The following is a 263,621-nucleotide window of genomic DNA, read 5'->3' as shown; positions in this document are numbered from 1 at the left end:
ACTAGTTTTCAAAAAGTTTGCTGCTAAACTGCTTTTAGATCTTTGTTTCAGTTGTTTCTGTGATGTACTGAAATATAATTACAAGCACTTCATACGTTTCAAAGGCTTTTATCGACAATTACATGACATTTATGCAAAGAGTCAGTATTTGCAGTGTTGGCCCTTCTTTTTCAGGACCTCTGCAATTCGACTGGGCATGCTCTCAATCAACTTCTGGGCCAAATCCTGACTGATAGCAACCCATTCTTTCATAATCACTTCTTGGAGTTTGTCAGAATTAGGGGGTTTTTGTTTGTCCACCCACCTCTTCAGGATTGACCACAAGTTCTCAATGGGATTAAGATCTGGGGAGTTTCCAGGCCATGGACCCAAAATCTCAACATTCTGGTCCCCGAGCCACTTAGTTATCACTTTTGCCTTATGGCACGGTGCTCCATCGTGCTGGAAAATGCATTGTTCTTCACCAAACTGTTGTTGGATTGTTGGAAGAAGTTGCAGTTTTGCTGAATGGTGTTTTGGTACCATTCTTTATTCATGGCTGTGTTTTTGGGCAGAATTGTGAGTGAGCCCACTCCCTTGGATGAGAAGCAACCCCACACATGAATGGTGTCAGGATGTTTTACTGGCATGACACAGGACTGATGGTAGCGCTCACCTTTTCTTCTCTGGACAAGCCTTTTTCCAGATGCCCCAAACAATCGGAAAGGGGCTTCATCGGAGAATATGTCTTTGCCCCAGTCCTCAGCAGTCCATTCACTATACTTTCTGCAGAAGATCAATCTGTCCCTGATGTTTTTTTTGGAGAGAAGTGGCTTCTTTGCTGCCCTTCTTGACACCAGGCCATCTTCCAAAAGTCTTGGCCTCACTGTGCGTGCAGATGCGCTCACACCTGCCTGCTGCCATTCCTGAGCAAGCTCTGCACTGGTGGCACTCCGATCCCGCAGCTGAATCCTCTTTAGGAGACGATCCTGGCACTTGCTGGACTTTCTTGGACACCCTGAAGCCTTCTTTGCAAGAATTGAACCTCTTTCCTTGAAGTTCTTGATGATCCTATAAATTGTTGATTTAGGTGCAATCTTAGTAGCCACAATATCCTTGCCTGTGAAGCCATTTTTATGCAACGCAATGATGGCTGCATGCGTTTCTTTGCAGGTCACCATGGTTACCAATGGAAGAACAATGATTTCAAGCATCACCCTCCTTTTAACATGTCAAGTCTGCCATTCTAACCCAATCAGCCTGACATAATGATCTCCAGCCTTGTGCTCGTCAACATTCTCACCTGAGTTAACAAGACGATTACTGAAATGATCTCAGCAGGTCCTTTAATGACAGCAATGAAATGCAGTGGAAAGGGTTTTTTTGGGATTAAGTTAATTTTCATGGCAAAGAAGGAGTATGCAATTCATCTGATCACTCTTCATAACATTCTGGAGTATATGCAAATTGCTATTATAAAAACGTAAGCAGCAACTTTTCCAATTTCAAATATTTATGTAATTCTCAAAACCTTTGGCCACGACTGTATATATATATTCCTGAGACAAATTAAGTGAAGCCAAAACCTCCTCCAGGCTATAACGACACAAGTTTGACGACATGCGACCACAATATTTGCGAATAGGCTTTAGAGTTCAGCGTGATGATTTCAACTGCGATAACGACAAAGAAAACAATAGCCTACTTTATAATAAATCATCATAAAAAATTATATATTCAATTTTACAATTTTTCGTCATCATATTTTAAATAAATATATACAAACAGAAAAAAATCAGCATGCAAACCTAACCATGTTAAGTTTAGAAATATTTTTGTTTGTTTTTGTTTCTATTTATCCGACAAGAATCGATATTTATATAGGCCCTATCAAGCATATCAATCACGAAAGTAGCCTAATATATATATATATATATATATATATATATATATATATATATATATATATATATATATATATATATATATATATATAAATAATAGGCCTACTATCATTAAAAATAGCTATTGTAACTTTTTACCTTAAAATAGTCTGTTCTTTAAACATCGAATATTTAGGCTACTCTATAGCCTACATTTGATTTTTCGCTTCTATCGTGTTTTATTATTGTGATTGCTTTTGTTTGTCATAAATTCTCAAACCGTTGTGAAATCAGGACAATATATATTTATAATCTCGAGTCAGATATTTAACAAAGAATCATTTCATTTCCCTGCGATGAAAACCGCGCTGCTTCATCAAGTAACATTGTCTGCATGATTAATAAAGAGCCTGATAAAAGCTGATTTAATCTCTCTGCGCATAATATCCATGTAAAATTCATAAGGAGAATCTTTTGTGTTTCAGATTCATTTCATGCAGACAGACATCTCAGGGCAATAAACCCGCGAGGAACAGGAGAGAAAGATAAAGGGGGAGTTTGGATCTTTATTACTTTCCTCATTAGTATTCTTCTCTTCTCTAATTATGACAGGCGGATTTACGTCTCCTGTAGATGAAATATGAACATCTCCTGGACATTTCGTGAGATTTTTTTTTTTCGTTTTACGTAGGATAGCCCACATAAGGAAATATTTATTTTTGTCCTCCTTATTTATATATGTAGATTAGGCTTTTTATACCCTATTGATTTATACAAAATAAAAATCAATATAATTATCTGCACACGAAATAACATTATTTCTAACAAATCTATGTTTCTAATCAAACTGCGTTGTTTAAAGCCATCGCCTACTTATAATTATCACTAATTAAACACAATAGCTGTTGGTTTCTGAATAACCGAGCCTAAAGTTCAGACAGTTTTGCTTCATGTCCCGTTAGTTTTTGAAGGATGAACTTTGAATAAAATAATATTAACAATCATCAGAATGATGCTTCATTTTTCATTGTGCGAATTATTATATTTTAATTCGCGAATTATTTAACTTTTTCTCTCTATATAATTTTTCAGTAATTTATAATCTCTATTAACCGACTTGTGATAGGCAACGTGTAAGAAATAATTATTGTTTACGCGAATACCGACGATTTAAAAATAAATAAATAGCAAACGCAATTTAATTTCGCGCGCGACGTTTTAGCGCTTTCTTTATGAATTTTCTCTTGCGTTCTTATCAGTTTTAAAGAGCAATGGGTTAATAAGGTTCTCCAGCCATAATTGCCGGGTTAACCGCCCCAAAAACACGTCGCAACTCTAACCTGCCATTTCTAATCCTTAAAAGTTATATTAAAAAAAATGGTAAAGTCTTTTAATTCAGATATTATTTATATGTATATAAACGTCGCCTGCTTTGTTCTGTCTGACATTAGCTAGCTCTGGACTAAAACTCACTGATCCAGGCTCAAATAGCCACATTAATCTGCAAACAAACAAACAAACAAACAAACAAAAAAACATTATTAGATACGTAGATAATTAGGCATAAATAGATAACTAGGTTAAATATATAGTCATGTATATATGCTCACGAAGGATAACTTTCATTAGTCATTAGTTGGTTCATTCTGTGTTCTAGCGCCCTCTAGCGTCAATCGTCCTGCTGTTGGACTTCACCTGTAATCTGCATATCTGTCTGTCATTGTGTCCTCACTACAACAGACCACATCATCATACACAGCCAGTGTTGTCGAATTATCAGCTATTTACATTGCATTGTACTCTAACATTATGGGCAGTGTTCAACATTCACCTGTGACTGTATAAAATAGTTAATAAAACTTTTAATATTAAGGTAAGATGGGGAAGATGTGCATTTACTTTTAAATTGAAAACATCATTAGATATAAGGTAAGGGTGTGCGGGACGATGATGCATCAGCCAATGTGTTATTAAAGAGAATAGAAAGAAACATTAGCAAAATTATGCCACTAAATGTAAAATCATTCAAAGATGCCATCTCAATAAAGCCCAGCTAAACTTTTGCATAATGTATAAATGATATAATTCTAATATTTATATATTTTCACAGTGTCATTAATGTAAAATAAATCAACTATTCTATTAAAAATTGTCTTTTGATAATTGAATAATTACCAGTGAGAGACAAAGCAGAAGAAGAAGCCCATTAGAAGAAATTCATTTGAAAGGTATTTATTCTATGACTTATATATACAGGCATATGGATATTTACATATTTAATTGCCCACAGTTTAATCGAAGAGAGGTCATAATAGCAATGCTGTGTATTCAAATTTCACTTAATTAACCTATTGGTTTTAATCAAAAACGAAGCTGGAAACTTATTATTATAAAAATAACAACACTAATCTCTCTAATCCTCAAAATTTTTGATGTTCGGGTGAAATTATATAATTTAGAAAAAAGTGTAACCATTCATTAAATGTGTTTAGAAGAGTTTCTGTGCCATCTCAAGAATAAAAATTAAGGTGGGAGGTAATTTTACCCTGTCTTATAATAATCTCTTTTTTTCAGTTTTAAGTCATTTGAACCATAACTTGAAAGGGCTGGGTTTTCACCATCAAGTACAGTCTGGTCTCATTCAGTTAATAGTGATGCAAGAAATGTAAATAAACATGACATCAAACAAGTTTAAATGAATCAAACCTTCTCAACATGGATCACAGTATATGTGCAAACTCTTGGAAGTTGATATATCAAACATGTTTTGTGACTTTAACTCTCATATCTCATCTGCCAACATGTCATGAGAGGAAACCCGTGGACTCTGAATATTGAGTAGAGGATGTTTGGTCTGAATGTTAATTCAGGAAAACCTCCCACAGTGAGCGTCATTAAAACCCCTGCTGAAAGAGGAGCATGTCTCATCAAAGCCCTGATCAAATGACTTTTACGATATTAAAGCTAATTCATGTAATCCCCATTTATGTGATGCACGTTTTCTTCCAAATGGAAAATATTGCATGTAAATACATTTAACGAGCGGGGAAAACAAACCAAGCTCTTAAACTGTTTATTGTGGTTTCGTTTAATAGGTTCTGTAAGGCAACAGGATCTGCAGCTGATTCAGATTCATTAAAACTACTTCAGCGACAACAAATTTAATTGAGCAGTATGATGCAAAATAGAATCTTTTTAGAAATAAAAACTATATATATTTACAAAAATCTGACTATGTACAGAGTAACATACTGCTTATCATAAAATGCAGAGAACATACTGTATTAAAAAATACTAAGTTAAAACAGTAGTAGTTTGCCACAGTATTGTCTCTTCACTGCATGCATCCAGTTAGCAATTTTTGGAATATGATTATTTTTTTATTTTTTATACATCTACAAGTTGAACCAATGACCTTGGCATTGCTACACAAGCAAGCAAACAAACCAACAAACAAACAAATAAATAAACAACTTGCTAAAAATCGTGGCATATAACATCTAGCTCTAAACATCTAGCTCATTTGATTGGACTGCTAAAAGTTATTTTTGAGTTTTGAGAAAGAAACAAAAAATTGTACATAGTCATTGTTTTAAAGCAATATTTCACCCAGAAATGAAAAATTGCTGAAAATGTTCATCCTCAGGCCACCCAAGATGTAGATGAGTTTGTTTCTTCATCCCAGATTTGGAGAAATGTAGCGTTACATCACAGTCTCGGCAAAGGATACTCTGGAGTTAATGGGTGCCGTCAGAATGAGAGTCCAACAGCTGATAAAAACATCACAATAATCCACACCACTACAGTCCATCAGTTAATGTTGTGGATTGAAAAGCTGCGTGTTGGTGAGTGTATAATCCATAATAACGCTTCGTCAAGTGGAAAAGTCCATCTCCTGTTGTCTCTCACATCAAAATCTACCACATATTTGTTTAGAGCTGTTTTGATCTTTTTTCTCTTGTGCTTGATCTGTGCAGAAGGCAACTTTTTCACTATGGGCTCATATTTTAGCCAGAAGGAATGGTTTGAAGTTTCTCGCAAACACACAGCTTTTGGTTTCACAAGTCATTAACTGATGGACTGGAGCGATGTGGATTACTTGTGGATTATTGTGATGTTTTTATCAGCCGTTTGGACTCACATTCTGACGGCACCCATTCACCATTGGTGAGCAAGTGATGGAATGCTTCTTTTCTCCAAATCTGAAGACTCAAACTCATCTACTCATCTTGGATGGCCTGAGGATGAGCGCATCTTTAGCATATGTAAATTTTTGGGTGAACTATTATTTTAAAATGTATTTACAATAAGATTAAAGTAAAATATCATCAATCATATAATAAAATTGTCATTGCATCATACTAGTCTAGCTTTGATCACTAATTTTATCCAAGTACTTCTTAGTGCATATTGAATTAAACAATAAGAATGCATTTGTCTTTAAATTCAATATAACCTATTAAAATCTTGATTTGCTATTTTTGTCACCCTGAGTTCTAAAGGTTAAGAAAGTTCAGATGAGACTAGACTTACTGTATATTACATCTGATGCGATCTCTTTGCTGATCTCTCTCTTGCCTTTTTTTTTTTTTTTGTCATGGTTTAGCTTCATTTTTTACAACCTTATTTGTTTTATTGTCCTGTGGCAAAGGTTCCTCTAAAGCTAATGGAAAAACAGCCTTCAAAAGACTCTGTCAAAGCAGAAATGACACAAGCATCAGAGGCTGATTCGTCTGGGAGGTCCTTGCGCTGTAAACGTCTGGTAGGGAGCCCAACTTTCTTTCCATGACGGGAGAACTAGACTTCAGAAGTGTTCAGAGGGAGTACAGTAGTTCAAGTCAAGGACATTGTTACCCATAATGCTAAGATTTTGACATGTGCCACACCAACACAACAGTCAGTTCAACATCAGTGTTCAGCAAGTTCAAGTACATCGGTGAACAAACCTGTAACCTTTAGTGAGACTGACTTCTTAAATGTATCATGAAAAGTGCTATACAAATAAACGTGGACTGAATTGAAATGCACTATATTTCATAAAATAGTTTTGTGAGGAACAGACCCAAAGTCATTCTGCGCTGATAACCTTGCTCTCCGCTGCAAGCTCTGAAGTCTCTTTAACACACACACATTCAAAAGGTAACTGATTCTCAATGCAACTAATAAATCTGAATATGGAGAATGAGATTTGAGAGCTGCAGTGAGTGTAATGCCAAAACCACATAAACTTGACCTTACGCAATCATACAAGATAGAGATCAATTTCTAAAAGAAGTAACCTCAATCACTGGTCAATGCAGTCTGTCCTTCACCATTATGATCTTCCCAAAGCCCATGGCTCTGAATAACTGAAATGATCAAATGAATGCTGCAATAAACTGATCTATGTCAGATGACCTACAGATACTGATTTGGATATGAATTCAGCTCTTCAGGGTTTAGTTTTAGAGGGTCTTATACCATAAAGATTTATGCAGAACGTCTTACATGATATTTTTCATGTAGTAGAAATGAAAAAACAAACATGTATGGTTCAATACCACATAGCCTTATTAAACCTGAACAAAAAAAAAAAAACAATTGATATATTGCAAGGAACTATTCTGTAAATTACGTAAAAGAGATGCATGCACACTTAACCTACATCTTACGACTAAAAGTGAAGTTTAAACCATGCAGAAGCAAGATGTCTCGATTTAAAGAGAAAATTAAATAACCTTTGTGGGGTTTCTTAAATGTTCACTCGTTGTCTATAAACATGCTTTGCTGTGCTTCTTGTTAAACTTCTTATTCTCTTAAAAAGACATTGAAAGCCACACAAACAGTAACACATTGCCCAAAACCATCTGCAGCATTTGAGGGGATTTTATGCTTTAAGTCTTGACACATGTTGGATCTAAATAAATTGACTTGTCAAACGGCCACAGGAAGCACAGAGCGTTTGTGAACGCAAAACAGAAGCAGACCTCCAGTAAACATGAATAACTGTGTGGCAAAACCATGCAATAAATTGGAAAGTGATTACATTCTGCCTAAGACTGTTGATGGCTTAAGGACTGGATCACCCAAAAATGAAAATCTTGAAAAATGAAATACTTGTGGATTATTGTGATGTTTGTATCAGCTGTTTGGACTCTAATTCTGACGGCACCCATTCACTACAGAGCATCCATTGGTGAGACAGTGATGGAACACTAAATTTTTCTGATGAAGAAATAAACTCATCTACATCTTGGGTGGAATTATTCTTTTTAAGCTGCCAGAAAATGACGTTGTTACAAAGAGATTTCAGGTGGAGCTTTTTTCAAGCATCACAAATATGGACATCTTGCAACAAAGTTATTTTTGCAGTTGATAAAGAATGCATTAAGAGTTTACGGTAATTTTATAAAATAAAGTAGGACAAAATTCAACCAGCATTCAAAAATGGCAATTCCATTTATACACACACACACAAAATTCAAATCAGCTGACAATGCAAATAACAAAAACACAGCAGGTTCATCTAGAGACACAACGATGAATTAGATGATACACATTAAATGGTTAGTAAAATCATGAACAAGAGTTTATTCACGCAGTGCAGTAACTAAACATGTTTTATTGCATTTGTGACCAACTTGTTAACTCCACAAACTCAACTATTCAACATAACCTTAAAACATATTGGGGAAACATGCTATATACATTTCTGAACATTTAAATTAGTCTTCATATAAAATCATTAAATAATTTAATGGAAGAGTACTATGAAATGGCAAATTAAATCTTAATTTTAATTGTGAGAAAATAGATAATGCTGCATGCATTCCTATAGGGGCTCGAGTTAAATAAATGAAGGAAATCAAATATTGCATTCGTCAGCATGTCATTTATGTAATGTTAAACTATAATTTTTGTTCCTAGATCTATAAACCTGGGATTGGTTTTCCAGACAAATTAGACCTATTCTTGGATTGTAAATTATATTCAGTAGAAATAATAATAATAATAATAATAATAATTACTGCTTGCGAACTAAATCAGTTTTGAAAGTCTGAAGCTACTGACTGCCTCAGAATAAAGAAAAAAAAAAAAAAATCAAATATGAGGTAATTAAAAAAAAAAAAAAGTAAAACTAAAATCCAACATAATAAAAGTCAACATAGTGGTTAGAAAATGTAACAATATAGCTGCTTGAACATTATAATCCACACTGTAAGAAATCTAAAGCCCATCTGAGTGACTGATCAAAGTCTCACAGTGAAGATGTCAAAGCATCTTAAATCACCCAAACACTTGCTGTTTCCAAGCTGAACACTTTCACCCGAGATGCTTGTTTCAGCAGACATACGAACACTGTACGTTCATCAATAATAATCACCATATCAAGAAAGCAGCAGCGGCACACGAAGCAAATCACATGACTCAAACCTTGACTGTGTGAGCTGCTTCTGGACTGCATGGTTTACTAAAACTGAACTAACAATACAATTTGTTCTGGATATTCAGCTGAATCTCACAAAAACTGTCAAGAAATGTTCAGCTCACCCTGAAAATCAGAAAGAAATGAGAAAATGTATTTTGCTTTTTTCCATATGCATTTTTACATTTTCATTAGAATTAAGCACATTTACCCCAAATTTTCTATTACTGTAATGCAATAAAAATTTCTGATATCACTTTAAAATCTTTAAATATAATGCATTATAAAACTAGATTTAATGCATTAATTATGCCTCGCAATGCACCTTATAATGCATTGCATGATTTCATGAATAATTGTAACCTTATAATACTTTATTTTTACACTGTTAGAAAGTATAATGCATCAAAATACATGACAAACCTTCATGTATAACATTTTAAAGTTGGTTACAATTATTTATGAAAAAATATAATCCATTACAACACACAATCTGAATACCATCATAACACATTATACATAAAGGCTTTAAGCGTTATCAAAAGTTTAATAAATGAGAAATGGAAAAATAGCACATTATTTGTACTCGTGGTATCTGTTTTATAGAATTTAAGACGCATTACAGTAATGAGTTTTTTTGTTGAAAATAGGTTTCAATTTCATGAAAAAAAAAAAACTAAAAACAGTAGTTTTTTCTTTATGCAAAATTCAATTTCTTATTTTTTCTTTGAATCTTGGGGTGAAATATGACTGTGGAAATATTAAATTGTTTAAATAAAAAAAATCACCATAAATGTCAGAAGCCACAAATGGACTTGCAGAAACAACATCCCACTGCTTGAGCACCATCAAAGATCGTAACAAGAGACTGAAAGAGTAAAACTGAGCAGTGGTGACTGCAGTGACAGATCAGTTCAGGAAGAACGTTACAAAGACACAACTCCAAATCAACGTAATCCTGATTCAGCGCTCGTATATTTACAAGGGTTTGTTCAGAGGCGGAGTGTTTTTGTTCTAATCTCTTTTCTCCAGACAAACACAAATAAACTGAAATGTTTCAGAAGTTCTGTAACAGTGCAGGGAACTGGGCTTCATTTCCAAACAAAAGAACAAAGTCATGCAGTTGCTGCCATCTAAATAAAACTGAAGGTGCAGAAGAAAAAAAAAATCTTTCTACTCATGCACTTGACGCATGAATGCAGACTTTGGGGCTCAAATGTGATTTCTTAAGGGTTTGTCCAAGTGTGACCCTTCAGAAAGTCTTTCCAGTAACAGCATCTCAGTCCAGCAGCCAGAATAAGTCAGATGCAACACAAAAGAAACACAGAAGTGGTTTTGATTTGATCACTGTCGTTGGATGTCCAGAGCTCTTAATGAAAAAGTAGCAACGAACTTGGCCACATTAAATATTTGTTAATAAAAAAAATAATAATAATATTATTCCCTCTTTCGAAATTGTCGCAATTGGTTTTGTGGGTTTCCGCTGTACTTTGAGAGAGGTGGATGAGTCTCTTCAGAGGTTGTGAGCGTTAGGCCTCGGAGCCCAGAGACGTTCTGGTGGGACTGGGTGGCAGTCGGGCCGCGGCGCTGTGCTCCGTCCGGAAACTGTATTCATACTGACACAGACACACACACACACAGACACAGACACAGACACACAGACACACACAGACACACACACACACACACACACACACACACAGACACACACACAGACAGACAGAAAGAGTTAAACACCATCTGAGAGAGAGATTCAGAGCAAACACTGACCTCTAGTGGGGTACTGCAGCAGCTAAAGCTGAATTCAACATAATAGAATTTATTCAAAATGAATTATTGCCCAAATAAAAATTTTGCCAAATATATACAATTATATATTAGGCAAAATGCAACGACTGATACTAAACAATCATTATACTATAATAGTTTTTTGTTAATTTGAATTGTTTTTGTTTTCACTTTAATTTGTTTAAAAAAATTATTATTATTATTATTTAAAATGTCTATATAGCTTTTTATATATCATTTTTTAGCTATTTTAGTACTGAAAATGAGAAATGCTGCATTGGCAACTAGCTTAAAAAAAGTTGAAACTTTTTTACATTTTATTTTGCTTTAGTTAACAGTAATTTATTATTAGAAGTAATTTATTTTATGACATTTTTCATTTTAGTTAACTATAATAAACCCTGTTTTGTTTACTGAGCATCATGAGAATGATACACATACATGACAGACACCAAATACTGAGATCTGATCTGAAACACAACTGGAATACCTCTTTATTTACTCCTTTTAAACATCCATTAGAATCAATAACCATTATTCATTGCAATAACCCGCCTCTTTTAATTTTGCCCATTTAAAAGTAAAACACCAATGTCTAATAAATAATTAAACTTATTATTAATAATAGCCACAATAAACCAGTCTTCCACCAAAAAATATAGTACATCAAGGTATTTCACACCAAGACAAAAATTCTTTTTTAAAACCTTATGGTTATAGTTAATATCCTATTTATGGTTCTTGGTGTGAACAGGCCTTTAGCCTTGATAAAATTATAATGCAATTATAATTGACTGTGGATAATAGGAAAATTAATACTTCTTCCAACTGATGTGCATATAGCAAATATCTTTATCCAATCAGATTTAAAGTAATCCTTTTTATAAAGTTATAGGAAAAGCAAAATGAAAATGCATATTTGCATTAAAATATAACCTCTGGAAAATGTTATATGAAAATGCATTTTTGCATCGAAATATAACCTCGGAAACAAAAGCAGCAAACAAACTAGCGCTTGTCAGTTGAAACAATGTTCTCACCTCCTTCTCGATCTCTGCAAGTGATTTGATTCTGATGCCCATTAGATCCACCTGCTGCAACTGAAACAACACAACATCCTCCTCAAGGTCCAGATCAGTTCATGTGCTAGTTTTAATGTATTATTAAGATGCAATCTACATCTAACAGTACAGTTTAATCTCTGTGGCCTACAGACTGTGCAAGAGTTCATATGAAGCATATGATTGGTTGAAAACAGACTCACATCACTGGAGGCACATGCAAACTTCTCCGAAATCATGAAAGGCACTCCATCCATAGCTGAAAGGTCAAAAAGTCAGTATTAACCAGAGTTCCCCACACATAATATATTTTGCCTTGCACAAAAAGCCACAAAATGTTAAGAAACCATTAACCATCTACAAAATAAAGATTAGCTTATCTGTAAGTTGCCTTGTATTAAAGCACCGACTAAATAAAACTAAAAAGATAATTTTTTTTTCCATGAATGTGACAAAAAACAAAAAGTGTGTGGTAAGAAAGGAGAGCTCAGAACAGAAGGAGAGGTATATTCTGACTCATCACTGAACACCATCTGGAACAGTTCAACAGATTCCTCCTCCAGAAGGGTTTATTATTACATCCCTAATGACAGCAGCCATGAAACCACACGGATGCTGAAGGGATTTATTACATGCAGTGGTAACCAACAAATGTGAGGTGTTCTCTCATGTCAAGCATTCTAGAGATGCAAAATATAATAATACAATATTACAATACAATACTGTTCAGCAGTTGGAGGGCCGGGGAGAATTTTTAATGCTTTTGAAAGAAGTCACATTACTTACCACGGCTGCATTTATTTGATCAAATATACAGTAAAAATACTGAAATATTAGTACAATTTAAAATGACTTTTTTATTGTAATATATAGTAAAATGTAATTTATTCCTGTGATCAAAGCTGTATTTTCAGCATCATTACTCCAGTCTTCACTGTCACATGATCTTCAGAAATCATAATAATATTCTGATTTACTGCTTAAGAAATATTTCTGATTATTATTAATGTTGAAAACAGTTGTGCGACTTCAAATTTTCGTCTTGATGTATTTTTCAGGATTATTTGATTAATAGAAACCAATTTAAAATGTAAAAAAAACAACATAGTACATTTTAAAATGTATACAATTTCTGTAACATTATAAATGACATACCTGTCACTTTTGATCAATTAAATGCATCTTTGCTGAATTAGATTAATAATTAATAATACATATCTGACCCCAAACTTTGAAATAGTAGTTTAAGTAGCTGATATATTTAATAGATACTTGGATAAGGGTTTACTTTTTGTAATTTAAACTGACAGAGTAAACACTTATTTATTTTTTACTAATTAATAATAAACTGACGATTCATTTCTTTTGTAAAAGCAGGTCAAATTCAAAGATAGGAGCTCTAAGAACATTGCTTTGTCACTCATTTGTGTTATTGCTAGTGCTGATGTGGGGGGATGTGAACGTGCTCAGTTTGGGTCAGGTGTGTTTTGTGTGGTTCTCGCACCAGATATGGCATAGAGGTTAGAGTTCTGGTGTTCAAAGTCTGGTCTGGTTGTGCTTTTTCTGAAACATGCCGGCAGGGTCATGGATATGTGCCTGCGAAGAAACACAAATGGAAAACAATTAGCACTTAATTAAATAAATATTCAACAGATCTTCCTTCTCAGACTTCACTATTATCACAGCGGTTTGGTTTGTGTGTCATCACAGCTGCTTTTCAAATCACACGAAACACCACTGGCAATCTGTCAACTGACGGAGAACCTTACTGATGACTGAAGGTTGTTTCTGTAACACAGGCGTGCAAACTGTGAAACTTCCATCTCACAGGCTGCATGATGAGATCTACATCCTAATAAAACAAACTGTTCGCCTGCTGATGCTAGAACCTTTAAATACAGATTTTGGATTATTTTAAATTAAGCTTTATTTTCTAGCAGTTGTGCTTTAAGAATGTCAAAAATTGTTTTGATATTTTTAGCTGCGGTTCTTTAAATAGCACACCAAACAGCGTGCTTTGCTTTAGCTGTTAGACAGCTTGCTAAATTAAACCCGTTTAGAAGAATGTCTTTGGTCATTGAAAAACTTAAATGGCAAGAAAAAATAAAAATACCACTGATTTAAAAAAATGAAAAAATAAAAATAAAACAAAGGTAATTGTGACTTTTTCCCCCTAGAATTGTGATATAAATTCACAATTATTACTTTTTTCTCAGTTCATAGCTCACAAATTTGGATTTATAACTCCCAATTACCTTGTTTTATTTTTTATTCAGTGGCGGAAACGTGCTTCCATAGTTTTTGAACACTAATCAGTGTTATTTTTTTTTTTTATTATATTTTTTTTTCATTAATATTTTGAATAAACTTTAATTTTCCATTTAGATTTTAAGTTTCAGTAATTTTTTTATTTAATTAGCTTTTTAAAAGGATTTAAATGTAAGCTATAGTTTATTTCAGTTTGTAATTTTAGTACTTTATCTTGTTTTATTTCAATTAATTGCCAAGTCAAAAATTCTCTTTTTTTTTCTGGTTCAAGTTTTTAGTTTTTATCTTATTTCAATTAACAAAAAATAAATAAATAAAACATTTTCTGCTGGCAGCTGCAAGGGAAACTCCACACATCATGAGGAACAGAACAAGACACAAAACCCTGAGACACAAAGCAAACCCGTAAACATCAAGTATGTGAAAACACTCTATACTGTTTCATTATTCTGGTTTTATCATGGAAAACATGATGTTGTTTAGCTTATCTTTATTAATAGTTTTATTTAGTAAGGATGCATTAAACTGATTAAACATGACAATAAAGACTTTTTAAATGTTACAAAAAAAATTATAATTTCAAATATATGCTGTTTTTTATCAAAGAATCCCCCCCAAAATATACCACTTTTTCTACTAAAATATTTAGTAGCAAAAACCGTTTTCAACAATAAGAAATGTTTTCTAAAATCAGCATAGACTGAATTCTGAGGGATCATGTGACACTGAAGCTGCTGAAAATTCAGCTTTGCATCACAAAGATAGAAAAGTTACTTTGAATTGAATCAGTTTTTACTCTATTTTGGATCAAATAAATGCAGCCTTGGTGAGCAGAAGAGACTCTTTCAAAAACATAAAAAAAACCTTCAAGATAATGACGTCACAGCCGACTGGATTCGGTTTTATCCATCAGGAGCTGACTGTGTGACAGAAGTAAATTGCAACGCTGATTCCGATTCAGCTAGTGAAATTAATCTTTTGCCTGTAAGCATGACTACAAGCTCTGCTGTGAACTATATGGGAATTCTTGACAGACCACAGCTCATTTATTCCAGAATATAAGGAATGCTATACTGGACCTGCTTATTGATGATTTGTATTGTAAAAAAGCGCTAAACAAATAAACTTGAATTGAATTATCAAAGTGTTTTACACTTCCACCTTTCTCTTCCTTCTCTCGGTTTCTCTCACTGGCTCTTTCAATTCTGCAGCTGTCACAACAAATGCAGTTCACACTTCCTCAGATTTGGAGACTTCACAAACACGTACTTGGGCAAGACTGGTGCTGGAGTGGAGTTGTTGGTGACGCTCTGGATGTTATTGGTGGTGTTGTTCTGTACAGGTGAAGAGTCCTGGGTCCGGGGCACCTTTCCCATACGGTACCAGATCCCCATATTGTTCAGCTCTCTGGGAGGAAATAATATTATAATATAATATCAATAAAGACAGCAAGCGCTTTGTACAGCCAGTGATTCAGAGACCGCAGGTTGAGAAAGACACATCAAAACATACAGATTTCAGCCTCATGACACTATATTAAAGAAGTTGAATACTGCTCTGGAAGAGATTTTTTTTTTTTTTGGAATCATTTCAGGATATCTGCATGTTTTAAAACATTATGATTTCTAAATGCAAAGACATTTCTTTTTCCAAAGTTAGATTAGAAATGTTTAATGCCAGAAGTAAAAACATAAATGATTAAAAATGAACTCAATATAGTACATATAATAAATATAATGTCTACACACACTTGAAAACATTTAAATTCATGCTACATGCCATGGAAAATTCCTTTGATAATTTCACTGGCCAAATATAAAGCTTTTAGGTAACATTGAGGTTCCTAATGTTGTTGAATTTCATTTTGTCAAAAAAAAAAAAAAAAAAGATTAGTGGTCGACCGATATATCACCAAGGCCGATATATCGGCCGATTGTTAGCATGTTTCAAATATTAGCATTGGCCGAATAAGTTTTTCTGCTTGGCCGATGTTTTCGAGGTTATATTGGCTTTATATCAGCCCCTGCTTTCCAAGATATCGACAGTCATAAAATCCATATTGGTCGTCCACTATAAATAATAATCCCAAATATAAATAATATTTGATATATCTCAGTGCCTACCTGCAGAATACTATTAATTTCCTCATTTTATATCTCATATTAACATTGTTAAATAATGGTAGGACAATCTAGGTTGCAAGTTGTTGTGTATAGAGACTAACTGACCCTATGAATGTATACTGTGGCGGTGCTTGTTTAGAGCGTCCTAGGATACGGATATCACAGATGGCAGCTTCAGTGGAGTCTCTCGGGATGAACTTTATACATAACCTCCTCTTCCTGAAGGCCGGCTCCTCTGAAGAGAGAAAGAGAAGAACAGGGCATGTTAAAGAAAGTGAAAGGGAGACGGAGATCACAATAGAAAGAGCAAAGAGACTGGAAAGAGGATCATTTTAATTATTGATCGATTAATTATCCAACACGAGATAGAAACCAAATCCACAACCTTTTAAAACGCCACACATCAGGCTGCGTGTCTAAAAAAAAATACATTAGTGGAAAACAAACTCCTTTTTACTCTGATCTGGAATGTCACTGGTATATTTTAGCTGTAACAATATAAATCAAGTTTGGAAAAACTAAGAAAATAGTTTTAAACATGCATCAGCTGTGATTCAACTGAAATAGCTGGAGAACGCAGCTGTAAATGAACGAGAGGAGGTTCATGTGGTGCTTACGTGTGTCCACAGTTTCCTGAATGGGAATGAATCCCACAGGCAGCGTGTCCTTGATGTCGATGAGCTTCATGTCTACAAGCACATTACCTAAATGGCTCTGTGGAGAGACACAGGAAGCATATATAGGGCAATGTGAAAAGACAACATCTCAGCATTCCAGTGCCCATGACTGCATGCTTTGGGATTTAACATTATAACCATGCATAATAACAATAATAATCAAAACAATGTTAGTCATGGTTTCTTCTTGTACCAAAAAGAGTCATTAGTCATTAAATGTCATTCGATTTTGCGCAACCAATTTCCACCCTGTCTAACTCTTACAATAAAATTTTCCAAACAGCATAGTTTATACTGAAAAGGAACTGCATAAACCATTTTCTTCTTTGGCACAATCTGTATTGTATAAAGTGCTTTATAAATAAAGGTGACTATGCTGTCATTCGTAAGTGCAGTTCAAGACACTAAACAGGTGTTGATGTCAAACACTGACAGTCATTTGATCATTATGGATGCAAATGCATCAATTTAGTACATGATGTTCTGTGTTTTTTTTCCCCCAGAAGATTTATTTATTTATTTATTGTCAAAATGCTCTGCTGTATGACTTCATCGAGACGACGCTTTACAATAAACAACAGCTATTGAACTACTAAACATTCAAGCGGGGGAAAAAATTACACCGTAAACATGGTTTTCAAGTTCTTTCCACTTGAGGTTTGTCCCAGAAAGAAGAATGAGACTAAACACCGCAATGACGACACAAGCGGAAACAGCTTTGTTTTCAAGAACAAAAAGAAATTGTATATAAAAAACAAATAGATGAGATCCTGTGACACATTACAGAGAGCTCGTCAACTCCAACAACATGTTACATTATATAAACACTCCAGCATGAACACGGTCTGGACCTTTTAAATGGTCATCCACCTTTTTGGCCAGACTGAAGTAGCTCAGTAGTGCAGTGTGTTGTAAGGCATGTCTCAAGAGCCTTATGCAATGCAATGCAATTAAGTGAAATGCAATTAAATGAAATGCAATGCAATGAAAAAATAAAAATCACATTTAAATCAAATGTAAATAATATCTTTTTAAAAATTAAACAAATAAATATAAAAGGCAAATTTTAATTCAAATATTTTTATATTAAAGAAATTATTAAGCATCCTCCATCTAGAAGCATCACAGCAATCCTGTATTAACAAATCAGCATCTAGGATTAGAAATATCAATTTGTAAAATGTTACCATACTTCAAATAAACCTTAATTATCTGAATAAGAGCTGAAGAGATGACTCACGTTCTCTTTGGAGAAAGCCCTGGTGAAGCACAGATAGCGGGTCACCTTGGATTTGAACAGGCCGTCTTTCCACAAGTCTGCATCGATCCCATCCGTGGTTTGTGCAACCTAAAATAATAAAAAGATTTGATATGATTATGCATAATAAAAGCGTTTCTTTTTTCCCAGTTTGCAGAAGGTCACTTGTTTGATTCTTTTAGTTTATCGAAGTAAAGAATGTCTTAAAGAAAAAACAAATAATTAATGCAGTATGGCAGCCAATTCATCACAAAACATTAATTCACATTAAAGGGATAGTTCACCCAAAAATGAAAATGTGATGTTTATCTGCTTTCCCCCAGGGCATCCAAGATGTAGGTCACTTTTGTTTCTTCAGTAGATTTTAAACACAAACAGCTGCAGTCAATCAGTCTAATAATGTAAGTGGATGGGAATCATGGCTAAAACATACAATAAAACTAATAAAAAACATACATAAACATAACCAAATTAAACCCTGTGGCTGTAAAGACACAAAATGATGAGTCTGTGCAAGAAACTGAACAGTATTTATATTGTTTTTTTTACTTCTGATTCAAGCAATGTCCAAACTGTTCAAACTCTCCTGAGTGTGTTCTCAGCAGCAGATGCATGAGGAGGTTTCTTCTACTTCTTGCTTTATGGCAGATCACAGACTTATAATAGCAGTACCCTCACCTATCTCTGAAATGGACCATTTACACTATCAACAATCTCTATTAGGAGAGTCAATGGTCCACTTGAGAGACAGGTTGTCTGTAATGCACTTATAAGTCTGCGATCCACCAAAAAGCAAGAAGAAGAAGAAGCCGCTTCACACGCCTCCTTCTACAGTTTGTACATTGCGTGAATCAAAGGTAAAAAACTATATAAATACGGTTCAGTTTCTTCCACAGAATGATCATATTGTGTCTTTACACATCAATGCATCGTCACAAACTACATGGTTTAATTTGGTTTTGTGTATGTTTTTTTTTTTAAGTTTTATCCGTGATTAGCTAGCTTGGATGCCCTGGGGGTAAGCAGATAAACACAATTTTTGGGAGAACTATCCTTTCAACAATCAATCAGAAAACAGACCTGATTTATTCCAAACTGAGTCCCAAATTTAGGATTCTAAACAGACTTTAATTAGCTTCTCAAGGGCTTCTGGGAAATTCCTACCCTCTACATCTAGGACTCTAATTGATTATGGAGGTTGGTTACGGAGTATTTAATGCTGACAAAAATAAAGAGATGCAACCTCTTAGAATGGTTTTTAAAACCTTATTTGAGAAGCTACTGTATGTCTCTAAAAAGCATGGAGCTGGTTAGCAACACTAGCTGTACAGTTCTCAGTCTGATGTCCATCTCAACAGAAGTCAACCCGCATGACTGCTCAATTAACAGCTCGTGCTGCCCACACAAACAGTCGTGCCATGGCTTCCCACGAGCTGCTTCACTAACAACACTGAACACTGAGCTGCTAGATTTGACATGAGTGTTACGGTAAAACTGCTGTCTTAGGACCAGAGATGATGGTGCACTCATTTATACATACACCATGTTGTATACCATTAGTGTCAGTAATATTTAATAATAAAATGCACATAGAAGTCTTGAAGGATGCAAATGTATAAGACTTGAAATTTGGGATCCTTTTCATTCAAATTGGAAAATAAACATTAACAGTAGGGCTGCACGATTATGACAAAAATCATAATTGTCTATTACTCCCTTGAAATTGTCACTGCGATTATTACATTGATGTTTATACCATTTTTTGATGCAACTGCATGCCATATTTTTATGTGAAAATAAAAAAGCTGAAAACATTCGACCTGAAAAACTTTTAGTTCTTTTCTATAGCATTAAGCCTCAAATGTCAACTATACATCGGATTGGTTTATTATTTAAATTATAAAAAAGTAAAATTATGAATGTTTTATAATTTTATACTAAAACTAAAATGAAAATAATGGAAATAACCTTTAAGATAACATAGAAAGAAGAAAACGCATCTTAAGCACACAGAATAACATAAGTGGACTTTGAACAATTAATTGCCGCTTTGAATGATTACGTAATTGTGCCATTCATAATTGCAATCAGTAATAGAAATTTGATTAATTGTGCAGCCCTAATTAATAGGGAGAATTTCATATTCTGTACTATTTCTAAGTGACTGAAATGTAAGGAAATTTGTGACATTGCCCATGTGAACTCAGATTGTTCTTGACACAATGCAAATACTAATAATTCTAGGCCTGTCTTTTGCATCACTAAAATTTTATTTCAAATTTTATTCTATTTTTTATTAAAAATTTTTTTAAGTTTTTTAAAACCGAGTATAACAATAACATTTATTATTATATTCAACTATAATTGTAACATTATTATTGTTGTTTTTGCTGTTATTATTATTATACTTGGCTTTAAAAGCACCATTAATTGACTAAATTAATAATTAGTGATGCACAGGCCTAGAACCCTATTTTTGAAGACATTAAGCGTTTACACCTAACATTGATTTGAATCCATTAAAAGACAACTTGGAAGCATATTTGATAAGTGATGAGTCAATAAAGTCAGTTAAGAGCTCAGACTTTAGAGGTTGTCCAAGGGTCAGTTCTATAGTTTGACACTGAACAGACAGAACGTCACTGTTATTGCTGGAACAAACAGATTACTCTCTCTATCTGATGCTTTGCATGTAGACTGCAGTGTTTCTGTGATTTGAGAAGACGTTTTGGGGTTGGAATGGGTGATCTCAACAGACCCTGCTTTCACACACTCCACAATCCACACAGGAAGCATTGTTAAGCTCTGTGCTGGAGTGACGACAATGACTGTGACGGCCAAAGGAAACACAACAACCCCACTGCCTCTACTGTTGCCAGAGTACATCCAGATCAGGCGTGAGCTCCTACCAAAAAACATGCAAATGCAATGGTGCAAAAATGTTTTAACGGCAAAAAACTTCAGCACTTGGCCTGTGATCAGAGGTGTACTTTCTAGGGTGTGAAGTGACGGTCATGTAGGGCTATTAACGAGGTGCATCATTAATCATGAAACTATCCTGTGGCATTTTCCCAAAAAGTTTTGGAAAAACTGTCTCTGGGAGACCTTACAAAATAAAGCAGATGTTACAACAGAGCTAAACATTGATATTGTACGCAAACACTTTTTTAAAGATGTCTTCCTGTTCCCTTTTACCTTTCTGGTGAAATTATTACGCAGATCTTGCTTGCAAAGCTGTGTGCATTTAAAAGTCAGCTGCTGATAAAACAAGTGCACCACATACAGATCGTGTTTCTCCTGTGAACGCCATTGAACTGAGGCCACAGTGATCAGGGGTTTTCTGCAACTGAGATCAAAATGGTTTGTGAGCAGATCTACAGGCCTCTTTGTTGATACCAACTCTAAATCCCCAGTGGAATATATCCAACATCGTTCTTGTATAACATATCAACAAATCCACAAGGCCTGCCACAATCTGGCAGTGTACTGTTTGAGTAAATGAATTACTCCGAATATTGGTTTGTTTTATCTCAGAGGAAGTGTCATCCTCATTAAAAAGTTAACAGCTTAAGTCATTTGTGGATTAATGCGTATTGAAGACGTGAACCGTTTTAAACGATTCAGTTCGATTTGGTGAACTGTTTTAAAAAGATCCGGTTACATCGAATGATTCGTTCCGGTTTGTGAATTTTTTTGAAGCATCGAAAATTTATTTACGTGTCTGTTATAAGACAGTTCAAAACAAAGCAGTTTGTCATATCCGTATGGCAAACTGCTTTGTTTTGAACTGTCTTACAACAGACACGGAAGAGAAGACAATGCTGAATAAAGTCTTAGTTTTTGCTATTTTTGGACCAAAATAAATTTTCGATGCTTCAAAAAAATTCTAACTGACCCTCTGATGTCACATGGACTACTTTGATGATGTTTTTCTTACCTTTCTGGACATGGACAGTATACCGTACACACAGCTTCAATGGAGGGACTGAGAGCTCTCGGAGTAAATCTAAAATATCTTAAACTGTGTTCCGAAGATAAATGGAGTTCTTACGGGTTTGGAACGACATGAGGGTGAGTTATTAATGACATAATTTTCATTTTTGGGTGAACTAACCCTTTAAGTATGTCCATCTCATTTGCTGTTGTTAAATTTTGTGTGTCAGTGTTTGTCTGTGTGTCTATGTATACATACATACACATATATAGCATCATATTTTTGTGGAAAACTTTTTTTTTCTTCTTCATTATTCTTGGAAAAATATAAAAGTTAAAAAGAACAGCATTCTATTTGTGTATTTACAGTCACTTTTGAATAATTTAATGTACCGTTGTAGAATTCTAAATTCTATTGCTAAATACTTATTTAAGAAAAATGGAATCTTAACTGACCCCAAAGATTTCCTCATTCGCAAGTTGCTTTGGATAAAAGCATCTGCTAAACGAATAAAGGCACAATGTAAACCATCATAGTGACACATGGAAAAACCCATATTAATCAATGACCGAAATGCTGTCTAGGTGGGCAGCTGACTAGGTTTTCAAACACTGCCAAAGCTTCTCATGTAGAAACAGCATACTAGAAACTAACCCATACCCCAAAGGAACTAGAAGAACTTCCTAACAGATGTCATTTCATGACAAATGCTTCGGAGGAACAAAGAGTTTTACTTCCTAATCCACTTTCTTCACTATCTTCATTATTTGTATGAGTGTACTGTATCAGATACTCACCACATCATAGCCGGTGGGAGCTCTGTTTCTCGAGGCCACAACCCCTACGCCAGTGATTGGGTCCATGGGCATCTCTGGCAGGGCGTCTGAAAGGTCCCGCACCTCAGGCATCATGGAGGAACTCTGAGGAGACAGGAGCATTAAAACTTTTACATGCTAAACATGAAGCTACTTGAAAGAACATCAGTGTTTGTTTGGCCTAGAAAAGCAGATGAATTTATTCTTTGTTAGACTCCACCTCCCTTGGTTACAGTTTCCAACTCAGAACATCCCATAAGAATGAACTGGGGATTTCCATTTTTCAGTAAAATGTGCAAGTGTCATTATACCTTTAAAGAAACTGTAAAAATTATACCTGCACAAATAGCACAGACTGCAAAAGAGATAGGTCTCATTTGAGAGCAATTATAAGTGAAATCAAGACTATATGTGAACTCTACTGTTCACAAGTTTTAGTTGCTACTAACATGCAATCACTACAAGAATGTAAAGCTGTTAAGTTTAAAGTTTCATAACTTGAATTTACAATTGTAGGTAAAGTGTAGGTCGCTGGGGTATATTTGTAGCAATAGCCAAAAATACATTGTATGGGTCAAAATTATAGATTTTTCTTTTATGCCAAAAATCATTAGGATATTAAGTAAATATCATGTTACATGAAGATATTTTGTAAATTTCCTACGATAAATAACAAAACTTAATTTTTGATTGGAAATATGCATTGCTAAGAACTTCATTTGGACAACTTTAAAGGTGATTTTCTGAATATTTAGATTTTTTTGCACCCTCAGATTCCAGATTTTCAAATAGTTGTATCTCTGCCAAATATTGTCCTCCTAACAAACCATACATCAACGGAAAGCTTATCTTTTAGAACAACTGACAGTTATGACTGGTTTTGTGGTCCAGGGTCCCATATGCACCTTTTAGCAGTAAATAAGGTACAAAAGAGTTCCTTTTGAAAAGATACCACCCCAGTGACATCAGTTGTACCTTAATTTGTGAGAATACATTTAATGTAATATTCACATTTACACAAGCTGATACACAAATATATCTCAGTGCGACATTTCAAAGCAGAATAAAACATGATAGCACCACCAAAACATCTAGACAAACTGACAAATGAAACCAAGTCACTGTGTACAAGACCAGTTTGACTTTGAACAAAGAATAACGTTCTGGAGAACAGAAAAATAGTCTAGTGGGAAAAGCACAAGAGGGTGGGGATAAAAAAATCTATGAGTCAGTCGAGTAAGCCTTTCCTTATCAACTATTCCTCTAATCTAACACACTGACTACATCAAGGGAAGAAAATCTCAATTCCAAGACCATTAAAATTAGCTTGATTTGGATAATGAAGTCTATTTATTCACTTTGAGAGAAGTACGCACACTTCCAGAACATCCGAAAGCACATAATGATCAAGAACTTACACATTCCTCTAAAATCTAAACAGTCTTGTGGGTAAAAACGGGAAAACTGCATGTCTACCACAGATTAACAGATTAAACAGAGTTGAGGATACACTGGGTGTGTGATGAACACAATAGGGCTGTGCGATTAAACGAAATTGAAATAAAATCGCAATTTGAGTATGCACGATTTCTAAATCACTTTATAGCACGATTTTCTGCAGCCTCGACCTCCCGCAGTATGTTATCTGAACCAATCAGGATGCAGCGCACCTAAGTGGAGCGTGAGAACAGAGCAGACATATGCCTAACTCCAGGTTCACACACTCTGTCTGTGATGCGTAGCCTTTTTTTTCGAGCCCATGTTAATGGAACAGAACGTTCACACAGTAAAAAGATGAGAACAGAAAAGGTTATAAATAGAAAGGTGTGAAAAGATTTAATATCTTGCATTTGAGCACAGAGAGAGTTGTGAGTGCACAGGACACAGGTTGAGCGAGAGGAGACACGTTGTAAAACAGCATATATCTGGGCCTCTGGCCTTATACAGTCTACGATCTGAGCACGCGCATCTGGTTTTGTTAACAGAGCAAAGAAAATCTGCGTGCGAGTCAGTGATGCGCGGGTTGAACCAAAATGAGCATGTGCCCGCGGTTATGAGTCATTAAAAAATATTTTTAATGATATTCGGGTCGCGGTCGGTCTGGTCCTAGTACTAGACACATTTTTGAAATGCATAGGCCTACACTTTATTGGCTGAATAACTGGCATGAAGATGACGCACAAGCTCAGTCTGCACGTACAGATGGAGGTGGCAAAGAAGACTGCATGGGGAGCAACTTCGCTGTTTTTGGTAAAACATAATTTTGACGACTTCATTAAGTTTTGTTTTATAGAAAACTCTTTTTAAAAGATTTTCGTTTTGTATAAATTGTATCTTAATTTTGATCAATGTTTTACAACCCGAATTCCGGAAAAGTTGGGACGTTTTTTAAATTTTAATAAAATAAAAACTAAAAGACTTTCAAATCACATGAGCCAATATTTTATTCACAATAGAACATAGATAACATAGCAAATGTTTAAACTGAGAAAGTTTACAATTTTATGCACAAAATGAGCTAATTTCAATTTTGATTTCTGCTACAGGTCTCAAAATAGTTGGGACGGGGCATGTTTACCATGGTGTAGCATCTCCTTTTCTTTTCAAAACAGTTTGAAGACGTCTGGGCATTGAGGCTATGAGTTGCTGGAGTTTTGCTGTTGGAATTTGGTCCCATTCTTGCCTTATATAGATTTCCAGCTGCTGAAGAGTTCGTGGTCGTCTTTGACGTATTTTTCGTTTAATGATGCGCCAAATGTTCTCTATAGGTGAAAGATCTGGACTGCAGGCAGGCCAGGTTAGCACCCGGACTCTTCTACGACGAAGCCATGCTGTTGTTATAGCTGCAGTATGTGGTTTTGCATTGTCCTGCTGAAATAAACAAGGCCTTCCCTGAAATAGACGTTGTTTGGAGGGAAGCATATGTTGCTCTAAAACCTTTATATACCTTTCAGCATTCACAGAGCCTTCCAAAACATGCAAGCTGCCCATACCGTATGCACTTATGCACCCCCATACCATCAGAGATGCTGGCTTTTGAACTGAACGCTGATAACATGCTGGAAGGTCTCCCTCTTCTTTAGCCCGGAGGACACGGCGTCCGTGATTTTCAACAAGAATGTCAAATTTGGACTCGTCTGACCATAAAACACTATTCCACTTTGAAATAGTCCATTTTAAATGAGCCTTGGCCCACAGGACACGACGGCGCTTCTGGACCATGTTCACATATGGCTTCCTTTTTGCATGATAGAGCTTTAGTTGGCATCTGCTGATGGCACGGCGGATTGTGTTTACCGACAGTGGTTTCTGAAAGTATTCCTGGGCCCATTTAGTAATGTCATTGACACAATCATGCCGATGAGTGATGCAGTGTCGTCTGAGAGCCCGAAGACCACGGGCATCCAATAAAGGTCTCCGGCCTTGTCCCTTACGCACAGAGATTTCTCCAGTTTCTCTGAATCTTTTGATGATGTTATGCACTGTAGATGATGAGATTTGCAAAGCCTTTGCAATTTGACGTTGAGGAACATTGTTTTTAAAGTTGTCCACAATTTTTTTACGCAGTCTTTCACAGATTGGAGAGCCTCTGCCCATCTTTACTTCTGAGAGACTCTGCTTCTCTAAGACAAAGCTTTTATAGCTAATCATGTTACAGACCTGATATCAATTAACTTAATTAATCACTAGATGTTCTCCCAGCTGAATCTTTTCAAAACTGCTTGCTTTTTTAGCCATTTGTTGCCCCCGTGCCAACTTTTTTGAGACCTGTAGCAGGCATTAAATTTTAAATGAGCTAATTAAGTGGATAAAAGTGTAAAATTTCTCAGTTTAAACATTTGCTACGTTATCTATGTTCTATTGTGAATAAAATATTGGCTCATGTGATTTGAAATTCCTTTAGTTTTCATTTTATTAAAATTTAAAAAACGTCCCAACTTTTCCGGAATTCGGGTTGTATCAATCAGTTGCCCGCATTTAATAAATAAGAAGCAAATATATAGCCTAAAATGTAATAAGGAGCCGGCGCGATCACTTGCATTGCATGTGAACTAAACTCAGCGTGTGTCTCAAAGATTTGAGAAATATAGGCTATATATTACAGACAGCTTGAAATATCTACTTTTAAATGAAAATATTCAAAAAAAAAAAAAAACGGGCTACTCTCTGATGATGTAATCCATATGAAATGTGCATTTCTCTCTGGCGTTCATGGCAAGTCTCCGTCGTCAACTTAATCTTTGCAGCAACACAGAAAGCACCAGTTTATTACTAAAGAATAAAATGACTCCTTGCATATTTTCGAACCAGCAGGCCATTCTGGGTTGAGCGAGACCCTACGGAATGAGCAAGCGGAGCGAGATATTCAGAAATGCGCTCTCCGCTCACGAGCTATGATCGGATCAAACCCAAGCCTCAATGTCTGCTGACCTTGCAGAAACATACAAATAGACATAGCCAGACTAGACTATTTTAGTACAAATTATGAGCTTACTGACGACTTTTTATAATTATTAATCAAAATTATAATATTTTTTTGCCTAGTTAGTTTTGCCTACGTACGTGTGACCCTTGGGCAATAAATATATTGGGAAAAACATATAACACCTGAGGCACCGCTACAGTGAGCTCTATGACCAATGCATGGCAAAAAAAAAAGAAGAAAAAAATCCTTGAACACGCTTTTATTTATTTATTTATTTTTTCATATGCCTAGACATTTTGTTTGACATCTTTACTTAGTGATTATTTTGACTTATGTCTGTTCTAGAGCTATTTGATAAAGCTCTCATTGGTTTTCTTTTGGAAATATGTTTAAAATTTATACTGAATGCACTTATGACTCTAAAGCATGCGTGTTTGTCAAAATCGTGATTAAAATCGAAATCGCAAAATTGATCAAAAAATCGTGATAGGTTTTTTTTGTCCATATCGCACAGCTCTAGAACACTACAGACACATTCTGGAGACACATCATTTGTGTTGGCCTTTATCAGGAGACACTTCACAAACCAACTGATTTGGAGTCAGGGTTTGTTCTTCTTGAACATCTGAAGAGTTGTGTAGTTGAATACAAATGAAAAGCAGTCTTTTGGATTGAGTTAAGAGCTTTTGGAGGCTCCTTGGCAACCGGGCCTGCCCTTTGCAATCTCCCAAAAAAGCCACAAAGAAGCTGTGTCAAATCGCGGGTACGCATGGAAGAAGCTTGCAGCAAGGCAAACAGCAGACAGCGGAGAAGAAAGAGAGCGAGATCAAACTCTGAGCATGTGAGAACTCTGCCAGAGCCAAGAGAGAGAGTTAAAAAGAGGTGTGACATGATGATCCCTGGAGTCGACAGTGAGAAAACCAAACAGGAATAGACTGCATTCATTAACAGGGAGGGAATGCAGTTCTCACAGAAAAGAAAACTGTATATTCTAGGTTAGTTTCTGAGGTGAATAAAGACTTCATAACATGACTGATAACATAAATGAAAAGATTTCATACACCCCTTTTCACTCGTCTGCTTTTACCCCAAAAAGGCTGTTCTGAGCCAGACAAATCTAAAGGTTTAACCTCAGTGAAGACTGGGACAAAGATGGGATGATGTAGGGCTGCACAATAATGGTTAAGTGGCATGGTTGCCAGGTTGGGAAGAAAATGTATCAATTTAAATTGGTAACTTTCACACTAAGATTCCGGATAATACACGGGTAATGTGACCCGTAAATTGTTTCCGGATTGTTAGATTTTGGTTCATTCACACTGTCAGTGATTTCCAAGAATCTGTGCATTAGGATGTGACGTGTAATGTAGGAGTCGAAAACGCTAGTTTGTTGGAACATAAATGTAAACTTAAATATACATTTAAATAAAATAAATAAAATGTTATAAATAAAAATCAATTAAACTGAAAAATTAAAAAAAATAAAATATATAAAAAATAAAATAATAGTAGTGCTGCAAACACACTAGCAACCAGCAACATTTGTGTTTGGTATAAATGACACAGAACATCTAAAGTGCATTCTAATTTCAAACTTACATCGCAGTCTGTTCATTATTAAAATAAAGTACTGTCAACCAAACATATAAGGGTTACACTGGTCAGTTTAAACTGCTGTTATGCTAAGGACGTTTTTGCTCATGTGAAGAGGATGATCTTTTCTGTTTAGTTTACATAAAAAAATATATATATATTATAGTTTAACATTCAGATACGTTGCGAATGTGGAAACATTTGGATATGCACAGAATGAGACCTGAGCAATAACCTCCAAATACATCTGGTCAAACCCGCACTCGCTCGTCCTCGTATGCACGCACGCACGCATGTACGCACTCATGCGTCTCGATCTAATGCTCGGTAAATGCAGGACTTTTAAAAACAAATAGGCCTAGCGGAACGCAAAAATTCTAAATCGAATATTTTGCAGAACAGGATCAAACAAAAAAAGTACTGGTCATAATACTTGCATAAAATGTTTGATGTGAAAAAGCGGTTCACTGACTGCGCAGCACAGCCACAAGCGCCACAGTTACGTTTGGGATCATTTTATTTTTAATACTATAGTGTAATTTGAAAACATTGCAATTGTGTTTTAAAATACAACAACGAGCACCACGAAACCATTTAAAGAGACGCATTCAGCGGTGTCCTTGACGGGAAACAGTCAACAAAGTAACATGATCTAAAACCTATGGCGCACTCTCTTAATTTTATCAAATGATCATAATCACATCTATTCATTTTACAGTCCTGCTACTAGCATTTTATTCAGACTAAACCCCCTTTAATTCGGGTGAGAAAGCTTTTTTTCCAAGTGACTTTGCACATAATAATAATAATACCGCTGCAGACGCATTTTGCAGTATTAAGGTTATTAATTGATCGTTAATTTAAAAGACGATCGATCATGGAAATTATTGAATATTGACATCCCTAAATGCTAATGAGTTGGATGGAAACCTGGCCATTGTCTGCATCAAACCATGCTTCCGAACAAATGTGATTCACTGTTCTGGGCAGCTCCAGGACAGCTGTCTCTCCGAGCGCGGTGCTGTCTGTGAGCGGCGGAGTAACGGAGCCCTCAATCACGCTGCAGTGTTTGTAAGAGTTGACAACTTCTCCACCCCATTTACAGAGTGAAATTCTCTGACTACCTTTATCTCCCAGGACTGTTGTTGAATCTTCCAAAAGTTTTGGCTTGGGGTCCTTCACATGCGCAGCAGCACTTTCCACTGCAACAATAACACGGGGCTGCCCGCCGACGTGCCTGACTTTAAATCGGCGCTACTAAACACGGATATCGGCCGATGCCGATACATTAAAAAATGACAAATATCGGTCTAACTCTAGTGTAGACCGACCTGAACGATGACAAAAATAAAAGACAGGGTAAATGGAAAGGCCTACCTGATAAATCACGATGATGCAAAATTCATGCAGGTGGAAACTGGTCTATCAACTTGCTAGGTCAGAATCTTAATAAACAAATGCACACCAAAGCAATTATCATAAAGAATGGATGCATCCTTCCTGAAACATGAGCAGGACATCAGGAGTAGATCTGCTTTCATATCACTCATCTACCAGGAAGACTGGCACAGATGCTGGCACTGCCAACACACTGTCTGGAAGATATTTCAGGGCTCAACAATAAGGATGGCCCAGAGCCAGGGTAAGAGAAGTCAGGGCTAGTTCACAGATGCTTCACTTGCCCAACTGGAGCACTGCTGCATTTATGCTGTCAATTCAGTTTGCAAATGTGCATATTTAGGGGCTTTTGATCTTAATCTAGTCATAAAAATGGAATTTACTGTATAATGCGGAAAGTCACAGAATTACAGAAATACAATTTAGATATGAAATCTGCATGTTCTGCATGTCCGTGGGCGAATGAATGGCATAATTAATTCTTACTCACTGTTAACTGTTACAGTAAGTCCCTGTTGTGCAGCACTTCGTTTGCCGAAAAATAAAAGGAATTGTTTAATTTTCATTTGATTTTAAAAGATTAATCAAATTTGTCATGTTTTATGCCTTTATTTGACTCACCATTTTTGAAAAAGAATTTATATTAAATCATAACATATAAAAATAAAACACACAACACAGAATTCCTGATAAAATAACAATAAAATACAATTTTTATAGGGCCCTATCATGGTAGAAAATTTTAATAAATTATTAAGTTGTTATAGTATAGTGAATTCTATTGATATGATTAGATAAGTAAAATACCTTTTGACAATTAAAATGTAATTAAACCATTCAAATTGAATCCAGAAAAATTAACACCGGGGGTGGGGGAGGGGCAGAATTTAGAATAAAATAAAACAGAAATTGGACAAATATTAATTAGGGATGCACAACATTATTGTAAAGCTATCGAAATCAGCCAATTAATACACAAATAATATTAGGATACTTGTGTTTCTGTATAAATAAAGCAGTAATTGATGTGATAAAATAACGAGTCTGTTTTGATTTAACAGTCAGAAGCTATAGCTTTATAAATAAAAATCACAAACATACCTGTCAATTAAATAATTTAACATATTAATGAATAAATCTGTATACATGTTTTTATGTATTATAAAAAATTTAATACAAAGGACCAATATAAGATTATTATTAATATTATTATTATTATTAAAGCTCTTTTGTTTTAGACCATCTGTTAATGTTAAATCCACAAATAAAATGATAAGGTTTTAACTGCATCTGTCGGAGCAAAAAAAACAACAACAACAAAAAAAACGCAGAGATTGATTTTATTATAGTTATTTTCAAAGCTTTTAATGTACTCTAATAAATAAAATAAAATAAGTTTAATATCATGTATTAGTTCTTACAAATAAGTTTTTGCTCAAAACTAACCAAAATTAAAAATAATCTGTCTATAATTTCTGCAGAGGAGAGACTTGGTCTTGTTTCAAAACAAAAGGACATATATTGTGGTATCAGCCAAAATGATTTGAAAAATATCTGAATATCGGATGTCAAATCTGATAAATGTATAAATCTAATATGGTGCATGCCTAAAATTAATACAGCATATGAAAATAAATAAATAATTTCATTGCTCAGGGAAACTAGTTTTCCTCACTGGGAATATGACAATAAACGCTATGAATCCTTGAATAAATTTAATTAACATAGATTAGATCAGTGTTTTAAAGCCGGTCCTTCAAGCAATTCTGAATAAATGAATATGCAATTAATTACCATAATAATACTCTATACTCCATAATCTTAAAATATTTCCGTTTTTGTTTACATTATGTTAGTATTTCATAAAGTAGTTTTTCACAATAACACAAACTACCCAACATTTATCACCCTGCTGAACGATTCTCAACTCATTTGAACTATCCTGATGTTGTTATATTATCTTAAGTCCATGACCAGAATAAATAATAATCGCGTTTTATTATTTGGCTGAAGCCCAATTTTAGCCGTTAGCATTAATCGGCAGGTTGCTAGGAGACTCCATAGAGATTCTACACTACTTAGCCTACCCGAGCTAACAAGCTAAGCCAATTCTCCTCAGTATTACTTATTCTTCTCGACATCTGTGCAAAAATAACATTTCAACCATTAAACCCCACACATTGACTTAACTGTAAAATGCACTGCGTCCTTCCTTTTCGGACAAAAGCAGCTTTTCATGACCCAGCGGTAGCAGCAGGCGTATAGGAAGGCCGCAGGAGCCTCGGCAGCGCGTGAGAGCGCAGCCGGGCGAAGCGAGAGGGAATGCGGCGGGAAGAGCGCGAAAGCTCGGCAGCGGCAGGCAAAAGCAGCAGCGAAGCTAACAGTGCTAATGCTAATCGACGTCTCTCTTACCCAAACAAATACACTTCACACAGATAGAGACAGACGCCGCGGTATGGAAAGATATACGCCACTGGTTCCTCTTCTGTCTGTCGTAGCAGCTCACGACTGGACTGTTGACATCCCCGTTAATGAGTTAATCCATTTTAAACGACACATTTTTCCTTAATTTGCCAAAGTGGTTTAGGGGTCCCCAGCAGCAGCTATCTCAGTGACTGAAACCGAGGCGGGGGTTGGGTGGGGGTGGGGGTGGGGGGGTATTTAATTCTTGCATATCTTTAGTATGCAAGAATTAAAGGGGTAAGCCAATGCATGCTGATTCATTTCATGTTTAAAAATCTATTTAATCTTAGCAGGCCTTAGTTAAATAATTCTGGTGATAATAGATAGTACAGTCTGATATCAGATTATTGATATTATGATACTTTATTTGATCTATATGGAAGTAAAAAAAGTTTTGAGAAAATTGTGCAAAAATAAATATTATTAAAATATTACTAAAAATATTATTCTGAGATAAATAAATAAATAAATAAAATGCTTAAAATAAACAAATAATCTAAAACAGATTTCCACAAATAATAAACGCATTACACAAATAAACAAATTATATTTAAATAAATTAATTAATTAATAATACATCTGATATTTTCCAAATAATATTTTACATAAAATTAAAAGAAAATTAAATAAAATTTATGCATTTAGCAGACTCTTTTATCCAAAGCGACTTACAGTGCATTCAGGCTAATATTTAATATACCGGTATATATATATATATATATATATATATATATATATATATATATATATATATATATTTTTTTTTTCACAGTGCAAATTGTGTCTTTATGCATGACAAAATCTGTAGTTGCAGTATGATTGTGCCATCGAATATAAATGTTGTTGTTTTAATATGAGCAACTGCCCAAAAGCTACATATTCTGAATAATACTATTATAAATTAATATTTTAATATTTTGCTCTTTTATCAAAGATGATCTGCACTGCACAGGTAAAACCCTGTGATAATAAGTCGGCGTGTTTGAGTGTGAAAGAGAGATTGTGATTGTGTTTTGCAGCAGGCTCTCAGAGAAAATCTCATTGACAGAGAGTGTTTTTCTCATAGAGGAGTGGACAAACAGTGAAAGCTCTGGTCTCTGATGCCCCAGATCTCACAGATAACTAATGAGATTGCTGTAATGAAGCCCACAGTTCATTCTTAAGCAGGATTACCAGGTAAACAGAGGCCAAAGCTTTACTAGCAGTAAATGTAGATTGTGAATGTTTGCACCATTTTTTTTTTTACCACATATTAAGGTTTAATCAATATAAATGTATGGAGATTTTAATTGGCATGCATGCACAGCATAATTTGTCTTCTTAAATTTGATGTGAAGATTGAGAATCAACTCATGTTGGATATTTGTTAGCCGAATACATAAATGCCCTGTCAGCACTGGCCACGATCTACAAGCATTCTGAGCGATGCCATCTGGAGTGCCATGCAGACGTGATTATCTCACTTTAATTACATTAGCAGAGCCATCAGATAGTGAGAGAGTGGAGGGCTCCCCCAATTTATGAATTATTGTATTAAGTCACATAACAGATGGATGGTGTTAGATAAATGGTAATATGATTTCCAGAAATCAAAGTTATACATTCAGATGATCAGCATTGTTGCTTTAAAAGGCCTTCTTATGTCTGGATGTCTATTTCTTTAATGTGTGTATTTATTTATTTATTTATTTTTTTTACAAATTAAAAATGCTAAATTAATGTCAGAACTTTTGTGAAGAGCAACGTTCTCTGTAGCAGTCCAGTGTTATTTCAGTATTATTTTATTATTTTGTAATTCGATTTTAGTTTAAGTTTTTCAATTTTATTTTTCATTATTCATATTAATTTAAATGTTATATTTTTTATTTTAGTTTAGATTTTAGTTATTTTGTTACTCTTGACATAGTTGTAGTTTTAACTTAGTTTTTATTTTTATTTAGTTTTTATAATGTTATTTATATTATTATATTATTATTATATTAGTTTAGTGTTTTATTTGTTCTATTTCTATTTAGCTTTCATTTATTTTTATTTCCAATTTTAGTTTTAGTAATTTTAGTACTGCAACTTAAACTTGAATCTAAGTTTTTTAACACTTATATTTACATTTTTGTTTTATTTCAGCTTTATTTCAGTTTCTGAAAATGTTTTTAATAGTTTTAGCTTCAATAACAACACTGGTCATTAAATGAATAATTAATATTTTACAACTCTAATTGTATAAAACAAAAACTGATATATATTTGCATAAAGGTTCGGAAGAATGTGAGTGTGAGTAAATCACTTCTAGTCAACCTGTGCTCTTCAAAAAGTGCATTGTACATCATTTCTAGGTTTCATTAAGAGTTATTAGCTACGTATGAAGATATGGAAGGATTGAAAATGAACAGTTTAAACTAAACTTGACCTTAATCTCATCTTTGGCTAAGACGTGCTCAGTGTGCTCAGATCTGTCTTTGGCTCTTGTCATACTGCTGTTTGACCACAGGAGGGTGGCATTGGCTGCACTCACTGTCTCCTGATCTCATGTCTTATTAAACACCTGTATCAACTCGTCATGTGTCTGTGAACTGAGCTATAAGAGAAGCAATGACAGCCTGTATGCTATTTATAGTTTATCTACTGTACGTACATCCACCGTTTGAAGAAAACATCCCAAAAGGGCTATTAGTAAATAAATAGAGAAGGGATAAAATGTTTTGCTTGCCTTGCCTGTGCACCTTATAAGCTGTTGTCAGGTTGTCAGGGTGATACTATGCAGTTACTAAGGTGTTCTGAGCTGTTTTTGGCATATTGTTATTCTGTTGCTAGCATCCTGGCATTCTAGATATTATTTCTTTAATGAAAGTAGGTTAAGATTAATACAGGCTTATGAGTTTGTTCAAATCTTTAACTAGGTGTTACAATTACTATCACATCATTGAGTATGAAGAGTAATATGATGCCTGCATTTTTAAATGTTTTTAAAAGAAGTCTCCTAAGCTTACCAAGGCCGCACTTATTTGATCAAATTTTTTAAAAATATTATTACAATTTAAATAACTAACTGCTTTCTATTTGAACGCATTGTAAAGTGTAATTTATTTCTGTGATGCACAGCTGTATTTTCAGCATCATTCCTCCAGTCTTCAGTGTCACATGATCTTCAGAAATCAGAATAATATGATGATTTGCTGCTCAAGAAACATTGATGTTCATTAGCAGTTTTGAAAACAGTCGTGCTGCTTCATATTTTTGTGGAAACTATTATATATTTAATTTTTCAGGATTCTTTAATGAATCGAAAGTTCAAATGCATTTGAGAATTTTCTGTAACTGTAAACATCTTTGGTCAATTGAATGCATCCTTGCTGAACAAAATTAATTAAAACAAATTTTAATGACAGCAGACTTTTGAGCTGTAGTGTACAGTAAATTGTCTGCTGTATAATGGTTTTCTTCTGTTTAGTTGAATAGTGAACACAGCATTGGTAAAGTCGAGTCATATGAGGTTGGCACAGAGGCTGTGGTGTATATATAGTGTTTGCTTGCACTCTCCAGTTGGTGTGTAGGTTGTGTAGGTGCACTTGTTGTTTTCTTATTTGTTCATCTGACACATACAGGACTGTCAGGGCTTCCTATTTTTATTAACATTTGTTTTAAAGGCTTCTTTCTTTTCTAAGATGTATTATTATTGTTAAATTTTATTATTTATATCTCTGTTCAGTATAAACTTATTTTTTCTCAATACATTGGAGTTTTTATATATGTTTTCAACTATAAAAAAAGTAAAGTTAGTCAAATATATTCAAAAGACATGCATACACACATCTCTATTATGTATATAAACTATATTTTTTTCCATACATTGAGGAATGAATGCTTATATATAAACTATATATATTTTCCCCCATATGAATTGATGACTATGACTTTCTCTATGGTTTTTATTGGATTTATTGGATAAAATTCACTCATTTTAAAAATGCTTTTTAGTAAGTGCACTACTACTTACTTTCCAAATGCATTCGATTCGACTCAAAAAGTTGCTCTGTGTGTCAGGCTTAACTGTACTGTCAATAAATGCATTTATTAAATGACTTTTTATTCACCATTATTGCTGCATTTGCTCCATTGTTTCTTGACTATCCCTGTTCTCAATAACCACACTGTTAGAAAAAAAGGTACAAGGTATCTGTCTCTGGAATATCATTTCAAAAGGTACTAATATGCACATCTGTAAATTAAGGTGCTAATGTGCATCTTTTAGGAGTTAATGAGATACAAAGCTCTCGAAAAGGAACTGATGACAGCTTTTGTACCTTTTTTTCTGTGAATATAAACATCTCATTGGTTAGTTTTTGCAAGTTGACAGTCTCATAAACGGATTCACCCCAAAATGAAAATTATGTCATTATTTATTCTCTTTCACGTAAGCCATTGGTTATCGCATAATATTAATCAAGCCTGTGGTGCGTTTAAGTGATATTGGTGGCGAGGACATTTTCTGTGACATGACTTTGCTGTGAATTTATTGTATAATTTTAGAAAATGTCCAATATATAGCATTCAATCATAAGGACTACTTTAATGTAGCTTTTGTCTTTTTTAGCTCTTGACTCTTGACAGAAAAAAAACTGTGTGCAGGTTCCACCAAAGAAATAACAGCACACAAGTTTGAAACATGTAATGTTAATTTTAAGTACATTTTAAACCAAAATGTGAACTTGCAAGTTTAAATGAATCATGTGCAGTGACCATGTGATCATAAACATGAAGAAGAGTTTTGTCTTTTTACTAAACACCAGTTAGCAAGTTTGATGCTGCTTTATCTGCTTGCATGCATCGTGGTGAAGCATACTTTGTGTGAGAGGTTTCTTTCGCTCTGTAATGGGGTTATAAATCACAGCTCCAGTGTCTGGCTCAGAGAGGTCAGAGGTCATTGCAGCCCATTGCCAGTGTCAGCTGAACTCTGATTTGGCTTCTTTTTGTGAATGACAGTACAGGTTTTGTCTTATTGTTCGAAGCAGTATTCTCTTTCTCGAGCTGGCAATGATAATGCAAATGCTACTTTTGGCATATTTTAAAAATATATTTTTAACAATATATTTTAGTATATTTTACTATATATTCACACACCCATGCATAAAAGAAAATAGCAAGAATGGACAAAATAATACAAATATTTACATTTATTTATTTAGATTTTATATTTGTGTCCAATAAATGCATATACAGTACACACATATTATAAAAAAATTAAATATATATTTTCCTTTCTATTTACTGTATGTCATCTGTAACTTAAAAATAGAGAGTAGTTAGTTTATCCTGCGCTTTTAACTCTTCTTGTCCATTTAGAGGACATATATAATATATAATATATCATATAATATATTTACACATTTGAAAGTCAACACAACTATATTGTGTGTTTTATAATGAAAATTTGCAAAACACCCCAGTACAATATACATATTTATGGTAGATACACACTTATACTATACACAACAAGTAAGCACAGCTCTGTCTCTGTGGCTGATCTGTTTTTTGTTTTAGTTTTTTTGCCCAAGGCTGAGAAGGTATTGTACAGCGTCATTCTCACACATTTGACTTTTTCATGCAAGCATTTATGAAAAGGTCAACAAATTTCTCATGACAAGTAATGTTAGTGCTCTATCTTCATATGAAGTACTACACATACAGTTCTCTTTCCTTATACAGTCTTTACACAGAAAGAGATACAGATCGAGAGAGAAGTCTATAGCTGGTTGTGAATGATCTATTGAGATCATTGTTCAATATTTAGAATGCACTAGCATACACTTTTATGTTGCTTAATTTTGTGATATGTAAACAGTATTTGCATGCAATGGATGTTTTATACACAAATGTTAACATTTGTCAGTGCATTATGCACCAGCTCTGAATGCAACACCACCATTTAAATGTGACTATTAGTCACAGAGTGATAAAATCTGACATCACACATTCAATTGTGAGTGCTATTTCAACAACCTGCACCTGAGACTGAGCACGAGGAGCCATCAACCAGACAAAATGACAGTCCAAAGAGAAAAGAAATGATAATCTGTGAGGAATGGGAGGGTTATGGCTGTCTAACCACTTCACTGGGACTATAGCATAGAGTGCAGTAGGTAAAATTACATAAAAAGATATATTGATAAAGATGAAATCTATCTATCTATCTATCTATCTATCTATCTATCTATCTATCTATCTATCTATCTATCTATCTATCTATCTATCTATCTATCTATCTGTCTGTCTGTCTGTCTGTCTGTCTGTCTGTCTATCTATCTATCTATCTATCTATCTATCTATCTATCTATCTATCTATCTATCTGTCTGTCTATCTGTCTGTCTGTCTGTCTGTCTGTCTGTCTATATTCCAGGGTTATTGTAGTTAACTGAAACTACAATTAAACCCATTAAAACATTTTACATTACTTAAATTACATTATAAAACATTATTTTAAATAAAATAAATGTCAAATAACATGACAAACCCCCAACTGCTCCCTGGGCGCCGCAGCATAAATGGCTGCCCACTGCTCCGGGTGTGTGTGTGTGTGTTCACTGCTCTGTGTGTGTGCACTTTGAATGGGTTAAATGCAGAGCACAAATTCTGAGTATGGGTCACCACACTTGGCTGAATGTCACGTCACTTTAAATCCGTATTTTCTATCACTCTGCACCTAAACCTACCACTCACACAAAACTTTCTGCATTTTTACATTCTCAGAAAATCTCATTCTTTATGATTTATACGCTTGTTTCCCCATGGGGATAGAAAAACATGTACACACATCACACACACATATCAAATCCAGTGCTGGTATACTTATTAAGTGGAGGATATGATCTCTATTTTTTAAAGAGGATCAAGTAATTTTCTCCAGCTGATCTGGTGTATGAGTTTGGGTGGTCTGTCTGTCAACATGCATATGAATGCTTTGAGGTGCTTGACCTTTCATCATGATCATTCTCTGTGTGTTCAGCCCTGCTCCCCCCGAACGCAAATTCATATGCATTAGACATTGTGTTGGCGACTGCATTTCAAAATGACCAGTGCCTGTCAGGATACTGGGTAAAATATTATGAGCACCATTTCTGTGGAAATGAACCGTAATACAAGCCTACAGGTGGAGGACACATGTTCAAGGATTCTTTCTGATACCGAGGTTATTAGTTAAGCTAAAGTTTAAAGGATAAAGCATACAGTATTGTTTTTTTTAAATAATTAAACTTTCATGGGAATTTCTATCAAATTCTTAAAAAAAATAATAATAATAATTTTTAAACAAGTTTTGAATTGCTTTATATTCTTTCTTTTTTAATTTTAGATAAGGCTTTAGTTATTATTTTTATATTTATACAAGTATTACTGTCACGGTTGGTAAACCGTGTTCTCAGGGTTTTGCACTATGTGGGTGAAGTCTGTGTGTTTCGCGTCAGCACTGATTAGTTTGTGGGCGTCTCCGCTAATTGTCATCAGCAACAGCTGTCACTCATTACTCATCCCTATATATTGACTTGTCTAGCGTCTTGTGTTCGTGAGAGCGTTGTTTCATGTACTTGACTTATGTTTGCTTTCTTGTGTGTTTCTGGTTGGATGTCCGTGTCTCCCCGGAACCCCGTCCACTCTCCGCACATCACCAACAAGCAACATCACTTACCTTCGGCTCGCTTCCCCGCAGTCCTGTGTCACCCTCTCCTGCTGCCAACTCATCTCCGCCATCCGGATCCTTCCCTCACCTGCACCATCCTGGACTGTGTATTCCTTTCAGCGTCATCTTTGTGTCTTATTGTTGTCATGTATCATTGTCCTCATTAAACTGTGTTAACTCGCACTTGCTTCCTGCCACTCCTTTCACCCCGTCGTTACAGAACGCTCTCACCGCCATGGAAGCAGCGAGCACCACTTCACTCTCAGAATTCATCCACCACAGCGTCAACCGCATCGATCAGCAGCAGGAGAGCATTGTGAACATCGGACACGCAATCCAAGCGCTGGTGACACAGGTGACCGAGCTCACCCAGCAGATCCATCAGCTCACCTCTCCCGCTGCGCCCACTGCACCGCCTGCGCCGCCTGTCCCCCGGGAGGTCTCCCAGGACCACTTCCGGCCAGAGCCGTGACTTCCGGCACCAGAGAGTTACTCTGGTGAGCCGAACTTTTTAAAAATTTTCTTTAACAAATGTTCCATGCATTTTGCATTACAGCCCTGCACCTTCACAACGGAAGAGTCCAAGGTTGCGTTTGCACTTACTCTACTCTCTGGCAGGGCCGCCTTATGTGGGACGGCGGTGTGGGAGAATCGACATCCGTGTTGCACCTCGTTCCACGCCCTCTCCGAAGAAATGAAAAGAGTGTTCGATCGAGCCGCGGGAATCGTCGGTGGCGGATTACTTCATCCAATTCCGCATGCCAGTGGAACGAGGAGGCGCAGTGGGATCGATTCCTGCATGGGCATAGCCGACCGTGTTCATAAGGAGATCTACCTCCTCGAGTTGCCCCCAACACTCAACGGTCTCATTGACCTGGCGCTCCAGGTGGACACTCGGATTAATCGCCTGGGTAAACAAATCAGTCCATCACACCAGTACGTCTCTCCGGAACAGGGCCGCTCCAGTCGAGAGAACATGGTCGGTCCCGTCTACGATCACGAACCCATGCAGGTGGGTAGAGCTCGGCTTTCCCGGAAGGAGAGAAAGAGGCGGAGGTCCCAGGGACTATGTTTGTATTGCGGTGGCTCGGGTCATTCCCTCCAGTCATGCCCGGTAAAGGAGCCAGCCCCGATAGTAAGTTTGAGGTTACTATCGGGTGGGATCTCCGCCGGGAAGTCCTCAACTACATCTTTGACTCTCCTTCCGGTGAAACTGCGGTGGGAGAACCATACTCATGACTGTCGTGCCCTTCTGGACTCTGGAGCCGCAGGTAATTTCATGGACACTGTCCTTGCACGTCACCTGAACCTTCCTGTCCTTCCTGTGTCTCATCCCATCCATGTCACCGCACTCAATGGCCAGGAACTGCCACACGTCACTCACAACACGGAACCCATAACTCTGCTCACCTCAGGCAACCACATCGAAACCATATCCTTTTACTCCTGGACTCCCCTGTTGCTCCCATTGTTTTAGGTCATCCCTGGTTGGTCAAACATAATCCACGAGTGACTTTGTGGAGTGAAAGTTGTCATGAGTCTTGTCTGGTTTCTGCTTGTCCTTTTGTGCCTGTTTCTGTCTTTCAAAAGGAGACCATGGTGTTATCAAACGTGCCCGCAGAGTACTTGGACCTGAAGGAGGTGTTCAGTAAGTCCCGTGCTGCTTCTCTTCCTCCGCATTGTCCCTATGACTGTGCTATAGACTTAGTTCCAGGTAAGTGTCCGCCTAAGGGCAAGCTTTACTCTCTTTCTATTCCGGAGAGGAAGGCCATGGAGAAATACATTTCTGATTCCTTGGCATCGAGGTTCATCCGCCCTTCCTCTTCTCCAGCGGGGGCGGGATTCTTTTTTGTGGGTAAGAAGGATGGTTCTCTGTGACCTTATACTGATTACCGAGAGCTGAACAACATCACAATAAAGAATACCTATCCTTTGCCGTTGATGTCTTCCGCTTTCGAGAAGTTACAGGGAGCATCCGTATTCACAAAATTGGATTTACGTAATGCTTATCATTTGGTCTGCTAACGGAAAGGGGGATAAATGGAAAACCGCCTTTAACACCCCTAGAGGGCACTTTGAATATTTGGTGATGCTGTTCAGGCTCTCCAACTCGCCAGGGGTTTTCCAAGCACTCGTTAATGACGTGTTGAGAGACATGGTAGATCAGTTTATATATATATGTCTACCTGGATTACATACTGATTTTTTCTTCATCTCTCCAGGAACATGTGCAACACGTCAGACGAGTGCTCCAGAGATTACTTGAGAATGGGCTTTTGGTCAAGGCAGAGAAATGCATATTCCATGCACAGTCTGTCCCCTTCCTAGGGTATATCGTCTCATCCGAGGGAATACGTATGGATCCTGACAAAGTTAAGGCTGTGATAGATTGGCCATCTCCAGATTCCCGTAAGGCCCTACAGCGGTTTCTGGGGTTGCCCAATTTTTATCGACGTTTTATTCGTAATTTCAGCCAACTAGTCTCACCTCTGACCGCCTTGACCTTCCCCAGTACTCCGTTCAGGTGGTCTGATGCAGCCGAAACTGCATTAACCAACCTCAAGAGCCGCTTCGTTTCGGCTCCCATCCTTGTAGCACCTGATCCCACACGGCAGTTCGTGGTGGAGGTTGACGCATCAGAGGTGGGAGTAGGAGCAGTTCTTTCCCAACGTTCTGCCTCGGACGATAAGATGCATCCCTGCGCATTTTTTTCACATCGGTTATCTCCTGCTGAACGCAATTATGACATTGGTAACAGAGAATTGTTGGCTGTCAAATTAGCTTTAGAGGAGTGGCGTCACTGGTTGGAAGGGTCAGAGGTACCTTTCATTGTTTGGACCGATCACAAGAATTTAGAGTACATTAGAACTGCCAAAAGACTCAATTCCAGGCAGGCTCGGTGGGCACTTTTTTTCGGCCGCTTTGATTTTACTCTGTCGTAAGTCGTACAAAACTCCTTCCAAAATTTGGATATGAATTGGGATCCCCTGTCAGAAACCACATCTACCTGGAGGCCATGTAACCGGAAGACGTGATCAAGGACAGTGACCACTGTCTCCTTGGCTGTAGGTAATTTGGGCAAGTCTGTGTGTTACAATTACTCTATATATTTTATTTTTTAATCTTAATTTTTGATAAAATGTTAGTAATTTTGTTGTGTTTTGTCATTTTATTGATTATTATTTTTATATGTCTATATATTTAACTATAGTAACAATGATTTTTCTAAAACTTTGTTCTTGTAGAAATGATGTTCTAATTACTATTGAATTACGTTGCAGTAATATTGAAGTGCATCGCATTGCTTTCTTTTTCACGCCAGAACAATATCCTTACTTACTGTCAAAATATAAGTACGGTTTTCCACTGTAAACCATCTGACCTACATTAGCTGCTGTCTCTTGAATTCTGACAGTGTGGAGGACATGCGCTCTCTAAAACCAGAGGATTACGCTTCACAAATGTCCTTTCGTTATGCTGATTATCGCATCTTCATTTCCATTCATTTGCAGATCTTCTATATGGAAATGTCCTTGAAATTGAGAATTTATCTGCCCTTTTCCTACATGCCATCATATGCATGTTCAAACTAATCTATATATGTGAGAATTCAAGTGCTATTTAAATCCATGAGCTAGTTACTAGATCAACATGCATGTGGATATATCGAGCAATGCAATACAACTCATAATTACGCTTATGACTGAATGTGAATTAATCACTACAAAAAATAGATGTGCTGTTACTTTACTTAGTCTTTGGATATTACATGGATTTTATTTTTGAGTGTTTTAAAGGGCTGCTATGTGTTTTTAGGGTGTTCTACTTCAAGTAAAAAAAAAATGTTATGGTATTCTGGTCTTTAATGTGCTATTTTTCCCCTGGTCATTTAAAATGTGAATTATTTCGAAAAGTAATTGCACACCTTAACAAAATTTGTGATATAATTGTATATGTTCACGAGTCAAATTATGTTAAACTATGTTTAATTATTAGAGTTTGTTTAATTCTCTATGTTTAAATATAAACAACAGCGATGCTTGACTTAAGGGCTTATTGGTTAAAATGATTGATTTATTAATTTAAAGTGACAGTAAATGAATTTTATTGTGAGAGAGGTTATAAAAATATTTTTTCTGTATTTATGTTATTCTTCCTTCATTTTTCTTGAGACACTGAATATTCAAGTTCACAAATGTAATTTACACATGCACTAAGAATATATAACTATAAAACAAAGTGAGCTCAATTTTGCTTAACTGTTTCACACAACCAAATGTTTTCACAACTCGTTTTCTTTCTTCTCTCCTCAAGATCAAACACAGCAGCTCCTAATGCTTCTCCTTCAGGAGAAACATGGGTCGATTAAAAGACCTTGTTGAGAACATCCTCGTAAAACAGAATGAGAGGCTTATGTGAACATGCTCCTCGTGAATTCCTCAACTCTTTGTTAACATTTGGATCCTTGGTTAATGTGTGACACATAATGAGGTGCAGAGCACAAGCCTATTAATTAGAATATTAGAAAGTTTTTTTTTTTAGCTGGAAGGAGAGAGAGCAAAGATTAATTTGGCCTGTGGTTGGTCTGTCTCACTAGTAAATTGCAAAGTTTCCGGTGAGCTCGGATAATGAGCTCTACACGCCTGTCAAGTTGCTTGTCATATTTGGTAATTAATGCTGAGGAGGAGTTTCCACCACAAATACACACTAAACAAACTCATAAAAAATATCAGCATTTAATGCTGTTATTGCATTTAAGTGCCTTGATGAAATTTTGAGGTGTCTAAAAACAGAGATTTAAAGCAATAGTTAATCCAAATTTTTTAATTGACTGCAACACTCACCTTCAGGCCATGAGATGAGTTCGTTTCTTCATCAGATTTGGAGAAATGTACTGTAGCATTGCATCACTTGCTTAGCAATGGATGCTCTGCAGTAAATGGGTGCCGTCAGAACGAGAGTCCAAACAGAGAAAAACAACATGAGCATTAATTCTGTGTTCCAAACTGGTTTAAAATGACATGAAACTGAGTAAATGTTGACAGAATTCTAATTTTTTTCTGAACTATTCCCTTAACCACTGTTCTGCAGACTCTTGTATTACAGATATATTGCATTTGTTTTACTACTGCTGTATAATAATGATTTTGTGTGGCTGGTGGTGATTTTACATGATAATTTCCTCATCTTGAGTACATGATAAATCCCTCTGCTCATTTTATTCCTCATAACACTGTTTTCCAGAGAATTTTTGCCATAATAATATACATGTTAATAGGTGTGCTCACCCTTCTCTACAGTGCATTATCATGGGCGCCATTTATCTCTCTAATGTTTCTTTTGTTTCTACCACAAGTGTTGCCAGGTCAGTCATTTGTTTAGCAAAATAAATGAAGTTTGTTCCTGTGCACCTTTTATTTATAGCTGGAGGAGATGAGAAGTAGTTTTTCTTGTTTTCTGCAACCGCAGCTCGCAGTTTTTCACGTGAGCCATGAATATTAAAATCATTTGCTTTCTGCAGGTTTGCTGAGTGTGTGTGTGTGGGGGGGGGGGGGTGGATTTTTCATGCCGCTGCGATGTATTATTCATCTGCGTATGTAAATAATGCATGACTGGTTCCCTGAGAAAATTAACCCTTCCCCTCTTAACCCGCACAGCAGCCAGTCTCTTGATAGGCAATTATGTTGTTCAATTAATGAGGTTATTAATACTTGAATTGGCTTAAATACAGTACTCTGTCTTGGGGAGCCACCGTTTAGCATCTTAATTAAAGATATTAAATATATATATGTGTGTGTGTGTGTGTGTGTGTGTGTGTGTGTTTAGCATGCTAGCAGACAATATGCAAATATTAAAATGTTATATATTCTTGTTTATTTTATGTTTTATTTTCACTAGGTTATATGCAATACATAACCAGCTCAGAAATGCGATTGATTCTATAGAAAAATCTTACTTACATTTTAGGCATTATGGGGAAAAAACATAAAACATAAAGTATTGTATGCTGCTCATAACAAATGATAGCAATGAAATGACTATTGCATGACTAATAATAATAATAAATTATAAAAATGCAAACAAAATTTGAAATGCTACAAAATTGTATGGGTCATGCAAGGACTTGCACCTGGGAATGAAGGTGATTCATGCTATTTATTTATAAAATAATGTTTATTATATGATATATGCAAATTATTTATTGAATGATTCATGCTATTTATTTATAAAAGTATTTATTATATGTAATGCTATTTATAAAATTATTTAATATATTTGCTATTTTATTAAGCTTATTGTTCATAAAATCGTTCATGCTATTTATTTATTATTATGTTTGCTTTTATGCAACTTATTTCTTAAAAGATTCATGCTATTTATTTATAAAACAATGATTTCAACATTATTTTACCATAAAATCAAAAGTTTTGTCTTTCTTCTCTTCAGGAAACTCCAGAAGCTGTCTGCAGCCTATTTCTTCTCTAATTAAAAGAAAACAGCGACACATTATACACCTGTTTGTTCAGAGACGGTAAGGTTGTGCCTACTTGTACTGTCACCAGACATGGAAAATTTCTGTATCTGTTCTTCTAGAAGCTTTTGCGTTTTTCTTGAATCCGATTTGGAGTGCTTTACACAGGCAGTTTAAATGATGCTCATCATATGAAGCACACGGAAGACTTTTGCATCAGTATGTTGCAATGCAATACTCCAATACAATCAATACAAGTACTCATTTTGGAATGAAGTACAGTTACAGTGGCATGCTAAAGTTTGGGAACCCCTTGCAGAATCTGAGAAAATGTGAATAATTTTAACAAAATAAGAGAGATCATTCAAAATGCATGTTATTTTTTATTTAGTACTTTCCTGAGTAAGATATTGTACATGAAAGATGTTCACATTTAAAACAAGACAAAAATAAAATTGCTGAAATTATTAAAATAACCCCATTCAAAAGTTTGGTAACCCTTGGTTCTTAATACTGTGTGCTGTTACCTGAGGATCCACGACTGTCTTTCTGTTTTGTGATGGTTGTGCATGAGTCCCTTGTTTGTTCTGAACAGTTAAACTGAGAAGTGTTCTTCAGAAAAATCTTTAAGGTCCTGCAGATTCTTCAGTTTTCCAGCATCTTTGCATATTTGAACCCTGTCCAGCAGTGACTGTATGATTTTTTATGCAAAAAATGTAAACATCTTTTATGTACAATATCTTACTCAGGACAGTACTAAATAAAAAATAACATGCATTTAGTATGATCTCTCTTATTTTGTTGAAATGATTTACATTTTTCACAGATTCTGCAAGGGGTTCCCAAACTTTGGCATGCCACTGTATATTTAACATTTCTCTTCCTTTGTCTGCTTTTGCTGCAATGAATTGTGGGATGGTCTTCTGTGCAGTGAATTTGGCCAGATTTCTTAGAAGTACATGCACTATGTTTACTGTGAGGAGTAGAAATACAGAGATGACCAGTAACTTCAAATTATTATACATATATTTAATCTTGACTCAAAATTTTATCAGAATTTTGCAGAAATAAATATAATGAGGCCATGTTTAAAGTGCATACTGCACAGGTTACATAATGCATGCTCTTTCGCATACTATTTTATATAAAACAGCAATATAACAAGGTCTCAAAACCCACTGAACATAATCTATTCCATGTAAATCAGTACAGATAGAGTCCCAGTGTTTACCAACAGAATGGGACCATCATCTCTAACCCCACATATTCCCCATTCATCATCATAATCATAATCATTAGTTTTACTCACGCTGCCTGACTATTACAAGCACATCTATCTCATCATACAGCTCAGCCCGCGGCTCTTACAGAAAACACTGAGAAACAGCGGTGAAGACAAACAAGACAAAGAATAATTAAAAGAAAGGCATGTGGGATCAGCCGCTTTCATTGTGTTATCGTAAGCTGAAGGTGCTAGCAGAAGAAAGGCATTACTTTTACTGTTTATCTCGCATTCTGTGTTTTATATACAGGTGCTCTGTGTCTGTATTAAACAGACTGTACATAATACATAAAAAATGTTTGTCACCTGTCAAGTTATTTATTATGGCTCTCTGGAATATTTAATGCTGATTGGTTTTGAGCCAGGTTCAGACTTTCACTGTAAAAAACAAGAAAATCATTAACAGTTACTCATTTAGTAGATATTTCTACCAACAAGAGACTTACAAAATAACTGTCATTGTAATTTGGTCAGTTTATGCAAAAAATGTAAATACTAAATAAAATATGAATATAATTCTGTGTTTTAGATGTGATGTGTGGAGAAAAAGAAAAATCAAATTAAATATTTTTATACACAATATTTTTATTATAATGTCCAGTCAAGTTGTAAGTTGGTCCATTTATGTATAAATACATAAATAAAATATTTGTATTAACAGGGTTTTTCCAATGAGGCATATAGACATGTTAATGATGTTTTTTCTTGGTTTTATAATGAATATAAAGTTCAAAATAACAGCACTTATTTCAAATAAGAAATGTCTTAACTGTCACTTTTGATCAATTTAGTATCCTTGCTGATTAAAAATATTATCTTAAAAAAAAAAAAACATCTTATTGAATTTTTTTTCTTCTCTTTTCCAAAAGTGTGCTGATGAAGAGCTGCTGGTATTTAGCCGATACGAAGCACCTGTCTGGCTCAGCGGCTGAGATCAGCGTGTTAAAGCTCGTTTGAGATGCTGATGAGGCGCAGTAAGCTGCCGTCTGGCCAGAGCAGATGGCGAGCCATGAAATTTTATGAAACGGTTACGCTGGCAACAGTGTTTGGAGAAGTAGCATCTGAAGGGAAGATGGCACATTAGCGGCACTCGCAGGTGCTACTGTCTGCCAGTAATAACATTGCAGAAAAAATGAAATAAAATCTATTACAAGCAAACGATGAACACTATCCCAGCTGAAACAGAGCTGAAATGAATCCGTGTTTATGACCAACTTGTCCCTAGAAGGCCTTTAAATTTCTCCGAACACACATGAATGCTAATCCTGCACTAATTAGCTGCCACTTAGTACTGCAGCAGACCAAAACGACTACAAACTGAGAGAAAGTCCGGGTTTCTAAGTGCTTTTAAAGAAGTCTCTTCTGCTCACCAAGGCTGCATTTACTTGATTACAAACACACTAACAACAGAAATATTGTTAAATATGATTAAACTGTGATACATGCGTTGGGGTACTGTCATGAATTGCGTCGGACACTGACACAGAAGAGAAGAAATTGTTGAATAAAGTCGGAATAAAAGTATTCTTGCTTCATAGTATTACGGTTGAACCACTGAAGTCCCATGGACTAATTTTAATGGTGTCCTTGCTACCGTTCTGCGCCTTGAATGTGGTAGTTGTGTTGCTGTCAATAGAGGCTCAGAAAGCTCTCGAATTTCATCAAAAATATCTTCATTTGTGTTCCGAAGAAGAACGAAGGTCTAATGGGTTTAGAATGACATGAAGGAGAGCAATTAATGACAGAATTAACTATGCCTTTAACCAAAACTGAAAGAAAAAAACGTTTTTGTAACTTGAAATAAATGTTACTAATTTTTGTTTTATATACAATTTTCCCTGTGTTAATGCAATCTGCATACATTTGGGCACAAGAATTTTAATATTTCACCTGTATTTCCTTTAATAAACATATTTTACACTTGGTATACATAATAGTTACACTCGGGACCTTTTTACCAGATGGTGCCATTTTCTCAGGTTTGGCCTATAAGCAAATATATTTTTCCTATTTTCTGCTTTTGCTGTATTATAAGCTTATGTCACTAAAATAACCAAGTCTCTACATTTCTCACACACAACAACCTCATTGGCAGCAACCAATCTGGCTTCAGAAGTGGACATTCAACTGAGACTGCCTTGCTCTCAGTTGTTGAAGCCCTAAAACCGGCAAGAGCAGAATCCAAATCTTCAGTACTTATCCTGCTTGATCTGTCCGCTGCTTTTGATCTGGTTAATCACCAGATCCTCCTATAAACCCTACTGACAAAAGGCATCTCAGGAACCACACTTCAATGGTTTGAGTCTTACCTATCAGATAGGTCCTTCAAAGTATCTTGGAGAGGTGAGGTGTCCAAGTCACAACATCTAACTACTGGGGTGCCTCAGGGCTCAGTTCTTGGACCACTTCTCTTCTCTGTCTACATGGCATCATTAGGTTCTGTCATACAGAAACATGGCTTTTCATACCACTGCTATGCTGATGACACTCAACTCTACCTCTCATTCCATCCTGAAGATCCGACGGTAGCTATTCGCATCTCAGCTTGTCTAACAGACATTTCTTCCTGGATGATGGACCATCACCAACTCCTTGTTCAAGCTCTTGTTCTGTCCAGGCTGGACTATTGCAATGCTCTCTTGGCAGGTCTTCCAGCCAGTTCTAAAATATTAATAAAAACTATAAAATCTCGATAGAAAAGTAACACTGATTCAAGCAATGTGACAAAAAGTGATAATTCTAATTTAGGATAGAGTTGAGTATGAGAATTTGCTAGAATAAGTTATAATGAACCACTTTTATGTGCTCTTGTGTACTTTGTGCAGCTTAATGACCCGTTCACACCAAGAATGATAACTAAATATAACTATAAAGATAACTATATTAGTGTCCACACCAGCGCATGCTCGTCGTGTTATAGCAGGATTGATTCTGATTGGCTGTAAATGTTTTTATCCCTCATCAGCTCTGAAAAAAATCATTCTGAAAGTGATTCCAGCATTTCTCTGTCTTTCTCATTATATAACTGTGGTGTGGACTTATGGTTATCTTTATAGTTGTTGTACTCAATGTGAACAGGCCTTAAGAGTCTGAATTCTGGACATCAATTGTTGGTGAACTGTTCCTTTTATTGGGCAGTTTTTCTGTGGTCACATTTCTTCATATGTTTTTTGGTTGGTAAACACTATTAACCAGTTAGCACCAAACCAGCTGTAAATCCATCCCGGTTTAAGTTGCACTCTTACAAATAAAGGTTCTTTATTGCCATTGATGGTTCCATGAAGAACCTTTTAACATTCATGGAACCTTTTTATTGGACAATTTTGTGAAAAAAAGCTTGATTAAAATGTTCCTCACATTAAGAAAAAGACTCTTTTAGGAACGGATCACTGAAAGGTTCTTTTCTGGCTAAAACCTCCTTTTGGATTTCTCATTTTTAAGAGTGGGCTCTTATGACAGGACAGCATCAGTGAGAATAAGACTTTGCTAAAAAAAAAAATCTTGAGCTATTCCTTAAACTGAAACCAAATCTCATATTTTGTCCGTATATATCATATTAATCTTTTCGCCAGCCTCGCAAAGTCATTATTTTAGCAATCATTTTCATCTTCTCCTTCAGGATATTGAAGCTAAAGAATGGCCTTGAGCACAATCTTACTGGCAGATGCTGATCGTATCATTTCTGGGGAAGACCGAGAGCCACTGGCCATCTTTGTCCCTGATGAGTTTCTGCTCAGCGGTGACTGATTGGATCTTCTTCCGTGGGATCCGTTGGTCATTCATTTCAGGTCTTCATCCCCAGACGAAACCAACAGAAAGATCCAGTACAAATGAGGGGTCAAGGGGAGGTCAGGCCAAAGCTCTAATCAAATGCCCTTTGCCACTGTGTGTTGTTAGTTATTATCAGGAATTCTAACTAAAATTAAAGCTAAAACCTAAAAAAAAAAAAAACACTTAACTGAAAATTAAAATAAAATATACAAATCTTAAACTTTTAGTTTTTCACCTAGTTGCCAAGGCATCATTTCTCATTATATGTTTAAATTAAAATATTCAAATAAACGCTAACTTAAATAAAATGAAATAATCAGACGTGAGTAAATTCAGGTTTATTATCATGAAATAAAATTAAAACTAAAACCATAAAAAAACAGTTTCTTTAAATAAAATAAACGTTAAATTAAACATAAATTTAACTTAATTATTTAACTTAATTTATTTCTTTATTTATTTTCTGCATCTTTTCTCATTTTAAGTTTAACTTGAAATATTAATTCAAGGAATGTTAAATATGAAATATTAACTTAATTCAGTGTTATAATCATTAAATAAAATTAAACTAAAACTATTAAAAAAAGCATTAAAATAAAATATTAAACTTGTTGTATTTCAGCATGTTGCCAAGGCATCAGTTCTCATTTTAAGTTTAACTTGAAATCTTAGAATAACTAATACTAAAGATGAAATCATAAGGACTTGAACTAAAATAAATGTTAATAAAATATAAAAAGAAATGATTGGACATGATCAGGGTCATTGTTATTATTGGCTAAAAAAAAAATTGATTACATGAGATAAAATAAAGTTTATCTGAAATAAAATCAAATATAAAAATCTTAAACTTTCAAGCTAGTTACCAGGCATTATTACTAATTTAAAGTTTAATTTAGAACATTAAAAAAAAAACAGAAATAAAAATTAATAAGGGGGCTATATATATACACATTAAACAACTTCAAACAAACACAACATGCACTAATCATATTTATTTATTTATTTATTTATTTTTGTGTGTGTGTAGACATGACTAAGATCAGGGTTATTATCATTAACTAACATTAAAACCTAAAACTAAATAATAATAATAATAATAATAATACATTTGTTAACTGAAATGAAACATAAAAATTAAACTAAAATAGCTAAAACTTTAACAAATTAAAATGAAAAATATATGAATAAAGACTAATTCAAAACATTATCAAAACCTAAATTTAAGCATGTAGTGAAATAACACAGATTGAGTTGACAGGGCATAAAAAGAAAAGCCCACAGCGCGAGCAAATCCTTACTGCTCTCCTGGAACGCTCCTGATTAACATAATCAGAAGGCATTAATTATTCAGGTGTGGTGAGCCGCTCCAGGGGTCAGGCTTTTGCTCCATCTAATAACCCGTGTTTAATATTAACGAGCCAGACAGGCGGAGTGATTTGCATAGCCTTTATGATGCCTGCTGGCTGCAGAGCTGTTTTCCCTTACAATTCAGACTTATTTTGCACTCTCAATTTTTATCTTCCTCCTGACAAAAAGTCCTGTCTTAGAAATGAAACAGGACACCTTATAAGTCTATAAGATCCAGCAGCAGAAATAGTGATGGTTGCCTTAGCAGTTGTGACTAAGTTGTAAACATCATCCTATAAACATTGATGATGTCTTTAACCTCAGACACCTTTTACCTTTATTTACAATGCTGATACTTATAGCTCACAGGTAAAGCAAAAAACGCCTGGTTTTTGTTTACTTTTAATGGATGTTGTCACAAGCAGCATGCTGAGCACTAATGAGCAGCTACTCCCAAAGTGAGTGTGTGTGTGTGTAGTATCTCTATTCCACAGAGACTTTCAAAGGCCGCAGGGTTGGTCAGATAATCTGGTAGTTTTTTGACTCTACAAAAGGTGATCTCTAGTGACATGTCTAGCAGTGTTGGTGACTTACTAAAAGTAAAGATGATACATTGCAAACTTTATAAATATTTTACAGATATAAAAACCTTTAAAAAAGATACATGCATGACATACACTATATATATATGCAAAAAGTATATATAATATATAGTGCTGTCAAATGATTAGTCTGTCTCAGTTTGTTCTGTTTCTTCATGTTATTCCAGACAGACTGCTGATGGTGAGATCAGATCAGACTTCTTGTGCAAACAAAAATCTCACTGGATTATTACAATTAATGGCAAAAAATAATGTTTGGTAATGTAAACTGGTATTAACTACTGACACACTACAGCAAAACAGAAATAACTGACTTTTTTTGTTGGTTAAATACTAGTGGCTTAAAACTTTTGCACAGTATTGGATATAGTTTGTTTTGTTCTTAAAAGCAAGAGCTACATATTTTGTTATATTACTTTTCTAGTAAAAGCATCTAGCTCAATTCAGGTTTTTTATGGTTTTATTTCCTGCTTGTCCTTTGTCCTGTTAGTTTAGTTTTAAGTGTTTTATAGTTTGTTTATTTATAGTGCCCTATTTTTAGAAGTGTTTTTTTTTTCAGTCAACAAATGAGTCAACTGCGAAAAAATTAAAAAAATAAAATACTTTTGGTCGTATGGTTAAGAGTGTCTCAAAAGGACAGGTAGTTGAGAAGCCAGGTAGACAAAGTCAGTTTCGTTATTATGTTGAATCTGCAAGCTGTGTTTTTACAGTATCTTCCCCAATACTGTGTAGTAAATGTTGCTCAAATGTAGTCCTCTTCTGGCAAGAGGTTATTTTTCTACTTGTCAAAACTGACACTCAACATTTCCCGAGGGCAACAACTTGAGCTCAATTCACGTCACAGACACACAAATATTTCACCCTTAATAGGCTGTTGAATTGCAATTAAGCTGCACAAAGGATCATATGCTGTGGACATTTCATCAATAGGCAATTTCAGCCTCCTCTGCTGTTTTGATGTGAGGAATTTTTCTCATTAATGCATGCTTGTGTTTCTACCTGACCTCTCGTCTTCAGGCCTCAGCTCTTTAACTGACAGCCGAGGGTAAATAAATAATTAAAGGGCATTTTGCCGCTGTCAGTGAGATTGCATATTGCACCATTGACATTTTGAAAACAAATCTAGGATTCATGAGCTATCACTGTGAGGGAGGCTATTCGTTCGACTGACAGAAAAAGACGTGAGATCGTGAAATATCATCCTGTAATCTCACTGATTTATGAGTGTGTGTTGCCACTTCATCGAGAACCCCCACAGATTTATTTACACTCAGGTGGAATTATTAATGAAGCTGACGATGCCATGTGTGTAGGTTTATAGAGACGCTATAACTAATTGAAACAAATTCAACACAAGCTTTGCAAATGCTTTTGTCTTTCTTTAATCAATTTTTAGGTTTTGCAAGCATCATTATACTATTATTCATATTGCTTTTTTACATTTTGTTGCAGGGATTTGCACATACTCCTAAGTATTAAACTTTGCAGCTTATTTCTATTTTTAAATTAAAGAGAGTACCACGATGCATGCGTGCTGACGCAGGAGCCGTGTTCTGATGTAGAACATGCATGCGCTGAGCCTTGTTTACAAGCAGAGGAATGCACACGCTTGTGTAATGGTATTCTCATCTCGTGAATGATGGCGGAGACTGAAACGAAAGAGAATAATTGTTAAATAAAGTCATTATTTTTGTTTTCTTTGTGCACAAAAAGCATTCTCGTAACTTCAAAAAAAATACAGTTGAACCACTGATGTCACATGGACTATTTTGACGAGGTCCTTACATTCTTTCTGGGCCTTGAACGTGGTGCAGTAGCTGCATTGCTGACTTTGCAGGGTCAGAAAGCTCTCTGATTTTATCAAAAACATCTTCATTTGTGTTCTGAAGATGAACGATGGTCTTAAGTAATTAATGACAGAATTTTAATTTCCCTTTCGAAGGGAACTTCGACAATACGTCATCGACGTTATGGGGAACGCCTCAGGCAAGACAGGTATCTGAAATCAAATATCAACTCACAGCAATCATGCTGACCGGCGATAGCCGTGAATAATTAGCTTGAATGATGAGCGTGCGACCTGGATATAAAAAGGGCGCCTTGAAACCATGACAATATTCTTTTCGTCTTCAGGGACTGTTTTGTCTGATTTAAACGTCTGCTTACAGGGAAAATGAAACGCACATCTAAGGCAAGTCCTAAAAATTTTGTGAAATGTGTTGACCCGTGTCCAAGATATTTGTCGCCGGGTGATACTCACGAGATGTGTGTGTACTGTTTGGGTGAAGAGCACGCACAGGATGCCCTTGAGGGAGTGTCCTGTGCAAATTGTGAGCGTTTTCCTATGAGAACGCTCCGCTCTCGTCGGGCTCTCTTCTCGATGGAAGAGAGTTCAGCATCTGGTCCTCGCGGATCGGGTTCTGCTCGTGCCGAGGCAGACGTTGGGCAAGAGATGGCTGAGGAGGATGATTTAGATCCTCAACCTCGTCAGCCATCCTGCCCCGTGTACGCAGAGTTGGTGGAAGTTATGGATGGCGCCACTGACAAACTTCAGTTGCCATGGCGGCGCGCTCAGGGAGAGATTGTTCGCGGTCGTTTGGACGATCGGTTTCTCCCTGATCATTGAGTTGCGCCGGACCACAGATTTGTCTCTCCGGGCCACTAAACAGACTGCTGCCGCGATCGGCCGATCGATGGCGGCGATGGTGGCCACGGAGAGGCATCTGTGGCTCAACTTGGCTGATATCTGGGAGAAAGAAAAATCCCTTCTCCTTGATTCACCAGTTTCGCCTGCTAAACTTCTTGGCACCTCCGTTGAGGCGGTGGTTGGAAAGTTTAGGGAGGCGAAGGCGCGCTCAGCCGCATTTAAGACCTGTATACCGCTTAGATCCGGGCACCAGCCCAGGCAGGCGGGAGGACCTGGTCAGCCTTTTCTACCAGCCCTCTCCCTCTTCTTGACTCCCCAGGCGTTTACGTTACACCAGCCCTGAGGATGGGCCTTATGATGAGAACTATGTTCTGATGGCCCGCCGTAACAACTGGTTGATGTGAGCGCCTCTTTTAGGCATGTAAAAGTGGTGGACCCCAGGTTCATTGAGAACTCTCTGGTGAGTCTTCAATCCGCACGCCGCAGGTGAACTTATTGGTTTTTAAAAAATTCTGTGTGTATAACTAACACTGATTTGTATTTCTTTACAGACCTTGTTCCCTGTATAGACCTAGGGGGTCATTCTTAGAGGAGCAATTAAAGTATTGGACTTTAGGGCCCTGAAGCCTCCCCCAGTTGGTGGCTAGAACCAGGGGCGAAAACCTCATCTAAATGTTGGGGGGGGGGGGCAATAAACATAACATTTCTCACGAGCAAGTTTTAAAGGGGACACCAATAAAACAGGCAAAATTGTACTTAAGGATATGTGTACAGAGAGGAAAGCCTTACTATTGCATGGAGACCGTTCCATTATCCTTCTTCTCAACGTTTCTTTTTGGTTCAATTAAAAAGCTGACTAAATTGACCAAAACATTCTTCAAAACAATTTTTTTTGTTGCAATGTTTTTGAAGTTGTTTACACAATCAAGCCACCCAAAATACAATGGAATTTGAACTTAACTTCAACTTTTATTTATTTATATAGCACATTTAATAGCAATGTTGTTGCTTCACAGTTATAATTAAAACATGCATATTTAAAAACATTTGCCATGCCTAGCAAAATGAAGGCATACACACTCTTAGACATACACCCTCACACAACTGTATAGTAAGATCCGTATAAACGTGAAAGAGGGGGGAAAAAATGTTTATTACGTCAATGACTGATTTGTTCAAAAAGTGGATTCATTCAGTTAGGAAACACCTCCTCAGTGTGTTTCTCAAAGATGCAATTAGTGCAGTTACTGTTGTAGCTTAGTTTTCAACTTTTTTCGTTGGTGAAATAGTGCTAAAACAGTCAATATTGTGCCTAAAATGCACTTAATATTAACTTCTTGTTTATTCAATTTTTATAAAAAATCTAAATCACATTTGTTATGCTATTATCTGGAGAACAACTGCACTCTTAGTATGATGTTATATTAGATTAACTATATTAAATTAAATAAACCGACCAGTGGCGGCTCGTGGATTTTAAAATAGAGGAGGCAAACTAATTGTATTGGTCTGGGGATCCCTGCCAATTGTTATTATGATTATTTGCTTAACCACTTTAAAATGTCTTTTTGGCAGATTTTAGTCATAAACCGTAGAGAAAATATATTCAATATCATTACTCATTATAAATACTTGGTAAATTATCAGCCCAGCCGCTCCGGGAGACATTCAAACCATAAGACTGTATAAAAATAGGTTCAAACTAATAGCACCTAATTTATGTTTCTATGATGGTTGGTTGATATTCCAGAAGGGAGGCTAGCATCCTCTATGATGTTACTTTTCTCAGCACTCCTCAGCGCTGAAAGAGAACACTCGATGCTGATTGGTTCCCCTGGCCTCCCCCTCCCCTTCTCTTTCACTTATCGGTTGTAATTACATCAGCAGATTCGGCACATTCGCGATAGAAAAGCGGAGCTTTCATGTAATGGTATTGAGAGTGAGGAGTCACGTGCCGATTTGGGTTGTTTTGGGAGGGGTCTGAGCACGCGATCGGTTGCCAGGGGCAACGCCTTCAGAACTTCACTAAGGCACGACTAAACATTCCAGAGCTCTTTAATTTTCGCGCATTCATTATTTCGGCGGGACAGAGACGGATCTACGAATAAGAGAAAGAAATGAAGAAAGTAAAGCAATGCAAAAAGATAAGGCGAAAGAAAGGGGACCTTACAGGAACAAGCTCACACCAAGCGTGAAACAGCTGTATTTGGAGAAGCTCTCAGGCATCCAAAATATCGACCCATACGAGCTCTCTGCAGCGGCACAGACACCTGAACCATTTACCTCCGTGCACACATATGGACATTGTGAATTATATTGTTTACGATGTAAGTCACCTAGCATTCACGCTGTTAATGGCTTTAATCTAACCAGGACATTTACATCTTGCAATCACACATTTAACTACCCTAGCCAACCCAGAACTGGTTTGTCCACTTTGCAGCCCCCAACACAAAAACCTGATACAGTATGTGTCATTGGGCTAAAATCAAATTATAACTAAACATACACAGCTTTAGCCTACATCAAAACATGATAGAAACGTTTGTGTACATTGAACATCTTACAATCTACAGTAGTGTTTACGAAACAGTCGCAGTTGTTTAAGTTACTTTGTCATTTTGGTCAAGAAGTGTCTGCTAAATGCAATGTAATTACAACACGCTAAAACGCATGTGAATAAACTTACTTTGGCCAGTACAACGCTGTTTTCACCACCTGGAGGCTTGTACTGTAGATGGACCCAGCCACAGCAGAAAGCCTCGTAACTTTCCAAAGACTTGTGGCTTTTAAACTCCTGAATTGTGTAGTAACTTACACCAAAAACAAGATAATTCACAATGTCCATATATGTGCGTGGAAGTATGGTCCAGGTCTCTTTGCCATTCAGCTGCAGGGAGCTCGTATGCCTGAGAGCTTCTCCAAATACTGCTGTTTTGCACTTGGTGTAACATAAAAAAACCTGTATTCCATTGTTCCTATGTTTTCCATATTTATCGTGTGAGGTACTGGAGCAGTTTTTAACGCAGCAGTAACTTCCAGGCATGGTAAACCAGTGCGGAATTGCAAACAGAGTTAACAACAAATGTAAACAATCCTGTTTCTCAGTCGGTGTCCTGCCAACATGGCGGAGACTGTGATATCGAGGGGAGGGGCTCTGTGCTATGACGACAACTCCTCACTCTCAATTACAACTGTGAAATTACAAACAAAAATATATACATTCTGAGACATGAACTGAAATGAATATTGAATTTTATTAACATTAAATCTTCCTCATTTTCACCTCTAAATTTGGGGGAAACTATGCCTCCCCTGCCTCACCCGACGAGCCGCCACTGAAACCGACTAAATCATAGTGAACGCGGGAAAATCTAAATGAGCACCCGCACTAGTCTAATCTAACGTACAAGACTTGTATATGCGTACACTATGGGTCTGTGTAAGACGTTATTAAACAAGCTAGGTAAACGCCTGTATAAAACGCCTGTTATAATCGCTAACAGCGCAGACTACATCGGTGACAAAAGTAAATTGGTACACAATAATATTTTTTGGACACGATTTATTATTGACTCAGCATCATCTATATTAAAGAGAAAATAATCACGTCAACCGATGTTTAATGTGAATAAAGTAAGCTAGACTTATGGAGTTCCACAACAACTGAAACACATTGTTTTCTCGCACCGGACCGGACTGTGTGTGTGTGTGTTTGTGTCGGTGGTGGTGAGGTAAAAGGGGAGCAGGCAGTGGACCAAAGCACTGCGAGGCAAAGCAGGGGGAACTCAAGATGTTTAAAACTTTTTTGTTGTTGCTCAGTATTGTTTTACTACTTACACAATTAGTTTATCATTATATTATTTACAATACAAATATTTCAATTATATTTTGGGGGGGGCAACCCTCGGTTAGGGGGGGTCCGGACCCCCCCCGCGATTTCCGCCTATGGCTAAAACGAATTAGGGAGAAGCTCAAAGAAGATTTGGCTTCCGTGCCGAGTATGTGATGGCCTTCCTGTCATAACATTTTATATGCGTGGTGGGCCACCGCTCATTTCTTTTTAGCCTCAGGACTATTAGCCACCCAGGGGTAGAGTAGTTGGTCTTCCTAAAAAATAAAAAAGACAAAAGGAGAGCTTTTTTGCTTTAGGTTTAGACTGATGCTGGCGATTCAGATAGATGTCATGCCTATCGGTTTGTGACATTGGTATCCTGAGTACTCGCTCCCCTGAGCTCTGTAAGGTTTCAGTAGGTTGAGTGTTTCACAGCCTCTCAATCAAGTAGGCTGTGGCTCCTCCGAGCCCTCAGGTAGATCTATGCTTGTAGGTCGACCCTCACCCGGGCCGCCTCTGTAGCTGGCCTAGGCTATGCTAGGGATATTGGAGGCGTTTTGCTAAGTATAGCTGCCGCATTCATTATGTGTTAGGCTTCCTCCCCTAGATTTCAGCCTCCTCCCTTAAATGGGAGTTGGTGGCCAAGGCCCACCCCTTCCTCTGCATTCAGGGGTGTAGAGTAATGCAGGGTGGTAGCTGAGGTAGGATCAGTCTGGCAGGGTTAGGCCATCTTTCGCTCTGCGAAGTGACAGTTCATCAGACCCTGCCGAACAGAGATGTTTGGGCCTCTAGAGATGGCTCCACTCAGCCCATTGAGCTAATCGCTTGACCGATGGGTTGGCTTGCAATTTAGCCCCCCGCTCCCCTAGGCTGGGTGCAGGAAAAATCCCCTGCTCCCTTGAAGCCAGAGCATTGCCATGGGCTGACGCCTATGCATTTAGTAGGTAGGCCCCTAATGGGGCCTTCACTAGGAGGAATGGCGTATGTTGTACTCCCTTGCTATAAGGGTATTGCTTTATGCTGAGTACACTGCCTTTGGCAATGTGATTAGGTACTAGGATGCTGTAGTAACAGCTTTCTGCCGTGAAGGCTGCACGATTAGGTAGTAGGCCCCAGCAGGCCTCCTTGACCGGATAGCCCCCAAATAGGGCTCCTAGGCCAGCTCACCTTTGGTGGTTGGCCCTGGTAGTTCGGGCAGAAGGCTCACTGCCGAGTAGTAGGCCTTAACAGGCCTCCTCGGAAGTGGGTTACAACATTGTGGAACATACACTAGGACAAAACTATAGGAAAAGTTTTTTAATAGTATGGTTCCAGCAGTGTTCGTTAAAGTAGCAGAATAGACTCACTACCAGCTAGTAGGCTCGACCAGGTCTCCCTGTTAGGCGAGTGCCCTGCAGCAGTCACATCCAGCTGATTAGACTGTTTCAGGTAGTAGGCCTCTTCAGGCCTCCCTGAAGGTGGGCTCCAACATTTTGTGGTGGTCAGGTAGTAGGCTTTACTAGGCCTCCCTGAGGGTTAAATCCCACACACTGTGGTTACTAGGTGGCAGGCCCCACAGGCCTCCCTGAAGTTGAATTCCCGCTTTTTTTTTTAACTATCAGGTAGTAGGCCTCATAAGGCCTCCCTGAAGGCAAAGCCCCAAAGACAGTCAACTGGACTGCCAGTCTGGCTCACTATCAGCTATGGTTTTTAGGTAGTAGGCCTCTCCAGGCCTCCCTGAAAGTAAGCTCCTTCGTGTCATGATTTTCATACTTTGAGTTTCCACTTAGGGTGGTTTTCTGGTAACAGGTAGTAGGCCTCTCTAGGCCTCTCTGTAAGTGAACTCCCATGCACTGTGTTTATTAGGTAGTAGGCCTCACTGAAGTTGAGCTCCCACATACTGTGGTTGTCAGCTAGTAGGCCTCACCAGGCCTCCCTGGAGGTTTAGCTCCCACATACTGTGCGTTTCCAATAAATAGCATGGTTTTTCAGGTAGTAGGCCCCTCCAGGCCTCTCTGTAAGCGAGCTCCCATGTTTTGTGGTTATCAGGTAGTAGGCCTCAGCAGGCCTCCCTGGAGTTGAGTTCCAAATTACTTTGAGTTTCCACTTAAGGTGGTTATCTGGTAACAGGTAGTAGGCCTCTCTTGGCCTTTCTGTAGGTAAACTCCCACATATTGTGGTTATCAGGTAGTAGGCTTCACCAGGCCTCTCTGAAGGTGAGCTCCCACATACTGTGGTTGTCGGGTAGTAGGCCTCTCCAGGTCTCCCTGAGTGTAGTTTCAAAGTGGTGCTGGAATTTGTAATCTAGTGGCCACTTACTTTCAGTTTAGCAGTCCTTATCAGGCAGCTACCGAAGGTGAGCTTGCGCCCTGGCTTGACTCAAGTTTTTATTCTCTGCTACAGGTTCCCTCCTGTACCCTCTTTATCCTGCTACAGCCTGGTTGCCTACCAGGTAGAATATGAGTATGTGGTCTCCTGAGTCTGGTCAGTCGGCCGTAGGCCTCTCATGAGGCCTCCCAGTTAGATCAGTCCTTAGGACCTCACAGGCCTCCTCAGTGTTTTGAAACACAAACACTGGGTAGATCCGTGGATCGAGTAGAGAAACTCCCCTCGCTGGCAAGGGTTGTAAAGCACTATGCTGAGTCATACTCTTCAGGATATCCCGTCTCTGAGATCCGGGCCGAGTGGTTCTCTGCCTGCTCCGCAGTTCATCGGGTTGGATGCCTTCCTAAAGGCAAGTGTCCAGAGGCTCTTCGAAAGGGAACGTCTCAGGTTACAAATGTAATCTTTGTTCCCCGAGAACAGGGAACGAGACAATACGTCTCCCAGCCATGCCTCGGGGTCTGCCTGCCAAACAGTCCCTTCAGACGAAAGGATATTGTCATGGTTTCAAGGCGCCCTTTTTATATCCAGGTCGCACGCTCATTATTCAAGCTGATGATTCACGGCTGTCGCCGGTCAGCATGATTGCTGTGAGTTGATATTTGATTTCAGACACCTGTCAAGCCTGAGGCATTCCCCATAACGTCGATGACGTATTGTCTCGTTCCCTGTTCTCAGGGAACAAAGGTTACATTTGTAACCTGAGACGTTTTGGGTGAACGGTCCTTTTTTTCTTTTTTTTTATTGCTGAAAACCGAACATCCATAGAACACATAATATCAGCAACATTGTCAGTAACAGAAGACACATCAACAAATAAATAATCAATAAAAATATATTAAATAATAAGAAGGATGTTATATTGCATACAAGTAATCACGCAAAGAGTCCAAAAGCAGAGCAAATTCTTAGAGTCCTTATAATTTTCTTATTCAAAGATGCAGAGATCATATTCAAGTAATTTTCCATTTCTTTTAAGAAGACAGAAAATTCAGGTTTACGGTTTAAAAATGTGCATTTGTGGATATAACATTTGCATAAGAATTTTTATTTAGAATTTAGAATTTTTGCTGTAGTGACCAGATTTTATTTATTTCTTTATTTTTTTCAATTAAGATTATCAAATAAATTATTTAAAAACAGATATTACAGTTGGGGCTGTAATCAAATAGAGATCTTATTTTATAATTTTTGGCTCTTGACTCATTAAAAACAAATTTGACCAATAGGAGTATTACAAGGGTTAGGAAGAGTCGCAGTAATAATTGAGAAGTGATTACAGTTACAGTACAGAATACACAATCCAAAAGGAATTACTCCTATAACTATAGCAAATTATTTTGGGTTTGTTGGTATTTGGAGAGATATTCTGTGTACCTGAACAAAAGACCGTGGTTTTCAAACAACTGCTCTACCAAAAATAAACAAGTACTTAACCAATTATCATAAAACAGAGATCTGTTCTTGAATACAATATTCGTATTATTCCAAATAAAACACCTCTGTGGTAAAAAGTGATGTTTATAATGTAAAGCCCATGCTTAGGGAACCTTTCAATGAAAGTTGGAAACTTTAATAGGAAGTTTAGATATGTCATAATTAAACATTAGGAGAAAGTGAATGCCACCAAGTTTTGAAAACATAAGTTGAAGAAAAACATTCCTGGTTTTGATAGGTATTGATTTAGCCAGTTAATTTTAAACATATTATAGAGAAAATCAAAATCAATAATTCAAACCACCATTATTTTAAGAGTGTGAAATATCCCTTTAAGTCTTCTGGCTAGTGGAGATGACGTAGGCTGCGTTTTTAACTTTTCCTATGTTCTGTAAGTTCTTCTGAATTTTCAGCATCATTACTCAAGTCTTCAGTGTCAAATTATCCTTCAGAAATCATTCCTGAATGCTGATTAGCTGCTCAAGAAATATTTAGAAACCTGACCAGACAGAATTTAAGCATAGTTCAGGCAGACCACTGATCATGACCAAATCAGCTGCTCAGCTGATCAAGTACTCTACCTACTCTAATCAACAACTGTATTTAAGACATTCAAATGCATGCTTTTCAGTCTGTCGCACATGCAATTTAACCTTGCACCCCCTCAACTTCCACTTCACTCTCTTGCCCTCCGGGCGAAGATACAGGACCCTAACATGGAGAAGGGCTCGTTTCAAAAAGAGCTTTGTACCATCTGCAATTTCAATCCTTAATAGGCTACAAAGTTGAACAATCACCTTTTTGTGTTTTTGTTGTTGCTGTTACATGTGTACATGTATGTATGGATGTATGTGTTTTTTTTTTTTGCCAGTTGCGTGTGCTGTATGATAATCTGGGAGAACAAATTTCCCGTTAAGGGACAATAAATCTATCTATCTATCTATCTATCTATCTATCTATCTATCTTGTTTGTGGGAGTAAAACGTTCTATAAATCAGTGTGAATGCCATATTAACAATCACCTCAGGAAAAAACTTCAGAATATAGGAATAAAACGGTAAGATTTTGTGTATTTAAGTGCTGCTGAAGTGAAATATACAGATGCAAATAGATAAAATATAATAAAATAAATTCTAAAATGTGCATTTTGGATGTTTCTTTCTTTCTAATAGTCAAATAAAGATGTTATGGAAGCAGAGTAGCCTTAAATCTCAAAATTGTACAGAGGATAAAAAAACTTAAAAATCTCGCCTTAAAAATTCTGTCTCACTGAGTCTGAAAGTAATTGCTTACAGAGCGAGGAGATAAATGATAGCTGCTGACATATACTACAACACAAAAAATGAAAATGCATATGAACATCATACAAAGACAATGCCATTTGTAATGCTTTACAAATGTTTTACGTTACTTTACAAACGTATGTAACCCTGGTTCCTCGAAGGAACGAGACGCTGCGTCATTTATAGGAGTGAGTCTTGACCCCCAGGAGAGGGGAGATCAGGGTGGAATGGGTCAACCCTGTGGAGAGCCTGCAGGAACTCCAGCACTGTACCATCTGGGCAGTTAACTGGGTCAAGCTGGCGGTCTCCGCACCAAGAAGTGAAAAGCTTCCACTTCAAGGCATACAGTTTCCTCATTGAGGGAGCTCTGGATTGGAGAACGGTCTTACAACCTCGGTTGATAGACCGGAAGCTAAGAGTTGTGCCTCCTCAGAGACAACACCTACAGCCTCTAAGCTCCATGCGGGGGCGCACCCTCCGCCTGCGAGAGGAGATCTCTCCTGATGGGAACCTCCCATGGAGTGCCGTCAAAAAGAGAAATCAGGCCCAGGAACCATACCCGGCCCTTCCAGAACGGGGCTACTAACGGCAGCCGGACTCTGTCCTGGCGCACTCTGTCCAGCTCTAGATTTAGTGAACATGGGTGGAGATAGGATGAGCCGTCTCCAACCCGTTCGCCAGATCATGTGTGATTCCCGATATCATGGTCGCCGCCGTGCCTCAGCACCCGCGACCGCAAGATTGCATGCACGGACACACTCCTCGGAGCGTGCCCGGCGAGAGCGGAACGCTTAACAGCGAGAAAAGCACAATCAGCCCCCTGAGAGCTGACTGCGCGAGCTCCACTCTTCATTAATGCTGCTTATGTTAATATTAGGCATAATATGCTTGTGTGCCTGGTGCTTGTGCAACTTGCGAGCTCAGCTCATCGACGCCTTACCACATCAATCTCCTCAGAGAAAGACAGGCAGTGCGTCGCGCCCTCTCATCGGGGAGAAAGTACCGCAAACGCGGGCTTCCGACCCCTGAGAGCGGGCGCCGGATCTGGTGGCTAAGAAAGAAGATAGGGACTTGCCCGTCTTGCATTCCACCAGCAGATCCGAAAGCGAATCCCGCGAGCACAACCTCGGCACTGTGAGAAACACCAGTGAAAGCTCTCTCCTCAAAGAGAGCCTTCTGAGAGTGAAGCAAAGGCTCGCATCGCAGCCGTCAACTTCCTCGAGAGCTGACACTGCGCGCTTCACTCTCAAGCAGACAACACACGAGCTGCGTGTGTCCCTACCTTTTTTTTTTTTTTTTTGGCAGGGAAAACACACAGCCTGAACGGTGCCTGCTCTCGCCCAAAACTTCTCTTGATTGAAGCTTTGACAATGGAGTTTATCAGTGGACAAACAACACTAAATAAGACTCACAAACAGATAGCGACTGATTACCGGCTTCGCCGCTCATGTTTTTATGCTTCCTGGTCTCTGACGTCACCCGCCTATGACGTCTCGCCCTTCCATTGGACTGATTATACACGTTATTCAGAGACGTCACGCTGGACGCGTTCCCCATTCGTTCTCGACGCAGCTCGAGTTCCTGAAGAGGAACTTCTGTGACAGTCAGTTTACTGTATGTGCTAACTTACCCATTAAACATGAAAGGAAAAAACTTAAAAAAATGAGCATCCAGTCAGCTGGTAAGAATTACAATTCAAAATGTTTATTGAAACACTTTTTTGGCCAGAAACACAAGTATTTTATCAAAAACTAATAATATTACATGAAATATTCTTCTCAGTTGCTCAGTGTAAATTCTGTTAATACAATTTTTTTTTAAATATCACAACCTCTCAAAATGGCATTGCAAATTATAAACAACCCAAATGAACTGATGAATTTAAAATTAAATCAAAATTAAAAGGAATCAGTTTAGCCTGTCTTACAGAACATGAATAATTAAAATGTATTGAGAAAGAAAAGAATAACATACAAAAAAAAATTTTTTTTGTACAGATACAGTATGTGTGCTGATTATGTATAATCATTTATATGCCATTATCAAATTAAATTTGGTTTGCATTATCTCCCTGTTAACAGTAATGCTGAGTAGGAGGTGTTATAAAATAATTTGATAAATTATGCAAAAAATTTGTCACTGTTATTGATAATGATATAAGGTTTCAGAAATACATTTTCCATGCATTTTCTCCAAAGACATTGGATTTGTAATCAAATCTGGACCTGAAAGAAACAAATCGGTTCCACAAAAGTATATAAAATCACTTCATACAGTACACATCCACAGTTTGTACATTATTGCCAAAAATCAATTTCTTTATGGAGATTATCAGTGGCATTTTACTTCTGCAACCCAATATGAATCTGAATATGCAACACTGCAATGTTGATGTCATATGTTATAATTTGTTAAAGTCTTAGTGAAAACAAAATGTAAGTGATATTTATGACGAATAAAATTAATGCTCAAACTAAATCATTAAATACACTATTTAAAAATCAATGTTGTTGATCTGTACGAGAAAAATTGGCTTTAAGAACGAACTTACTGTACTGTTCAATAAGACAGCGTTACAAGTTAATTTAAATCATGATATACTGTATTTTGAAACCTATTCAAAGATGTTCACAGAGATTATGACAAAAGCATCCTTTGTTTCCACAATCGTAGATGTTGGCCATGTTTATTGAGGTATCGCCAGTTTTGGAAAGCAAACTGGTACCATCAATCCTTTCGATTCATTTTTGCAACGTGGTGCTCTTTTCGTCAAAGTAAGCGCTTTTGAGTCTGTTTCATTTTTGCGCTCATCTCTCGGAATTCTCGTCTGACATTTTGTTGGGTGGTGTTGGTTGTCCTGCGGGTTAGTTAAAGGACTTCAGACGGCAGGCCTGGTCAGTTAGAGGTATCCGAGTGAATGCTGTTTGCTCCCTCTATAGGAGATGTCATAGAAGACGGAGTGACAGCATCATGCCAGCCACCGTTACCCTGAAAACAGACATGGAAAAGACCATTTGAGACGTTCAATTAAAGTCAGAATGGGAACATTAGCCAGTATTGGTTTTTAAGAGAAGGATCAGATAAGATGCTTTGTTTGTATCCTTTTTTGTATCCTCAGTCAGTGTACTGTTTGAGTACATGAATTACTCCGGGATATTGGTTTGTTTGAACTCAGAGGGAGTGTTAGCCACATTTAAAAAGTTAACAGCTTAAGTCATTTGTGGATTAATGCGTATTGGAGACGCGAACCGTTTAGAACGATTCAGTTCGATTTGGTAAACTGGTTCAAGAAGATCCAGTTACATCGAATGATTCGTTTGCGAACCGGATATGACAAACTGCTTTGTTTTGAACTCTCTCACAACAGACACAGAAGAGAAGACAATGCTGAATAAAGTCGTAGTTTTTGCTATTTTTGGACCAAAATGTATTTTCGATCCTTCAAATTCTAATTGACCCTCTGATGTCACATGGACTACTTTGATGATGTTTTTCTTACCTTTCTGGACATGGACATTATACTGTTCACACACCTTCAATGGAGAGACTGAGAGCTCTCGGACTAAATCTAAAATATCTTAAACTGTGTTCTGAAGATGAACGGAGGTCTCACGGGTTTGGAACGACATAATATCATATTAATGACATAATTTTGCTATTTGGGTGAACTAACCCTTTAATGTGGTTTTAGAAGGTTTTTGGTCACTTGTCAACTGGGAAAACAACTAAAACCCGGCAAAACCAGCAAATCACACAACCACCATATGCTGGATTAAGCAGTTTTTTTCGCTTGCTTTTTTCTCATACTTGTACAAATAAATTAGATACATTATTTTAGTTTTATTTAGTGTAAACATTCAAAAATCTTATTCTTTACTGATAGATTGTATTAATTATTATTAATTATGTTTTGTATCTATTGTAGGTAACTGTTGTTTGCAAATGAAACAAAATCCTTCTTGAACCTGCCTTGTCTGGTAAGGCTGGTCCGTTCAGGTTTTAGAAGCTTTCTGGACACTTGTGAGCTTAAACTTAAAACCAGCTTAAACACAGTTCTACTAGGCCATCAATTCTGTCCTGTATTCATCTATAACTGTTTGGTTTGGCTCAGCCACCAAATCAGACATCAGGAGACTACAACGGACAGTCAGGACTGCTGAGAAGAATATTAGTGCCCCCCTTCCTAACCTCCAAGAACTTTACACCTCCAGAGTGAGGAAAAGGGCTGGTAAAATCACCCTGTACCCCTCACACCCAGCACACTTCTTCTTTAAACTGATGCCTTCTTGCCTGCAACTACAGAGCACTGAGCGCCAAAACAACCAGACACAAGAACAGCTTTTTTTGCACCAGTCCATGTTCCACCTAAACAATACAAAACATATTTCAGGACTGTACATCTGTATAAAAAAAAAAAAGTATCTGTAAACAACACATATGCACATTCACAATTATATCTGTTGATATTTCAATTTTCTCTATATTTTATTACCATATTATATTTGTTATGAATTGTCTATTCTTTTTATTAACAGTGTTTTATTTCACTTTATTACCTTACATTATGTGTGTTCATTTATTTTACTAAATTGGAAGATTTGTACACTTTTCTGCCAAAATTGCCTAACAAGAAACATTCATATTAACAAGTCTCATATTAACATTTCAAGATGTTAATGCAGTATTATCTTCTTTGTAGATACAGTTTAACTGGAAAACAACACTTATTAAAAAAAAAACTAGTTCGGAAATCATCATGTGACAATTATGTAAATGTTAAGATGAAACTTAAGTATCCAAGACATCTGGAGCTGTTTGCACCTCCCTTTACTTCACTTTGTGATATGATATCTGTGGGTGATTGTTTTCAGTATTAGAGAGTTGACATGGCTGCCTCAATAGATAAATGAACCTTTAATGCCGTGACTCCAGATCGACTCCATTATAAAGCATGTCTTATCAGACCTCATCTGGGAAGACGCTATTCACATCTGTACAAAGCTGCAGGCAATTCCAGTTTCATATTTTATTATAGTGATAAGGAAATGGACTGCAAATTCTTTCAGAGAGAGAGAGAGAGTGTGTGGTTCAATAAGAAGGCAGACATATACTGCCAAGAGCCATGCAAGTCATAGTGTTATTAGATGCATTTGGGAAAATGGAAATAGAACGCATTTGCCTTCTGTTCCATCAAACAGCCCCATGTGTATGTGTGAATATTAATATGAATCCATACATTTATCTTTGCCTTTTCACACAAGCGGCATTACCCCTTCCCAGTCGCCTGTGTCGGCTCATGGAGCGACGGTTTGATCATTGCGACGTCTGTCTGAAAGACTCCAGGAGACCTGCTGCGAAGAGATTATTCCTTCCCACCACGAGACAGCATGTGTGTGTGTATATTGCATATGTGTGTCAGTAATATTAAGGTCTCAAATGTACTTTTACATTAGAGCCTTTGCTGCAGATTTGAGTCTATTTTGACTCAGAATTTAGTTGAATGCATTCAAGCATTCCCATCTGCAATTCTGGCTAAAGTGTTTGGTTTTGTTTCTCTGTCAAACTCACGTTCAAGCCATGTGGGCTGTAAAGCGGGTTTCCCCGCAGACCGTCGCTGTAACCCAACGACTGACCGATGGTGTGACGTATGGAGTCTCCCTGCAGAGAGAAAGACAGGAGATTCAGCGTAAGAGAGTCATAAACTACTGTACACCATTATAACAGCAAATACTTCACATTTAAGCAGTAATGATGCTAAAAATTCAGCTTTGCATGACATGAATACATTGCATTTTACAATATATTCACATAGAAAGCAGTTATTTAAAATTGTAATAATATGTCACAGTTTTTACTTGATTTTTGATCAAATAAATGCATCCTTGGTGAGCAGAAGACTTTCAAAAACATTCAAGTTATATTGTGTTGTAAATGATTTTATTGTTGTTTATATATGTCGTATATATATTACATTGCATCTATGTTTGCGTGTTTGATACCTGTGTCTGTCCTGTGTTGGGGAGCTGGGTTGGCTGGTAGGATCCATTCAGGCTGGACATGCTCATAAAAATGTCTCCTGAACCTGGCAAACTATACGAACCCGAAGAACCTACAAAGAGACGGATAGAAAGAGGAACTGTGAGTCTGTTAACATGATCAGCGAGGCTAGTTCTGAAAAATTGTTTGTTTGCAGAGCAGATGCCACTTGGTTTAATCATTTTATGACATAAGGAATTATGAAGTTTTTAAGCATGACATGCATGTTAAAATAATGGTCCAGATGTTTTTTTGGGCCAATGTATATACATAAACAGTGAGGGAGTATGGAATGGGAAGAACAGAACACAGACACAGGAAGTTCACTGTAAATAACCAATCATCACAGGAAGTGTCTGCAAGTCCAGGGCTATTATAGTTCATAAAAACTAAAGCCACAAAAAAGAAAAAGTAAATAAATTATTACTATTTATTTAACTTAACTTGATGTACTACAACAATTGATATTAATAAAAAAATAATAATCTAACCCATATAGACATTAAAAAAACTAATAAAAATTACAAAAACAACAAAATGTCAAAAAATACAAACAGAAAATATAAAAATGTAAAGATAATATAAACTATAAAAAACAAATAAAATTGACAAAATCACAAAAAAAATGTAAATATATATATAAAAAAAATCTAAATATGAATAAAACTATAATATCTCAAATGACACTAAAGCACTCAACATCATAACATACCCGTGAACATGTTGTTTAACAGATTATTTTTATCTTCTGCTGCATCCAATTGAAAGTCTTCATCTTTCATCTGAAAGCCTGTAGAGAAAAATGACAGAATTGAACTCGTTTAAACTCTTTAATTACTTATTTCAAAAATGCATGTTCAAGACCCAATAATTGCACTTGAACAACTCTATCTGTAATATAAGAGCGACCGGGGCATGTTGTCACAACAGGTTATTTAGGTCATTTACCTGATGATGATTGGCTATTAACCTGTTAGCGTTTCCAAGGGTTACCCATCAAATTAAAATATCATGCATCTGAAGCTGTAATTAAATATTGAGCAACAGTGCATATTTTATATTAAATGCCGCTTACTTGTCTATGAGAAGAACCCAAGGAGAGGATATTCAGATACCTTTTTGGTTGATATAATCCTTAAGTGTGTAAATCTATAATTTCCTTTTTTTTGTTTCAGTAAAATTTGTAGTTGATAAAAACAAATGTATTTTAAAGTTTAGTATATGACAGCCTTTGGAGACTGTAGCGCAGGCACACAAGCTTACGCTGGGAACTCATCAGTGGACTTTCCTCGTCGATATAGGATATGCTTTTCACACTTTTCTCTTTCTCACTAATTCAAGTTTTTATATTAATGAATCTCTGAAAGGAACTGATTGAACTTGATTCAGAAAAGTTGCGATGGCATTTTCATTTTATCTGATAGAGTGTCCTTTATGAGCTGCAGCACTGCTTTGTTTACAGCCGTTACCGGGGAAACGTTCCAACATTCCAAAAGCGCCTCCTGCTGGCAAGAAAGCGATCCATGTACATGATAAATGAATATGAGTCACCATGGAGCAGCAGCAAATATCACAACAAAAAAGGAACCTCACAGTTGATCTAGGTAAATGTCTGCAAATGTATAAGGCCAGATTCATATATTTCGTCTGGGGCCCCCAAATCACTAAATCCACCCTTGAGCACTCCACTGTTTCGCCTGCGGTACACTGCGTGTTTTTGAGAATTAAAAAAAAAAAGCTAAACATATCACATATCTTTACAAAGCTGAGATTCTTGTGATTTGAAAAAAACATTTTAAGATAAAATCAACACAACAGGAACAATCAGGGTCTTTGTCAGACCGCCAACAAGGCTTCATGCTGTGTTCCCATTGAGTTTTCCAGCTAATAGCTCCCAGCTATAGTCATCTGCAGGCATCTATTTACCAAAAAAAAAAAAAAAAAGTAGGCGGAATGTTTTTTTTTTTTACTTATTCAGCGTGTTCAAAGTTTTATTACTCAATAAGACTTAGGCCCAATCCCAATTCTACCTTAGCCCTTCCCCTTTCCCCTACCCCTCCGTAATATGGCTGCTACAGCGAACAAAAAGACACATAAATGTAAGCTTTTTTTGGCATAAATAAAGATTTTAAAGAAAAGTAATCATTTGTTTTATTTTACATTCAATTGTGAGTTCATATTAATGGTCATGTTACTCAAAGAAATGTTTGCAAAAAATCGCTAATATTTGCTAACGTCATATCATTACAGACTGCATGATAGTGCCACAGCATATGTCTGATCAGGGCGATAACTGCCGTAGACATTGATGGGGGCTAATCCCCCTAATAATTAGAAATCGCTAAACCATTTTCTCAAATATTGCCTATTCGAGAGAGAGAGAGAGAGAGAGAGAGAGAGAGAGAGAGAGAGAGATGGAGGTTGCGTGTATTCACGTCTGTGCGTTTATCTTTTTAGACTGAGTTTACTTAAAAACAGCGATTGTATCCTCTCATCGCTGGAAAATATAATGTAGCGATTCAGTATTTAAACTGTATTTAATAAAAGTCGTGGGGCAGCGTTGACAAGTTTATTTTCTCCTGGATGTGTGAGCTGCGCGATTTCCAATATGTGTGTGTGTCAGTAAGCAGCTCATTAATACAGAACGATAATTAAAGGCTCTAATGCACACCAGAATATGTGTGTATTGTAAGAGCTAGACGACGAATGATGGCATGTGACGTCATGCTAGTGGTGTCCCAATCCTTAGGGGAATATTTTCTCCCCTACCCCTTGACACTCTGTTTCAAGGGATAAGGGGTAGGGGAAGTGGAAGGGGTATAAAATAGAATTGGGATTGGGCCTTAGTGATTCTGAGGTTTGTTCTTTTTAGAATGCAATTTACTTTGGGTATGTCGTTTTTAGGCATCTTAGGCAAATTTTACAGAGATTGTTTTGGGCAACAAATGTTGGAGAAAACAAGAACTTGTTCTACTGGACTTAAAACCTGATATATATAATTTGTGACAACTAGCCCCAGTGGTCCCTCCAATGATCTCGTTATGTGTACCAGAGCTGGGTGTTGCGGGCGAGTTGGTCTGGCTGTTGTGTATAGCGGCCGCTACGGCTTGAGTCGCCGTCACTGCCGTCTTCGCCGCGTACAGATTCGCCTCTTCCTGGAATTTACCGATGTTCTTCTTATAGCGAATACGTTTATTACCAAACCAGTTAGAAACCTGAGATAGAGAAAGAGAGAGAGGCAAATGTGGATGAATATTATGAGGAAATATTATAAATGTTTGCCCCAAAATCAAAAGAAAAAAAAATGCATGAAGAGAATGATGCCTCTTAAAGAACGGTTACAATTTTTGCATTGTAACATTATTTGAATTGAAATGAATCACAACTATGAAAAAACTATGTTGCTCTAATATAATTCATAAAAACGTTTCTTCATTGCAGAGTCCAGTGAAATATGTGTTACAAGCCAAACGTTCACGGCTTCTCCAAAAAATGCTTGCATTTTTTTGTGTTTTACAGCTACTGTTATTCTCATACATTTGTAAGACATTGTAAACGTACCAACCTTTTGCAAAAAAACATTAACGTTGCTGTAAACCCAGACATATTAAAATTACATCCAATGGCAATGGCACCTTCATAAAATATCTTCAAACAGGCCTTAAACTGCCAATGAGAGGCGGAATTGTTCCAGAAGCGCTATAAAAACACCATGCTGATGTCATAATCTCAGGATCCAATAAAAGACAGTCAGAAGACAACATCCAAGTGCTAGAAAGCATGTAACTGTTGGCAGTGTTGAGGAAATGTATGCATGGTTGGCTGAGCATGTGTGTGTGTGTGTGTGTGTGTGTTATGGCCGTAAAGAATAATTCCAGCTGCTGGATAAATGACTATATGATGCATCGATTGTTGTTCAGCACACAGAGACACGGCTGCCACTGCAACCAACATCGACAGACAACACAGCGGACGGACGGATGTTTTAGTGACATACCTGTGACACAGTGATGGTGCTTCCCTTCCCCTAAAGGGAACAAAAAGAAGGGGCTTTTTTACAGTAACGACTTCCTGTACACACCCACCGGTTACACAAACATAAGATAGGCTGAATATTCATAATGTGTGTCCATCTCAGTCGGGTTCTGGAAGTAAAAATGCCCTTCTGAGTGATTTTTTAGCTTATTTTTGGTGACCTTTTTATGAGCTTCCATGAGCTCTGAGGTTGTTTTATGATTCGGCACTGAACAAAAAAATGGTGTAGGATTTACTTTGAAACATTTTCATTTAGAAATTGCATGTACATTTAAAAAATTGATTGCAAAAAAAAGGGCAAGTTAACACAATAAATTGATTTTGTGAAGTAGAAAGACTGAAACTGTATTTTAATACAAACAAAATCAATAATGTGAAACAATGTAAAAATATTTTTTTACAGTAATATATTGCAGAGTTTCCTGTAAAATACTACATTACCCACAGTCCTAAAGCAGCTGTGGAAATGGTAATTGCTGTAAGGAGGGTTGTGTTTGTAGCTTTTATAGGTAATGTTAGCTAGTTACTAGCAATGTTATTTTTTATAAAAAAAAACAAACAAACAAACAAAACATATTTGTTAATTAATATGATTCTGAAATTAAATGTTATGCATAAATAATTTAAAATAAGTGAAACACTTTTAGGTTAAAGTACTACAATAACTGAAATCAAAATTACAAAAAAAGTACATATCTTAAAGGCTAATAAAAAAAAACCTTAAGTAAAAATATATTAAATATTTATCAAATTTATCAAAAATAAATTTGACAAGCACATATTAAATGACTAAAACTCTAATAAAAACTGAAAATATCAAACAAAAAATGAAATATATTACATGTAAATATAATACAACTAATTAAAAATATTTAGATTATTTAAAAAAAAACATAAAATTACAAAAGCACATATCAAGTGAATAAACATTAAACAAAATAAAAAATGAAAATCTAAAAATAAAAGCTAATTAAAAATAAAATAAAAAAAATGCTGGTATATAATATTAAAATTAAACGGTTTGTTAGTCTTATGCAACTACAGTTAATTTTGTTAGTGTGTCATTTAGGGGTGGATTTATCTAAAAATGAGCAGAAATAGATTTTATGATTTAGATTTTTACCTGGCCAAAATTAATGTTTACTAGTTAGTTCAGTATTCTGTGTCTAATTCTGCACAAATATATCTATATAGTTTACCTGCAACTGATGTTTACTTGCTCAAAGGTGTGCGGACTGAGGCTGAGACTAACTAGTCAACTGCTTAATGTTATTTAATATCAATATGAATAAATAGTTTGCAATACTTTATGGTTGTAGTAGCTCTTTAATTCTATCAAAAGTACATTTCTGCACATTTGTACACAAAAACAGACCTTTTGTCATTTGATTTTCACACACGGTTTTGCAAAACAAATGTTGTGAGCCATCTTCTAAACTCTATTTTAACTTTATTGAGAAACTTTCTGAAATCTCAATGGGAAAATGCTTCCAGGATCCATGAGGCAGAAAACTGGGTACTCACTGTTGCGGTTTAAATCACTTCACACTCATGTTGAGATGTTACTGGGCAGCATCGCTGTGCTTCATCACTATTTTGAGCCAAATGTTCTGCACCTTCACAGTGTCACAGACCGCCTCTAACAAATTTGTTAGTTATTTATTATTTCAGAGTGTGAATAAAATCGTCTTGTTCGACAGCTGAAGGCTCGTTTGCCCAGTATCGTCCGAGATCTGGACTACAGGAGGATAGACTGACCTGTGACAGAGTGATGGCACACTTCTTGGCCAGCTCCTCTTTGGCCTCTTCGCTGGGATACGGGTTACTGAGGTGAGAGTAGAAGTACTCGTTCAGAATCTCTGTCGCCTGCTTGCTGAAGTTGCGCCTTTTTCTCCTGGAAAAAGAGGAATCATTAGTATTGTTAGATCCTCAACTGTTTTAATATATATATATATAGTAAAGTATTTCTGCTAGCAACATCACTGCAAACTCCCTCAGTGTTTTTGTCTTGTTTTCCAGTACATTCTTAAATTAAAGCTATATTTACTTAAATTACATGAGATATTAAGTCTTGCTTTTTGAAAAATGTATCTAAATTAAACGATTTTATGGCTGAAACAAGAAAAGACATCTGTCAATAGGGTCATAAAGATATTCTTGTTTTCCCTTTGAATTAAGTTCTGACATCACTGATAGATTTTGTATTCTTGTTTTAAGCACAAAATCGCTTAATTTTTCATGTAAATGCATCTTGCTTTAACTCGTTTGTGCTGTATTGAAAATCATTTACCTACAGTAATTTGGTATTTCTGGTCAAAAATGGCCTTTTAAAAATTGCTCGTAAATTTCCCATTACACTATTTTTTTTTTTTTTTTTTTTTTACAAAATATTTGATTAAATCTTTTTGTCAGCTGTTTTCTTTCAATTAGGACTGATTTTGCATTTCTTTTTGGAGCTGATTCATCATACGCCTCATTAATCTGAGCTTATGCACCTAATTTTTTGAGTACAAAAAATAAATAAAAATAATTATTTGTGGATTATTTTCCCAATGCTCACTTAAAATTGAGGTGCATAAGTTCAGATCAGTGAGGCCTTCAATCAGTCATTTCCAAAAAAGAAATGCAAAACCTGTGCTAACTGAAAGGAAACAAGTTGATAAAAAGATTGAATCCAAGATTTGTTGACCATGTTGCATAATGAGAAATTCATAAGCATTTTTGTAGGCTGGTCATTTTTTAATGGGAACACCACAGATATAACAAAGAAATTAATAGTAACATTAAAAAGGGGAAACTGAAAAAGCATATAACATAATCACTAAACTGACTACTAAATTACTAAAGAAACTAAACTAAAAATATAAAAAATAAGGTAATATAAAATATTAATAAAAACTACAATAGTAGATGAAATATAGCTGCAAGCAACAATTAAGGGACCAAGCACAACAGAGGCAAAATGAGGAACTAAGCATGGCATGGAGCATCAGTCCAACTGCAACGATGAGAAATTAAAGCTTTTAGGATGATTTTAGTCAAAATAGCTGAAAAATCCGAAGTTATCATAGTAATACAATTTTCTGGTTTATCACTTTTTACTAATAGGTGCCACCATTATCAAATTGTTATGTGTGCTCAGTGTGAAAGGACACTGACACATAAAAAGTTTGGTGTCAATATGTGTCAATGTTGGTGTCAATATGGCGAAGTACTGTAGAGTTGCAGCCCACAGAATCAGCTTGGCATCATGCCAACAATTTAATTGATGTGTCATTCAAAAACGGTTAGGTATATCAAAAAGCTTTTGATAATTCTTTGTCAGAATTCTGTAAAGATGATCTGAGTCAAATTTGGTTAAAATCAGACCAATGGTCTAGGAGGAGGTAGAAAAAATAGGTTTTCAACATAAATCAAAATGTCGGACAGGAAGTTCTGCTGACTATGGAAAAAATTGATATATGTTCTTGGCATGACTCACATATATGTTGAGAGTTTCATAGGCTAATATACTCAAAGTTAGCATTTTTGGAAATTTCATTATACCTTTTTGTAACTTCTTGAGTACCACCAGGGAATGGTGCTGATAACACATACCGATTTTCATAGTGATACACCAATGTGTTCATAAAATATAGCATTTCATTACAAAATTCAAAATGGTTGACGGCCAAAATTGTTAATATGGTAAAAGTGTTGGAAAGATACAGCCTCATGTCCAATTTGGCAAGTTTTTTTGTGGAAATCGTTTGTGTGGTCTATCAAAAAGCTTATTAGTTACATTTACAAGCAGTTTTTTGTAGGCTGTTCATTTCTGACGAGGAACAACAGAAGTGTAACAATGTACAGGGAAAAAAGCCCCCCAAAAGTACCACAAATTAACCAGTTAGTTGTTAAACTTTTGTGGGCAAAGTTAGGAAGTTTTAGTTCAATGTGATAACAAACATTAACTGGCATTTTCAGGAAAAAGACAATCCTTTCTGGCTCAAAATGACTGAAACACAATGTGATGGTTAAAAATGTTTCAATATTTTTAATGGAAAACGACACAAAATTGCTTAGTAATAAAACAACAAATAGTTTTTAGCTGAATCCCCTGCTGGTAGATGTCATAACTATACCACAATACTTGCATTACATTTACATCTAGTCATTTAGCAGACGCTTTTATCCAAAGCGACTTACAAAATGAGGACAATGGAAGCAATCAAAAACAACAAAAGAGCAACGATGCTTTAACAAGTCTCAGCAGGCACGTGCAGGGGGGTGAGCACCTGCCCCTTTGCCCCTTGGTGCCCAAAGTGCCCTTTTGTCAAAGCAAATTTTTTTGTAATAACATGCCCTTTTGTGAATGCCTGCCCATGCCCAATCTAAATATTAGTAAAATTTATTAATAATAATTTAGCCGTAAATGAAATGGCCCACATGATGACCTTTCACCTGACAACGACGACCTCCTCCGAGCGGTACGATTCCTCTTTTTTTAATTGCTAGAGGAAATTATTAACACCGCGGTAGCTGGTAAGTGGTGTTTCATTCTCAGCGAAGTGATTTTGATGTTTATTTACTTATTATTCTTTTACAAGAACGATGTGATGTGAGAACATGCAGATATGTTGTTTATATTGCTGTGTGTAGTCTGTAGTGTAGAAGTAACGCTTGCGTGCTTTTTTGAGAGAGAAAAGTTTCACAGGCATCGAGGGGTATGGTCTTTTTTATGTTATTTGACTCAACTAGTATTATATTACAGTATTTATTTATTTTTTAAAACATAGAGTGCCTTAAAAATATTTATCACAACACTGGTAAGGCTTATTCAGATTTTCTCATTCTCTGAATTATCATTCTAAAAATAAAAACAATTAAGAAATGAATTAAAATATAATTATATTTAAATGTGACACAAATATATATATATATATATATATATATTGTGAGCCGTGTCCCGGGCAACTATCAGCGTCGCCCTGGCAATGGAGGAGATCCACCTGCACTCAATCACCGCGGGCTGATCGGTCCCAGCTGAAAGTGCTCAGACGAGGACTACAAAAGCTGTGCCCGAGAAGACACGGGTGAGAAAGCTCTCCAGAAGATCGCCAGCTAATGTTGTGTCTCTTATCTCTCCAGAAAGCGAGTGACCGACCAGCCCGCCACCTGAGCACCGGACACCGATTCCCCTTGCACTCAGCCGGCCGGCAAACAGGATCACGCAGCACCAAGGACGAGCACCGGACACTTCTGGCACCTACACGTTCACAACCACTAATAAATACACCCTCAGGGGCTTTAAACTTTCGCTACAGCCTGCCGTGTGATTCTTCAGCCCGCGACACTGGTGGAGAATGCGGGCAAACTGCTGAAGAATCACCGGCATCACCACTCCAGTTACTCACCAGTTTGTTTGTATTTTTTTCCCCTTCTCTGTGTGTCGTCAGGCGGTGACTCCTCCCCCAGCCCCCAGCCATGGAGGAACTCCTTAAGCACCTGACGGAGATCAGTATTCGGCAGCAGCAAATTGTGGAACATATGGCCACTCGGCAGGGAGATACGGAGCGTGAAGTCGCCGCACTCAACCGCCTCGCCCATCACTGGTTGCTCACCGGGAACCCCAGCGCTGCCCAAGTGGCCGAACGTGTCGTCGTGGACCGGTATCTGCATGCCCTACCACGCCCCCTTTGACAGGCAGCCGGAATGAGGAACCCGGGGACCGTAGGAGATCTCGTCGAGGCAGTCGAGCTAGCGGAGGCGTCGTTGCGATGAGAGGCTGGGGAGTCCAGTCCTCCATATTTCCCCCACGGGCGGGGACCAAGCTCGCATATCCATCACCTGCGTCCACGGTGACACCCAGAGGGTACCTACCCGAGTGGTGACCATCTCCACAAAGACCGGCACCGGGCCCCTGGAAGTTGGCGTGGTCAAGGACCTGCCGGTACCCGTGCTGCTGGGGAGAGACTGGCCAGGCTTGGAGGAACTACTCACCCAAGCTACCCAGCCTGCCAGCCCTGCCGGGAACCGCCCGAAGAAGAAGGACCTCCGCCGAGCTCCCCGACGGAACCCTGTCCTCCTGGCCTCAGACAGCGCCCGAGAGGGTGAGTTCAAAGTTCTAACCTTTTTTATGATGTCTTCCAACAGGTTAGGGGTGGGGGAAAATTTCTGGAGGAAATATTGCTGGAAGCAAGTACGGGTGCTTGAGGGAAAGGAGGTCCTTCCACCACCGCACCCGACCCCACACTTTGTAGTCCAGAATGGCCTGCTGTACTGTGTCGCGCAGCGGAGAGGGGAGGAGGTGAAACTTCTGGTGGTCCCATGCACACGGACCCAGATGGTTATTGAGCTCGACCATTCCCATCCGATGCCTGGCCACCTGGGGGCGCAGAATACTACCCAACGGATCCGAGACAGATTCCACTGGCCTGGCATGGAGGTGGAGATCAAACGATTCTGTAAAGCGTGTCCGGACTGCCAGCGGACGTCGCCGCATACCCCTCCCCCAGCTCCGCTCATTCCGCTGCCCATCATCGAGGTGCCCTTTGAGCGAATAGGAATGGATTTAGTAGGGCCGCTGCCAAAGTCCGCCCGGGGGCACGAACACATATTGGTCATCGTGGACTACGCGACCCGGTACCCCGAAGCCATTCCACTCCGCAAGGCTACCTCCAAGGCCATCGCCCAGGAGCTCTTCCTACTGTGTAGCCGGGTTGGCATCCCCCGAGAGATATTGACCGACCAGGGCACCCCCTTCATGTCCCGGATGATGGCTGACCTCTGCAGCCTCCTTAAGGTGAAACAGCTCCGGACCACCGTCTACCACCCTCAGACCGATGGGCTGGTCGAAAGGTTCAACCAGACGTTGAAGCAGATGCTCCGTCGCGTGGGTGCGGACGACCGACGGGATTGGGACCAAATGCTGCCGTACGTCCTCTTCGGCATCCGGGAAGTCCCCCAGGCCTCCACAGGATTCACACCTTTTGAACTGCTGTTCGGGCGGCAGCCCCGTGGCCTGCTCGATGTCGCCAAAGAGGCCTGGGAGCAGCAGCCGACCACCCATCGGACCACGATCGAGCACGTGAGGGAAATGAGGGAAAGGATCGACCGCGTCATGCCCCTCGTCCAGGAACACCTGACAGCAGCCCAGGAAGCCCAACGTCGACGATACGACCGGGCGGCCCAACCACGGGAGTTCCAGCCAGGTGACTACGTGTTGGTTCTCGTCCCCACGGCAGCTTGTAAATTCCTCGCGAAATGGCAAGGTCCATATATTGTCACGGAGAAAGTGGGGCCCGTGACTTACAGAGTCCGCCAGCCTGGACGAAGGAAGGCAAGTCAACTATACCACATTAATCTCCTGAAGCGCTGGGAGGGGACGAGGACTCAGGTCGCCGCACTCGCCGCCGTCTCTCCCGTGGTTGTTGACATCAGCCCCCAACTGTCGGCCGCCCAGAGGACGGAGCTCCAACATCTGATTGGTCAATTCTCTGATGTGTTCTCCCCACGTCCCGGGCGGACCCACGTACTTCAGCATGACGTACGCACACCTCCAGGAACCATCGTGCGACAGCGGCCCTACCGAATCCCGGAGGCCCGGCGACACGCGGTCAAAAGGGAGGTACAGGAGATGCTGAAGTTGGGGATCATCGAGCCCTCCCGCAGTCCGTGGTCCAGTCCCATAGTCATGGTCCCAAAGCCGGACGGCACCCTCCGGTTCTGTAACGACTTCAGCCGCCTTAACGAGGTCTCCGAGTTTGATGGATACCCGATGCCCCGTGTCGACGAGCTGCTGGAGCGACTGGGGAGAGCCTGGTTCATTTCCATGCTTGACCTCACCAAAGGCTACTGGCAGGTCCCGTTAACAGAGCCCACCAAAGCCAAGACCGCCTTCTCCACCCCCAGTGGCCACTGGCAGTACCGGGTTCTCCCCTTCGGGCTGCACGGGGCTCCAGCAACTTTCCAACGGATGATGGACATCGTGCTGAGACCCCATCAGACTTATGCCGGGCCTACATTGATGATGTCGTCATCCACTCGGAGACCTGGGAGGACCACCTGGAGCGGCTCCGGAGGGTGCTTCTCGAACTGCGGCGGGCTGGGCTCACCGCCAATCCCAAGAAATGTCACCTGGCCCTACCTCGGTTTCCGGGTGGGCCGGGGTCTGATCCGTCCGCAGGAGGGAAAAGTAGCCGCCATCCTCTCGGCCCAGAGGCCCACCTCCAAGAAGCAGGTATGGGCCTTTTTGGGATTGGCGGGGTACTATAGGTGCTTTATACCTAACTTCTCCTCCCTAGCGACAGCCCTGACAGACATCACCAAGAAGGGACAGCCGGAGAGGGTGAGATGGGGACCCCCGGAAGAGGAGGCGTTCAAGGGGATAAAAGCGGCGCTCACATCTGAACCGGTATTGCGCGCCCCTGACTTTAACTGTCCCTTCTTGTTGCAGACGGACGCATCCGACACCGGGTTGGGAGCCGTGTTATCCCAAATACGAGACGGTGAGGAACACCCGGTGGTCTACATCAGCCGAAAGCTGTCCACAACGGAACAACGGTACGCGACGGTGGAGAAGGAGGCGTTGGCCGTCAAGTGGGCAGTCCTGGAGCTGAAATATTATCTCCTGGGACGGAAATTCACCCTCATCACCGATCACGCTCCTTTGCAATGGATGGCCCGGGCTAAGGATACCAATGCCCGGGTGACACGGTGGTTCCTAGCGCTCCAGGACTTCCACTTTGACGTGCGACATCGAGCTGGAACCGCCAACGCCAATGCGGATGGGCTCTCCCGCCTGTGGACAGCTTTCGCAGGTCTGTCAGGTATGACTTCCCCCCCAGCCCCCACTTCCCCACTCGTCCGAGGGACCAGGACGACGCTTGGGGGGGGGGAGTGTGAGCCGTGTCCCGGGCACCTATCAGCGTCGCCCTGGCAACGGAGGAGATCCACCTGCACTCAATCACCGCGGGCGGATCGGTCCCAGCTGAGACGAGGACTACAAAAGCTGTGCCCGAGAAGACACGGGTGAGAAAGCTCCCCAGAAGATCGCCAGCTAATGTTGTGTCTCTTATCTCTCCAAAAAGCGAGTGACCGACCAGCCCGCCACCTGAGCACCGCACACCGATTCCCCTTGCACTCAGCCGGCCGGCAAACAGGATCACGCAGCACCGAGGACGAGCACCGGACACTTCTGGCACCTTCATATATATATATATATATTTTTTTTTTTTTTGACATCTGACACCTGACATCAAAGTGCAGTGTAAAGGAGATGAATACCACTTGTAGCCTGTCATTTGTTTACATTGCAAAGGTGTTCAATTTTAGACAACAACAACTGCAACAGTAATAATAATATTAACCACTATATTCCAGTGTATCAGTTGTTTAATGTTTTGTATCAATATTTTAGGTGGACTTATTGATTAGGTGCAAGAGTAGACAGTAGTGATGGTTAAAATAATAGATTAATACTGAAATAGTAAATTATGCATTGTTTCTAAATGGACAGAGAGTTGAAAGTAATAGAGCTGGAGCCCGTTTCACTAAGGAGGTTCAACCAACTCTGAGTTTAAACTTGAACTCTGAGTTGACTTACCCTGAGATGGGAAACTCTGAGTTTTCGGTTACAGAACAGCTGAAATGAGTTGGTTTAATCAACTCTAAATTGACTGACTCTGAGTTAAGCGCGTGCACCACTACTATAAAAAGCCAGTATCAATGGAGCTCCGATATTACGATTCACCATGGCAACAGCTCCCGCCAAAAATCCATCTGCATACTTCAGACTCGATACAAATGTAATTCTTATCAGTGTTATAATATCACAGGTGAAAACTGGCAGAACATTAGATTAATGAATTAATAGCTAATCATTTTATGGTATCTCATGGGCAAAAAATATATATAAGATAATCATATTAATAATAATATTTTAAGTGTATTTTTCTTATTTTACAAATGATCTGCCAATAGAGTAAGAAAAATACGGGAGTGGCTATTTACACTAAGTGGAATTAACATACTTTCTTAGCGATAGATCCTATTTACAGTAGGCTAAGTGCAAGTAGTTCTAGATGCTATTTACAGAAGAAAAATGTACAGTGAAAATCGTGATATATTCTATTTACCATGTAAAAGTAGCAGTTCTTTGCAACAGGCTAAGTGTAAATAATAATTAGATGCTAGTTATACTTTATACTGGCAGATACATTTGCACCTCAATATTGTTATACATTAACAGGATGCAATAATAACATTGTAAATGATTATATTTATTACAATTATAAATAGTTGCATCATTATTAAACACTCGTTAGGCACTTTACTTCCACTTTTAGAACATTTTGTTCATTTTTATTGAAAATAAATTCTAATGTGACATGTGATGTGAAAAGTGAGAAGAATGAGCTCGGCAAAAGCCGGACTCTAACCCAATCAATCGTGTTATAAGCTAGTTTCCGTGCCAAAAACATTACTGCCTATAGTGCCTACACCACTGAAGCCACTTTATTCACATAAAAACATCTCAACTTTTCAGAATGCCGCAAGCGCAACGCAGGTCATGTAACTTCCTCACCTTTTCCGTAACAACGTTGAAAGCTCAACCAAGATGTAGGAACAGCTGATAGCTGTATGTGGATATTTAAATTAATTTAGTAGCAGTGCTACTGCAAGCAGTTTTTAGTGCTGCAAATCCATTTATCCATTGCTGAAATTTCCGCGTCTTCATGGAGAGAGCAGGTCATGGTTGCTTAGCAACAGCAGACTCCTCAGGAGCGCAAGTGCCCGAAGGCTTTGGGGAAAAAAAATCAGAAAGCGGCGTGCCTAGCGTTTTCCACGCGTTTTTAGACACGATATGTGAACGGCCCCTTACAGTACGAAAACTCCTGCTTAATACAAAGAGTGACGATGGCGGAGACAGCAAAACGTTCCAAAGTGTGGTTATACTTCACTAGAGTTGATGCAGACAACGCTGGTTGTCATAAGTGCAAAAAACATTTTCATGTAAAGGCGGAAACACAAGCAATCTGTCAAAGCATCTTTCAAAAGTGCATTATGTGCAGACAGAGATATGCAAAGTTTTCGACTGCCTAACACAACACAAAGTAACACAACACAAAGTACCAATAAAAATACAGTTAAAGTACCGGACCGTTAAGCAGTATCGGTAAGAGTAGTAATACCGTTAAAACCTTAACGATACCCATCCCTACTCAGAATAAGGTTTACCATTTGCATTAAGATTATTTTTATTACCACACTGGCAAATAATTTTGCTTAAGTAAAATGCACTTAATTTAGACCCCCCCCCCCCCAGGAAACAAGACAAAATTTCTTATATCATTTTCTTACATAGAAAATCAATCTTTATTTTATATTTTTTTTTATATTTGTACTTGGGCAAAAAAAGAAGAAAAAAAAACGCTTAGTAAGAAGAGCATTTTTCCAGCGTGCATTAATGAGGTGTTTAAAAAGGGGGAGGAGACCGAAATAAACTCTGGGTTTATCGAAGAAAACCTGCTCCCAACCAGGTTAGGTTCATAGTGTAAGTTACCATGGTAACTGACTCTGAGTGTAAGTTACCTCTCTTTCAGAAACGGGCTTGACTTACCCTGCTTTCTCAGGTTTGACAAATCTCCCATTCTGAAACAGAAAACCTAGAGTTTCCCTCATTTCAGGGTAAACATACTCAGAGTTTTCACTTAACCTCCTTTGTGAAATGGGCCCCAGATGAGGAGATGGAGACAGAGGAAGAAAAAGAGGGAAATGTAGAGGCACAAGTGACAGAAAGGGAGCAGGGAACAGCAAGCCAGGAGACAGGAGCTGGTAAGAAAGAGGAAAATGTAGAGGCACAAGCGTTTTCTATAGTTTTTACTATAACAGCTGTTCTTAATTATTCTGTAGAACAGAGAAGAAAAAGCCATCAGGTTGGGACAACTTAAGACATTTCAGTTTCTGATCCCAGAGCTATTATTAGGTGGAAAGAAAATATTTTTTTAACTTTTAAACTTAAAATTGTCTTTTCTATTTTTTCTTTTTCAAAACTGCATCAGAGCATTTGCTGCCATATCAATACATAATCATCCTTATCTATATGCGAATCAACAAGGAATGCATCACAATATATTGCTGTATTGATATTTTGAACAGTGGCATTTAAAGCCTTGTTCCATGTGCCCCTTTTATACTTTGAGCACCTGCCCCTGCAAAGGTCTCTGCACGGCCCTGAGTCTCAGTTAGCTTAAAACAGTACGCGTAGCAAGGGCTTTTAAATAATATAATAAATAAAAAGAAAACAGATAGAATAGAAAAAGAATAGAGCAAGCTAGTGTTAGAGGTCTTATAGAATTAGAATAGTGAGGGCTTAAGAGGGTCAAATAAAGATGGAAGAGATGTGTTTTAAGCCGATTCTTGAAGATGGCTAAGGACTCAGCTGCTGGGATTGAGTTGGGCAGGTCACTCCACCAGGAGGGAACATTTAATTTAAAAGTCCGTAAAAGTGACTTTGTGCTTCTTTGGGATGGAACAATCAAGCGACGTTCACTTGCAGAACGCAAGCTTCTAGAGGGCACATAAGTCTGAAGTAATGAATTTAGGTAAATGGGTGCAGAGCCAGTGGTGATTTTTTGTAGGCAAACATCAATGCCTTGAATTTTATGTGAGCAGCTATTGGTAGCCAGTGCAAATTGATAAACAGCGGTGTGACGTGTATTATTTTCGGCTCATTAAAATGTATCTTGCTGCCACATTCTGGATTAATTGTAAAGGTTTGATAGAACTGGCTGGAAGACCTGCCAAGAGAGCATTGCAATAGTCCAGCCTGGACAGAACAAGAGCTTGAACAAGGAGTTGTGAAGCATGTTCCGAAAGAAAGGGCTTGATCTTCTTGATGTTGAATAAAGCAAATCTGCATTTTTAGCAATGTGGTCTGAGAAAGTCAGCTGATCATCAATCATAACTCCAAGGTTTCTGGCTGTTTTTGAAGGAGTTATGGTTGATGTGCCTAACTTGATGGTGAAATTGTGATGAAACAAAGGGTTTGCTGGAACCACAAGCAGTTCTGTCTTGGCAAGGTTGAGTTGAAAGTGATGGTCCTTCATCCAGCAAGAAATGTCTGTTAGACAAGCTGAGATGCGAATAGCTACCGTCGGATCTTCAGCATGGAATGAGAGGTAGAGTTGAGTGTCATCAGCATAGCAGTGGTATGAAAAGCCATGTTTCTGAATGACAGAACCTAATGATGCCATGTAGACAGAGAAGAGAAGTGGTCCAAGAACTGAGCCCTGAGGCACCCCAGTAGTTAGATGTTGCGACTTGAACACCTCACCTCTCCAAGATACTTTGAAGGACCTATCTGATAGGTAAGACTTAAACCACTGGAGTGCGGATCCTGAGATGCCCTTTGCCAGTAGGGTTGATAGGAGGATCTGGTGGTTAACCGTGTCAAAAGCAGCTGACAGATCAAGCAGGATAAGTACTGAAGATTTGGATTCCGCTCTTGCCGGTTTTAGGGCTTCAACAACTTTGGATTAAGGGGGGAGGTCAATACTTAAAGTATGAATTATTGCATGTATATATTGTATTATTGGCAGTTATAGGTCAGCCATTGTCATTAGATTGTATCTAGTAAACATTCCCTGATGTGGCATAAAAACGTACACACAGCACCATGTGACTAGATTAAATCTGATCTCAGTAGCCAATCTCTCACTCTCTCTCTTTATGATGTCATCATTGAGCCCACCAATCACTGTTTTCTTCATTTATATACCATTTGAATAATCTTCTGATGAGTAGATTCATGCAGAATTTACTCTTTGACTTAAGTAACTCGTGCCCTTGCAAGCCAACCAGCACTTGTGTGTGTGTTCACTGCTCTGTGTGTGTGCATTTCGGATGGGTTAAATGCAGAGCACAAATTCTGAGTATGGGTCACAATACTTGGCTGAATGTCACTTCACTTCACTTCACTTCACTTATTGGCAAATTTTCACAATCCCACTCAATTTATCCTTCTGCCAGTTTAAGCACAACACTCATAAGACCTTAAAATATTATCACATCACCCACTTGTTCACACACGCCTCACTCTCAGCACATCCAAAAAAATCAGAAACAAACCCACACTCGCAATAACACCTATGTGGGTAAAAGCACCACACACAATAAATAATAATTATTTATTTTAAAAAATGCTTTATTATCTAAAGCTATTTGCAGTGTATTGTTAGTAGGATAGTCTCTTTGGGGCAAAATGTTGTTTTAATTCACTAAACAGTCATGAGCTTTGTATTTTAGAGCAGATACCTGGGCCTTATTCATTAACCACCTTTAATCCAGGCATTATCTATACTAAATCTATGCTAACTGTATCTGTGTAAATCAGGAGTATTATATAGATTGCACTTTATTCACATAAGCAAACACATATACTGTATGGGAAAAACACATTAAATGTTATGCAATATGTTAAGAAAAAAAAACTAAAATAAAGAAAAATAAAATAAATCAATTAAATCGATTAAACCTAAATAATAATATAAAAAAGACAAAACTGACAAAAGCATATAAAAGCATATATAAATTATACATAAATAACACATTTTCTATTTAATGCTGTCTAGATTGCACCTTATTCACATATACTGGCAAAATGCATGCATTAAATGTTGTGGAAGATGATGGGGGGGGGGGGGGGTTAAAAAAAGGAAACTGACAAAGCATATAACATTTGAATTATCAAACATATTAGATTTGAATTATCTTTTCAAGTAACCAATAAGTAATTACCTATGATCTTCATAGCCACACCCTGGCAACCACTTACAGCAGCCTAGCAACCACCCTATAGACTTCCATTTAATCAGATCAAAAAGGATACCTTTGGATAAATGTGTCATAGAAACATGGGGGGGGGGGGGTTGCTCTTTTGACGCATGCTAGCAAACGGGACTTCAATCATGCATTTTACACATAGCAGTGAATAGCTACATGCTAATAGTGATTAGCTAAGTGATGAATCAGGCTAAGAACATGCTAAGAAAGCTCCATAGTAATGATTAGTGACAACTACAAACCACCTAGCAATACGATAGAAACCACCCAGAACACTCCAGCAGCCACCTTGCAACAACTCATAACCGCCTAACACCTCAACAACACCCTAGCAACTAAGTGGACTTAAAAATAGAATTAATAACAACAGCTAAATAGTCCCTCTAGAGTTGATTATTTTTGATAACAAGCAAAATATGTTTGCTGCGTAAATCAGACTTACTGAAAATGCAAATTCATTCTCTGCCAGCAGGAGGTGCTTTAAAGCAGGAGAAACTGCTGTACACAAAGTAGCTCTGAGCTCACAAACGCTGATTTATCAGGCATATAACATGCAAAATGAAATTAAAATGACATCAAAAATGTTATAGACTAATTAAAGAGAGTCTTGCTTCAGTAATACAGTGATATAAAAACACCAGCGCCTCGTTTAGATTTTTAAACGTGCAGTACGTGCTCATGTTTATTCAACAAAGCCTTTTGGAAAATCGGTCCGTTTTAATATTGTGAGCGCCACAAATAAATAAATGTATGGGAAACACATCCCACAGCACAACCACCTGAGCCCAACTTCAGTCTACTCATCACCTTAGCTTTAACTGCGTTTGTAGACGGCGCCATAGCCAGAATGATAAGCAAACAAACAGACTAGAAGTTAACTTCGGCCCAGGAGCGAGCACCCGATGAAACAGTCTAGAAAAAAACACTGTTTCTATCTGAACAAAGTGCATTATAGATTGCACCTCATCCATGTAAGGAAACACATATACTGGCAAAATGCATATAGATGGTTTGGCTAAAAAATAAATCAAACTAAAACTGAAATAAAAATAAATTACACCTAAATTGTAATATAAAAAAGCAGAAAACTGACAAAAGCATATAACAAAATTTATAAAAATGTAAATATTAAAATTTAATTCAAAAGCTAATTCAAAACATTAATAGCTTGTCAAAACCACAAAAAAACACACCTTTTCTAAATATCCTGACAAGATGCAGACAATACATTTAATGCATGATGTTTTGGATAGAATTTTCTGCCAAATGCATGACTGTAAATGTGTTTGACACAGTTTCTGACCTGGCATCAAGAAAGCGAGACCTGAGGATCATGACTGCCTCACAGGTGCTCTGCTTGAGCTGCATCTGGATGGAGCTGAATTTGTGGTGGATGATGTTCACCATGCGCTCGATCTCTTTGGGTGAGATGGGCCGCGTGCGAGACTGTTCCCTCAACAGGTTCATCACATGAGTAGTGAACTCATTACACGCCTGTGAACCAATCAAATTACTGAATGAATGATAATGCAAAGACATTAACTAAAACGAAAACTATGAAAACATTAACTGAAATTAAGCTGGAAAAAAAATGGAAATATTAAATAAAAATTCTGAATGCTGCCTTGGCAACTAACTGAAACATTTAAACTGAATCACTAAAATTATTATCTGGAAATAAAATAAATAAATGAACTGTTTAGTTCTGTATGTTCTGTATAAATTGTCTTGCTGTATGATATTTTTCTACTTCTTGTAAAGCGATCTTGAGGTCTTCAAAGTTACTAAATGAAAAAAAAAATACACACACACACACACATATATATATATATATATATATATATATATATATATATATATATATATATATATATATATATAAAATTAAACATGAATGTAATATTAAAAAAGAGAAAAAACACTAAAAATCTAACTAAATTGAACATATAAAATAATTGCTAATTCAAAGTAAAATAAAAATTATATTAGTATCTAAAATAAACATAAAATGCACTACTCAATTTACATATTTATGTATGTTTTCAGTACACAAAATAAGTAACAGATAAAAATGACAAAAAAGAAAAATTACTAAAAAATGTACTAAAACTATTAACATTAACAAAACTATTTACTATAACATTTTTGTTATTTGAAATAAATCTGAAATAATATAAAAATATTAGATGAAAAACTTTAAATGAAGATGAGACATGAAAAAAGACAAAAGCGCATAACAAAGTTACAAAAAATTAAACTAAATTGAAAATATAAAAATGAAAGCTTATTCAAAATAAAAATTATAACCTACAATTGTATATGAAGAGACACTACTCATCATGTGTGTTATGTTTTCAATATATGAAAAAAGTAACTATCTATGTTTTCCCTAGTAATTTTTTCCAATAAGAAGCTACTTTCAAACCAGCAGTACCAGGATGTCTGACTGAATTTAGTGAAACTGTTTTTTTCTCGTATGTTCCTGATGAATTTACAGTTGTGCACTGCTGTACAGACCTGCTCGTATTTCTCCAGCTCGGTGTGGTAGATCTGTCTGATCTGGCTGAGTTTGGCTCTGTAGTCCGAGTGCTCGATGGAGTTATCAGATCCCACACCCACTGCTGCTGTTGCCGCAGCAACCGCTGATGCCCCGCCCCCTTTCTCCGGTCCGGACACGCCCTCTGCCAACAGCATGTTATCCAGACGCATGAGCTGAGGATCCGGAGGATCTTCATCATGACTGCCACGGATACTGAGACCTGCCACAACACATATAGAGAATAGGCCATTTAAATATAAATTAGACAAGAATCTATCTACAGTTTATAAGATGAGCAATGTAGACTTAACAATTACGGCAAGACAAAAAGTGTGAGATAGAGCTGGTGTAAAAACACATTTAGACATGCAAAGACAATTTCTTGAACACTGGACCTCCCAAAGCAGGTTTCAGATAGCCAGTTACTTCTTCGTATCACTCCACAGTGAATGAGTGACTGGACAGGCCCACCGCAGAACTGCAAGCCCCTCACGTCCTCAGCCATTAACGCACGGCGCAGGATTAGTCTGCTATGACATGCTGTTTATCAGGGTCGAGGTGTGCTTGTGCCAGCGCTGACTACAAGAGAATGATTGACAGTGGCAGGTCTCTTCACTGAGGTGGGTGGAAGAAAAGCGCCGTGAGCCGTTAAGATGTGCTTCAGCGGCCACCCAACACGGCCTCCTTTAATTCCACGCTTTTGGCACTTCATGTTTGATTTTTGATTTTGCAGTCAGCAGAGTGGATGGTTATGTAAGTCTTATATGTAATTTTTTTGAAAACATTTTTAAATGCTTTTGTCATTATAAATATATATATATATATATATATATGTGTGTGTGTGCGTGTGTGTGCATGTGTATTTATTTAATTTAAGTAATGTTTTAAATTTTTTGAAAGCACAGAGAAAAAATCTAGATAGATAGATTAACTGAATTTAAACTCTGCTCATATAACTTGTATATAAAATTATATATATTTTAGCAGAGTGGATGATGTAAGATTTATCTTGTTTATATATACATATTTTATATTTTTTCATGATTTTGTCATTCTGCATTCTAACTCTGTTGATATTAATGAGTTATAATTATTATTATTTTATTATTATTATTATTATTATTATTATTATTTTATTTATTTATTTTTGCATTTTGCAGGCCGCAGGGAGAATGCTCACATGGCTCTGGGAGAAATGTTTTTTTTTTTTCAATAGAACCAGAATTATATGAAGTAAATGTTAGTGCTGATTCGTGCAAATGATCTGAGCTGCAACATTCATTTTATAGCTCTATACACTTACTGGATGTTAGCTATTGACTCATTAGTGTCTATTTTTCTAATAAGGTGTTTTAGAGAATGTTGATACTTAAAGATACATTTGTGTGCATTAAACAAGATATGAAAAAGCTATTAAACTCTCTGATGAGGAAACATTAGGTGCAATGCCATTGTCCTACAGTTTTAGGTGATTTTGAAGATGCTCTTCAAAAAATATAAACCAACCCCGAGGACAAGATTGTAAACACACCACAGCTGCTCAGAATGCCGATAAGATCCACACACACAAACACTGCCCTCCAGAAACACACACACACACACACACAGTATTCATGAGGTCAATGCAGGATGACATTTAAAGCACAGCAGACAAAGGCAAACAAATGCAAGATGGAAGGAGTGGATATGAGACAAAGCATGAACATTTGCTCTGCTCTTAATCTAATTTCAGCGTTCTAATTTGGTGTCGCTTTTATTTTTTATGGCAACAAAATAGAAAAGGTAACCACATTCCCTATTCAGACCTCAGGCAGAAATGTTAATTCAGCATGGAGCACATCACATGAAATGCTCTCAGTTTGAGCAGACGTCTAATCAGTTAACAGTGACTGAACGGGAACAGATCGACAGAGAGGTGCATGTTCACAGAGAGACAAACCAGTTCAATGGACAAACCAATTTTTCTTCCAAATTTCAAATAAAGATATTTTCTTATTATTTTTAATTTTTTTTTTTTGCAGAAAGTGACAATATGTCAAAATAATGAATGTTTTAATTTGCGGTGATTGAAAAAAAACAAATCCCACCACTCATTGATTTGTTAACTCTTCTAAAGTTAAAACATTGCCATTGTGTGTCTAAAAAGGAATATAAACATGTCTGAAAACACAGTATCTTTTTTGTTATTTGGATCAATTGTCATTTCATGCTTTAAGTCTAAATTACAACATTTATATTTAAGATTAGGAAGAAGAAATATCATCAGTAGTTTAGAGAATAATAATAAAAAAAAAGTTTCACTCAAACACGTGTTATAGTGGTGTTATTTTTTCCATAGCTATATATATATATATATATATATATATATATATATATATATATATACACATTAATTAAAACTAAAGTTTACACACACAAACACACACACACACACACACACACATATAACTTTTTAACTATAACTATTTGTCTATAATCAGAGGTGTAAAAAGTACTCAAAAATTTTACTCAATTAAAAGTGCATGTTTACTCAATTAAAAGTATCTGGTCAAAATCATACTTGAGTAAAAGTAAAAAACACAACTTTAAATTGTACTCAAGTATTATAAAAGTAGAAGTACTTTTTTTCTGACAGACAATACAGAAGAATGAAAAAAATGAAGGGAGAGAATGAAAAAAATGCAATGGCACAGGTCAAACATTATATTTAGTTAAACAACAACAATTAAAATGAAACCCATTATATACCCAAATAAAAATACAGGGAAAGGGAAAGGGATTAAAAGAAAACTCCATCATTTCCAACCTCATGCCATCCTATATGACTTCCATTTATCAGATGAACACAAACTAAGAGTTTTAGAAAATAATTTAATAATTTCTCTTAATATAATGCAAGTGTATGGGACATACAAAAATGACACTTCAAAAACTATACACAAAGAGAATATGACAGTAACTCATTCAACCACTGTTAATGAATCACTGTCTTCTTAGGTGAAACGAAGACAAATACAAATACCAATATTTTAATCTTGACCGTCAAGTTCACTTTGTGTGGTTTCTGAAGTGGTCCTGTCCCCTTGCATTATATGGACTAAAAATCTTTGCTTGTTTTCATGTGAAGAAAGAAAGTCATGAACATCTGGGATGACAGAGGTTCAGTAAATGTTGAGAGAATTTTCATTTTTGGGTGAACTATCCCTGTGAAGAGCAAGATGTGATGGAGAGGCTAGAAATATATTCCAGACAGAATACAAGAATGTGTTGAATTAATGAGGGGAGTCATAGAATTAAAACATACAACGTTAAAGTTTTTAAAGGCCACTTTATTTGTGTTGTCTATTCAACGTCACTGTCTAAAAGGACAATTCATCTTTTAAATGTTTATTTGGGGCATTTAGAGTTTTTTTTTTTTTAGCAAATATTAATAAATAATTATTTGTGATTAATTAGATTAATTCATGAGAAAAGCATGTAATTGTTAAGATTAAAAAATATTCACTGACAGTCCTAATTCCTACTTAATGATTCATATAATGAAATATTGTAAATACAACTTATCCACCACCTGGTAAGAACATCACTAAACATGAATTACAACTAATTTAGCATATAATGTTTATTTAAACACTTTTTTTGATGATTTAAAACATTTAATAAATAAATCCCACAAAAATATTAATTGTATTTAAATTATCATCACTGATTTTATTTGCACTCGATTTTGTGCATTCAGCTAATATATTACATAGCTTATGGCTCTATCAAAACACAACAAATAATGAATAAACTTTTTTTTTGGGGGGGGGGGGGGGGGTGCAACTTTGCTACCTCACTATGCTTCCTCAGATTTGGGGGTGAACTTTTGAAGCCAGACATTTACCTGATGAAAGTCATAATTGAAGTAGAAATGTGTGTTTGATGCATGAAAACAATGATCATTAGTTCTCATGTCAGGCACACACATTTGTGCTTCTGTTTACCATATTTAATGTGCATGAGATAAAATAAAAATATAATGTACTTTTCAAGATGAAATAAAATTGTAAGGAGTAAAAAGTACTGTTTTTTCTTCAGAAATGTTATCAAGTAAAAGTACAAGTAGTCCGTTTAAATTGTAGTTGAGTAAAGTACAAATCCCCCAAAATAATACTTAAGTACAGTAATCAAGTAAAATTACTCAAGTATTTTACACCTCTGTCTATAATGAAAGGTTATATTAAGAGAATGCCAGGGTGACAGAGATTTTTCTGTATGGTCCTCATCCTCTGTTTGCCTGATGTGTAAAGATGTTGATGACAGACGAGGTCTAATTGTGAGTAAACGGGCTGAAACAGCTGTGTGCTGCTATAGCGGCTGCCAATTTCATTTCTCCACCTGACACCTCACATCAAGCTCTCCACACAGACTCATACGCAGACATTAGTGCCTGATATTGTCTGTTCGTTTGGGATAAAACAGATTTTTGTGCAAGAGGACTGTGCATTATGTAATGATGCATGTATTTTACATGTCGAAATGACAGAATAGTAATTTATTATATATTATTATCATTTGGCACCAATCCTAAAAGTATCAAATAATAACCATGTAAACAACAAATACGATCCTACAAGATAAACTGAAAATGCAATTTGTTTAGAATCAAGGGTTTAATTTGGTCCCTTTTAATTGGTTCTGCATTTTTTAGATCTAGTCAGAAACCCATTAGCTGTCTTTCAGGATTCTGCAAATGATTATATATATTTATTTATTTATTTATTTTTAGAGGTGCTTAATTAGAGGTGGTTGCTAATCAACACTATCACTATTGCGCTACTTGTTGTTAGCAATTTAAACAAAACTAGATATTAAACTTTGTTGTTGCATTGTTAATAGTACTGATATACATCTGTGCAAATCAATATTTCATGCCCATGCATTTATTTATTTGGTAAGTGGCTGTTCAATAAGTACATTAGGGTCCAGAATAACCTATTTGAGTTTATTTTGTAAAAATGAATGGCTGACTGTAGGTCATCTCTATAACAAAATCGGTTGCTTCAAATAAAAATAAAAAATAGCATTCTTAAAATTTCTCCATCAGTGGTTGCAATTTTTCATGCGGTTTTCTTCAGAAACTGTAGTCATCTAGGCTTTTGTACTGCAAAACCACACACAAAAAAACTTTTACTTGAATGTTGTATTAAAATGCTGCATGTGCAGAGATGAATGGCAGGTTTTGTGCCTGTGCTATGTTTTTCTCAGAGGATTGCTGTAGATTAAAATGGTCTGGTTTAAACCTCAGCTAACCTGGGAGAGATATTACAGAATAAACCCCAAAAAATCCATGACCTCCATTACCTCACGCAACCTTTGTGATGTTTCTGTCCTTCTGCAGGATCTACTGACTGCTGGAAGCTCATGAGTTCGAGCACAAGTGCATTAATCCTTCAATGCCATTCATCTGGATTAGTCAAACAAAGACTTCTGATAATCATCTTTAATCACTCTTGGAAGTTGCCTGGGCATGTCAGGAATACATCAGCGTCTGGCATTCGGTGTTGTGGTGGGGGATATGAGGTATTTTTCAGAGCTAACTAACAACTTGAAACATTTCTGCACACTTTAGAGACACACATGGTCAAATCTAAAACGTTAGCAGTGTTATTTTAGTATTAATTATGTATTATTTAGTAATATTTTGAATAAGCTGTTATTTTCTCAGTTTCTTTGTAGTTTTGTTATGTGCTTTTGTCATTTTTATTAGTTTTGTTTTTTTAAAGATTATTATAAGTGTACAAATATACACACAGAATAATGTTTACTTTCAATTTTCTTGCAATAAACAATATAAGGTCGTTTTTAAGTGTCTTATAAGACACATTAGAAGAATTACATCATCCTGTGAATGCGATTGTGAAATACAGAACCAAATCATTAATCAAAATCGAACCACATCTTATTGTCGAAAACAAACTTAATCATTCTGAATTTGCAAAACTTGTTCCTGAATCGAAAACCTATGTCATGAATCAAATCGGTTTGTCCACACAAAGGTTTGAAGCCCTAATTTTTACATTTCTGAGAAACAGTGTTGTTAATGAAAATGAAATCTATTTTAAAAAAATTGTTAATTGAAATAAAGCTTAAATAATTGATAAATATTAGAACTTAAACGTAAATTAGAAATGTTGCTTTGCAAATATTTGAAATAAGAAGAAGTATTAAAATACCCCCCCGCACCCCCCAAAAAAACATGCAATTTTTGGGCGGAAATAGTTGTAAGGAAGTTAGTGGAATAACATAATTTTCTGTTAAAAGAGAAGTGCACAAGTCAAATCAACTACTGTTATCGTGAGTTTTTTTTTGTCATTTCTGGACTTTGACGTCTGTCCTTATTCACTTTCACTCTTATTTCACTTTTCACTACAGAAAAAAACAACCCAATATTTTCTGCTAAACATTTCCTTCTGTGCTCCACAAAAGAAAGTAAGTCATCCGGGGTTTGGAACGACATGAAGGTGAGTAAATGATAGACTTTTTATTTTCATGTGAATTATTCCTTTAACAGACCCTCGAAATAAATCACAAGAGAGCTAACTTGCATAATCCTTCATGAGCGGGGTCTCGCTCTAAAATAAATATAATCCAGAGCTCTCAAATCTTCACAACCCCACATTTACAAGTCTAATTTAATCTGCTCAGTGAAGCGCTCAAAGCCGGTCTCATCGCTGAGCAATGACAGTTTTAAACCCGAGTTACTGTACAGATGAAGGGAGCGGTGGGTGGTTTTGGATTTCTTCAAAGAGCAAAACTAATCACTGAAATGCACATTTGATATATAAAGAGTCTAATAGACGGCGTTCCCTCTCCCACGACATGCTCAGAAAATCTTCTTAAAGCCACAGCCTGCTCTCCTGCTCCTAATTAGCACCGGGATCGAAAATAAGTTAGCTTATACCAACGGCAACCAAAATAAAATGAGATTTATTTTTTTACTTTAAACATTCTTAAGTCAGAAAATTGATGCCCGCTGGGTAGAAGTATGGATGCCTTGTCCTCATTTATTCACACTTTGTTACTAAAACCTGCTTGTGTGGGCTTAAGCTTCATAATTTGCTAATTAGAGTTTGTATTCTAATTAGTCTTTCAGTCATACTGGTTAATTTGGATGAATATAGCTCGAAAATACCCTCAGATTAAAGCTGTAATTGCTGCTGCCAAACAGCAGCTTTATTAACAAATCCTGCGGCAGACTGAGTGTAAGAAGCTGAACACTTGACCAAATCACAGGCTCTGCCACCAAACAGGTTTATGTTCACAAAGCTGATGCAAAGAGCTCTTCTGAGAAAACTAGTCACAGAAAGTTCACCAGGTTAGTGGAATCAAATCTTTTAATAATATTAAGAGTTTTGTTTGAGGCTCTTAACAGAAGAAAAACTAAATATCCACTACCATAAACATAAAAACTGTGTTTTCTGAATTATGTGACATACAGTATATAGTATTTAGAGCATGTGCCTTGCACAAAAACGGCAAAATCTTATAAATCTTATAAAATCAAAATTTTTGTTAGTTAGTTAGTTAGTTACTAGTTAAGTCTCAATATCTTTCATAATAGATAGTAATTAATAGTTTAAATATAGCTTAGATTTTTTTACAGGATAAAAATACAAAAATACATTTATACATTTATGTTGTCACGGTACCAAAATTTCAGTATTCGGTACCAGGGGCGGACTGGCCCTCTGGAGCACCGGGACTTTTCCCGGTGGGCCGCTAGCCAATGTGGGCCGGCCCACCCGGTACACAAATATATATATATATATAATTTTTTTTTTTTTTTTAATTGACGGAAATCATAATATTACATCTGTTTTCTACGCAAATGGATGAGTGAGTCGATCGCGCAGCCAACAAGCGCGTTTTCGTCTAATTTAGAGAGAGACAGATTCATCTGGTACAGCGAATTTCTCTGAGCAGCAGGCCACTGTATACGTTCACTTAAAACATAACCGACTGTGTTTACGAGAATACTTGCAGAGACAATTATTTTGAAATAATTGTGTGTGTATTTGTTCATTCAGAAGTTAGGATACCCAAAAGATGAATTAATTCTTTGTACGCGCATTGTCTGAAATGCTGCTCACAGCGCGTGCTTTGAACGAGTGCGCGCAAGCTTCGAACGCGCGCAAATTGTTTAAAAAAGTTGAATCAGCAAGATTTAGAAACAAGTGAAAACGATCAACTACGATACATTTCACCCCTCCAAGCGAGTGAACAACGCGAATTTTAAATCGCTATTCACGATAGCCCGTCGGGAAGAGCAGTGATACATTTTGGAGCCCGACTGCAAAACACAATAGCCCCTGGACGTCGGGCTAGCGATTTTGCGAGCCCTGCACCTCAGATCTATCCAGTTTGTGAACCACTGGTTTCCACAATGTTTTCGTTAAACAAAATAAATGATTATTTTAAAAGATTTACTCAAGAGAATAATCTGTTCACGAATCGGATCATGAACTTATATTACCGCATATTCATGCATCTGTTAACTGAATGCAAAGTGTGAGTTCTAGGAGAATGTTTGTCTCGTGATGAACATGTATCGCTCACTAGGAGTCGCTAAATGAACAGCTGCAGCACGCAGGTTATCTTTTTTTTTTTTTTTTTTTTTTCAATGGAGGATCAGTTGCCCTATTGGTTAAAATCCCCAAACAGTATACTTAAATATCAAATAAATAAATTACATCAAAACAGGGGCGTTTGCGTTTTGATGTGGTGGGCTGCTGTGGGCCAGAAAGTCCAGGGCCACTTTTTGGTCCCAGTCCGCCCCTGTTCGGTACCAATACCAGTGAAAATCCACGGTTCCCGGTACCAATTTCGGTACCAAAGCAAAAATATGCTATAGAAAAAAAAAACTTTGTAGCACTAAAAATAAAACCAATGCAATTCTTTATACTTATTTACAATTGTGTTTAAAGTTTTGCTACAAGTTATATAATTATGAAAAACAGTAAAATCAAGATTCACCCAAATTTAATTTGTCTTTTAATTTATGAAATTTAAACACATTTTATTTCTGGTAAATAAAGGGGATTTTCTATTAAAATTAAAACATGTAAGAAATATTGTGATTTATTTCTTTAAAAAATAAAGTTTTATAAATTTTTTCAACAGTAGTAGCAGTATCACATACATTTTACTAAATAATAGTAATATTTCTAGCACAATGCCTTTATGTAAAAATTAACTTTTAGGCCTAGTGAATGCATATTTGTCATTTTAACTGAACTTAAGACTGGTGGTGATGCTTAAGATATTTTTGGTCATTGATGGTTTCTGTAAAAAAAATAGTAATAGATCATATTAATTAGTATTCATATTAATTATTATTAAAAGATAATATTACTACTAATTCTACTATCATACTAATGTATATCCAATGCACTATGAATTGATGAGCTGGTGGGTTCATGAATATTAATCACGTTGTCTGCGTTCGGTCAAACTGATTTGCTGAAATCAAAACAGGGACGGTACAAAATCAGCGCCAGCCAATAATATTGCCATTTGCGCATTAGCTCCGCCCACTACCGGAGAAAACCGGTATGTCTTCTGCTTGTTCAAAAATGATTAATAATTAATATTCATGAACCCAGCAGCTCATCAATTCATATGAATAATTCTAAATGAACTCCATTACAGGAAAAGACAATAAAGAATAGTTTACATAGCCTATAGCGTGTCGATTCAGCGTGGTAAGACTCTCGCTCTCTCTTTTACATGTGTGAGAAACTGAAAAGATCGCTTGATGGAGAGAGAACTCTGAAGCTCAGATGCTGAAATTAATGCAAGCGTCATGCGCTTCAGTCTATGTAGTAAACAAACCCGCACGTCTCTGCCATTCATTAATTCACACAGAGACGCGCAGAACACGGATTCATATTTTAAACAACTTTTGCGGATTAACATTTACAGATACTGGTCCATATGGAGATTTGATTTGATTAATTTATGCCAACTTTGACAAATTCTATGACTGTCCATATTAAAATGTTTCATTTTCATGACTGGATTTTGAGATTCCGTCCTCATTTTCTGCTTCGCGGAAATCATAGCGCTGAACCGGGTTTGAACGGGACCTCGGTACTACCGGTACTTAAAGAAACCTGGTACCGTCACATTTACATTTTTTTAGTACCGACTTGGTACCGAAGTACCGGGTCTTTTGACAACACTACATTTAGCGTTAGGCCAGGCCAATATTTATGTAAATATTTATTTTGGTTACTTCCATTTTTAAACAATTAATGGGAGAATAAAATGCATTCAAACAAATCTTAATGGATGTTTAGATATTTTACAGGATATAAAAAAATATTCTCTATTTTCTTTTTCTTTTTTTACAATACAGCGTGAAATTAAGCAGTTTTAATCCAGACCAAGCTTAAAAAGTGCACCAGAATTTATTCAGCTTTGAAAACAATAATCAAGTAATGAAGGAATGAATAAATTAATTAATTTATCAATTAATTATATATTTTTTACTATTCAGATTTATTCAACTTTTTTTTCTTTTGCTATTCGATAACACACTTGATCTTTAATGTAAATTAAATGGAACAAGGGATTGTCTCGTTCTCCATTCATTAGGCTGGATCTTTCCAAAAGTGAATGGCGTTCATGAGCTGATTTAATAGTAATACATTTTTCTCATTTCAGGGCTATCTCCCACATTTATTGGTCAGTCCATTCACACATACACACACAAACACACACACACACACACACACACACACACACACACACACACACACACACACTGTGGGCGACTTCAACCGTTTAAAGCACATCAGTTTCTCTCTTCACTACAAGATGAGGATCTTACAGCTGCAGCTCTAATCACTGTAATTAAGAGATAATTGGCATTAATTATTCTCACATAAGCTCATCACAAATCAACAGGAAAATGGCTGCTGCTGGTTTCCACACGTGACACACCATGGTTAAGCTCTCAGACATGCTTCGAAGCGCGTGAATTTACATCACAATACATCTCCTCCTTACTGAAGAGTAAAGCATCTGTCAATCAAATGCAAGAGTGATCATTTATATTCAGTTCATAGTGGTTTAATATTGACACATTTGGATGAAATTTGAGCTATTTTGTCAATCAATTATGCGCATTTATTTTTGACTGTGCAAGTCATTTGTAAAAGAGATTTTGTAATTACAAAATAAAGCATAAATATAAGATTTTCCTAAGTCAAGCATCACTATTACTGTTGCTCAAACTGAAGCATAGTCATTCATTTTAAACAAATGCATAAAATCATGATACTTGTTGAGATGATATTTCAACAGAGAAAAAAAGTATTCCTCTGTTTCAATATTGCTTCAACTCTGTGATGTTGGTGGTTCCCTTTCAAGGGAACTTCGAACTGCGTCCTCTGAGGGGACACTATGGGGAACACCTCGTCGTGACCCGTGTCTGAAGCATACTTTGAAAAACGCCAACGTGTTGGCCGGCGACAGCCTCTGACGTCACTACCAGCGCGACTATAAATACGCGCCCGTAGGACCCGTCACTTATCTTCTTCGTCTTCATTGACTGTTTTGTTTGAAGCATGCATCTGAGAAACGACCAAAACGGTAAGAGCGATCTATTACTGTTATCATCATGGCTTCCACTAGCAAGGCGTTTAGACAGTGTGTGCATCCGTGTCAGCGTTATCTGACACCTGATGACACGCACATTCTTTGCGTCTCTTGTTTGGGCGAAGCACTCACAATGTCCTTGAGGGGGCGATCTGCGTGCACTGCGATCGTTTCTCTCTGAGAAAGCTCCACTCTCGTTTGTCTCTCTTTTCGAGGAAAGAGGGACAGCCATCTGGATCCCGCGGCTCAGGACCCGCCGTTGCCGAGGCACGGAGGAGAATGAGCTCGTGGGGATCACAGATGGATCTCGCTGAGGAGTGTAGAGAGGGACCTTCCCTTTCACACTCTCCGGCGGCGAACGAGAGCGAACTTCGGGAGGGAGATGTGTTATCATTAATCCATTCTGACACTGAAGTTTGTGCTCTGCTGGGTTCTACCCAGGAAGAGCAGGAGATGTCTGAGAGTGGCGAAGAAGCTGAGGCTGAGCCTTCTCAATCCTCCTGCCCCGTGTATGAGGAGCTGTTAGAGGTTATGGATCGCGCCACGGCAAAATTAGATTTGCCATGGAAGCGTGCCGGAAAGGTAACGTCACGAGGTCGCCTCGATGAGCGTTATTTGTCTGACCATAGCCCTCCAGCCCAGGTGAGCCTTCCATTCTTGCCTGACTTACATGCAGAAGTCGAAAAGGAATGGAAGAGGCCGTTTTCCTCTCGCATCCACCGGTTTCAGCATACGAGCTATGCTAATATCGAGGGCATGCACGAGAACGGCTATGAGAGGATGCCCCCGGTAGAAGAGACGCTGGCTAGCTATCTCTCTGTGGGGCAAACGTCCTCTCTTAAATCTCCCTCTTTGCCATCTAAGCCCCTCCAGGATACATCCCGCTTAAATGGCAGGTCATACGCGGCAGCTGGTCAGGCTGTGGCTTCGTTGCACACGATGGCGGTGCTCCAGGCCTACCAGGCTGACCTGCTGAAGGACCTGGATACAGGTGAGGGCCTTTCACCTGACCAGGTAGCCGAGCTGCGCCGCACCACAGACCTCTCTCTCCGGGCTACCAAGCAGGCCGCCTCCGCCATGGGTAGGTCTATGGCGGCCATGGTGGTAACGGAGAGACATCTGTGGGTGAACCTGGCAGACATCGGGAGGGAAGAAAGGGGGTTTCTTCTTGATGCTCCGGTCTCGCCTTCTGAGCTTTTCGGTACCTCCGTCGAGATGGTGGTCGAAAAGTTCAGGGAGGCAAGGGCGCGCTCAGCGGCCTTTAAATCCTTCATTCCACGAAGGTCCAGGTGCGAGCCCGAACAACACCGGGGTCCTGGCCCATCTCGATCTGAGGATCGTAGATGGGCGCAGAAGGCTAGTGTTGTGGCTCGCGCTCCTCCCCCACCTAAAGGCAGGGGCAAGAGGAACCGCGGGTCACGGAGTGGTAAGCAGGGTCTGAGGGACGTGATTCAGACGGGGCAGCGTCCTCGCCCGGGTCAGAGCGGTAGGAAGACCTAGTAGCTCCGGATGTTTTTAACCTCTGTTTTAACCTCTGTTTTTTGTCCTCCCCTGCCTAATTCCCCTGTAGCCACCAGCTCTCCACCTGATCGAGGTTAGGTGGACAGTCACTCACATAACAGTCTCCTTCCTGGACATATGATGTTTTGGTTGGTTCTATGTTCATAGCAACCGCCTTACTGACGGTCCGGACCAGATGGGGGCGCCCCGCAGGCGGGACTCCAGTACAGGAGGGTGGGTGAGTACGTTACCCTTGCTTTACCTGTTTATGGATGTTATGTTGCTGGTGGTCATATGTCTACTACAATCTCTGTGAGTTTCCTTTACAGTAGCTAGGTGGCACAGCACTGCAGGGAATTCCATAGATGTCCGGCCAGGTCACCCTGAGGGGCCGCCTGGCCGCTTGGCGCATACGGGGAGGTGGTGGTTACGGAGTCCTCTGTATGTACTGCCTCAGGTGTTGCCCCCCTGAGGGTTGGAGCTCACCTCTCCCATGTGATCCTGCGCCTCTGCGATGCTTGGGAACTTTTCTGTACACACACTAAGCCTGTGTACTTTCTCAAAACCACATGGTTGTCAGTGTGCATGTGAATACTTTGCGCACTGTCTGAAATCCACGTAAAGTGGTAAGTGTGCACGCATGACTTTGCGCACTTTTCTAAAATCCTGTACGGTAGGGGTTACGCGCTCCGCTTCGTTCCCTTTCTTAAGATGATTAGCCCTGGGTTCCATGGGCTTCATTCAGCTGGTGTGTATTTGCTATACACCTCAAGCATCGCTTCCCTCAACATGAGGGGCTGGGTGGACTCCCACATATTGTGGTTATCAGGTGGTAGGCTTCATCAGGCCTCTCTGATGGTGAGCTCCCACATACTGTGGTTGCCAGGTAGTAGGCCTCACCAGGCCTCCCTGGAGATTTAGCTCCCACATACTGTGCGTTTCCATTAAATAGCACATTGTGGTTTTCAGATAGTAGGCTTCACCAGGTCTCTCTGAAGGCGAGCTCCCACATACTGTGGTTGCCAGGTAGTAGGCCTCACCAGGCCTCCCTGGAGATTTAGCTCCCACATACTGTGCGTTCCATTAAATAGCATATTGTGGTTTTCAGATAGTAGGCTTCACCAGGTCTCTCTGAAGGCGAGCTCCCATATACTGTGGTTGCCAGGTAGTAGGCCTCACCAGCCCTCCCTGGAGATTTAGCTCCCACATACTGTGCGTTTCCTAAAAAGCGAGCTCCCACGGTTTGTGGTTATCAGGTAGTAGGCCTCACCAGGCCTCCCTGGAGTCGAGTTCCATATAGGTGAACTCCCACATATTGTGGTTATCAGGTAGCAGGCTTCACAGGCCTCTCTGAATGTGAGCTCCCACATACTGTGGTTGTCAGGTAACCTTCCAGTACACACGCTAGGCCTGTGTACTTTCTCAAATCCACATGGTGGTCAGTGTGCACGTTAACGCTTTGCGCACTGTCTGAAATCCACGTAAAGTGGTAAGTGTGCACGCAAGACTCTGCGCACTTTCTGAAATCCACGTAAAGTGGTAAGTGTGCACGCAAGATTCTGCGCACTTTCTAAAATCCTGTATGGTAAGGGTTACGCGCTCCGCTTCGTTCCCTTTCTTTGAGGTGATTAGCCCCGGTGTTCCTTGGGCTTCATCCAACCGGTGTGTATTTATTGTACACCCCAAGCCCCCTTAACATGGGGGGGGCTGTGTGGGCAATTCTCGGGTAGTTCATCAGCGCTCCCCTTTTCTGAAAGGGTCACCTATGAGCATGCTGCTCGGAGCTCGGAGTCTTCCTCTCTTGGGAGACTGATTCTCGGTTCTTTCAGAGCGCTCCAGTACCACATACTGTTTTGAGACGCTCTGTGAGAGCAGGCATCCTGCTGAGGCAGGGGCTGAGGCTCGGGGAATGGCGCCGTTTACACCAAGGTGTTGAGGCAGAGTTAGAGCGGTTGGCCAGACTAGGGTGGATCGGTTTTGCGGCTCAAGAGAGCGTCGCACTATCCCCTCTGGCTTCCTCTGACTCATCCAGCTCCATGTGGGGCTGGACGTCATGGTACAGGCGTGGCCGAGGCTTCATCTGTACGTTCCGTCCTCCAAATTGCTCTGCTCCCAGGCCATTCTATCTACGAGCTGCTCTATCAGAGTTCCACGAGAGCCCCTCCTTAGAACAGTATTTGTAAATCCATGTTATGGTAAGTGTGCACGTGAAGTCTTTGCACACTTTCTGAAATCCACACTGTGGTAAGTTCGCACGCTAGTACTCTGCGTTCTTTCTAAAATCGTATATGGTAAGGGCTTCGCGCGGCTGCTTCGTGCCCTTTCTTGAGTCGGTTAAGCCCCGTTCATCTTGGGCACCACTCCACCCAGGTATCCTCTGATACCTACCTAGAACAGGGCACCGCTACTAGAGTGCTGTGGGGACAGCCCTTTCGGTAATTTTTGCGAAAGCTAGCAGTAGCCCCTGTGTGGCAAGCAAAGACTTGGTAGAGGAAAGTGCCAGGCTCTTAGCCATATCCCTTTAAAGGAATCTTTTGTGATTCCAAGCCTTCAGCTATACCCCGGGCCAGGGCCCTACAGGTAAATTGGGTATGTAGCTTAGGCCTTTGGCCGTAGGGGATAATGCCATAAGACAGCCGTCAAACCGTCCCTGGGGCGACTCCCGGTGAAGCGGTAGAGTTGGTACTTAGTGTTTGCCATGATTCTGGTCTGCACTCCCCTCAGCATGGCGGCGTGGGTATACTGTTCCCCATAGTGTCCCCTCAGAGGACGCAGTTCGAAGTTCCCTTGAAAGGGAACGTCTCAGGTTACGAATGTAACCATGGTTCCCTGAGAGGGAACGAGACACTGCGTCCTCTAGCTCCCTGCCATGCTTCGGACGCAAGCTTCACAAAGAAGATAAGTGACGGGTCCTACGGGCGCGTATTTAGTCGCGCTGGTAGTGACGTCAGAGGCTGTCGCCGGCCAACACGTTGGCGTTTTTCAAAGTATGCTTCAGACACGGGTCACGACGAGGTGTTCCCCATAGTGTCCCCTCAGAGGACGCAGTGTCTCGTTCCCTCTCAGGGAACCATGGTTACATTCGTAACCTGAGACGGTTTCCTCCTATGAACTGTTAGGTTCAGGTCCTTCCACAACATTTCAGTCGGATTAATGTCTGGACTTTGACTTTGCCATTCCAAAACATTCACTTTGTACTTCTTTTAAACAATCTCTGTTATAACGACTTGTGTGCTTGGGGTCGTTATCTTGGAGTTGGTGGAGCACTACTGGGGAAGGTAACAGTGGTCTTGCATTTCCTCCTTTTGTACACAGTCTGTCTGACTGTGCATTTGTGAAGTCTAAACTCTTTAGAGATGGTTTTGTAACCTTTTCCAACCTTTTCTTATCAATAATAAGAATCAATGAAAACAGCTTTAAAGATTTAATGAATTAAATGTTAATTCATTCCCAAAGAGGCTATTTTGTACACATATTCCATGTGAAATGTCTATAAATCTTCCTATATGATAAATAATCCTCAGATATGATAGCAAAACATTTAGGTTGGACTGACATTTTTGTCATTTTAGTTAATATTTTTAACTCTACGTATACAAATCTGAGATCACTTGCAGTTTGTTTCTTTATTCAGTGTTTCATTACAAAATATGCTATCAGCAATGTGAATAAATCAGAATAAATTGTACATTCAGTTTGGGCAAAGGCGACAAATAATAAATATCACTGTTTCAGTGACCTAGGAATTTTTTTTCTTCTTTTTGCTTAAGTTGCATAAGTTGAATTTGATTTGTGTGTTTCTAAATCCTAAAGCTTAGTTTCGTTCCAGTTATTAAATGAAAAAAAAAAAAAAAACAGCTTTTCAAAACTGTCTCAGAAGTTTGGACCTGCTGTGCAAAACAACGTGAATAATGACCAGCTCACAGGTTTCACGAGGTAATTCAAGAGGAGCATCGGCTCGAGGCTCATCACGGGCTGATCACCCGCACCTGCCTCTCATCAGCAGGGCCTCTTATAACCAGCGTGCCCACAGGAAAAGGGTGAGAAGCATCTCCATGAGCTAGCACACTGACTGACTCTCCTCTCTCTGCCTTCCAGAAAGCAGCCTGTGACCGGTGACCTTGCCACGAGCACTCCACCGACTCACCTGCACCTGGACCCGAGTGAGAGTACCTTTTGCACGCCGAATCACCGCCATCACCCCCGCAACCTTTCACTTTGTAATAAAACCCACCCTCCGGGGCTTTACACTTAAGTTTGCTCCTGCGTATTCCTTCCACCCCGCCACACAGACTATACATCTTGTTATTCTGACTTTAGAGCTTGTGATTCTGACTTTACATCTCGTGATTCTGACTTTACATCTTGTTATTCAGACTTTACATCTTGTTATTCTGACTTTAGAACTTGTGATTCTGACTTTACATCTCGTGATTCTGACTTTACATCTCACGATTCAGACTTTACATCTCACGATTTTGACTTTACATCTCACGATTCTGACTTTACATCTCGTGATTCTGACTTTACATCTTGTTATTCTGACTTTACATCTCATGATTCAGACTTTACATCTTGTTATTCTGAGATCTCATGATTCTGACTTTACATCTCACGATTCTGACTTTACATCTTGTTATTCTGACTTTACATCTTGTTATTCTGCCTTTACATCTCACAATTCTGACTGTACATATCGCAATTCTGACTTTACATCTTGTTATTCTGACTTTAGATCTCGCGATTCTGACTTTACATCTCGTGATTCTGACTTTACATCTCGTGATTCTGACTTTACATCTCATGATTCTGACTTTACATCTTGTTATTCTGACTTTACATCTTGTTATTCTGACTTTAGATCTCGTGATTCTGACTTTACATCGCGCGATTCTGACTTTACATCTCACGATTCTGACTTTACATCTCACGATTCTGACTTTACATCTTGCGATTCTGACTTTACATTTCACCATTCTGACTTTACATCTCACGATTCTGACTTTACATCTCACGATTCTGACTTTACATCTCACGATTCTGACTTTACATCTCGTGATTCTGTCTTTACATATCGTTATTACAATGTAATTCTAAATACGATCAAGACTGCATGAGTAGATGTGTTTGGGGAATTTGGTTGTTGAAAATATAACATTTAAATGAACAAAATGACTTGAATAAACAGTTCATTTTGATGAGTGAGATCGAATGAGAGAGTCAGTAAAGTGATCTAATCATCCCATCACTACTCTCCTCCTATTTTAAAAACACATTAGAACTATTCACAGATATTTGCTCCTAAAATACTGGCTTTAATAAAGTCCCATTTATGTATTGATTTACACTGCATGAAGACAAACAAAACTGAAATGAGTGGGAAAATTAGGAAGCCGCCAAAGATGGACATTCATATAGTGCATGATTCAGGACTAACCTGTGAGCACACCAGCCAACCAGATCCTGATATAAGCTCACTCACTCGGCCTCATTAGCCAGCTATACCTCGTTTACAATGGCAGACTCTCATTGGAATGCACATTAATTATGCTAATCAGGAAAGTGCTGCTCAAAGTATTATGTTAATGTCCTGTTTAAGAAGCATAAATCCAAGAAACACAGTCTGCCAGTGTCAGACTAATGAGGAGGCACTAATCGCGATGTGTAACTTTGCTGGATTGTTAGGAGCCGCTCGTACTGGACGTGTTCTTACATTTCTTACAGAAATTCATTTAAAAGTTACTATCATTAAAAAAACACATCATAATAATTAATTAATAAGGACATATAATATAAATTATAGTATTCTGTATCTAGATTTAATTTTCTTTTGTATGTAAAAACTGAATATATTATATACTTTTATGCACTATAGTGAAAGAACACTTCATTTCCCAGCAAGGAATCTTCTGCATTGAATTTCTTTGAACTGCATTTCAGTAAATTCCTTTTCCTGTCATTCCAGTTCAGTTGTTTATGTGTTTTGGCCAATTCAATTCAAATTCATTCCAATGAAGTGAAAGGAGCCAAATCTTCCATTTTGAATTCTACACGACCCTGGTGTCTTCGCAGACAGCATGTGAAAGTAAGTAGGCAATAAGACCTATTCAAATCCAACATTCACACAATATCTAGTCTGTTAAAATGCCTTCATCTGGTCAGTTTCTAAAGGCAGCATTTTCCAAGGATCATGCGTGGTTACATTTCAAAACATTTTCTCAGTCTTAACCAGATTAACTGGTAAATGTCGAGAGGTCATTCCTGAGGAAAGGCCAAGCTATGAAGCCTGGTGGAAGCCAATGTGAGCTGTAATTCACCTCTGATGCTCATGCTTAGTCGTGGAAATGCATCGATAGAAACTGTAAATGAAGGCCACCGAGAACGTCCATCGGCCGTTAGTGTGTGTGCTGCAATCTTTCTGGAACAGAAACTATCGATCGATATGATTTCCCAAGACTCCTCTGAGCCAGGCGTAGGAGGGGAATGTTTTTTCAATGTTCTCTCAAGGACCCTCTGAACGAACACTTTACTACAGCTTTCCACTAAGCAACTGTGAGCTTTAACACTGATATTCTTACCCGAAGGTCAGATATTAAGGAACATTTATTCACAATCATGTCATTCAAAACCTGTATGAATTTCTTCAATGTTATCTAAAGCAGTCTCTGAGCTGCTCTTTTCTATAATATGAAAGTATGTTACTGGGCCAACTAACACAAAAAATGGTCAGGCTACCCCAGGTAGCAAAGTGAGGTTTTGAAATGTTTCTAAAAAGCTGAAATATCCAGTTTTTTTTTTTTTTTTTATGATATAAGGTTACAAAACCATTTCTTACAGCGTTCTAGTAACTTTATTTTCACCTAAAATATACTGTTATTTAATTGTTTATTATTAAAATTTACAAAATGTTAAAATGTCCTGTTTTTTTTTTCATGATCATTATGACATTTAAATATTTCTTAGAATGTTCATCAAGTACAAATAACATCATAAGGATGCTTCGAGAATGTTGATCTCGGAATGTTTTCTCTCAAGTTTATGAGAGCATATTGCAAATATGAATACAATTTAAAGAATGTTCCATAAATAACTTTAAAAATGTTAGTGAAAGTTGTGAGAATGTTACTCTTTAGCTGGTATATTGTCAAATCATTTGATAACATTGTGTGAGGAATTTTAAAACAATATTTGCTGAAAATCTGTCTAAATGTTCTAAAAAAAACTGTCAAATGCACATATATTTTTGTTATTTATTATTTACTTTATAATTTTTTTATGCTGTTCAAAAATGTAAGATTTTTGCTAGGAAAAAAGTATCTTCTGCTCACCAAGGCAGCATTTATTAGACCATAAATACAGTAAAAACATTAATTTTGTAAAAATTACAATTTAAAATTACTTTTTATAATTTAATGTAATTTACCATGCAATTTTTTTTTATATTTTATATTATATTTATATTCATCCTTAAGGAAATCATTCTTATATGCCGATTTGCTTCTCAAGTATCAATGTTAACAACAGTTGTGCTGCTTCATATTCTCTGTTAAACAAAAAGTTCTATTTGAAATAGAAATCTTTTATAACATAATACATCTTTACTATTAGTTTTGATCAATTTAATGCATCCTTGCTGAATAAAAGTTTTATATAAAAACTAACTGACGCCAAATTTAACAAAAATAAAGTAACAATTAGACAAAAAAGGAGATAATAATGCAAATAAAAATAGAAAATTGAAATGATTCAATACATGAAATGAAATGAAATTGTACTAGCAAACAGATTGTATATGAACTAAGAACAACAATGATATGTAAATGACATGAATTGCATTGCAATATTAATATACATGAAACATTCAGATGATGATGTAGAATTTTTATTTGCAGGTGCAATTATCTTTAAAATAACCTATAAAAATATAAACGAGCAGTTTGTTAAACTATTGTTCTAGGTAGACATAATTTTAACATTTCAAAGGGAAGAAGAAGAAGAATGCATGTTGTCTTCATAAAAAAGAGAATTATTATTTGTAAATCACCAGGTTGTAAAGAAAACATTTTATACAAGACTTTTTGATTTCTTGTCAGCAGCTATACGAATGCTTTAACTCCTTGAAAATTGCATCTTTTATCTGTAAAATTCAGCTGCGAAAACTCCCTCTGCATTCGACTTCTGCAGCAAACACGAATATAAACATCACCGTCCCTGAAGCGAACTGTCTTGGTTTCTCTTAGGTTGTTGTCTCACCTGTATGGTAGCTGTCATGGATTGATTCTTTCATCTAGAACAAGGGAACAAAGACTGCTTTTAGGGGATGCCAAGAAAAGCACCAGAGCCAAGGTGAAGTAATGCGTGCCTTGTCTCCAGTGGAGCGTAGGGCTTTGATCAGACGTACACAACGGTTTTGGCACATAAGAGCTTGAAAAGCCCAAACACACCATATAATAGGTATGTGCGTGCTTGAACCACACCTGACTCCTCTGCCCTCATCTGAAATGTATGAACCGCGTGTGTTTGACAGACTGAATAACAATGTGCTCTTAAAATGTCCTCATGAAAACACTGAATCTTGCATTTGCACCTGAGACAGAAAATGGGTGCATGACTAGAACTTAATATAGTGTCTTTTTTGCCATAAAAAGGACAGTTTAACCTGATCCAAAACCAAGCAATTAAAACATGTAAAACGAATGCAGTTAGATTTTCTTCTTTTGTATTTTAGAGAAAGGCTTTTTGTCCAAATTTTTGGTCAAGAATTTCAGATTTCTTTTTCTTTCGGACAACAACAGAAGGGAAAAAAACTCTCTGTATCCCTATTTTCATTGCTATAATTTTTTTTTTTTTTGTATTTTTTCAAATCTACCTAACTTTATAATGCAAGTGTTACCAATTTTTTTATGTTTTTTATTTATTTATTTATTTTTATGCCACTGCATCTACTCTGATAATTAAAGTAACTTAATTAAAAGGATTTAAGTCAGAATTTATTGTTTTGTAGCTACGAGTTTCAGAATTCTTTAGCATTTGACTAGAAACAACATGGGAAAAAATGCATAGAATTAAGTAACATTTTATTTAAAATTACACCACTACAACAGATTTATTAAATAAATGGCTTTAAGTAATTTGTACTTAATTTATTCCATGTTATGTTGCAAGGTTTGCTGGTTTTCGCACACAATTTTGAGTCATTTCAATAGTTAAAAAAAATCTACTTGACTTTATAAAGCAATTTGTTCATTTAGATTTTTCTAGGTTATTTTAGAATCAAATCTGCAAATAAGAGTTATCTATAATAAAGGAAAGTTAAATATAATAAAGGATTTAAGTTAGATTTACTCACACACTTTGTTCAATATTATGTTGCAGGGTTAAGCAGATTTTGTTTAATTTCATTTTCAGGTTTTGGGACACACTTTAGAGTCATTTCAGTTGTAGAAAAAGAAGCACAATCTTTATAATGCAAGTGTTCCATTGTTCATTTAGAGTTTTAAGGTTATTTAAATTACTCTGTCAGATCTAGAACTTATTAGAGCATATTTTTAATATTTCAATACACTGCCAAGCTAAGAACCCTATATTTCCAGCTGACCTGTAGATGTAAAAGTCAACATTAAATGCTGTTCACAACCCATTTAACTTCTATAATGATGCATTTACAAGTGAAAGAGGATATTTAATGATATTACTGATTGCAAAGATGGCATTTCATATGAATACAGTCCCCAAAGAAGGGATTTTATCAGGGACTGATAAAATGTAGATGTATTATTGCATTCATATTTATAAAGCGAGATGCCTTCAAGTGCCCGATGAAAGATACTTGCATGCAATAAACATTTTACTTTATTCATTAAAATAATCTGATTAAATAACTGCAATAAAAAAAGTGTTTACAGCTGCCAGATTGCAACTTGGCTCATGATCAGAAAATGGTTCTCCATTAAATGGAGCTCAGCTAGAACTCTTAGTTTGGCAAGTTTAACAAGATTATGAAAAAGTTGCATTAACGACAGCAGTGGCCTAAAGCTTAAGTTTGACATAATTTTTCCCTTCATTCATCCTCTTCTGATCTCTCTCACCTCCTCTCCGTGAGGTATCATAAATTAAGACAGGTCGTTTCTCCAGAGTGTTATCTATCATATGTATGAAGTGGACTAATTCATTATGACTGTGTGTGATATATAACAGCCACTCAAGAGGGTCAAGAGTCCAGGAGAGCAATTAAAGCAGTCGAGCAGACATCAGCATCTTAAAACAAACACTATGAGCCAAAGATTTACTGCTATACTCTTCATTACCCAAATCAAAACCATACACGAACTGTTCTAAGTCATGCATGTGACTCTTTCATAAGCATGGCATCAATCATAATATATATTCCCATGAACAACAGAGAGTCTCAACTGTTAGAACGACATTTTTACCATCAATCGGTCATCCATCATCAGCCACTGTTTACACTAAATGTAATTAAACCGATATGATTTCACATGAACCTCGCCTTTTCCCAGTCTCAGTGTTTTTTGTTATTGGATTTCTTTTCCAATTTTGGAATTTTGTCCCTTCTTAATAATATACATGAAATTCCTGAATTATCATGCGGAATATCATGTGTTTGTTTAAAAATTTTGAATTTCATCTATCTTTCTGAAGTGGTAGGCTATATACTAGGTTATTTTAAATACCATTGCATTAGATCTGCAAATAAAAGTTTGTATCTATCTATAGCTCAAATTATCCTTACATAACCAAAGTTAAGAAAAAACTTTGAATAACGTTAATCAAACATTCCTTAGAAGTTAGGTCATCTTCGATAATGTTCTCAAAACATTAGCACAATTTTTTTTATTTATAACGGGTTCCGGGGACATTTTTTTCTGAAACATTTTAGTTGGACGTTTGTCAAACTATTTTTACAGAACATAAAAAAGTAACTTTCCAATAACATTTACAAATGGAATGTTTGCCTTTTGTTTCTGTTACATTCACGTAATCAAGGAAAAAAAGTAAAAAATAAACTGAACATTTGGAACACGGTGCCCATAGGTGGAACAGTGAACGTTGGGCCATATGCTTATAAAATAGTAAATATTTGTGCCACATTTCCTGCTGCCAACAGGTGGCGCTATAATTACTACTGAATATCGGCATGTTAATGTCTTCAGGCCAGGACTCTTACCAAACATGCAAAGTGTCGGGCAGATCAGACATCTCATGTTTAAGTTAGTATAAAATAAGTAATTTTCTGTTGCCAGCAGGTGGCTCTATACTTATAGTTGAATATTGGCCTTTAGTTGTGTTCAGGTCAGAACTCTTATAAAACATGTGAAGTTTGGGTCAGACTGGGAATGCTGGGTATGCATGAGTTAATACAACTTCATGTTTCATAGTATTAATAGCATCCTTTAGCACATATAAGTGTTGCTAGCATGTTTTAGAATATTTCTAGCATGATTAGCACACAATGGAATATTTTAATGTGTTACAAATAGTGCATAAAAGTGTTAAACACAACACTTCCTGTTGCCAGCAGGTGGCGCTATGACTATAAACGAATACAGGCATGTTGATGTATTTAGGACAGGACCCCTGTCAAACGTGTGAAGTTTGGGGCAGATCGGACATTGCTTGCCTGAGTTACTGTAACTTCCTTTTTCACTGCATTAGTAGCATGCTTTAGCACTTAGCTAACTGTTGCTAGCATGTTTTAGTATGCTTCTAGAATTTTGTCAGCCTATTTTACAATTTTTGACACTTTTTAATTTGTTCCTAGGAGTCCATAACAGTGTTAACCTTGTCACTTCCTGTTACCAGCAAGTGGCGCTATGACTATAACTGAATTTGGTCATGGGTGTTTGTTCAGAATAAAACACCTATCACACGTGTGAAGTTTGGGGAAGATCGGACATTGCTTGCCTGAGTTACAGCAGCTTCCTTTTTCACTGCATTAGTAGCATACTTTAACCCTTAGCTAAGTCATGCTAGCATGTTTTAGTATGCTTCTAGAATGTTGCCAGCCTATTATATACTTATTGTTGCTTTTTATTATTTTGCAAGGAGTCCATAACAGTGTAAGACATGCCACTTCCTGTTGCCATTAGGTGGCGCTATGATTATAATGGAATACAGGCATATTTATGTGTTCAGGACAGGACTCTCATCAAACTTGTTCAATTTGGGGCAGATTGGACACTGTATGCCTGAATTACAGTAACTTCCTGATTCACTGCAGTAATATAATGCTTTAGCCAAGTGTTGCTAACATGTTTGAGTATGTTTCTAGCATGTTGCCAGTGTATTTTTCACTTGCTGGCACTTTTTAATATGTTGCTAGGAGTCCATAACAGTGTTACACATGAAACTTCCTGTTACCAACAGGTGGCGCTATGACTATAACTGAATACGGTCATGTTGATGTGTTCAGTACAGGACTTTTGTCAAACGTGTAAAGTTTGGGGCAGATCAGATGTTGCTAGCCTGAGTTAGAGCAACTTCCTTATTCAATGCAATAGTTGCATGCTTTAACACTTAGCTAAGTGTTGCTAGCATGTTTTATTATGCTTCTAGAATTTTGCCAGCCTATTTAACACTTTTTGACACTTTTTTGAATTTGTCCCTAGGAATCCATAACAGTGTTAACCTTGACACTTCCTGTTACCATCAGGTGGCGCTATGACTATAACTGAATTTGGTCATGGGTGTTTGTTTGGAACAGAACACCTATCACACAAGTGAAGTTTGGGGAAGATCGGACATTGCTTGCCTGAGTTACAGCAACTTCCTTTTTCACTACATTAGTAGCATGCTTTAGCACTTCGCTAAGTGTTGCTAGCATGTATTAGTATGTATCTAGTATGTTGCCAGCATATTTAACACTTGTTTACACTTTTTAACATGTTCCTAGGAGTCCTTAACAGTGTTAACCATGTCACTTCCTGTTACCAGCAGGTGGCGCTATGACTATAAATGAATTTGGTCATGGGTGTTTGTTCAGGACAAAACACCTATCACATGTTTGAAGTTTGGGGAAGATCGGACATTGCTTGCCTGAGTTACAGCAACTTCCTGTTTCATGGCGAAACATCAAAATTTGTCAGGCCGCCATGGACACAACCCTTGACGAAAAGTCAAAACCTTCGCAATTTAACATCACAAAGGTCTTATGATGACCCTCACTAAATTTGAAGACAATCCGATTAAAACTGTAGCCGGAGTTTGTCAAAGTAAGAGGCATGGAAATAGCAAAAACTGCACAAAAATTGTAAAGGAAATTGAAAATAACTTACTCCCTGTTGGGTTTTGGATTTTGTACCAAGAGACTTTTTTGTAGATAATGGTGCTCTACATGTGTGTAACGATTTTCATGCATGTACGTGAAACGTAGCTCAAGGCGCACTCCGTTGAAACATCCGTCGAGCCATTTTGCCACACCCACTTCTGGAACATATATCAGATGTAAATTTTCGCAAGTCCTTATGCGTGTGCAAAGTTTCATGAGTTTTGGAGCATGTTTAGGCCTTCAAAAATGCGATTCATTTCGGAGAAGAAGAAGAAGAAGAAGAAGAAGAAGAAGAAGAAGAAGAAGAAGAAGAAGAAGAAGAAGAAACGGAGCAATTCCAATAGGGTCCTCGCACTGCAGTGCTCGAGCCCTAAAAATACTTTTGAACATTCAGAAAACAAACAGCGCTTGCATATCTTAATGGTATTGTTGTTAGCTGAGTAGAGGTCAGTTGTGTGATCCAAATGTCCTCTGACTTTCTCTAATGTACAGTACAATACAATCGTCCTTTAAGCAAGTGTCCATTGATTACTGTAATCTATCACATTACAGTACAACTATAGGACATATTAGAGCAAGAATACATTCAAATCTTATTGGTCCAATGACAGCGCTGATAACAGCACACTCTTTATCACGTTAAGATTTGTAAGCAGGAGTCTGAGCAGACAGGAGCAGCTGCACCGTACCGAGAGTCGGTTACTCCGAGTTGTCAGGTCTGATAAACGAGAGCCGAGCTGTTCAATTTCACATTTGGTCCTCGTCATATCCAGCGCTCTGTGGTTATCATGCGCCACTGACCCACGGAGGATATTGATAAAACAATTATCTGCTCACCGCTCATTTGATTTTCTATTTCAATTACCGCCAGCGAGGACGGGGAAAGGATTGCACTATTGATTTTTTTTTTCTCTGGCAGGAGCGCGAGACTCCTTCACATGCTGCTTTGATGACACCACAGCCGTGTAATAGCACGCTGTCTCGTGTCCTTGTCTGGTTTTCAAGTCTCACTTGTTGCAATTATGTGTTAAGTCAAGACACTACAGGCAAAACCAAGGCATTTTTTTCCATGCACTAGGCTATTTTGACTGTCTTGTTTCAGACTGGAAAAAAGTATGGTTATCTATTAGTAAACTTTTTACCCTATTCACCTGTGTCTTGCCTTAAGTAATAACAAGATTTTAGAAACACTAAATAGAGCTGACAAAAGTTACTATGTTATGAAGATGAATATTCTTCAAAAAATAACCAAAAAAAACAGGGATGTATATTAAGAAAGTAAATGTGATCAGTTTTGATTCTGACATTTAAAGCTGTTCTTTCCCAATAATAAACTGTCAACAAATATCTTTTTTGAAGAGTCATTTAAAAACCCATAAGTCATAATAACATAGCCTGACATGTGAGTTATGAGTTATGATGATTAATCATTGTGAAAACAAATTACTCAAATAGTCGAATATTCTTCAGATTAGTCAATTTATCAATATAAGCACTGGTTGCAGCCCTATAGTGTGTGTTATCACTTTTTAGCACCAGTTAAAAGCCCTTAAACTTTATCTAATCAACTCAAACCGTGAGATTCCCAGGAGACTCTATTGACTTGACTGACAGACAGTCATAAACCAAACCTGCTAAAGAGCTGCGATGATAAAACACAAGGGAAAAGAAGAAGTGCACTGTGGGAAAATCAAGCCCAGTGCAAAGCATTTATGAGCTCCTCCTTTTAACAAAGCAGGGTGATCTCAATCATATTCATAAACAGTATAAACATAAGTAAAATAGTGCCAGAGTGATGGTGAAACATTGTATATTGCATATGTTATATGCAAAATTAATTGAATGTTATTGCATCTATAACACATGTTTAATTAAATGTTTTAAACTAATTACATAACAGTTACTGCATTTACCTTATTTTATTGCATATATATTGCAATTTAATATTTAGTAAATCTTGAAGGATATGTGAACTGTCTCTAAAGTTGTCCATTTATATATAGATGCTGTCATCATGGTGATATTGTATGCTGCTGTCTATCCAAATGTATGCAATATGTGTGCTAGAATGATTATGAATTCCTATGAATACTAATGAGATTACAAGAACAAGCACATATTGCATCGCAGAACATATGAGGTTTTAGGCCGTTGTGCGTTGAAGCAAGTTTTAAGCTTCCATTTGTTGCCTTATTTTTTCATCTCAGAAAAATGAAGTACATACCAACCTCCAAAATGGATATGAATAAAATATCAGTTTCTTCTCCTCAGCAGCAAATGAGGGTTCCTTGACTTCTTAAGGCAAAGAAAATGCTGATTAAATTTTCATTTCACTGCAGTCTTTTTGCAACACACTTTCTGCTCTGAAATGTCTATCTATCTATCTATCTATCTATCTATCTATCTATCTATCTATCTATCTATCTATCTATCTATCTATCTATCTATCTATCTATCTATCTATCTATCTATCTATCTATCTATCTATCTATCTATCTTTTACATACTATTATAGTATTTATAATTCAGCTTTTATTCAATTTTTTTTTAAGTTTCAGTAATTTTCTTATGTGCTTTTGTTATTTATTTATTTATTTATTTTAGGGCTAGCACACAAAATATCTCTACCTGTTAGATATCACTGAAATATGCATTGCGGGAAGTCAGTTCTTCGACACGGCTCTGTTAGCCAATCAGAATGCATGGAGGCGGTTCTCTGCCTGTCAATCATTGCTGAGACGTCTTTGGAGGGCGTCACCAAGCTGACTGTACAAATGATTGCATATATAATCTGTATGAAGTTGTTTTATGTCATCATCTCATTAAGCAAAGTCAAAGACAGTCATTTTAGCAAAGGGGTGAACAATATACTTATTAGAAATATATCAAAAAGTGTTAAAATATATACTTTGCACTTTTCCTACAAACTGGATTTTTTTATAATAAATCATTGTCTCCAATACTGCGATCATCACATCAAGCATTTGAAAAAAAAAAAAATTTTAGTAGTAAAATTAATTTTAATACAGAAACAGGAATGGTACAATTCAGAACTGGTTTTATCAATGAAGTGACTGCTAGCTTATCCTCTTTTCCTCAAAAAAAGTAAGAAAAGTTATGCTTATCATAAATCCACGTCATTACTTTTACTGAAATCTGTGATCAAGGCCATTTATTCAAGGACATAAAAAAAAAATCATTTTAAAGTTTCATTTTGCAAGAATTATTCATATCTAGCTTTACAAATATTCACAGTTTTCTCTTTAGAAAAATGGAAGAGTAGCCAAATATAATAGCACTACCTTTTTCAATAAAAAAAGTTTTAAGTCATAAAGAATGGCCAAAGATTTAATTCAAACAAAATGAAGGAATTTCTTTACAGAATTACTGTTTTGCACCTGGGAAAATAAATGGAGATCACACTTGCATTTTTTGCATTGAAAAAATGCAAACACAACTTCCTGATGTATATGATAAAAAGAGGAAACGGCCTTGTGTGAAAGTCAGCTGCCCGACTCATTTGATATTTTCTCTGTGTGTATAAAATATATGACCCTTCCCTCTCAGATTTTTATCCCATGTGGAAAAGTTATGGATTACTGCAGATCACAAATGGCACTCATATCACATTCATGTCACAGGGGAAATGTCAAATCAAAAAACCCAATGAAATGAAAAGTGATGCAGTGATATTTTAGCTTAATTTAGTTTACCTGTCGAGAGTGTGAGGTTGTGCTGACAGAACAAAATCAGTGTCTTTCAGATCATCTTGAAAACAGACTTCATCATTTTTGCTGAAGGACTTTTAAATGATGGTGCTTTGGTGATTTTAAGTGATTGTATGAAATCAGTTCTCCAAAAGTTACATTGCATCAACTATGAAAATGTTCTCAGAACATTCTGGCAAGGTTCTCTGAAAGTTATTAACAAACATTCTTCCAGTAATGTTAATAGATTGTACGTTCAAAATTATCTGGTCTTTAATAATGTTCTCAATTCATCATTCATACATTTTTTTTAAAAGATATTAGTTGGACGTTCGTTGAACTATTTTTAAACATTAATACTTACTTTACTTGCTTCAGATAGTTCAGAGAAAATGTAAAAATAACTTTCTCATAATGTTTGCCAAATTATAAAATGGAACATTCCCTTAAAGAGATAGTTCACCCGAAAATTCAGATTCTGTCATTCATTTTCTCACCCTCGAGTTGTTCTAAACTGGTATGGGTAACCAAACCGAACGGTTGACGGTAGCCATTGACTTTCATAGTATTTTTTTTCATACAATTGAAGTCAATGGCTACCGGCAACTGCTCAATTACACACATTCTTCAGAATGTTATATTTGTGTTCAGCAGATAAAGAGCACCTCATACAGGTTTGAAACAACTTGAGGGTAAGTAAATGACGAAAACAATTTTTTTTAGAGAAATTTCCCTTTAACCTATTGCCTAATGTTCAAATAATAATAATAATAATAATATATATATATACATATAATTTTTTTTCACATTTAAAAACTGGACATTTGGAACGTTTATAGAGCACTTAGAAAACATCCCTATTTTATATGCTTCAAAGAACATTTAAAAGTATTTTAACGTTTGCGAAATGATAAAATGGAATGTTCCCTTAATATTTCCCTAACATTCAGACACATAACATAACATTCTTAACTTAACATGAACATCAGCATAATGTTCTTATTATTGTTAGCTGGGCTAATGCTTCATAAGTTGCACAATCCTTTTTGTCTTCATTTTTAGCACTAGACCGCTTTTTTTTAACTAATGCATTTCTTTTTGTTTTGCTTGTAAAGTTTTTTGCTATTTTTCTTCATAAAAGACAACGTGCACACTCAGAATGCTTTTGGCTCCAGTACTCACCAAGTGCAGTAAACATTTGCTCAAGAAATGTACATTGTGCTTTTAGCTCTACTCCAAAATAGAAGTACATAAGCAGAGAAGGAACGCCGGGGATTTAAATCAATTATGCTCCATTCTCATGTCCATTTTCCAGGCCACTGATCCATGCTGCCTGTCTCTGACAGTCCTCCACAGCCTACAGGGTAAGCAAGCTGAACACAAGCCGCCTGGGCAGAGAGAGTGTAATGATCCACCCACCACAGTCAAGTGCAGCTTAACCACTGTGCAGCCTAGTTAATTGCACAACTTGCTGCTATAGTGAAAAACACAGGGAATAAACAGGGAATGCGTATTATAAGCCTAAACAGACTGATATTTCAGATGCATGTCTGCATTCATACATAGGTCACTTTTTAGATATGTTTGTGGTTTTCTAATACCTTGAAACACTTCTTTATTGCAGTATATTATAAATATTAAAATGGTTACAACAGTATCTCAAGATATTAACTGATGGAGTGGTGTGGATTATTGTAAAGTTTTTATCAACTGTTTGGACTCTCATTCTGACGGCACCCATTCACTGCAGAGGATCCATTGGTGAGCAAGTGATGCAATGATATATTTCTCCAAATCTGTTTATATATACATTTATATAAATATTGAATGGCCTTAGAGTGAAAATATTTTCATTTTCTTCACTTTTCCTTTCAGAAAATGCAGAGTTCTTGTTGCAACTCCTGCTTTAGTGTTCATAAACCTTGAACAATTATTATAAAACCACTTTCTGCATGAATATGATCTTGCTAACATAACAGCATCAATATTTATGTTGATATTTATTTAACTTCTGCTATATTTTATAGTCTCTTCTAATTAAATTTTATTGCCCAAATAGATATATAATATTCAGGCTGATTGATTTCACTCATTAGCTTTTTTAAGATTGCGTCAAATTCTAAAATGCCCCCAGTAGACTTCAGAAGTGCTTACTTAATATAAAGCACGTCTGTAAATCAACCTATTGAATCAAATGCAATTGCTTTCCTGTACTTAAAGCTGACAATTGATTTTGCAGAATGAGAGACGCATATTTACAAATATGCATGCACTGCGAAAATTGTGTTTGTGAATGTATTCAGCTTGCTGAGTTAAAAAGTGGAGTTACTCACTACATGAATGTTTACTGCACTGGCACTAGAGATGTAATGCAATGTTTTATACTACATTTACACACCTGATTGCTCCACAGAGCCAATGATTTTCCACAACTTTTCAAGACATTTGATTACATGCAAAGCAATAATTTAATTAGAAAGCAATATCAAGCCAATTAAATATTATCTAGCCGAGCATTCCTAGAAAAAATAATAGTAATAGTGATTCTGAACAAAAATATTTCTTTCAGATTTACAAACATGATCATTAGGCTACTAAATAAAATGTACAAAAGATGTAATTTACTTTTTTTCAGCCTAAAAAAATCTATAATTTTAAAATTCATTCAAATAATTAAAATTTTAAATATTTAGCATATTTTAAGTTAGTATTGCAGACCTACATAAAATAGTTTTTGCATGATTTTGAGATTACTAAAGCGTACATTTTATTGTCAAGTTTTTACATGTATTTATTCATTTGACTGAATTCATTTCTAAACAAATAAGTTTAAGATAAAGATGTTATTTTTTTTAAATATATAGCATTTATAAATAGGAATGGGTGTGAATTGAGATTGCACCTACTGCAAGTTGCACAATTAATCAACTGGAGATTCAGTTGCAAATCAGCAAAAATTATTACAGCACAATGTATGCAAATATATGTTTTCCTCTTTCCAGGCATAAAAATACATTGTTAATTCAATTTACAGAAAATGCATGCTGTAAACTGAATTTCATCTTCTTCTTTTAGAAACACAACAAAGCATGTTGAGAAATGAGAAACTCTTTCTATTTTAAACTCAAGTCAGTGAGGGCCATCTACAAACATTTACAACTTCCCAAAAATACAAACTGGACCAAAATACCTGACTTGTCTCTCTAAAATCAGGTGATTTTTCATTTAATATAAACATATCTCTGTCATAATCATAATAGTCATAATCTCTCATGATAGCATGTTGGCCTAAAAATTGTGAAATACCTTGTATATTCAAGTCAACGCTGATGTCGAAAGCATCTACTAAGATGCACATTTCTGATCTTCTGTGTCTCTGCTATGCTTACATCAATAAGTAGCTGAACATTGTATGGAGTGCTCTGTTAATTAAACTGCATATTTGCTGAAAAGTACTCAAGATATCAAAATACGTCATCAGAAAAGACCACAAACAGCTCATTCACACTTTGGTAAGGAAGCATCTGTCAGTGTAAAACACACTATTGTCTGTAATAAAAGTGAGCTTCTGCAGGACTGCTGGTGGCTTTTGTGAATGTAACAGCGGTCTGTATTGAAGAGCATCATCCGTGCAGGTGTATTATGGCAGTGTATTGTGTGGGGCATAAAGGAGCACTTACCTGTTTTCTCTTTGATTTCACAGAGCACGCTGAACAGAGCCGCTTTCATTCTGTGACAGTTCAGCCCGTGCTTTCTTTCAAGAAAAAACAGGAAGGATACAGAATAACTGATCATTCATAAATATCATTAACACAGTGTTTTGCATTCAGAGTTCCTCTGCTGTGCAACTAAATTCATCACCTTGATTCCACTTGATTGCACCTCACAGCACCATGCAAGTTCAACCAGTGTTTCTCGTTAGGAAACTTACATTATTATGTTTCATGTGCTTTTATAGAGTACTTTTCTTTTAATGTGTTAATGGCATACGTTTACATAAAACCATAGTGTTATGATTAAAACAACACCAGTGTGGTAAATGTATTATGGTGCATAGTGTCTTGATTTATACTAAAGTGGTAGTCTGCAACAAATGACACTATTATATAGTGTCATTTGTTGCAGACTACCACTTTAGTATAAATATTTTCTACAATTGTTAATAATAATTAAACACCAACTTGTTTGGACAACACACATCACATAACTGAATTAATAATGCAAAAATAATGCAAATACATTTTTGTTGTTTTAAATAAACACTGACTATATATATATATATATATATATATATATATATATATATATATATATATATATATATATATATATATATATATAATTTTAATAATTCATAAAGCATTCACTGTTTCATGTGTTCTCTGTTGTTTGGTTTATTATAAAATATTTTAAATATATTTTAATTTGTATTTTTTAACATGCTTGTAACATTTAATATTATATTATTATCTTTTTTCAAATATGCTTGCATGTTACATTTCACATTTTTGTAGTTTTGTTGTTCTATTTATTTAAATGATTTTTTATTTATTTTTAAAATATTTTGCAATACTATTTTATTATTACAATAAATAATTTATATAATTTATATTTATATTTTTGCATATTACCTTTTACAGTTAACCGATATATATATATATATATATATATATATATATATATATATATATATATATATATATATATATATATATATAAAATTGTGTTACTGTTCACATTTCCTTGAAAAGCCTACAATTGCCTGTTTAAAGTCACATTGTGACATCATGCCCTGCTTTTATCTCTGTTTTTCCTTGACAGCAACTGTGCAAGTGCTTTTTTTTGTCAAGACTGTACAAATGTACGTTTAATACCGCACGGATAAATATTCGCCAGAGTAAAAAGTGTGTCGTGCTTGTGAGCTGCTTGTAAATACACCTTATTGTAATCAATAAATTGCACTAGCATGGACAGCAATGTAAAGAGTCATTGTAAAACTAACTTTGCCTGAGCCTCGTCCAGGCTCTGGTCGGTGATGGTCATGATCTGATGCAGAATGTCTCCGATGTCCTGCTTGTTTCTCGCGTCGGTTCCGTCATGAGGCACCGGTAAAGCCACCGGGTGCCCGGTGAGGGTCACACCGACCAGGGTCTGCATCAGATGACTCTGCTCATCCATCCTTCGCCTCAAAGAGCTCCTGACTTTTTTTCAAATCCACACAAGAGAGATTTCGATGCCGTCTTGAATCAGTGCAATGGAAATGACGGATGCGTAAGGGTCCCGAGTGCGCGGAAACAAAAAAGTGCTTTAATAAAAAGATCCACTGATTTCCAGTATCAGAAACAGTCTAGTGCAAATATGAATACAAAAATTTACTGTTCATCGTTTACCTCGTTGCAATGTTTTTTCAAAATGTTATCTCATGCAATCCAGTGGCAGCTTCCGCAAAACTTCAGAAACCCCCCCTCTATTTAATTTCCATCCTTGAATAGAAAATCAATTAGTTATAAAAATGGGATGCATATAAGCTGCTTTAAATCATTGGCTTTCCAGTGTTCTTTCTTCCTGTTGTTGAGCTGTGGAATAACAGACAGGTTGTTAAACGCACACCCCGCTCTTCTGGATGATCTACAGCAGATGTAATGGGTTGTGAGAATATCCGTGTGGATTCCCGTGTGCGTCTCGAGCGCAGCAGCTCCTCCTGATGATGTACCCAGTGTTGCACAACAGTGTGCAGACAGTCGCTCCGCCCACCCGGGGTCTGCAAATGTGCATCTGTGCTCATACATATATGTCCAAAGAGTCTGGACGATGCTCAGGCAAAGTTTTAAAATTACATTGCATTGCCGTCCACGCTTATCCAATGTATCAATAGCAATTTATTAACACGAGGCTTCTTCGTGCGTCACCTAAAAAAACAAACAAAATTCTCTCTCTCTCTCTCTGTCTCTCTCTCTCTCTCTCTCTCTCTCTCTCTCTCTCTCTCTCTCTCTCTCTATATATATATATGTATATATATATATGCGTCACCTGAAAAAAAAAAATTCTCTCTCTCTTTCTCTCTCTCTCTCTCTCTCTCTCTCTCTCTCTATATATATATATATAGAGAGAGAGAGAGAGAGAGAGAGAGAAAGAGAGAGAGAATTTTTTTTTTTCAGGTGACGCATATATATATATATATATATATCAAATCGCATTAAATTAAAACAATATTTAAAATAACACAATAAAAAATAATAAAATAAAATAAAATAAAATCTCTCTGTTTGTCTATCTATTTTATCAATTGTTAACAATCTATCTGTGATTGGCTGCGCGTCTTGTCCATCCCTTGTTCTAGTCTAGAGGGTGTTTCCCATTGTGGTCTACTTCCGGTATGAGGGGTAAACCCGCAGGAAGTAGCCTACTGAACCACCAACACAGGAACAACAACAGAGTAAACAGACACGTTTATTCTGTTTTTGGGACGATATCTCCACAAGTATGAGATGAGAAAGTCCAGTCAGTGCCTCGCTCGGACGGTGTGTCCCGTCTGTGATGGTTTGAGCCGCTGTTATAGGCACGAATGAAGGTAATAATGCGCGGATGTTTGAGGCTCATCTAGCAGATTAGCACGAGCTGTAGCGGGGCACGACCAGCGCGTCCACTCAGCTCTTACTACGCTTTTACTTTCCAAAAATATCAGTAAAATGTCATGTTATTCACATTAGACAGCAACGAGAGTACATTTGTGACCAGCTCGCCCTCATAACGAACACAGTTAATGTGTTTAATGATCAGAAATTGATAGTTTTCTGGCTAATTAGCATTTAGCATTATTTGTTATTTTGTTTATTTTGTTATTGTGTGGTGTAACAATAAGGTATGGGTGTCCTTGCTTATGTCCTGTGGTGGGTAGGAAGGCTGTTGGTTGGCTTTCATGTGACAGGAGCGATCATGACAGCTAGTTAACAGCTAGTTAACGGTTAGTAACTAACTAACTGTGTGTGTGTTTGCTTTACTGTGTGTTGCTATCATCAACATCCTCATAAGAACAATAATAGAGCCTTGAATACTGGTTGATGCATTAAACCTGTGTGTATCGTCCTAAACTTATTAAATGAATGATTTCAGTTTGACTTTTTGTAAGAAGCTCTGTGGATAGGACATATTTGTTTTAATTTCTACACTTCTCTAAATATATTTCCCTCTAAAGCCTTAAATATGAAGTAATAGTTGGACAAATCCTTTTTTCTTTTCTTTTAATGGATCAATTTATTGAACTTTTTTTTGCACAGTTTACTAAACAGAAACATGCAATTTGCAATGTTGGCCTAAAAATGTAATTCGGATCATTTGTAATGTAAATTAGTGAGATCTTATATAGTAGTATAAGAGACTACTGACATCAAATATGTATACATTTTTTCTTTTAATTTATTTTAAAATTATTAAAAAAGACCTCTGACACTAGCTTGCTCTGTTCTTTTTCTATTCCATCTGTTTTCTTTATATTTATTATATTATTTAAAAGCCCTTGGTACGTTTTCTGCGTTTAAGCTAACAGAGACTTGTTATAGCACTTATATATCATTACTCTTTTGTTGTTTTTGATTGCTTCCATATGGTCGCTTTGGATAAGTGTCTGCTAAATGTATAAATAAATATAATCTGTCACTTTATATCGCTTAGTAAAGATTTCACATCATAAAAAAAAGTTAAGAACGAGATGGTGGATGTTTTTACAATTATGTTAAAAGACCTCTGATTTACTAAACATTTTTAATTATCAATCAGACGACTGTCAGTAGGTTGTGAACAGCAGAATTTTCAGCAAAGTTTTAATCATGTAGAAATTTGCATATCAAGAATGATACATTAGGCTTTATAAACTTAAAGGGTTAGTTCACCCAAAATTATGTCATTAATAACTCACCCTCATGTTGTTCCAAACCCGTGAGACCCCCGTTTATCTTCGGAACACAGTTTAAGATATTTTAGATTTAGTCCGAGAGCTCTCAGTCCCTCCATTGAAGCTGTGTGTACGGTCTACTGTCCATGTCCAGAAAGGTAAGAAAAACATCATCAAAGTAGTCCATGTGACATCAGAGGGTCAGTTAGAAATTGTTGAAGCATCGTAAATACATTTTGTTCCAAAAATTATACTTTATTCAGCATTGTCTTCTCTTCCGGGTCTGTTGTGAGTGTGTTCACAACACTGCAGTGGCGTGTTATCTTTGTTATTGGGCGCACCAGAAAACACGTCAGCAGCGTCGTGAACGTGCTCACAACGGACCCGGAAGAGAAGACAATGCTGAATAAAGTATAATTTTTGGAACAAAATGTATTTTGATGCTTCAACAATTTCTAACTGACCCTCTGATGTCACATGGACTACTTTGATGATGTTTTTCTTACCTTTCTGGACATGGACAGTAGACCGTTAACACAGCTTCAATGGAGGGACTGAGAGCTCCCGGACTAAATCTAAAATATCTTAAACTGTGTTCCGAAGATGATCAGGGGTCTTACAGGTTTGGAACAACATGTGGGTGAGTTATTAATGACATAATTTTCATTTTTGGGTGAACTAACCCTTTAATGTATTATGCAAGTCACTGTATGATATTTGTAGCTTAATGCTTAATCATCTGGTCTGTGTTACCCTGCAGGCAGGCATCCATGTCCCACCATGGAGAGGAGAAAATAACCCCAAAAAGAAGGAAAAGAAGACGCTGCATTGCTGAGGAAATCTTCAGCCTCTAACTCCAATCCGGACGGAAAACCGGAGAGTGACAGAGGGGCGAGGGCCAGGTGTTCAGAATGGCTTTTCTCGACAACCCTGCCATCATCCTGGCCCACATACGGCAGTCGCACGTCACCAGCGATGACACCGGGATGTGTGAGATGGTCCTGATCGACCACGACGTGGATCTGGAGAAGTGCCATTCGTCTGCGGTGTCCGCTGGTGGAGGCTCGTCCGGGGGTTCGTTTGGAGACAGCAGCAGTGGAGGAGACGGCCAGACCTGCGATCTCTCTCAGTCTGTCGACATCACCTCCAGCTGGGACTTTGGCATCCGTCGGCGCTCCAACACAGGCAAGTAGCTGTCCGACTCTCAGACTCTCTTCTTTCGGGGCTCTGAATCCAGCTTACTGATGTAGTTGGTACAGGTAAAAACGAAACGCCCAAAACCTTCTCACCCTTGGTTTTAAGATCATTAGATGAGACGAGAAAAGCTAATATTTCCCAGTTGCACTTTATTTTTACATTTGCGCAATTTCCAACATTTTTGTGTGATTACAGCTTTCGGTTAGATTTGTAACGAGAACCGGTTGTGAACCTGTTGTCACAGAAACTTGGAAGGCTTCCCTGTAGCTATTCACCCAAAGTAAAAGTTTAAGGATTAACTTTTAACTCTTAAGTATTAATTAATCACCGCCCAATTTTATTCCCTTAATGTTGTGTCCATTTTTCCGTGTGTTATCAAAAATGGTATTGATTATCTGTATCATTCAAGGCATTGTACTGAAGTTAGAAATTCTAGTTTTGTGTCACCCAGACCAACTTAAAGGAATAGTTCAGCCAAAAATGAAAAGAAGTAGAAAACTTGCTTATACTCAGGCCATTTAAAACGTAGATGAGTTTATTGATTTATGAGAAATGTAGCATTTCATCACTTACTCATCAATGGATGCTCTGCAGTGAATGGGTGCCGTCAGAATGAGTCCAAACAGCTGATAAAAACATCACAATAATCCACAGCACTCCAGTCCATCAGTTAATGTCTTGTTAAGTGGAAAGCTGTGTGTTTGTAAGAATCAAATCCATCAAGATGTTTTTAACTTTAAAACTGTTGGCATTAGATTTTAGATTGTGTATTTTTATTGTTGCTGAATATCTGAACTCATTTGATGACGGGCTGTTGAGGGCCATAAATGCAATTGAGTGCAATTGAAAAAAATGCTTCCTAAATAGAGATCCTTCATAGAATCTGAAAGATTGTTAATGCAATCCTTAAGGAGCCAGAATCTTTAAGTGGAATCTGAATCAGAGCCAGAATCTTTCATTTCCTTATTCCCATCCCTGCTGCTTACTGATTATTATAAACAAGCTGAAAGCATGGAGCAAAGCGAAGCAGAAACTTAGGCTGGACTTAAACACTATGACCTGGTTTCACATTAGTGTTGTCACGGTACCAAAATTTCAGTATTCGGTACCGCTACCAGTGAAAATCCACGGTTCTCGGTACCAATTTCGGTACCAAAGCAAAACACAAACATATGCTAATTAAAAAAAAAATTTTAGCACTAAAAATAAAACCAATGCCATTCTTTATACTTATTTACCATTGTGTTTAAAGATTTTTTACAAGTTATATAATTATGAAAAACAGTAAACAAGTTTCACCCAAATTTAATTTGTCTTTTAATTTATGAAATTTAAACACATTTTATTTTTGGTAAATAAAGAGGATTTGCTATTAAAATTAAAACATGGAAGAAATATTGTGATTTATTTCTTTAAAAAAATAAAGTTTTATAAAATAAATTTCAACAGTAGTAGCAGTATCACTAAATAATAGTAATATTTCTAGCACAATGCCTTTATGTAAAAATTAACTTTTAGGCCTAGTGAATGCATATTTGTCATTTTAACTGAACTTAAGACTGGTGGTGATGCTTAAAATATTTTTGGTCATTGATGGTTTCTGTAAAAAAAAATAGTAATAGATCATATTAATTATTATTCATATTAATTATTATTAAAAGATAATACTACTACTAATTCTACTATCATACCAATGTATATACAATGCACTATGAATTGATGAGCTGCTGGGCTAATTGAATATTAATCACGTTGTCTGCGTTCGGTTAAACTGATTTGCTGAAATCAAAACAGGGACGGTAAGAGATCAGCGCCAGCCAATGAAATTGCCATTTGCGCATTAGCTCCGCCCACTACTGGAGAAACCGGTATGTCTTCTGCTTGTTCGAAAATGAAATTGAATAATTCTAAATGAACTCCATTATTTTGACAGGAGAAGACAACAAAGAATAGTTTACATATAGCGTGTCGATTCAGCGTGGTAAGACTCTCGCTCTCTCTCTTTGCATGTGTGAGAAACAGCGCTATCAGTAAAGCGACGGTGACTCGTGCGCCTTCACAAAGAGTTTACAGAGCATCAAATACAGGTGCGCTGTGCGTCCATTGAGATGAACTGAAAAGTTCAGATCGCTTGATGGAGAGAGAACTCTGAAGCTCAGATGCTGAAATTAATGCAAGCGTCATGCGCTTCAGTCTATGTAGTAAACAAACCCGCACGTCTCTGCCATTCATTAATTCACACAGAGACGCGCAGAACACGGGTTCATATTTTAAACAACTTTTGCGGCTTAACATTTACAGATACTGGTCCATATGGAGATTTGATTAATTTATGCTAACTTTGACAAATTCCATGACTGTCCATATTAAAATGTAAGTTTCATTTTCATGACTGGATTTTGAGATTCCGTCCTCGTTTTCTGCTTCGCGGAAATCATAGCGCTGAACCGGGTTTGAACGGGACCTCGGTACTACCGGTAGGCCTACTTAAAGAAAATTGGTACCGTCACATTTAAATTTTTTTAGTACCGACTTGGTACCGAAGTACCGGGTCTTTTGACAACACTATTTCACAGACAGGGCTTAGGTTAAGCCAGGATTAGGCCATAGGTCAGTTAGGACATTTAAGTAGCTTTTATAAATGTGCCTTAGTTTAAAAATACTACTGATGTGCATCTTGAGACAAATCAGTGGCAGTGACAGATTTTAAGATCAGTCAGTGCAAGTTTCTTTCAATTAAAACAGACCAGACATGCATTTACCTCTGGGAATTTTAAAAAGGAAATTTTACATTGCATTTTGATTACACTACGTACCATTTAAAATGAAATGAATTGTTTCTTTGGGGTAATTTATTTTATTATCTGATTTTTCCTTTTCTGTGATCAAGAGTTAATGGGATTGTGCTTGTTGGCTGGGAATGAATGGTAACTGACTGAAAAAACCGTTTCCATTGCTAAAATAGTTTCTTGTGAAATTGGAGTAATCTTTTGGAATCAGTTGAAAGCTCATCTGATGACGAATGACACATTAAATCTAGTCTTTTGGTATTAATCCTGTTTGAAATCATCAGTACGAACACAGTTTTAAGTGATATTGGACTACTAGAGAGACAAGTGTGTCAGTGTTTTGCTGTAGATACCAGCAATGTTTTACACTAAAATGTTTTTGAGTGAACAAAGAGTAATTTCACAAAATCAAAACTTTTTCACATGGAAAACAGTCCGTTTCCACATTCCACAGGTGAGTTATGCCGATCATATTTTGCTTTGGATACAATATGACAATGTTTTTTTCTCTCTTTCTTTTTTTAATGGGGTTGAAATCCAACTAGGTGCTGCAGACAATGAAACAAAAAAATAAACAAAAGCTGTCACTGGGCCAGTACCTTTTCAAAAGGTACTAATTTGTACGTTTTTGGTTCTAATAGGTATCTTTAAGGTAGTAATATGCACCCTTATAGGGAAAAATGAATAAATAAATACAATTTAGAACATTTAATCAAATTGAGAATATAATATATAGTCAAACCAAAAATTTGTCAGACACCAGATATAGTTTTTGATATTTATTTTTTTAACTAGTGGGTGCAGGACACTATAGTTCATTTATGTGTTTATTAAGTGTTAACCGTTTACTAAAAAGTGTTAAAGTGAACTGTGACTTATTATACCCAAAAATTCTTCATACAATGGATTATCGGTAATATTGCTAAAAATTTGGGACCAAAAATTATTCAGACACTTTGACCTGACCATGTTTTTCTTAAGTGTCTGACATAAAAATTTTTCTGACAAAGTTGAGTTCTTGTCATATTTTATTATAATTAAAACTCTGATAATGTGTGAAACGTTGAAGATGTCTGAATAAATTTTGGTTGGACTGTAAATCGAAAATATAATAAAATTTTGAACGATTACTTTTTGTCAGAATTAGTATATTGTTAAATTTTACATATATATATATTTATATATATACCTGTTACACTGAAAGACAATGGAACATTATTTCATCCACATTTCGACGTTTTATTTTCACAAAAGTTTTTTGAAACAAAAAAATATGCATTTGCCTTTTATTTACCATGATTTTTCTGCATTTAAAATCACTTTTTTAAATTTTATTTGATGTAGCCACGTCTCATATGATATAAATAATTCTAATTAAAAAATTCTGTCTAATTTCATGCTTTCTAAACAAACACTTGAAGTGCACAAATTGGACTAGTTTGAATGTAACATGTTCCAAACACATAAAAAAGCATACCAAACAAAATGCATATGCAGCTTGAAGACTATATTTTACAGTCTACGAGCTGCATATGTGTTTGTCGCAGAATGTTTAGAATGCATTTTTATGTGTTTGGAAAATAAAATATACCATATTTTTCGGACAATAAGTCGCACCTGAGTATAAGTCGCATCAATCCAAAAATACGTCATGATGAGGAAAAAAACATATATAAGTCGCACTGGACTATAAGTCGCATTTATTTAGAACCAACAGAAAACATTACAGTCTACAGCCACAAGAGGGCGCTCTATGTTTTCATTGTAGACTACAGGAGCACTGAGCAGCATACAGCGCCCTCTCGTGGCTGGAGATGGTGATGTTTTCTCTCGGTTCATGTCTCTTAGTTCATTTCTCTTGGTTCATGTCAAATTAATTTTGATAAGTCGCACCTGACTATAAGTCGCAGGACCAGCCAAACTATGAAAAAAAGTGTGACTTATAGTCCGGAAAATATGGTAATGTAGGTCAGCTGTAGACCTCATGAAGTAAATGGAAATGTCTTGTACATCTGTGTAGATATTCTGGTATATCCGCTGACCTGAATGAGTAAGTTGAGAGCGTTGTAACACCATTCAATTTCAGTCTTTTGTTTTCCTTTGTGACGTTTTCATGACATTTAAAAAATTCTCATTACTGTAATGGGGAAAAATATGATATGATACATAAGTATGATATATTATTAAATTAGTTTTGTAAAGTACAAAACTTAAAGTATACATCAAGGTAGTATTTGCTGGACTAGATTTAATAATAATAATAATAATAAAAATGATTATGTAGGGACAGGATTAGCAGCTTTTCTATGTTGCAGTAATGAAGAATGAGGTTTTTTTTGAGGGGGAAATGATTAAATGTCATAATGTCACAAAACAAAAAAAAATATCTATATATATATATTTTAATTTAGAATTGAAATATGATGTGGGCTCTTCTTTGGGAGCTTATTGATGAAGAAAACCAAGACTAATGTAATAGTGAGCCAAGTTTGACATTGATTTGTTATGACAAGCGCTTTAATATTTAAATACATTTCTTTTCTAAGATTTATTATAGATTAAAAGGTATGATAACCCGCTGCACATTTTTTCTCCAGGTGAATCCATCCCTTGTATTTGATAATCACTGTTATAATATGCATGAAAGTGTAACGGGTTCATACCACTGACACTGTTAATAGATCAAGGTCTTTTCATTTAAAGCTCAAAGATTGGAGCGACTGAGGAAAGAACGACAGAACCAGATCAAGTGCAAAAACATCCAGTGGAAAGAGAGAAGCTCGTCTCAATCAGGTACAGCAGCCATACTCAAAAGAGAAGTTTGCTTTCTTTTATTTCTTGTCCTCTGAATATTTTGTCCCTCTATCTTGATTTTTATTTTTATTTTTTGTAGCAGACGACTTGAGCTCACTTTTTGAAAAGAAGGACTTTAAGGACAGGCCCCGGAGCACAGGCAGTAAATCCACCCTCTCGCTGCGGCTCGAACAGTGTCCTCAGCAGCTCAACAACCCCTTCAACGAGTACTCCAAATTTGATGGCAAGGTGAGCACTTTTTTGTCTAGATTTAGTACTTTTCCTCTACAATTACAGACTGGATTATCCTTTAATTCTGAGGTCTTTCAAAGTCAACATGAATTAAACATGTACTTTCTCAATAAATGTCCATGGTCGTGTTGTGCATATTATTCTAACTAAATAAAATATAAGCTTCCATTTGTGATATATATAATTTGACTAGTTAATATATATATATATATATATATATATATATATATATATATATATATTAATTTTTAGATATAATTTCCATATTCCTTTTAATTTTAGTTAAAGATTTAGTATTTTTTGGGTAACATTTTAGAATAAGGTTCCATTAGTTAATGTTAGTTAACTATTTTAGGAAAAATGAACTAAGCAAGAACAATCATTCTACAGCATTTATTAATCTTAGTTAATGTTCATTTCAGATTGTACTAATGCATTATTCAAATCAAAAGTTAACAGTAGTTAATGCACTGTGAATTAACATGAACTAACAATAAATAACTGTATTTTCATGAACTAACATTAACAAAGATTAATAAATACAGTAATAAATGTTTTGTTCATTGTTTGTTCGTTAATTAATGCATTAACTAACATTAACTAATGGAACCTTATTCTCAAGTATTATAGTTTTTGTGTGTGTTTTTACCATTTATAGTATTTATAGTATTCATTATTAATTTTTTTATAGTAATTATGTCTAAAGAGTTTTAAAAGTTGCCCTTTTTATATATATATTTTGTTCTATTTTTCTATTTTATAGATTATTATTGTTTAATATGGTTATTGTTTCAGTCAACTATAAACCTGATCATTATTAATTGGTCATCATGCAAGGCTGAACATTTCCTCTCTTATATGATTAAAAAAGTGTACATGGTCAAGAAATGACTTCCAAACTTAATGTTCAAACCTCACCTTGGTGTCATGCAGTTTTCTCTCCTGTCTCCTTGCGTTAGGATCAGCTCCAGGCTTTAACACCTTCTCAGGAAAGAGGAAGACTTGCCTTTTTAATTTTTTCACAGACACAGTAGTTTGTCATTGTGCATCACTTACAGCCGCCTTTATCACCTGTTCCCCCTTTGGCTCTTTAGATTCATGTTTTTACATTGTTTTCTGTGATGTGAATTTGTCAGGAATGCAATAAGTCTGTTCCACTTCCAATAACATCGTACAATACAACCCAGTTATTTTAATGTTGAGATATTAGCAATATTCTTATTTGCTTATTTTTTTTATTTATTTACCATTGGTAATATTTGTGATTCTGTTCATTTTGAATGTATTTTTATTATTTGATTTTTTTTAAAATCATCTATTATATATATATATATATATATATATATATATATATATATATATATATATATATATATATATATAGATAGATTTATATATAGATTTATAGATTATAAAAATATATAATGTATGATTGTTTATTGCTTTTATCGCTACTTGTAATGACAGTTTAAGATAAAACTAGATTATTTAGAGAATAAAGATCATTAATAAAGTCAGAACGTGACACAAACCAGATTCAAACCTGCACCTACGGAGTGTGCACCAAGGCTCAATATAAATTTTAAATCTATTTTCTCACTTTTTGCTTTGAATTTTGCAGTATCTTTTCCATTTTCTTTCCAGGGTCATGTTGGTACAACGGCAACCAAAAAAATTGACGTCTACCTCTCAATGCAGTCGACCCAAGAAAAGCTTCACCCCATGACGGTGGTCACGATGGCCAATGCTCGGGTCCACGATCTTATTGGGCTCATCTGCTGGCAGTACACCAGTGAGGGACGCGAACCCAAACTCACGTTAGTAAAAAAAAAAGCTTTTTACACATGCATCATATATAAGATGTTGATATCTCCACGTGATCCAGTTCTTGAAGTGTTAAAGTTATCCTAAGTGCATGGCTTGACTCTCCTAATTTTAAAATTTAGGAGAGCATAAACTACTTGAGGGAAGCTTTTCCATAATAAAAAGAAACGAGAAGACATTTAATTTCTAAATATTTGTAAACTGTATTTATTTAATAATTATGTAACTATTTATATTTTAAACATTGACTTAAGTGCCAGATGCATTTTGTGTACACACAAAAAATATGTTATGCGTAAATTGTGATATGCACAATTAAAATTATAATGTTTTAGATGGATGTAAGAATGTAAATCTTTTTACTCCTCACATTTTTATTTAATTAAATCATCGCCTATTGAATTTTAAAACTCATACTATTATTATGGTTAACTAAAACACATTTTTGTAAAAAAGAAAGAAAGAAAAAAAAAAGTTAACTAAAATGAAATACAAAAACGTAAACTTCATGTATTTCAGTTAGTATTTTTATAGCCAAGGCAACATTTTTTATTTTAAATTATTTTCACTTGATGTAATAAAATAATTAAAACTTGAAAATACTAAATACAGAAAGAAAAAAAAAAAAAAAAAAAACTATACAAACTTTTTAAAGAAAAAAAAAAACCAACAAAATTACTAACACTTTAAATAAAATTTTAATGAAAGCAGAAAATATAAAAATAAAACCTAATTCAAAATATTAATGTTTTTTTTAATAATACTGCATTAAGCTATATAGCAATTCCTGATTTCCAGCTCCAAATTTAAGGCCTCTTAAAATTATAAATAAGACTTTTGTTATGCCATTGTTATTATTATAATTTTTTTATGAAATAAAAAATGTATCCTAAATACATTTAACAGTTTGCACACATCTATTTTTTATTCACAAATGCAAGTAAAGTGCTTGCACTGTTGATCCCTGCTTACTGTATACTTGTTTACGGTGCCTTAAATAAAATATGTTTGTTATCAACCTGCTTGAAAAGTGCTGCTCCCCAAGTAATGATCCTTCCCAGAGGCATTTATATTCCTTTCCCATCTACCTCTGCTGTTAATGCAATGCTTGACCTTTCCCAGCAAAGGCAGGGAATCCCCTGGGTTTATTTGTCATCTCCTCATTCAGTACGTCTCCGAGGTTTGCTGACCGAATAGTGCAGGAATTTTCTCCCTGGTACAATATGAAGATTTATACTTCGGTCAGATTGAGGAGAGGGTGACCATTAAAATAGAGAGGAGACCAGAAAAAAAGCAAGATTCCCTCTTTGGTAGCATGGTGCCTCACACAGACAGTCTTGGTGGTTGATGTGAGACCTGATTGGCATATCAATGAGTCTTTCCCCCTGGAGGAGGGTCAGGCTGTTGTGAGGAAGAGATGCGGGACTTGTGTGGGGTTTAAATGAGTCGGCTACCTCCGTTTGGCTCTAGCCATTACTGGAGGCCTTCTGAAAGCTGCTTTTGAGTGAGGATCAAGGTAAAGGGACGCCCCTCTTGAATTCAGAAACAATTCTTTCAAGACGTTCAGATCGCTGTCAAGGTGAGCCAAAAATTTCCCAATAAAATCTCTCTCTCCTATGGTTCTGCCAATCCAGTTTTTGAGTATTTTATTAGCATGAACCCCTTTTACATCTGGTATTCTCATCCAGACACATAATCACATAGGTGTAAATTGATTTAGGATGACACATGGCTTGAATTATCATAAGATTCACACTGCAAGGTCTTCATGACAAACTGCTAGTATGAAGGTTTGGTTTTTGTTAAAGAAATGATAACAGGAATTATTATGATTGCATGCTAAATAATCATTTTAACAGTTTTAAGGAAGAGTATTTTCATCCATGTTTTTTTACCTGTACAATATACTATACTGTATAGTTTTGTTGTGCAGTACTTTATTTTGCCAAAAATTTTTGTTCCAAATTGTTTTCTTTTGATTACATTATAAAATATTTATTACGTTGTTGAAGTTTGTCAGTTCATTTCTTTAGACAATTTTTATGTTAAATCATAGAATGCACGATCCAGAAAAAAATAAGATGATAACAAACTGTCCTCAAATACACACCACAAATCAAAAGACTTCATGACAAACTGCCAAAATAAAAGTTCGGTTTAATGTGAAGAAATTATGACAGCCATATATTACTATTGTACAACCCGAATTCCGGAAAAGTTGGGACGTTTTTTAAATTTGAATAAAATGAAAACTAAAAGACTTTCAAATCACATGAGCCAATATTTTATTCACAATAGAACATAGATAACATAGCAAATGTTTAAACTGAGAAAGTTTAAAATTTTATGCACAAAATGAGCTCATTTCAATTTTGATTTCTGCTACAGGTCTCAAAATAGTTGGGACGGGGCATGTTTACCATGGTGTAGCATCTCCTTTTCTTTTCAAAACAGTTTGAAGACGTCTGGGCATTGAGGCTATGAGTTGCTGGAGTTTTGCTGTTGGAATTTGGTCCCATTCTTGCCTTATATAGATTTCCAGCTGCTGAAGAGTTCGTGGTCGTCTTTGACGTATTTTTCGTTTAATGATGCGCCAAATGTTCTCTATAGGTGAAAGATCTGGACTGCAGGCAGGCCAGGTTAGCACCCGGACTCTTCTACGACGAAGCCATGCTGTTGTTATAGCTGCAGTATGTGGTTTTGCATTGTCCTGCTGAAATAAACAAGGCCTTCCCTGAAATAGACGTTGTTTGGAGGGAAGCATATGTTGCTCTAAAACCTTTATATACCTTTCAGCATTCACAGAGCCTTCCAAAACATGCAAGCTGCCCATACCGTATGCACTTATGCACCCCCATACCATCAGAGATGCTGGCTTTTGAACTGAATGCTGATAACATGCTGGAAGGTCTCCCTCCTCTTTAGCCCGGAGGACACGGTGTCCGTGATTTCCAACAAGAATGTCAAATTTGGACTCGTCTGACCATAAAACACTATTCCACTTTGAAATAGTCCATTTTAAATGAGCCTTGGTCCACAGGACACGACGGCGCTTCTGGACCATGTTCACATATGGCTTCCTTTTTGCATGATAGAGCTTTAGTTGGCATCTGCTGATGGCACGGCGGATTGTGTTTACCGACAGTGGTTTCTGAAAGTATTCCTGGGCCCATTTAGTAATGTCATTGACACAATCATGCCGATGAGTGATGCAGTGTCGTCTGAGAGCCCGAAGACCACGGGCATCCAATAAAGGTCTCCGGCCTTGTCCCTTACGCACAGAGATTTCTCCAGTTTCTCTGAATCTTTTGATGATGTTATGCACTGTAGATGATGAGATTTGCAAAGCCTTTGCAATTTGACGTTGAGGAACATTGTTTTTAAAGTTTTCCACAATTTTTTTATGCAGTCTTTCACAGATTGGAGAGCCTCTGCCCAACTTTACTTCTGAGAGACTCTGCTTCTCTAAGACAAAGCTTTTATAGCTAATCATGTTACAGACCTGATATCAATTAACTTAATTAATCACTAGATGTTCTCCCAGCTGAATCTTTTCAAAACTGCTTGCTTTTTTAGCTATTTGTTGCCCCCGTGCCAACTTTTTTGAGACCTGTAGCAGGCATTAAATTTTAAATGAGCTAATTAAGTGGATAAAAGTGTAAAATTTCTCAGTTTAAACATTTGCTACGTTATCTATGTTCTATTGTGAATAAAATATTGGCTCATGTAATTTGAAATTCCTTTAGTTTTCATTTTATTCAAATTTAAAAAACGTCCCAACTTTTCCGGAATTCGGGTTGTACATTGGAAAGTTTCTTTTGTGTTCGAACCCAATCCCAAACTCACTCCCTGACATTAGATGGCTTTTAATGAAAAACTGAAATACCCTGGTACACATCGAATCCTATTTGATCTGCAATTCCTCTCCATAACAACTCCCTCTTATCAAGATTTTTGTAGTCACTGTCAGGTTTGTCATAAAGCCCTTTTGTTCAACACCAATGAGACTAGCAGCCCTACATTCATCTTGCGTTGATGCATCTTCTTGGTCTACTTACTTCCTCTTCATTGTTGGGTCTCAATGAGTGCTTGGCAAGACCATTTTGTGCTTGAGCGCCACCAAGTCGTGGTTTAATGTAACTTAAGCCACTCCAGGCACATGAACAAAAGTGCCAATCTCATTGGTCGGACAGTTTTTAATGTGGCGCGTCAATCAAAAAAAAAAAAAAAAAAAGAGACAGTTTTTTTTTTTTTTTTTTTTTTAGATTACACTTTTACACCTCGCGTATTGCGTGTCAGTGTACACACTACCTGAGCAGGATCAAGGGTCTGATTAACACTATGAGAGTTAGTCTTTACAGCTCAGGTGTCATAGCAAATTAAAACACCATTGTCCCAGTGCAAAAACCAGCACAGACAATGTCCTCGAGGAATGAAAACTATATCATAAAAACAAAAGCTTAACATGTCTGTGCTGAATGAAACATGGAATAGGCTGCTGTTAGTTTTGTATTTCTGATGGATGATATAAAACAAAGCTCTGGGCAAAAGTAATCTGGAATACGGCCAGCTAATGCTATATATAATGATATAAGAAAAGATTGAACCATGAAAACCAATGAAGTTAACTCTTCCCAGTGCTTCTCTTTTGATTCATACTCATTCTGTGTCAGGCTGCATCCCAACAAACCCTCAATGAATAGCCCCTGTTTAAATGCCCTGACTCATAAATTGTGTCTGGGTGATTTTGTGTGATGTTTCTGTTGTTCTCGTCTAGGGTCGGGAGAGCGACATTGGCCTTTATCACCAAACCAAAGATTTTGAAAGAGTCCTTCAGAAACTCTTTCACACAGACACAAACTAAATACAACACAAGTCTTGGTTTTTACGAAACTTGTAGTTTTGAGAAATTATTTTAATACTTTTTGATTTAATGGTCAGAAGTTATGTCAGTTTTAATTGGTATTAATTATTTATTAATTAAATTACAATAATATTTAAAACGCATGATACTTGTTATATAATTTTCCTTAATGCATATTATATATAAATTACTATACTAATTATAAACAAGCCTGAACTACACCTTGACTCTTATTTTGTAATGTCTAAACTTTACTATTGCCAGCTGTTCATATAAAAGATGAGGGAGAAAAATTATGTTCTCTTATAGACAGTGTATTACAATATAAACGTCATAATTCATCAACACTAGATCTCAAGCAATCGCTTGCCATAAATGCTTGGCTTTCATCAATTGTGAAATGCTTTGAAACTGCTAGTCTGAAGAACGTGTAATAGTGCAGTGTTTTTACTTTCAAAACGTGCAGCTCTCATTTAATCATACGCTTTTGAAGTTTACTAATCACATAATAACCACATTAGACTTAAAATTACAATTGAGATGTTTGTAATGCCATTTAAAATGTTTTATAACCTTAAATGTCAGATTTTTTTAAGGATCTGCAGGGCTTTTTTAATTCACACGTGCTCATAGATACAGTTTACAGTTTGTACACATCTGTTTTTGTCACGGATGCTAGTGAAACACTCTTGCTCTCAAGCCTTTCATATGCTTAGTTGCATAAAAATAGAACAAGCTAATAGGAAAACAGGATTTAACCTTATTGAAATAGGAAACATACTTTCATTATCAACAGTTTGATCTCTCTCTCATTTTCTCCTTTCTTACCTCCACAGTGAAAACGTCAACACTTACTGCCTCCACATCGCTGAGGATGACGGGGAGGTGGACACAGATTTCCCTCCGCTGGACTCCAACGAGCCCATACACAAGTTTGGCTTCAGCACGCTGGCTCTGGTTGAGAAGTATTCCTCTCCTGGACTGGGGCCCAAACAGTCCCTCTTTGTTCGAATGTAAGAAAGCTACTTAACTCTAATTACTTGAGGTGTGCACAAATAGTTGAATATTCGATCTGTAATTATTATTCAAAAAATTAAAACACTTTTCAAATTTTACTATGTTTAGCTTTGCTGGCTGTAAATGCAGGTAATCCATGATAAATCCTCAGCACGCAAGCTATAAGTCAGTTATAACTAAAAGCACTTGTTGGCGCTTTGGAGCGAGTTAACAAGTTGATTGTGTTTGATCAAAGAATGTCGTTGTCTGCCTCGCAAAGTTTGGAATTACTTTGACTAAATGGAATCTTGGAATTCATTGGAATCTTACTAAATGATCTTACAAAATGGAATTACTTTTGGAACCTTATTCACTTTTTTGATTGTTGTCAGACTGAGGGGCCAACTTTCATGTGGATATTATTGTTTTAGTCAACGTTAACATGATGCGAAACTATGAACATGATAAATATAGGTCGACTCAAGTGCATGTACGTTTTGTACAATGCTTTTGTATTTTTATATATATATATATTTTTTAGTTTACACACTTTTTCATCTAAATGAAAACCTTGAGATACAACGTAACGTTGCGCATGATGCCTAAACATAAGCTTGTTCAGAAAAGGTGACAAACATGTGATTATTAAGAAACGTTAAACGTCATTTTAAATAAGCGAATATTCGTTTTCACTGTAAATGAATGAATGCATCTAAAGTTAAAAGGAAATCAAAATTTCTTTGATTTACTCTCATGATGTGCTTTATACCTAATTCAAGTAAAATGGGTTGGTAACAGTTTTGTTTTGATAAACTATATCTATATAACATTTTTGTTCAGAAGTTTTGGGTCCGTACTATTTTATTTTTGAAAGAAATGAATATGCATTAAATTGATCAAAAGTGACAGTAAAGACATTCATTATATTATTACGAAATATTTCAGTTATAAATAAATGCTGTTTTTTTTACTTTCTATTTAGCGGAGAATCTAAAGTTAAGCGTTTTCAACATTGATAATAATCAGAAATGTTTCTTGAGCAGAAAAATGGCATATTATTCTGATTTCTGAAGATCATGTGACACTGAAGACTGGAGGAATGATGCTGAAAATACAGTTTTGCATCACAGATATAAATTACATTTTAAAATATAGTCAAATGGAAAAAACTTATTTTAGATTGTAACTATTTCACATTATTTCTGTTTTCACTGTATTTTTGATCAAATAAATGCAGCCTTGGTGAGCAAAAGAGAATCTTTAAGAAAAAATATAAAGCTTACCTATCCCAAACTTTTGTCCAAAGGGTAAAACAAACCACGTTTTCTAACCGTCATTAAATATTCAGCTTATTTTATTATTCACTAGAAGCCTAGAAGCTTGTTTTGGTGCACAGCCTCTCATAAGGTTCGTATGAGAATTATCTGACTGTTTAACCCTTCAATGAATGAGGTCTTAAGCACTCAGTTTTTTAAGATTGTTGGAGTTCCCCCACAGGCCTCTCCATCAAGCTCTTAGCTTTGTTTTGTGAGCTCTTCTGTGTATTTGGGCTGATGTCTAATCAGCTGTTTGGTTAATGTGTTTTCTTGTACTTGCTTAGCTTGTGTGACATTTGCACCAATTAACAAATAATCATGGACATTTTATTAGGAAATAACGAGATGTTTAGCAGATTGGAGAAATTTGTTTTCCCAGTTGGGTGAACTGTTCCTTCATCATCATATCAACTGAGGTCAGTACGACTAATAGAAATTACTTTTATTCAGCAAGGATGCATTCAATTGATCAAAAGTGACAGTAAAGACATGTATAATGTTACAAAAGATTTCTGTTTGAAATAAAATTTATATTCTGAAAATATATATTATGGTTTCCACAAAAATGCAACTGTTTTTAACAGTGATATTAATACTGTATATGTTTCTTGTTAGAATGATTTCTGAAGGATCATGTGAATCTGAAGACTGGAGTAATGCTGCTGAAAATCCATCTTTGATCACAGGATTAAATTATCTTATTAAATATATTGCAATAGCAAACTGTTTTACTGTAGTTTTAATCTGTTAATGAAACAGAAGACATAGTAGTAGTAGTGTTATTTTACTATAATTATACACTACTATAGTATTTAATATTTTGAATCACCAAGTGTTATTTAATTTTTATGTTTATATTATGTTTTAATTTTTATTGTATTTTTATATTAATTTTAGTATTTAAAAAAAAAAAACTAAGTTTAATTCATTTTAAGTTTTAGTATTAGTAATAATAAATAATATTTTGTCAAATAATGTAAATGTTCCTATATATATTTATATACTTATATATACTTTAGCATATAGATTTACATTTATGGAATTAAATACGATTTGGTAATTTGCTCATATAAATGCAGCCTTGGTAAGCAAAAAAGACTTCTTTCAAAAAAAAAAAAACTTACAGACTCCAAAGTTTTGATTTTTGAATTTTGCTTAATTTTTTTTTTTTTCAGGGCAAGCTGCTTTGCACTTTTTTTTTTATTGCATTTCACGTGTCTTTGTCTGTAGTTATTTGTTCTTTATTCGTCAGCTTTCAGCCGTGGGCTGGTATTTGGAGCTCTCTGGGTCAGCTGTATGCTCCCTTCATGAGAGGACCACTGATGTGGCACTGCAGGACCCTGGGCTAGAACTGAGCCAGCGCTCGGCCCTCAGTGGGCCCTCAGTAGGCCATCGGGGCCGACGACCTCTTCTGCCGGATCCCCGGCCTGATGTGAAGCCTGTCAGAAGCCCTGGCCCGAGGCAGACGGGTCAGGACTGCTAAATGGAAGTGGACAAGCGAGTCCTCTGTCCAGAAAGCGTGCGCTCTCTGGTTTCTGACCTCGGGTTGTTGTTCTGTTGATCAAGTCTATCACAGTGATGCATCCATGTGCTCAAAGTTTGACTCGTTGACTGGCCCTCGGCCCCATGTGTTGAGGATGCACTCTTAAGGCGAGCCACCCACTACTGAGTGCAATACTGTGTGCAAGATTTTCTTCTGATACAATTGTGTCCGCTCTGTTTTCACTGGTAACGCTATACTGTTATTCCAGAGTGATACTCTTTAATCTCAGACTGCATCTGCAAAAAAAAAAATAGATTCTGTTTGTACAGTTGTGGCCAAAAGGTTTGAGAATTACATAAATATTGGGAATTGGAAAAGTTGCTGCTTAAGTTTTTATAATAGCAATTTGCATATACTCCAGAATGTTATGAAGAGTGATCAGATGAATTGCATAGTCCTTCTTTGCCATGAAAATTAACTTAATCCCAAAAAAACCCTTTCCACTGCATTTCATTGCTGTCATTAAAGGACCTGCTGAGATCATTTCAGTAATCGTCTTGTTAACTCAGGTGAGAATGTTGACGAGCACAAGGCTGGAGATCATTATGTCAGGCTGATTGGGTTAGAATGGCAGACTTGACATGTTAAAAGGAGGGTGATGCTTGAAATCATTGTTCTTCCATTGTTAACCATGGTGACCTGCAAAGAAACGCGTGCAGCCATCATTGCGTTGCATAAAAATGGCTTCACAGGCAAGGATATTGTGGCTACTAAGATTGCACCTAAATCAACAATTTATAGGATCATCAAGAACTTCAAGGAAAGAGGTTCAATTCTTGTAAAGAAGGCTTCAGGGCGTCCAAGAAAGTCCAGCGAGCGCCAGGATGGTCTCCTAAAGACACCATGACACCATTCATGTTTCAGTTTGGTGAAGAACAGTGCATTTTCCAGCTCGATGGAGCACCGTGCCATAAGGCAAAAGTGATAACTTAGTGCCTCGGGGACCAGAATGTTGAAATTTTGGGTCCATGGCCTGGAAACTCCCCAGATCTTAATCCCATTGAGAACTTGTGGTCAATCCTCAAGAGGCGGGTGGACAAACAAAAACCCACTAATTCTGACAAACTCCAAGAAGTGATTATGAAAGAATGGGTTGCTATCAGTCAGGATTTGGCCCAGAAGTTGATTGAGAGCATGCCCAGTCGAATTGCAGAGGTCCTGAAAAAGAAGGGCCAACACTGCAAATACTGACTCTTTGCATAAATGTCATGGAATTGTCGATAAAAGCCTTTGAAACGTATGAAGTGCTTGTAATTATATTTCAGTACATCACAGAAACAACTGAAACAAAGATCTAAAAGCAGTTTAGCAGCAAACTTTTTGAAAACTAATATTTATGTAATTCTCAAAACTTTTGGCCACGACTGTATACTTAAGTGATAGAGATATTTTCAGTGAATTGAATCAGTCTGAAGCAATCACTAGAGTCATTATTCTGTAATTGGTCTGAATCATGGAGTGAATCATTCAGATGACTCATTCACTTACTGATCCACAAGTCGTTATGTCTCTTATTGAGTCAAGAACTGAAAATATTAGAATGATTTCTGATGGATCATGTTACACTAAAAACTGGAGTAAAAGCTGCTGAAAGTTCAACTTTGCATCACAGGGTTAAAAACATTCAAATAGAAAACAGCTTTTTTAATTTAGAATAATACTTTACAATATTACTATTTTACTGCATTTTTATCATTATCCTAATAAAATGCAATTGGTGTTATTTTAGCTTTAGTTTTTTATTTTAATTTTAGTAAGTAGTTAACTTTATTTCAGTTTGTAGTACCGGTATAAGTCATTTTGAGTCAGACTCATTTCCTCATTGAATCAGCTCAGCTGAGTCATTTACTGTAGTTTTAATCTCTTAATGAAACATAGTAGTAGTGTTATTTTAATATAATTATATACTACTATAGTATTATTAATATTTTAAATCACCGGTGTTATTTAATTTTTATGTTTATATTATGTTTTCATTTTTATTGTGGTTTTTTAATTTTAATTTTAGTAACTATTATTTTTTTATAGATTTTTTTAAACCTTTCAGTCTTTCAGTTTTTATTAATTTTATTTCAATTTTAGTATTAGTAAAAAAAAATTTCAATTATTAAATTGTACCAATGTTTCTTAATATATATATATATATATATATATATATATATATATATATACTTTTTTTTTTTTTTGTTAAAAACACTTTTTATTAGAAAATAACTATTTTTTCTTTTATGGCATTAAATAAGGTTTGGTCATTTGAGGTAATTATTCCATAATACAATGATATATTACAATATTAATGGCATGATCACAGTACCGCTATATGATATTTTTTTATTCTTTGCAGCCATAAGCACAGATTTTATCCAGTAGTTTTATTTAGTTTCCTCTGGTTGAACTAAGAAAACATTAAAATCCTATTAAATCCATCATGAAGCTAATGATTTGGGTCCTTATTAGTTCATCTATTTGAATCTAATATGCTCAGCCATTGGTTCAGACTCGAAGCACAATCCTGAGGTCTGAGGTCATGATCTCAGTGTCGATGCTCTTTTAGACAGGAAGTTCACATTGAATGCAAACGTTAAGGATGTATTCATTATGACTGATGATTTGCCTTCCTCACACACAGAAACGCCGCTCATGGTTTCTCCCTGATCCCAGTGGACAGCCAGAAAGTGACCATGAAGGATATTCTGCAGAAGGCCCTCAAAAAGAGGAAGGGCTCCCAGAAAGGATCAGGTGAGACATCTCAAAGCTTCACGTCTCACTTCATGTGTACAGATGGATGTGTCTTATATTCAAACTCAGATTCATGATCCTATTATGTTGAATTATATATTTTGGTTGGCCTGCAGTGTTTAGTATTATTTATATAGCATTATAGCATTTATTCATATTTTGCTTTGGCCTTTTGTTGTTGTTTTCATTTTAATTATAGTTTAAGTTTTGGCAGTTTTATCTATTTTAGTTATTTTTATTTGTTTTAAATATTTCTATTTAGCTTTAATTTATTTTTATTTCCGTTTTTGTAATTTTAATAATTCAACTTAATTCAGGTAGTTGTCAAGACAACATTAAACTAATTTATATTTAATTATATTTTTATATTTTTTACTAGTTATTTTTATATTATGTTTATATATTAATTATATATTTTCTATATAATATATGTAATACTGGACTGTTTTTGGTGCAAGAAACCTTGACTAATATTATAAGTGCAAATGGTGCCTTTGAATTGTCGTTCGAACAGTTTTTTGTGCATGTAGTTTTCATCTTAGAAAGTAAGTGAAGCCGTCTGCTGTGATTTAGCCCAATATCCGTGGCAATGTGCCGTCCTAATTTGTCATCGCCGAATGGGGCTGAATTTGGTAAGACTAGAGACTTTAATACTAAAAGTCACAGGTAACGGATCGCCCCTTTGACGGCCGTGATGAGCCGGGGCAGCGTGAGATAAGAGAGGTGAGGAGAGGTGACTCGGAGACGGAGAAGTGCACACAAAAAATGGAGAGCAATGGTGTGGGAACAAAAGTAGGCCTATATTAGAGAGGAAATGGATGAAACACAGTGAAAATGATGGTGTGTGGAGAGCCACTGGAGCCTCATCTCTCCTGAATTACCACACACTGAGGTCACGGCCTGCAGCGAGAGCGGTTCGCTTTAGTAAGGACGCCGGAGGCTAGCGCTGTCAGTTTAAAGAGGCTGTAGTCTTCGCTTCTGTCTTGTGTGTATCCACACAGCCTCATCAGTATGGATCACATAGTTCTTCATCAACACCAAACTGACTGTCTGTAGCAGCAGATCTCAACCTTTGTGAATCCAATTCGCCCTGTTTTTTAAAACATTTTTTTTTCTTTGTTACATAAATTTGAATTATATTAAAATATTAGTTAAATAAGTTAGTTGAAATAAAAGTAAATATTTTTAATGTTTATTAAAAAAAAATGTAAAGTGTATATTAATTGTTCAAATTATAATTTTTAACACTTAATTGTTTTTATTATATTAATTTAATTTAAATAAATATTATTAAATTAATAATATATTATTTGTTTTTCCATGATTCTTTTTAAAATGTAATTTTTTTAATGTTTAGTAAATAATTGTATAATTTTATGAATTATTTACATTATAATTTCATTATATTATGATATATTAATTTATAACAATTGTTTTTAATGTTTATTTTTTATTAATTTTAATTATATACATTTCAGTTCAGTTAACATAATTTAATAATGATAAATAATTTCCAGAATTCAAGAATGTTTTTTTTGTATGCTTCATTTTTTATTATTAATACTAAATGAATTAATAAATGTAATATTTTTATATAATATTATATAGATAGATAGATTAGATAGATAGATATACACACACACACACACAAACATTTTAGAACTTGACAGAGCAAGGAAAATAGAAAAAGTATACTCAAGATAGAATTTCCTATCATTATTATTATTGTTATTAAAGATTTTTTTATGTATTTAAAAATGATATATTTCAGCAATTTAAGCCGTCTTGCAAAGATCTTTGGTTTGATTTGTAGATGCTATTTTATAGTCTCCTCAACATACTCTTTTAAAATAGTCAAGTCTTGAAATTTCAATGACTTTCCTCACATGAAAACAATGTGCTATTTTAATACAGCTAAACTGTCTGTAGTCATTTTAAAGATAATCCACCACAATGACATTTGCCTTTCACTTCAAACCATTTAGCACTTTGAAGTTTACAAATAGTCTAATGTGAGCCTGTTTTAGATGCTATTTTGGGTTGGAAACACAATCTGATGGCATCTCTTTCTGCTAAAAACATGCAAGTATTTGACAGCTTTTTTTTGTTTTAGAAACAACAAAAAAAGAGAGAAAAAAAAAGAAGCTATTTCTCTGTGAGAATTAAAAAAATTTTTTTTTTTTTATATAAAGGTATCAGAGGAATAGCCAGCTCCGTCCTCTCGTGCGTTTCAGTCTTTGGGGCAAACAAACAAACCCAGTGTTTCTCTTTTTGAATTTGGGACATCGTAGACATGCCTCGGTTAAATAAAGAAGAAGAAGAAAAAAAAAAGAGAGAGAAATATCTGCTTGCCCTTAAAAGCACGAGCACACTCGGTTATAATTGCGTCTTTAGTTCCAGTGGTATGAGAGTACTTGTGTCTGATGCACAGCCTCATTAGAGACAGACTGATTTGACAGCAGTCCAGGAGAGCGCTCAGAGGGAATTTAATTAGAAATAAACCTAGAGAATTGCCCTGAGGGCAGTGAGCCATTGCCCTGTCCCAGCCCAGTATCCCATCTTGCAGGTGATTGTTTCTCTTTTAGTCCAAGAAGGTGTCTCAGAAGATGTGGATGTGTGGATGTGATGAGGTAGTTGGTCCAGAAGAGAAACGTTAGATGGTGTGGACCGCGCTCTCATCTGCATTTAGATGAGTATTGATTGATTATTTATCTGCTGGAGACAAGAGACTGATCAGATCCTCTGTCCACTCTCTTCTGCACCAGCCATTCACTGTTTTCACAGTTTTTCTTTTTTAAGAAATGTGCAAAAATGTCAACAATTCTGTGTTTTTCTGTCAATATGGGGTGCTGTGTGTACATTAATGAGGAAAAAAATGAACTTAAATGATTTTAGTAAATGGCTGCAGTATAACAAAGAGTGAAAAATGTAAGGGGGTCTGAATACTTTCCGTACCCACTGTATATATGACTGTATATACGATCCTAACAAACCATACATCAATGAAAAGATTATTTATTTACCTTTCAGCTGATGTATACATCTAAATTTCGAAAAATTGACCCCATGAGGCTGGTTTTGTGGTCCAGGGTCACATATATAAATAATACATTTATTTTTAATTCAAAATATAAATTTAAAAAGTATAAAAACATACTAAAATTCATACTTAACAGATTCTTATATTTAAACAATACATATTTATTTATTTATTTATTGTTATTAATCTAATTTTGTTAATTTAATGCTTATTAGTTTTAATTTTCTAAAATAAAGTTGCAATGTTTGAACTGATATTTAATAAAGTCTAATAATTTACAAAGTTATGGTATAAAAAAATTGTATTGGTTTGTTTAGGAGTTAAACTGAGTGAATATATAATGGTAGGACGTGTGGACTTGCGCACTGTAAAATATGACTAGTTTTATGAGCAGCTTGGGGTTTGTAAAGCTCAGTGGGTCTGTTGGTGGAGATAAGCACGATTGAATGCATCCTATGAGACTTATCAGGGTAAATGTTGGTGACATTTGGGATGAGGTGTGCCTGTGTGTGAACTACAGATGAGCTGATGACTGTCATGCTTTATGTGCTTAGGGCGAATGCATTGAGACATTATACAAAGATGAACGTTTTCAGCAGTTGCTGTTTTTGTGTCGATTTATTGGAGTTTAGTATTAACTGTTTTATTTAGTACTTGATATTTTAATGACACGCATTCACACAAAATGATTGGATTTGTAGCTCCACATGGTACGTCTGGTCTCCAGTTATTAAAGATTCATTATCAAACTGCTCTGAAATCTGATCACTGAAGTCTTTCATATATACACACACCTGTGACTGCACATCAGTTGAATTCTATGTAAATTAATTACCATATACTGTATTATTATTGCCATATACACTACCCATTCAAAAGTTGTTGTTGTTGTTTTTTTTATTAGAAGAAGAAATTACATTTTAATTATGCATTTAGCAGACGCTTTTATCCAAAGCGACTTACAGTGCATTCAGGCTATCCATTTTTTTTTTACCTATCATAAATTAATACTTTAATATAGCAAGAACACATTAAATTAATCTGAAGTGACAGTAAACACATTTATAATGTCAAATAAATACTGTTATTTTCTATTCATCAAAGAATCCTGAAGAAAAAAAAGTATCACAGTTTCCACAAAAATATTTGGGTTGGCTATTTTCATAATTTATAATACAAAATGTTTCTTGAGCAGCAGATCAGCATATCAGAATGATTTCTGAAGATCATGTGACACTGAAGACTGGAGGAATGATGCTGAAAATACAGCTGTGCATCACAGGAATAAATTACACTTTACAATATATTCACCTAATAATATTTTACAATATTACAGTTTTTATTATACTTCAAATAAATTAATGTATCCTTGGAAACATAAAAAACACTGAAGACTGGAGTAATGATGCTGAAAATACAGCTGTGCATCACAGAAATAAATTACACTTTACAATATATTCACCTAATAATATTTTACAATATTACAGTTTTTATTATACTTCAAATAAATTAATGTATCCTTGGAAACATAAAAAACACTGAAGACTGGAGTAATGATGCTGAAAATACAGCTGTGCATCACAGAAATAAATTACACTTTACAATATATTCACCTAATAATATTTCACAATATTACAGTTTTTATTATACTTCAAATAAATTAAATAAATGTATCCTTGGAAACATAAAAAAACACTGAAGACTGGAGTAATGATGCTGAAAATTCAGCTTTGTGTGTACTGTTTACTAAAATATTATTAGTATTAATAAATTATTTATTTGTTTTTATTTTCAAATAAGTTCAGTTATCAAGAACTGTGAAATTTTACTGGTATTGGTACAGACTACTGAAATTGATATGTGACTCTATTGAACCTTTAATTTTTTTAAAACCTTTAAAACTCTATTGAACCTTTAATTGTTACACCTTTAATCATTTGTTTTCACTATGAAATATGCACAAACACACACATTTTTATGTAAAATAATAAGAAAAAAATATATAATTTGAAATATAATTAAAGCCTGATAACCGATTAAATGTAATTAAATATATACATATTCCTTTTTATTTATTGTTATTTATCCTTAATCATTTAATTTTGATTGTGAAATATGATCTGGACATTTTATGGAATTTTTTAATTGGAAAATATTTTGGAACTCATATATTATAATAATATTTCACAGTTTTATTGTTTTTAATGTATTTTTGATCAAATAAATGCAGCTAATGCACGGTATTGCCTTATTTCTGAATGACTTGGAAATAAAAAAAATATTTAGAAATCATTTATTTGCAGACAAACTCTAAATATGAAATATAATTTGATATAGGTCTTGTCAGTGAGAGGTGTGCTGTTACTTTACTAAGTGACCAGACCAACAGTTTTAACCTGATGTATGATAAAATGGATTAAAATTACCTCTTGGCTAATTGAGATCAGCGCAGGGTCGCAGGAAAAGCTTGTAAAAGGTCAAATGGTGTGTTTCTGAATTACAGTCTTCTGTTCGTCGAATCACAGGGATTCTCATTTTCTCCTTTCAGAGAGGATTCAGAGAGACGCTCTCTCCTTCTTCCATACGCTCAACTAGTCTGATTCCTGCATGTCAGGCCCAGAACTGAAGTGTTGTATAGAATTGATACACTCATTGACTTCATTTGTGTTCTGTTTATCTCCGTTGTGCTGGAGGCTGTCTTGAACATATTTCTTTCTCCGTAGAGGTTGTAAGCTTTCGGAGACTCTGGTGACATTTTGGAAAACCATGGTATTTGCAAAAGGGGAAATATCGCCCTTGGTGTTTTCCCTATTTAGATTGGCAGCTACTCTGTATTGTTTTTTCCCATCTTTTCTGGTGAAAAAAAAGAGGGAAAGACTTGACCCTGCCTCTGGGCATTTTTTCTTGCTTCTGACTAAAAATAAACAGCCATCAATTGCTCCTGCAAGGGAATAGTTATTGACTGTCTTTAGGTCTTAGATGGGTAGAGAACATCTAATTGGACAATAAAAAGTCAAATTAGATTGTTTGCGCTGAGCAATATTAAAGGGGTCACATGATGTTGCTAAAAAGAACATTATTTTGTGTATTTGGTGTAATGCAATGTGTTTATGTGGTTTAAAAACACATTTTCCATATAATGTACATTATTATTTCTCCTCTATGCACCTTTCTGAAACGCGTTGATTTTTACAAAGCTCATAGTTGTAAAAAAGCGAGATGTGCTCTGATTGGCCAGCTATCCAGTGCATTGTGATTTGGCTGAATACCTCAAGGATGTGACGGAAATGTTTCAAGCGATTCGGTTCATTTTTTTTTAACTGGTTTGACCAGTTCACTAAGAAGATCTGGTTTAAAAGAAAGATGCGTCGCGATCTTGACATCAGACGAGACAAAACCAATAAAACCCATTACAAACGAGGCATTTGTTGCATCCAGTGGGGACATAATTACTGATTATTATGACTTATACTGTATTTTTATGCATTGCGTACCACACTGCGTTAACATAAAACCATGTCTGCATGATCGGAGAAACAACAAGTCTACTCTACTGCTCAAAACTCGCATTTGAATCATCATTGGCAAATTATTTAAATATAAAAAAACGTACTTACAGGCTGTGAGTCAGAAGCGCCAGACTGTCCATGCAACGTTTGAACTGCCCAACTTTACAGAAACAACCGTTGTGCCACAGACACATTGTAGGCTTATGGTTCAGGAAACAGACCTCATCCTCCATAAAATGCACTGCACACATCTGAATATTTAGGTTGAACTGTTCTGGAACAGTGTTGTAAATACAACTTAATCACTGATTTCTAGTCGTGTCCTCTTTTGGAAGACCAAACAAAGTAGTTTCGCTTTCACATCGAAACACTCAGCGACACCACAGCATGGCAGCAGCGACAACAGAGAGAATAAAAGTTACACCACCTTTCTATGCATGAACATTTGGGCGGTGTTATGCAAATCTTCCCACACAGTGATGTAGAGATGTGGGGGCGTGTCAGAACGAGCAGTTTTAGGGGGGTTTGGTTGACTCTTAAATTTTATAAAGAATATCTCTTTGGATTTGAGACTTTAGTCTTTGCAACTTTACAGATCTTCTTGATGCACCAAGAGCTTGTAACACTCCAAAGAGAAAGGAAAAATCGCATAATATTACCCCTTTAAAAAGTGAAACTGACCCTATACTTTTGAATGGTAATGTAGATATATTTATAAGTTATTATTGTTTATGATGTAGGGGTGTAAATCGGAGCCTTCATGACGATTCGATACGATACCGATTTCTTAAGCCAACGATTCGATTATTTTCGATACTTCAGAATTCCCTGCGATACGATTCGATTCGATTCGATACGATTCAATAATAGATATTTTTAAATGATATCTATTAAGTTTCAAATAAATCAACAAAAATAATAAATAATGTGCCTTTTATTGAGAATACATTAACAGTATTCTATTACTGTATGTTACACTATAGCAGTTGTGCTCAATGCATTGCAAATAGAACAGCAAATATAACAAACTGCATCTACAGTTACAATAAAGTGCAATCAGATAAATTGTAATAAGAACAAAATAACAATAATAAAGTCTAATGCTTACAGTGCAGGTCTACTATGGCCAATTAGCCTATTCACTGTTAAAAAAAAGACCTCTACAGTTCAAGTACATTAACCCTGCACGTTTCTTTTATACAAAATTGGTTACATTTTGAAAATACAATTTGTATCTTATTAAGAGGTAATGGTCACACATCCTCTGCAGTAGATGAACTGCAAATAGAACAGTTAACTCCACAAAATCAGGTAAAGTGCAATAATAACAAAAAGTAACAAAAGTCTAGGACATAAGCCTACAGCCCATTCACTACAAAATAACAAAAATGCATTTTTTTGCTCTTTTTGAAGTGCTTGACAACTTTGGAGGGAAAAACGTTGTCAGTGACAGTAATGTGGCGGGCGTGGAAGCCTGGCCCTGTGTTCTTTCTTTACACTCGCCATCAATACCATGGCTCCTTTTCAGGTGTGCGGATAGATTCGACGTATTGCCGCAGTATCTTATCTCACACTGACAGTCTTTCTCTTTGCAAACGGCAACATCTCTTACCACTACTCCTTCGGTTTTCCTGAAGCCAAAATACTTCCACACCCATGACTTGGCGCCGACTGGAATGTGTAGCATTTCACTTTCATTGCCAGCTCGCTCTGACGGTTCCATCGCTCTTGACTCAATGTGTGTGTGTGAACATAGTTAGATAGACTTTGAATGAAACGTAATGTGCGTGTGAAGCGGTGTGAAGAAGACGACAATAATGAGGTTAGCGCCACCCGCAGCTTAGGAGTAGCCTAGGTTGTACGCACGCATTGTCGGAGCGGATGCTGAAAATAGACAGGCGGACACAGACGGGCGGCAAAATAAACACATTAATCGATACTCTTGCGGACGCATTGATGCATTGAATTGTCGGCTGTATAATCGATGCATCGATACGAATCGATTAATATTTACACCTCTATTATGATGGCATGTAAACAAGTTAACACGATAAAAGATTCAATAAAATAACCGGTTTATAAGAGTCATTTGTTTGTTGGCCCGACCAGATCGAAAGATATGTTTTCAATTGTATTTTTATCTGTATTGTTTATTTGTGTGTATGTTACATTAAGCATGTTTTTAGAATCGAATGAATGATTCTTGCAATCGTTTCTCATTGGAATCTCAAACTCTTAGGTCTTATAGAAGTGATTTGTTTAGAGAATTTACATAGTTTACATGCATAAAGTTTTACTCATGTGTCTTGAGCAAGTAAACACTTTAATGGTTTAACCCTTGTGCGACATTATAGGATCTTTTTTGTTGTTGTTTATAATTTTGTCTCTGTTATTGCCAACTGCATAAATTTTAGCACAAGTGTGTATTTTTATTAGAAATTTACTATTTCACCCTCATTTCCTTAAATAAATCTGTTTTACACTAGGTACACAAAATAGTTCCTCTCAGGACCTTAAGGACAAAAATGCTCTTTTTAATCACAATGCCATTTAACTGTAAAATGATGCCATTTTTTATAGTGTCTTATTCTGTTGGCAAGGCCAAAATGGTGGCATTTTTCTTCAGGTTTGGCCTGCAAAGCGAATACAAGCTTTATTCCTGTTTTCTGCTTTTGCATATTATAGAGCCAATTGGATAAATAATCAGCTAAAATTGTGTAGGTGTGTTGGTATCTATGTCAGAGTGTGGTTTGTTTGTGTTATAAACAAAAAATACCAAAATTGTGTATGAGTTTTGCTGGCATCTAATGGGGTCATCTAAAATGCTAATTCGTTTCAGGCCCCATGTATCGACTGGAGAAACAAACCGAACCGAATGTGGCAGTGGATTTGGACAGTACGCTGGAGATCCAAGGAACCATGGAGTTCTGCTTGGTCCGAGAAAACAGTGAGTTTTGAAGACATTTCTGATGCTCCTGCCATTGCAGCACATGATCTTTGAACGTTTCACATTCATTGAAGTGTTTTTCCTTTTATATACATTGAATTAAATGGATGCACTTTATTGAGCATCATTAACAGCAGCATTAAATGTAAAGTGCACAGATGCACAGGTAACGCACACATCGACTTCTTCACCCCGTCCCGTCTTCATCCGCAGGTTCTCGAGGCGAGGAGACCTCAGAGGAGGACCCGCCTATAGACATCACTACGGTACAAGACATGTTGAGCAGCCACTACTACAAGTCCTTCAAGATCAGCATGATCCACAAGCTCCGCTTCACCACGGACGTGCAGCTAGGTACTGTTTCTAAATCACTATATTTCACATTGATGAAATATCTGTCTGTACTTCTGCCAGATTCAATACAAGAGTTCTCTTCAGATTCACAGGGACAAAATAGAGTTCCTTACTGTGATGTTAGTAGTATAATAATGGTATTATAAAGCATATATAAGCATAGAATAATAATAGTATGTAATTGTATAGTATTATTATTCGAAAAGTATGGTTTAGGAAAGTATGCTATAGTATACAATAATAACAAATTACATAAAAATGCAAATAGACAAGCTATAAAATGTAAACGTGTCATTCTAAAAATAATTCCTTTAATCATGCATAATAAATATTATTTTATTATTATAGTATCAACAAAATATTATGGTTTACCGTGTGGAAGATTGCATCTATTTTTATACATTTATATTTATGAAATGTATAATAACTAATATATATTTGTTAAATAAATTATATATTATATAAATAAATATACATTTAATAATTTTAATGGATGAATAAAGTATCTAAGATTTTAACATTGCGTGCAAAAATCTTTTCTTAATCGTAGATTCTTGTAGTGTAATGTTTATATATTATTATAGTGTGATATTAATACTTAATTTACTTAATACTATAATTTAGTATTATATATATATATATTACTATACTGTAGTTATTTAGTTTTTTGTTATAACATGGAAGATTGTATTTTTTTTATGTATTATTTATGTAATATATATATATGTGTGTGTGTGTGTGTGTTGAATATTTCACAATATTACTGTTTTTTCTGTATTTTTGATCAAATAAATGCAGGCTTGAGGAGCAGAAGAAACTTCTTTCAAAAACATTAAAAATAGTAATGTTTCCAAACTTTTGGTCTGTACTGTATATAAAATAAAGAGAGAGAAAGTCTCTGCAGTTCTTCTTTGCTTCTCCTGACTCCTCAGTTTCTTCCCCTCTCAAAGCACATGACTCAACTCATGAACAAAGCTTTGGCAGATGGTCTTCAGATCAAACACAGTCCTATTTTGTGAAAACACACACAAATAAATTCCAGCACACTTGACAGTTGCTCCAGTCACAGCTCCATCCCAATTACAGCAGCGCTCCAGGCGCCGGAAGCCTGTGTGAGCCAGGGAATCTCTTTAGGAATTTCACTGCGATTGACAGGCTGGAATTTTTTTCTGACACACTGATGTTTGCATGCTATTTTTTTTAAGTCTTGTGAACGATTGACAGCTGTCACATCCATTATGGATAGACTGTGTGTGTGTGTGCTTCTGAATAATAGTATTCCAGATTTCACAGTGTTTCCTACAGTATCAGTGTTGGTTCTCCTTTCATATTTAACTAACAGGGAAATAAACCCACAACCACATTAATCTTTAAAACCTGGGCGTCATTTTAATGTAAACTCTTTTTGATAAAAACAGACAGTTGAAATTCATCAATAAGTGATTTTTAAGATAAAAACACCTGGCTTTTTCAGGAATTTCTGGTGAAAAGGTTGAGATTGATCCTGTCACCAATCAGAAGACAAGCACAAAGTTCTGGATCCGACAGAAGCCGATCTCCATCGACTCGGATCTGCTGTGTGCCTGTGACCTGGTGGAGGAGAAGAGTCCAAGTCAGTTCTGCTCACAGTTTGGTGAAATATGCATGAAATCTTTATTTATTTTATTTTCGCTACTGTACAAAAGTCATGGGGTCAATGTTAACTTTTTTTGAAAGAGTCATTAATTTGATCAAAAATACAGTTGATTGTAATATTATTACAAATTATTTTTAAATATATCTTAAAATTGTATTTAGTCCTGTGGTGACAAAGCTGAATTTTCAGCAGCCAGTCTTCAGTCACAGTGCTATAATAATAGTTTTTATTTAAATTTCAAATTAGTTTTTCATTTTAATTTTGGTTAAAGTTGTAGTATTTTTTTTTTTGTTGTGTGCTATTGTTATTTTGTGTTGTTGTTTTTTTTAAACACATTTTTCTGTTTTAGTTATTTTAGATACATTAGAAATGTTGCCCTGTTAATTAGTTGAAAAAAAAAATTGATTCCAGTTGACATTTATTTAAAAATAACTTTTTTCTTTTTCTTTTTTTTACTGTAATAACCCTGCTTCAGTGTCACATGATCTTCAGAAATCATTCTAATATACTGATTTACTGCTCAAGAAACATTTCTTGTTATTATCAATGTTGAAAACAGTTGTGCTGCTGAATAGTTTTGTGGAAACGGTGATATTTTTTCAGGATGTAGTTCAACAGAACAGCATTTATTTGAAATGGAAATCTTTTGTAACATTATAGATGTCACTTTTAATCAATTTAATGAATCCCTACTGAAAAAAAAATCAATTTCTTATATCAATCAATCAATTATTGTTTATCTTCTATTTGCAGTAAAGTAATAAGCACTGCATCTCTTGCCTCCTCAAAGAAAACGTCTCTTCTACATAAACGTGGTTTATGTAGAAACTCTTCTGATGTCTCACGTCACTGTCGACTGACAGTTATAGTGTAGCACTGCAAACTCACAAAGGGATTTATATTGCATTACACTTACAGGAAACTGTGTTACTGAAAAACAAAATCTATTTACACAGACTTTCTGTAAGGTTTGCATTTGTAGGTGATGCAGACATCTCTTCTTAGCGGATATGACAGGGCCACGAGCGCAGCTCTCCAGACGCGAGCGAGCTGCTAACAGTGATTGATGAAGTGCAGACAGATTGCTGAAGTCTGCTCACACCGATGCTCCGGCTACGCCTGGAAATGCTCCAGTCTCACTGTCGGAGGTTTTGCCGTTCAATGAGCATTTATTTTTGGAGCAGTGTGTTCAAATTCAAAGATGCAAAAGCCAATATTTGAGATTTAATTATGTTTAAAACAGTCGTATTTTATTATCAAAGTGCATCACCGTTTCCACAAAAAAATATGTAGCAGCACAACTGTTTTCAACAATGAAAATAATCAGAAATGTTTCTTGAGCAGCAAATCAGCATATTAGAATGATTTCTGAAGATCATGTGACACTGAAGACTGGAGGAATGATGCTGAAAATACAGCGGAGCATCACAGGAATAAATTACATTTTACAATATTCACATTGAAAACAGTTATTTTTTAAATATTTCTATTAATAAAATGTTACAAAATCTTACCGACCCCAAACTTTTGACCAGTGTGTATATATATTTCCTTAAATATGATATTAAACGCATTCATTTTGACAGGCTTAGTTTCTTGGCGCAATCATAAGATGTGGTTGATCTTTCTTTCTTTCTGAAATGATCAATTTATCATTAACTAAATTATTTAACTTATCAAGATAAAAATGAGTTGATGCATTTAAAATCCAAATGGCGTCTGCTATTCAGAGTAAATTTGCAAGAAGATTTTTTGATTAGACTGTATTTTTCTCATTGGGCTGTGATGACTGAAAACTGATTCTAACATAATTTCCAAAAATATTTTGTCAAAACTGAGATTAATAAAAATGATTGCAGTTGTAGATTTTTGTAAAGAAAAAAAAGTATAATAATAATCATAGATGTCCCAAATGTAAATAATACTGTTAGCTCGCATGCATGTGTGTATTGAACCATGGTGGTCATTTTTTTTTTTTTGCTGATTGTAAGAAGATCTTTATGGTTTCTTTGTAGGTCATGCAATATTTAAGCTCACATATCTAAGTAACCACGATTACAAAGCCCTGTACTTCGAGTGTGATGCTGCTACTGTCAATGAGATTGTGCTCAAGGTAGGATTTCTAGTTTTTTTTTATTTTTACTGTGTTTTTTGTGTATACATTTGATCATACTCACAGGAAGTATGTCGTCTCCCAGGTGAACTACATCCTGGAGTCTCGTGCCAGCACGTCAAGGGCAGAGTACTTCGCCCAGAAACAACGCAAACTGAACCGTCGCACAAGCTTCAGTTTCCAGAAGGACAAAAAGTCGGGCCAGTAGAGCTGGCGGCCAAACCGATCAGCAGACTCTGAACCAAACAGCTTGTGTGAACGGAGGCAAAGAGATAGACAGGAAAATATTAAGAATAGAAGGATAGCGAGAAGTTTTGATGAAAATATGAGGAGGCCGATGTCTCATCCGGCTGGAGAAATCAGCCTCTCAATGTCGGCCTTTTATTGGCTGACGGACCTTAATCATATCAGAGCACTAATGCTCTCTGCTGTCACTCAATGTACTAGCAAACCAACCAACAATCTAATTAAACAATTGATTGACATTTGAAGCCACAGCCATCGCCCAGACCCGACAAAACCATCGGCTGGACTCTGTATGCTAAGGACTGAGAACTTGCTGCTGTGCCACTGCCTCCAAACGAACTATACATAAACACGCACCAAACGAACGCAGTCGGAAACTTACAAGCCAGAAAGAGCAAGCGAACCATATTAGCTGTTCCCGTATGTATCAAAAACGTTAACTTAAACCGCATCGGACACTGACACGTAAAGGGATCGCAGTTTGTTTCGTTTTTTTTTTACGAAATTGTAAATAGCAAGCGCATTCAGGGTCTGATGACAAACCCTCTCTGGCCATAGTACTTCAGTGCCTGCTACAGATCAACAGGACGAATGCGTTCTTCGAGGTTTTAAGCATTGGCTGTTTTTTTTTACCACCAGAGGAGGTTAACAGGTTAAGGAATGACTGGTTTTTAATGATCAAATATGAAATTAATAACTACTTTTTACTGTGATGTGTTTTTCCCCTCTGATTGCATATATATATATATATATTATAACGAACCAATCGCCGTCTGTCTCTCTTTTCGACGGATGTTTTGGTTTATTCGGACTGTCCTCTTGGGCTGAAATGGGAATGTATGATCGTCTCTGCCACATTTTTTTAATTTATAAATATTACAGATTAAACATTATTATACTAGGTTCGTTTCATCCGTGTCTGCCGTCTCGAGCTGAAACTCTCGCTCTATAACTCCACTTCAAACGCTGCTGTTGTTAAACTGGATTCAGGGTGTTCCTTCTTTCCAAAACTGTTGTGACTCAGGTTTCCGACTGCCATGTTGTCTTGACTGATCTTGTTTTGTTTGTTTTTACGTCTGTCAAAGCCGGAGAGTGATGACTGGTACACAGCTCAGCGCTGACGGATGGACAAAGAGAGCATGTGTTTTCCTGTGACGGGGATAACAGCTGAATAGACATTTCAAAAGAAACTTTATTTATAATATTCCGATGACCTGGAGGGGGGGGGGGGGGGGGGGTATCATGCGGCCTATGAAATCAATATTTGCTACAGTACATGTATACTGTATATAAGTAGATTTTCTAATTAAAGAATTGAACTGAAAAGATACGTTTTGTCCTGGAGTCATTTTTTGGGGTTTTCATGGTTTTGCTGTTGCATAAGGTAGGCAGTGTAATTGTGTTTTATTTTCAGATTGCTTCTTTTGGACAATTCAATTGCAGTATTGCATGCATCTTTCACAGATAAGGCAATCCCAGAATGCATTGTGACGTGACGCTCATTCAAGCCGGCAGATGAGCGCTCTAAACCAAATGCACAGGTTTTTTAATTTATTTATTTTTGGTCATTGCTAGGTTAGTGTCTTAAAGGGTTGCTGCCTATTTAAACAGAAAGGCAGGTTACTAGGTTTTACATTAAATCTACTGTTAAAAGTATGGAAATAAGATAAAATGTTGAAGGTTTGTTTTCAAGGACACCTAATATTTACCATATTTTGTCTTTTTTGTGTCCATGTGGTTTGGTGTGTGTTATCGTTAATTAAATCTCTTAAAAATAATTTTCATGAATTGGAATAACAAGTTTTTCATCTAGCATTTATATTTTACTCTAATATAAATGTTAAATGTTGCCATGTCAACTAATATATATATAAGAAAAATATATATAAAAAAACTAAAATATATTGAAATATAATCAAATAATGCTATAATATAATAATAAATTATACTGTAATCAGGTGTATTGGGTAGGGTTTAGTGCTGTTAAGTTGTTAGTTTCACTTCTGCAAGGAGCAAGTGATGTTTGAATGTGAAAACATCTGAATGATTGATTTACTTGCATATTAAAGTCAAAACAAGAAACATCATTTGCAACTGTAATAGTTAAGTGTATTCAGCAAAAATATACTTCTTTAAAAAATATACTATATTATTATATCTTATACAATATCCAACATATCTTTTTCAGATCTTTTATTTACTGTTATTAACATTATTAATTTGCATTATTATTAACATGTCATTAACATTAACCAGCATTAAATTACTGTTTTGATTACTGTAAAATACCCTGTGTTAACTATACCTATAATAGTATCCTAAACAAGTTGCTATTGACTGTCAGACAGTAAAAGCATGGCACTAGCAATGCAGAGGTCACGGGTTTAATTCCCGGGAAAACTGATCAAATGAAATGCATTTTAAAGTTGCTTTGGATAAAAGTGTCTGCCAAATGCATAATTGTATTAGTTACAGTCTACTTTTGATTAATGTAATGTATCTTTTGATGAAAGATTATGGAGGCAAAAAATTGCTCATTATAAGACCACCAAAATGGATTCATAAAGTAAAAGTGATTTCATGCTGACTTTAACAGCAGTCATGCAGTCTTTTAAATCAAGTCACTGCATGAAAAACGATGCGTGTTGTCAAATGCAGTGACGTGTCCACTTCCTTCATACAGTCGCTGGATGAGTTTGGGCTCTCTATAATGTAGAGAAATCTCTTTGGTCAAACATGAATACAAAGCCAAGAACGTTTGTTAGCCTCCGGCTAGTGCGGGTCTCTCCTCTGTCACATTTAGTTTGCTTTGCTCCACCAACCCTCAGGCCTGGAGAGAGCCAGACACCAACTGAACGAGGAGTCATCCAGCACTCGCTGCTTCATCTGACACTTCCATACAGTCAGAAAAAACTATTTGCTGTAGGATTTACTTGACCAGAGTGAATATTTGTTCAAATTTCACAAATAATTACAAAGAAACTGCGAATGACACACTGAATTATTTTTATTAAACTATTTTCTTGAAAACTATATATATAGGACAGACGGACAGACATATTTGAATATATATTATAAGAATACATGTCATATATGTGTGTGTGTGTATATATATATATACAGTACAGGCCAAAAGTTTGGACACACCTTCTCATTCAAAGAGTTTTCTTTATTTTCATGACTATGAAAATTGTAGGTTCACACTGAAGGCATCAAAACTATGAATTAACACATGTGGAATTATATATGGAATTATATACATAACAAAAAAGTGTGAAACAACTGAAAATATGTCATATTGTAGGTTCTTCAAAGTAGCCACCTTTTGCTTTGATTACTGCTTTGCACACTCTTATATAGTCTGTACTGTATATATATATATATATATATATATATATATATATATATATATATATATATACACATATACATACATATATATATATATATATATATATATATATATATATATAATTCAATTACTGCAATTATTACTTCTGTTTTGTTTTTGTGTAAAAAAAAAAGAAAATCCTACAAAAATGAAATGATACAATTTTTTTCCTTTTTTTATTAAAGTGTGTGTGTGTATATATATATATATATATATATATATATATATATATATATATTGTGGTACTATTTTAGTATGTAAAATTTTTATATTAAAATTTTATTTGTATATCATATATTTATATGTTCAAATTATAAGTAAATTACATACTATATATTTATATATGAAAATATCAGAAATAAAAAAAGGTCTGGATATTCTTGTTTCGATTGTGTTTTGTTTAAATAAATTTTAGTCAAAGTTTTAGTTAATGTTTGTTTTATAATGACCGTTAAATCCTAACAGCTTTATTATCGATCTGTCTCTTTTGTATTGCGTTTTATATGAATTCTGCAATAGATTCGACATTGTCATTTTTTCATGTTTTTTTTCATCTGGATCTCTTAACAGCAATTCTAATATCTACTTTTTGATTAATGGGCTCATCTTTCCCTCAGTGTTTCCATTTTGAACAGGGATCAGCAAATTCATCCGAATATGAAGAACTCCACAGTGTTTGCCCCAAGATCAGATGCATGAATGCTGTTTAAGAAACCACTGATTGTATTTCACTTTGCAGTGTAGAGAAAAAGACCAATGGCCAATGGACTTCAGTTAAAAAGGATGCAAGCAGCAGCACTTCAACAACAGGTAACGACTCTCGCCTCGGGTTAACACTGTGAATCAGAGCCCAGCTGGCTGAGGACACATCCTTACAGACGCCTCTGACTCGAGGTTCTTCTGCAGCTGTGGCCCCTGAGAGATCTTTTTCTGCCCTCCTTGAGAAACAGCCATAGACACTGGTTAAAAATATCCTGAGACCTCGCCACAACCGAGACAATAAACTTAATGCAGAGTGACAGTCATGGAGCCGGAGATGGATTTTCTCAGTTCTTGTTGCAGGAGAAAGAGGCTTGTTTTTGCTTTCTCTGCCGTCTGAGCACTGTGAACATCTCCTCGGCTTGTTTTGGCTCTGCAGCACTGCAGTGTCTCTCTGCATCCTCACTGGACTCTTTCCAGATGGTGTCAGTTTTGGCTGTGTTCTTCCGAGTGCAATTGTTTTGATGGCTTTCATTCCACTAGCTTTGAATGTTGATGCAGTGTAAGTATCATTGTTAACAGACATGCCTGGGAATTTTTAAGGATAAATGTGCTTTTGTTTTAAAGTGTGTGTGTATATAAATATATATATATATATATATATATATATATATATATATATATATATATATATACATTCATACATACATACATACACGTGTGTGTGTGCGTGCATACAAAATACATGCAATCTTTCATATATATAAATATATATTAACTATGGATTTTAGCAATTAATGCACTTAAAAGTGAATAATGCACGAAACCTAAGATGTATCTGGTTAGTGCATTTAGAAGCATGAAAAATAGTAGGATTATTAGAATTATAGAATTAATAGAAAATTAATGCACACCCGAGGTGTTATTTTTCTAAGAATTCAACAACCTGGAGTCAATTATATATATATAATTATATATATATATATATATATATATATATATATATATATATATATATTTATATAAGATTGCATGTTTGTATGCATATATTACATATATTGCATCTTTGCACTATGTGGGTAAAGCACAGTGATTTTGTCATTTATTAAAAATTAAAATCACAAGGTTATGTGAATGTTTTAATAAAGCAGCAGGCACATTCAGCAAAACAAGCAGGCAATATAGACCACGAGCCACATTCATAACGCCGCGTGTTTGTTTGATTTATACCAGGCAGCCTGGAGCAGTAAAATGCATTTTCACGTATCCATCTTTCTCCATGGATATCCTCTGTGTGTTTTCCAGCAGCAGCAGCAGCAGCTCTTCAGGCAGAAGCTGACTGCCCTCTACAGGCGACGGATGCAAACTGAGCACGTGCTTATATTCACTTCTGCAAACACGAACGCTTCTGAATCTGAACGCACTGACCAGATACATCTTAAGTCACTCCAGTTTATCTTCCTCCAAATTAAAGGTCACTAATGCTAAAAAAAAAAAAAAAACAAGTCTGGCTTTAATGATTATTATTATTATACATTTTTTACACACTAGCAATTTTAGTTTAACAATTATTATAAATCGTTTATTTTAAATAAATATGAATGTATACAGATCATGTAATATAAATAAGCTGTAGTATCAAAAGATTGCACTATTTAAAAAAACATAAATCTGACCTCACATGTTCGAGTCTCGATCACTATATATTTTCGAGTGTATATAATCTAACTTAAGTTTCACTTGTCACTGCCCTGATAGAACAAGATCATTTATTTTATTTGCCCTCCTTCATTTTTAATCTGACGTTAAATTTGTCACATTCTTCAATCTCTTAACCTTTAGCAAAACCTTTAACCTTAATATCGCTGGGTCTCTTACCAGAATTAAATCAAACTTTCTTTGTGTTGCAAGGCTCGTGATTGGCTGTTCGCCAGTGATGTCACACATTCATGTGCACGCGCTCCACAAACTCAGGATCAAAGCCTGAGTTGACAAAGAACATTGATGAACAGCATCATGGTATCACTACCAACAAAGCCAGATTGGAGAGGTTTGGTTTTGTCAACTTAAAACTAATCCTGTAACACTGAGTTTGTTCAGCTACCATCATGTGACAGGCCCCTGGAGGTTAAACACAGTAACATGTGACGTCATCGTTATAAATTTTAGAACGTGTTGTTTCCTACCAAAGACAAAAAGACAATGTAAACATACTGACAGATACTTTATAATGGCACACTCTGTTTAAAGGTCCTAGATCATGTGATTTTAACAACTCACTACGTTCAAAAGTGTTTTTTGTCTTGTCAGCTGAACAATCAGTATTTGTTGCTCAACAACTATACCCTTACGAAAATTAACCATGATTTTATTGTAGCAAAAGTGTAGTAACCATGTTTTATTATTATTATTATTATTGTATTATTTAATATTGATTACCATTTGTATAACCACAATTTTACTATATTAAAAAAAAAATCAATATAAACAAGTGAAACATGGTTTAACCATAGTAACCATGTTTTTATTTATGGTAAAACCATGGTTAATTTTCGTAAGGGCTGTATCCATTGCACTTCTGACCCTCACAGCCTCGTTTTCATTCCTGTCAAATATGGCGCTGCCCTCACTAAAGTCTGTCACATGGTGAAAAGAACAGAAAAGGTAAAATCTTCTTAGACACCGCATGGTGGAGCCACAGCATTACGACTTTGTTTGTCTTAGTAATTATATGACAACAGAAACAATCTTTCAAAGACACACTTTTTTTATTTAAGCTTTAGGTTTTCTTTCTCTCTCTCTCTCTCTCTCTCTCTCTCTCTTTCTGTCATCGTCTCATTTGTTTTAAGCATAACAGCGATGGTCGACACACTGACCTTGAAAAATATCACTTCTATATATTTCATATATTTTACTATATACTTTATCCCTCATAAACAGCATATTTGCAAATATCCAGGCAGGTTAGTTATATTAATATAATGTGATAGAAAAAATAGAATCACATGCAATCATTTCTTTCTGTTTACCACTGTGTATGTACACTCTGCCGGGCCAAAACACCTGAACATGTGCTATAGCGGTTCTGCCAGTGTTCTGAGTTCAGACAGAAGGAAGTGCAGGGTTGTGCTGTGACATGAATTCATCAAGTAAAGCAGTGAACAGATATGTCGAGCAAAGTATAACTGAGATTCAAGGAAAAATCTGCTTTGGATATGAAATAGGAACCAGTACATGACAAGATGTTACAGGTATCAGATCACTGATTCTTGAGTACTGGGACAAAACAGTTTACCAAACTGAAGAAGAAAACTGCTAATTTAATTTACTACTAATTTTTGAGTGAATTTTTCGTGTCAATACCGACAGGTAAAAACATGTTCTGTTAGGTCAGATACTTAAGGATAACAAATCCAGCATTACACTTCAAGAACGAACTGATAATACAGTATGGTTTTAAACAGACTGTCAATGCATCTGTTGACATAAATTTGACATCTGAATTTGCACGTAGTAATACATTTTTCTGCTGCTCGCTATTACCATACCTACTAATGGCAGGACAACTTTGTGACGTAACTCAAGAATCAGTGCTGTTTTGCTACCACATGTTGCATTTGTATTGTAGCATGTCAAATTGTTAAAAAAAATCTGAAATCTAACTGTGAAACAAGTGAAAACAAAACCAAACACACACACACAAATATTTTTTTCAAGCTTAATAACCAATATAGCATACATCAACTCTGATTCCATTTTTCTAGAGATGAAACTACAGCTGCATCTGATATCATATCCCTCATAATCTTAACAGCTACTAAAATATTTCCAAGTCTAATAGGTGATCACAAGGAAACTCTATCAATGACAGGCATATAAGAGATATCTCAGTTCACAGTGTTTCTGATGGAACAGTACCGGCCAACACCTAATGTGCAGCACATCACTGATACCAATATTTTCCAAATTTTGTCTTCAAGTTCATTATTGCTCAAGTAATTCTACTAAACATACATAAAAGCACCAATTACTTCATTAAACCGAAACCTAAATTACGTAAACCACTTGCAAATATGAGTTTACCAAGTTGGAGCACAAAATTCTAGGTGCTGCTTAATTCTAAGCATCTCTCTTTTTAATTAAAGCTGTTCCTCAAAGTACATTTAATATCCACGGCCTTTTGTATGTACTGTGTTTCTACTCTGCATTAAATTTTTCTTTCTTTAACTATATGTTTATAATAATACAATATTATATAACATAATGCCTGTATTTAACATATCAATAAAATACATATTATTTTAAGTGCTAAAAAGAAATACAGTTTTATATTTCTTTAGCCAGAACATTTTCAACATGTTGGTAATGTTTTTTTTTTTTTTTTTTTTTTTGCATAGGAAAAAATATTCAGCTCTGATGTAAATAAGTACATAATTCTGTAGTTTTCAAAATAAATAAGGATTGTTTTTTTCTCTCTATCTTCATGAACAATAAAATAATATAAAAAGAGAATTGCTACAAAGAAAAGAATGGCAGTAATTGCCAGTGAAGCATAAATGAACAAATCCTGGGACTAGATATCAAATCGATGAATAAACAGCGTGAATTACTCATATTCAACATCTGATGGGCAATATTCCAACATTGTATAATACTGACCTTGCAGACATGAACACAGTTTTTTTTTCAGTACCAAAATACATATCTACAAACATTTATAACAAACAAGCTTGATGTATTTAGATATGTACTATAGTGAGATCTATGCTTTAATATATAAAAGGTGCACTTGTTTAAATAATGTCATCTAGGAGATGTGGGTTGGCTACCCAGTCCAAAGTTCGTGGCTCAGAGGCTGCCATTATCATGCACATGAACTGTTTGCCGGTCCTTTTATCAATAGGGTAAATAGTAGTTGGCGTGAACCTCCTGTTATTCTCAACAAACTCACAGAGCTTTTGGTAGACATTGGGATACTCATGGCGAAGAAACACCCCACGTATCCTCAACTCCCGCTGAATGTTGATGAAGCAGATCTCCCGGGCTTTCCTTCCCTCCTCACCTTCCTTGTCAATGTCTGCCATACCTGGCGGTGGGGTCAGGATCAACGTCTCCATGTCGCTTTCCTTCCGATGGACCTTCTTTTCTGGGCTGTAGGAGGCCAGAGCAATCTTGGCAAACTTCCTGACGGTTGGGGCTTGGACCCTTGGCGATGGTCCGTCAGGCACTTGATCACCAACAGCGATGGATACATTCAAGAGAAAACATTCGTTAGGGTCATATGCCTTTCCTGCCTCTTGGAGCTCCTTGCAATATTCCCCAAGGTTATCCTTGAAGCTCTCCAACTCACGGAGAGATAAGTATGTTGGCGACATGAGTAGACTTTCTAGTCCAAACTGAAGGAAATTTGTGGACGAACCTGGATTTGGAAATCCCAAAAACAAGACTCCTCTGCCCCGAGACAGGTATCCCACTTTGGCTATACGGGAGAAAGCTTTATGGACTTCTGTGGTTTCTCGACAGTGCTTAATAATGTGTCGACACACACTACTGATTCGCCCATAGAGGCAGCTCTCCTTGTGGACATCCCAGTCTTCACGGCGACAGTTGCGAGAGCAGTAGTAGGTATAGCAGCTGTGACAGGACTTAAAGTAGAGGCAGGCATTAAACAAGGTCTCAGTCCGACGACATTTATTGTTTGAACACATCATTGTGTCGTCCTCATCGGGACTCTTGTCAGGGGAGCACTCTTCTGTATTTCTCAGGCCGTCACAACTCCCATCGGTGTCTCTTAGTGTGTCAGGATCTATTTTTATTGAAGTGGGTTGTTTGTCAAGTGGCATGCCACTTTCAGATCCTGCTATGAAATCCTTTCTCACTGAAGATACTACTTCTTCTTCATCAATGAGCTTTTTGAGTTGATCAAGCATGTCTTCACTGGTCCTCCTACGTGGAGGTTTGTAATCGATGACAAGGTCAGCTAGAAGCTCATCAAGCTGCTCTAAACTTTGCTGTAGGGATGTGCTGCTGTGCGTTTTCTCTTTGGTAGATTCTCCAAAGCGGGATTTTGCTTCACGTTGAGGGGTTTCTTGATTTGGGGCACTTTTTGAATCCAACACATTCCAACTTGCAGAGCGTGCTTCTGGTTTACTAAGATTGCTTGATTTGATATCATTATCTGTGATGGTAATCTCAGGTGTGACAAACCACAGTTTACTCGAAGAGCTCCTGGCCTCAGTTGGACTTTTGTCAATCAAAGAGTTTTCAGATAAAGACAGTGCAGCATAACGCCTTGGTGAGCTGGAAAGGTTGACAACCACAGGTTTTGGTCTTTCTCTTGAAGTTTGTAGTACCCCCTGACAAAGAAGATTCTCATCACTTTTCCCTCGGGGTACTGGCTGTTCTCGCTCTACATGGGTATCAAGGATGTTATCCCATGATCTTGAGTACGGTCTTGGGTCTGTTACTGTTCTTGCAGGCTCCATGCATGGGTTGGCATACCAAGTTGTGAGCTTTGGCTCTTGTCTAACTCTTGTGGGAGTAACCTGTGATACATACGAGGAAGGGTAATGGCTTGAGTAGCTGGACACCTCTGAGCCATACCAGTCCTCTGTAGGAGGCTGCACCACACGGGCATGTCGTCTTCCCTCTGTGTAATATGCCCTTGTGGGAATATGATGCTCCATTGGTGGCGTGTAGGGGTTGGCCATGTAGAAGATCCGGGGGGGGGCCGTTTGAATTTGATATGTCCTTGGGTCATCACCATAGAAAGTCCTTGCTGGAGGTGTTTGTATTATATACGCCCCTGGCTCATTTGCTGCATAGGTTTTAGGGTACACAGGCTGCCCAGGGTAATGGTAGGTGTCAATTTCTGTGAAATATGGCCGGGAAGGTACAGTATGAAAGATGTGAGTCCTTGGATCTTGTACATACGGTACTTTAGGTGAATAGGGTTGGCTAGGAATGCTGTATCGGTCATCTTGATAATAAGTCCTTGATTGAGCTGTAGATCCATACTTCCCCAAATCCTCCGCATAGAAGAATGTAGTTGGCACATTGGGGCTTGAATGAGCCCTTCGTTCCCGTCCATATTGTTCCCTTGGCTCCCGTGGTGAGACCACCTTTTGTAAAGGGATCTCCATAGGCTGTATGTAGCTATTTGGCATACTTTGCGAATACTGGTACGCCTGCCTGGACTCTCCAGTGTCAGTGGGAGTTGGTGTCCTTGAAGTGGAGAAATGGCGAGGCACTGTAAGACTCCGACTGCCACTGCTGGGATACTTCTGCCATGGTATGTCCACATGAGGTGTAGCTGCCTTTTGGCCTCCTTGCTGCACAGCCGACTCATCCGGTTTGATGTCCACCCGGCACCGAACATGAGGACTAGTAGCAGGTTTCTCTGGTTTTCCTTCGTCAAAGCCTTCAGATACATATACAGGGGAATACCTGCTTGTATCACTCCTCTGCGGCTGTAGTTTGATGGGATGTACTTCATTCACGTGTGCCCGCGTGGCAGCATAGGAAGACTCTTTCCTTGGGGAAACTTCCGGCCTTGGCTGAGTGTTTCGATGTGTCCTTTGAGCTTCCCGGCCCCTCCTTGCCACTGGAGGGGAAGCATCAAAAGATACAGGAGTTAGGCTGGTCTGAACCCGTGAGGCACTTCTAGATCTAGTCCTCCTCTTTTGTTCTGTCACAGCAATTTCAGCAGACATCTCAGCAGTCATTGGCTGGGAGGTGAGACGGTAGTTAAATATGTCTGGGGAAGAAAACCGGTGGAGTCCATGCCCTTGTTGGTGACCTAAGGCATTCCAGGCAACCTCTGGATTGGCCGCATACCTTTCAGCCCTTCGGTATGGGTATTCCATTGCTATTGTATGATATCTGGGTTTGTCCATAGACTCTGTGTCAAAGTTACGGCAGTGCCTCTTTTTGCTTTTACTTTTTCGAGTGTTCTCCAGTTTGCTGATGGATGGGGAATCACATTGTTTTGAGGGATGAAAGGCTTTGGAGTGGTTCGAGAGGGAGTTCACTTTAACATCTTGATACACTGTTGATATTAGTATATCAGGTGGATCGGTGCGTGTCATCTTAATGAGGCTCTTCTAATTTTCCCCATTAAATTAGTTTAGGTTCCCTGCAAGAGAGGAAGAAAACAAAACAAGTTTAGTATTGTACAAGTTGCATTCAAACCACCTTATGGATATGATCTGTAATACTAAGTGTGAATGCAAACAGTGTTTTTAGGAACTGGCTGATAACCATAAAAAAACAACATTACATTTAAATAGCCTGCATTTAATATTGTAAACAATCATCGCATAATATTTGATAAGCATTGCATGTGTAAGTTTACCTTGGGGAGCAACTCGTCAAGCCAAGATTAAGTGCAAATGTACACATCAAATAAACCTAATTCTGATTCAGTAATGGTTCTACTGCATTGTGTTGTTCAGCAAAATATGTTGGCAGGATGTATGCAAGTAATTTGGTTGGATGATGTTTCCCCTGGGAACAACTTCATCTCATAACCATAATAGTACATACAGTGTGAGGACTCAACAGAATTGCACTGAATCCCTAATACAAAAATCTTTCTTTTCACCTTTGAAATGTCTTGGAATGGTAAATTGCTTAAGAACGCTTACGTAATTCAAAACTTTTTTTTTCTCTTATGCTTGGCTTCAAATTAAACTTACATCAGTTTAAATCTGCAGGTTTAAGGCAGTACAAAAATAGTGTCTTGAGTCTAAATTAGGCTCTTTGAAGGCTCTTGGACATCTTGTCATTCTCAAAAACCTTCTGCAAAACAGGTGCAATCATTTGTCATGAAGATCCGTATTATACAAAGAGGACACAGCTGAAATAATGCATGTTGTCATTAAAGATACAATCAAAGTAATGCTTGCAACGGAATACACTAGTCAACTTTTGAAGTGGATCAAAGCTGTCCTAAAATTAAAAGCATTCTTGTCTTAGGAAAACTTTGATGTACCTTTTTGATCCACTTTAAATGTTGGCTACTTTATATACACTTCTAGATTTTTTTTCAATTCACATTTAGTTCCCACTAGTCAATGTCTGTTTTCTTGCAAAAGGAAGATTAAATGGTTTTCAAGACCTCCTCACATCTTTTTTCTACTACGGATATTATGTAAAGAAGGAACTGACACTTCTACAAACATGACTATGCCCAGACGCTGTTTACTCACCGAGTGTTATTCTGGCAGCTTTTCACACTGCCGCACGCAATTGAGTAACGCATGCATGTGCATATGGAACACCCACCGTCTACCAACATAAGCATTGTCACCAGACTTGTGCATGCAACATATTTTCTTGTCCCCAACTAATTTGGAAATGCATCATTGGTTTAAAAAAATATATAAATTTATTCTAGAAAAAAAGAGTCCAGGAAAACGGCAGGAACAATGGCACAAGATTGTCTGAGATGAGGATAAGGAAAGCGCTTTTAAAAATCCATTTTAAAGTTAATAAATGCAATGTTTGTATTCATGTTGGTTTCATATGTCCAATGACAAAATACAATACTTTCCTAACACCATTTGTATACACATAATTGTATAATAATAATAATAATAATAATTTTCATTTAAAATATCACGAATATTGTAATGCTGTACCCAACATTTCAGACTTTTCCAGTCTCAGGGTAATGAAACCACCTAAAAAAAAAATGTAGTTGAAGCCCCACAACAATATCAAAATGAAATGTAATTCTTAAATAATAATAAAAAAAATCATCATAGAAGAGGTATATGAATTATATTTAAATCTATTTTTGAATAATTCCATAAAATAAAAAATAAAAAAGGTACTGACCCCAAAAATAATGAACAACAAAGACAAACTGTTTGCAGCACATAAAAGCTGTCATAATTATCAGTGATGACCTTGATCCCTTAACAGAACTGAGCACTAAGCTTCACACACATTTCACATAATTAAACAAGAAAGCACCACAGAATTTCCTCACTAGCAAATGCGACTCACTTTTTTTTATTATATAATAAAGCTTATGTACATTATGTATTCTTTTAAATTCTATATAAGGAAAGAAGCCACTAAATCATGACAGCAGGAAATGGGTAATGTCAAATTAAATCACACAACACATTAAATCATTTTCCATTATCATCATTATTGTTATTTTTTTTAATGAATGAATCAATTAATTTATTATTCATGGATCTGGTTAATTTAAAATTGCATGCAGTTTTGTTTCAATTACTTATTCAGTATGTGAGAATATTAAATTGTTCAGGAAGGCAAAAGAGCCTTACAGTGACTTCTTACTGGCATAATATGAAACATCTTTAACCAAGATTGATCTGGAAAAATACACTGCAAAAATTATTTTATTGGGATAATTGTCTTGTTTTCCAATACAAATATCTAAACATAAATCAAGATACATTTACTTGAGAAGCAAAACTACATGATATTAAAGGAACAGCTCACCCAAAAATGAAAATTTGTAATGAAAACGATGCATTGCCTTGCACTTTATGAATCACCTAAATATCTTCTTTACTGTTCTACTGAAGAAAAAAGTCACCTGTCCTGGGTGGCCTGAGGGTGAGCAAATTAACAGTACATTTTCGTTTTTTGGGTAAACTATCCCTTTAGTCTTATTTTCTGAAAAAATGATCAAAATTAACGAGTTCATGCTTGAAGCATGAATAAATATCTGCCAATAAGTTTATTTTTCTGACCCACTGGCAGTTGTTTTCTTGTTTTAAGCATAAATGGCCACTGAGTGATGCATATAGTCCACTTTGAATTTGAAATAGTTTTGCTATGAGGGTTAACAGGGGCATTTGTTCAGCAGCTCACTGAAAAAAAAATTGCCAACTCCAGCAATAAGGGCAATCAAAGGAGTCAAGACTTTGGCCTTTCCGTGGCCTTTGACCTTGTCATCTGTAAAGTGTGTGAACATGCCTGTATTGCACCGTCTCATTGCTGCTGATGCCAGTTGACCCTTTTAACCCAGCAAAGAGCTACAGATGGATGTGAATTATTGAACATATGAGCCTCTTTACCGCCACACATTTCTTCTGTGGTTGCTTTTCTCTTTACTGTAGACAAAATGTACTACGTTAGAAAGAACTGTACATTAAGTATCCATGAAATGCATGGAAATGTGAGGTTTATCCAGCTATAAATGGAGTGACAACCTGATCAAATATTTTGACAAAGCAAACGGCACTCCTTAAAATGCAACCCAAAATGTTCATGTATGAAACGTATGCAATGCACTCACATACACAAAAACAGTCTATATAAACCAGCCTATACTGTATATATACTAGTGTTGATTAATGTAATCAGCATAATTTTTCCTTTTGTATGAAGCAGTTCACATGCAGTGACACAAAAATACTTGAATATGATAACCTAGAAATCTGAAAATCTGAAATACAGTATTACATTAATACATCTACCGTACATGAACAGTAATGTACAGAAATACATCCAATTCATAGTTATTTATTTAGGATTAATATTCTGAAAAACTAAATAAAGTATTTATTATATATATTATATAAAGTATGTATATATACTTTAACAATTAATAAATTATATTAAAATAATGCTGATAGACAAGCAAAAATCACAAAGCCACGGAGCCCCGCACGTCACCTGTAGGAGAAAAAAAATCAATCCGTGGCGACGGTTTTGCAATCCTGTCCCCTCAGTTTATAAACCGTACTCACGAATTCATAAACTGTTCCCTCGGTTTAACAAATCGTGCCCACGAGTTTCCAATCCGTGCACTCAGATTTTGTAAACCGTACCCACGGTTTTTGAATCCGTACCAACGAATTTATAATCCGTGCGCACGCTTTCGCAATCCGTTCCCTCGGATTTGTAAACTGACACACATTTCACATAATCTTCTTTTTAGCGTTTATTTTTCATTAATCAACAATAGAAGACACCGCCGCCTGTGTTTTATAGCCAAAAAAAATAAAAAAAATAACACTAAAAAGAAGGAAGAAAAAAGGGTAAAAAGCAATACTAAAAATAATATGGCGGTTATGTTTTCATTCCTTTTCTCTCTAACTGAATGCAATGTTATTTTCGGCCTAATTATTTAATAATAACATTAACGGTGAAGCGTGCATGTAACGGGTGGAGTGGGTCGAACTTAGTATAATAAAATCACAAAAATAAGGCTTCATGTTAAGAAATAATTGTACACAAGCATTTCCAAAACTGTCAAAAGTTATTTAAAAATAAAAAATTCATGAATTATTTTATGACAAACATTTTACTGTCTTATGTGTACTCACTTATTTAGCCTATAAATTAAAATTATTAAAAAAAATAAATAAATAAATATATATATATATATATATATATATATATATATATATATCATTATTATATATTATTATACAGGTTATGCATAAGAAGCTTTTATCCAAAACGACTTACAAAAGAGGAAAACATTACTCCAGAGTCAGTCACAATGCCAGGTTTATTGTACAATAATAATCAAGTGCTATTATAAGATTATCACAAATTTAACAAGATTTTGATGCACATCTTTCTTAATAAATCTTTGTATTCCACCTCATACTACACATGATAGAGAATCACTTAAGACACTTTGCTGTAGACCCATTCCACATAATAATATTCAATAAAACTGTATGTTAACACGTAGGAGCTTGCTGCATGAATCCGTGAGTACGGTTTACGAATCCGAGGGAACGGATTGCGAAAGCGTGCGCACGGATTATGAATTCATGGGTACGGATTCAAAAACCGTGGGTACGGTTTACAAAATCTGAGCGCACGGATTGGAAATTCGTGGGCACGGTTTGTTAAACCGAGGGAACAGTTTATGAATTTGTGAGTACGGTTTATAAACTGAGGGGACGGATTGCAAAACCGTCGCCACGGATTGATTTTTTTTCTCCTACAGCTGACGTGTGGGGCTCCGTTCTAAGCAGTCCAACGTAGGTTCAGTTTCAAGTTCTTTGAAATCACAAGTGGAATAATTTTGCTTGAGAAACAGATATTTCATGTGCACACACAAACACACTTTCTAAAGACGCATATGAAAGTCAAGGTTTCTTGCTCAGACTTTTCAAGCCTTTTAACACACAGTGATTATTTCTTGATATGAATTCCTCAGACCCTTCCTATCAGACCCTATCAGTCTTATAAATGGCAGTCTAGTCTCATAATGCTACACATTACTGCAGACTTGAATAGATCCTTTCCATGCCAATGCGGTCCATTCCTCGCTGAAGGCCCGGTGCTAATTTTGCAGAATGAGCCCATTTGATATGGGGGACATTAGGAGTCTTGTGAAAGGCTTGGAAACAAAAAAACTCCCAATCCTGCAGCTTGAGCTTTTAAACGAACACTGCAAAAATGGCAATCTGTGACAGAAAAGCATCACTGCCGGTGTGGGAAAAGAAAGCAATCATGGGACGTACTGTAGCAAGGCTGGTCTGAGTCATGATCTGTGAAAAATCATTGATGACAGACTCCATCAAAACCTGCTCCCTCCCGTACGACCATCTGTTCAGGCTGATCTGGCAACACCCAACGCCTCCACACACCCATTAAATACCTGATGAATTTATGTTAATCTAACATGGAAAATACCAGAGTTTTACCTGCAATAGAATATTATGCTGAATAGGTTTCTTAAGTATGAGGCAGTAAGTTTTTTAATGTTTTTGAAAGAAGCCTCTTATGCTCACAGAGGTTGAATTGAATTGATCAAAAATACAGTAAAAATGTTAAATATTACTAGAATTTAAAATAATTTTTTGCTATTTAAATATATTTTAAAACATTATTTATTCTTGTGATTTAAATCTGATTTTTCAGCATCATTACGTGTCACACGATCCTTCAGAAATCATATAATGCTGATTTGCTGCCTAAGAAACATATTATTCTTATCAGTGTAGAAAACAGCTTAATATTTTTGTCAAAACTGAGATGCTTCTTATTTCAAAATGTATTTTAACATTATAAATGTCTTTGATGTCATTTTTGATCATTTTAATGTGTCCTTGATAAATAAAAGTTTTAATAAAATCTTAAAGTATTAAACACAAATGATAAAAAATACTGATCCCGGACCTCTGGAAGGAAAAATTCTGTCTAATAATTACTACTGTATATATATATTTTTACAATTTCATCCAACTTTTTCATTAGTAATTTATTAGTAATTTCATTAGTAAATGTAATAATTTTTTTTTACAACTACAGCATCCAGTTTGTGATTCATTGAAAGAATGGAACTGACACTAATAATTATAGTTATTTAAATTCATGATCAACTACTAAAGATTTGTCATTTTACTCGTTTAATGTGTAAATGAAGGGCTAATTCAAACGGTATGGAACAATACGAGGGTGAATAAATGATGACAGAATATACATTTTTGGGTGAACTATCCCTTAACTATTCACTAACATCCATGAAAAAGTGATATTCAGAAAGATACTGACATCAGCAGACAACATCATTTCCTCCTCCCCCGTTCCTCCCGGCTGCTCCCGACTATCCCATCATATTCCCAGCCAAAGAGATTCCCAATTTCTGACCTTGTCTTTGCGCAGCGTCTGTGCTGTCAGTCAATCTCTAATCTCTGTAATCCACTTTCACTCGTGAACATGACAGGAGTTTGGCTCATAAAATCAGAACCAGGCCAAGTCAAACACAGGCCACAAACAATCCCTGGGGACGCACTACAGGCTTTTCACGACTGCCCTAATCTACAGAGTCCAAAAACAATGCCACAGAATAATTCATTTGGAAAAACTGAACCTGATTTATGATCCACAAGAGGCTCTGCTTTAAAAGGTATACAGTAGTCTCAAGCATCTCATTAAAGTTGCGTGTTTTGCCACAAAATCCAAAATGTAAAAAATAGCCATGCTAACGATTTAAAAATTCACCTCTGTTGGGTTTTTATTTTGTTGCCCCACAATAATTCATGTAAAAATATCCAGTTTTGCAAGCCTGAACCTGATTTCTGATCCACAAGAGGTTCTGCACTCATGCATCTCACAAAGAATGGCACAATTTTATCCCAAAAATCAAAAGAAAAAAACAAGAAATTGTCACAATAATCGTTTAAAAATGGAACTTTGTAATATGTTTTGTGTTGCCACAAAAATTGGTGGAAATATCCAGCTAGTTAGGTCTGATCCGAAATAGGTTTTGCTTTTGTGCATCTCACAAAAAATGGCATATTTTGCCCAAAAATAAAGAAAGAAAGACATTCTCATGCTAATGGTTTAAAAATGCACCTTTGTTGTTTTTATCGTGCTGCCACATGATGATTCACATCAAAAGCAGTTTACAAGCCTGAGCCTAATTTCTGATGCACAAGACATTCTGATTTTAAATGCAGTCCTGTGCATATTGTGGATATTTTGCCACAAAATCAGAAGAAACTGTGGTGACAATGATTTAGAATGCACTTTTTGGGGTGAAATATGACCCAGACATTCATCCAGATTAGAACCACAAGGCAATGTTATCTATTTGTAGAACAATATATAATACATGTAGAAGCTAAATCATTCTATGCACTAAAAGCAAACTTTATCTGCATCATCTAACATCTAACCACAAAGCACTCATAACCACAGGGAAGAGAGAATATGAGAAAGACCCCTTCAATTAAACTCTTTTGAGTGAATCACGCTTTGTAGAAGCTCCTTGACCCATATGAGCAAACAGAAAGATGCAATCGCCAGAGCGGAGATAGCAAAGCTTTTCACATCGGAGTATGCCAGGGCATTTATAAAAAAAGCTAAAAATAACACAACGTCAGGATTCGGTCGAAGAGAAGTTCTGATCATGCACTAATTAATGGGTTACATCATACACTTTTTATTGCTTAAATTATTTTTCACCGAGGTCCACTCAAGATATAACTATAAAGTCCTTTAGGAAAAGTAGTTAGCTATACTACAAGCTACTGTTAAGTATAGTAGTTGTTAGGTACACTGAAGTTATATAAGACGGCAATATCTTTTAAACAACAATTATCAGATGATATGATTCAAACAGAAACAGCACTATTTCTCTGGCACAAAAATAAGGCCATTAGAGAGATGCAAAGTTAATATTAGTGCATATACATTTAAACATTTACACTGAACATCAAGCAAACCAAACAACACAATGATTTATTCACACAATTTTGAATCATATTTCAAAACAAAGTATTTGACATGCATTTCACAAAAATAAATAAAAATAAATAATAATTAACTAGCTCATTTAAATTAACCGTCAAATGAAGTAACACACTAAAATTAAACGTCTAAGACACTTTGACTGAAAATTATGATTATGTTACTAGGACTGCTTTTTATGGAAGCTTGTTTCTGCCATAGGGCAAAAAATAATAAAATAAAATAAAATAAAGATATCATCTAACATTTTTCCCCACACTATTCTGAGTACATATTTGACAATTTACACTTTTTTTTCTCATAATTGTGAGGTATATAAGCAGAATCGCAAGATTTACAGGTGCTTCTCAATAAATTAGAATGTTGTGAAAAAGTTAATTTCAGTAATTCAACTCAAATTTTGAAACTTGTGAATTAAATTCAATGCACACAGACTGAAGTAGTTTAAGTCTTTGTTTCTTTTAATTGTGATGATTTTGGCTCACATTTAACAAAAACCCACCAATTCACTCTAAAAAAAAATCAGAATATGGTGACATGCCGATCAACTCAAAACACCTGCAAAGGTTTCCTGAGCCTTCAAAATGGTCTCTCAGTTTGGTTCACTAGACTACACAATCATGGGGAAGACTGCTGATCTGACAGTTGTTGAGAAGACAATCACTGACACCCTTCACAAGGAGGGTAAGCCACAAACATTCATTGCCAAAGAAGCTGGCTGTTCACAGAGTGCTGTATCCAAGCATGTTAACAGAAAGTTGAGTGGAAGGAAAAAGTGTGGAAGAAAAAGATGCACCAACTGAGAGAACCGCAGCCTTATGAGGATTGTCAAGCAAAATCAAGTCAAGAATTTGAGTGAACTTCACCAGGAATGGACTGAGGCTGGAGTCAAGGCATCAAGAACCACCACACACAGACTGTCAAGGGATTTGCTGAACCGCAGACAATGTCAGAGGCGTCTTACCTGGACCAAGGAGAAGAAGAACTGGACTGTTGCCCAGTGATCAAAAGTCCTCTTTTCAGATGAGAGCAAGTTTTGTATTTCATTTGAAACCACGGTCCTAGAGTCTGGAGGAATGGTGGAGAAGCTCATAGCCCAAGTTACTTGAAGTCCAGTGTTAAGTTTCCACAGTCTGTGATTTATTTTGGGTGGAAAACCCAGAAATTTTGGAGCACTTAGTGCTTCCTTCGGCTGACCAGCTTTTTAAAGATGCTCATTTTAAAAATTTCATTTACCAGCAGGATTTGGCACCTGCCCACACTGCCAAAAGCACCAAAAGTTGGTTAAATGACCATGGTGTTGGTGTGCTTGACTGGCCAGCAAGAGAGAATCTGTGGGGTATTGTCAAGAGGAAAATGAGAAACAAGAGACCAAATAATGCAGATGAGCTGAAGGCCACTGTCAAAGAAACCTGGGCTTCCAGACCACCTCAGCAGTGCCACAAACTGATCACCTCCATGCCACGCTGAACTGAGGCAGTAATTAAAGCAAAAGGAGTCCCTACCAAGTACTGAGTACATGTACAGTAAATGAACATACTTACCAGAAGGACAACAATTCACTAAAAATGTTTTTTTTTTTATTGGTCGAATATGAAGCATTCTAATTTGTTGAGATTTTTTTTGTGGGTTTTTGTTAAATGTAAGCCAAAATCATCACAATTAAAAGAACCAAAGATTCAAACTACTTCAGTCTGTGTGTATAGAATTTATAGAGTTTCACAATTTGAGTTGAATAACTGAAATAAATGAACTTTTCCACGAAATTCTAATTTATTGAGATGCACCTGTAAACACAGTTTTAGGAAAAAAATAATCGTGATAATAAAATTTTTTATATTTTTTGTTATTCAATTTTTTTTTATTGTTAACAAACTATGAAAAATTATTTTTGTTAATTGAAATAAAACACAATATATATTTTAGGTGAAACAAGCTGACGTTTACAATTTTATATATATATATATATATATATACACACACACACACACACACAAACTAATAAAAATGACAAAAGATAAATATTACATTAATATTAATTAAATATTAATATAAAAATATAAAAATAAAAGCTCATTGAAATTTATTAATATATACTATAGTATAATTTAAATAATACTAAAATAAAACTGCAGCAGATAAGAAATAGTATTTTTTTTTTTTTTTTGCTGTAGAGAAAGTGTTATTCAGGAGGTTTTCATAATTACACTGAGCTCTTCAAAGCTGCACAGAACTTGATTTCTAAAGAGATTTGACCTCTTGAAACACTGTCCTCTCTCTTTTTCTTAGAAGCTGCCCAAATAATGCAGTGGATGCTTTTAATACAGAGTAAAAATAGAAACATATGAGTCAGTTAAGCGTGCATGTAATGTACAAGAGACGACCTGTACACATGCATGAGAGAGTGAGGGAGTGATATATGTAATGCAATTCTGACTGAGCTTAATGAGGTTCCAGTGAGAGTGAAGGCAACAGCGTTTCCTGTGAACAGTTTCTATTAACAATACAACACTGTACGATACACGGTACGACTGATCACTTAAAGAAATACATCATCCAGATGAATATTCTGGAAAATTCTGCATGCTACATTTTATTTATTCATTTATTTTTTGGCCAGACAAAAGTAGAATTTAGCTCTCTTCCATATTTACATTTATGCATTTTGGCAAATATATAATAATAACAGTTCATAGTGACCATGTCTGTCAAGCAAAACACAAAGCAAAATAATCATACACCATACAACTTGTGCAATATATTCAAAGTTTTCTGAAGCATGAGAGCTTTTAAAAGTGCACTTTGTAATAATGTCAAAAAACTGTTTTAAAGCACAAGCACTTGTGTGTTATTCAGTATTACATTTAAAGTATATCTTTTAAACGTAAATTTCAACACCATCATATTTGAAATTACAATTTCAGTATATCTGGCAGTACATCATGTTTCAGATGACAAAATAAATAATTAAATTACACATAAATATGTATGTAAGTCCTACTTAAATGTGTCTAAAACATTTTGCATTTAATATTAATTTATTATTATTAATTTAATTGCAAATAATATGCAATTAAGTGTCTGAAAACATTATATTCAGTAGTCACTGAAGTATGTCTGTAATAAATAGCCTACTATCGATGAAAAAGTGAACTTCTATTTTCACATAGAAATGTGTGTGTTCTTAAAAAAAATCATCTTTTTGTTTTTCCACTAAAAACACTAATAACATCTTTTTTTTTTAAATGAGTACATAATGAAAATTTTCATTGCATGCCAAATGATTCCTTTAAATGCTATAAAAAGGGGTTTGTGTCATGCAAACCTCTGGTGCACACTGCAGCTCCAGCAAGCAGCATGATGCACATTACAGTCTAGTCACCATCGCACGATGACGTATAGCCCCAGAACATCCCACATCACGTGACACAAGTACACCATTTCATCGGGCAACATTAGAGGTTAGTTCACTTTAACTAGTAGGATTCCCAGCCCTGGCCATGCATCTCCTGACGTCGAAAAATCCACGACTGCATTACATAACCTTAATAATAGTCTAATAAAGACATCAGCACACATTATGACAAACGAACACTAGGGAAACACGTCTGTTGCACGCAATAAGTTGCATGCACAAGATAATAGCAATGTATTAATGTAATTAAGCTGCTGTTTGAACTCACGTCGCAGACTGTCGGTAAATGAGCAGTAAAAAGCAATGCATAAAGCTGGAGGGAGGTTTTATAGGTAATTCCTCACGTATATGAGCAATGCATTCATTATACAGCATCATGCGCAACTCTGATTCCCTACAACATCAAATTATTTCCACAGCGACAGATTATTTCATGCAACCGCACTGATCGTTTTCAATTCGATAGTGTCATCTGTCAAATATCGATGCGCGTGTTTTCAATGTCAATGTCAGAAAAGCTGCGCTCATCTGTCACGCGCGGTGCTCCTTACCGTATTAATCCATCCACCAGTAGCATAAATATCCATCATGCAAAGCGCTTATGCTTTATAATGTGCTGAGTCGCATTTTAGCGTGAAAGCGACTGTAGTATCGGCGAATCGTGTAGTCCTCACGCCTCAGCTGATGAGCGCATCTGTTACTATCCGCGCGCGTCTCCTCGGCACCGGCGTCCAGTATGCGTTCAAAAGGGGCGGGGCGGACGCCTCTGGCTATGATGTAAAATGTAAGTATGTTAAACCTCTGAAAGCCTGTATCTTCCTTGTCTGCCCTTACAAAGAGACAGAGAGGGGGTGCCATGTTACAGTGATGATATCATATATATATATATATATATATATATATATATATATATATATATATATATATATATATATATATATATATATATATATATATATATATATATATATATATATATATATATATATATATATATATATATATATATATATATATATATATATATATACATATACATATACATATATACACACTGCAGTATTACCATGTTTTTCTTTAAAATAACTTTGTTCACCGTCTAAATAGCGCGAGATAGATCAAAGTACCACCATATATTTTGTAAGCCAACCAAGTGTGTACCTTATGGATAAGAATAAATATAATAAATATTATTATTATAAATAATAAAATATTTATTATTATTATAAAAACTCTATTTTTATCATTCTAATTGTATTATTAATATAATATTGTTATGATAACAACAAATAATAATAATCATTATTGTTATTGCAGCCACTTTCATGCTAAAATGCGACCATGCTATCATATTTATTTCTAGAAATAAATACATACAACTATAGCAACAACAACAAAAACAACAACAATTCTTCTTCTTATTATTATTATTATTAGTATATAATTATGCTTTGTGGCTTATATAAATTGTAACACTAACAAGTAAGAACCTGCCAGTAAACAGCCTATTATAGGGATTCCAGACAAATATAAGCAGGTAATTATGAAACACAACATGCCAATGTCAATGTCAGAAAAGATGTGCTCATCTGTCAGTAAGTCTTCAGTCTTTTTTTTTTTTTTTAACATACATAAATAATGATGAAAGAATGACAACTTCAACTTATCCTCTAATGTAATTCAGAAATACATTAAAATGTTTGCTTTGAATGCGGCTTCAATCCATTACAATTAAAGGGATTTGAGCTTTGTTTCAGCAGACAGTTAAGGTGTTTGATGGGGAGCAGATCAATACTCATGAATTTTACTAAAAGACCTCCATGGGGACTATCAGTCTGTCGAATGCTGACCGATGTGGGTTAATAAGATCAACAAAGAACCTGAAGAACACATGTAATCAAACACACAGCTGTGAGAGCAGCTTATAAACATGACATTCTCATCGTCCTACAGTGATTATTCAAGACCGCTTGTCATTTCACTACAAACGACCTTACACTGGTGTGAAAAGTACAAGAATGCAAACGAGCCAGCACTGTGTGGCAATAACACGCCGCCTGTCGTAAAAAAAAAGGATTAAAAACACAACAACTTGCATGCATTAGAGGAAAATGCTGTAATTATGATGTATTCATTCAGGCCTGTTTGATTGATGGCTTCAAGACGAATCAGCGCTTTCATTGTATTCATCATAAATCCTCTTTATGGCTGGTTTCCAAACCTCGTGAGCTGCTGCTGTATACTGAGATGATGTGAGCGATTTGGAACAACCTACCGTGCATGGGAGCAACTCCTTGTGTCTCACAAAATGAGCTGCTCGCATTATGTGCTTTTACAGAAATATTTGGCACTGTAATTTTGTCACTGAATTATCAATCATATTTCTTTGGCAGCTTTATAATTAAATATTACTATATATATATAACACACATGGGATGGATAGAATTATGGATATATGGATAGAACGATGAATGTATGGATAGAACAACAAATAGATGAAGAGATGGATGATAGAACAACGGATGGATGGATGTACAGAACAACAGAACGAAAAGAACAATAGACTGAAGAATAGATAGAGGGAACAGAAGAATGATAGATTTATAGACAGATCGGCAGAGATAGATGGATAGAACAATAGAAAGACAAAAACAACAGATCAATGATGGATGGATGCATGGAACAAAAGAATGATAGGACAATAGATTAAAAGAGATCCATAGACGTTAGATAGATGGAGGTATAGAACGATAGAACAAAAAATTACAGATCAGAACAATAGAACGATAGATGGATTGATAGATGGGCAGAATGATAGAATGAAAGAACAATAGAAAAAAAGAACCATGGATGGATGGACGGAACAAAAGCATGATAGAACAATAGATGGATAGACAGATCGATAGATGATAGATGGATGAATAGAATGATAGAAAGAAAAAACAAAAGATAACAATGGATTGATAGACAGTTGATAGATGGATGGACAGAATGATAGAAAGATACATAGAACAGAAAGAACCACGATGGATGGATGGAACGATAGATGGATAGACAGTAAAACAACAGATAACAATGGATAGATAGATTGATAGACAGCTCATAGATAAATGGACAGAATGATAGAATGACTGAAAAAAAACAAAAAACATGGATGATGGAAGGAACAAAAGCATAATAAACAAATAGATGGATAGATGGATCAATAGATGATAGATGGTTGAATATAACAATAAAAAGAAAAAAGATAGATGGATGGAAAGAATGATAGAATGACTGAAATAACGATAGAACAAAAAACATAGTTGGATGGATGAAAGAATAAAAGAATTATAGAACAATAGATGAATCGACAGATGGATAGATGGATGAATAGGACTAGAAAGAAAAAACAGCAGATAGATTGATTGGCAGTTGATAGATGGACAGACAGAACGATGGATGGATGGATGGGTTTGACCCTTGACCTTGCTGCTGAAGCCTCTCTAGCATCACTAGCTCACACGAGGAGGACATTCAGTCTTTCAGCTTCCAGCTCTCTGTATTGATTTGACTCAGAGAAGGGAAGAGAAGTGCTGAACAGCACACAAACAAACACCTGCTGGCTGATCACAGGACACTGACAGAGGAGCTTCAACAAGAGACTGATCTGTCTACAACGGAAGCCCAGCCGCAGTCAGCACGCACGCACACCTTTGTTTTTGTGAAAAGTGGGTTCATCCCATAGGCATAACGGTTTTTATACTGTACAAACTGTATATTCTATGGCCCTACACCAACCCTACACCTAACGCTCACAGGAAACTTTGTGCATTTTTACTTTCACAAAAAAACTTGAGTTTTAAAAAATTGGGACATGGGTTATGTCCTCATAAGTCACCCTCTCCTTGTAAGACCTGTGTCATACCCATGACATTATACAGAGTTGTGTCCTGATATGACACAAAAACATGCACACACACACACACACACACACACACACACACACACACACACACACACACACACACAGACACACACACACACACACAGAGATACGTCCTGAGCAACTTCAGCATAGCGCTTCTCAACTGCCCAGATGTCAAACAAAACTGTGCATCATACATGCTTATGTATACAAACAGACCAGAAAATACTGCAGATAAGAACACAAAATTATGTCCTGAGTGAATGACCCCTTAAACCTGAACTTATAATCAATGATATGCATATTATATTTAATAACTTGCACATTTGGCACAATAATTTAACGCCACAGAATTATCTTCACATAAATATAACAGTATATTAAATAATTATTAATAATATTTTATTTATTTTATTACAAAAGCTGCAAAATGAAGATCATTCAATGGCATTACAATATTGGGTCAAATGCATAAATTACTGTATAAATCAATATACATGTTATTTTATATACGTATACTGTAATATTTTCTGATAAAAGCAGTAAAATAAATATTATTCAATGATATTATTGTGTGAAATGTGAAAGCTATACTAAGGAAAAAACTAAATAAATATTTTATGTTTTATTTAAATATACAGTACACTTTAATATTTGCTGAAAAAATCTTCAAAATGATTATTATTCAATGACATTCAGTTTTGTCAAATGTATAAGATTATACTAATGAACGAACTAAATAAATCATTTTTTTTAATACACAGTACACTTTAATAATTGCTGAAGAAACCTGCAAAATAAATGTCAATGAAATTAAATTACTGTATCAAATGCGTACATTACACTAACTACACTACAAAACTATTTATTTTTTATAAAACTATAACATTTGCTGAGGAAAGATGCAAAATGGATATTATTTAATGGCATTAAATAATTTGATCAAATGCACAAATGAATGAAATACTGTATATGCATCATTAATCATTAATAATCATTAACTGCATAGATCCTAGAATATGCATAAATATTAACATGACAGGAAAATTTATAATTTTGTAAAAGCAAACTTAAATTAGGACTGATCTTGTGCAGCACTCCTGGTCACGAGCCACCAGGTTAGAACGACTTATTACAAATCTTCAAAATTCCCCAACGTTAACCGTGAACGTCCACTTATAGTTCTCCACATTGCACTGTTTAAAGTGTTTCCTCTCGTATTACGTGACAAGCTTCCCTGACGCCAGGCACACATGCTGCTCATGCATTATCTAAAGCTCCAGTTCCTTAGATCTGTGGGAATGTCTGCCTATTAATGAAGTGCTCTCTCAGCACATGAGCCTGGGAATGATTCTGATGCCCATAAGTTACAGACTCATGAGCTCATACAACACACCTCATGATACTGATGCAGGATCAGTCTCAAGCTGTCAGTGATGCTGGTTTTACTATAGTTCTAGAATTTGCTTTTATTCTAACTAACTGGACTGTTGTTTTATTTTCCCATAAAAGCATATCAAATTCATGAATAACTTTGCTTTAAATGTGCTTTGCATATTCATATTGCCAAGATGATGCTGAGAAGCAGATTCAGTTAACAGAAGATTCACACACGCCACCATCACATCTTATCTGCACTTGAATTAACCCCATCAATTCTACCGTATCATATTTGATATGCAAATTTCCAATACAGCAATAAACAAATAAACAGACAAAAATACATTTCAAAATGTATTTCAAGGGCAAGAAATCAAATTTCAAATCTTACAGTAGTCTACATTCAGGCTAAATGCAAATGTAGATAGTCAACTTAAGATCAAAACTAGATTTAAAATAATAATAATAATAATAATATATATATATTTTTTAATATTGTTAAGTTTGTTATAGACAATTAATACTTTTTTTTTCAAGTGACTGAATATTTTTCTTGCATTGAAATATATAGGGCAAAATACCTAAAAAAAAACAATATATATATATATATATATATATATATATATATATATATATATATATATATATATATATGTTGGCCAAAAAACAATACATTTACATAAAAAATATATTTCAAAACATATTTATGCAAATATATATTTAAATATTTTAATATATTTAAAAAATATATTTATTATATATAATTAATTTTGTTTACTTGATTCTCCATACATTTTTTTTGTTTTGTTAAAAATCATTTAGTAAACATCAATGACTGATATTTAACAGAACATGTATTTTATGTAAGTCTATGATACTGTTATAAAGATCTAATTAATTTACATTACAAGCTATCAGAATTTAATCTTATCTTTTGGCCATATAAATAACAGAAACTGCACCATATTTTATATTTCATTCATAAAGCAAGCACCCAGAAAACCATAGAAGCCAAAATTATGTTAACAAGGATCTTTAAACAGTGTGAGCCATTGTAAAGGCCTGTTTTCATCTGCGTTAAATTCGGCATCTAACCTGATTATAGTCTGTCTCCATTCTCATTCTACAGTGAGGTTTTTGTTGAACTCTGATTGTTGGCTGTGTTGCTCTTGTTTCAGTAGTGGAAGTGAAGGAGGCAGCAGGCAGCGGTTGCAGCTGGTTTTGTGAGTCAGAGCCTCTTGCGTAACGCATCTCAAACTGGCGTCAGTATCTGATGAGCCGGTCTGAAGCTCACATCAAAGGACTAGAGTCTCAAATCAGCCTGGAGCTGTAAGACTCTTATGAACGGGATTTTAGACATGCAGGAATAGAAAGAGAATGCAAAATAAATTCATATCTCTGAGCTACTGCAGTAAAAAATCTGGTTTGTGAAGTCTATCACCCCAAGAATTCATACATTCACTGTTTTATTATCTTTAAAAAACTGAATTATGAACTCTATTACATCTTCTATAGGAGCTTGATTTAAAGAGGACTTTAGTGAATATTATATTTTTTAATGAACTTTCAACTGTTTTGCGACTGACTGGACTTTAAAGTATTTTCATAAAAGCAATAAGCCAATGCATTACAGCAACTTTAAAAAGGGTTTTACCTTGTATGGATTTTATAATGAAACTATTGTTCAAAGGATTGCAAGTCTTTTTTTTTTCCAAATGCAATACTAAAATTGATCAAAAGTGATGGTAAAAGCATTTAGAATTTTACAAAAGATTTGAAATATTTAAAATAACTGCTGTTTTATTTTTCTATTCGTCAATTAATCTTGAGCAAAATGCATTAATGTTTCCTCAAAAATGTCCAGCATAACAACATTGATAATAATCAGAAATGTTTCTTGAGCAGCAAATCCGAATATTAGAATGATTTCTGATGGATCAAGTGACACTGAAGACTGGAGGAATCATAGGAATGAATCACATTTTAATAATACACTAGAAAATAGCTATTTGAAATTATAATGATATTTCACAATATTACTGTATTTTCTATCAAATAAATGCAGCCTTGGTGAACATAAATTGCAAAACAACAAAAAAAAAAAAAAAAAAAAAAAAAAAAAAATCTATTGACCTTAATGGTTTAAACCTTTAAACCGTAAATAATTTTTTTTTTTGAAAAAGTTAAAAGGCTGTTAAAGAACAGCAGAAGAAAAAAAAAACTAATTCTTAGAAGATATTCTAAAGACCAACAGTTATCACGAATAATAAACAGTGCAGGGGATTTGTAAGCACATGTTTTTAATTAAATAAAAAATTCCCATGTAATGTAATTTAGTGATGTCTTGATCAGAACATAATGAGCTTGTTCAGAGTCAGAGCCGAACAGAGTGGCTGCTGCTGTCTGAACTGAAGAGATTTCAGTCTCATCAACTGAAGGAAGACGGCAGACGCTGACTAAGACTCACCCACATGTCTGCACATCACTGAAAGAATACAGGCTTTAAACAGACTTATGAATTCAGACTGAGATGTAGGCTGTGCGATTTGGGGAACATATCTAATTGCGATTTGTTTGACAGATATTGCAATTGCGATTTGATTCGTGATTTTAATTTCAAAGTCAAGCTTCAGCTTGATATCGTCAATGGTGTGCAGCACAGTATGGGAATCAGTACCCTGCTGGAATTTTTTTTATTAAAAGAAATAAATAATAGAAACCATCACAGAAATTTTTGTAATGTGTTTTGGGCATTATTCCAATAGGAATTACTGTTGTTCACACCATTATAGTTTACATTAACGCCAATATAAATACTGTTATGACCCTTAAATCTATTAAAGGGGTCACATGATGTTGCTAAAAAGAACATTATTTTGTGTATTTGGTGTAATGCAATGTGTTTATGCGATTTAAAGGTGCCATCTGTCATATCTGGCAAAAAAATCAAGTCATACTCCATATTCCATACCAGATGGGGGCAGTATGCCTCAATAAAGTGAATTGGTCTACTCTAGAGTAACAAACGAGAAACGGCAGTCTCTATGCTCCGCCCCTACCTTCACAACAACCCTAGAGCATAGCTGAAGCCTATAAGACAGAGGTTCTCAATTGCAGTCCTCGCGCCCCACTGCTCTGCACATTTTGAACGTTTCTCTTAGCGCTTTAGACATTTGTTCTATTCGAACATAAATGCCCTGCGAAGTGGACATCACAGGATATTCAGCCATGATTCCAGTTCGAAGCGAACGTAGCTATATGTTCCAATCAAAGTGCATTGAAGTGTGCAAGACGTGAATTTAAATTGTATTGATTTACAGAGGTATATGATGTCACAGTTGTCCATGTTTAAAGACGCTGCACAGCACAAATCAGTGAATGAATGTTTCGATGTGAGGTAAACTTCAACAGATTTCCCCTGCTCAGAGAGTAGGGAGCAATGAATATTTGAAAAACAGTTCATGCACGGAGTTCATTTCTAACGAGCTGATTATCTGAATCAGGTGTGTTAACAAAGAGAAACGTGCAAAATATGCAGAGCAGTGGGGCGCGAGGACTGGAATTGAGAACTGCTGCTATAAGAGGATGTTTTGCCTCCAGAGGAACGTTGGGTGATGTCAAGTGATTTTGAAACATGACATCTTCAAGCTACTCCCCTTCACCTTTACCAGTAAATATGTTCATATTAGTTTTGTTCATATTACATTGAGTTGTATATACACATTATTTGAATTAAATTAATTTGACAGACAGCATTCTGTCAACATCATTGGTCAACATCAGACAGCTGATGTTGACCAAGCTAGCGCCAACCAACGTAACCAGAGCTGCCAACTCTCAAGCATTCACCGTGAGACACACGCAATTGACTCTTTTCTCATGCTTTCACGCCACACATCAATTTTCTCACGTACAGAAAAACCACGAAGCAAAGAGGACACGGAGACCAACAGACTAGACAGAGCAGGTTACTTATGATATAAAAAAAAAAATACTAACAGCATCTAACTTACCAATCCAAAAGAAATGTTGCAAGTTCGGTGTCGAACCTCATTTCTTTCAGGTCCATCAGTTGTCTCCAGCGATTGAAAGCAGTGCCGATGTCTACTCTGGTTCGGCTCCTTTTCTTATCGGATTTGATTTGTGATTCCGAGCGCGGTTGTTTCCCTGTAGCGGGTGGTGGTCTCTTGCCAAGGGCTTCAGTCATCCTTCCGCTCTCTTCCCTGAACTGAAATGAAGTAGTGGGCTGTACTTTCCACACGATTGACATCAGGTTCAAGTACGCCCACAAGCCGTGCGAGTTATTCGTGTATTGCAGGTTGGCTAGTGGTTATGTTGCCCGCATACCGCCTCCCATGGCCGAAACTGGTATTACGACACCTGTCGGGCCGGGGCTAGTAATGCTAATGCTAATTAAGGTTGATATCTCTGCAGCACTATAACTTGACATTTTTTTAATGACATCATCGCCCTTATTTCTTCTCATACTTTTGATGCGTGTAGGTCATTTTTTTTGTATATTTTTACCTCAATTTTTGCACATGGCACCTTTAAAGGTCCTATGACATGAAAATTTCACTTTCTGAGGTTTTTAACATTAATATGAGTTCCCCTAGCATGTATGTGGTCCCCAAGTTTCTAAAAATTTTAATCGGTGCAAATCGAGATTTTACTATCTTTCTCTGCCTTTGAGAAAACGGAAGCTCAAACGGTCTGATCTGGAATCTCCTCTTTGTGACGTTGTAAAGAGAAATGTTACCTCCCCTTTCTCTGCTTTGCCCGCCCAAATATTTACATATAATTCAGTCGCAATGTCAGCACAGGCGTTACAAACAGACTTTTATGATATGGATTCGACAGCACCGGCACAAACAGTGAGCTGTCACACATCGCGAGTATATATTATCTGCACTCTTGCCCAAACTGCCGCTCCAACGAATGACGCTGTTATGCTGCACAACAAAGCTCTTACTGTATTCATGTGTTTGCTGTTAGTTGTGGTGAAAGCATTTTGTGAGAGAAAACGTGTTGCAATAATGACGAGATCACTGCATTCACGCGATAATAGGGGGAAGTCGTGGCCTAATGGTTAGAGAGTCAGACTCCCAATTGAAAGGTTGTGAGTTCGAGTGCCGGGCTGGCAGGAATTGTGGGTGGGGGGAGTGCATGTACAGTTCTCTCTCCACCTTCAATACCACGACTTAGGTGCCCTTGAGCAAGGCATTGAACCCCCAACTGCTCCCCGGGCACCGCAGCATAAATGGCTGCCCACTGCTCTGGGTGTGTGCTCACAGTGTGTGTGTGTGTGTGTTCACTGCTCTGTGTGTGTGCACTTTGGATGGGTTAAATGCAGAGCACAAATTCTGAGTATGGGTCACCATACTTGGCTGAATGTCACGTCACTTTCACTCACTTTTTTTTCACTTTCATAAACAGACTCTGTCTACTCAATGCTCATCACTGCAGCCTTTCATGTGATGGGAAAAGATCGAAAAAATAATTATATAATCAACAAATCCATGATTCGTTAATCTCGACAGCTGTAGTATTTGAGAGGGTTCCACACGGTTCCACATTTAATACGCATTTCAAAGGCAAAGATGTCAGCCAATCACAACAGTTGTCGTTTACTCAGAGTCTCACAGCAGACACGCCCCTTCAAACAGAGCATTCAAGCCAGAGGGCTATTATCAGGATATAAAAATGCTTTTTATTTCTAAATTTTAAATGAAAAAATCATACTAACAATATAAGTACACCTAAGGAAACATTAAAAAGCATTTAAAGAAAAGGAAATAATCCATGTCATGGGACCTTTAAGGTTCAAAAAACACATTATTTTCCACATACTGTACATTATTGTTTCTCTTATATGCCCCGCCTTTCTGAACCGTGTAATTTTTACAAAGCTCATCGTTCTGAAAAGTGAGGTGTGCTCTGATTGGCCAGCTATCCAGTGCGTTGTGATTGGCTGAATACCTCAAGCATGAGAAAGGAAATGTTACTCCCCTTAACACTGTGATGCCGTCTCCCAGCAGGACGAGACAAAACCTATAAAAACCCAATAGAAACAAGGCATTTGTTGCATCCAGTGGGGACATAATTACTGATTATAATGACTTATACTGTGTTTTTAAAGGTTGTGTTGCATATCACGCTGCGTAAACATAAGCCATGTCTGCGTTTGTGATCAGAGAAACGACAAACAACAAGCGCTACTCTACACTGCTCAAAACTCTTGTTTGAATCATCAGTGGCAAATCCTTTACATATGAAAACATACTTACAGACTGTCCTTGCAAAGTTGTAAAGTTTTACTACAGTGGTAAAACCTAGTTTATTTTTTTATCCATGAAATTAATTCCCAGTGCACAAAATCAACATTTTCCCACCAAAATGCTCCCATTTAATGTAGAAATCACTTTACAAAATTAAAATGGATTTCACGTTGATTTCAAAAATCTATTGACAATTAATATTTATATAATGTTTTTATTTACAAATTTTAACAATTATATTAAAATATATTAAATTATTTAATATATTATGTACTATATTTCTATATTATAGAATATTTTAATTTTGTATTTTATATTATAAATTCTATACTATTTTACATGTTTCTTATATATATATATATATATAATTTAAATATTTATATTATTCTGATTTGCTGCTCATGAAATGTAGTCTTATTATCAGTGTTGAAAACAGCTGTGCAGCTAAATATTTTTTCCAGGATTATTTGATGTATTGAAAGTTCAAAAGAACAGCATGTATTTGAAATTGAAATCTTATGCAACATTAGAACTGTCACTTCTAATCAATTTAACATGTCCTTTTTTTTTTAAACCTTTGAACGGTAGTGTATATCATATACTGTATGTTTCAATAGTTACTGGATGCGCTCTAGTTTTTGTAACTCAATGTCAGATTTATGTCCTAAAATGTTGTCTAAATAGGCAGCACACTAGTAATTGAAACACATTTTGTTCTATTGTACATGAAGACACCAATGAATTACGCATTACAGATCAGGGCACAGTCATATTCTAGAGCCATGAAACAAGTGTTCACAACATCTCTGGGGATTGTTTACGTGTTTAATGTGTTTTGACATGTGGGGACTTCATTGATCTGATAAAGAACAGACGGAGCACTGCAATGCAGAAGCTCTGAAGCAGCAGCAGAAACAGGAAAGGAAAGGAAGTTCATTGACAGGCGTTGAGTTCACATATAATACACTGAATGAGACTCGAGTCATACCTTAAGACAAGAAGATCAGAAACTTGAGAAAACATCTAAAAAAACACCAAGATCACCTTAGGAACTAGATAATAAAACAATGAAAAATTCCTATAGCAATATGACAATATTTCAATGACTGGCTATTTTATTAGGTCAACTAAAAGCCGTAGGGTTGCCAGAGAAACGGATGAGATTTGCTGGCCACTCTCATAACTGCACGGCCAGCAGAAATCATAAATCATAAAACCTCAACTGTCCAACCTATTTCATTTTTAAAGTTGACATGAAAACAAAAATGACCTTATTAACTTTCCTGATACATGGTCCTAGTGTGTCACCAAAATGAAATGACTTACCTTCTCACCTGACATCACAAATCAGTCAAACATTTTTAAACTGGCCGTGTGGTATATGTAAAATCCAGTTTTTATCCATCCAATTAATTCCCAATGCATTAAATTAACTTACATTTTTCCACTATAATACTCTTGCTTTATGTAGAAATATATCAATTTACAGAACTGAAATGGGTTTCACATTGACTATAAGATGTATTTATATTTAATATTTCACAATTTCTGTTTTGGTTTGGTTGTTCAGATATAGTTTGTATTTTATTTGGTTGTTCAGATATAGTATGTATTTTATAGTTTTTTTATATTAATATTAATTATATGAATTAATTATATTAATATTTAACATTTCATAATGTTAAAGCTGCTTAGCACCAAAATATATATGATATTACTATTTTTATATATTATATAATATTAATATATCAAAATATTTTTTTATATTATTTATTTATTATTTTATTTTCAAAATGAATAAATAAATAATATTTATTTTATTATGAATTTCTTAAAGTTAATGCTGTAATTTTAAAATTACATATACATACTCAAATTTTTTTTTTAAGATTTACACAATGTAAAATTACAATCATAAGAAATAAATGTAAGTAAGGGACTGTCTGAGGGACATACAAGGGAAAGAGGATTTTAAAAGGAACAGTGCTGTGCGATGTACATTTTTTGAATAACATTAATGAATATATATTTTATTTTGTTCTTCAATTTTAAAGCTGTTCATCAGCAGATTATGTCTGCACTGAAACATCTGCAAAGTACAAAACCATCATTCTTTTGTCCCTTAAGCCTCTCTGTTTCCTCTTTAAATGCCAGTGGTTATTTGGCACAGTTCACTATGAGTTTTAATTCATCCAGCTATCTCTGCTGAATTTAATTTCCTTTCCCTTCACCCTGCAAGGCCTACAATTTGCTTTAGGAGTGATAAGCCAGGTATTTGGAAGGAGAGAAATTGGAATAGAAATAAACAGAGTAAAAGAAAGAAAGAGAGAGAAAGAGAGATGAGTGCAGTGCTGGAGATCATGTCAGTATAGAGAGCCAAGTGACTTTAAATAGACTTCCAGAGAGAAGCAGCAGACCACAGGCTGTATGTCCCCTGTCTCTTCAGCTCACTCACTCGTGCCCCTCACATAAACCTCACCTCACATAAGACCTCCAGGCCCCCGTCTCTGGACCTTCAGGACTCCGTCTCTGGACCTCAAGCCCCCGTCTCTGGACCTCCAGGCTTCCGTCTCTGGACCTCCAGGCCTCAGTCTCTGGACCTCCAGGCCCCCGTCTCTGGACCTTCAGGCCCCCGTCTCTGGACCTCCAGGCCCCCGTCTCTGGACCTCCAGGCCTCAGTCTCTGGACCTTCAGGCCCCCGTCTCTGGACCTCCAGGCCCCCGTCTCTGGACCTCCAGGCCTCAGTCTCTGGACCTCAAGCCCCCGTCTCTGGACCTCCAGGCTTCCGTCTCTGGACCTCCAGGCCTCTGGACCTCCAGGCCCCCATCTCTGGACCTTCAGGACTCCGTCTCTGGACCTCAAGCCCCCGTCTCTGGACCTCAAGCCCCCGTCTCTGGACCTCCAGGCCTCCGTCTCTGGACCTCCAGGCCCCCGTCTCTGGACCTCAAGCCCCAGTCTCTGGACCTCCAGGCCTCAGTCTCTGGAGCTTCAGGCCCCCGTCTCTGGACCTCAGGCCCCCGTCTCTGGACCTCCAGGCCTCCGTCTCTGGACCTCCAGGCCCCCGTCTCTGGACCTCCAGGCCCCCGTCTCTGGACCTCCAGGCCCCCGTCTCTGGACCTCAGGCCCCCGTCTCTGGACCTCCAGGCCCCCGTCTCTGGACCTCCAGGCCCCCGTCTCTGGACCTCAGGCCCCCGTCTCTGGACCTCAGGCCTCAGTCTCTGGACCTCCAGGCCTCCGTCTCTGGACCTCCAGGCCCCCGTCTCTGGACCTCCAGGCCCCCGTCTCTGGACCTCCAGGCCCCCGTCTCTGGACCTCAGGCCCCCGTCTCTGGACCTCCAGGCCCCCGTCTCTGGACCTTCAGGCCCCCGTCTCTGGACCTCCAGGCCCCCGTCTCTGGACCTTCAGGCCTCCGTCTCTGGACCTCCAGGCCCCCGTCTCTGGACCTCAGGCCCCCGTCTCTGGACCTCAGGCCTCAGTCTCTGGACCTTCAGGCCCCCGTCTCTGGACCTCAGGCCCCCGTCTCTGGACCTCCAGGCCCCCGTCTCTGGACCTTCAGGCCTCCGTCTCTGGACCTCCAGGCCCCCGTCTCTGGACCTCAGGCCCCCGTCTCTGGACCTCAGGCCTCAGTCTCTGGACCTTCAGGCCCCCGTCTCTGGACCTCAGGCCCCCGTCTCTGGACTTTCAGGCCCCCGTCTCTGGACCTCCAGGCCTCCGTCTCTGGACCTTCAGGCCTCCGTCTCTGGACCTTCAGGCCTCCGTCTCTGGACCTCCAGGCCCCCGTCTCTGGACCTCCAGGCCCCCGTCTCTGGACCTCCAGGCCCCCGTCTCTGGACCTCCAGGCCCCCGTCTCTGGACCTTCAGGCCTCCGTCTCTGGACCTCCAGGCCCCCGTCTCTGGACCTTTAGGCCTCCGTCTCTGGACAAAGTATATTTGTGAGTCATTTTGGTAAGACTACATCTGCCAGCAGCATAAATGCAATGTAATTATGCAGTCAGTTGTCAGCATCACAAATATCTATTTATCATTACACTCATTATCATTTGGGTATGAGAGTCTTAATGTGAAGTTTTAATCTGCTAAATCACATCGATCTCTTAGAAACAGCTGTACACTCACTGTCGTTTAACACTGTAATGAATTATTAAATTATTATGCAATCAAATTTTTTAAACTTTGATGTATTTTCACATCTGTCCACTGTAATAATAAATAGCTTTATAAACCATCATTAACAAATTAATGTTTGATTCATTAACATGATAATGTATTAGGTATCATGAACTAACAATGAACATTTATTTTTAATTTTTTACAGCATTTATTAATCTACCTCCGTGAACTGCTGGTAGTTTGTGAGTCGAATAACTGTAAATTAATGAAGAACTGTTAACATGCAAAGAAGAAATTATCAAAATGATTTTATTAAATTTATTTAACAAATAAAACTTACAATTTCACAGCATGCTTCAAGTAAATAATTTTGTTAAAATGTTTGGAAATCGCAAACAAAAAACCTTGATCAAGGTTAATGTTAATTTCTACATATAAAAGTTTCACATTAATTAATTAATGAAAAAATAAGCAAACTAATTAATTAATAATTTTTATATATACATATATATTTAATATTAAAGTTAAAGTGCAATTTAACCATTTACTATGAATAAACATTAACAGTGAACAACAGGATATTAATAAATTATAATTAAGGTGGATTAATAAAGGCTATAGAAACTATTAGTAAATGCATTTACTAATGTTAACAAATTTAATCATGATGTAATGGGGTATCTTCACCCATTTCACTGCCTTTGTATACCACTGTCTAACATTTCACTGCAATGCACGTCAAGTACTATACCAGACTTTAACACTGCAAAATATGTCTGGAGAAATTTAGTAAATGAAGTTGAAACACTGGCACATTCTCTCAGTTACTGTGGGAAGGAGACTTGCACAGTGCTGCAGATCAGTCTGTGTGATGCAAGTGGTTGTCGGGCTGCAAATGTGTGGTTGTCAGGGAGTGGCAGTGAATCATCAGACGTGTGTGTGTGTTTGTGTGTGTGTTGCATATGTTAGCTCTGGCTTCTCTGTCTACTCCAGCCAGTCATGACAGAGTAAAGAGAAAGAAGTGACATGGCCCACACCACACCCGCCCCGTCTGGAGCCGCACACACTTCTGTAATTTTGTTTTGGAGGACCATTTTAACCCTCCATCTTACTCTTAAAACAACAGGTTGTTTTTGCTACTGTACTTCTGTATGTAAATTACCTCCCATATGACTGGCTTATGTCTGCAATTACACATTTCTGCTCTTATTAACACTCCTTTACTGGCTAGTGATTAATGTTCACCAATGGTCAAATACAAAATACAGACTCCGTTTAAAAGCAACATTTACAAAAAATAAAGCCTTTCTAGAATCCTTTCAATAATTAATGTAGTAATTATAAAGCCAGTCAGCATCCAAAAAAATAAAAATAAAAAACTGAAAACAAACATATTTAGATTTAGAAGCATAATAAGAAAATGGGGTGTTATAATTAGAATCATGATAACTATTAAAAATCCATTTTATTAACTGAAATAAAGGGAAAATAAATAAATAAATTGATGAAAAACCTAACTTTAAAAAACATTTTGATACTGAAAATTAGGCAGATTTAAGTTACTATAGCACTAAAATTACTAAAATTAAATCTGAATAAAATCTAAATAGAAATATTTTTAAAACTAGTAAAAATATATATATATTTTAATTTTGTTACTTTGTATTTTACCATTTATTTTAAAAATAAAAGCTAATTTAACATGTTATAAATGCTGCAACAATTAAAAACTTGAAGATAAGAATCTGAAATAAGTTCCAAAAGTTACAAATTACTTAAAATTAAAATAATAACAAATTAAAGCTAAATATAAACTTAAAAAAATGAAAGCTACCTGAAAACATTAATCTAAACTATTACTTATAATTATATATATATATATATATATAAGTTTATATACTTATACTTATATATAAGTTTATTTGGAAAATTACTAAAAGAAAAAAAAAAGCTACATAGAAAAGTAAAAAAAACAACAACAACAAAATGCTAAAAAATAAAATCACTAAAACCAAACTAAAATTAATACATTAAATTAAATTGATGCATTTAGCAGACGCTTTTATCCAAAGTGACTTACAGTGCATTCAGGCTATCAATGCTTACCTATCATGTGTTCCTGGGGAATCGAACCCCCAACCTTGCGCTTGATAATACAATGCTCTACCAATTGAGCTACAGGAACTACAAATACACTATATACAATGACACTGCTACATTTTGATATGTAACATACACTTTACACTATCAAATGTTGAATATCATCCCAGATTGCATCATATATTATGGAAGTAAATTGAGCTGCAAATGGCATTTTCTGTTGACAATAAAGCGGTCCATACATCCAGGTGCATAGTGTTCAGTATCTCCAGGACGCACACAAACACACACACGTGCACACACACACTCACACTTGAAGTCTTACTTGATCAAGTGAATGACTGCATGTGTCATCATCATCATCATGCTCAGTGAGATGAAGAATTACTGCTACAGCTCTCTAGAAGCCTTCAATATAGCCTTCAGTCGGTCTTCAGAACATGCGCCCCCCCCCCCCCCCCCAAAAAAAAGCTGATGTTAGACATTTTCATGACCATGTTTGCATGCACAACATACAAATCAAGCCTTTATTCTGAAATAAATCCACTGAGAAACCATTCAGATTTTTCCTTTATACAAGCTCATTAGGAGTTTTGGCTTTATTGGATTACTGCAATCAGTTTAATGCATTGAAATAAACTGAATCACATTCAGCTTAAAACAGAAATATTCTTACATATATAAACATGGTCTCTCATTGTGAGATTAAATTGTTTTAGAATTGTGATATTTTAACAAAGCACCCTAGAAAATAAAGTTGTCATTGTTGAATGATTACCGACAGACGCCTACTCACCTACTCACGCCTACAGCATCAAGAGCGGGGAAGATCAGTGACGTCTCATATTAATCACACCGGCTCCTGTACTCTGAATACTGAAGAAACAGATCTGTGGTTCAAACATTTCTGCTGTTTCTCATGAACACCGGTGAAATCATGACACATGCATTCTGTGTCAAATCTGTGTCAACTGCTGTCACACTAAATCTAATGCCATACAAGAAAAACACCAAATACACCAGTTTAGGCTAAACTAAAGAGGGAAACAAACACAAAATGTAATGTGTGTGTATATATATATATAAAAATAAAAAATACCAGAAATTATACAAATAATGTTAAAATGAAAAATAAATATACATACAGATATATATATATATATATATATATATATATAAAAGAAGAAACCCCACATAAAAACGTGTACAAATTATGAAAAAAAGATAGAATATAAAAGTGTTAAAATTGCTAATAATTCAGGTTAAAATGAGGACAACTTCTGTCCTTTTTTTTTGTCTCAATGTATATCATGTTTCACTGTGAAATAAACCACATTACCGAAGTTAAACCGTTTGTGTAAGACATCAAACATATGGACCATACCAGTAAACAGAAATCATTGTCATTGCTGCCATTGGACCAACCCTTAAATGTGTTAAAACAATCTCTGTTGGCTTATTGCTTTAATCAGTAGGCATTTGTGAAATGTTTCTACTTTCAGCCTGTGTCGCCTGCAGACGCAATGCATCATTAACTCTGGAGTGTACACACACACACACACACACACACACACGGCATGCTGTTCAGCGGTTATGTGATCGGCATCACTCCAGAGACTCTTCTCTATGCCCTGAGATAATTAAAAAATTGTTGCACAGAAAACTCAGAGCTACAATAGAGAAACCGAGATACCGTGACATTTCTGTAATATAACTCCTCATTAGTGGTTCTCTGGAAAAGTGTGAGGATTCTGGTGAAACACATTTTTAGTAGCCTACTTGCACATGTGTGACAGTCCATTAAAACGCTCATTAAACTGACCGAAAGGCTCTGTTCCAACACCTAGTGGACAGCCTTGGACAGTCTGCTGCCTACTTAGGCATCCTGTTGTAGCCTACTAAGTGATTACACTCTACATAGGGCATGTGGATTCATGTAGATGCATTGCCATTAACCTTAGCGCTAGCAACACCAACGGCATGGGAGCGATTTCCAGGGAATGCATGTACTGATAAAATGTATAGGCTGAATGCAATGTTAGCACTTTGGTTTTGATTTACAAATGACAGTCTATGGTAAATGACTGAACACTACGGATGCGTTCCATAGACATCAAGTTAAAATAACCCAGATATACCTTTAACACTCTCCTGGACTGAGGCCAAGATGATAATGTGGTCCGTAAGACAGAGAAGGGGAAGAGAAGGACATGGAAAGAGACTTTTGTGGTATAAATAAGAGTTACTACTTACTCAAATGACAGAAGTTGGCACCAGTGACTGCCTTCATCAACACTGTAGACTGAAACACCATTCTGCGAATGATTAAATCAAGTAGAAAACAAACTGATTCTGATGAGAACTGTTCATGGCTGATAAACAATACAGTAAATAAATAAATAAAAATTAAAAATGCAATAAAACATCAAATCAGAGAAATCATCACACATCCTCCGGCTCAAGCAAACTTTACAAGGTTACTCAAGCCTTCTGGTTACTGGATGGTTTAATCAAAACTGCTCCCTCCAGTGGCAAAAAGCGTCAACCAAAAACATCCTCCTTGTGAGCTGGACTGCACAAATAATCGTACATTTCCAGAACAAAAATAGCATTTTCAGCAAGGCAGCAAAAAGACTAGCACTGGAATTGTTGGTAAGATTATCCAGAAAAAGAGCTAGAGATTTGAGAGACAGAGAAAAAGAGCTGGAAAAGATAAATAAAAAAATAAATAAATTAAATACAAGAAACAGCACTGAAATCCAAGTTCTGGTGTTAATAATACACCTAAAATGTAAAGGTAATATTTAAAGTAAAAAAAAATATGAATAAATATTATTTAAAATTAAAATGTCAATTAATTGCATCCAATAAAAAAAGTTTGTTTACATAATGTGCAATTGTAGCTTTGTTTTTAGTTTTTTAATAATCACTTGTTGTTGTTTAAACTGCAAAAATATAACATAATATTTCTGATATTATCTATCAAACTAATTTGATATCGTTCGCTTTTTAATCTAAACTGCTAGCGCAGCACGTTAGCATTCCATTAGCTTGTAATTCCCGCCTACTGTCTCTTTTCTTTCTCTCGCTCCATTTTTCAGGAGTTCATCAATCACCTGTGGTAAGTGGGATTCATTCAACAATCACGGTCAGTATTGGCTTCCTTTCCTGTTATTGTCACGTGCACTGCTTGCCACATGTTTGGTTTAGCTTTTTCTGTCATTGGTGAGGGATTCACGTGATAAATGCAGGGAAATAGTTAGTTAGGCTGACAGAAGATTTCAAATCTAGAGACACGCATCCAAACTTTAGAGTATAGTAAGAATGTGAGGGCCTTAGATATACACACATATGTTTAACAGACAATTGGAGTTTTTTGGGCAGACCTGACCTGTTGAAAAGAGACAGTCTTCATCCTTCCTGGGGTGGTGCCGCTCTTCTCTTTAGAAATATGGCACATTAGTCTAGAGTTAGTACTTGAGTAAGTGGAGCCTAGGTCAGGAAGCAGACAGACTGGCTAAACCGACAGTCTGCTAGCCGCCTCATGTCACAGAAGTCAGTTAATTCTCAGCACATAGAGACTCCTTCACCTAGATATCACACTATAGCGACTGTCTGTTCCCCGAACAAAAAAATACAAAAAAGTCAAAACAAACTTAAAGGGATAGTTCACCCAAAATGAGATTTAGCACGATTTACTCACCCTCAGGACATCCTAGGCGTTTCTCACATTCCTCTTTCAGATGAACACAATTGCAGTTATATTCAAAATTGTCCTGGCTCTTCCAAGCTGTATAATGGCAGTGAATGGTGCCGCTGTTTTTGAAGTAGAAAAACTGCATTCATCCATCATAAAATTACTCCACACGGCTCCAGGGTATTAATGGCCTTCTGAAGCGAAGCGTTAGTTTGAGATAAAGATCATTTGATTTATTTATTTATTAACTAATCTCCAGCTTCCATAGCTCAAGCAGGCGTGTTCATGAAAAGACGTTCAAGCATACAAAAGCACTTTTTGTAAATGATATGATCACAGATCATAACTTAGTTGTGCTGTTTGACAGAAACCTGGCTAAAACCAGATGATTACATTATTATAAATGAGTCTACTCCCCAAGATTACTATTATAAACCTGAGCCGAGTCCAAAAGGGGGAGGTTTTGCTTCAATTTAAAGCAATATTTTTAGTATTTCTTAGAGCTCTGGTTTCAAGTGTAATTTGTTTAAAGTAATGGTGCTTTAGATAACATTATCCAGAGAAACAAGTGTTACTGATAACAGACACCATACAGACTTTATCAAAGAATTTGCTGATTTTCTTTCTTAGTGCTGGTTGCAGATAAAATCTTAATTGCTGGTGATTTTAATATCCATGTTGATAATGAAAAAGATGTATTCGAATCAGCATTTATAGACATTCTAAACTCCATAAGGGTTAGACAACACGTGTCAGGGCCTATTCATTGTCGTAATCATACTTTAGATTTAATACTATCACATGGAATTGATGTTGATGGCATTGAAATTCTGCAGCACAGCGATGATATCTCATATCTAGTCTTGTGAATACTCCATAGTTAAAGATGCAAATTCAACTCCTTGCTACAAATATGGTAGAATCATCACTCCTACAACAAAAATACTGCTTTGTAAATAATCTTCCTTACTTGTCTTGTTTGTATATATTAGTGCTACTGGATCTTGGAGCTGCGTTCAACATTCTTTTGAATAGACTAGAAAATTATCTTTGCATTAGTGGAATTGCATTGTCATGGTTTAAATCATACTCATCTGACCGTCATCAATTTGTACCAGTGAATGATAAGGTATCATATCTATCACAAGAGCAGTATGGAGTACCACAAGGCTCAGTACTAGGACCGTTGCTTTTCACACTTGATTTGCTACTCTTGGGAGATATCATCAGGAAACAGCTTTCACTGTTATGCTTATGATACTCTGCTCTATATTTCTTTGTGGCCCGACAAAACATACCAATTCGCAAAACTAACAGAATGCAAAGCTAATATAAAAACTTTATTTCCTTAAAAAAAAAAAAAAGCATACAAAATTTACTGACCCCAAACTTTTGATGTTAGTGTATATTGTTAGAAAATATTTCTATTTTAAATAAATGCTATTCTTTTTAATGTCAATGTCAATGTCACCTTTATTTATATAGCGCTTTAAACAAAATACATTGCGTCAAAGCAACTGAACAACATTCATTAGGAAAACAGTGTCAATAATGCAAAAATGATAGTTAAAGGCAGTTCATCATTGGATTCAGTGATGTCATCTCTGTTCAGTTAAATAGTGTCTGTGCATTTATTTGCAATCAAGTCAACGATATCGCTGTAGATGAAGTGTCCCCAACTAAGCAAGCCAGAGGCGACAGCAGCAAGGAACCGAAACTCCATCGGTGACAGAATGGAGAAAAAAACCTTGGGAGAAACCAGGCTCAGTTGGGGGGCCAGTTCTCCTCTGACCAGACGAAACCAGTAGTTCAATTTCAGACTGCAGCAAAGCCAGATTGTGCAGAATAATCATCTGTTTCCTGTGGTCTTGTCCTGGTGCTCCTCTGAGACAAGGTCTTTACATGGGATCTGTATCTGGGGCTCTAGTTGTCCTGGTCTCCACTGTCTTTCAGGGATGTAGAGGTCCTTTCTAGGTGCTGATCCACCATCTGGTCTGGATACGTACTGGATCCGGGTGACTGCAGTGACCCTCTGATCTGGACACAGACTGGATCTGGTGGCCACGGTGACCTCGGAACAAGAGAGAAACAAAAAAATATTAGCGTAGATGCCATTCTTCTAATGATGTAGCAAGTAGGCTACATAGGGTGTTATGGGAAGTGTTTCCGGTTCCGGTTTACCTAATTAATGCAGCCTAAAAATCCTTTAACGGATTTGGATAATAAAAGCATATTAGTATGTTATGTGTATGCCAGGTTAAAGAGATGGGTCTTTAATCTAGATTTAAACTGCAAGAGTGTGTCTGCCTCCCGAACAATGTTAGGTAGGTTATTCCAGAGTTTGGGCGCCAAATAGGAAAAGGATCTGCCGCCTGCAGTTGATTTTGATATTCTAGGTATTATCAAATTGCCTGAGTTTTGAGAACGTAGCGGACGTAGAGGATTATAATGTAAAAAAAGCTCATTCAAATACTGAGGTGCTAAACCATTCAGGGCTTTATAAGTAATAAGCAATATTTTTTAAAATCTATGCGATGCTTGATAGGGAGCCAGTGCAGTGTTGACAGGACCGGGCTAATATGGTCATACTTCCTGGTTCTAGTAAGAACTCTTGCTGCTGCATTTTGGACTAGCAGTAGTTTGTTTACTAAGCGTGCAGAACAACCACCCAATAAAGCATTACAATAATCTAACCTTGAGGTCATAAATGCATGGATTAAAATTTCTGCATTTGACATTGAGAGCATAGGCCGTAATTTAGATATATTTTTGAGATGGAAAAATGCAGTTTTACAAATGCTAGAAACGTGGCTTTCTAAGGAAAGATTGCGATCAAATAGCACACCTAGGTTCCTAACTGATGACGAAGAATTGACAGAGCAACCATCAAGTCTTAGACAGTGTTCTAGGTTATTACAAGCAGAGTTTTTAGGTCCTATAATTAACACCTCTGTTTTTTCAGAATTTAGCAGTAAGAAATTACTCGTCATCCAGTTTTTTATATCGTCTATGCAATCCATTAGTTTTTCAAATTGGTGTGTTTCACCGGGCTGCGAAGAAATATAGAGCTGAGTATCATCAGCATAACAGTGAAAGCTAACACCATGTTTCCTGATGATATCTCCCAAGGGTAACATATAAAGTGTGAAGAGTAGCGGCCCTAGTACTGAGCCTTGAGGTACTCCATACTGCACTTGTGATCGATAGGATACATCTTCATTCACTGCTACGAACTGATGGCGGTCATATAAGTACGATTTAAACCATGCTAATGCACTTCCACTGATGCCAACAAAGTGTTCAAGTCTATGCAAAAGAATGTTGTGGTCAATTGTGTCAAACGCAGCACTAAGATCCAATAAAACTAATAGAGAGATACACCCACGATCAGATGATAAGAGCAGATCATTTGTAACTCTAAGGAGAGCAGTCTCAGTACTATGATACGGTCTAAATCCTGACTGGAAATCCTCACATATACCATTTTTCTCTAAGAAGGAATATAATAGTATGGATACCACCTTTTCTAGTATCTTGGACAGAAAAGGGAGATTCGAGATATAATTGGTCTATATTTAACTAGTTCTTTGGGGTCAAGTTGTGTTTTTTTGATGAGAGGCTTAATAACAGCCAGTTTGAAGGTTTTGGGGACATATCCTAATGACAATGAGGAATTAATAATAGTCAGAAGAGGATCTATGACTTCTGGAAGCACCTCTTTTAGGAGCTTAGATGGTATAGGGTCTAACATACATGTTGTTGGTTTAGATGATTTAACAAGTTTATACAATTCTTCCTCTCCTATGGTAGAGAATGAGTGGAACTGTTCCTCAGGGGGTCTATAGTGCACTGTCTGCTGTGATACTGTAGCTGACGGCTGAATGGTTGCAATTTTATCTCTAATAGTATCAATTTTAGAAGTAAAGTAGTTCATAAAGTCATTACTGCTGTGGTGTTGGGAAATGTCAACACTTGTTGAGGCTTTATTTTTCGTTAATTTAGCCACTGTATTGAATAAATACCTGGGGTTATGTTTGTTTTCTTCTAAAAGAGAAGAAAAGTAATCGGATCTAGCAGTTTTTAATGCTTTTCTGTAGGATATGTTACTTTCCCGCCAAGCAATACGAAATACCTCTAGTTTTGTTTTCCTCCAGCTGCGCTCCATTTTTCGGGCTGCTCTCTTTAGGGTGCAAGTATGCCATGGTGTCAAACTGTTTTCCTTAACCTTCCTTAAGCGTAAAGGAGCAACTTTATTTAAAGTGCTAGAAAAGAGAGAGTCCATAGTTTCTGTTACATCATCAAGTTGTTCTGAGGTTTTGGATATGCTAAGGAATTTGGATACATCAGGAAGATAACTTAAAAAGCAGTCTTTTGTGTTAGAAGTGATGGTTCTTCCATACTTGTAACAAGAAGTAGGATTTACAATTTTGGCTATATGAATTTTGCAAAGAACTAAATTATGATCTGAGATATCATCACTTGGCTGAATAATTTCAACACCATCAACATCAATTCCATGTGACAGTATTAAATCTAGAGTATGATTTCGACAATGAGTAGGTCCTGAAACGTGTTGTCTAACACCAATGGAGTTCAGAATGTCTATAAATGCTGATCCCAATGCATCGTTTTCATTATCAACATGGATATTAAAATCACCAACTATTAAAACTTTATCTGCAGCCAGAACTAACTCGGATGTAAAATCACCAAACTCTTTAATAAAGTCTGTATGGTGCCCTGGTGGCCTGTATACAGTAGCCAGTACAAACATAACAGGGGATTTATCATTAACATTTGTTTCTCTGGATAATGTTATATGAAGCACCATTACTTCAAACGAGTTATACTTGTAGCCTGCCCTCTGAGAAATCCTGAAAACGTTGTTATAAATTGAAGCAACACCTCCACCTTTGCCTTTTAGACGCGGCTCATGTTTATAACAGTAATCTTGGGGGGTGGACTCATTTAAAATAATGTAATCATCAGGTTTTAGCCAGGTTTCTGTCAAACAGAGTACATCTATATTATGATCAGTGATCATATTATTTACAAAAAGTGTTTTCGTAGAAAGGGATCTGATATTCAATAAGCCAAGCTTCATCATTTGTTTATCCATATTGCTTCTGTTTTTTATTTGTTGAACCTCAATTAAATTGTTAATCTTAACTTGGTTTGGACGTTTTTTGTTTTTTTCTAGTTCGGGGAACAGACACAGTCTCTATAGTGTGATATCTAGGTGAAAAAGTCTCTATGTGCAGAGAACTAACTGACCTCTGTGACGTGAGGTAGCTAGCAGAGTGTCGGTTTAGCCAGTCTGTCTGCTTCCTGACCTGGGCCCCAGTTAGTCAAGTATAAACACTAAGACTATTTGCCATATTTCTAAAGAGAAGAGTGGCGCCACCCCAGGAGGGATGAAGACCATCTCTTTTCAACAGGTGAGGTCTGCCCCAAAAGCTCGTCCAATTGTCTATGAAACCTATGTTATTCTGTGGGCACCACTTAGACATCCAGCCATTGAGTGATGACAATCTGCTATGCATCTCATCACCACGGTAAGCAGGGAGGGGACCAGAGCATATTACAGTGTCTGACATCGTGCTTGCAAGTTCACACACCTCTTTAATGTTATTTTTAGTGATTTCCGACTGGCGAAGTCGAACATCATTAGCGCCGGCAAGAATAACAATCTTACTGTATTTACGTTTAGCATTAGCCAGCACTTTTAAATTTGCCAAGATGTCAGGCGCTCTGGCTCCCGGTAAACATTTGACTATGGTGGCTGGTGTCTCTATATTCACGTTCCGTACAATAGAATCACCAATAACTAGAGCACTTTCATCAGGTTTATCAGTGGGTGCATCACTGAGTGGGGAGAACCTGTTTAATGTTTTGATCGGAACAGAAGAGCGGTGTTTTGACCCACGACTACGCTGCCTCACCGTCACCCAGTTGCCCTGCTGCTGGGGCTCTGTTGCCGGAACCGAACAATGTACAGGAATCCCTGAGCTAGACGCATCCAAAGCCATATCTAGAGCCCTAACATTCTTACTGTCCTCAATTAAAGTTTGGATGCGTGTCTCTAATTCTGAAATCTTCTCTGTCAGCCTTTTAACTTTTTATTAATCAAAGAATCCTGAAAAAAATATCACAGATTCCAAAAGAATATGAAGCAGCACAACAGTTTCCAGCACTGATAATAAATCAGCGTATTAGAATGATTTCTGAAGGATCATGTAACACTGAAGACTGGAGTAATAATGCTTTGGATCACAGGAATAAATAAGATTGTAATGTATATTAAAATATATTTTTTATTTTACAATCATAATATTTCACAATATTACTTTTCCCCTGTATTTTTGATCAAATAAATGCAGCCTTGATGAGCAGAAGAAACTCCTGTACAAAACATTACAAATCGTTCTGATTCCAAATTTTTCAATGGTAGTGTAATTAAGAAATATTTACATGCATATGTTTATTCATATTCATGTATGATTTAAAACATATATATAAATATATTTTTTATACTCTTATTTGTGATGCAATTAATCCCGGTTAATCGATTTGACCCCCCCCCCCCTCCAAAAAAAACCCATTATTTATGTGTGTATATTATGCATAATATATATATATTCTTTTTTCATCATTACGAAAAATAAATCTTTAACCTAAGTAGCTTAACTCCATAAAAACCGGATCAAAATTTTCTTGTATTTATTAAACAATTGAAACACATAAATGAAATATGAATACATTGGGTAATGAAACAGGGTATAGCAAAAACAATGAATAGGCAAACACAGCCATTCCAAACAAAGGCTTTGGAATGCATATATGCTTTATGAATAAAATAAAACCAATATACGGTATAAAACTAGTGTTCTCAAACATTTTTGGTCCATGAAAGCAGTAGTTGTGAAACACTACACAGGAAATATGCTAATAATTGCATGCAGTCCAAAAGCCAGCAAGAGCTAATGCAGCATGCATTCATTTCCCATCTCCTTTTCTCATGTGGTCGGAAAAAATATGCATGCCGAATGAATAGATAAATAAATCAAGGGCCCTTCAGGGTCAATCACACTAGAGGGCAGAGTAAAAAGGAAGTTGATTTGTGTTCGAGGTGCGCACTTCTGCCCTTAGGCTGGTTTAGGGTGAGAGTATTAACAGTATGCTCGTAAATCCAGGACAGTGTGACTGTTTATCACAGTGAGCGTGTAGAGACATTTTTCCCAGGTGTGTGCTTCCATGGTGACAGCCTGATGCATCACATGCTCTCAGAGGCGCGTGTGGAGCCAATTTGCAGCCACATAAGATATGCAGATGATTGCTGCAAGAGACAGACAGGAATCTGCACGTCTTTAAACGTACCTTTAGTTACCGGCTATTCACCCCAAGGATGCCCTTGAACTCCTTGTGGGATTCTGAGAAAACATCTTTACCGGCAGAAATCAAAATCCAGTTTCAACAGGTTGAGGGCGTATCTTGAGGGTAAGCCGTAGTGGGACAGTTTACAAAAGGGATGGACAATTTTTGGACCAAAAAAGCTGGAAGTTCAAAGGTTGATGCCAAGGTGAATGTTCATAGTACTGTCAAACGGAAAACAAGTCCTTCTCATAGTAGGCAGAAAGTACATTGTCATTTTGTCTGAGGTGCACAACTCTATGGGTGATGTCATTCTTCCACTTAAGCTGAAACATTCTGAAAATTCTGGCTCATTAGAATAATATATTCCCGCCTGAAATTATTTGGTTGTTTATCAATATATGATGATAACAAGAGCAAAAACGGGCATTGAAAGTAAATAATGGAATTCATTCATGAAACACAATCGAAATGAATCACTGGTAAATCTGTTCTTACAAACACGGTCATTTCACATTCAATGTGATCCAGTAATTGAAATACAAACACCTGCAATTACTTAGTAGGCCTAATCATTTATCAATACATGATTAATGCTAATTAAAAAAGCATAAAGGGGCAGTGCAAGTAAACTCTGGGATTCATTCATGAAACCAAAGCAAAATGAATCACTGGTAAAACTGTACAGAAATAGTTATTACACATTCCATATGATGGAACAACTGAAGTAAGATTGCATGAAATTATTTGGTAATCATTTATCAATATTTGATTAATTAAAAGCATAAAAAGGGGGCATTGAAGTAAACACTGGGATTCATTCATGAAACACAATGAGAATGAATCGTTTGTGTAGAGTAATTGGTCATTTCACTTTTAATTTGATTTAACCACTGATTAAAACGATTCTGATCTGGATTCATGAATGATGTCCATTAGGAATGATGAGTAAACAATCATTTGTCTAAATAACTTCAAAATATTAATGGATCATTTGCAGCCAATATATTATCCAATTTATGATGATATTACAAAGTATAAATGTGTGCATTCAAACTATGATTTTACTTCCACTTTATGTGCTCAATTTTTTCTTTTCTTTTAGATCTTTCACTAAAACACTTTCTTTCCCCCTTGGGTCACCAAGTCAAGCAGAACTCATTATTTTGATCACTTTTAGCTCAGCTCAGCTGCATTTAGTAATTTACACAGGGCTGTCACTCAAAATTATGAAATTCACACATTTTTATGCATGAGCCGCCTCTAAATGAGTTTGCTATAACATAAAGGACATTCGAGGTGCCTCGTTATCACAGGACCAGAGATGATGTTCCTGGTTGTCCATCACTGAAATGATCTGGAGTGTATCTAAAATACTAGATCTACAAGTACACAAGACATAACAAAAATAACAGACAGGACACGGCAAACAGACAATGAGAGAAGAATTTTGACCGGAACAAGAAATTATTACTATGATTACGAAACACATTTTTAGATCCTAATTATACTAACTGCATAAACAGTTGTCAAAAAAAAAAAAACAATCTGATTGACTTTGTCCTAATTAATCTTATATCTAATTGCAAACGTGATTGCAGTTGCTGCAGGAGTGTCTCTCCAGCTCACAGTAATTCTGTTAATGTAAGCAATCTATCAGAGCCTCGGTCACTAATTAACGTTTTAGGATTGCTTTATAAAGGCATTCATTTTATTAGTGTTAAACAATTCAAGGCATTAATGGAAAGAAACTGATGGTGAAAGAGGCTTATGGTATTAAATTAGTTACGACTGATTATTTTTAAAAGTTTGAAATATGATGTAGCATTTGGAAGACAATTCAATGTCACAACATATCAGGTCTCATTCATGAGAAGCACATGCAGAATTAAGTTGTGTGCAAACTGTTCATGAAAACCATTAATTGTTGAATATAATTGCACTGGACAATTTATGCAAGAATGGTTTACAAACGTGAGTGGAAATATTCAATTAAATGCAAACAGTTCTTTGAATGTATGACACAGAAATTAGTTCTGCTCATGTATTGCGGGCAAATATGTTTGCTAGATTTGAATGCAAGTCTGATTAATCCCTCTATATTTTTGCTAAAGTAAAATGCAAGCACACAGAGTTGCCAAAAACTTCCAGGGACACATAGATACACTGACAAAGACGAACAAAACCAATAAAGCTAAAATGACCTGCTCGTGGAACGGCAAAGTGAGTTTGTATCAGTTAATATCAGAATCTTTCTCAGAAAATGCATCTAAAAATTACAGGTCTGAAAATTCTGATACACTTTAGAAAGCGTCATGATGTGGACAATGGTGCAAACATACCAATTTCTAAAGCTGCAATGCTGGAAGAACAAAAACGCTGTGAAAATCTGAAAGGTTAGGCACTGAAAAACAAGTGGAATGGACTGGAAAATGAGCTGGCGATGTCAAACCCTGATTGGTTAGAGTTCTTCATAGTTTCCGCCCTCACTGTTTCCTGGTCCGTCTCCACCCACCAGGAAGGCCTCAAGAGCGTCCACAGTTCCTGCTTTCTTGGTTCTTGATGATTTCTTCTTCTTCTTTTCTTTCTCGTCTCCTGTTCCCATGTCATCTTTTTCCTTTTTCTTGTGTTTGTTTCGTTTCTTGCTGCTTTTCTCATCCTCCTAGAACAAAAACAAAATTTGTCCCTTTTGTTTAATTACATGTAAAGACAGTTTGTGCACAAGCAACAAAATCTGATGGCATAAAAAAAGTTTTAGTCAGTACAGGCTTTATGATCGCTGATACAGATACTGAGAATGTTAACTATTTAATGATAATGATGCAAAATTAAGACTTTCCTCAATCGTATAAATTTAGCTGTATTTGACATTGGTTGAATTCAATTCATTGTTCTGCTTTCCATAAATAACGACACTTTATTGTCTTCTGTAAAGCTGCTTTAATCAACCAAATGTGTTATTTCCTAAAGGAAGAATATTACAACTCTGAAATGGTTTTCTTTTTCTGTTTATTATCTGTAAATTGCTTTGAAACAAGTTGTATATAAGCACTACACAAGTAAACAAGATCCGACTAAATGTGCCACAAATATCAATAAACAAACTGGACACTATCAGATGACAAGCTTGCTGGTAGATTTTGGAAGTGGCACACATTACTGATGCTGCAAACATTAAAATATTTGCAGGATTAATTGCCTTGGATGATATATCAGTCACAATCAATCACTAATATGGTTAGGTTTTAAGTAACCATATTTTAGGTTTTAGGTTAGTTTTAATATGGTTAGGTTTTTTCTGTATCTTACCTCTTTGCTTTTCTTTTTCTTCTTTTTCTTGTCCTTTGTGGAGTGTCTGCTTTCATTATCTGCAAGATAAAACACACTTGGAAATGCGTCACATTCAGAAAGCATTTTTCTTCATATTCGTCAACACTTGAAAGCAATGAAGTTGCAGTGCTCTGTGACAGCATAACCTGTGTTAGTCTCACCCAGACCAAATATGCACCAATGTTTTCAAAGATCTACTAAAAGTAATCTTTTTTTCATTTTAAGAGTTAATTAAATTGACACTTAAATTAACCATCAAAAAGTAGGACAGATTTAAATGACCGATTAAATAATGTAATCTTGACTTATCTTGTAATAATAATAATAATAATAATAATAATATATATATATATTAGGGGTGTAACGGTTCACAAAATTCACGGTTCGGTTCGATACGATACACTGGTGTCACGGTTCTGTACGGTTCGGTACGTTTTAGATACAGCAAAAAGAAAAAATTGGAAGATAAATTTCCTTGATTTTTAAAAATGTTTTATTTATTAAAACTAACAAAGTATGTTTTTTTTTTTTTTACATTGAACAATGATGGAGCTATTCTTTACCCATCTTCTATGGTGTTTTCTTAGCAGCATACTGTATAAAACAAAAACAGCTCCTTATAAACAAAAAAAAAATGAAAATGTTATATTAGTTATGAACAAATACAAAGATGTAACTTTTTATATGGAACTCTATAACTCTTTATATTGAGTGTGTTTTTACTCAATTGGTCCTCTATAGGGCTTATGTTTTTTGGAACAAAGCAGGAATTACGGTCTGTCTGAAATGGGCTCGTGAAGGAATATTGTAACGGGGCTCAATTACATTAAGCATGTTCTTAAAACCTATGTTTTCCACTTAACACCAAACGCGAATAGAGCGTCTGGCGCGAATGATTTCAATGTTAAGTCAATGCAAAGGCGCGTTTACGCGCGTCTGGAGGTCTCGCGGCACGAAAGACGCGAATTCGCCTCATTCGCGCGTCTAGTTCGCGCGAATGACGCGAATTGACGCGCGAATAGAGCGCTTTGCGCAAAAAGAGCGCTTTGCGCGAAACGTGCGTTATCGCGAATGGTGCTTTTTGTGCATTTAGCATTTGACGCGAATTCGCGTCTGCCGCCCGAGTTGAAAAAATTGAACTTTGGCGTCAATTCGCGCCGCGTTAACCAATCAGGAGCCTGCTAGAAGTCACTCATTCAACAGTATGTTCCTGCAGCCTCCGGTTGTGCAGGAATACCCTTCTCCACTCATTCAACAAGGAGGAACGACTGATGTTGTCAGTGAGCAGTCAACCGGAGCTCACTCAGTACGCGCTGAAGGCTCGTTGCAAAATGGCCAATGCGTTTAACAGACCAGAAATAGAAGATCCTCCAATAACCAACAGGTCTGGTGTTTGGGTGCACTTTGGATTCCCTGTAAGCTATAATGGTGATGATAGAATGAATGGTAAATAGTAAGGTCTCATATCCGCGGCTATAACGTAAATGTAGCCTACCAATCGCCGTGGTGATGTCTTTTGCCCTGTTGAATCCGTTGGAAATGTCTGTCTAAATGCTGCGGGGATAGTTTGTTGCGAGTATGTTTCTCCTTTTTTTCGTCTTTTCCCAGATACTGACACACTAAGGTGATGTCGGCGTAAATGAGTTGACATGTTTCAAGTATTCCCGCTGGTGTTTTTTTTTTTTTTTTTGTATTCCCGCTGGTGTACCCTAGATGCGACATATCGTTGTTTTTTTTATCCACCACTCTCTTGCCATCACCATTATAGCTTACAGGGAATCCAAAGTGCACCCAAACACCAGACCTGTTGGTTATTGGAGGATCTTCTATTTCTGGTCTGTTAAACGCATTGGCCATTTTACAATGCGCCTTCAGCGCATAACGTTACTGAGTGAGCGAGCGCCTGACTGAGTAGCCTAACATAAACACATAAGTTGGTGTTTTTTTCTTCTTCGGGGGTGTCAGGGGCGTTGCCTGTTACGTCGTTTGGGTTATTGGGCTACCTTGTTGAACGCATATTATATTTCACAATTTTTTTTTATTTTCCAAATATAATTAATTAGTCCAACGAACCGTTCGGTCCATAATGCGCATATATATATATTAGGGGTGTAACGATACGCGTATTCGTATTGAACCGTTCGGTACGAGGCTTTCGGTTCGATATATTAGGGGTGTAACGATACGCGTATTCGTATTGAACCGTTCGGTACGAGGTTTCGGTTCGGTACGCGGTACGCATTATGGACCGAACGGTTCGTTGGACTAATTAATTATATTTGGAAAATAAAATTTTTTTTGAAATATAATGATATGCGTTCAACAAGTTAGCCCAATAACCCAAACGACGTAACAGGCAATGCCCCTGACACCCCCGAAGAATAAAAAAACACCAACTTATATGTTTATGTTAGGCTACTCAGTCAGGTGCTCGCTCACTCAGTAATACACGCTGAAGGCTCGTTGCAAAATGGCCAATGCGTTTAACTTACAGGGAATCCAAAGTGCACCCAAACACCAGACCTGTTGGTTATTGGAGGATCTTCTATTTCTGGTCTGTTAAACGCATTAGCCATTTTGCAACGAGCCTTCAGCGTGTACTGAGTGAGCGAGCGGGGCCTTTCACACAGGACGCGGTATGCGCGGCGCTATAAAACCCATTCATCTCAATGGCTTGCTCCGCGCAAGGACGTTTTGTTGCTGCGTCGACCAAAGCGCAAGCGCAGCGGTGCGCATCATTTGCGTGCTTACGCGCACGCCGCGGTCAAAGTTCAAAATAGTTCAACTTTTGCCGCTGCGCTCTGTGACGATTACCAGCGCGACCAATAGGATCCAAAACAAGCACGGAAATCAAAATGAATGAATGGCTAGTACAGTACTGTGTGTGTCAGAATTTCCTGAGCTGTACGATACAAGTTTGAGGTAGTATAGGGACATCGTCAGGAAAGCTGTGTCATGGAGACATTTCTCCATTCAAGGAACAACAGACTATGATAGAGCTCCCGCTAAAAGTTTTTAAAACTCCGCCTACGCCATAGCGCAGCGCAAATCGCGTTGTATCTGAAGGGCAACGCTGAACCCAGCGGCAAGCACCGCGCATACCGCGTCCTGTGTGAAAGGCCCATTACTCTGTAGTGGAAAACGTAGGTTTTAAGAACATGCTTAATGTAATTGAGCCCCGTTACAATATTCCTTCACGAGCCCATTTCAGACAGACCGTAATTCCTGCTTTGTTCCAAAAAACATAAGCCCTATAGAGGACCAATTGAGTAAAAACACACTCAATATAAAGAGTTATAGAGTTCCATATAAAAAGTTACATCTTTGTATTTGTTCATAACTACTACAATAATATAACATTTTCATTTTTTTTTTATAAGGAGCTGTTTTTGTTTTATACAGTATGCTGCTAAGAAAACACTATAGAAGATGGGTAAAGAATAGCTCCATCATTGTTCAATGTAAAAAAAAAAAAACATTTTATAAAAATCAAGGAAATTTATCTGCCAATTTTTTCTTTTTGCTGTATCTAAAACGTACCGAACCGTACCGAACCGTGACACCAGTGTATCGTATCGAACCGAACCGTGAATTTTGTGAACCGTTACACCCCTAATATATATATATATATATATATATATATATATATATATATATATATATATATATATATATATAAAATTCACATATATATATATATATATATATATATATATATATATCCATTCCCCTTTGGCTAAAGAAAGATAAGGGCGTGAATCCTCTTTAGTTTTGATCAGTATTGGTTTGATCAGCAAGTCATTTACTGAATGTTACCTTCCTGGTCTTCACTGCTGTCTTTACTATTATGTGTCATCTCTTCAAATCCTAGGCCGAACAGGTCAATGTTGCAGTTGAGGGTCTTAAATGAGGGGGCAACAGGTTTGGGGGGCTCCGGGAGTCCAGCTAGCACAAACCCATCATCTGACCGGTCAGATAAGTCATCTCGTGCAGAAAAAGTGCCCTGCAGAAAACAGACAAAGCAGAAAAGATAAGAGACTGAATGGCATTTATCTGGTGGCAAAGTACTCATTTAATATCTAGACACATTAGATGATTTTTATTTCTCTGAAACAACATTTGTGATAGATTTAAGTGTATTTCAGTCAAGGTTGTTATCGTTAACTAAATTTAAATCTAAAAACTAAAACATTTTAACTTTTTTTTCCGATTTAGGCTAAAACTTTTACTAAGATTAAAATGAAAACAGAAAATGTAAACAAAAATCTAATTTGACATACTAAAATAACACTGATTAAGTGTGGAATAGCAGGCCATGGCTCGAGATTTAATTCGCTGATTGGTTACTCTTAAGCAACTTATTATCAAGAGCCTAAAACTGTTTTTCAACCTTCTTGATATTAGGTACGTCAAGCTCTTCGCTCTCAAATTCAGGGTCGTCCATGACAAGTGAAATGATCTGATGAGCAACTGGAGCCTCTTGGTCTGAATCGGAGTTGGCCTCGACGGCGCCTCCTGTCTTCAGGCCTTGTCGCTGCACTGTAGGTCCTGCTGGGGTTTTCAGGCTTTGGGGTCTCTCAGCTGGCTTTGGCTTGGTTTGCAGCTGTTTGACAGAGTTCACCGTAGATCTAGAGTTGAAAGTCATATTCCACAGAAATATGAGGTGCTTTCTGAGCAAATAACATCCTGACTCCAAATAATTATTCATCAGAGATCTAGCCTTCTGTTCATCTATATATCTATACATACATCTATCCATCTGTCTGTCTCTCCATCAGTCCTTCTATCCGTCCAGCCATGTATCCATCTATCAATCACTTTAATCCGTGATTTATCTGTCAATTTATCCAACTATCTATCTATCCATCCATCCATCCATCCATCCTTCAATCCGTCTCTACATTTGTCAGTGTCTATCCATCCATCCTTCCCTCCATCCATCCTTTCCTCCATCCTTCCATCTATCCTTCAATCCGCCTCTCCATTTGTCAGTCTTTCCATCCATCCCTCCATCCATCCTTCCCTCTATCTATCCTTCAATCCATCTCTCCATTTGTCAGTCTATCCATCCATCCATTCATCCCTCCCTCCCTCCATCCATCCATCCATCCATCCATCCATCCCTCCCTCCCTCTATCCTTCAATCCATCTCTCCATTTGTCAGTCCAACCATCCATCCATTCATCCCTCCATCCATCCCTCCCTCTATCTATACTTCAATCCATCTCTCCATTTGTCAGTCTATCCATACCTGCATTCATCCCCCCATATCCATCCATCCCTCCATTTGTCAGTCTATCCATCCATCCATCCATCCATCCATCCATCAATCCCTCTATCTATGCTTCAATCCATCTCTCCATTTGTCAGTCTATCCATCCATCCATCCCTCCATCCATGGAAATCACTTGTGCCAAGTAGCATTAATTGAAAACAATAATATCATCAAGAAATGAAAACAGGTTTTGCCTTCATTAAGAGTGATTTAATTAAAGTAAATTAGACAAGTCTCTCTGCTGATGGAATCATTTCTATTTCGGAAGCTCATCAACCGTGAGGGAAATTAATTAAAAACGCACAACAGATCTTCAGGAAATTCTGGTCAGGTCTCAGCACGTCTGCATCTCACTGAAGTCTATCTGTTAAATGTATGACGCATTTGACACATCTGCAGGCGGTTCTTACCCCTTTGAGTTTGACCCCGAGCCGATGCCTTTGTGCTGGGCAGCAGAGGGCAGAGATGAATCTTCCTCCTCATCATCACTGGTGAGTGTGACGCCTATGCTCGGCACCGCCGCTTTAACAGCAAGATGGGACAGCACTCTGTCATCCGGATCTAAATCATCCTGGAAGCCAGAGACCAGAGGATTTCCCCGTCCCTCTCCATCACTGAGGAAAACACAGGAGAGGTCTCAGGAGTTTAACATGTGACCAAAATTAAACTCACTTTCTTAATAAATCCCCCTGCTCTTTTTGTGATCAATGCATCAGTCCTTATTTTAAATAAAGATGTTTGTTGCCATAAATGTTTGCCTCTTTTTCACTGTTCCTCAAAATTCACTACCTTCTTCATCTCTTATAAACAACAGAACCATAAACATTCAGAGACAGAAAAATCACGTTGATCTGAGGAAATAAAAAAATCCCATTTGTAATCCTTTTACACAGTTTGTTTATGAGCTGCTGAGATGACTACAGTAATACTCAGACAAGCTATGTTTTTTGCTTTTAGAAACAAACTATTCGTTATCACAGCTTACCTATCACTGTCCAGGATGGGAGCTGATGCTGGAGGTTTTTTCTTTGATTTAACGGCTGCTGTTCCACCATCTTCCAGAAAGGTCCGGTCCAGGCCCACCTCCGGCACAAAGTCATCCACACACTGCACATTTCCAGAGGACTTTGGGTCTTCAGAACCTGCAGTTTCTAATGAAGATAAAAGACCTTAAAGGTTTTAAAACTAATGCGTGTAATAAGCTAAATGCTTTTCTAGCTACATGGCAACAGGTCAGGTGTGCATTTTAACCAAATGCAAGTTGAGTGAAATCATATTAATGTATTGTGTAGTAATGGTAAGAGGCACAAATTTGTGCAAATATTTGACCATTATGGTATTTTCCTGTTATTATATTAAACTTTTATTATTAATTATTAAAATATGGTTACTATAAATGTAATGTTATTAGGTAAATCTGTAATTACACCTAAGGTATAAAAAGTAATGTATTTCATGAATTTTAGATTATTTTAATTGCATGATTTAACATGATCGCAAAGATCAGATATATATACCAGAAACATACTTGACCATTACAGAATTGTCATGTTCTAAAATTATATTCAATTTTTTTGTTAAATATTATAATTATTCTGAAAAAAAAAAAAAAAGTTAATATAAACAGAACATAATTTCCTAAATCTGGCACTACACCTCAAGCATAAAAAAATAAAATAATAATAATATTAAAAAAAAAAAAAAAAATATATATATATATATATATATATATATATATATATGTATGTATAAAACATTCAGCAGTACAACATTCAGAAGAAGTAATTTCAATAATACTACAAACTCAAAAAAAAGAGTTAAATATCGTTTTTGTGCTAAAATTTCACCAAAACACATAAAATGCAGTATGGAAATTAATATATGATTATATCTATACTTCTCATGCTAAAATCCAAATAAAACCAAATAGAAACTGATAAAACATACCATCTGTGATGCTGATTAAATTATTAATGAGTATTTATGATATTGTGGCATCTTTAATGCCAGTTTAGACATTTGGCAAACTGGATCCAGCATTCCCCAGAACAAGGGAGCTTTTGTGAAACCACACAAAATTAAGAAAGCAAAATATATGCATATAATATATATATATATATGTATGTGTTGACAGGAAGTGCATTAGTGTTCTCCTGATTGGCCCCATCCCCCAGGATCTGCAATGCAGCAGTAAATGCACTGGTGCAGAGCTGCGCATGTGTTTGTCAGTCCACAGGTCGCTGTAATGACTGCAGTGGCGGCTCCAGTGTTGCCTGATAATGTCTCGGTGGTATTCAGTATATGAGGCAATGAATGTAGTCTCTGGAAGACAGCCCCTCTTTACTACAGTTCATATAGTCACATTAGCAAACCTACACACACACACGTCAGGTTTACTATCCCTGTTGGGACTCTCCACAGATGTAATGGCTCTTCTACTGTACAAACTGTATATCATATCCCTGTACACTAAACCTTCCCCTCACAGAAAACATTCAGCATTTTCACATTCTCAAAAAAAGCCTCCTTCTGTATGATTTATAAGCTAGTTTCCTCATGGGGAATTAGGTCCCAACGGGGACACGAGTCCCCATGAGTCAGTGTGTATTCAGATTTTAAGTCCCCACTGGGATAGAAAAACACACACAGATCTAAAAACACACTAGAGCAAGTGTGTAAGTTAAAGGTTTTATAGCATAATTTTTATTTAGCTAAAAAGCTCCAGAATTAAGCAAACTCTACTGACGTTGTTTTGACTTCTGTTCCAGGGTTGTCATTGTTAATTAAAACTAAAACCAGAAAGTATATTTATTTCTTGAAATAAAATAAAATGAATAAAAAAACCTAAGCTTTTTTTTTTTTAATCAAGCATTATTTCTCATTTTCATGTACTAATTAAAAGGTAATAAAAACTTTATACACATAATAAAATAGGCCAACACAATTACTTATTACTTTAAATAAAATAAAATAAAAATGAAAACAGAAAATATAAAAAAAAAAAACCAAGTCAAAATATTACAGGTTTCTGCAGATTTTATGGAGGTCATATTATGACTTTAAGAAAAAGAAATTTAATGGAACACGATACATCCGTATGGTCTCTAAAAATAAATCTCTTGAATAAGCTCCATTACCTCCTATTTCATTTTACACAAAAAAAAAATTATACGAATAAATTCTTTAAAAAAAAAAAGAAGAAGAATTTTATGATTAAAACGAACAAATATCTGCCAGTGGATTCAGGAAAAAAACCCACCTTAATTCAAAGGGAAAACAAGTTTTCATATCCCACTGGCAGATATTTGTTCTTGTTTCAAGCATAAACTACTTAATTTTGTTAAATTTTTCGGAAAACAAGACTACATATCTTCAATTTGCTTTTCAAGTAAATGCATCTTGATTTAAAGACCTGAATATGTGAAGGGGTGAATTAAGGATTTTTAAGATCTGCAGAAAACCTGTATATAAAAAAAGAAAAACTCCAATAATATATCAATGATCTCTATAATAACACTGTTGTATACTGACCAGGTTTGTCCGGTGATGGCTCTGCAATGGATGATCCGAACAGGCGTGAGATGAAGCCTCGTTTCTGGGCAGGTGCGGGCACCGGTGCTGTGTGCGAATGCTCCAGGGTTTGTGATGGTGTCTGGGGTACATGGGTGGCTGTGGTCTGGGCGGGAGGGTGTGGTATAGATGGAGGTGGTGGAGGAGCGGATTGGGTCTGGAGCGGGACAGGGACCTGTGGGGTACTGGGGCTGGAGTTACTGGGAGAGGCAGCACCGGGCAGCACCACAGGGGACTGGGAGCCCGAGGATGGGCTCTGGCCATTAGAGGGAGCCGGAGAGCCGTAAGCTTTGCGTGACTCCATCATCTCAAGAAATCTGGAAAAACAGTCAAATTGTGAAATCCAGAAAATGATGGTCAGATGAAATTCCTGTTTAAGTGGACAGCTCTTGGCCAGAGTAAAAAACTAAATCTACTTGACTGTAATTTCAAAGTCCCAGTGGCAATATAGTGCAACATAATCCTGAGCCTGTATGATGTTCTATAGCAAGGGTTCCCAAAACATTTTTCAGCCATAACCCTTATATGTCAAATATTTACTTGAGGTACCCCCTTAATATTTCAGTAATTTACCAACACATTAATATGAATTATTAGTATTATATACACAATATTAAATATGTTTATATAGATACAGTGGCATGCGAAAGTTTTGGGAACCCCTTGCAGAATCTGTGAAAATGTGAATAATTTTAACAAAATAAGAGAGATCATATTAAATGCATGTTATTTTTTATTTTGTACTGTCCTGAGTAAGATATTTTACATAAAAGATGTTTGCATATAGTCCACAATACAAAAAAATTGCTGAAATTATTAAAATAACCCCATTCAAAAGTTTGGGAACCCTTGGTTCTTAATACTGTGTGCTGTTACCTGAGGATCCACGACTGTCTTTCTGTTTTGTGATGGTTGTGCATGAGTCCCTTGTTTGTTCTGAACAGTTAAACTGAGAAGTGTTCTTCAGAAAAATCTTTAAGGTCCTGCAGATTCTTCAGTTTATTTTTAAACTCTTTCCAGCAGTGACTGTATGATTTTGAGATACATATGAGGACAATTGAGGGACTCAAACACAACTATTAATAAAGGTTCAGACGTTCACTGATGCTCCAGAAGGAAACACGATGCATTAAGAGCTAGGGGGGGGAAACTTTTGGAATTTGAAGATCAAGGTAAATTGTATTTAATTTGTGTTCCAGGAAACATATAAGTATCTTCTGTTGCTTACGAAGGGCAGAACTAAATGGAAAAAAATATATTTCAACAAAATAAGAAAAATTTGGACATCTTCATAGTGTTCAAAAGTTTTCACCCCCTCTAAATGTATCTTGCTTCCTTCTGGAGCATCAGTGAACGTTTGACCGTTTTTTAATAGCTGTGTTTGAGTCCCTCAGTTGTCCTCAGTGTGAAAACATGCATCTCAAAATCATACAGTCACTGCTGGAAAACTGAAGAATTTGCGGTACCTGAATAATTTTTCTGAAGAACAGTTCTCAGTTTAACTGTTCAGAACAAACAAGGGACAACTTCAGCAATAGCAACAATAATTATTTTTATTATTATTTTAAAATAGAATTAATATTAATAATGTAATTTTTTTATTATATTAATGAAAAAAAAAGACTGAAAGATATAGCCACTGTAGATTACAATTGCTCTGTAAAATAAAATAAAATAATATAATAGACAATATTTTACACTACAAGTTACAATACTAACATTTATGTATTTACATTCACCATGGTCAAATCTTCAATAACTGTAGCGTTTAACATTTCAAAGCGTCAAGCTTTTTTTGCTGGAATACTGGTAAAATGCTGTACATTTCTTTTCAAAAAAATGTTGAAAATGATCTGAACGTGTAAATAAAATTAACCTAGTGCATGTTGCATTTGACGGTATCACTCCGAAACATACAGCACAACACAATGCAGACTTATTTAAATGAATAGCAGCCTTTAATTTGAGTGTTTACGAATGTCACTTATTTTGATTCATTGTGCAGACCCATTTAATTCTTTTTTTGAATTAATTAATAATTAGCTCTTAATCAACTCACAAACCCCAAGCAGTTTGGGAAACGCTGCTCTACAGCATCTGAAATATATTGCATATTGGTGTGTGTACATGAGGTTCACACTCACATGTCATAGTTCTGGTCCTCAGTCTCCTGCTGAACACTGAGCTCTTCTAACGTGGCATCGATGTCAAGCTGATTTGTCTCCAGTTGCCGTAACAGAGTCTCCCTCTGCACACACAAACACGCCACATCAAACATACTGTCAACTCAAGGGACATCAACACTGACCTCATTTTTACTTCTTTCATTTTTATTTCTAAATTAGGAGGAGGACTAGAAATTAATGGGTAGAGAAATATGCAAAACTTCAAGCCTGCAGCTCAACTTTTTCTGAAATACACAGACTTACCAATTACCCAGGATGCACATAAGTGATGCGCATGTACGACCTAAATAAAAAAATGCGCTGGGTAAATAAGTTCAGAACACTAATTTGTGCATGGACACGGTTGCCAGCTGTTGCACAATCACTAATTACGATAAAAAATATCATGGTATTTTCAAATGTTATTTATTCCTCTTATTATTTATTATTAGTAGTATTATTATTTTATAACAGGTTGAAGGTCCAAACTGCAGTTTCAGAGCAGCTTCAAAGGGCTCGACACGATCCATGCCGAGGAATAAGGATCTTATCAACAAAACCAATCTTTAATTTAAAAAAAATTAAAGAAAAAACTTTTATATACTTTAACCACAAATGCTCAACTAGCTTGACTTCAGGAATGAGGTAGTCACGTAAGAAAGGCCACCAGGACGTAGGTGGAAGTAGCAACCCAGTGTTTACAAAGTGAGCATGCAAGTAAGTCAAATGCCCTTCACAAAAAAAAAAAAAAGGAAACCAACATTGGTAGACAATTTTGAAGTTGGAGGAGAAAATGAGATGATTACATAATGCGTGAATTTGCAGAAGAGCATCACAGAGCTAGTGCAAGACAAGCATTTGTGGTTAAAAAGTATTTAAATGTTTATTTATTTTTTGGATATTAAAGATTGGTTTTGCTAGATAAGATCCTTCTTCCTTGGGTGGGATCGGGTCCTTTGCGGGTCCGCACTGAAACTGCAATTTGTCCATTATATGGAGAAAAATCCTGGATGTTTTCCTCAAAAAACGTCATTTCTTTTGGGACTGAAGACAGAAAGACATGGACATTTTGGATGACATGGTGGGTGAGTAAATTTTTATTCTGGGAGTAAACTAAACCTTTAAGTGGACAGAACTGATACTCGGGGTTAGAAGTTTGTTTAAAGTCATGCAAGTTAGAAGTGGCCTTTAAACTTTGACTGAAAAAGATAGCAAATAGAGGAAAACAGATCTCGGCACAGCACTGAAAGTTTCATGAGATTGACATGCTGTGCTCGACGGACTGATTCTGAGCAGCGGGATTTGCAACACGTTAACTGCACCAAGTCTGAACAACTTAGTCAGGTTGGTCTACTAACAACACTATTCACAGATAATAAAGACTAGAAGATCTAAACAGTGTCCAACAGACAAAAGATTCATAAATGGACTTGTTAAATAACCCAAACAGAACCCCTTGAAAACATCCTGATATGGTATTGCATACTTTTATGATCTATAGAGGTTGCATCTGTATTTATGATCTTGTGTGGGTGGTTAATTGAACTAGACTAGGTAAGTTAATTTCTCTAACAGGATCAATGAAATACATTAAACTGAAACCAGTCCTCCAACCTACTGACTGTGGAGTAACCTCAGGAAGAGCCTGAGACGCTGACACATAAGACTCAGCCGTCGCCACTAATCCCTAGGCTAATTTCAACCTACCTTATTAATTAATGCCATTCAGCCAGTCTCAAGAGACGCATGACGAGAATACAAATAAAGTAAAAACTTTAACTCTACTGCTAAAATAGGGGTGCTCAAGAAGTGCTCTCAAGAAGGGCTTACTATAGGTTTCCCATAACTTCTGACCCATTCATTTCCATTTTTCTAACATTTGTGATTAACATCGGTGTTGTTATTGGTAACAAACTAAATGTAATACTAAACCTATTTAAATAATTTTAATATTAGAAATTAGAAATATTAGATGTAAAACTTTAAGTACTAAACATTTTCAAATTCTAATTTAAAAATAAAAACTAAATAGAAATATTCAAAAACCTAAAAAACAAATGACAAAATTACTAAAACATTACATTAAAATTGTTAAGTTAAAATGAAAACCGAAAATATGAATATAAAAGCTTATTTAAAATATTAATAAATACTATAATAATATACAAATAATGCTAAAAAAAAAACACTTGTTTAATTTCCTTTAAATTAATTATCTCATAGATATCAATTACAAGCTACTGGAATATTTTAGTGCAATGCATATCTTAAAAAAAAAAAAAAAAAAAAAAAAAAGTATTTTTGATGGAGTTTTCAATGATAGACTTGAAAGATTTCATTAATTTTTGTGATTTTTCCAGGTCAGAAAATCGCAATTTAAAACTGTTTGATATTTCTAGGTTTTCAATGACCGTGGGAACTACTGTGAGTTCAAAAATCCTAATTATGACATGTGAATTCAAGAGATTTTGCTCAGAATAAAAAATAAATAAAAATGCATGCATTAGGGAAATTTCGTATTTCTCTCTTTTTTTACTTCCTAACAAAAGACAGAAGCACTTCAGTACTAGTGCAAAAAAATTAAATAAATAAAATGATAAAACAAACAACATACAATAAAAAAAAATGCCACTATTTTCCCCAAACCGTGCATGGATACAAATATATAGGTTTACACAGGCATCTTAAGAATACTTGGGTGACACTCGTACTATTCTTTCATAATGCTTTGAAAAAAAAAAAAAAGTGAATTTTAATGCACTGTGAACTACAGTAGATGTGTTAGAGCAAGAAGACGGATAAAAATCAAATACCCATGTAAGATATGTGAAGATTCCACTTGAAATTATTCTAAAACTAGATAAAAATTGACCTGAGAGCAAACATTCATCACTGACTTTGAGAGTTTCCTCTGACCTGCAGCTGCAGGAACGGGATGTTGAAGAAGCGATGGAGGTATTTGAGACCAAAGCCGTTTTTCATGGAGGACTCAGCATAGTGGATGTAGGAGGAGCCTGGAGGTCTACAATGAAAAAGGATTATGGGATTAGGGAAAAGTTGACTGATAAGTGACATATACATTATTCAAAAAAAGTTTTTTTTTTTTTTGTGTGTAGGTAATACATAAAAGACAGATCTTTCCAGTATTTATTAAAAAGCTTGTTACTTCTGTTGCTTGATTCATTAGCATAAACTGCTGAATATTTTTCACATGGGCAAAAATAATTGATTTTTCAAGGTCAGATAATCTAGAAGTGTGCAATTTTAGTTTGTTCAAATGCTTTCTCGTTTGTAGACTGGCTTACTGAACATTTTTAACACACACACACACACAAAAACCTGATAATTTTTTAGCCATCTGACACAGAAACTACCTGTTTGAAACTCAAAGGTCTTCACAACTACTCATCAAAATAAAAGTTTAACTTGAAGAAACTGTGACAGAAATATATTACTACTGTACAGCAAAATGTACTTCTCAAAGTAATAATAGTAATCATATATATATTTTTAACTTTATTTAATTATATGAAGATTTCTTTAGGTTTTTAATATTAACATTAAACCTGTTGTGCAGCACTTTCTTTGCCAAAAAATAAAAGGAACCGTTAAATTTTATTTGATTACATATTAAAAGATCAATTAAATTGTTACGGTTTTATCCTTTATTTGATTACTGCTGATTATGATAATAAAACAGACAACATAGAATTATTGTAGAAATTTTAATAAATTAATATATTGTTAAGGTTTTATGATTTCAATTTATTAGACAGGCTTTTTGATTTGTAAAATTTAATTAAACCAATAAAAGAGAAAAAAAATTCTAATGGAAAACAGAATTTGGGGAAAATAAAATAAAACTAAATTTGGAGAGAGAATTTTTTTTATTCCATCTGGCCCTAAAAATTCATAAAAAATAAAATGCTATTAATTTGTATGCATTTCATGATTTCAGTTAATTAGACACACTTTTTGATTACTAGCATTTTATTTAACAATTAAAACAGAACCCAGAAAAAAAAACAAAATTATATACAGTACAGACCAAAAGTTTGGAAACATTACTATTTTTTATGTTTTTTAAGAAGTTTCTTCTGCTCATCAAGCCTGCATTTATTTGATCAAAAACACAGAAAAAAAATGTAATATTGTGATATATTATTACAATTTAAAATAATTGTTTTTACATTTATTATACTTTAAATTATCATTTATTTCTTTGATGCAAAGCTGAATTTTTAGGATCATTATCACATGATCCTTTAGAAATCATTCTAATATGATGATTCATTATCAAAGTTGGAAACAGTTCTGCTGCTTAATATTTTTTCAGAACTTGTGATAGTTTTTTAGGATACTTTGATGAAAAGTAAAAAAAAAAAAAAAAGATGATATGTTTTTAAAATATAAATATTTTGTAATAACAATATACACTACTTTTTTTTTCTTCTTTTTAAATAAAATCAATACTTTTATTCAGCAAGGATGTGTTAAATTGATAAAAAGTGATATATTATTAGAATATATATTATTCGATTTTTTTTTTTTTTAAAAATGCTGCTCTTTTTAACCTTTTATTCATCAAATATATTAGACAGCAGAACTGTTTCCAACACTCATAATAAATCAGAATATTAGAATGATTTCTAAATGATCATGTGATAGACTGGATGTTACATGTGACACTGAAGGCTGGAGGAATGATGCTGAAAATTCAGCTTTGCATCACAGGAATAAATTATTTTTTAAAAGTATATTCAAATAGAAAACTATTATTTTAAGTTGTAATAATATTTCACAATATTACTGTTTTTTCTGTATTTTTGATCAAATAAATGCAGGCTTGATGAGCAGAAGAAACTTCTTTCAAAAACATTAAAAATAGTAATGTTTCCAAACTTTTGGTCTGTACTGTATATATATATATATATATATATATATATATATATATATATATATAGAGAGAGAGAGAGAGAGAGAGAGAGAGAGAGAGAGGGGGGGGGGGGGGAATTCCGGAATTTGGGAAAAATATGACAAATATTTCACATGGCCCTACTACAAACATGGAGCTGGACTAAGAGGGGCCCGTAAGCCCCTGGTTTTGAGGGATAATCTTGAACTGTCCACCTATTAAGACTGTTGATGAAGTCTCTGATGTCGTCGGGTAAGATGACCCGGTGCTCGCCCATGTCCCGCTGGTTACCCAGGACACACACTGGGATGTGTGTTGGCACTTTCGGCAACTCCCTAAGGATGTAGTTGAACGTCCTGCAGCAAAGACAGAGTCTGTGATTCATATGTAACATACTTTGACATGATTTCCTAGTGTAATGCACAATGGCATACATTTTCTTTTAGATATGAATATACGTTTATATATTATAAACATATCTATATCTAAAATGTTGTTTTAACATTTTGCGTAGTTTGGGATATTTTTGAACGGATTCATCAAATCATCTTATTTTCATTTTTGGCCAGCACTCCTAGACTTGTGTGACCATCCACGTATACATTGGCAAGACACATCGTAGAAATGCCAGTATCTTAAGAGCTAGCAGCATTAAAAAGCAAAGCACTAAATACGTCGTCTTGTTTGTTCATCTATACTTTATCTCGTAAAAGACTTTGACCAGAAAAAACAAGACTGAGTAAGCCAAGATCACAGCCAGCCAACAATCATTTAGTGAGCTGAGCCCCATTTTTCATACATCTATCTTTGAGGTAGCTGAATTTTATTGACAAATTGATCCTATATTGTTCCATTCTTAATTCAGTTTCCACATATGTATGCTCAAATCTGCCCAGAAACAGGTTAAATGTAACATAAACAGAATTCAAATGTGGTTTTATAAGTGGAAATGCCCAATGTTCTTATGAGAGCAACTTTCAGCATTGGCCAACATTTTAATATAAGACCAAGTTTGCCACTTTAGTCGTGAAGCAATACTTCACCTCAAACATTTGTTGGAGCTGCACATACCCAACTTACCCAATTGATGATAAGCATCATCAGAATAGTCCATCTGCCATCAGTGGTTCAACCACGTTATGAAGCGACGAGAATACTTTTTGTAGGTGAATAAAACAAAAATAACGATTTTATTCAACAATTTGTCTCCTCTTTGTCTCTCCACATCACCGTAGTGCCATATTTTGGAGAATATGAGCTGAATGCAGGCAGCTCTTCTGAGTCAGCCTTGTCACAAGGATACGTTTTCTACGTCTATTTACACTTTGATTTGAAAGAAAACAGCACATCCTTGTGGCACGGCTGACATAGAAGAGCATAAGCTGCCTACGTTCAGCTCATATTCTCCAAAATGGCTCTACAGTGCTGTGGAGATACAACAGAGGAGGCAAATTGTTGAATAAAATCGTTATTTTTGTTTTATTCGGGTACAAACAGTATTCTCGTCACTTCATAACGTTACGGTTGAACCACTGATGGCAGATGGACTACTCTGACGACGTCTCTCATACTTTTCTGGGCTGCAGGTTTGGTTTCATTACTTTCTTTGTTCCTCGACTCTACTGAGAAAGAGATGTTCAAAGACCTACTGCAACCCAATGCCTATTTCTGGCACCTGATCCTGACCACTGATCAGAAAAAGGGGAAGACGGGGTGGAAATTGAGTGATGGAGGGACAGGAGAAGGAGAGGGAGAATGAATGAGGGGTTTAAAGAGAGTGAATGCAAGGAAAAATGGAAGGCAGATTCCTTACCACTGTTTGGTGATGTCGAACATCATGATCACGCCGTTACAGTTCTTATAAACATCCAGGAACTCTGCGTCGAGAGCCACCTCGGTTTCTGACTGCTCAGACAGCAAAACAACGCCAAGATTGCAAAAATTAAATCTGGTTTCCAGCTGAATGAGCAACATTAAAGTCAGCTTGCAAGTAGTTGACAGATAACACAGTGAGACATCTGAAGATGCCAAATGATTTTAATTCAGCCAAAACAAACTTTGAAGTAGTAATTGCATGGTAACTGTCAAGTAGACTTACACTTCAGATCAAAAGTTTGTGGTCTGTAAGTTTTCCTTTTTTAAAGAAATTAACACTTTTATTCAGAAATAAAGAATTAAACTGATCAAAAGTTTTCAAATGAATGCTGTTCTTTTGAACTTTCTATTCATCAAAGACTGCAGATTTTTTTTTTTGCATGCTTTCAACAAAAATATGAAACTGTTTTCAACATTAATGATTTTTAAGCAGCAAATCAGCATATTCGAATGATCTCTATAGAATCATGTGACACTGAAGACTGGAGTAATGATGCTGAAAATTTTGCTGTGCATCACAGGAACAAATCACATTTTAAAATACATACTTACATAGAAAACAGAAACTTTAATTTGTAACAACATTTCACAGTATTACTGTTTTTATTACATTTCTTGATTCAATAAATGTAGCCTTTGTGAGCAGAAGAGACTTTCAAAAACACTTAGCAACCCCAAACTTTTCAACAGTAGTGTAACTACCTACAAATGTTCCTTGTTTATCAAATACCTCCTGAGGTTCATTTTCCAATTTCAGATTCTCTCCGCGTCTTTTCCCTTTCCCTGCAGTAGTTGGAGAAACACGGATATTACAATTAGTGTGGCAGTACTTCAGTAGCTGTGAGTGTGAGATACGAGTAGAGTAATATTCATAAGCTTACCCATTCAGTACCCAAACTAATATTTCACTGTCATCATACATAAGCTGCACTGGATTTTTTTACATTTTAGCGAGACCAACTGGAACCCTGAGTATCTTAAACAACTAGTTCGTCAAAGCAATCCAAAAATAAAATACTAATCTTATTAGTACTATTACCATTATAAACAATTGCATTTAAGGTACACATTTTATCAGTTCATGCATACCCAGGGAATCAAATCCATGTCCTTGGTGTCACTATTGTTATGTCCTACTGGTTTGACACATAACTTAAACAGCACAAACATTATATTTTAAAGAGAACAAATTAAGGTATACTGTACATAAACTTGTGGTATGATGCACATGAATTCACATGGGATCACCTTCAGTATAATAGATCCAATCTTTCTCATATTTTTATTTTTTTGATGATAATGGTGGAAAAAAACTTTTAACAACACTTATAATAAGGCATGTCATAAACAAATATGGTTACCATGGTACATTTTTGCCGGTAATAACTACTAATTCACAAAGAGTGTAAAAAGAAAACTGTTTAAGAGCAGTATTGTCGTTCAAACACAATTTAAACCACAAGCTGAAAAATCAACTGAATTTCCAATTCATGCATAATTTATGAACTTTTAAAAGGGGGCTGTTTGAAATGTTTACATTGTAGAAGATCATTCTGATGACAATTTCAGAAGGGAATACAAAATGCATTATAAATGAAACATATCACCCATCCCCTATTAAAATAAATGCACTGTGGGAAAGATGTGGCCATCAAATTCACACTAGTGTCTTACAATAGCACAGGCTACTGAATATAGACGTCTATTCTGAGCACGGTTTTATAGTAAAAGAAGAGAAGTGACACACACACACACACACACACACACACACACAGAGAGAGATAGGCTGTTTAATGTTTGACTACAAGATTACTAGCTCTCACCTACACCTTCTGGAAGAGGAAGCTTTTGCCCTTTGAGTATTTGCAGACCACAAAAAAAGAAGTAAAATATGACATTGCACTGTTACCTTTAAATATAGCTGAAAACATACTTTCAGACAAAACATAATTCACATGACTTAATCTTTCAACTGATTCTTTGCAAATAGAAAATTTGTTTGGGATCACATGTTGCATAGCTGCACCTGCTAACTTGTACTAACTAGTACTAGTATGTGTGTGATAAGACTCACCTTTATCTACCACATCCCAGACTTCAACTTTCACTACATCGTCTGTTGCTGAGGTGCAAAAATAAAAGCAAGAACAAAATACAGTTAGAAAAAGAGTCAACAGGTTCTGATACTTTACTAAAGATGACCTGCTAATAAACTGCTATTTAGTACAGTATATTTCTCATTTCTGATAGGGTGGTCTATTTATATAAATTAATTTAGGTTACTGGAAAGTTCTTTCGATATAAACCTCTTTCCTTCATAAAAGACTACTTAACCAGTGGAGAAGCAAAAATGAGTCGCAGGTCTGTTCTGAAAGGGTTGCAGACAGAAGGGTAATGTATTAGACAGAAATCTAATACCAAATTTGGCCCAGATGTGTTTGGCTGGTAAATCACATGTCAGTTATTATCTATGCCTTTACAAAATTATACATTTTCTAATTCTGATTTTAAGAACATTTGTTTACATTTCTGGCTCTGTGTTATTTCACATCTTGATGTCCTGAAGGAAGAGCAGTTGAGAATCACTGCGTTTACATGCAGCCAATAACCCGGTCAAAACCGGGATATTAGCAATAACCCGGTCGCGCACGGCCATGTAAACACCGGCAAAAACCCGGATATGCTCATATCCCGGTTTTTAAAAAAAACGCGTTTCGGCATATCCCCATCAAAATGTGTGTTCTGCGCATGTTCTATTCACAAGAAATCTTGGTCTTTTGAGTAGAGACGGCGCATAAAAAAACCCTGCGTGCAGTATAGAGGCACAGTAGTGTCAAGTGCTGCTGGTGGATCAGTACCAGCGCCAAAGCGCAAACAAAGACTATCGCTATCTGCCCCAAACTATTCATTATCCGCCTGCTGCTGCTGTTGTTGTTGTTGTCTTTGGATACAGGAAGAAGAATCAGAAATGACGCATATTGCGTCTTGTTGTCCGTACGTCCAGACGCTAACCGTGCGTCGCCGTTTACATCGGGATTGGTAACTCTCTCTGCTCACGCATGTAAACGGGTTATCCCGAATGTTTCAGAAACCCAAATAGTGACCTTAACCCGACCATAACCCGAATTTTAACAGCATGTAAACGTAGTCACAGACTGACTTAAACTAGTCACGGAAGAGAAGACAATGCTGAATAAAGTCGTAGTTTTTGCTATTTTTGGACCAAAATGTATTTTCGATGCTTCAAAAAATTCTAACTGACCCTCTGATGTCACATGGACTACTTTGATGATGTTTTTCTTACCTTTCTGGACATGGACAGTATACCGTACACACAGCTTCAATGGAGGGACTGAGAGCTCTCGGACTAAATCTAAAATATCTTAAACTGTGTTCTGAAGATAAACGGAGGTCTTACTGGTTTGGAACGACATGAGGGTAAGTTATTAATTACATAATTTAGCAAATTTGCGAACTAACCCTTTAATATGCTGCTTGAACTGATGAGGATTCATCAATCTGTTGTGTCACATTAAAGAATGTCAAAACAACATTTACTGTTTGCATTTCATGATAATTCAACGATTTTGATATCTGAGACTTTATTGCATATTAAAAGTAACAAAGCACAAAGCAAAAAGTTGTGCTATAATGTTTAGTGAAGTTCATGCATCAAGAGAAAATAGAATATACATTGACTAAAAGACAGAACTTGAGATTTAAGAACTCATTAGTATTGATAAAAATCTATATTGTTAATCAGCACTAGCGTCCGAACAGCTGACATGTTTACTTGTTGGAGTTTATCCAGGTAGTGAGCATGAAATAGCCACTGACAAAGTCCATATCAGAGTTAAACATCATTGTTTTTCAGCCAATGATTTCGACCTCCAAAATATTTCGTGCCAAAACTGAAAACTGCTATTTCAACTGCTGGATTTTCAGTGCATGACTAGCCTAAACCATGAAGGATGAAGTTATATAGTGCACGAGGCACTCATTAGCTACATTTCCATCATGCCGTTTTTAATCCCTTAATTCACGAAAAAGTTTTTAGGCTTGCTTGAGGTGTTTTTAGACGCATTTGCCGAGTAAATTTCTCCATGTGCATCAAAAAAGTAAGGTGACTTCGCGCTATGGGACGGCAAAGCCTGATTTGCCAGCGGACTCATCTTGTTGCACAGCATCTGAAATGTTATGGTCATTCTTAAATGCCAGAGTAATTTCTGGCATCAAAGTATTTCTACAGCAGGCATCCATCACTGAAAGTAATGACCACATTTATTTTGTTTCGTCTGCTCGCAAGTAATTTATTATATATGAAATTTATTATATTCAGTGGCTTCTCCTCCTGATATTTAGCACCAGTTTATCAGGAAGTGATGATTTTGTTCTCGTTGGATGGAAACATTTCTTATTTGCATGTCTTCTGTGATATTCAACATTTATTCCAAAGTTAAATTTGCAACTTTGGATGGAAAGCTACTGATACTCACTTTTGTAGTTCCAGTGAATGCTGGTGACCTGGATCTCCTGTGTGGGGATGTACTCTTCCAAAAACTTTTTCCCTTGAAGTCGGTGCCAAAGTGCACTTTTACCCGTGTTTCTGTCCCCACGGATGACTATTTTCACTGAGAGAATCAAGCAGACACAAGAACATTAATATGACCTAAGGGACACATAATTAAACAATCTCAAGTTTCAAAGCATAAACAAAGCGCACTGATTGGAAATGGAAAGATCTAAACCAAGACAAAAAGTTTCACACCAGATTTGTATTTAAAAAATTGCACTTATACAGCACAGTGTATACCACAATGCACTTTTCACCACTGAAATGCTTGGCATCTTGGGATATCTGCATGTCTAAAAAAAAAAAAAAGACACCTCTACCAAGGAGAAGCAACCGGAAAAATAGGCCAGTAGGTGGGTGATCATATATCATTCATGCATTTTTTAACAACACAGTGCCACAAAAACAGTAAGCATTCAAAGCCAGATCCATGAAGAAACACAGAGTGGCTCACTGCTGCAGCATCGCATGTCAAACACAACTTCTACACAACTCCATCACACCAGTGACAGGCAAAGAAAGAAGGATTCAGTTACTGTACTGTTACGGTTATACGTTTAAGACAGAGTGGGCTGTTGGTCTTATGACACTTGTTATGATGTCTCAAATTTCCAAGGGACAAATCTTTAACTTTGTGTTTCCTAACAGTTTTATGAGGGAAAAATAATTTTGCATTCAGAAAACTAAGCTAATAAAGTTTTTGAACTGACAATATTTGTATGTTTCAAATACACATTACTGTAATGCAAAATAAGCACATAAATAATGAATAAATAAAATAAAAATCCCCATTACTAAAATGCATTGCATGGCATTTGAACTTTTATTTTTTAAAAGGTGATTCTCATTGGATTTTCACATTTTGTAATGCTTTTTTTTTTTAAATCAGCATTAATTGCAAGCAGTATAAAAATACTAATCTACGACTATATTTATACGTACTTTTTAAATGGTGTACTTTGATTATTTATATATACAGTAGTATAATGCATTAGATGTTAACGTGTTTTTAACTTTGTGTTTCATTATGTGGGTAAATAAACAGAAAATAACATTTTGTTGACATTATTTTTATGACATTTAATTTCGCATTTTCAAATCAAATTCACATTTCTGTAACGCAAAAAAAAGTAAAAAAATAAATCCCATTAGTAAAATGCACAGAATGAGATTTTACCTTTGATTCTCAACATTTGGATTTGCACTTTTTTTTATTATTTTTTTTTTTTTTAAGTCAGCATAAATTGAAACACACACACACACACACACACACACACTAGTCTACAACTAGTAGGGGTGTATTGGTACGCAAAAATCACGTTTTGGTACGTACCTCGGTTTTAAAGTCACGGTTCGGTTCATTTTCGGTACAGTACGGGAAAGAAATGCAAACATTAAACTGCAGGTTGTTTATTACTATAAACTTTTTTTAACAATTTGTTTACACTTTTTTTAAATACTTTTTAATAAAGTATATATAAAATAAAAAAAGAATAAGAAATAAAATACTGCTGCAAAGTTCTCCACTAAATAAAATACTCTCAGTCTCAAACCAATATCATATAATAAAATATAATGAAAAATATAAATAAATAACTATGATTACAGTGCAGCATTACCAATCCCAGCTTGTAGGCCTGCTCATATTTAAAATATATATATAACTTTTCCAAAGTGTAAAGTGCAGCATCAACCGTTTCAGTTTTTAGACCTGCTCAGATTTCGTTATTGTGTTGGACCGATCGGAATTAAGAGCAAAGGTCTGTTTAAATGCCGACGGGAGCTGCGTTTGAATTACAATCGTTTTTTTCCTAGTTGTAGTGATGTTCACACTCACGTGATGCCTTTGAAAACCTTAGACCGGTGACACACTGGCATATTGCACCTGTCAAACATAGTCTATTTTGACGGTGTCCTTTATCATTTGGCTTTATATTTATGCTCAACATGAAGTATAGATATTGTTGTCGTGAAGACAAGATCCTGGTCTGTCGGCGGCCTCCCTCTATGTCACGCGCCAGTGCTGCGTCAGGCACGATTCTGGTGTGTAAAGACACAGAAAACGCGAAGCAACTGACACGCAGCAGAAACGCCACGCTCACGCCACACATCCAGTGTGTCACCGGCCTTGAATCAACTGCAGGGCGGGATTTGCGCTAAACACGGAGACTTACGCCACTTCATATGTTCGTTTGGAAACACAAAAATGTACCTATGTTCCGCAAACTAAATATTGCATTCGGTCATTCTGTACACACGTGCACCGTACCGAAAGCCCTGTACCGAAACGGTCCGGTACGAATACACGTACTGTTACACCCCTAACAACTAGTATACATACTTTTTAAATTATACATATTTTATTATATTTAATTGTGCATTATATGCATTATACTTTTTGGCATGCATTAGATGTGTTTCACTATGAAAATATAAACAATTAAAAATAATCCCTGAAAAATCCCTTTTTTATATATATAAAATGGGCTTTTAAGATTTTTTTTTATATATATATATATATATATATTTTATATTTAAGATTTTTGAATTTATTGATTAATTTTTTTATGATTTGTGGATGAAACATGACCAAGACAAGTTCTTGACAGAGTTCAGGAGTTTTGTTTCTAACATAAGCGGAATAAATGAAACAAAGTGTTTCACAAATTTGAATTTGATTTTAAATTGTCAACACAGTTTAACGTTGCAAAACAAGTGCTGCCGAGTTCTTTTCAACACAGCATAATACAGCAGACAAACCACAAAGAAAAACTCACTCGGCAAGCCCAACAGAAAACAATGGACGTCTTCAACACAATCGAAAACTATTTGTGAGAGGCTCTACTCAAAGAAAATCAGATTAAGCACAAAGCTCTTACTGTTATATTGTACGCCCTTGGCGAAACGCCTCTGTAGACTCTGGTTCATGGACTGCAGGCCTGCGGGGATGTTTCTATCCCTGAGCTGCCCTGCTTCAGAGCCCACCAGCTTCTTCAGAGCGGTGAACATCTCGATGAAAGCCTCTTCAGCAGTCCAACAACACTAAAACCTGGTCTTCCAGAGAAACACTCAAAGATTGAAGACTTCTGAGATTCTTAACCCAACATATCGCTGACAGGTGTGACGAGGTCTGAAGGTCAAGATTGGAGTCCGTCTTCAATATATATTGATGCAGATAACATATGTTTATTTTCTATTTCAACAGATTACAATCCTAAAATGTGCCATTTTAGCTACTGTAACCGTTGCGATGATATCTGTCCATCTACTGGCATCACCTGTGAGAAAAACAACATGGGCACACAGAAACAGCCATCAGTTTCACAAAAATAAGATCAATTCAGTCTTCATTTACTCCCTCTCGTGTCATTTCCAGTTTCTTTCTTTCACGGAGCACAAAAGGAGATGTTTACCAGTTTATTCACACTTTGTCCTTTTCCACATAAAACACCATAAAAGTGTCTGGATTCATATTCGCCAAGTTTTCCAAAGCAATACAAGAAGTCTGTGTGAGAAATGGACCGAAATTGACATATGAAAAGTTACTTGCATGGAAAAGAGCAGCATGAACATTTAAAATATCTCTTTTTTAGTTCCAAGATAGAAAGATTGTGAAATTTTAAAGTAAATTAATTTTCATATTTGAAAACTACTTCGAATCAGACTAACCGACTTTCTGAATTCGAAACAGCATTCGTCAGAAGAAACTACACTATATAATAATATTTTAGGTGTCTGATAATGGATAAAGTTTCATTTTGGTTTAATTTTTAATTTTAAAGTGTTTTTAGTAACTTAATGACCATGTAAGCCTTCTACAAATACAAATTCTCTCATTAATTACTCTCTCTCATGTCGTTCCAAATCCATAAGACCTTCGTTCATCTTCGGAACACAAATTATGATATTTTCGATGAAATCCGAGAGCTTTCTGACCCTCCATAGACAGCAACACAACTACCACGTTCAAGGCTATTTTGTATTTTTTTATTTGTGCATGAAAAGTATTTTTGTAGCTTCATAAAATTACAGTTGAGTTGAACCACTGAAGTCACACGGACTATTTTGATGAAGTCTTTACTACCTTTCTGCACTTTGAATGTGTCTGTTGTGTTGCTGCCTATGGAGGGTCAGAAAGCTCTCGGATTTCATAAAAAATATTTTGTACAGCATGAGGGTAAATAAATGACAGAATTACAATTTTTGCTTTATTATCAATTTAAGGTTTACATGTGTGCGTTTATATGACAATTTAGTTATTAAAAAGACTGTAAAAGGTAAAAATTAAACCATAAATAAATTTTTATTAGTTATCAGAAACCTAAAATATTATAATATAATGTATTTTTTTTCTGGTGAATGCTGTTTTTAAGTCAGTCAGGTTTCGGGTTTGTTCTCTCAAATATGTAAAAAAAATTAATTTACATTCTTTCAATCTCCGTACTCAAAAATATATATTTTAAATGTTTAATGAATGTCAGAATTTTCATTGTTGGCTGAACTACACCTTTAATTTTTACCACATTACACGAGTATAGAATAAGTATAAAACACATTAGTGTTTTATTATGGTTATCATATTTATTCTAACATTACAATAATTTCCAAAATAATAATGATTGTTATTTATGTTTATTAAGATGGTCTATTATTACTGGTCTAAATCTCCTTCGCACATTTGGCAGCAGAACTAACTCTGAATTGTGTTTTTAAAAAAAAGTGTCATATTTTAATCTTGCGTTAAGGTTAACCCAAGCAACAAAGTACTACAAGTAAAAATAGATTTAAAATGCAGAAACAATGTAGTATGTCATCACATTTGCCAATTACATCATATAACCTCGAAAACAACATCACAACCTCAGATAAAGACAGATATAGCAGCAGACTCGTAGATTTGATTAGTTAACGTTACTTAAACATCATAAAAACATTCAATCGCATTGTATTCTAACCTTAATCACAAGACGAACCAGCTGTTAGATGTTGTTTAGCAGCTCCAGGGACATTACATTACACATTGGACAAAAGCTGCTGAGCCTCTGACGGGGAAGTGTGAAAACTGTCCCAGAGAAGGAGCTCATTGATAGCTGTGTTTATTTTAGTGAGGTGAATTATTTGCGCTCGTCTGTTTGAGGGCCATCAGCTGCGCGGCTAAAGCGACGTGTCAATTAACGGTAACCAAAACAGTGCCGTTTCATTGAAACTTAGCTCTGTTTTATTCTAACTACCGCGTTACCTGGTTGACAGTCTTCGCCCGCGATATTTCAGTCGCATTCTGCTGACAGCTGAGGTTCACTGTAGCCCGTTTTCCGCGCTGAAGGGAAACATTTCCTTAGCATCCCTCTCTCATCTCATCCCTCGGAGTCCGTCATCTGTGGAATGCCGTGAGGAACACTGCGAGGTGGGCGAGCGTCGCCTGTGCTGCAGCGCCTCTAGCGGTAGGATGATGAATAGCCTTTTGGCGGTGTTATGATGAAACAGCAGGTCTTTAGTGCCTTTAGTGGTAGAATGGGATCCACAATCAAAATAGACAACCCGGAAAGTACAGTATACTGCTATTTACACCTCTCAGAAAAGATATAATGGGGGGGATTTAATGAATTGGGGGCCCCAGGCAAAATATAGGAATGGGGCCCTATACATTTGCACACATTATCCTAGATTAACCTTTTGGTTCTTTTTGTTGTTGTTGTGATGCTTACTGCTGCACAATGGTGCCCCATAGATGTGTCCAATGTTTCTACATTTTTTATTTACATTATATATTGGCTTTCTTTCATGTTGTAGACCACAAATTATCAACTGATCATCAACAGTTGAGATACAGGTTTTCACAAAAAACAAAACGAATTATAAAATGATTAACCTCAAAATTGAGCTTTTTAACCAGGGGTGAGTATAAAATACATGCATGTATAAATTATTAAATGAAACAAAACCTACAGCCTGGATTATTGAAAATTAACATTCATTCTCTGGCACTAGGTGCTTTTGGAATGTCAGACATAAAGAATGAGAAAAGTGTGAAAAAATATATTCTGCCTAATTCTAAAATTTTAAATACATTTATTTTTAGTTATTTTAACTTCAAATTTTAAATATATTTAAAAGGCATTTATACATTTAAAGGCATTTATACATTTATTCCTCTACTTGGTTCCTTCTCATAAATGAGTAAGCGGCATTTAAAACAATTATAAAAATATAATACACACTGTTTCTCAATATTTAATTACAGCTTCAGATGCATGATATTTTCATCTCTTTCAAGCAGGATACAGCATGTTCAATTCGGATGGTTGTAATGGTAATAAACACCATAAACAGCAACTGTTCACATGTCAGTGCTTAATGCACATCTCCTATATGAAAAGCATTTTAGGAGGCCCTTGGCTTTTGAGGGCCCAAGGCGTTTGCCTACCGTTGCCTAATGGGTGACCCTGAATATAATATAATATAATATAATATAATATAATATAATATAATATAATATAATATAATATAATATAATATAATATAATATAATATAATATAATATAATATAATATAATATAATATAATATAATATAATATAATATAATATAATATAATATAATATAATATAATATAATCCATCATATCGTATCATGTACAAGATTTACATCACGTGGTAACTAGGATTTACACAAGCTTCAGTCTGGATCCAGAAGACCTGAGAAGAGATGATGCTGACCCCTCATAGGACCACAGATTATGCTAACCCTGAATCAACATACAGAACTACCAAATTTTGCTATAAATTTGATTGCATCATATAATAATTGTTTTTAATAGTGTTCATCGTTTGATTATGTATGTATGAGTTTTCTGTACATTTCTGTCATATACACATAAACTGACAATCACCACTGATAAGCTACTACTAAATATTTAAAATTTTAGTTGCTTTGCAATGATGTGTATCGTAAAAAGCGCTATACAAATAAACTTGAATTGAATTTACTGTAATATAATATAAAATCAATCATATCATATAATAACATATATCATATAATAAAATGTTATATAATATAATTATATAGACAGTAATAATAAAAAATATATGAATGTATATATTTAAACAAAATAATTAAAAACATGCTTTTGCATATGCATATAAGAATATAATAATATTCTATAATATATTATACAGTAATAAGTGTTTGTGTGTGTGTGTGTGTGTCTGTGTCTGTGTGTGTGTCTGTGTATATATATATATATATATATATATATATATATATATACATATATATAGTACAGACCAAAAGTTTGGACACACCTTCTCATTCAAAGAGTTTTCTTTATTTTCATGACTATGAAAATTGTAGAGTCACACTGAAGGCATCAAGGGCCATTTGACCAAGAAGGAGAGTGATGGGGTGCTGCGCCAGATGACCTGGCCTCCACAGTCACCGGACCTGAACCCAATCGAGATGGTTTAGGGGTGAGCTGGACCGCAGACAGAAGGCAAAAGGGCCAACAAGTGCTAAGCATCTCTCGGGGAACTCCTTCAAGACTGTTGGAAGACCATTTCAGGTGACTACCTCTTGAAGCTCATCAAGAGAATGCCAAGAGTGTGCAAAGCAGTAATCAAAGCAAAAGGTGATTTAGAAAATATTGTATTATTATTATAAATTCCTCGCTATTATTGAGATTAGTACACTACAGTAGATGTGTATAATAATAGACAATATGTATATTATACATCTGTATGAATATTATGTACTATATTTACAATATGCACTAAACTAAATAATAATAATAACAATAATAAAAAATATTAATAGTTTATATTTAAATTAATATTATGACATTATGCACCAAATAATCATTCATCCTGCGTTTCAAGAGGTTATCATGAATACAACCTCAGAGATCCCAAACCCCAGTGCACGCTCACATTATGACGTAATCCTGTGAAAGAGCACGCGCTCTTCTCAACAATGTCGACCACCAAAACACAGCAGACGCGCCGCGCGCCTCCGTCCATCAGAGCTCGAGCGGAACCGAGCAAATGAAAGCAAAATCTCATCGCGGTGCGGTAAGTCTGACGCGCACATTAGTGCGTCTGTCTCATAATGCACTCTTTGATTCTTATTTTATTGCATGTATGTTTATTGTCAGGCTCACCATATGCCTTTAATGCATGTAAAAGAGGCGTGGCGGTACAGAAAGGACGCAACAACCATCCGACAGATGTTGTATTTGCTTAGCAACAGAGGAAAAGATGAGATGTGCAATTGTCAGCTGATTGCATTATGTATATCGACGGCTGCATGGTCGATATGTGACAAAAGTGCTTTGAGATACGCATGAAAGGTTCTAGTGTGTGTGTTTCATGTGAATGTTTACACCACTGTACACTAGACTATTATACATAATTTGTGTGGATGTCTGTATGCAAACACGCACATACAAGCAAAACTGAAACAGAAACAAAGAGATGAGGTTTCGTATTGTGTGGCCTGCTGTTTAGAAGTCTGTCAATCATTAAAGCTTATAAATGTTTGTCTAATTACTTTAGAGCCTTTTTATTTCACCCTGAAATAAATATATTTTTTTTTATTCCATAGCTGAAACAGAAAAAAAAAGCTGAATTGTGAGATGTAAACTCACAAATGTGAGGGAAAAGTCAGAATCATTAGATTAAATGTCACAATTGCTTTTTTTGTTATATATATATATATATATATATATATATATATATATATATATATATATATATATATATATATATATATAAAATAAATTTATTTGGAATTTGGAATTTATATCAAACAATTTTAACTTTTTATTTGATTGCAAGAAACATTGTAACATTGTGAGATAAAAAGTTACAATTACCTTTATTATAATTATGGCAGAAACAGGCTTCCATAGCAGTTTAGCTCATTATTATATAAATATGTTTGCCCAGAGAATCCCTTGAGTGACCAATCATATTTAAGAATTCCAGAGAGCTGTGTAACAATCTGAATTTTTAATGTTGTTGTCTATATTTAATAATAGTTTTCTGCCCCTGGGGTTTCTCTTTGGTTTAGATCAGGAAGGTTTAGAGGAGGACATGGCTGCTCAAGAACCATCCCCCCCGTCCTCCATGGAGAACAACAAGCCCGGGTTCCCAAAGAAGATTCTGGCCAACAAACTTGAAGACAAACATTTATGCAACTGCTGTCAGAACATTTTGAGGAGACCGTTCCAAGCGCAGTGCGGCCATCGCTTTTGTTCTTACTGCTTCAACCGGACTGTTGGGTAACTCAGTCTGATGATCACAAACATATGCAGTTATTTGGCCAATAAAATTCAGTTCTGATGCAGTGACTTTAAACATTTACTGAGACGATGGACACATATGGAAATAGGAGAATGATGACAATTTTACTGTTCAAATGTTTTACTGTTCTTTTATTCTTATATTCACTAAGGCTGCATTTATTTGATCAGAAATACAGTAAAAACTTTGATATTGTAAAATATTATTTCAATTCAAAATAACTTTTCTATTTGAATTAGTGCTGTCAAACGATTAATCATGATAAATGGCATCCAAAATAAATGTTTTGTTTGCATAATATATGTGTGTTTTCTGTGAATATTTATTATGTGTATATAAATACACATACATACGGTATATATTACGGTGAAAATATTTACATGTCTATATTTATATTCATGTAATTTATATGATAAATAAATATATTTAATATATAAACAAGATATTTTTCTGAAATAAATACATGCATGTTAGTATATTTATATATACATAATAAATATACACAGACACACACACACATATATTGTGCAAACAAAAACTTTATTTACGATTAATTAATTAATTTGACTGCCACTTTTGATCAATTTAATCCATCATTTCTGCAAAAAAAAATATTTTTTTAGTTTTTTTTTTTTTTGTATTCAATGTTTTTTCTTTAGATTTATTTTGGAATTGTAAGTGATTATACATAAAAAAAATACAGTTCCACATCACAACATATATTTAAGCATTGATTAGCTTGTATTGATGCCAAAAATGCTGATGTCAAAATAGCAAATGTGTGTTTCATTGCCATTTTAGATCAGGACCACAGAAATGTAATGCCTGTATCAAGGAGGACATCTTCGAAGAGCCCACGTCCATCCTCAAACCAGGCTGCGTACGTGCAAATGCTTCACTAGATGTGAATCCAGATTTGTGAGCATTTTTAAAATGATTTAAAGCCAAACTTTTATTGCAGAGCATGCACATTCTCTGTGTTTTCTTGCAGGCGTTTCCCGACAATGCTGCCAGAAGAGAAGTTGAAAATCTTCCAGCTGTTTGCTTCAACGAAGGCTGCTCCTGGAAAGGCAGTATTAAAGATTATGAGGTTGTGTTCATTAACATTAGCTTTATTGATATAAAGGAGCAGAAGTATTTAGACACTACCGTACATATGCAATAACATCCAGTATAAATGGACAGTTTCTCAATGGTAACTTGTGTCACATGTCTGTTTTTCTAGTTGAGCCATGAAGGGAAGTGTGAGTTCATGATTTTGCCGTGTCCCTTGTGCAAAGAGCTCATTAGACTGAACGAACAGGAGCGTCATAATGAACGCGAGTGTCCTGAGAGAACACTCAACTGCAAGTACTGTAAAGAACCATTTCATTTCAAAAACATCAAGGTAAGCGAGTGGTCTGACAAAAGATGCATTCATTTGAAGGAGGAAAAAGGCATTTCATGTTACAAAATAATGTTTTCACAGGCCCATGATGAGATCTGTCCCAAATATCCTATGATTTGTGAAGGATGTGCGAAGAAGAAAATCCCCAGGGAAAAGGTGTGGTAATCAAAAACATATCACACCCAGTATGAAAATGACTGTGTTATTCAGTAACACTCAGTTAAAGAGAACAGAACAAGTGATACTGTATGTACGGATGGTAGATAGTTATATAGTATTATATTAGATATTTCTTTGCTCTCCTCTTTTTAGTATGTTGACCACATCAAGTTCTGCAGCAAGTTCAGGACTCCATGCAGATATCATGTGGTTGGCTGCGACATTTCAGTAAGTTTTCATATCTAGAATCCTATTATTTAACACATTGTTGTACACTTAAAAAAAAAAAAAAAAAAAACAAGTTTACAAATAATAAACACAATCAGTTGGAGTAAAAAAAAAGTCATAAACTACTCTTTTCTATGGAATGATATTCCGGACAATTTTGCAAAAATGCAAAGAGTATTTGCAGTTGGGTTTTCAATTTGTGGACACATGCATTGTGACAATATCCAAACGCAAATGCCAATCATGCATTTGTGTTTTCTTTTGTTTTTTAATGTATGTAACATTAATTTATAATGGAAACACAAAGTCCATTTGCAAGTTATGATTCTGTCTTTTTAGAACAGCAATAGAAAATCAACCACTTTCTCCATGTCTACTCCAACCCGCACAAAATTCAAATTGAATCACAATCCCTTTGCACTTGGTTTTTAAATATATACTGGAATATCATTTCATACTTTTCTTTTTCCCTATCCCAAACCTCAGTGTACAGCATAATGTACATACAACACCAGGTTATTATTATTAAAACAAAATGTTATTATTGGTCTTAAAGCTAAAACCAAAATCATGAAAATCATTGGTTACTTGAAATAAATTAAATGTTAACTGAAAAAAAAAACATCTTCAGAAAACAGACTGGTATTTCTTAAAATAAATAAAACTATTAAGATGTTTAATTGAAAAAAGTAAAACATTTTCCAATAACAAATTAAACTTAAAAAAAAAATAACTTAAATGACATGGCAACAAACTAAAATAAAATTGTTGAAGTACTAAAATTGTTAAAACTGAAATAAATCGAATTTAAAACTTACTAGAAATGTAAAAATATATTAATACAATATTATAAAAATGACAAAAGACATCACAAAATAAAAAAAAGACATCACAAAAAAAAAACTTTTATTTAATCAAAATGTATCAAATATCACTTTCATACAGATACAAATGTTTGAAAAGTTGAAATAAAATCAATTAAAAATAATTAAAAATATTTAAAAAAATAATAAAAATGACAAGCAATTAAAAAATTATAAAAAATTAAATCGAAAACTTTAAAACTTAGTTAATTTAAAATATTAATAATTGTAACACTAAAGGATATTTCAAATGTATCAACCTATTTCTCACAGATACAAGTATAAAACTAGGCTTTTATATTTGTCCCTAATAAAAACCCAAAGTGAACTGTCTCAGGTTACGTATATAACCATATTTCCCTGAGTAGGGAACGAGACACTGCGTCCTCTAGGGGCCGCTTTGGGGAACACCTCGTCGTGACCCGTGTCTGAAGCATACATAGAAAAAACACCAACTTGTTGGCCGGCGACAGCCTCCGACGTCACTACCGGCGCGACTATAAATAAGCACCGGGAGAGCACGTCACTATTTTCTTCATCTGAAGCTTGCATCCGAAGCATGGCAGGGAGCTAGAGGACGCAGTGTCTCGTTCCCTACTCAGGGAACTATGGTTACATACGTAACCTGAGACAGTTCCCTTTCGAGGGAACTTCGAACTGCGTCCTCTAGGGGCCGCTATGGGGAACAGTATACCCACGGGAGTGCAGGCCAGAATCATGGCAAGCACTAAGTACCAACTCTACCATTTCCATTGGAGTTGCCCCTGGGACATTAGACGGCTGTCTGTGACAGTACCCCTTACGGCCAAAAGGCCTAAGCTACATACCCAACTTAATTGTTATGGCCTCGGCCCAGAGTAGAGCTGAAAGCTTGGAATCAGGAAAGATTCCTTTAAAGGGATACGGCTAAGAACCTAGCATTTGTACCAAGTCTTGCCTGTCACACAGGGGCTACCGCTAGCTTACGCATAAGATTACTGAAAGAGCTGTCCCAACAGTACTCTAGTAGCAACACCCTGTTTAGATAGGTATCCAAGGATACATAGGTGGAGTGGCACCCAAGATGAACGGGGCTTTTACCAACTCAAGAAAGGGCATGAAGCAAACGCGTTAGACATCGTCTAAACGCTTGCTAGTTGTCACCATGATAAACAGAGAAAGATCACCCTTACCGGTTCTTTCAGATGCATGCTTCAAACAAAACAGTCAGTGAAGATGAAGAAAATAGTGACGTGCTCTCCCGGTGCTTATTTATAGTCGCGCCGGTAGTGACGTCGGAGGCTGTCGCCGGCCAACAAGTTGGTGTTTTTTTAATGTATGCTTCAGACACGGGTCACTACGAGGTGTTCCCCAAAGCGGCCCCTAGAGGACGCAGTTCGAATTATGATTTCCTGTGTGCAGAACTCAACTCATAATGCAGTGTCATGATGCAAACCGCATGACTGAGGAATCATTCATGTTGAAGTTTAATCGAATTGTTTTCCCTTTGAGGTGGAGAAGGAGAAGATCCACGATCATGAGCGTGTCTGTGCTCACGAACATCTGAACCTGCTGTTGCACTACATCATGGGCATGAAGGTCAGTCTGGAGGGTCTGCAGCCCCAAAGTCTGGAGCTGGCCGGTCACAAAGCACACGAGCTTCACCAGGCGCTGCGAGACCTAGAGACCAGAGTCAGTCAGCTGAGCGCCATCCCAGGCCCGAACGGACCTCCCGTGCAGGGGGTCCCCTCCTCTTCATCCTCATCCTCGTCCTCCTCTGCACCTCCGACCACGCTGCCCACCTCCTTCACCCCTCTGCCCAGCTCGGTGGGCGCAGCGCTGGAGCTCCAGCTGCACAGCGAGAAGACCAAGGTGGCAGATCTGGGCCGTCGCTGCCAGGAGCTGGAGGTGAAGGCGGGGACGTTTGAAGACGTGGTCTGCGTGCTAAACCGAGAAGTGGAGCGCTTCGCAACCACCATGGAGGCCAGCAACCGCCAACACAGACTCGATCAGGAAAAAATCGAGGCTCTTAGTAACAAGGTGTGCTGTCTGTTTTAACCCTGTTAAGCCTGACGTATAAAATAAAAGTCAGAAATGGAATAGTTTATTAAAGATTTAGGTTGCATATGTGGTTTTTTGTTGCGTATCATATTTGATACATCAGGCTTTTATGGCTCTTATAGTATGATATGGTGAGAATATGGAGGAATAAACACCTCAGTTTTATTCCAATGCAATTTGGTGAAGATGCTGATATTTATATGGCCAAAAAGAATAATTTAATTCTGATAGTTTGTAACGTAAATAAATGAGATCTATAGCAGATACTTACAAAAAAATAAGTGTAAATATCAGTTGTGCCCATGTAACTTCCACAATTTGTCTTAGATGATATTTAAATGCTTAGTTTTATGATCAAAGCTTCAAAACATATAATTTCAAAACATATAATGCAATGTATATATAGTGTTGTATATATAACAATGTATATATAACTGTGAATAAATTAGGACTGAATATATTAATATATACATTTTTTATAATAATAATACATAACATAGAAGCCTTTTTAAATCATATATTCAAATAGAAATGTATTTTTAAATAAATTGGAATTTACATATATTCCAACGTTACTTTTCTTTTTGCAGCATATATAAAAATATAATGTATGTATGCACATATATATAAATGAAACTAGGATAATGCATAATAATAATAACAATAATTATCATAAAATAGAAGCTTTTAAAATTTTAAGTGAATATATATATATTTTTTTGTGTTTAATATGACTTATTAAGGTGAGGCACGGGGGTGGATGTTTGTACAATTCAACTAAAAACTTGCTAAAAAATATAAACTATCAATCAGACGACAGAATAGATTTTGTACAAGTATTTCAGAAAAGTTATGATGCAGATAATTTAGAGGCCTTAGAAATTTATGTATTGAAAATGACACACTAAGCTTTGCTATGTGAAAATCATTTATGCTCCATATCGAATATTTCTCCATCATGTCTCCTGTAGGTTCGTCAGCTGGAGCGGCAGGTGGGTGTTAAAGACCTGACTGTGGCTGAAATGGAGGGCAGATTGCGGGAGATGTCTGCCACCACGTTTGATGGCGTCTTCATCTGGCGGATATCAGATTTCACTAAAAAGAGACAAGATGCCATTGCTGGACGGGCGCCTGCCATGTTTTCACCCGGTAAAAAAACCCACATTAGTCAGAATAGACACAATGATCATTGTTTTGATTTGTAAATTATACATTTTGACTAACATGCTCCTTGTTTTGTTCAGCATTTTACACAAGCAAGTACGGCTATAGGATGTGCCTGCGGATTTACCTGAACGGCGACGGGACGGGACGAGGAACGCATCTCTCGCTGTTTTTTGTGGTCATGAGAGGATTGAGTGATGCGCTGCTCAAATGGCCCTTCAACCAGAAGGTGCATCACCATTTTTTAATGCTTGTCTTCAGACTTATTCCACATGTTCTACAAGCAGCAGTGAGGAGACTTGTTTTAAATGAACACATTACACTATTGCACTACTCCGGATACAAAATAAATTATATTGTTACTTTTCATCAAAGGTCATTTAAATTCAAATAGGGCAACTTCAAGTGATAATTTATTATTGTGAATAAATTATGATTGAATATATTAATATTGCATAATTTTATTTCTTACAGGATGCATATAATAATAATAATAATAATACATAACTTAGAAACCTGTTTTGGTCTTTTTTTAATTTAGGATTTATAATATGTTAATAATACATTTTTTTATTTTAGTTATAACACACACACACACACAAAAAGTTTATATATATATATATATATATATATATATAAATAAATAAATAAATAAATAAATAAATAAATGTGTGTATATATATATATATATATATATATATATATATATATATATAAACATATATTATGGATTAATTTGTATATTAAATTAAAACAATTTAATTTAATATTTGTATATGTATATATATATATATATATATATATATATAAATTATTTTATTTTAATTTATTAAAAAAAAGAATGTGTGTGTGTGGATATATATATATATATATATATATATATATATATATATATATATATATATATATATATATATATATATATATAAATGTAGTATATGTATGTATATATGCAAATAGATAAAACAGAAACTTCTAAAGTTACAAATAGGGAAATTGTAAGTTTTTAAGTGATTATAGAATTAATTGAATATAGAAATGTATTCTTGTGAACAGAATAAAAATAATAAAATGAATACAATGAATATAATTAAATGTATTATATTTATAAATATGTTAATTTACACACACACACACACATATATATATATATATATATATATATATATATATATATATATATATATAACTACTTTTGTACGACATGGTTAGACGCTGCTTCTCCTGCAGGATCTGCTTAACCACAGCATGAGATTTATTCCATGCAGTATGTTTCAATAATAATAAATTATAAATGAACTAATACATTTCATGTATTAAAATTATATATTTGATATCTATTTTAATATTAAGAATAGTATTAACGTTCTGTGGTGTAACCAAGGCCATGCAGGTGGGGAAACGAAATGAACCAGCCTAACCTAGGCCATCCCAAAATGCATGCATTGTTATGTGTTTGTGAGCTGAAGTTAGTTACCTTCTTCCAGGTCACACTGATGCTGCTGGACCAGAGTAACAGAGAGCACATCATCGATGCTTTCCGTCCCGATGTCACTTCCTCCTCATTCCAGAGGCCTGTAAGCGAGATGAACATTGCCAGCGGCTGCCCGCTCTTCTGTCCACTGTCCAAGCTGGAGGGCAAGAACTCATACATACGTGACGACACCATCTTCATCAAAGTCATCGTGGACCTCACTGGCCTTTAAGTTTTCTACTTTCTTATACGCTGCCTCTGATGGAGAATCTTCTTCACCACAGCAGGAGATTTATTCCACGTCTGTATTGACACGTTTCCCTGCATGTGTTCAGCCTTCACAAAAGTTGCACTGATGCACAGTTCCAGAAAGGCTCAGTAGAGCTCTATAATAGGAAAAAGAGTTGTGAAACACTGGGATTGAACGTGAAGTCCGGTCCAGTTGCATAGTGTAGATCATACTGCAAAATAGATCATACAGAAATGAGATTTTTTTTTATTTGACACCCTCAGAACATGAAAGATGTAGATGAGTTTGTTTCTACATCACAGATTTGGAGAAATGTAGCATTGCATCACTTGCTCACCAGAGGATGCTCTACAGTGAATGGGTGCTGTCAGATTGCCACTTCACTCCAGTCTATCAGTCTAGTGAAGTGAAAAGCTCAACATTTGTAGGAAACAAACCTATCAAGGTACAAAAAATGTAGTCTGGTCTGAATCAGGAGAAAAATATGCACAGATCAAGCATGTTAACAAGCACAATTTAGATGTGAGAGGACAAATCAAGATGGACTTTTTCACTAATGGAAGCATTATTATGGATTATGGACTATTTGTATTATCTTTTTCAAAGTCGGAAGCAACAGTTTGAAGTTAAAAATGTCTTAATAATGGATTTGTTTCTTACAAACACACAGCTTTTGGCTTCTCAAGAAATTAAATGATAGACTGGAGTGGTTTGGATTATTATGATGTATTTATCAGCTGTTTGGGCTCTCATTCTGACGGCACCCATTCACTACAGAGGATCCACTGGTGAGCAAGTGATGCAATGCTACATTTCTCCAAATCTGATCGAATGAATAATCAAACTCATCTACATCTTGGATGGTCTGAGGGGGGAGAACATTTTCAGCAAATTTTTTTTTTTTTTTTACCTATTCCTTTTAGCGCTTCAGCACAACATAGACTTTTTTTGCGTTTAATGTAGTAATTACTGTGGGTGAAAAACGGATTTAATCACAGTCAAATTCATTAATATTATCACTAGCATTATACATCCTCTAATTACACATCCTCTAATTAGACAATTTGTTTTAATAAACAAACACGCTGATTAGCATTTTTATAAATTGCAATTTGCATGTCGATTACCACGAAATGTGGCCAGCACACTTTATTTAGGAAACATCCATGCTAAGAGGATGAATTGTGCTCCTGTAGTGCTAAACTGTTTTTTAAGGGGTCAAGGGGGTTTTAATTGTCATACAGTAAGTATAGTGAGGGTCAAGATCGTGGATTTCCTTTAATCGGTGTTTGGATACATCTGTGGAAGATAGTTTGAAGTTTAAAGGTAAAATCGTATCGTAAAATCGTAAAGGTAAAATCTTGCCGTAGGTGTCTGTGAAATAAACGGTCCCGTGCACATGAATATTCAAGTTATTACGTTGCATTTTGTACATTTATAAGAAACAATGACAAGTCTTGTTATTACTTTTGTAAATAGGAATATTTCTACAGTTTACATGGTACATCGGAGCTTGAGTTTGTAGTGCTTGCCGGCTTCATGGAGTGCGAGTTTGTATTTTATTTCTTTTCAATTCTTCTCACTGCCAAACGAGGCAGTTTGTGTATTTTCTAGGGTAAACTGAGATGTTTACACAGGACCAAGCATTTGAAAACTTTTGATATACAATTGTCTTTTATATTTGGCATTGGGGGTGTAACTAATAACCCGAATCCACTGATTTTAAACCAGTTATGACAACTATTGAAACTTCTCTGTGCATGGGGAGCCTCAATCTGCAAATGCACATGATATTTATCATTAACAGTTTACTCATCCAGTGAGTGACGACACCACTGCTGACATACTTTAGAGACAAATAAAATAAATATTAAACATAATGACTATTATTTTATGTGATACACTGCTTTTATTCTTAAAAAATAAAAGCAGCTATTGATATTCTTGTACTCTATATGCAATGTATCTTTATATATAACCATTAACTCTCAAAGCGAGGGATCTTTATACAGTAAATGTATATACAGTTTACATCTATTTTATTATATTTAATGCATATTATTTATATAGCTGTACATGTGCAGTCATGGTGGTTTAAAACTAATTTTCACTTCTTCTTAGTAAATTGTCAGAAATACAGATTAACTTGTACATGCGATGCCTTGCGATAAACTTAACCTGATCGCTTGATTTGAGAAATAGTTCATCACAAAGATGAGGATCTATGAACTGCAATACTAATGAAGCTCAATTTGAGGGCATTTCTTAAAAGGGATGAAATAGATGATGCCATACATTAAAAAGATTTGTTATACTGTGTTTCTGTGACATTATTCGTGCCAAATATGCATAGTGAAGTGTTGGTAGAGTTATTAGATCATGATCTGTCCTTTAATGAAAACAGATTGAATGTATGTCAAACTCAAAAATGTTTTTTTTTTTTTTTTTTTTAACTGACATTTGTTCCAGGTGAAATTTCCAGCTAAATTTTTCAAGTAATATCACACTGCAAATTATATACCCGCAGATTTGTAAAATCTATAACAATGGGCTGCTGATTTAAAATATTTTATTGCTTTTAATAAACAATTTAATTTACTGAATTATTATTCTGACTAACAGAAGTTACTAAATGTACTGTATGTACAAAAACTAAGCTACTATAATTAATGCCACACTTTCATTTAAAGTTGATTTTGACAGCTCACAATTTTTTTTTTATAATTCAGAAGATGTTTTCCTGTACCTCTATCTTTTCGAAGTTTATCCAAGTATGTTTCTATGTAAGATGCAAAAATTGTCATAAAACAACAAAATAACATTTCACAAACCTTTATCATGGCTACTGTTTATATTTAAAGTCTCAAACTTCATGGTCTTCTTAGTCTGCTTTTTAGTCCTTTAGTCAATATCCTCATTGACAACTTAGTTTTTAGCAATTAATTATTATATATTTGCATTATGTTATATGTGTTTGTGTGTATATACATACATATATATATATATATATATATATCATCCCTGATGGAGGGAACGGAGACGTTATGTCGAACGACATATAGGGTCTCACTTGGGAGGCCAATTATCTCTGAGTTTAAGA

The 263,621-nt window shown here is 36.2% G+C and overlaps 6 protein-coding genes across 11 annotated transcripts; 2 read left to right on the top strand and 4 right to left on the bottom strand.

Annotated features, from left to right (window-relative positions):
• Positions 1-10,687: 10,687 nt before the first annotated feature.
• Positions 10,688-33,238, bottom strand: LOC132140055 (multivesicular body subunit 12B-like). Of its 2 annotated transcripts, none has more exons than XM_059548840.1 (10): positions 33,021-33,238; positions 23,174-23,296; positions 18,425-18,532; positions 17,125-17,221; positions 16,613-16,742; positions 15,654-15,791; positions 13,621-13,712; positions 12,320-12,375; positions 12,096-12,155; positions 10,688-10,883 (listed from the first exon to the last, which is right to left on the bottom strand). In XM_059548840.1, the coding sequence occupies exons 2-10, from the start codon at positions 23,285-23,287 to the stop codon at positions 10,797-10,799; spliced, it is 882 nt and encodes a 293-aa protein (XP_059404823.1). In that variant the 5' UTR covers positions 23,288-23,296; positions 33,021-33,238; the 3' UTR covers positions 10,688-10,796. The 2 variants fall into 2 exon arrangements, with proteins under 2 accessions (XP_059404823.1, XP_059404822.1); XM_059548839.1 differs by lacking the exon at positions 33,021-33,238 and adding an exon at positions 32,799-33,014.
• Positions 33,239-67,463: 34,225 nt separating this feature from the next.
• Positions 67,464-129,065, bottom strand: LOC132140054 (pre-B-cell leukemia transcription factor 3-like). 2 transcript variants are annotated; one of them, XM_059548837.1, is made up of 12 exons: positions 128,746-129,065; positions 128,358-128,595; positions 127,036-127,109; positions 93,193-93,434; positions 91,979-92,169; positions 77,611-77,746; positions 75,815-75,844; positions 74,867-75,032; positions 72,530-72,607; positions 71,781-71,890; positions 71,350-71,439; positions 67,464-68,769 (listed from the first exon to the last, which is right to left on the bottom strand). In XM_059548837.1, exons 2-12 carry the CDS (start codon positions 128,531-128,533, stop codon positions 68,677-68,679), a joined length of 1,386 nt encoding a protein of 461 aa, XP_059404820.1. In that variant the 5' UTR covers positions 128,534-128,595; positions 128,746-129,065; the 3' UTR covers positions 67,464-68,676. The 2 variants fall into 2 exon arrangements, with proteins under 2 accessions (XP_059404820.1, XP_059404821.1); XM_059548838.1 differs by lacking the exon at positions 75,815-75,844 and having other exon boundaries at positions 128,358-129,065.
• A 676-nt stretch (positions 129,066-129,741) lies between these two features.
• LOC132131692 (target of rapamycin complex 2 subunit MAPKAP1-like) lies at positions 129,742-165,422 on the top strand. Of its 2 annotated transcripts, none has more exons than XM_059543769.1 (12): positions 129,742-129,926; positions 132,007-132,431; positions 137,936-138,025; positions 138,129-138,274; positions 139,922-140,094; positions 145,802-145,978; positions 151,450-151,559; positions 160,948-161,055; positions 161,269-161,409; positions 162,884-163,021; positions 165,061-165,158; positions 165,244-165,422. In XM_059543769.1, exons 2-12 carry the CDS (start codon positions 132,158-132,160, stop codon positions 165,364-165,366), a joined length of 1,578 nt encoding a protein of 525 aa, XP_059399752.1. In that variant the 5' UTR covers positions 129,742-129,926; positions 132,007-132,157; the 3' UTR covers positions 165,367-165,422. The 2 variants fall into 2 exon arrangements, with proteins under 2 accessions (XP_059399752.1, XP_059399743.1); XM_059543760.1 differs by having other exon boundaries at positions 138,126-138,274; positions 165,244-165,419.
• A 7,425-nt stretch (positions 165,423-172,847) lies between these two features.
• Positions 172,848-177,620, bottom strand: LOC132140053 (apical junction component 1 homolog). Its single transcript, XM_059548836.1, has one exon. It carries the CDS (start codon positions 177,579-177,581, stop codon positions 174,288-174,290), a length of 3,294 nt encoding a protein of 1,097 aa, XP_059404819.1. The 5' UTR covers positions 177,582-177,620; the 3' UTR covers positions 172,848-174,287.
• Positions 177,621-217,290: 39,670 nt separating this feature from the next.
• Positions 217,291-249,058, bottom strand: LOC132140052 (rab-like protein 6). Of its 3 annotated transcripts, XM_059548833.1 has the most exons (17): positions 248,901-249,058; positions 246,541-246,939; positions 243,585-243,719; positions 241,164-241,210; positions 239,819-239,875; positions 239,027-239,118; positions 237,429-237,569; positions 235,215-235,320; positions 232,278-232,381; positions 230,095-230,450; positions 227,549-227,714; positions 226,974-227,177; positions 225,679-225,916; positions 225,105-225,291; positions 221,268-221,326; positions 220,411-220,620; positions 217,291-218,182 (listed from the first exon to the last, which is right to left on the bottom strand). In XM_059548833.1, exons 2-16 carry the CDS (start codon positions 246,668-246,670, stop codon positions 220,420-220,422), a joined length of 2,223 nt encoding a protein of 740 aa, XP_059404816.1. In that variant the 5' UTR covers positions 246,671-246,939; positions 248,901-249,058; the 3' UTR covers positions 217,291-218,182; positions 220,411-220,419. The 3 variants fall into 3 exon arrangements, with proteins under 3 accessions (XP_059404816.1, XP_059404818.1, XP_059404817.1); XM_059548835.1 differs by having other exon boundaries at positions 217,291-220,620; positions 239,819-239,871; positions 241,163-241,210; XM_059548834.1 differs by lacking the exon at positions 248,901-249,058 and adding an exon at positions 248,617-248,771 and having other exon boundaries at positions 217,291-220,620.
• A 2,488-nt stretch (positions 249,059-251,546) lies between these two features.
• Positions 251,547-260,767, top strand: LOC132140051 (TNF receptor-associated factor 2-like). The gene is made up of 11 exons (XM_059548831.1): positions 251,547-251,723; positions 252,724-252,934; positions 253,758-253,836; positions 253,948-254,046; positions 254,182-254,343; positions 254,425-254,499; positions 254,656-254,730; positions 257,085-257,612; positions 258,605-258,782; positions 258,878-259,026; positions 260,285-260,767. The coding sequence occupies exons 2-11, from the start codon at positions 252,747-252,749 to the stop codon at positions 260,501-260,503; spliced, it is 1,752 nt and encodes a 583-aa protein (XP_059404814.1). The 5' UTR covers positions 251,547-251,723; positions 252,724-252,746; the 3' UTR covers positions 260,504-260,767.
• Positions 260,768-263,621: the final 2,854 nt, after the last annotated feature.

The sequence above is a fragment of the Carassius carassius genome, chromosome 4 (assembly GCF_963082965.1).
Source record: "Carassius carassius chromosome 4, fCarCar2.1, whole genome shotgun sequence".
NCBI lineage: Eukaryota > Metazoa > Chordata > Actinopteri > Cypriniformes > Cyprinidae > Carassius > Carassius carassius.
This window is presented reverse-complemented; position numbering and strand designations above follow the sequence as displayed.

Bases quoted from the DNA above. Each gene is read 5' to 3' on its own strand.
- LOC132140052 (XM_059548833.1), bottom strand. From the start codon at position 246,670: ATGTTCACCGCTCTGAAGAAGCTGGTGGGCTCTGAAGCAGGGCAGCTC. The intron at 237,570-239,026 runs GTAAGGAATCTG...TCTTTGCTGCAG, and splicing joins TTCGACATCACCAAACAGTG to GACGTTCAACTACATCCTTA. The intron at 227,715-230,094 runs GTCAGTATACAA...TATCTTCATTAG, and splicing joins GCCATCACCGGACAAACCTG to AAACTGCAGGTTCTGAAGAC.
- LOC132131692 (XM_059543760.1), top strand. From the start codon at position 132,158: ATGGCTTTTCTCGACAACCCTGCCATCATCCTGGCCCACATACGGCAG. The intron at 161,056-161,268 runs GTGAGTTTTGAA...CTTCATCCGCAG, and splicing joins CTGCTTGGTCCGAGAAAACA to GTTCTCGAGGCGAGGAGACC. The intron at 163,022-165,060 runs GTCAGTTCTGCT...GTTTCTTTGTAG, and splicing joins GGTGGAGGAGAAGAGTCCAA to GTCATGCAATATTTAAGCTC.
- LOC132140054 (XM_059548837.1), bottom strand. From the start codon at position 128,533: ATGGATGAGCAGAGTCATCTGATGCAGACCCTGGTCGGTGTGACCCTC. The intron at 75,845-77,610 runs GTCAGTCTATCC...TGTTCCCTTTAG, and splicing joins GTGCCATCACTCTGTCACAG to GGGAAGGGAAGCACCATCAC. The intron at 75,033-75,814 runs GTATGTCACTAA...TCTCTATCTCAG, and splicing joins GCACCATCACTGTGTCACAG to GTTTCTAACTGGTTTGGTAA.
- LOC132140051 (XM_059548831.1), top strand. From the start codon at position 252,747: ATGGCTGCTCAAGAACCATCCCCCCCGTCCTCCATGGAGAACAACAAG. The intron at 254,344-254,424 runs GTAAGCGAGTGG...ATGTTTTCACAG, and splicing joins TTCATTTCAAAAACATCAAG to GCCCATGATGAGATCTGTCC. The intron at 254,731-257,084 runs GTAAGTTTTCAT...TTTCCCTTTGAG, and splicing joins TGGTTGGCTGCGACATTTCA to GTGGAGAAGGAGAAGATCCA.
- LOC132140053 (XM_059548836.1), bottom strand. From the start codon at position 177,581: ATGACACGCACCGATCCACCTGATATACTAATATCAACAGTGTATCAA.
- LOC132140055 (XM_059548839.1), bottom strand. From the start codon at position 32,846: ATGAAAAGCTGCTTTTGTCCGAAAAGGAAGGACGCAGTGCATTTTACA. The intron at 12,156-12,319 runs GTGAGTCTGTTT...GTGTTGTTTCAG, and splicing joins TTGCATGTGCCTCCAGTGAT to TTGCAGCAGGTGGATCTAAT. The intron at 10,884-12,095 runs GTGAGAACATTG...TGTCTGTGTCAG, and splicing joins TTGCAGAGATCGAGAAGGAG to TATGAATACAGTTTCCGGAC.